Source organism: Amblyomma americanum, chromosome 10 (genome assembly GCF_052857255.1).
Source record: "Amblyomma americanum isolate KBUSLIRL-KWMA chromosome 10, ASM5285725v1, whole genome shotgun sequence".
Taxonomy (NCBI): Eukaryota; Metazoa; Arthropoda; class Arachnida; order Ixodida; family Ixodidae; genus Amblyomma; species Amblyomma americanum.
In genome coordinates, this window is record NC_135506.1 from 33333023 (window position 1) to 33572715 (window position 239693).

The following is a 239693-nucleotide window of genomic DNA, read 5'->3' on the forward strand; positions in this document are numbered from 1 at the left end:
GAACAAGCAATTAGATACTTACGGCCGTCTGCATTGCAAAAATCGTGAGCAAGATAAACACTCCCTGCGAAAAAGAGCGAAATACGTTGTTTAGATTCCAGCATTGGTGCGCTGTTCGTTGGGATGGGAAGCATCACCTTCACTAAACTTTAGATATTTCCTTTTAAAACAAGGCCTTGCACTCATTATGCACGGTAAAATATCGGAGGTTCGTTGTGAGAGGAGAAACACATCGCGCCAAAATACATGCGCTTTCGACAAGCTTGCAGGCAAAGCAACCTCTCCAGTGCACGGAACTTGTCGAAATAGACAAAATTTGTTAGGCCACAGCGCCGATGGTAACCGCGTTATCGAAATTGTAAAAACTGATATGGATGTTATTTACGGTGGGCTACACGCGTCTCAATAATTAAGAAGCCTAACAGTAATAGTTGAAAAAGTTAACTATTCAACATTAGTTAACCAGCCCGCTAGTTAGCACGTCTTAGCTTTATTACAATGTACTATACCGCTCACAATGCTATGTCGAAAAAATCGCTCTGCTAACTCAAAAAGCCTACTTTTAAAAATTGCCTAAAGTATTAGGCGAATCACCCTGTATATATAAGAAACGTTCAGAATGGCACACAACAAATGCTGTTTGTGACTGAGACCTCAGAACCAGCCACGGTTCTTCTGCTCACCGCAGTTATGCCTGCGGCCCACATGACTTCCTCGCGGCCGTAGAACCTGCACAGCAGAATGTGATACAACAATTATTCGTTACGCAGCAACTTTAACTTTATCCAGTACATCTATTCGCTAACTTAGGTGCGATTGCCTTCCGTTAGAGTAAAGTTCTTTAGATAGTCTATAGGCTGTCCATAGACTTCTGTCTATAATGTCTACAGACTCTATAAACAAACCCTAGAGAACAGTCTATAGGCAATACAAATCCTATAGACAGTATATAGACAATCTATAGATCTATGGCCATACACTTTCAGTAGACTTTTGTCTATACGCTCTCTATAGACTATGAATAGACAAAAAGAAATATCTATAGGAAGGCAATAGAGTATAAAAAGTCTGTAGACTGTCTATAGACCATTTTTGTAAGGGTGGCACCATTTCTAACACTCATGCGTTCGGATGGCAGGAAGTTTCTACGCAATGAAATACTGGAGATTTTGACGGCGTCAGTTCGTATAAACGGGAAGTTCCAATTAAGCTATCATTAATTAACCAGGTTCCGTCGCACAGTGATTTCGACTCCTGTTTGGATGGTAAACCAAAGATAAAACTTAATTCATTTCCATGTAGTGCTTAAACTGTAATCAGCTCAATGTTCTGCGTTCAGATGCGCTCAAATACTGGCCCTCTAGTTGGCCTATACGACTGCAGGATGTTTAAATAAAAACAAGTTCGTATGCTTGTTTGCTTGCTTGTGAAAGGTGTACCTGTGAAAGCGACACCTCCGTTTCATTGGCCTACAAAAATACCGCTTCTTTAAACGGGCTCTTTGGGATTAGAACGCTGCAATCAGTGGATATTGACAAACTTCAATTTGTCTTCATTTTCTTCTTAAAAGAACAAACTTGCGAGTTTTTTGACGAGACGAAGGATGGCACTCACACGCAAGTCCCGGCCATCGAAATCCCCGTCAGGATAGTCTAAGAATAAAAGAAAGAATGCGTTGTGCTGGAAACGATCGTATATAAGAAGCAATTTTTTTTAACAAAGCTTGCTTATCTCAGGGGCACATAGATGGCCTACAAAAGCAGAATTATAACGCATGCCAATTAGGATGAACATTAAGGCACACAGAGGTGCATTACACACGTGACTCAGTTCGTCCCCGAGCTCTTCACTTTTTTCTCTCTCTTCCTGCAGGCTCACATCCTCTTCTTTCTATTATTAGCTTCATTCTCTCCTTCCTGCAGGCTTTCCATAGACCGGTCTTTATCCTTGGCGCATTCTCCCTCGACATTGCTTACCCCCTCTCCTATGTGTCGTGGACAACAGGATGGCAGACAATAAACAGTGGATAGGCATCGAAAAATCCAAATACATCCTAAGCGTTTGAAAATGTTGGAAGCGATGGTTTTGCTCAGACCCCGACAGTGAGCTATGCACTGACATGATACAGCATACTTGAAGGACATCTTCATACTATATGTATATTTCATGGCAACCATTTATAGATTTGTGTTCATTTGAAATGTTAGCAAAAAAAGAGCGCAAGAGTTATTAAAGCGTTAGCACTTATCATGGAGGAAGGAAAACTCAGGAGAGGCCCTCGCCATCCGAGCTGCATGCCAGAATGTGTGCCGATAGTCGCGCTCTTTCGCAAGGACAACTGGGAGTATCTGGCTGCCAGCGCAGCCAATAGCAACGCTGGACGCAGTGGCGTCGTCTGCTGCAATGCCTGCTGCGCATGCGCAAGTGCGCTTTGATGGCGGCCAAGTAGGGAGGTAGGTGGCGCTGGGGTAGCCGGCTTCAAAGAATGTGACGTAACCGCCTCTCCTCTTTTTTTTTTACTTCCTCCATGGCTCTTATCAGCTCGTTCCTAACTTTCGCGCCGCCGTCAGCGTCCGCAGCGCCACCTGCCTCGGTTGGCGGGCGACAAAGTGCAGAGAGAAAAATCCTCTTCTCCACGTTTAGAGGACAGGAGGAAGAGGACAAAAGGAGGAAATAGTAGTAGGGGGAGAAGCGAATAAAGAGAAATCCCCGTCTCCACTTTTAGGGAAGAGAGAGGTTGGGGGAAGAGGGGTAGCCTGGTGGTTTGAGCGTTCGCCTCGGGCGTAGGAGGTGGTTGGTTCGAACACCACCGCCGGACAAACATAGGTACAAGCGTCCTCCGGCCCGGCGCCCGGTTTCTTTCTTTGCAACAGCTAACGCTCAAACATTCACTTTACACACTCTTAACCATCCTGTGGTGGTTACGAGGGTTTTGTTTTTGTTTGCAACAGAATCTGTCCCCATTTTAGGCACTTCTACTTGTAAGAGTTACTTCTTCCCCACGCCAATGTACAGCGGTGCGTCTCAGATAATTTCTTCTATCTACAATTATTCACGCAGCTTCAACTCAACTGGGCCGTTGAATCCGAAGCACACTAACCGGAAGGAGCACCTGATTGATATAATTGCAGTGAGGTAAATGCGACGTCTGCGTCCGACGATGGTTATTAATTATCTATACGGTTTAATAAGTCTCAGCGCATACCAGGTGCTCAGGTAGGCGCAACCACCTCTAAGTGCCCTGTTAAGCGTTTCGTCTGGAAAAATCAAGTTTTCTACACTTACGAAACCGAAGAGGAGGAAGAAGTTCTGCGGGAAAGAGCGGGCGACGTTCGGGCAGCAGGTCAGAACTAGAAGCAGAGCAAAAGAGCCGATGCTGCAAAGAGAAGGGACGTGTCAGTTCCACTCGAAGTGACGCTATCTCTATTCAGATTTTGTCATTGAATGCGTAAATACAATGCTAGCTTGGTCAACCAAACAAATTCATTAAAGGACAGTATCTCGAGGTTCTGAAAACTCCACTATATTTCTGAAATATAGAGGGGAGATGCCTTTCAAAAACATGCCTCCCGAAAACTGTCCATATGTATGTCAGATGAATATTTCTGCGTACAGAAACAGGTTCGCGAGTTTCTTTGACGATCGGCGAGGAGTGCTCATGTCACACAGTCGCCTGCTCTTGGCGGCGTGCGCTGCTGAACCGTAACAAGCTTTTGTGAGCCTCCGTGATCACCACTTCAGTTTTCAGACCCACAGTTCTCGTCATTTTGCACAGTGTGAATGCACCCCGCAATTGAAATTAAAACTGCGTTCATATTATGTTACTGTGTAATCGTGTAACTGTTACGCGGCACATCAAGTTCTCGTAGTAATGTCATGAAAGCAATGAATTGAAAGCAATAAGATATAGCTCCGAACATTAGTGAGTGTCAGTAGCAAAAAAACATGTATTTAATATCGAATTTTTGAAGAGTAACTTTTTCGCGATGGGGAAACGTTTCCTTGTTGAGCCTATATTCGAGCAAGGTCTAACGAAGCAATATCAGTGAGCCTTCTTGCTATGGCGCGCAAATTGATTTCGGAAATCAAGGACTCATATGCTTCTTTTCGTTAGTTCAAAAAATTATGAGTTACTCGGGAGCTCGATACAACTAGGCTAAACTGATACTCAAACTAGAGGGTTGTGGCTATAGTGCAGATGAGCCAGCTCAGGCGTACCCCAAACCACTGTGTTGTGGTAAGCGTTCGACCCAACCCGACCACTGAGCATGCCCAGCTGGGCATACCTAACCAGTTCTGTGCCTGCTGGCACCGGGCTGGACGGTATGCGTCTACAGCGCTAATACATCTGCGCTTTGTTAAAGCCCCCTTTTGGCAACGGCACCTTTCTCGAAGCTTCCCGAAGATCCCAAAAACTAACCACTCACCCGGCACCCATCATTACGAGTCCTTGAGTCTTTGCAAACTTTGTGAGTTCCGGCCTGCGAAGAAAAAGGTATAAAATGTGGGGAAAAGGTGCGATGTTTACGGCAGAGCTGGCAGTTTAGAAACGCTCCTAGTGGCATTTTGAGCGCTGGTGACCCGGACACACTTTGTAAGCGAAGGTCCAGCAAAAACATGGCTCAAAGTCCGCCCAATCGCCTAATAAAGAGCGCGAGGAGAAGGACTCTGTTCTCGATGGTCGAGGTGAAAGCTGAGCCGAGCCGTGACTGAGCAATCAGATGGAGAACGTTGTACGCAAGAGGAAGAATGAACTTTCGCACTCTGCAACAGTCGTTTGCACGCTTGATTGAGCGGGAGGCTTTTGTAGATTTTCGTACTGTCACCTGCTACAGAGCAGACGTATCGTGGTTATGGTTCACATCGAACACAGATAACACCACAGATAAGTCACGTAAAGGAGTCATGAGGCTCAGTAATATGACCAGTAGTAGGTCTGGTGAGCCCCGCCTCATTATACACCACCATAATCATCTTCACTATTCGTTATCTGCAAAGACCCTCTGCAACCTTGACTCCCTCAATGCTGACACTATAGACCTTGTAACACACTACCAGAACGGCCTCTAAACGTTTTTTTTTCTTTTTTTGCCCCCGATTTCTATGGCACTCATCCTTGCTCAGTGAACAAGACACCACATACCACTAGACTTCCTCCTGACCGCCGGAAACGAGATAAACTAAACTACGCTTCCACAAACCTGCTCAGGCGATCTGAGAGAGCAGCAGGTAGTGCGTAGAATCCCAAGTGAAACCTCAGGTTTTCCTTGGCGAGGCTTAGTGCACCGCATCGATGGTTTATGGGTTAATGAGGTTTAAAGTCTCAAAGCGACTCAGGCTATGAGAGACGCCGCAGTGGAGGCCTCCGGGTAATTTCGACCACCTGCGGGTTCTTTGGAGCGACAAGATTTGGAGGATATCCCGGTAAAGTGGTTAGAAAAAAAAACACATGAAGGAACGGTTACACAGAAAAAGCGCACTTTGTTATGTGACGGTCACCCAGCCAAGCGATGAACGAGCGGCGCTACAGGCATTCACTACGACACCGGTTCGGAACTTCAATAACCTAGTCGGCTCAGTGGATAACGCACGTTATACACTATCGTTCAGCTCCACGTTACTGATGTGCGAAGTTTGTGGGCAATGAAAACACGTCAGTGTTTGTATGCCGTTCTATAAATGAATTTTAGCACAATCAGGAAACCCTGCCGCAGTGGCTCAGCGGCAAGGGCGCTCGGCTACTGATCCGGAGTTCTCGGGTTCAGACTCGACCGCGGCGGCTGCGTTTCGATGGAGGCGAAACGCTAAGGCGCCCGTGTGCTGTGCGATGCCAGTGCACGTTAAAGATCCCCAGGTGGTTGAAATTATTCCGGAGCCCTCCACTACGGCACCTCTTTCTTCCTTTCTTCTTTCACTCTCTCCTTTATCCCTTCCTTTACGGCTCGGTTCAGGTGTCCAACGATATGTGAGACAGATACTGCGCAATTTCCTTTCCCCAAAAACCAATTATTATTATTATTATTATTATTATTATTATTATTATTATTATTATTATTATTATTAATCAGGAATGCAAACTCACCTATGTATTTCTCATTCAGTTTCCCAAAGAGACCACTCATTCAATAATTCATGTGGAGTGGAAAGCGGATTCGATTTTGTACAAACTTAGGAAGTGAAAATTGCATGTTTATGAATTCTACAAAAAAAAACCATGTTTGTCAGTGTGCTCTTAACGCGCGGTTTGTTATAACGTTGTAATCGTTGAATTCACTACAACAAAACTGAATCTATATGCCCGAGCTTAAACAAATTTTCAAGTCAAACACTCGAAGCCGCTTTACTCACACCAACACAAACGCAGCGATGATGCCGAACGTGATCAAAAGTTGCACGCACAAGATCGCGTAGACCTTCCTGATGAAGCCTGCGACAAAGGAAGAACACCTCTTCTGTGATCGTTACAAGTGACTTCATGTGTAAAAGTGTGTTACAAGTGACTTCAAAAACTGGCTTAGCAATGAGCGTACCTATTCGGATGTATTTGTCGGCGAACGGGTTCGGGCTGGCAGGCAGGCCGACTTCGGCATCGGAGGGTCTCCTGAACTGCATGTCGGACTTAAATTTGGGTGGGTGGTCCAAGCGACAATCTGGATACAAGCAAAAGAAAAAGCATGAAAGGTAAGCCTCAGCACTAGAGAAACACATAGGCATTGAAGCGAAGTTGAAATTTTATTGAATGCAACATTGTGTATCCTGTGGAATTGTCTGATGTATTGAGTGTTAGGAGAATGAAGGTAACTTTACGGTTGCTACGAATCTCTCCAAAAATTCCACCTGTGTAGCAAGTCATCCAGCCCCCTTCACCTCATAGATGTCACATAACTCCTTAAGCAAACCTTTAAAATTTTTCTTTCTTCACATAAGCTTTCCTTGCTTGAGAGAAACTGGTCGCCTCCCTCGTTTATAAATCCAATAAAACCTATTAAAAGAAATCAATCTCTGCTACTGTTTCTGTTTTCATCTCCATCCCGTAGCGTGTCAACTATAGACGGTGCATAACACACACGGTCCATGCTGCCAAAGTTTGTTTCCGATGTACTACCCGGCCACAGCTCTTCACTCGTCTCTATGAAGCCGTTAAGCAAAGCAAACCGGATAACAGTACATATGCAAAATAATCATGATAGAAGTTTAACAGTTTAAGCCTCTAAACTGCACGTAAAAGCAGTAGCGAAAGGTTCTGTACGACTTCCGAATGTTTTCCACATCCCCCTACCCACATCCCACTTCCACATCCCCCTACCCTGATTCTGAGAAGTTAAAGCAGCACCTTTACAATTAACGACACTCACTTCACGTGAGCGCGCTTTTAAAGGCGGACGTGGGTCACAACCATATGTGTTACATCGTGTGCGCACAGTACGGTCTCAAGAAAATCAGCCCCCGAGCCACCCTGAACCATCGTACAACCTAGGAGTGAAGTGCACCTATCACAGAAAGCACAGTAGGCAACGCTTTAAGATACTTCACCTACCTCCTACCTAGGGAACACGGCAGCCTATGAATGTGCCCGAGGATTTGTCTACCGGGCACAGAGCGACCAGTGCACCTGGTACAGGAGGAAGCGCCTGGTAATCTACAATAAAATCACCCTCCACTATCGAAACGATCGTCTCAAATACCCTCCACCCCCGCCCAAATCTCTCAACAAAGCAGAGCAGGATGCCTGGCGGCAACTTCAAACGGGTACATTCCCAAATCATTATATCTACTCCCTGATGTATCCCGCGGAATGCAATTCCCGCTGCACTCCCTGCAATCATTCTAAAGCAAACCTCAATCACATCCTATTCGAGTGCCCAGAGGCCCAACCACTTTTGAGCTGCCAGATCTCGAACAAAATTCAGTGGGAGACTGCGTTGCCCAGCCCTGACCCGGAGGTACAACTCCGGGTAGCGGGTTGGGCCCTGGAGGTAGCAATGAAGCATGGACTTCAAGCCACCTAGCGCCATCGAGAGGGCCCACGCGCTGTCTAAACCTAATCCCTAACCTCTGCCCTATTTGTCACATGACAAATAAAAGTTTGTTATTCATCCTCCTCCTTCGCGTGATCCGGCGAACAATCTGGTTTCCGATCGATGAGGTTGCACTTCAAAACAGGCGGCTGTGCAAGCGAGGACAAAACAGGTACAGAAATACGCAAGCCTTTTATCAGAGTTACGCAGGACAATTGGCGATAGCCGAAATCGTATGAGGGCCCTGATCGCCCACTGCAGAGGCCTTCTTGGAGCTGTGGCTCTTTTCACAGTGGTTTAATAATGCCCGTGCCATTTCTGAAATTCACACTACACCATGAGCATGTAGTTTAAGGGACAAGAGTATCCATGTCCCGTCAATGGGATATACGCGTATTAGCGTCAGGTCTGCCAAGAATCGCCCCAGTTGGCTACCGGAAGTTAAATTACGTAAGTGAGCTCATTTTAATATTCGTAAGTACGACCTCGTACCACCGTCTAAAAGTAGAGATGCTGGCTTCACTATCGATTTGACTATCGGCTTCACTATCTTCACTATCGGCTTCACTATTGACTTCAAGCGTCCGCGAGTTTTATCTTCCCAGTAGGTACGCTACTCTCCTCGCTGTTCTTAATTATTAATCCGGCACCGGCGAAAAGGTTTGCATAAGGTTTCGAAAAGGGAGCACATGAGTCTTAAGCACTAACAGAAAAGTGGCCTTCGGCGGGACGGCACACCCGGAAAGATCGAAAACATCCCTACCAACGAAAGACCTCTCGGACAGTCTTCACAATCTTATTTCTCTACGATTCAGCTCCAAACGCGTCTGCCTATTGTACGGTTTGAGAAAAAAAAAGTGTATTGCCTTCAACAGCCCGCGTAAGCGACAGACGAAGGCCAACAAAACGCGATGAACGCTCGAGCTCTCCTGGACGCATTGCCATTTCTGGACGAGCTGTCGGGCAGTTCACGCTGCCTATCTGTTAACTGCCACGGGTCGGGAGCCCGGATCTTCGCTTACCTTCGGAAGACGCTGTTGACGTACACCGCTGCAATCCGCTTCTCGAGGCGAGGGACTAGGCAGTCGGTGCGTCTTCGTCCTCTTCTTTTCCTCTGCGCTGGTCGGACAAAGTTCCAGCTTTCTTTTTCTTTCTCGACTACACGCTTTCGGTATCAAATATAGAGAGAGGGAACTATGTAACAATAAAATAAGCAAATAAGTAAACGTTTGTCATCGTAGGCGACCATCTTATTACGTACAAAATCCCCACGCTGGCTGTAGCCTCCCGCGCACGGCAAGCCATGGAGCGGAAACTGATGGCAGGGCAATTAGAGGGACAACCAATAGTCCCACGAGGCCCTTGAGGGGTGGCGGATGGGTGGTTGGTTGGGGTGTTTGCACACTTCGAGAGCATGTGGTATACAGTATCAGGAGCCCTGTGCAAAACCTTCATGACGGAGGGGTGTTGTGGGGGTGACAAATAATAATAATAATAATAATAATAATAATAATAATAATAATAATAATAATAATAATAATAATAATAATAATAATAATAATAATAGGTTTTGGGGGAAAGGAATTGGCGCAGTATCTCATATATCGTTAAACACCTGAACCGCGCCTTAAGAGAAGGGATAAAGGAGGGAGTGAAAGCAGAAAGGAAGAAAGAGGTGCCGTAGTGGCGGGCTCCGGAATAATCCCGACCACCTGGGTATCTTTAACGTGCACTGACATCGCACAGCACACGGGAACCTTAGCGTTTTTCCTCCATAAAAAAGCAGCCGCCGCGGTCGGGTCCGAACCCGGTAACTCCGGATCAGTAGCCGAGCACTCTAACCACTGAGCCACCGCGGCGGGTCTCTCGCAATCCGCTTCGTCTGTTGCACACGCGCCTCATCAGGTCCATGACCATGGGGATTTAGTGCTGAGGCAACTGTATCGCGCAATCTAATTTGCAGTCGTATTGGATATAGAGCCCGAAGACACGGCCGGATCCTGTCCTTGTGGTGTATAGCTAGACCGCTGAGGCATACCGTGAGGCATATGTCCTGTTCTGCGGCCGTGATTGCACAATGAGCTCCTCCTACGTTTTGCTAGAGCATTACAAGCCGATGCGCTGCACGTCGCGTACAGTGGTGTCCGTTGCCCTATGTAACGCATTCTCCACGCCTCAATTCGAGCCCTTCGTGGTTCATACGGTAATATCGCTCGCGCAGACGGCGTGCCTTATGTGGTCGATGGTACTGAGTGACCGGGAGACCCACCATTGTCAAAAGCTGTCAGTGATATCCTCAGCTTGCGTTACAGCTGTCACCAACTGACCACAGCTTATCATCAGCATGGGCCCAGGGGCAAACCCCCTGGGATCTTTACTTTTTCAAAGGGCCAGCCAACCATATATGGACTGGGAAATTGCTCCACCTTATGTTACGCTTGCCTACAGCTCTTTCCGCCGCGACACAGCTGTCTTTTGGCCGTTTTATCGTTTGTTCACCTGGCATATCCCTAGGGCCTGTATGCATCGATACTGACTGCTGGCGCCTCAACTACACAGTATGCACGAGATTTCACTACCTGTAAGCTTAGCTCACGCGCCACCTAATTCGCCAGCGCCCACATCTCCTCGTCGCAACCAATGAGCAGCCGGTTTATGTCTGCCGGCATCGGCCGGGAAGTCTACGTCTTCCCGGGGTAGCTCGTCCTCCTGTGGTGTCTATCCCGCCGGTTCGGACTCGCTAAATAGCTATTCTCCCCATACATTGGCCATTCCCGCGCGCTACACCAGGTGATCGATATGACCTTCGGGATTGGCCCGCTCAATTTTCCCACATCGTATACTCGCCTAGCGGCTGACGCTGTTGATGCTCTTCTGTTCAAGCCATACCAGACAGCTGACGAGCATCCATCTAAGCACGGCGAATGTGTTATGGTCGAAGGGGGGTCATGCACAATGACACCTGCAGGCAAAGAGGAAGATGAACAGCGGTTGCCTCATTGGGATTATCTACTGAACCTTGGCCAATTCCCCTGCGTGGGTATGTGCCATGCTTACTAAGGAGAAGAAGTGTTGGGCTCCGCTTCCTCCTAGCTGCTCGGCTACATATGCCTGTCTTTTGTAAATGCACTATGCACTACCATTTTCCGCTAAGTACGTTTTTCATATGATGCTTCGGTCAAATATCTTTCATATGTTATAGTTCAGAGCGGCTGCCGCAGCCAAGCAGGGCATCAAAATGAGGTAGGGGGATGGGGGTGATCTGCAGGGTTGCAGCACCGGGTGAATGGTCTGTGCGGCGGTCCTGAAGGTGGGCGGAGCCTCACTGTCGACTTCAATAATAAAGAGCAGCCTTACGGCTACTCAAGAAAGCTATACAGCTGCCACTGCAACTTCGTAGTTTAAGAAATATTCTTGGTGTGGGGTTCGAATCCGGGACCATCGCTTCACGGGAGCAGTCTCTCTACCAACTGTCGAGCGCCGAGCACTGCAAGGAGTTCTGTGCCACCTGAAGTCCCTAGATCAGCTCTTATCTAGGGACTTAGTGCCATCTGGTGCAAAGTATACGCTAGCGACTGCAGCGCAAAAAAAAAAAAACACGTGCGGAAATATTAAATATGTTTACACTATTTGAGCTCGGCCAGCTCGGCTCACTGCACTACTAGGGTGTGTAGCAGGGACTGCTCTATTTAAAAGAAATAAACATAGCATCTATCCACTCATACAAGGTTGGAAGGCCGAAGCGCCAATGTCATTCCGTGGCAGAATATAATCCTGATAATGACAGGGGATAAATAACCAGCCGAGAAATTCGTACAGAACATTTTGCGTCACTTTATGCCAATAAATACTGATGGATAACTTTAGATGCTCAAGGAGCTGTGCGGACAACCGTTTGGTCTTCAGTGCCCATTACCCGCCGCGGTGGCTCAGTGGTTAGGGCGCTCGGCTACTGATCCGGAGTTCCCGGGTTCGAACCCGACCACGGCGGCTGCGTTTTCATGGAGGCAAAATGCTAAGGCGCCCGTGTGCTGTGCGATGTCAGTGCACGTTAAAGATCCCCAGGTGGTCGAAATTATTCCAGAGCCCTCCACTACGGCACCTCTTTCTTCCGTTCTGCTTTCACTCCCTCCTTTATTCGTACCCCTACGGCGCGGTTGGATGTATGGTTGGAAATAACTATTATTACACGAAAAAAAGAAATCTTCCAAAGTGGCGCCCTACTGGTCCAGGAGTCCACGGGCTAGTGCTACACATAAATTCTGATCCACCAGCCATACCTGGCAGGCGGGCTGGGCGGTCCGTAAAGCAGCCTCCCAGGAAGAATGAGTGGAATTTGGGATGGGGGTACTGCGCGTGGGGAAGGACATTTCCAAAAGTAGTGGAAAACTGGATATTGGTTCGCCAGAGGTGTTAGAATGAGGAGGGAAGCTGCGGTAAAAGCACGGGAGACAGGGGGGGGGGGGGGGGGGGGGTGAAATAAAGCAGGCCGTCTGTAATTGTTGCCATGTGGAGCTGGACAAGGGCTACAAGGTATTTTGGGGTGGTGGCAATGTAATGCGGCTGAGTTTATAAAATGTGGTGATTTGGTGATACGTATAAAGTACCGATGGGGCCTCTTGCGCTGGGTTGGGTGCCTGGTCGTCCGAGGTCCTGGCAGGCAGTTCTCGGACCAGCGCATGAACGCGCTCATTACCGGGGATCGAGGCATGGCCAGGGATCCACTTCAGAGTAACCGTTCGGTCGAGAGAGGTGGCTGTGGCAAGAATACGGTGTGTGGCCGGCGTCGCCACGCCCTTTAGGTAGTGGCGGTATGCGGCATGAGAATCTGTGCTAATTTAGGTTATGTTTTTGTCAATGGTGGAGTGGGCCAGCGCAAGTGCGATGGCGGCTCCTTCCGCCTCCGCAGGTGAATTAGTTTCGGATAGTGGCGGCGGCCCCCACAGTGCCGTCTCCACTGGCTGCGACTGCCGTGAAGAATCCTGCTTTAGAATTTTCTGCCACGTCGACATAAAGAATATCGGAGCAGTTGCTGTATGTTTTGGTGTAATAGCTCGCTCGAGCCTGCCGCCTGCCCTGATGGAGGCTTGCGCGGTAGGGGCTTCTGATATATGTTCAGGTGTCCGCCGAGACGAGACAGACACTGCGCCATTTACTTTCCCCCAAACCCAATTTTCAAATTTCAAGTTGTCAGCAGCCGAACCCGAAAGCGCCTCATTCACAGCTGCGGTTGAAAATTTATGGTATACCGAAGCCTCAAAAATGAGTTCAAGTAGAATAAACACTGATGCTGATATACGAATCTGTTCATTTATTTATACAGCGCTTACAACCTGGGCTAAAGAAAGAGTTGCTGGCCAGGGGGGAGCTACAGTTTTACCTCGTGGTACGAATCTAACGCGCAGCATGCATGCATTCAGTGTGCTTATTCGCTCTGGCCTGTCGGTCCCAAGGAACTCATTTGTCAGTCGATGGATAACGAAAACGGTTCAGCTTAAGGACAACGCAGCGAGCTATGGAAAGAAAAATTGTAGGCGCAACGTTAAGACACCGGAAAAAGGCAGAGCGGGTTAAGGAACAATGCAGGTAATGGAATCCTAGTCGAAATCAAGAGGAAGAGATGGGCTTGGGAAGGGCATGTAACGCGAAGACAAGATAACCGCTGGTCCTTAAGGGCATCATAATGCATACCAAGAGAAGGCAAGCGTAGCAGGGGCGGCACAAGGTTAAGTGCACGGATGAGAATAAGAAGTTTGCGGAAATATGTGGCCGCAGTAGGCAAATGTCACTGTTAATTGGAGAGACATAGTAGAGGTTTGACCTGGAGTGGGCGTAGTCAGGCGAAAAATGATGATGATGAGGTCGATGGATGCTGAAAGAGAGTCGTCATACATTAAAAAGTGACATCATTACCCTTCACATAAGATTAGATTGACGCAATGAAAATACTTGCCATTTTACTGCCGAAAACACTGTATTGGTAGAATTACTTGAGCTTGTTTGAACACATAGATTTGGCATCTGGTATGCATGTTCGTGCCATAGACTTTGCCAATAATTGTTCTGCATACCCTGACGCATTCTAGGAAGCTGTGAGAAAGATGTGCAGAATTAATTAGTGCTTCTACAAGTAACAATCTGGGCGTGCATTTAAGCAGCTGCCAAAAGCACTAGAGGGTATGAAGAGGAACAAAACAAGAATGAAGCTGAGCTAGCATAATTTTTGGAGGAGATCTAGCGGCTGGTGTGTGGACCCCACATGGCTGTCAAGGAACAAGGTAACTGCTGCTATTAGTTTCCAGAGTAGTTAACTGCATGTATAAAATGTGGCGCTCGTTGTTGCTAATTAATTGTTTTGTAAATGGGCCAACGTTCATGCATGGGCCCGAAAGGAACTGATAATGATTACTTTTTTTTTCTGGTGCAGCTACATCGCACACTTTACTCATTCGGCCAATGAGGTTGTTGAATTTATCTGTGTAGCTGCTGTTGTAGCACTACTCTGATCTGTAGTGTGTTTTTTTTGTTGCCTCCCTTTTTCTTATTTACATGTGGAGAAAGAGTAAGCTATTGGGGCTAAAGTTCGAGTTCTCTACGTCAGTTCAATTCTGCCTTTACCTCGTTAACGCAGTGAGCTGCAACGGGTATGGCCAAATGCATATGTTCCGATCGTGCTCCTAGTTAAGTTTTCGTAGTTTGAGTTTTTGGAAGTTTTATTTTTGTTATGCTTCAATTTTAGTATAGACTGTGTATTATGGCACCTCTGCGATTCCTGGTATGCTGTTTGTTTGAAAAATTGTTCTGGGCACTTTCGGCTGCATGATTTGCAGAGAGAGGACTCTTGCGGAAACATCATCGTGTCTGCAATTTCTTGCCTTCCGACTGAACGCAGCAGATTTAGTTATGTACACATCCGCACTGCATTCATAAGCATACACTTCGCCACATTAGAAGCTGGGCACTGGACTTTTGCAGAGGAATTACACTCGTTCTGTAATAGCACCTTTATGTGTACTGGTTTTTAAGGTGCCATTCTTCAACGTAACCTGCCATAGAATAGGCCATATCTTCTTCCAGTCGTCCCTTTACAGCGTCTATTGTAACATGTACGACGGAACCTGCCCTCACATTTATCAATGTCTACAGCAGTTACCTGGATGCGTCAGGATGCAAATCAACCCCTTCTCCTCTACCTGCTTTCGAGATTAGGGGTGCAAGTGGTCCGAAGTTGACAGCTGTCAACTGCCCTGCGAAAGCACTGGTGTGGAGGTTACAATTGAGTATTAGTTTTTTCCTGCTCAGCTGGAAGGAATGTCACTGCGTTGCTGAAATTTGGTTCGTTTTATTTTTATTTTTTTTTCATCCGAACAGTTCTTATGTATACAATTTGCAGGCAGAAAGAAATGAAATTTCGGTATATAATTTGCAGGCAGGAAGAAATAAAATTTCGTTTACTTCAATTAAGGACTAAAGCTGTTTCTATTTATAGTGTTTTATTATTATTAGTGGATGAGTTATATTGATTACGCTCTTTCTAATACTATAGGGCTTTATTTAGCTGCCATAGGCTGTGACTAGCTCCCTGAATTTCTTGAGGTGCTAACTGCTTGTTGCTTTTGTACTTTCTGTTTTACTTCTGTTCTGTTGGCAAAAGGGGTCAACTACTTGTGGAACGCGACAACCCGGACAGAGCAGCGACATGCCCCGTTTATGGGTGCAATTCCGTCTCTTCATTATGCTGCGGAGAACGTGTAGGCCTTCGAAGAACTGAAGCTCCTTTAGCTTAGGACTGTAGTTTAGAAGAGAGTTATATATTTACAGTATGTACCAAAACTATCACTTCAGCGTGAAATAAACAAGAATCACAAAATTTAATGGCACAAAGCATGACGTGGTTCTATCTTAAATAAACTAAAAAGTAGCGCAGTTGGTTTTCTCTTCTAAGGCGCGATAACAGCCCTTCATTAGTGGCAGCAAACCCGATTTGAATTTCCTTTCGAGGAGGGAACACTCCTCCGTTTTCGTGCTCCGTTATCTTATTCGCGTTTCTCTTGACGTTGGCGGTACATTGCTTCAGTGCTTCGCCGTGAGTGTTCCCTTTTTATAGTTCGACCGTGATTCGTTTGCAGACGCTACTCTCAGAACATATTGCTATCCGCGGGGTCTACGTTTGATGATTCTACAGCAGTCGAATGGAGGGTGGTTACTTTCCTATCTTTAAAGATATTTTTTTTGTTTCGCGGCAGTTGTTAGTGTGTAATTTTGTGTCAATGAAACGTGTCTTACGATCTGACACAACTTCCATTGAAGCACTAATTTGTGGCTTTAGTGAAATGACTCAGGAAATGTGATCGACCTTTATAGGGCTGTGGCACACACTTTAGCGACCTATTCACTTAAGAGGGTGGCTCTAGAAAAAAGCCGCACCATGCCATCGCATAACGCACGACGGAAGCAAAGGCCAACGACGACGGAGGCAGAACGTTGCTTAAACAAGTTGGCTCGGAATTAACGCGGTTCAACTTCATCTCTTTTGGGTTGACCTAAGAATCCTAAAGGCTGCATGCCGTATCTTGTACGTGATGTACTTTCAGCACGCTTCTTGCCAATCCGTTATTATATTCATGTCTACCTTCTCTGCTTGAGTTCGGTTCGGTTTTGTGGTTAGCCTTTCAAAAGATGGCTCATACCCACACTGGGGGATCGGCAATGAATCGGGAGGTAGAGGTTGCTAATCACCCGTACTTAATACAGGTACCCAAGAAGGGCACGGACTAAAAAGGGATAACGGTTGGGGTCAAGAAAAAGAAAAGAGAGAGATAAAGAACAGACAAGTTATTACTGCAAAAATGTAAAAATGCATAGAAAAGAATCTATTATAGCACTCAGCAAGGCAATCGAGGAGATTCTAGCAAGAAATTTTGAACAGCGTTACAAACATCTGTGGCCGAACCCAAGTGTGGAGGGGCCAATTAATAGCAAGAGCGGGCGTCAGGCAAGGAGACACGATCTCGCCAATGCTATTCACCGCATGTTTACAGGAGGTATTTCGAGGCCTGAATTGGGAACAGTTGGGAATAAGAATAAATGGAGAATACCTAAATAATCTGCAATTTGCTGAAGACATTGCCTTGCTGAGTCATTCAGGAGGTGAACTGCAAATCATGATCAATGAGTTAGACAGGCAGAGCAGATCGATGGGTCTAAAAATTAACATGCAGAAAACCAAGGTAATGCTTAACAGCATAGATGGGGAACAACAGTTCACAATTGGCAGCGAGAGACTAGAAATTGTGACGGAATACGTCTACTTAGGGCAGGTAGTGACAGCTGATCCGGATCATGAGAGGGAGATAACTAGAAGGATAAGAATGGGGTGGAGCGCATATGGCAAATTCTCGCATATCATGAGTGGCATTTTACCAATTTCCCTCAAGAGGAAAGTGTACAACAGCATAATCTTACCGGTACTCACCTACGGGGCAGAAACGTGGAGGCTAACGAAAACAGTTCAGCTTAAGTTAAGGACAACGCAGCGAGCCATGGAAAGAAAAATGATAGGTGTAATGTTAAGAGATCGGATGCGGGAAGACTGGGTGAGGGAAGAAACACGGGTTAATGACATCCTAGTCGAAATCAAGAGAAAGAAATGGGCTTGGGCAAGGCATGTAATGCGAAGGCAAGATAACCGCTGGTCCTTAAGGGTAACGGAGTGGATTCCAAGAGAAAGTAAGCGTAGCAGGGGGCGGCAGAAGGTTAGGTGGGCGGATGAGATTAAGAAGTTTTCAGGCATGGGGTGGGCGCAGCTGGCAAAGGCCAGGGTTAATTGGAGAGACATGGGAGAGGCCTTTGCCCTGCAGTGGGTGTAGTAAGGCTGATGATGATGGCGATGATGATGCTGCTGCCGAAAGGGCTGCTCCGACATCCTCCTTCTCAAAGAGGTGAAACGGCGATACTAGAGCCGAAAATGATCGATAGATTCAGGCTCATGGCAAAGTTCACTCCGCTTCACTTTTTCTTTCCCACGAAAGTGGAAGACAAGGCAAAATACCTTAAGCCTGAGAAGGCCTCGTCTCCTGTTCAAAGTTGACAGCAAGCAAAGCTTTGCAGTAAAGTCAGAGGGAATCCACCTGTTAACAGTACAAACTTGAGAAATAAAACACAATAAAGACATGAACACACAGTGCAGCCAAGATTTTAATACAACACTGCGTGCTGAAAAGAACGCATGACACCGCAGGCGACAGCATATGGTGAGAAAAATAAATCAGCATCTATCTGGACGTGGAAAGAGTTTAAAAATAGTAGCATCACCACAGAAACCTGGAAAAATTTATAGACTGATAGCTCGCTCGTATGAGTTCGCTTATGTGCATGAAATATGTTCGGTGGTCATACGTTCGGTGGGTGCATTAGATTGATGCGCACGTTCTGAGGCTGCCATCCCGGCCAGCGACTCGTCGTGATGCCTTCAACAGGCCTGCGGCCGTCCCAGATCAGTGCGACAAAAGGCGGCAATTCTTCGCAATGGCGGCAGATTATTTGCTTCACGAAACATCATTTTTACATAATTTTATAATGCTTGCTTATCACATGATTATTGTGGAAGTCCTCCAGCCAGTCACATTTCAGGAAGCGGACCTTTTCAGTATGCAGTTATTTTCTAAAGATTGTTTAATCAAACGCCAGTGTTTTCATCCTTGCCAGCTGTAACTTCGTTTGCCTTCCTCAATCACCCATGTTTACCAGACAGGCACCAAAAATACCTTTGCAAAAACCAATTTCAATGCCACGTCATGACGTCACTGCAAAAATCCGAGTTCGATACCTGGTGGCTTGGTGCCACAAATTTAAACTCGCGATTAGCATGTGATCGTTCTCAGAGGCAACATTGAGTCGAACGGCGGTCATGTGCGTTGAGATAGGGCCCCAGGTTTTTTCACATGCTTGGGCACTATACATAGTGGGTGTCACGCTGCGGCTAATTTGTAGACAGATTTTATCAGAGTGGACAACAGACCAGTTATAAGCCCTCAGCCACATCGGTCCTGGTTCTGTGGTTCTGTGGCTGCAGTTTTCAATAGGTAAAGAAGCCGTTCGAGTCTGATTACAGAAATCAAATATTTCTTCTCCTTTTTACTCCAAGAATCAGCAGCACGCGAAGCATTCAACCTGGGATTGTGTTACCAAATTTTAGGTTACATTTTGTGATGCCTCTGAACCAAATCGTCGCATAAAAAGCTTTCAGAAAAGCCGGGAGGCTAAACACGAAGTAGGTACTGTCCCATTGAGAGAACAAAATTATGCCTTTGATTACAATTTTCTTTTTGCCGCGCGACTTTTTGTGCCCTTCGAAAGACGAAGAGGCACTGCATATTCTGGCCTTTGCTCGTTGCAGTGGTTCATTGTTTCGCCGGATCTTGTGGTTTTGAGGGCAAGTGACTGAGTGGTGTAGTACAACTCGCAGCGGAGAAGAAACTGGTGCTCGCATCGCCTTTTGCGACTTCTGCTTGGAGTTCCGCCTGCCGCGGATAAACGAAACCAAGACCATGGAAGCCAGTACGTATAGATCACGCTGTCGCTTCTTGTACCGGTCATGTCATCGCGAAACATGCAGCCGTAAATTGAACACATGTCAAGAGAATTTTCAAAATACCAAGTTAGGCTTCGTAGACCACTGAGAGATTGCTCAGAAGTGCGATACCAGTCCCGAAATTGCAACAGTTTTGAGGCACGGACTGCGGCTCCCTTGACTGATTACAGTATAAATGGAGCCTGAACACTCAGGCCTCTTAGAGCTTGGCGGTATACCGTATTCAACGCGCAGGATACAAAGCCGTGAACATGCTGTTGAGGTGCAAAATACGATACAGCGCATACCATTCAAAAGTGAAGGTTACTGAAAGAGCTTCTTCATTAATTACATGCATCTTCACTGTAGCCTCTGCAGGAAGGAGTACTGCATTTTGCATTGGGGGTTGCGGTGAAATGCTAGACAACGGAAGTACTAACCTGAGCCCGATGAGGGTGTCGTTCTACGAGGCCACGGGTGCTGTCTCTCGCTTTCGAGAATATAGACATGGTGGCGGTAACATTTGAATTTCATAAAGATATTAAGAGTGAGGGATTAGGGGGAAACGTTTCAATGCGATAACATGTCGGTCGTTATGACCAAAAAATTGTTCGGTTTCTCGGTAACGAAACTCCTAGATTGGTCCAGATGGTGATGGCGTCTTCAGCCCCGCGAAATTTCCAAATCTTTGCATTATAATGCTCGGCTACGTGTTATTGCATTATCATATACAACTATAATTTTCTGGCACAATTATCTGCTTTATAAAGCGGATAATTATAGAACCGGACAAAGCGGATATCAGGCCGCACCCCAGGCCTGCTTATGCAATTCCATCGACACGCGGCATTTTTTTTACAAACCCGGTGGAGAACAGCGTGGCATCGGGATTCGAACCCCGGTCCTCTTGCACAAGAGGCACACGCTGTACGTCTACGCCATCGCTGCACTGACACGGCAAAAAAAAAAATGCCGGCATTATAGTCTCAATATGCAATGGCTGGCTGGTTGGTTCTGCAAACTCGGGAGTTCGGAGCAGGAGTCGGGACAAGTAAAGCGCTCAAGCACAGGGGCTCTGTTTGCTCTTGTGTTTGCGTCCTTCTCTTGCATCGTCCGTGTTTTTTCTGCGCGGTAGTTCCGATTATAACCTATACAAGCACGGACGCCTATAGAATTGGTTGGAGCTATTGAGTGTTTTGTAGCGATTACGGTACATTACGGTAGCATTTCGAACCTTCCGCGTGGCGGCGCTGCCACCCTGAGGCTGTGCTGCCATCCTGGTTCTGCGCTGCCACCTTGTGGCGGCGCAGCCACGCTGTCACGTGGTTGGTCACGTGGTGCAGAGCAGCTGCCGGCGGCGAGGCACCGTGGCTGATCACGTGATTCGTCACGTGGGTGGCCACGTGACCAAGTTCCACTGGGCCCGCTGTAGCTATCGCGTCACTCCAGGATTAACCAAAGCTAAACCACCACCAATTATTTTTAAAAGTCCTCCATAGCTGCATATTCTTTGGCGGGACACCACGCTGGGGATTGAGTATGGGCGCCTAATGAAAGATGTAGTTGTAGGGACATAATACGTTAACTGCTGATTGTAAACTCTGAGAACTAGAGCCTCTTGCCTAAAGTAACCTGACAATTGGAAGAAAGAATGTCGGGAGTATTTATGGGTACACTACGATATTGAATGCAATGAAATGCTGATAGGATAGCGTTTTTGTGGAGTACCAGCAAGTAAGAACAAAAACCATGGTCTAATAATGCAATTCACGCGATAGGGTACGATTTAGCATTAGTGTTCCCTACCGTACGAAGCAGCTGCTGCAGCTGATAGGTTCAGACCGTGCAAGCGGATGGTATGATCGAGTCTGACATTCACCGTATATATGACGCACCATACTCCCTCTCTGCTCTCCTCCAATTGCTATTCGTCGCCTTCTACCCTCTCCCTGTCGCTGTCTCCCCAGTGTTCACTGAATTGCCTCGCTCCATTTTCCGCCTTCCACCGAGGCTTCAGACAGATCGACCGGGAGACATATTTGTCCGAAATGAGGGTTGTAATGCGAACGCATTAAATAGCTGGCCTTTTGTTTGGTATGAAGTGAAAAGTTTCAGTGTGATGCGTAGATTATATAATTTTCGTATTTTGCCTGTTATAAAAGGTCAGAACCGATGAGCGCAAACACCTTTACAGTTTGTAGCTTTCTAGAATGCTGTATATGTACGAGTAGATTGGCTGAAGGGAGCGGTGTCTTCGCTCACAGCTTGCAAGTACTGCAGCAAGTCACGGGAACATAAAAGCATCAGCATGGTTTGTCGCAGTAAGAAATTCCACATTTCAGCGTTCTACGTCTTATTATTTAGCACTTAAGAGCTTGCGGAAAACAGGGCACAAACGCCGTCTGAATGAAAGCATAAACAGCATGGCCTCCATGCCACTTCTTTATACCATGGGCTTAGTTCTCTTCAATGTTGTTATATGAAAAAACAAAGCGTTGTTTGTTGCTTAGTTATTGTGTATGTGAGAAACTGATCGCTGTTTTTGCCATTATTTCTCCTCGTTAGGCACGATGGCTACGATGACCGAGGGAGGTATGTAAATGCGTTTTTTTCTTTTCAGAGCATGATCCTCCGGATAAAATGGTAATACGTAGGCTATTTTCCTTTTGAAGACCAGTGTGATTAAGAAATTCATGCAGGACCACAGGTAACTGATACATCAGTGGTAACTTAACAACAAAGATAATTTAACGTCACTGATGGAAATCGGCGATATGACTTTACTTTGTTTTTTTTTGCTTCCTTCTGGCTAATTTATCCGAGCCCTCTGTTAAGTATTTTGTATTCGATATAACATTGCTATAAAAAACGCGACTTCGTGAGCGAGATAAAATGGTCTTTAGTTGTTAAACTTTTATATTTGTATAGCAGACTGCACACACACATTGAACAAAATGCGGGTGTCTGTGAGACGAGGCCATAGTGTGTACGTCACTCGGAGAACGCTGCTTCTGCCGCTGCGGGCGAAAATGGCTATTTGGCACGTTCACATAAAAATGTAATATTTTGGTTACTGCATGACAGCAGACACTCCCGTGGTTATCAGAGTCACGAGTGAACGATGTTGAAAATTTTTGGTGCCTTGCTTCTAAAGCGCCAAAAATTTTCAACATTGTTCACTCGTGATTCTGATAACCACGGGAGTGTCTGCTGTCATGCTGTGATTTTTGGTGCCTTGCTTCTAAAGCGCCAAAAATTTTCAACATTGTTCACTCGTGATTCTGATAACCACGGGAGTGTCTGCTGTCATGCTGTCATTTTTGGTGCCTTGCTTCTAAAGCGCCAAAAATTTTCAACATTGTTCACTCGTGATTCTGATAACCACGGGAGTGTCTGCTGTCATGCTGTCATTTTTGGTGCCTTGCTTCTAAAGCGCCAAAAATTTTCAACATTGTTCACTCGTGATTCTGATAACCACGGGAGTGTCTGCTGTCATGCTGTCATTTTTGGTGCCGTGCTTCTAAAGCGCCAAAAATTTTCAACATTGTTCACTCGTGATTCTGATAACCACGGGAGTGTCTGCTGTCATGCTGTCATTTTTGGTGCCTTGCTTTTAAGGCGCCAAAAATTTTCAACATTGTTCACTCGTAATTATGATAACCACGGGAGTGTCTGCTGTCATGCTGTCATTTTTGGTGCCTTGCTTCTAAAGCGCGACTACTGAGCCACCACGGTGTCTCCAGTTGCGCCGATAATTGTAGGTTTTCTGTGGCTTCCAACAGTCAGATAATTGAGGTTGTCCTTCTTCCGTTTTCCTCGTGCGCTGGAAGTGCACTAACGGTTTCCAAACAAAACTTGCTCACTTAACGAACCTGACAGCCACGTGGGCGTTCGTTGTATCCGAAGTTCGTATAGGCACTTGCCCTATTACAGACAAGAAATTACAAATTCAGGCAAAACTGACGCTGATTACTTTTAAAAAAATCCCCTATCAAGTCGTTCTCTAAGCTTTCCAGCGCGGTCATGTCTTCCGAGCCGACACCCTTTATGCGGACGAGCCACACATTGGAGACTCGATATATGATTAAAACGTTCACGGCATTTGGTGGTAGATCGAGAACCTATAGTTTTCGACCCTCGACAAAGTTGGATGCACTGATGAAGCTACCACGGCGCATGTCCACGCAGAACGTGCAGGATATGAGTCATCATTGTGTAAAGAGCCCCACCATGCAGCGCCTGCATTGGGCTACAAGTGCGACACCTCGCCGCAGCTACTGCAGGTTCTTGACGCAAACTTTGCGCGGCAGTAGAGCCATTTAGACCTAAAACCATGCGGGAACTAAAACTTTACCCTAAACCTGTCGGCTACTGTCTGATTTCAGTCTTACTAAGCCGGAGTGTCCGGGTCAGAACACGGCCATGGCGGCGCCGCGTTTCGACGGAGGCAAAACACAAAAGGCGCCCGTGTGCTGAGCGTTGTCAGTGTACGTTAAAGATGCCCAGGTGGTCGAAAATTTTCCGGAGCCCTCCACTATGGTGCCCGCCATGGGGGCTCAGTGGTTAAGACGCTCGGCTACTGATCCGGAGTACCCGAGTTCGAACCCGGTTGAGCATCCGCCTCGCATGCGGAAGGTGCGGGGTTCGATCCCCAGTGTCGCCGGGTGCCCATCAGTGGTACAATGGGCACAAGCTTTCCCCTGGTCTGGTGCTCGGCTTATTTAGGGTGAAATGCTTGGAAAATGGGTCTTTGACCCCACCTTGAGAACTATTCGAAACTATTCGTTCACTCCCTCCTTTATCCCTTCTCTTACGGCGCGGTTCAGGTGTCCACCGAGATAAGCGAGACAGTTACAGCGTCATTTCCTTCTCTCAAAAACCAATTTTCATCTCATTTTACCCGCCTTGGTGTATCAGCGGTTAGGCGCTCGGCTACTGATCCGGAGTTCCCGGGTTCGAACCCAACCGCGGCTGCTACGTTTTTATGGAGGCAAAACGCTAAGGCGCTCGTGTGCTGTGCGATGTCAGTGCACGTTAAAGATCCCCAGGTGGACGAAATTATTCCGGAGCCCTCTACTACGGCACCCTTTTCTTCCTTTCTTCTTTCACTCCCTCCTTTATCCCTTCCCTTACGGTGCGCTTCAGGCGTCCAAAGATATATGAGACAGATACTGCGCCATTTCGTTTCCCAAAAAACCAAGTATTATTATTATTATTATTATTATTATTATTATTATTATTATTATTATTATTATTATTATTATTATTATTATTATTATTATTATTATTATTATTATTATTATTATTATTATTATTATCTCATTTTCCACTACGGCACCTCCTTCTCTTCTTTCACTCCGGCCTTCCTCCCTTCCTCGACGGCCCGGTTCGGGTGTCCACCGACATGTGTAATTGCGACTTCTCTTTCCTCGAACTAACCTTTAGTAATAGCAAGACGTATGCAGTTGCACTGCCAAGCACAGACTTGAGCTCAGTTTGGATACTGGGGCGCAACAGCCAAGAAGAACAAAAGTACAGATTTATGATAGCCTAAAATGATCTGCTATGCTCGAATTTCGTCTTATCGAGAGAAAAAAACATTCTTCCTACCAGTTCTGTACTTTGTCTTAGTCTTTTGCGTGCGTGATGACAAAGAAATCTGAGTTCGAGCGCTAGCGGCTCCTGTTGTGGTTACAGTGACGACCTAATCGATTACGATTAGTGATGTTGTTCAATATATGCGACTCTATTTTCCTTTTGTAGTGTTTCAAAGGGCTGATAATTGTTCTTGTAGACGTCGGTACGTACCGCTTCCCCTGCTTTATTGTCCACTTCGCAAAGAGGCGCAAAGGATGCCTACTCCGTCTCGCAGCCGGGGGAAGCCGTCGCCCAGCGCTCGTGCGTTGCTTCCCAATTCTGTCGTCACTTTGGTAGTCGCTTAATTCGGGTCAGAATTCTTAAGCGTGCATGGAATAATCATAGCTGCCATTCTAGGCAAACTAAGGGGAATCAACGCTGTCCGAAAATCACGCTGAACCCGATGCCGAATCTGTCCGAAAATACGAAGGAGCCTTTGTCATCGCCCGTTTTTCTGGACAGGACAGCGCACTCTGCTTCATTCGCCGACATTGGTCTGTAGCGACCCGCGTGTTCGCCACACGCACACACGTGAAACGGGACAGTCAACACAGGATTCAAGCAAGCCTCCTCTGTCGTTGCCTAATCAAAAGCCCTTTTCTTAGTTGCCTACTTTTGATGTCAGGCATAGAATATAGCTTCATCGGCACTCTCCCATGTACCATTTTAAAAAAAATTAGCAGTTTACTTGCCCTGGAATTCAGCGAAAAGCAAGCACAATTTCTAAGCGTATAAAGCTCATCCATGGCAGCTCTGCTACACGCTCGCGACAGCCGTTCTATATATACCCACATGACCGCGTGGCTACGACGTGATATCAAATGGTCTTATGACACCCTCATCGGATGTCACCACGTGGCTTCACATCACCCCATTGGATGTTTTAAGGCCAAAGGTCAACCCAAAGGTCACCCAGTGTCAAAGGTCAACTAAAGGTCATGAGTCAAGGTCAGGGGTTCGACACCATAACTGAACAACATATGGTCATACGCAGCTGTCCTTGTTTGGGCCGAAGGTAGTTCAAGGTCGTCGTGCTGCCTGCCCGAAGTCTGCTTTACCTAGCGTAGTGAAGCTTGTGAAGCTTTAGTGAAGCTTAGTGAAGCTTTCGCTTCAAAAAGTTTTACTGCTCTGTTTTCTGAAAGTCCCATTGTTGGAGTCATTTGATGGACTGACTGGAAGAGAAATCAGCGGGAAGTACACAGAGCCAAGGCAAATGACAGAGCAAGAACGAATCTCCTTTAAAAAAAATATTTATTGTGGGTAATCAGGGGAAGTTATTCTATTTGTGGGAAGTTGTTATTCCATTCGCTGCGCTACACCCTTGGAAAATGCCACCTGTCCTTCCCACTCCTTGAAACAAAAAAGAAGAAATGATGCATTTACTGCTTGTAGGAGAACTTAATGTAACTGCAAACCAGCACCCTGGACTGGAATGCTAGACTCGCGATACTGAAGGTATACATCTAAGCCTTGAAAGGGCATTAAGGAGAGTTAATTGCATGAACAGAAAGAATTCATCAACACAACTACAAAAAACGAGCAAAAATGCAGTACTGTAAAGAACACCAGTGGCCTATACACAAACTAAATGCGATGCAGCAGCCAAATTCGAGAACTTCAACGTGGACAAAAAATTGCAAGAATCGACAGCAACGCAAATGACAGTGCTGCTTCCTATTTGGTAAATATTTCATTACACAGTAAAATCCAAAAATATTACATCCTTATTTATATATAGATGCTGAAAAGCGCAAGTATGCAGGGCATATATTATGCCATGCTTGAACATGCTACAGTACATATGCTATGATATACCATAATTTAAGCAATATTTCTAGTTGCCATAAGCAAGACAATCTATACAAAGAAGGTCCTCTAGATGTTGTTCCAGATGCTCTTCTGGGCTCTTTTTGAGATTACCTTTCAGATGCATTTTATTCATCTTTATTGTTAGTTGCCGCAGCCCGCAGCAGCGCTTTTCCAAGATGCCGCATCTTTAGTTGTTCAGTATAATTTCTTTTTTTCTGATTCTCTTGCTTGTTGAATTTGTCTGCGCAGCCTTAAGCTATGACCACAAACTTGTCGTGACAATGACACAGAGCAGTTCTTGGGATGTCTTTTCTCTCCGCATAAGCTTTCGGGCTCCCTCGCACAATTTCATTTCATTGACCCGCTTCAGAAGAGCGCTTCTGCGTCACCATTTTTTGCGCAGCATTCTCTATGCGTTCTTTGTACATAATAGCTGCTCGTCAATCAGAATGGTCTTCTCAACTGCAAGCTCCCCTGCATTAGACAGAGAGTGTAAAATATCCCGTACCTTTCGTCTGTTTCTTCATCGCAAAAACACTCAAATTTCCACGCAGCGTCGGTAACGTTGCGGAGTGAAGACGATCAAGGTTAAAATCCATTTGTGCAGCACAGCTGTCCAGTTCGGACTGCACTAATGGGATCTCGGAATCCTGCAGGTTCTCTTCCAGCACTTCTTTCACCACACACAGAACAGCGCGATTCATTTCAGACTTTCTCTTTGGCGCAGTGCGTTTTGGCTTTGAAATATGTTCCGGCAATTAAGGAAATAGTCTCTGGAGAGCGCTTGGTACCAGCATTTATTTCCTTCTTTCCAAAAGTACTTCCTCACATTGAACTACACGACTGGATGTGATTGGGCTTAATATCCGGAAGCGACTCGGGCAATGAGGGAAACTATAGTCGAGTACTCTCGATAATTTGGTCGACCTGGAGCTCTTTAATGGCCACTGACATCGCACAGCACATGGGCCTCTAGCATTTTGCCGCCATCGAAATGCGACCGCCGAGGCCGGGATCGAACCCGTGACTTTCGGGACAGCAGCCGAGGTTGAACTAGATGATGATATAGTGCCTTAGCAGGTCGTCAGAATGCATATCACAAACTTTTCATTTCAATTTCAATTTTCTATCTTTACTGCGAAGCACATCTTTCGGCGGCCCGAAGAAAGGACGACCCTCCGAGTCATCGTTGCGATACCCACTACTGCACTCAGGTGTAAAGAAGGTCAGCATGGAGAAGTACAAAAAAAAAAGTGAAACCAAGAAACACATGACACGCAGCAGTGATTGCGACTGCGAGATTAACAAGGCTGCAACAGTGCCGAGGGAGCAAGACTCGACCACACCGCCACCGGGGACAGCTCTCCGGGCGGAACTGTGAAACTGAGTTTGTTCTAGTAACGTTGGCGTGTAAGCCTAACAGGTCTCCGTGGAGTCACTGCTTAAAGGCAACAAACTGTAACGACGCCGTCGCCATTACCAACAGCAGTCGGAGGTCCCACATATAGGTCTCACACCCCGCAAGTACGTCAGCACCGCACGTAGGTCAACCCCGCCAATTTCTGATTGCCATTTCTGCAGAAAGGTGACACAGCTTCAACGAATTTGACAAAGCTTCAATGCATTGTGTTTTTTATATGTAATGGCCTTGTGTGGAAGAAAAATATAATTTTGAAAACGCTTATTGTGCTCTCCAACCCTTCTTGTCTGTCAGAAGATTTCGAAATATTCGCTTTGAAATTTTTCGAATAAAATTACTATATTCGTTTCGAATTAGCTTGTAACCCTTACCGCCAAAAACATTATCCGCACATTCCTATTAATATTATTAATGTGCAACAAGCTTCCAAGATGGCAGCGTGGAGACCAATAAATAGCTTAACATTGGACAATCCTCTTTTGTGCCACTGACTGGTGACAACTCATGAGGATGGATAAGAGCATTTGGTTCCTTCAGATACATAATTAAAACTGGACCCATGAAGCTCAAGCACATTGCCATAATGACGTGAAAATTAATTTTTATCCTAGCTAAAAAATATTTCATCAGTGGTTCACTAAGGATCTGCTCCACATCGAGGATCACATCCTGGCACAAGTGTTCCACTTCGGTACTTTCATCTGAAGAAGAAAAGAAAAAAAACCCAACATGACATAAAAAATGCAATGGCAGCATGTTGTTGATGCAGTTAAACGTAACTTGATTTAACACAAGCAATATGGTTTATAATAAAGCCATATATGCAACAAGGAAACACAATTACCCTGAAAACGCAGAAACACATTTCCCTATTAATACAGTAAAACCTCGTTAATATAGACTTTAAGCGGCTGGGGAAAATGACTGAATTATCAAATGCGTCCCAAAAAAACTGCCAGAAACCATTCGCATTTAAGTACGTTTATTTTGTGTAAACCTGGGTGGCAGTCGTCTGCTTTCAAGATGAAAACTGCGAGCCAATGACGATTTCTAGCACTTCCGTCATAAGCTTTATTCCACGCATTCTGTTGGTAGTGATGACCGCGCAGTTTTGGCGCACTGTGAAAATGGAACAACCTCATGAACCTCTAGAAGCGAGGGAAACAGCTGTCGTCACCAGAACAACAAGGTGCCTCACAGAACAAAAAGGAAATGACCAGCAATGCATCTTCCAGGGTTCGAACTGGTGCACACCTATGCTCAGCTGACTGGCATCGCCATGGCCTGGCATGAAGATCCGGAAAGCGAAACAGAATGGCTATTTCTCGGCGGCAGGGCTCTCACACTGTGCATGTCATATGTGCTTGGGCAATACCACACCATGCAATTCATGCTTGGAGAGAGCTATTTATCTTGAGGATAACTCGCTGTGTAGGTCGCACCTGGACACAGCCACTCAACAGGAGCCCATCCAAATTTGCTGGTGTTAGCCCAGCTACGTCCAGGCTGACAAGCGTTTGACACCTCAGGTTTAGATCGGAATTAGCCGGGATCACGTCGGAAATGCACACCCTACACACAGGGGGCATTAGGAGGCTTTAAGTCTGAAGAAAAGATTAATTCATTTATTTTTACCTTCCATGAGTTCAGCCAGGAAAGGCACAGCCTCAGGCAGCAGGTAAAGGTAGTTGTCGCCCAGCTTCCGCACTGCTTCCCGTAATGCCAGCAGTGTTGTGTAGCGCACCCACAAGGCACAAAAATTGCGCGTGATCAAACTTAATGCAAACACTGGTTGACTGCTAGCAAATGCAATCCACATTGTAGTATGTCACCAACATAAAACCTTGCTTGATTTAGTGTAAATAACATGGCTGATAACAAAGTGACGAAAATTACCAAAGAAACAGAATCTCCCCCCAGAAATGTAACATGTTTCTCTAGAAACATATGAAAGCAGTGGTTGATATAACAAAACAATGGATCATGAACAGTATGTGCTACTAAATGCTGCTCTGAATGCCTCCTGATCAATAGTAACAGCAAAAAGACAGGTGAGACTTGAGTTAAGGTGGGGACACGGGTCTTAAGAATTCGAAAAATCGGTTTTTTTAATGTTATTTTCGAAATCTTCGACTAATAATTCACCAGTCTGCAAAGTTTTACACTTCTGTGCCCGATATTTTTCATTTAAGGCCAATTAACGCCATCGGTGAAGTAGTGTGTCCAGTATGGCAAAGAAAAATTTCTCATTTCTTGTGTCAGCCTCCGGTGTGCACAGCACAGCAAGCGCACACATCAAACGAGTACTGCCGCTCAAAGCATTGCCCATAAAATGAGCCATTTCGCTCTAGCTTACGGGGTGCTGTTGTTACATGCTGGTGTGTAATTAGTATTAGCATAACTTTGGCCTCACATTAAACTTTAACACAAGGGGCAATTTAAGTTTCTCTCGAGAAGCACACTGATACATAAAACACTACAGTGTTAACACAAATTTTCTTACAACTGCATTAGACTTTATTACCTGTGGACCAAAGAGCAAAAAGGCACTCTGCAGGTTCAATTATCATGTACTTGGTAGCACAGTGACATAAAATCCCAACATGGCTGCATATATTGAAAGTGAAATGAGGTTATTCATACGCTATGCAAGCAGTGTCGACAAGAGCACAGCTGACTTAAAGCATCAAGTGCATTCCATTCTGGGGCTAACCCACCTTTTGGCACAGAGCAGCTGTTTCAAGCCAGTGAGTCCCAAGTGGTGAGCGATGACCTGCCTGCAGCAGGGCAGGCACGACTGTCTCGACGGTCTGCATGATCATCTGGAAGCTGTAGTTGTCATCCTGCCGCAGCAGGCTGGCTCCCATGAAGGTGAACACCGAGGTGACATTATGCAGAACCTCCTCCTGTGGGTGTACCAGCAAGGCACGTCATCGCTCAGATATCATAGCCAGGGGCATGCAATTATTATTTTTTATGTTAATCATACACAAATAGAACAAAAAATGTCTTCAAATATAGCATATTTTTTTCGGCGTGAAAAAAATTGTAAGAAAAGTAATACCATAAGGCAACACTGTTCTCCTCACTTATTTTAAAATTGCACATTATCTTTGTTTGCAAATGATTTTAGATTAACACGCTTTCTGCATCCTGCAGGAAGAAAAGTCTGTTCCCGTTTTTGAAGCAGCAGCTTTAAATACCCGTAAATCTACTACTACTATTGACAGGAAGATATACAGGGACTTGCGTTTTTAAGTGCCGGATTTAAAAAAAATTCCTGCGCGCAGAATACTGGCCTAATCGAGAGCAACCACCGCTCACAAGGTAGGATATTATTGCCTAACTTGTTTGAGATCAAAATAAACATCGGTTCTTGCCTACATTTGGTGGCATTAGCGAGAAACTGTTTTCGGCTACGAGTACAGTTTTTGCCGACGCGAACCAGGCAGCCGGTCTCACAGGCTACGCCATCTGCCGGATGAACATGCAACTCACAAGCGACGACATCAGTTTTTTTGTGTGTGCAGTGCCGCTGTTGTCACATTTTCAGTGCGGTACTTAGTAGCAGAAGCAGTGATGTTCCTTGTGAGATTAATTCTGGCAGGCAGACGAACCCTATCCAACGTTTTTAGAAAAGGACGTTGACCACATCTTCGAAGAGAGCGCTTCTCGCATCCACCGAGCCCACATCGTTTGCCTCGATATCCGGCAGATGGCGCAGGCCATCCGGCAGACGGCGCAGCCTGTGAGACCGGCTTCTTTGCTCCCGTCTGCAAAAACTGTGCTCGTAGCTGAAAACAGTTTCTCGTTAATTCCACCAAATGCAGGCAAGTACCGATGTTTATTTAGATCTCAAACAACTTAGATAATAACATTCTACCTGTGAGCGGTGTTTGCTCTCGATTAGGCCAGTATTTCGCGCACAAGAATTTGTTTAAAATCCGGCACATAAAAACGTAAGTCCCTGTATGTACCCTTACTGTATTCCTTGACGTCAAGAGAAACCAATGGCACGCATATTATAGGAAGTTCTCGGCAGCAAATTTTCTTAAAAGCTACATAACTTCACAAGCACTTTTTACATTAAATTAAATTGACATACAGCAATCCCTCGTTGTAACGAAGTCGGCGTGACGGCGATTAAATTCGTTATAAGCGGTAATTCGATATAAGCGACCACCCGAGAAAATCTAAAGCAGTAGAGCTTTAATTGCGCCGCCACGGTGAGGAAGTCAAAATACAATGTACTCAAGTGAAGCAAAACTTTATTCAGGTGCAAAAAAGGCAGTGAGTTTTGGCTGTTTCAAGTTATTACCGGACGCATGGAACCCCTCCTCTAATCTGACCAAGCATTGCCCGAGGCCGCGGTCGCCGCCCATGCATTCAACCTGCAAATATTTCGAATCGCGAAGGCAGTGGCCGCTTTCATGCTGGAGGCGGGAGGGGGGTCACGGAAATGCCGTGGCTGAGTCTGAGGTTGTGCTTGCTGTGCTCAAAAAACGATTAGCTGCTCAACGTAGGTACGCAGCGCGATCGTGAAAACTGAACGGTTTTGCAATAGGGGCTTCGCATGATTACTGGGCAGTTTTTATTCCCGAAGTGTACGGCTGTGAAGTTTGCAATTAAGTTTTTCGGCGCACCGTTGTTGACGACACTGTGCTAATTCTACGGTTCGAGTGTCAGTGCTCGCGCAGCGTCGCGTCCGCGCCGTTGACAGATGTCTAGGAACAAAATTCAATCACCATACCACGCATTTAGACCATTTGTCTAGTCGGATGGTGTGAATCAAGCATGACCGGCTCAAGAAAATCGCCGGGAAAACACCGTGGTTGCGGTGGCCCACCATGTTGACAGCTTGACTCGCCGCTGGCAACGCTGGTACTTTTCGTGTTTTCGGCAAGTTATCGGTTGAGTTGCACCGCCTAAAGTGCAATGAAGCTAGGGGCGGTGCTTTATTGCGATGCAGGCCGACTGCGACGAGCGGCAAACAAATTTCTAGACCGGCTTCCCCAAAGTCGTCCTCCCGATTTGTTAACGTAGCTCCTCGCGCCGAACACGGCAATGGGCGTGCTACCAGCAGTCGTTTGCGACCAGACAGCAGCTCGACCATACCGTTTTTCACGCTTGCAAGCACAACCTGTGGGTCGCCTTCTCATTTGAAGAGAAAACTCTAGGGAATGACGTTGTTCGCGCGCTTTCGAGAGTGTCGTCTGCTTTGGCCGATGTGAAACGGTTAGGCTTAGCGACGACTATGGCAGCCAGGGAGCAGCTCAGTTCGTTGCCAAAAGCTCACCTCGCTCGCGACTCGCAAGCGTGAATGGGCTCATAATCGATGGGACACTTGTTTTGTGCTTTTTGGCACGTTTCAGCGCCAGAAATGTTCTTAAGAGCGGTAAAATTTTGCTCGCCGAGCGCGCACCTTGGAATGCTACGGCGCAAGTCTGCCCGCGGTCTTTTGGCCATTTTTCAGCGCTTCCGCTCGCATCTGCTGTAAACAGCTGGGGGCACTCGCTTGGTACTCGTTACTAGGCGGGTCATCGGTCGTAGGTTTGACACTTTTGTGGCCCGTGTCGTGCCTGCCTGAGACTAATTCGTTGGCGGTATTACCGTAAGAACCGGACTATAGGTCGTACCGGAATATAGGTCGACCCCCTAACTAACCAATTCTAAAAATGAAGAAAATATTTTTCAATGGAAAAAGTACCAAAAGACACCCTTACCTTGAAACAAATGCGACTCGACAGGTTGCACAATGGTGACAGTATTTATTTTCATTTAAATGCTGCTCGTAAGTACACCCGGCAAATTTTTTGACAATATCGCGCACCCATCGACCCGCGTGTTTGTTTCTGGCACACGCAAGTACGTCGCCGTAGAGCGAAGCCCTTCCTCTTCATGAGTCGCCGCACCCAGAATGGCGAGCCTTTGAATTGCGCCCTCGTGAGTCTAGAGGCACGCGCGATCTCTACCGCTTTCATGCGGATGCATTCGGCAGTCACAGGCAGCGATCTTGCACGCAGCGCGACCGTTCCTTCCAATTCTGGGTACGCTGCGGTCCGCCCACGAAATGTTTTCTTCTAGTTGCTGGAAGTTGTAATACGCAGTAATAATAATGATAATTGGTTTTTCTGTCTTATATATCGTTGGACACCTGAACCACGTCGTAAGGGAAGGGATAAAGGAGGGAGTGAAAGAAGAAAGGAAGAGAGAGGTGCCGTAGTGGAGGGCTACGGAATAATTTCGACCACCTGGGGATCTTTAACGTGCACTATCATCGCACAGCACACGGGCGCCTTAGCGTTTTGTTTCCATAAAAACGCAGCCGCCGCGGTCGGGTTCGAAACCGGGTACTCCGGATCATCAGGCGAGCTGCCTAACCACTGAGCCACCGCGGGGGGGTCCTCTGCCAGTACTGACTTCTCTTTTCGGATACTCCACATTCACGCTATCCCGTCTGTTCTCCGTCAGGTAGTTACACGCAGTGACCGAACGCTCCGCGAGTTCTACCTTGAAAGATTAATAACTGGACGCCCCACTCCAGTTGTAACCTACACAGTGCTGTGCACGTGTGTGATTTAATTCCTCTTAAATGAACTAATCACGCGCACAACCTGGACACATTTCTTATTGCGTAAATAGTTTGTACATATTACTTCTCCCACCTATCCTCTCTTCCTGTCCCCTCACCTCTCTCATTTCATTTCTCCATTCTGCCTGCTGCCCTTTATTTCCGCTGCCCCAGCTCAGGTGCTTCAGTATCGATGGCAGATGCCGGGGCTAGCAAAAATCTTTTCCTTCCTTTTTACTATTATTTTTAATAAAACCACTACCACCACCACCGCCAGGTTCCCGTGAGCTTCCGCGTACTCAATCGCATTTTTCTCGAAGGCGAAGGTGAATTGCCGTTGGTTTCCGCATTGCACCTACGAAAACGCAAAATGGCGGCACTTCTGCTGATAGCCAAAACCTACTGAACTAGAGACCTGCACACTTGGCGGGATCTTGTGTGTGTATGCAGCTAACAGTACCTAACTTAGCTAATCGGTAAAGTGATCGATTAGGTATTGATGAAGTGAAGTGATCTTCAACATGCATGTTGATGATTTAATGAAGGTATTGGCCTTTAGTTTGTAGGTTCAGTTTTCAGTTCAGTCCTGTGGAATTCGAAAAGCACACGATGATGAAAGCTATTGTGAATCCGAATAGTTCACTAAAGTTCAGAACTTCAGACTTCGAAACTGCCCACTTAAAACAGATATTTCCTTTTTACATGACGATATATCAGAGTTAAATAGGACGTGGTACGCCTGCCTCTGCTCTATCTGTGCATCACAACGAGGGCCATCAACTGCCAGTGCAAGCAATGACGCCGACCTTCTGTCATCCACAAGTTTTTCATCAACAAGTTTCGTTACGGCGCGGTTCAGGTGTCCAGCGATATATGAGACAGATACTGCGCCATTTCCTTTCCCCAAAACCAATTATTATTATTATTATCAACAAGTTAGATAGAGATAATTCGGGTTACCTAGACTTTGCTGTCGAGAAAACCACTGAAACACTGTAACCCCGTCACTCTGGAAAATGTCTCAGCACCACTGCACGTTGCCCCGCGAGTAGTAGCATGCCCTGGAAGCGTTCCAGAGGGGTCCTCGACGTTTCTTCGATGTTCGGTGTGATCACTGACCTCGTTGTGGCAAACATGCCAGTATGGGTGTATTAATATGCAGCGGTAAGTAAAAGCAATTCCGGATGACACTGTCAGCCCCGCCGCGGTGGCTCAGTGGTTAGGGCGCTCGACTACTGATCCGGAGCTCCCAGGTTCGAACCCGACCGCGGCGGCTGCGTTTTTATGGAGGAAAAACGCTAAGGCGCCCGTGTGCTGTGCGATGTCAGTGCACGTTAAAGATCCCCAGATGGTCGAAATTATTCCGGAGCCCTCCACTACGGCACCTATTCTTCCTTTCTTCTTTCACTCCCTCCTATATCCCTTCCCTTACGGCGCGGTTCAGGTGTCCAACGATATATGAGACAGATACTGCGCCATTTCCTTTCCACCAAAAACCAATTATTATTATTATTATGACACTGTCGATGTTAACTGCGTAGCAGCCACTGTGAGTGTGCTGTTCTGAACAACTTTCAATTTCCGTATGCAGGACGGCAGCTTCTACTGTCAACAATCAACTCTTGCTCTCTCACTTTTCTCTCTCTACCTCACCTGCCCTGCACTTTATAGCTCCGTGTTACGCTCGGGTACTTTCCTCTATTTAACCGCGCTGCTCTACTGCGAAACTGCCGCGCTTATACACTGGCGGAAATACCTACCTATTACTCCGGAGCCCTCCACTATGGCACCTTTTTCTTCATTTCTTGTTTCCCTCCCTCTTTTGTCCCTTCTCTTACGGCGCGGTTGAGGTGTCCGCCCATATGTGAGACAGATACTGCGCCATTTCCTCTCCCCGAAAACCAACCAAAAATTTCATCGTGCTTCTGCGTTTTTATGGAGGCAAGACGCTAAGGCGCCCGTGTGCTGTGCGATGTCAGTGCACGTTAAAGATCCCCAGGTGGTCGAATCGAAATTATTCCGGAGCCCTCCACTACGGCACCTCTACTTCCTTTCTTCTTTCACTCCCACCTTTATCCCTTCCCTTACGGCGCGGTTCAGGTGTCCAACGATATAAGAGACAGACACTGCGCCATTTCCTTTCCCCAAAAAACCAATTTAAAAAATTTTGCAATCGAGCTATCTGCTGCGTGAGGTGCAAACGCGTGTTAAATGCGAGCCACGGATTCGGAACAGAATAGAACGTGGTGCTATCGCAGTCATGTGGCGCAGCTAGAATGCTAACTAGCTATCCGAGAGTAACACGTATGTGATGGAGAGATAATAGTTTGATGTGTGCGCGTGTGCATGTGAAAAGTCCACCAGTGTTTGCGGACAAAACTACCGTGCTGCTAACAGGGACTCCGGAACTTTTTTTTCGAGTGTGGGGGCGGGGGTGGGGAGGGAGGCAGGTCTTCAAGTTTTTGTTGCTTGTTTGTTTATTCCATGTTTTATTTAAATGCTTATGCAGTTTTATTTACTTGTCGTTTATATTTTCCCGGTTCAAAAGTGTATTTGTAATGCATACAAAACTTGAACTGAAATGAGCAACTTTATATATATATATATATATATATATATATATATATATATATATATATATATATATATATATATATATATATATATATATATATATATATATATATATATATATATATATATATATATATATATATATATATATATATATACATACATGAGGAGTGATCGACTGCATTAAAAAAGTTTGCAGTCATTTAATAATACCTGCTCGGACATGATTGTTTTAGGTTACTGAAATTAAACGTTTTAAGGCTGCCTATGAGGCCAACGAGCTCAGCCCCACTGTGCTTTACATTTAAAACGTCCTAAAGTTTAAGCCAGGAATCTGATCTCATTGCAAGAAGTTGGAGACTTGGGAGGAGGGGGACGCTGCCTCCCTGGAGAAATGTTGGGAGGGGGGGGGGGGGAAGGGGGGGTGCAAGCACTCTCTTTGCTCCCCTGTTGCGGAGTCCCTGGCTGCTAACCAAAACTGGAGCTTCTTACTGCGTATTAGCTGCGTTATAAGCATTCGTCCTTAGCTCTGCGTTGCCTCATTATGTCTGAATTCTGGCAGCCATTTTTCTAGGAGCAGAACAAAACCAGCGACGCTCTGAGTGAGACCAAATAAGAACTTTAACAATAATAATTTTAATAGTTACATCTTACAAACCCGCCCTGGCGGAATATGGCTTTGGCGTTCGTCTGCAAAGCCCAACGTCGTGGGATCGAATCCCATCCAAGGAGAGCGCATTTCGATGGAGGGTAAATGCGAAAATGCCAGTGTTGTGTGCGACGTTAGCGCACGTTAAAGATCCCCAGGTGGTCTAAATAAATCAAGATACCTTAAACTCCCAATATAATTCACAGGTGTATACAAATTTATAAGCAAAGCAAAAGTAATTGTCACACACAGGATAAACATCATGGCCACACTGCGACGAAACATATAAAGGAGGGGGTGAAATGAAGCAGAGAGAATAAACTGCCGAAAACAAAATAATCGCTGCAAATATACTACGGTGAACACCGTCAGCAGTGTTAATAATAATAATAATAATAATAATAATTGGTTTTAGGGGAAAGGAAAATGGCCCAGTATCTGTCTCATATATCGTTGGATACCTGAACCGGACCGCAAGGGAAGGGATAAAGGAGGGAGTGAAAGAAGAAAGGACGAAAGAGATGCCGTAGTGGAGGGCTCCGGAATAATTTCGACCACCTGGGGATCTTTAACGTGCACTGACATCGCACAGCACACGGGCGCCTTAGCGTTTTTCCTCCATAAAAACGCAGCCGCCGCGGTCCGGTTCGAACCCGGGAACTCCGGGTCAGTAGCCGAGCGCCCTAACCACTGAGCCACCACGGCTGGTCCGTCAGCTGTGTTCAAAAACTAATTCAGAAGACTCAGAACACCATTGAATAAAAGCGCGATAGCACCGCATGAGTAATCTGGTGCCGATGACAGATATATTCAATAATAAAGCTGTAAACTCCTTCAGTATCGATCAGATTGAAGAGCCCAAATGCGGTAAAAATATCTATTTCATTCCACAAAATGTGCGCTACGTATTGCAGTGGCGAGTCCATGTCCAACAATTCGGGCAAAATTTTTGAAGACTGGAAAATTGTAACATACTTATACTGAAAAATTTAAGTTAATTGTCTATTCTTCCGATATGTAGCTAAATCGTTCTTTTAAAGTGTTTCCATCGAACACATCGAACAGCTAAGACTCCCGCAGAAAACCAAAGGGGAACGCATTTGATGATAGCAAGAACGTGAATGGAAAAAAATTCAAGACTGCCGTCGAGTGATCTGCGGATAAATTTATTGTTATAGGGAAATTTTACATTATATCGAAAATTGCGTTCATAAAAATTTTCCACTCAAAACTGTTTTTGTCCAGAATTATTTCATTTGCGGCTACCGCACTAAGCTCCTGGCTTCTGAAACAGGTCATTGTAGAGAGCGTTACGCCAAGCTTCAGACACAAAGTCATGGTCTGCATATAATGCACCTAAATAGTCATTAATACCGGGGTAATATGACGCAGCTAGGAAAATTTTAAGCAATTTATTTCACTTTAAACGGCAACTCCGGGGTTTCTTTTATTTCGCACATTTTACTAAAACTTTCACATTGGGTAATCCAGAGACTTTAAATGCTTCGTGCCTAATTTCGATGCCAGGTAGCATTTCTTTGCAGCGAAAAGGGATATTATACGCATGCTCTTTAGTGGCCTAATTCAGGGTGATTTCTACGAAGAACATTAACTGCCTGTATAGCGTAAAAGTTTTCACGCTCGCCGATGTACGCTCTGCATTTACTGCATACAACAAAAAATCCAAAATATTTTTTGGCGATTTCAGACTAGTAATGATCGAAGCTGTCGCTTACAGTCGCCAGTTTCACCAACCAACGCTCACAAGAGAGGTTTTGTATCTGTTTTGTATCTATGACAGCATGTGTTTGTCCATCGTGAGGTCATACTTTGGTCGAAACCCAATCTCGGTTTTTGTTTCTTGATTTTTGTAGTTTTTAATTGTTCTTCTTGGCGCTCGACTACTGATCCGGAGTTCCCGGGTTCGAACCCGACCGCGGCGGCTGCGTTTTTATGGAGGCAAAGCGCTAAGGCGCCCGTGTGCTGTGCGATGTCAGTGCACGTTAAAGATCCCCACGTGGTCGAAATTATTCCGTAGCCCTCCACTACGGCACCTCTTCTTCCTTTCTTCTTTCACTCCCTCCTTTATCCCTTCCCTTAGGGCGCGGTTCAGGTGTCCAACGATATATGAGACAGATACTGCGCCATTTCCTTTCCCCAAAAAAACAATTATTATTATTAATTGTTCTTCGCATTATCTCGAAAATCAACCAATCAGAAGCAGAACTAAGGCAGGGAGGTCTCAGAGTTATAATGCGATAGCCAGCTCAACATGTTCGCAGACCGTCCAGAGTTGGCCTTATGAGTAATAGGTAGGCATTGGGATCCTTTAGCGAGACATGCAGTGAACTTTACTTTAAGGAGGCCTAGGCGTCGAGTAGATCTACTTAGCCATCAAGGCCATCAGGTCCGCCAGCTGGTTATAAGTTGAGTAAAACGTGTCTTGTTAGGAGCTGTCTTTAGTACCTTTAAGTACGCTGATACTGCTGGCATAATTGGCTGCGCCTAATTTAGAGAAGTTTAATTGTTTGCAAGATGGATATCGTGTCCCAACAAAAAAAAAAATATAATGAAAGGGACTTTCTGGAAAACTGCAAACCAGACGCTAAAATAAAAACAATTCCACTGTTTCTTTCATCCAACATTCACTTCGCTAACCTCTTTGAAATTAGTGCGTCAGATTACGAGCCATTGAACGGTGGCAGCTAAACGTGCGCCATGACTGAGTCGTATGCACACTCCGCCCGTCATAAGTATGCGGCCCAAAGGGTTTTTCTTGTGAGGCCTGCTGTATGCCTCGTTATGCATCTTCAGCGGCCGTAACCTCTCGAAAGAGGAATGGCTTCGCGTCTTCAACCACCCCAACCTTTGGACTGCTAGATGTGTCAGGGAGCCCCGCTAAACAGCTTACAATCAAACCCCTTGAGCTGTATTCGTTTGTCCGGGGCTGTACTACTTACTACTTAAATTTATAAATACTATTTAATTGCGTTTCAATTAGTTCGTAGTTGCTCAAATATTAGATGCTAGTTAACGTAATATATGCGGCCGATGATTTTGTCTGGACGCAGCCGGCGGCGAAGCGTTACGGGTCATGCAACACGACCCGGGACACCGAGCTAGGCATACGAGCAGGTTTGCCAAGCTCCTCGAAAACCTGATTGGGTTGCGACAGAGTTCAAGGACTGGGGGATACTCTGAGCCCACCTTAGTATGCGCTGGTGGAAGTGAATATAGTAAAATGCAAACGTATGAAGCTGAACTCAGCCCCGACAGCTGACCCGTTGTGAAGGCTATGCCACTTGCGTGCTTGATATAACGCGTACTCAAGAAGCGGATTGAGAAAGAATGTTTACTTCTTGTATTCATGGCATGATTTGGCTTAACGAACGAATATTCAAGAAGGGGACCATATACGCCTGAAACAGACACACCAGTGGCTGATAAATCCCACGGCTCAAACATTAAAGCTGTACATAAATCACTAATAATAATAAACTAAAAATACAAGTTTTTGGCGCGTCTGCGTCCCTGAAGCTCCTAAAAGGTGCTGACAGACGACAAGGACGTGATATGACAATAATGTAGACCCCACCTTGTGCGGACGAAAAACACCTGATGTCACGGCGCTCTTTGGCTAAAGTTGCCCTTGCGGCATTAAAATTCATCATCCGACATGAAAACCTGTTCTGCGATATGAGTATACTCGTACTCAATGTAGAGGCTAAGAAAAAACTCGAGGTTTAAATTAGCACATGCAATCGCAGAATAGTGCTTTAATCTACGTTCAACGATAAAGCCTTAGTACTAGGAAGCCACCTGCAACATGGGCGAGTTTTTCAACACTGTCATAATTTCAGTGTTGTTAAATAAACGGCGTCTTCATAACAGCTCTCCACGGGACCTAATCAACGTAAACTGCGTCGTCACTGGTGTCGATACCATACGTCGTTACTGAAAATCCTACGTTCCCCTGCCGCCGCGGTCGGGTTGAACCCGGGAACTCCGGATAAGTTGTCGATCCGGAGAACTCCGGATAAGTTGTCGATCCGGAGTTCCCAGGTTCGAACCCGACCGCGGCGGCTACGTTTTTATGGCGGCAAAACGCTAAGGCGCCCGTGTGCTGTGCGATGTCAGTGCACGTTAAAGATCCTCAGATGGTCGAATTATTCCGTAGCCCTCCACTACGGAACCTTTCTTCTTTCACTCCCTCCTTTACCCCTTCCCTTAGGGCGCGGTTCAGGTGTCCAACAATATATGAGACAGATACTGCGCCATTTCCTTTCCCAAAAAACTAATTATTATTAATTATTATCCCCTGCAGGGCATAAGAACGTTAATGAAGTGGCACTAGACTATTAATTTAAAAAAAAAAATCATTAGACGCTGCATAGCCTGTGCAGAGACTGTCTATAGACCGTTTAAATAAATTTTTGCTATTGATAACGGCCGCTCTTGTTCCTTCCCTACAGGATGAAAGAGGGGGACGGGGAGGAGGAGACTGGGAAATCTTGATGATTTTAAAATAAACTTTTTCATTTGCTCAGACAAAATAGCTCTGATTGAATGGTCCGGTTCATACGCGTTAAAAGGTTTCAGGTATTGGAATTCCGGCCTTTCAGATCGTCTCACACATCGCGTCTTCCTGGCGATGTTTTCCTTTGATTCCTCATAGATGCGTGTTTTCCTCCGTTCAGTGACGAAGCCGCTGACGCAAGCTGGGAAAATCCGCCCATCACTCCACCATTTGTTCGAGGAAGGAAAACAATCTATGCCGACTGTTGACGCTCCGTGTTTGCGAAGCACAAAGGAAGGTCCTCGCTCTTCGGCTTGCGACAGCACGGGACTGCGGTGAACGACCCTCATCGGCAGGAAAAACAGCGGATCTTCTCTCACGCCTACCGACTACAGAGCTCCGCGGACACGTCCTTTCTCACTCTATGCGTTTCCTCCTGTCATTAGAGCCTGTACCCTATTCTAAGTGCATACCACTCTAGCGACCTGCTGCAGAGGTACATACTTATAACATCTCACGCGCGGAAGCAGCGTAATTGAGTACGTAGTTGTACTCATATTGTAACCGCGTGAACGAAGGGACGAAGAAAGAAATAGGCAGGACGGAGCGCGGAACTTCAACTGAGTTCTAGGTCACAGGAACATCACATTTATGCATTCGTTGTAATCACACTTGGAACTAACAAGCAACCATCACAGAACACTGTCATGCTGCCGTGTGTGGCACAGATTTTCATATAGATATGAGAACTCTTTGTTAGTTAGCGATTCTGATGTTTCGCTGAAGTAATAAATAATAATAATTGGTTTGTGGGGAACGGAAATGGCGCAGTATCTGTCTCATATATTGTTGGACACCTGAACCGCGCCGTAAGGGAAGGGATAAGGGAGGGAGTGAAAGAAGAAAGGAGAAGAGGTGCCGTAGTGGAGGGCTCCGGAATAATTTCGACCACCTGGGGATCTTTAACGTGCACTGACATCGCACAGCACACGGGCGCCTTAGCGTTTTTCCTCCATAAAAACGCAGCCGCCGCGGTCGGGTTCGAACCCGGGAACTCCGGATCAGTAGTCGAGTGCGATAACCACTGAGCCACCGCGGCGGGTTCCGCTGAAGAACAAGCCAAATTCTTTCCTTATAAAGTATGGTTCCCAAATTTCTCGGCTACTTTGGGACGCAAACCTTTTCAACATTCTCGTTTCGCGGAACTGAGGCGTGCAACCATGGCAGTGGGGACAATGGTCGGCCACTTGCCCAACCCCCGCCAATGAGCCTACTCCTGCGTGGTGCTCCTGCAGTGTGGCGTTAATCAAACGTCCGGTTTATCACACGATATACGCCTAGAAAATTATGGTCAGGAGCAAGTACTGTGGAGAGCAAAACTTGTGAATACAGTGAGAGCTTCGACCAAACTGCGCCGTACCGCCGCGTCAGAGCGGCCTAATAGCCACACAGGAAAGGGGGAAGGGGGGTCATTTTGCTTTGATGTAGTTTAGTCCAAGCTCGAGTCGTAATCAGTTCGAATTCAGTTCGGTTCAGTTGCATAGCACCCTATCCCTTACGAAAATTTCTTTAGCCAGTCCATAGACTGTCCATAGACTCTTGTCTATAAAGTTTGCTCCAAACCGGAGTATTCCCTAACCCTCAGCTTTATAGCAAGTGGCACCCGGAGATTTTCAGCCCCAGGTGCAAAAGTTGCGAGGGCATAGCGGACATGATCCATATGGTATGGACATGTCCGAGCTTTGGACAACTTGGCCGAACAGATGAGTCCTGGGAGGCACTGCTTCACAACGAGGACGAAACTAAACAACGTGAAGTCATCCGTCTCGCCCTTGCCGCTGCTGAGATCCAAGAGATCCCGGTCGACGGCTAAGGGGGAGGACATGGCTGGGACCGAGCGGCGCCTCAGATACCCACCAACCTTTTGACGGGTGCTAATGAATGTTATTTCTCTCTCTCTCCTAAAGGCAACTGCTATAATCTAGTCATAGGCAATACAAACACTATAGGCAGTCTATAGACAATCTGTAGATTTATGGCCATACACTTTTAGTAGACTTTTGTCTATAGACTATGAGTAGAGAAAAATAAGTATCTATCGGAAGGCAATAGAGGCTGTAAGAAGGCTAGTATTTTCGCACAGTACTCTCTCTCTTCATCCTCCGTTTGGGCGCTGAAGTGGTGCCCCCTTTTAGGAAAGGCCGGAAAAACCGAGGGTAAGCAAAACAGAAAGACATGAAGCACAGCCTCTGCAGGCGCAACGGTCCATGCGGCCGACTCCCCCCTGCCGTAGGGGAACGAGGACAGGACAGGTGTCGCCTCATCGCCAAGGCCTCCTGACGAAAGTGCGCGGTGCGGGGGAGAGAGGAACAAATACGCGCTCGGCGGCGCTTCTCGCACACTCGAATGCTTCGCTGGGCGCCCGGAGACAAACACCGCGTTTATGCACACACCAGGGGGACGGCCGTGCGCCGTGACTAAGCGGCTTTCAACACTCGCCGGCGAAAGGTCAAAACGGTTGTGTCCTCCTCTCCCGTTGTCTGTCTGTTATTTGTTGTTGTTGTTGTTGTTGCTCGTTGCTGCCCCTACTGTGGAGGAAAGCGAACGTTTGTACTCACTGGCACCGATTTCGCTGTTGCAAGAATCGGCTCAAGTGGCAAAGTTGCCGGGTTCCTAGGCTCGTTCTTTATTTCATTCATTCATTCGGTTCATTAATTATAACGAAGTTGAAGGGTCCCCGCGATTACTTCTTTATAGCCGTAGCTTCGTTATAGCCCGTGTTGACCGAGAATGCAAAGGGAATCGTCGTTCCTTCGTTATACTTATTATTTCGTTATAAACGGGTTTATGGGGGTTTAACGTCCCAAAGCGACTCAGGCTATGAGAGACGCCGTAGTGAAGGGCCCCGGGAATTTCGACCACCTGGTGTTCTTTAACGTGCACTGACATCGCACAGTACACGGGGCTCTAGAATTTCGCCTCTATCGAAATTCGACCGCCGCGGCCGGGATCGAACCCGCGTCTTTAGGGCCAGCAGCCGAGCACCATAACCACTCAGCCACCGCGGCGGCATTTCGTTATAAACCGTTTGGTTATAACGACGTTCGACTGTATATTATTTTCGGAGTGATTGAAAATTGGTTTTTGGGGAAAGGAAATGGCGCAGTATCTGTCTCACATATCGGCGGACACCTGAACCGCGCCGTAAGGGAAGGTATAAAAGAGGAATTAAGAGAAGAAAGAGGTGCCGTAGTGGAGGGCTCCGGGATAATTTCGACCACCGGAGGATCTTTAACGTGCGCTCACGTCACACAGCACACGGGCGCGTTTTTTCGTTTCGCCTCCATCGAAACGCGGCCGCCGCGGTCGGGTTCGAGCCCGGGAACTCCGGATCAGTAGCCGAGCGTCCTAACCACTGAGCCACCGCGGCGGGTCGGAATAGCTAACGGAAATGTGAAAAGTGGCGATTTTGGACGCCACGTCGCGGCATCTGGTGTGTTCATAATAAGGAATTTCAGACTCAAATACGAGAAGCAAAAGTGTGCATTCGGAGGAATCTGCTTCCGGTGCTTCCCGCTTTGTTTTCTTAACTCGTAGCGTACAGAAGCCGCACCAACTTGTGTAGCGCAAGCAGACCCACAAGAAAGCAGCCGTGCGCCGGCTATAGACGAGCGAACGCGGCAAGCAGCGCCCAGACGCCCATGCACGCATTGCGCACCACTGCAGTTAAGGACGGCGTCCTTCGGCCGACTCCTCCTCCCCCTTAGAGCGCGGGAGGGCCCAACTTCGGGCCGCGCAGATCCTCTCCTGCGTGGCGCCTGACATAGAGTACGTCCCGTGTCGAAACAAGGGCTGACCGGGAAAGGAAAAGCCGCCGCACGCAGGATGGAGGCGGAGGAGATACACGCTTGCTCTCTGAATCTTTTTACACCCTCAAAGGTGTAAAAAAGGTGCCCCAGAGTGTCTCAAGGCTAACACCCTGTACAGTGTTCATAAACAACCTTAAGAACACTCAGCGTCAAAAGGGTGTTGAAGAACGCCCTTGAACGAAAATAGGCACCGCGTTTTTCCTCTTTCAAATGATGTGTTAGAGAGTATATTGCATGGATTACCGTATCGTATTCTTCTACGAGGTTGACGAGGCAGCGCCGGTGGCGAACGGCAGACGTGTGCCATTGTATGCCCGAGTGAGGACCGTACTTATTGCGAGAACAGCATATTGTCCCGTCCTTTACAGGAGAAGGGTGCCTTTTTGAATGCGAGGATATAAGTCTCGCTCGCAATACTGTGATTTACATAAGTACCCCCATTTTTTTGTTCCCTTGCAGGAATACCCTAGGTTAAGTAGGTCTGTAATAGAATAGAAAAGAAGCTTTACTGTCCGCAATATTTACACATTAATTTTTTGCCGCACCTACACCTCGGTGCTTGTGGGTGGGCCGGCAGAAGCAGCGCACGCCATACACCTGACAACGCAAGGCTCACAAATGTGCTCTTTAGATTCATAAATCAACACTATTAAGTAAAAATGAAAAAGAATAAGGTAGTAATAATGAAATAGAATAAATAAGGGAGTAATTACTCACTGAGGTCCACCCGAGCTCAGCCATTTTTGTTTCTTAACTACGAAGTTTCTGTGGAAGCTGTATGGCTGCGCTCGGGTGGATGTCAATGATTAATTACTCCCTTATTCCTTTTCTTCTAAACACCAACGAGCGAAGGAGATTACCGCGACGTCCCAACCAACATCCAGTCATTTTGCGTTCCTCCTTATTCGTGACGAACAAAACAAAAAGGGCATTGAGCGCAAGGCTGCACACCAACAAGGCGCTTGTGGGCGCAAAACACCAACGGTCGAGGGCGCACCAAGAGACGCATTCGTCCGCCGGAGCCGTGCGCAGCTTTAACCCAAGGTCTCGTGTCGACAACAGCGGAAACGAAGGCACAAAAACGCAAGACACCCAAAGCAGCCGCCGGCTGTGCAGAGACAAAAGCACCGTCTTCCTAGAAGACAAAGAGTGACGTATAGGAGCGAGCAACGGCCCCTCCTTAGCGAGGAGCGACCGCAATCCGCCGTTTCCTGAGGCGTACCAGGGACAGTCTGAAGGCGAAGTGCGCGGCAGACTTGAAGGACGAAACTGCTACGGATAGCTGCGATAGCTCTCTCTCTCGTTCTGGGAGCCTGAGTTTCTTGTCTTTACGCCTTCAGTTTCACGCTCACTAGGCTGCGGTTAACAGCAGGGCAAAGCACACTCACAGATCAAGCACGATGGCGTTGTGGTCGCCCCTCTACTTACTCCTTCTCGGCTAAGACAAGCAGGCGTTCGCCTTAGGCAGTTAGTGTATCCAGAGCATTGAGAAAAGCAGACTTGGCGCTAACCTTGGGAGATTGTCCGAGTATTTACAGAAATGCCCACCCATTGTAGTCATACACTCAAGCCGACCTCAGTCATAGTAACACGCACGCACCACGCACGCACTCACACGCGCACACGCACACAAACACGCGCGCTCGAAGGCGACCAATGGGCCGAACTGAGATTAGTGAGGTCTGGGTAAAGGCAGCTCTGACTCAAGAATTCGTTGCTGACTCAGCAGACAGCTTATGCACGAACAAAAATCCAAGGCACGAAAAGAGATAGAAATCTACGACCGCACGCCTAACCGGCAAGATAGCCTCCAGGAAGGTCCTCAGGCTTCGGCTGTGCTTGCATGGTGGTCAAAGGCGTGAGTACATTTTGGGGACGTTATTAATTGGTTGGTTGATCGATCGATCGATTGATTGATTGATTGATTGATTAATTGATTTATTGATTGATTGGTTGGTTGATTGGTTGATTGATTGATTGATTGATTGATTGATTGATTGATTGATTGATTGATTGATTGATTGATTGGTTGGTTGGTTGGTTGGTTGGTTGGTTGGTTGGTTGGTTGGTTGTTGGTAGGTTGGTTGGTTGGTTGGTTGGTTGGTTGGTTGGTTGGTTGGTTGGTTGGTTGGTTGGTTGGTTGGTTGGTTGGTTGGTTGGTTGGTTGGTTGTGACTGTCGGCTAGAGGCAAGGTTAGGAGCCATGGGTGAAGGTGTGTTGAGGTAAGAATACCGGGGGTCTGTAGCAAGAGGTCTAACATGCGACTACAGGGGGCGTGGTAGTTTGCAGCTGATTTCAAGGTGCTCATCGCTTCCATGCTGTTCGCGCAGCTGCTCGATGCTCTCACGTGGCAAGCGATCGCTGCCAAAACGAGTCTGTGTGTGCGTGGGCGTCGGGAAGTCTATTTGTTTGAATGCGCAACGCCCTTCCGTCTCCTACTGCCAAGCGGAGCGGAAATCGCTAATAACATCGGAACGAGCCCAAATGAGGGGAGACGCGATGAGACAATAAGAAGCGGAGCTAAAATTTTCTCTCGCATGCGAAGCTCAAGTCCAGCTTTCTCGGACAAAAATTTTGAAAATTGTAAGACAGTGATATATTGAAGGTAATGGTCCATTCTTCTGATATGTAGCAAAATCTTTCTGTTTAAGTGTTTTCAGCGATCGCATCGAACAGTTAAGACTGCCATAGAACACCAATGGGGAACGCTTTTGAGGGTAGCAAAAACATTAATAGAAGAAACAAATACAAGATTGCCGTCGGGTGATCTGCGGATATATTGATTGTTGTAGTGAAATATTTCATTATATGAAAAAACTGCGTTCGTAAACAGTTTCCAGCTAAAAAATGCTTTTGTCCAGAATTGCTGGATGTGTTCTAAGAAAACGAAGAAACATTCAGCGCAATCAATGCTTCTTGAAGATAGGCAACCTTTGTGCCAAGTAATATGAGCTAAGCTTAAACACGGTGAGCCCTCCCTATGCAAACATCCAATTTTTTTTTTCTTATTTTCTGTGAGCGAAAGGACGTTCTCCAACAGTAATACTCCATCGTTGTTCCGAGTCAGACTGCTAACACAATGGGCATCTATGTGCATCTATATTGCTACAATAGAGCCCTCATCTGTTCCAGCTCACCATCAGCTAGCAGCAGCCGCCTCACCAAACTTCAAGTCACAGCGAACGTCACACTAATTCCAGACTAACGACCACCGCACTCTTCTCCATATACTTCAAAACGTGTGGGTCGACACGTGACCCACGTACCCTCGCTCAATTTTCGAAATCCCGCGCCGCACGTCCAACGCACACCCGACACCTACGTGGGACTGGACGCTCAATGGCCGTTCCTTCCAAGTGGTCCTCTGGAAATCTGCGGTCACAAATTACATAGCGACAAACCGCGTGCGCCCACAAGTAATGCGAAGAAAGAAGACATACAGCTAGGAAACGGATGGAAACAGCCGGACAATGTGGGGGCTGACTGCGGCTCAAGAGCGCTTTGCATTCGCGGGGTACGCTTAGCAGCGGCTTCGAGTGTAGCGCTGCCCTCAGAGACCCAACCCAGGCTCCGGGGAGAGACGGGGGAGCGAGTAAGCCAGGACGTGGGCAGCGGTGTTCTGAGGGCGCGCCGTCATCGGCAGGGAGGCGCACCGTAGGCGTCAAGCCATGGCCATCGCGACCGCGTCCCACTCGCCTATTGAGAAACTGCTGCCTCCTCCGCTGCCGCCGGCGCCAAGCGCTATAATCCGACAGTCCCTCTCTCTCTAAGCACCAATCACTAGCGACCGCCACACAGACAAACACACACATATCAGCAGACCAGCTGGCTGGCTCGCCAGGAATGCAGCTCTGTGGTTTCTGAGTTTACTCTCTTCGTTTATTTGACTCCCCTCTGACTCCCCTTTTTTTTCTCGTTTGCTTGCGTCGGAGAGTAATGTTGTCATTAAGGAGCGCCCGTCTCGTGAAGACCATTTTGTGCTTATTGCTACTGCTTTTGCCAATGCCTGTCGTGTTGAACGCTCTTGAGTGCCTTCTTGGCGGGCTTATGAGATGTCCATCGGAATGTATGTTTGCGTTACTTACTTGCTTACCATCATGTTCTTTTCTATCGTTTCTTTTTCTCGTCGCGGAAGGTAATAAATAAATCGCGTACGTAGGCTGCCAACACCACTGCGACACCGCATGCTAACTTCGTTTCTTTCGAGACCAGGAACAATAGAACTCTGTTTTTTTTTTCTTTCCGGAAATAAGCCGATTTCAAGTCTGCGGGAGGAACTGGCCTTTCATGCGTCGCTTTACATGAAAAAGGAGTGTATTTGCGCTTACATTAATAATACCAATAATTAGTTTTGGGGGAAAGGAAATGGCGCAGAATCTGTCTCACATATAGTTGGACACCTGAACAGCGCCTTAAGGGAAGGGATAAAGGAGGGAGTGTAAGAAGAAAGGAAGAAACAGGTGCAGTAGTGGAGGCCTCCGGAGTAATTTCGACCACCTGAGGATCTTTAACGTGCACTGACATTGCACAGCACACAGGCGCCTTAGCGTTTTGCCTCCATAAAAACGCAGCCGCCACGGTCGGGTTCGAACCCGGGAATTCCGGATCAGTAGCCGAGCGCCCTAACCACTGAGCACCGCGGCGGGTGCGCTTACATTCATAACCCAGTTTTTTTATTACTACTGCACGATTGTGAAGAGGTGTTGGTGCAGTGACACAGACCTCTGCCATGACAGGCATACGTGCATGACAGTGCATGTGTGTCTTTCTCGCGCCTTCCAACGTGAACTACGGAATCATAAAACAATACATCTCTGCCATAAACGGGAAAAGCTACACCGGTGCTTTAAACGTCACCAATAGCGCATGCTGACGTTCTGTCAGTGCGCAGGCGTTGTGTCGTCACTTCCGCGAACTCACAGACGCCCACAATCGAAGACCGCTGCCACAGACACTCGCATTTGACCTCGACATACCTCATTTGCTAGCCTCGTGGGCTGCTCAGCGTCTCCTAGGCGCTTGACTGCTTTTGGTCCTCGCGTTGCAGTTCTCTCGCTCTCTACGCATGTCTTTCGTCACTTCCGTCGTGCACTTCTTGCTATTTCCGGCTGCGTCCTCGCCTCATCGTGCGTAGTGGGCGTCGCGCACAGGGATGCCGCCTTTCGCTCGTTTCTAGGGCGCCCCTGGGCGCTGGTGGGCGAAATCGGGAGAGGAGGCGACTCGATCACTGGGGGAAGGTGAAGGCTGAGGCGGTGGGGGCGGTGGCGTCGTACCGCTGATGTCTGTTCACGAAAGAGAACGCTCCAAGGAGCACGGCGCTGTCTCGAGACCTCTCCGCTTCGCCGCTCTCGCCGAGAGCGTCGTGTTTACTTACGATATGCCCTACGGAAAGCGGGAGTGAATCACATAGCGGCGGCGCGTGAAATCATGCGAGTCGCTAACGAAGAGAAAGGCGAGGCGCGGCGCAAACAAGCTATACGGTCGGTGACCACTGTAAGCTCAGCACATGTCGGAAGGCGTGGGCGACTTTGTAGGATGAGGTCGTGCGTTTCAACACTCGTTGCCACTTCTCGGAGCAATCATCTAAACGCCGAGTGTCCAGAATAGCAGTGCCCCTGACAGGTGTGTTATGGGCAGGCATTTCCGCGCGTCGCGATGGTATGCAATACACGTGATATGTTGGTGTCTTAGGTTGTAACGCAGCGGCATTAGGCGCGCACCTGCTGGCATCTTAGCGTTGAGAGATGCGCTACAGCTGGGATTTAATTTTCTAACGCTGGTGGCCGAAATGATTCGTATATCGTTAAACGGTGCTCATCCTGTATTCTTCTCTCGTGTTCTATTCGTCTAATGCGATGCGGCTTCACTGTAATTGGCTGAGTTCCATTAAGTGAAACAATCGGCACGTGCTAATAGCTCATGACCTGTGAACCACTAAACTGCCCTCGTGGGCAGGTTCGAGCATCCTCTATGCGTTCGCGCTCTGAGGGGCGCGCACTTGAGTGCCTCGTTAGAATGACCCTCTTCCCACCCATCTGACCCCCTAATTCTAACCAAGTGCCTTTCCTGTGGGCATTGTTCCCCTAGGTGCGCCTGTGGTCTTTTATAAAACGTCGATACTTTGTAAGGAACGCCATGCAGCTGCTTCACTTCAGTAAGATAACTTGGAAAAGAAGCATGCCTGGAATGTTTAATAGCAGCTGTATTTCCGTGTCTCACGAAACCACGGTGGTCAGATATCATAAACAAGCAGGGAAGCACCGTATGAACAGCTATTGAAGAAGTACAGTCCAGCTGGGGACGTAGCCTTGTAGTGCGGAAGTCCGGACCTCATTTCCGAATGACGCAACATCACACTGGAGACAGTGAAGGGGAATGCTGTTTGTGCTCGCAGCGTTAGCGCTAATATTTCAGTACGTTTGACCGCAACATCACTTATCGTCAACACTGTCAATCAGTTTTCTGTCACATCTGATATCATCGGTGCACAGCTGCTTTGTTAGGCTTAACTCTTGCAACGTAGCATTACACGGTCTCCGAATAGTGTGAAAATCAAGTGGCCACACTTCGTACCAAGCTTGCAGGCCGGATTGGGATATCGTATCTGTATGTCATGTGAGGAGTGCTATCCCAGAAGCGAGCACAGGCTTTAATTACTGTAATTAAACCGGGCTAAGCGGCTTGCTCTAGCAAAAAAGATACCGTATCACTTTTCTACTTCGTCCAGCGCGCCTCTCCCCTCGTCTGTCCATGTACACTAAACATTTAAATATGGGCAGATTGGTTCACCTATAGGAATGCCAATCTTGATCGGTTCTTGGTTATAATTGATGCACCAGCCTAAGCAGAATAAATATAGTGAGCCATCCTTTACTTCGGGGGCTGACCCAAGCGATGTTTAACTGTCGTTACTACCCGCCTAAGATACAGGCATCAGACAAACGCCTAAAAGATAGGAATGCTTGGTGTCTTCTCAAAGTCACGGCATTTATACTCTAGCCTCTACGCTTATAGAGGAAAACCTTTACTAAAACTGTAAAAACGGGATGTTAGCTGCACCGCTGTACCAAAACCGCATCATAGCTAGCTAGGGTGTGTTGTAGCGTAAGATACTTTCAATATTTCACTCATATCCGCCCATTACATGATGGTTCACGTTATGGTGTTTAATGCCCCAAAGCGACTCAGGCTATGAGAGACGCCGTAATGAAGGACTCCGGAAGTTTCGACTACCTGGTGTTCTTTAACGTGCACTGACGTGACACACTACACGGGACTCTTTATATTTCGCCTCCATCGAAATTCGACCGCCACGGCCGGGATCGAACCCGCGTCCTTCGGGTCAGCAGCCGAGCACCATGACCACTGAGCCACCGCGACAGCCATTACGGGATCACTGCACCGGGTGCTACTACGATTCTGCAGTGAATTTTGTGTAGGTAAACCACGCAGCCTTTTCGAAACATACTTGCGCCTGCCCTGTCAAACTGATTAGCAGCCCAATTACAATTATAATGGCCAGTAAGAAAAAAACACGCAAGTAACTGCCGTGAGGTAGCAGTTGTCGCGAAGGTCCTCAGTTTCAGCCGCCGTCAGCTGCGATTCGTCAGTACTCAAGATATCAAGTCATCCGCTTTCCGGCCGTTCCTCGTTTTCTCCTTCATCTCTCTCCTTCATTTTCTCCCTCTCTCCAGAGACACTCCTACGTCCGGGTGAATAAGCTCTGGCATGAATGCTCCGGACAGGCCGCCATTGGAATCTGAACCTGGCAACGTTTAACGCTAGAACTTTAGCTAGTGAGGCTAGCCTAGCAGTGCTGTTTGAGGAACTAGCGGGAATTAAATGGGATGTGATAGGGCTTAGCGAAGTTAGGAGGACAGGTGAGGCGTATACAGTACTAAATGACGGACACATACTGTGCTATCGTGGGTTAGAGGATAGACGAGAACTAGGTGTGGGTTTCCTCATTAATAAGGATATAGCTGGCAACGTAGAGGAGCTCTACAGTATTAACGAGAGGGTAGCAGCTATAGTAATTAGGCTGAATAGGAGGTACAAGCTGAAAGTGGTGCAGGCCTACGCACCCACATCCAGCCATGATGACCAGACCGTTGAAAGCTTCTATGAGGACGTAGAATCAGCAATGAATAAAGCAAAATCGCAGTACACTGTACTGATGGGCGACTTCAATGCGAAGGTGGGCAAGAAGCAGGCTGACGACCACGCGGTAGGTGACTATGGGATAGGCTCTAGAAATAGCAGGGGAGAGTTATTAGTCGAATTCGCGGATAGAAATAATTTACGGATCATGAATACCTTCTTCCGCAAACGAGAAAACAGGAAGTGGACCTGGAAGAGCCCCAATGGTGAGATTAAAAATGAAATCGACTTCATACTATGCGCTAAACCTGGCATCATTCAGGATGTGGCCGTCCTCGGAAGGGTGCGTTGCAGCGACCATAGAATGGTAAGGTCTAGAATTAGCTTAGACTTGAAGAGGGAACGGAAGAAGCTAGCGAAGAAGAAGACCATTAACGAGTTAGCCGTAAGAGGGAAAGCACAGGAGTTTAGGATAGCGCTGCAAAACAGATATTCGGCTTTACCTGAGGAAGATGATCTTGATGTTCATTCAATGCACGATAACCTGACATCAATAATTACGGAGTGCGCAGTAGAAGTAGGCGGTAGGACAGTTCGAAAAGATACCGGGAAGCTATCTCAGGTGACGAAAGATCTGATTAAGAAGCGCCAAAACATGAAGGCATCTAACACTACCGATAGAATAGAACTAACGGAGCTATCAAAGTTAATAAATAAGCGCAAGGTAGCCGACATAAGGAAGTTTAATATGGAGAGAATCGAGCAAGCTATAAAGAACGGAGGTAGCCAAAAAACAGTGAAGAGGAAACTAGGCATAGGTAAAAACCAGATGTATGCATTAAGAGACAAGCAGGGCAATGTCATTAGCAATATGGATAAGATAGTTAACGTAGCCGAAGAGTTCTACACAGACCTGTACAGTAGCCAATGTAATCAGAGCGCTAATGAGAAAGACAGCAGTGCACAGCAATGCGTCATCCCGCCAGTAACGAAAGATGAAGTAAAGAAAGCCTTAGAAGCAATGAAAAGGGGAAAAGCAGCTGGGGAGGATCAGGTAACTGCAGATCTGTTGAAGGATGGAGGGGACATCGTGCTAGAAAAACTAGCCACCCTGTATACGCAATGCCTTATGACCTCAACTGTACCAGAAGCTTGGAAGAATGCAAACATTATCTTAATTCATAAGAAGGGAGACGCCAAGGACTTGAAAAATTACAGGCCGATCAGCTTACTATCCGTTGGCTACAAAGTATTTACGAAGGTAATCGCTAATAGAGTCAGGACAACGTTAGACTTTAATCAACCAAATGATCAGGCAGGCTTTCGTAAAGGATATTCCACAATAGATCATATTCACACTATCAATCAGGTGATAGAGAAATGCGCAGAATATAACCAACCTCTATATATAGCTTTCATTGATTACGAGAAAGCATTCGACTCAGTGGAAACCTCAGCAGTCATACAGGCATTGCGTAATCAGGGGGTAGAAGAGCCTTATGTCAAAATACTGGAAGATATATATAGCAACTGCACAGCTACTATAGTCCTCCATAAAATCAGCAATAAAATTCCAATAAGGAAGGGCGTCAGGCAAGGAGACACGATCTCGCCAATGCTGTTCACCGCATGTTTGCAGGAGGTATTTCGAAGCCTGAATTGGGAACAGTTGGGAATAAGAATAAATGGAGAATACCTAAATAATCTGTGATTTGCTGATGACATTGCCTTGCTGAGTCACTCAGGAGGTGAACTGCAAATCATGATCAACGAGTTAGACAGGCAGAGCAGATCGATGGGTCTAAAAATTAACATGCAGAAAACCAAGGTAATGTTCAACAGCCTAGCAAGGGAACAACAGTTCACAATTGGCAGCGAGAGCCTAGAAATTGTGCCGGAATACGTCTACTTAGGGCAGGTAGTGACAGCTGATCCAGATCATGAGAGGGAGATAACTAGAAGGATAAGAATGGGCTGGAGCGCATATGGCAAATTCTCGCAGATCATGAGTGGCAGTTTACCAATTTCCCTCAAGAGGAAAGTGTACAACAGCATAATCTTACCGGTACTCACCTAGGGGCAGAAACGTGGAGGCTAACGAAAAGAGTTCAGCTTAGGTTGAGGACAACGCAGCGAGCCATGGAAAGAAAAATGATAGGTGTAACGTTAAGAGATCGGAAGCGGGCAGAGTGGGTGAGGGAACAAATACGGGTTAATGACATCCTAGTCGAAATCAAGAGAAAGAAATGGGCTTGGGCAGGGCATGTAATGCGAAGGCAAGATAACCGCTGGTCCTTAATGGTAACGGAGTGGGTTCCAAGAGAAAGTAAGCGCAGCAGGGGGCGGCAGAAGGTTAGGTGGGCGGATGAGATTAAGAAGTTTGCAGGCAAAGGGTGGATGCAGCTGGCAAAGGATAGGGTTAATTGGAGAGACATGGGAGAGGCCTTTGCCCTGCAGTGGGTGTAGTAAGGCTGATGATGATGATGATGATGAATGCATTTCAAGTGTAAAACAGGATGAGCGGTTGCGGGTAGATGGCACTGTAAACAGTGCACTTAGCAGATGTCCTTCGATCGAAACTCCCATCGGAAGAGGCGTGCCTACCGCCTGCTTTTGCCAGCTAACACTACGCTGAGCAAGACGTAAGTGACTCAAGCTGTACCTTCACACCAGCGCCCTCGAATCTGCCTATGTGGGGCTGTGCACGAAGACGATGCACCAGGCTCTAATATGCAACTGCTGCCACCTGGAATATGTTTACAGAGGTTCCATGGCACAGTTATTTGTCGCAAAGAATGAAATATGACTATGCAGATTTTTTATTCGATAAAGAACAACAGGTAAAAAAAAAACTCACAGGACGGTTACGACTGTGTAACGCGATGGTCAGCGATAGCTGTCAAGGCGTTTAGTTTTGGGGGATATATTCCTGGCGCACTGGTGTAGTGGTCAAGTGCTGCACCCCTGCACTGGCAGGCGGCTGTTCCAAACAGAGCCGCTTGTAGGCTTATGCGACCGAAGTTGACCGTGACATAAGGTCACGTGACATTAACGCACCCACCGGTTACGCCGACGGCGACGGCAGGGTGCCTAACAGCTATCGCTGTAAAATCAACATGCTGAAGTTTGCCTTCGTGAAGCACACAGCTCATGAATGCGCCTGCTTCTTTCTTCATTTTTTTTGCTTTTAGATTATTCTTGTTCCACTGCAGCGTTCTCATTCGGTCCCTTCCTCCTGCACTGGCCAGTTGTACCGCGGTGATGCGTTGTATTAAAAGATCACGGGTCGAAATTACGAAGAAGCGAGAGTGCGCTGCATGGCTTCGAAAATTAGAGTATTCCGAAAATCTTGATGTGTGGACGTAGTTGTGTTCTTTTATTTTATGCTAATGAGTTCTAGCGTTAAAAGGGGCATAAATAAAAATGCAGTCGGTTTCGTTGTGGTCGATCTGTATAAAAATAAGTTTGGAACTTTTTCTAGAAGGTGAATACCCTCCGCTAGTTCCAGAGACAAAAATATGCTGCCACAACAAATAACAGAAAATTCGTAGAACACCTCAAGTGCAAGAGCTTTCACTTGATTTACCAGCAAAGTTGAAGTCGCATTTGGTTATAAATGGAACGCCGGTAAACAACACCAGGTGGCGGCAACCAACCAATGTTTAACAAGGCTAAGGACTGTTCTATGATAAGAGGCTTGGGCTCATTGCGTGCCACGCCTGCTTCATTAATTCTTTTACGCGATCAAAATTGATCTCGTCTTCTCCTATAGGATGCTTTCCGTCTTGCCCTCGTCATGCCGTTCCAAAGACAGAAAGCCTAGCACAACGTCCTCTCAAGCCACAAAAATACCAAGACCCTTGGTGGAGGTCACTGCAAACCGGAGCACGTTCTCGGTGCCGCCCAGAAATAGTCTGCCCTATGAAACAGGCTGCGACACCGCCCGTTCACTTCACATCTGTACATCATTCGTACACCCTCGATACGAGTGGTTGGTCAAAAGTTCTCAATCCACAGGGCCTGCTTTTGAGCATTGTAATCTTGCATTTCCGACACCCCCGAAGCTCAAATCCTCTGCATATAGCAGGAGGATTACCATTCTCACTTCTGAGAAGCTTTATAGTTTTGTTGGCACGTTAAGTACCAGGAAACAGCGCTGAAAATCAGACCCCGTGGCCTGGGACTGACGGTCTGCTCGAATGTGTAAATACGGCTTCGGATATCGGTGCCGAAGCTACTTGAATAAGATGCCGCCCAAGCCGCAATGTAGAAATTTTCCGCGCCCTTATTTCTTATTCACGCAGTTCTCTAGTAAGTCTATAGTCCCTTAAACGCAGTAAGGAAGAAATAAAGTCTTTGAAGTTTGAATTTTGCGACAGGAAATTTTCCATCCGCAGGCCTCTAGTAAATCGAAGCTGCATACACTAGTGGTTGTAAATTTATCGCTGGGCCCATAGAAGCAAACCTCAGTCAAGAATAGTCTAACAGTCCATATGATACGGTGCCTGTTTTTTTTTTTTTTCCGCCGGTCCCGACCCCTCCTGCCCCTTCGTATTGTCAGCCGGTCTCCCAGAAGAGCTTCCGCTTAATAAAGCCTCGTTTCCAGTTTGTACGTACAGACGGCCGCTAGAAAAGGAGAGCTGAAAAGTCGCACTGAGCATGATGTCCTTTTCTAGCGGCCGTCTGTTTATCTTTTTATTGGGTATATCTTTTTAGTGTTTGTTGTTTTTTCGCTTTCTGACTACTTTTGCTTCTTTTGTTTGACTCTGCTTTTGCTACGATTGTTATTTGCTATTGTTTTTTTACTGTCTGACTGCTTTTGCTTATCTTGTATGACTCTGCTATTGCTACGATTGTGTGACACTGCTTTCGCTAAGAGATGCCCCCCCCCCCCAACCTTTAAGTTTTTTTTAATTCCTTTTAACGAAACCTGTTACTTTTTTTCTGCAGGGGTTAAATATTCTTGTTAGTTTTCCTGATGTTGATGCTTTTTTACCACGTGTTGGGTTCGGAGCGATAACGCGATGTGACATGCTTGAGCTGAATGTTTAAATATGCCACCTTTCCGCGCAATAAACAATTGGTAGTGTTCGCATGTGGTGTCTCTTTCTTTTTTGTTAGTGTCCTTGTTTGCGCCGCCGTTCATTTCATCATGCACCAACTCGTCCCTCAGGCTGTTATTCTGGTGCATTGTACATCCTCACTGTGTCTTCTTATAAACAAGAAATTTCGCCTCTCTATCGCTGTTATCTCATAGTGAACATCTTTTTTTATATTCATGTCTATTACTTAAAACTACTTTGTAGCGTTGTGTTCCAGATGTCTGATCATGATTTCATGGATTGTTCATCTTAGCTGTCATATTCTGTCATGTTCGCTTTGATTTAGTTGGTAAAAAAAATTACACGTTTCGTCTCTATTGCGCTTCGGAAGTGCATGGCTTATACAAATTCTCCCGGCTCTTTACTTTGTTTATGAATTTCTGTATGCTCTCTGCTGCCTTGAAATGGGCTCGGGCCTAGTCAAGCTACCCTGTAATAGCTTTTTGCTCAGAGGCGTTTTTTTTAGAGAAATAAAGAATGTGTTTATTTGAAAATGTGTATGTAATCTATACAGTATCCTTCGATTAAATCCAGAACAATGTCAATTTTTTTGCAGTGCATGCTGAGGGGAACTGCATCGGGTGACATTAACTAAGGCTAGAGTCCTCCACCTCCTTCGCTATTTCAGAAATTGATGAACTATTGGGCGAGGGCAATGCAACGCCCTCCTGTATATTGTTTTTACAAGCCTTTAAACGCTCCTTTCTGATATAGCCTGACGTGTATTGTGAATACAATTCAATAATTTTTAATGCTAACAGGTAAAGCGAGGAAAGGCTGCCATTCCAGAAGTAAGGGTGCCCGCAAACTGTTCTACATCAAACGGACACGCTCTCCGTGAAAGAAATGGCTCCAGACAATTCTATTCCATCTTTCAATCTTTACTGTCCAACGCGCTTAATTCAGAAGCATTGCGTCAGCGACTCTACATTCTTCTTTAAAGCGTCCTGTAAACCAAAGGAGGAAACACGGGTGTGAGAATTCAAGGACGTGCCCATCTCTTAGAAACACCGTTAGAATAGTCTCGAAGAGCATGGTCCTCTGCGCCAGTATCATCTGCCATTTGTGCCTTTGCAGTTTTCACTCGCCTGAAAAAGTTCTGCGACACAACAATCCCAAAACCAGTATTTTTTCATTCCTGTCCGTATAGCCTCTGCTTCGGAGCCGATGACACGCTGATATGGAACATACCAGTATTATAAACACGAACACACGCATAAAAGACGTTATGCTGTGCAACTTTTTAATTATTATTCGAGAAGTCAGCCACATGCTATACTTGGTGGGAGATGCAGCGCGTATGGACAAAGCAGTAAGGTTTCTGTTTTGTTTTCGCGAGAACAAAAATGTTTTTTAAAGCGTGAGTGGAGGATTAAAGCTTATAAAGCAGTTGCCCTATGTTGCCTTGGATACCGTATCAATCTACACACGGCAGCAGTGCGAGCGGTGAAGATACGATAGTGAAATGGGTTTCCGTTTCACGTTTTACCCATTTTTCCTACCGCGAGACGGCGGAAAAAAAATTCAAGCTGCAAACAACTGTGTGCGCCAAGGTGTCGGTCTCGTCAGCATGTTCTCTCGTGGATTACGTTTTCATCGAAATCCAGTCGTCCACTTACGGTAAGTTGAGGCTATTATTTTTTATTCATTTAGTCTCCTTAACCACTCTCAGCAGAGCTGTGTGTGCAGAACAGATTATGTGCGCTGCGACAAACTTCCTATCCATGTTAGCAAGCGGTGTTATAAGCAGCGGAAGCCGTCCGGTTATCGACTAATGGCGCTTATGTCTGTGCCGCTATGATTTTCCCTAACGCGCGGAAAGGCAGTCAGTGCGAGACCCGTGAAGATAAGCCGCCCTTTGCAAGCTGTCTACTGGCGTTTTGGTGTTGCAAGGTAGATACACAGCCAGAAATATCTCTTAGCCCGTGAATGACAGTCTAAATGGATCTATGCGTTAGTTAGCGCCGTGTGAGCTCGATTTACATGGCACATCCGGAAACGCACACTCACGTTCTGAGGTGGATTACATGTTGTTTTTTAATCTTTGTGTTATCGCTTGTCCGGCCATGGAGGGCTGTTCAATGATAGGCGTGCATTGCTTGTTACGCTTAGACGCTTGCTCTGTGCGCGTCGTGGACAGCGACGTTTCACCAAAGATGTTTTGCAACGCTATAGGCTGGAGCACGGGACGTTTGTCAAAGTTGTATTTAAGCGGCGCTGGAAGAACGCTGTGATGGTTGAATAAAAGTCGTTGCTAGGGTGAATGGCCAGCGTATGCAAACACCGCGAAGAACCTACGAGCTTGCATCCCGTCTCCCCTTTCGTTGCACACGTATGGATTCGTCCATCCCTGTTATCCGAGCCACTGGCCGCCGCCCCTGGCCTGCGGGCAGTTCATTTTGAAAGCCGAGTAAATGTCACCTCGGCAAGAGATGGCTTACATTTCGTTCCGAGAGGCCCGTTCATGAACCCCGCTCAGGCGTGCACAAATTTTTCGAATAGCATTTGTGCGAGAGGCCGACTATGCGTTTTTTTTTATGTCACACTGCTACATTACGAAAACGCCAATGTAACTGGACATTTATTTGCGCCACGAATGCGTCGATAGACAGTATTTGGACTGTCTAAATAAATTTTTGCTAGGACTGTAGGCGCAGGACGCCGAAGCTCGAGACCAGGATGTTGATGAATCACCCAGCACATCTACCAAATGGTACGTGGCGTCCAGCTGAAGAATGAGGCGCGATGAACGATGGACAATAGATTATTTTAATGGCCACTGCCACCTGCGTCTTCGTCACATCATAATGGCTTCGTTTTGCGACCCCTTATTGGAGATCAGTGTTGCGTCTTTTAGCAGCTAGAGCTCTAAATTCTTCAGTATTAAACTTATAGCACCATACAGCAGAGCCACCACTCGCGCTTCAGTGTTTCGCTCGATTGCTTGTTTTATACGACCATTGCCAGAAATATTCGCACTGTTTTTCTGTTCACGCTCAAAGCCGCCGGCACTCGGCTTTATCGTTTTGTTTGCGACGGGGGATGGGACCAGACTTATCTTGAGAATGATCGCAGCCACGGGCGACTGCAACCCCGTTGTTTCAGATTGTTGTAGGCCGGCGCTTTGACACCATATCTCAATGCTCCTTACCAGCTTTAATTTGAGCACGGCCCAGAGCCGCAGGCATTCTGTTCGACGACCGCCAAGCACGCGTGTTGCTATCGCCCACCGCCGAGTCATTCAGTTCTTTGTGGGTACGAGTTGTCCCCGTAAAGGGTTTCTTTTGGAAGCCCTCTCGCCGTCTTTCTGACTGCCGGACTACCGTCATCGCTACATGAATATATTCACAGCGGTAGTGAATAACAGTACTAATATTCTATTTGTATTCATTTCTGTCGTATCACTATTCGATTCGTATTCGATTAGGTTTTAACCTACACTATTCGTATTCGATTCGGTGTTTAGCTACACTATAAGCATTTGGTTCAGTTTAGAAGAAGTACTATTTGAACAACGCATATTCCTTTTCCACCCTCCACTGGTCCTAGAAAGGTAATGGCTGTCACCAATGAGGAACTTGCGCTGAAGTTTGCGCTGCCGATTGCAGCGCCATAACACTGCCTAGCGAGAAGAGCAAGCAGTTTTGGGTAGTACTATTAGTACTCTTCCGCGCCACCTTCAGGCGCTTATTGGCGTGAGCCTCCGCGCTCTGTCGAAGGCGCACGTGCCGTGCGTCAGCTATCTGGGCTACGCCGAGAGAAGCTCGGCGATGAATGCTGTCAGCCAAACGCGGGTATCTAATCACGCAGAATGTGTTCTCGCGTTTGCAGCGTCCCAATTGCGGCTGACAAAAGCAGTTTTGAGTCACAGAATGGAACAATTGCAGTGCCACCTTGCCAGCGCAGGTTCCCCATAGAGCTGTATAGTAACATCGATTTTCCGATGCCTGTTTTCTTTCGATAATGCGCAAAGATGTCCAAGCTATGCAAACACTGTCTTTATAATACTTGCACTAACGGCGTAGCGAACGCAGAGAGGCAGGGCGCAACGAAGGAATTTCGTGGCGGTAACGTTAGGCGAAGGGCAGCCGTATTTCTTCCAAGAGCAGTGGTGGGCAAAGAAATGCTGCACTCCGAGCAGGTTTCCAGTGGTGACTCCTCGGATTACGGGTGTCCACGGCATCCGAGCCTCTCCTCGTGGTCACTGTGGCTCTATCGACGTACGTTAACTCGAGGCGACGACTGAATCACCACCGATTCCCGGAACGGGTGAGGTCGGCAGCAACAACCGTGGCATGCGCCGGGGGCTACGGAGGTGGGTGTGCACGCGCGCGCTTTCCCGTTATTTACCTGCTGCTGCAGCAAACAGGTGGCGCTGCCTGTGACCCGCGTTCCAGCTAATCGTGGCGTGAGTAACGCGGAAATGACTCAGGTGCGCCGCAGCCGCGCCTTCGGAGCGGCGGAGCCATCGACTCGGCTCGGACAACGTCCGACGTACTCCATACGAAGTTCATGTTTCCAGGCACCTTTTAGTGTGCTGGCAATCAAGCCCACGTTCACGTAGAAAGCCGTTTGTAGCTCTGGTCCTCCCGTTAACAGGTGTTTGCCCTGTGCCACGGTGGGCATGTGATGACGTCACATGTCCACGTGACTTCGGTGCCAAGTGGGGCATATGCTTTCGCGCTCACAATGACGCCGCATTTTCTTCAGAACAGGAGCCGTGACTGATATGCATGCATAGAACGACTGTCATAAACATTGTGCATGTGTCCACTCTGATTCGTCCATTCCAACACACACAACGTTTGGTTTGGTTTATATGGGTTTAACGTCCAAAAGCGACTCAGGCTATGAGAGGCGCCGTAGTGAAGGGCTCCGGAAATTTCGACCACCTGGAGTTCTTTAACGTGCACTGACATCGCACAGTACACGGCCCTCTAGAATTTCGCCTCCATCGAAATTCGACCGCTGCGGCCGGGATCGAACCCGCGTCTTTCGGGTCAGCAGCCGAGCGCCACAACCACTCAGCCACCGCGTCGGCACGGCACACACAACGCGCAGAAACACTTGATATACACTTTAATCACGGAGAAATATCACGAACATTGTCAAACGATGGCGGCACAGTGTTAGTGCACCTAATTCGCATATGGCCTAACTACGCAAATCGACCATAACCTTTTTTTTTTCCCCGACATTTCGTGCTTGATGCCTCCTAACCTTGGCGGCTGCTGCAGCATTGAACCACAACTTACTCTTTCTAGTATTGTGCCTCCCCAGCGCAGTTCCAGACTTTTAACGGCGGCAGGGCTGTGGCATACTGTGTGGTTAGCGTACCAATATGGCATACATTTCCAGAACAACATCGCGAGCCCTTGCCCCGCCTGCAGTTGCTCGGAATTGAAACCTAAGTGAAACCAAAGTGCTCTTCTATGACCATTTGGAAGTTGGCTTAATGTCCAGGGAAAAGTACCAGCCGCAGAGGAAATGTGCGTGTTATGATTTTTATTACTCTGTACCCAAAAATGAGAAATTTACTTCTTGGGGACAGAAGCAATTTCCAGGCGAGTAGGGATAGACCGACATCTGCAAGAACCTGGAGCTCGAGTCTTGTGTGCGACATTCAACCAGTCAGTCTCACCTCTTCAGTACAGTCTCATCATCCTACGATCCCACTTATATATAGTCTCCAAATTCTGGTGCTTCTTCCGTGCGTCTGGCATGCACCATTCACCCACGATCGGACTTTGTTGTGGTGCTTTGCTTCCGCTATTTGCGGACTACAGTGCAAGCGCAGCGCATCACTTATGAATGTTTGTCGCCCAGACAGGGCACAGACGCAAAAGAAGAGCGAATATCGCAACGCGCTCACCGTGTGGTGTCTTTTGGCGCAATAAGGGGTTATAGCTTTTCTTAAGTCTGTAAGAAAGCCTCTCCAGGAACCCTTGTATTAAGCGTTGCATCACGTTTGCACATATCTCATTTGCCTGTTACTTTGCTTCCGACATCGCTAGTGATAGCTGATTTATGGTTTATGGGGGTTTAACATCCCAAAGCGACTCAGGCTATGAGAGACGCCGTAGTGAAGGGCTCCGGAAATTTCGACCACCTGGGGTTCTTTAACGTGCACTGACATCGCACAGCACACGGGCCTCTAGAATTTCGCCTCCATCGAAATTCGACCGCCGCGGCTGGGGTCTGGGTTATGGCTGGGCTATGGCTGGCCGGCAGCCGAGCGCCATAACCACTCAGCCACCGCGGCGGCCAGTGATAGCTGATTTCACAGCTCGTTAATACATTTACTACCAGAAGGTAGTAAAGTTGTCATAAGACAATAGCTGAACAGGCTTATTTGCAAGCATACAGTCCTGGAAGAGAACCCGCCCTCCATCGTGTTTCGAAGCTGGCCGCAATGTATGGGAGCGCCACTTGACAAAGCATTCAGCAGGAATGCTTTTTCATGTGGCGCCCCCATGCATAGCGGCGAGCTTCGGAACATGAGGGGAGGAGGGGGGTCTCTTACTTTTGCCCACTATACATAGAGATATTTAGAACGAAAGTTAAAGGCAGCTCCAAGTTCTAATGATAGTGGTAATTCAGAATGTTCCGCTGTCATTAATCCGTATAGAAAACATTTAGCAGTGCTGTGGAACAAGAACGTACGAGGATCTCAAAGCAGCTAAGATGCTGCAGGTGGCCGCCAAAACACAGCAGACATAAAAACCTCAGCACACGGCAGCGGGCCCCGTGTAACGTGAAACGTGCTATCGCACGCAACGCAGTATGCAGTGGAGCTCCAGCAGATAAGTGGAAATGATTACGAACGGTTCACATGCGTTCTCGGGCTCAAAAGTAGCGGCACAGTATTTCTTTGTTGCATGCTTCGTTCAGCTCAACCAATCCGCTGGAAACCCTTCTAAGGCATTGGAAAGCCAGAGCGATTAGGTTGAGACTACCTTCCCGTTCCCAATGGAAACCTTCGCGTGCGAGTGACCAGTGATGAACCATAATGTACCCTGCGGACAGATAAGGAGCTGAAATGGTAAGCGCTCGAACCGTACTGATTACGCACCTAAGACGTTGCATGGTCTACGGAATGGTCGGCGTGGTCTCGTGGCTATATATGCAAGCATCCATACGAATGACCCAGAAGGGACTGCCCTTCCAGAACGATGCTCTGTTCTGATTAGAACCGCCGTTACGTGAGGGAAAAAAAGAAAAGGAAATGAACGCGGAAATGACTTGGGCGCAACGACGAAGACTAAGAAAAAGGCGCTCACAGGGAACTCCCTCGGGAAAACCTCCTCCTCCTCCGTACAAAACAAAAGAAGGAAAATAGCGGTATGCGCAGCGGCATTATTCGTAACTGTCAACGAAGCAACGGTTTATAAGCGGTTGGCGGAACCGATGGATGCCCAGATACGAACCCGCGTGCGACCGCGAAAATTGCAGGCGGGAACACGCGAGACTTCCTTTCGACACCACTTTGTTTGTTTGCGAAGAGAGAGAGAGAGAAGGAAAAGAAACCCTTGGGCCGCCGCGCCTCTGTGCGTGAGGCCTGGGGTATGTCAATGACCACATCGGAGCCATTTTGGTCTCCGGTTTCCCGGCGACCAAAAGTGGTGGAGCTGGGAAGCGTTGCCGCTTCGACGGCGATCCATCAGTTTGTTCTTCCTTGCTGGTGCTGCGGATGTATGCTTGCGCACGCGAATCCTTCTGTCTAAGCTATTATAAAAATGGTCTATAGACTGCCTATAGATTGTCTATGAACTTTTTAAAGACTTTGTTTTCCTATGATATATCATTTTGTCTATTCATAGCCAATAGACTGCCTAGGGTCAAAAATCTACGAAAATGTTGGCCATAACTCTGTGGATTGCCTATGGCATTTTTATTGCCTATTGACTAATCGATAACATTTGTCTGTAGAGAATATATAAACTTTATAGACAAAAGGCTATGGACCATCTATTGACTGTCTAAAGTAATTTTTGTAAGGAAGGAGTGCGCGCAAATGGCATCGACGTCCGAAGTCGCCAATCATGACGCTGACGTCAACCATTACAACGAAAAAAAAAAAAAAGGTGCCGTTAATAACGCGCAAAACAGAGGCTGCTCTTAAACGAACGCTCCAAACCCGAGTCGGTGAGAATCGCAATGAAGGTTTTGTAAGCGTTTTTGCTCGGACCCTGCGGCGGCCTGGACAGCGACAAGCGTTCGTATACTTACTCCATTCCTAAACTTCCATCGGCAAAAGAAGCCAAAGCGAGGATGATAGACGACAAAAACGTACATTCCTTCCTCTCCGGTGTACAAATGAATGCTTGACCAGGAACTGCGAAAAATCTCTCCGCCTTCCCGATGACGCAGCCATGCGTGAAATTGATGGTTCGCCGCCCGGCGCAAGTAGCTTAGGAGCGGAGACTCCCAACCCGATCTGAGGGCAGATTCCAGTCGTATTCGGGTTCTTTTCGCGTCCAAGTTCATCGGTCATGTTGCGGGAAACCGGAGCGAACACGCACCGAAATGATTGCGCAGGCAGACCTGGAGTGGCAATCAAGGAGTCCCTGGAGACCGTTGAGTGGACGGAGCACCTCTGCGAACCACTGGCACCGCCTTCATTAAGTCGTTAAGATGCAGAACGGAAGGACCAGTGACACCCGGGAGGGTCGCACGCATCCTCTAATATACCTTGTTTCAGGCGCGCAGCAGCTCATGTCGGTATCCGCTTCGCAACCCTTCCTTCATCACCTAACTGAAGGTAGGCCTGATCATGTGTTAGTCGTCGGCAGGCTTCGTGGCACCAAGTGTAACAATTTTGGCCGCCGGAGGGAGTCGCCTCGCGCTCAACAAGCCGTGGATAACAACGGCTGTTGCGTTTCCGGAGGATTTGCTCCGCAAACGGCGGTGCACTTCTCTACACCCCTATGCAAGATTTGGCTCGGTAAGGCTGGATAATGCGTAATATGACGTTGGATTAGGGTAAATTGCGGCGTGCAGCCCCTGGCAAGCCGGATACAGAATTACTCCATCTAGAGGGCGGAAGACGAGGTACACATCTTGGCAGTGAAAGGGGGGGGGGGGGGGGGAGGATGTATGTTTCTAGGAGCACTTCGTTGGTTAACGCTTTAGGGAAGGAAATGATACTTCACCGCAGTAACTCAGAAACCTGTTATGGGCTGAAATTTGCCACGGACTGCACCCAGTTTGTTATTAACTTAGCAACGGCAATGGCGTTATTGACGGGTAACCTAAGCTACGAAGTACTGTAAGTTAGGTTAGGTAAGGACCTTGCTGTGCACCTTTCTTCCTAACGCCGGGTATACAAATGCCGGTCTATCATCGACTGCTCCCAAAAAGGTCGCGTTAGAATATCAGAATGCTATCCTATATCACTGCATACACGTCTACGCAGACGACTCAGTTAACTCCACCAGTTCTGCAGGGTCTGCGGTCGCACTGGCTAAGTCCATCTTGATAAAGTTTAGACAACCTACCACATTTACTCGACAAGTGCCGATCTAACTTCCCTTAGGGTTGAAGTTGATTTTTGTCAACCAGGAGAGCTCACAGGACTTAAGCAGTTTTTTTTATTATTATTCCAAAGCAGCTTCCACTCCAAGGGCTGCAAGCTGCACTATGCCGCAGTTCGCATGAACAGCTCGTTACAGAAATTCGCGAACTTGACCACAGCGCAATATCCAAAAGGCCAGGATGTTGTTTTGCAATGGCTGCCAGGACACTGCGACGTTACAAGAACCCGCAGTGCGGACAAAGCCGCCCGATCAGCCCACAGCGGTGTACTTCTGTCACTATTCGTATTTCATGGTTTGACGCAGCGGGTAGGCTTTGCACGCTGGCGAAGGCGTTCACACTTACTGCGCTGAAAACGCGAGAGTTATTCAATTGTCGCCTCAATGCATTGGACCCCGGACAACGCCTTCGTCTTCTTCCCAGCATACCGCGACGCCAAGCAACACTTTTGTACCGTTTGTATAACAGTGCCGCTTTTATAAAGCAATACTCCTTCAGCACTGGCTTGGCCGACGCATGTGTGTCTGTGACACATGTGGATGTGAAGAGACAGTTGAACATATACCCTGTATGGGTGCACCGCTTTTGTCAACCAAAAACTTACGCTGTCCTGTGCTCTGGACCCTCTCGATCCTCGCCCTATGGCGGAGGGTAAGATCCTCGGACTGCAGCCACAGCAATCGAGGCTCTCAAAGCCTACAAAAACACTGTTTAGTTGTCTGAGAGCCACATGCCTGTACATGTGACCGATTGTGACTGCGCTGCCCCTGTTATTTTCCTGTTCCTTCCGCGGAGACTTTGATATACCTCCCATGTATATAGCTTTCAACAAACCCTCGTTTCATCACCAGCGTAGTGGTGAGTTGTAAAGACACACCTGTCACTGCACTGGCTGTTTAAAGCAAAGGCACCGGTGATGCTTGTGACCCAAGTTGCTCTCCCAAAAAAAAATTGGCAGTGGCTTAGCCCGGCTATGCCAGGATATGCGTAGCGAAAGCTAAGGCATAGCTTGTTTATAGCCTCGGTTAATCTTGATTGCAAGTCCAGGTTAATGTGGTTGTCTGGCTAGTTGTCACGTGGCTGGTCACGCGGTTTGTCACGTGACCAGTCACGTGGTTGGTGCGGTGTGACCACGGCGAAACTTCGCGTTCGTGGCCAGCGTAGCTTTCGTCACAAAAAAAGATGGGTCCCAAAGCAGGGCGGAGCCGAAACAGCTCAGACAAGAATCACTTTTTTCCGATGCTTCTTCTGGCGAAATATCTTTAATTACGCGCATTCTTAACGCGATAGCGTTAGGACTCCCAAGTGACTCAGTACGTCACTCGTTTGTAAGCAGGTAGGTGAGCTGTCTTTCTACACCGCCAGGTGGGAAGAAGTCGGCAGCTCGAGGAAAATACACATCCCTGCTTTATCTTGGCGTTACGCGCGGAGACGCCAGGTGGTGACTGTGGCTGCGCATACGTCACTGAATGTCACAATCGTGCGCGACCCAGCTTGATTAAGCAAGACACACGTCAGGATGGGCTTGAAAAATAAATAAAAATAATACTACCCGGCCCGCACAGATGAAGCAAGACAGTCGCCGCAATTACAATTTTTCATAGCGATCGCCCTTTTACGCGCGTAATTGCAGACCAGCAGCATCTCACTGGCAACCGCAGAGACAGAGTCTGCAAGTGCTAGACAATTAGCTACCGGACTAAGTGACGACATTTCACTTCGTTTCCGGCCTTGACACGGTGAGGAAATTATATCACAGAAGCTCGCTACCTTTCCGTGCTCCTTGCGCAAGATTTTGATATCTCAAGTGCTGGGCCTGTTTTCCTGAATGCGAAATGAGGAGAGGTGTGGCCCAAGACCTCGCTTAGTTTTGTATTCAGTGCTGTAATCTTTCCTTTGTGCTTCCAGCCTGTCTACAGTAACGACGCTATCTATGAGAGTTTAGTGAGACAAAGGAAAGACGCGTCGTAGCGCCGAGACATCCGTGGCGCAGTTTATGATCATAACCAAGGCATAGTAAGTCCATAGCTTCACATTTGTCCTCCTTTTTTTTTTCTTATTCTTATCTGGAGCGTGAGAAAATAGACTGACGTTGCGTTGGGTAACAGTTACGGTCTCATTCTAGTCGCCCGAAGGCGAAGAGAACACGGAAAGAAAGACTCATGAAACTGAGCTGGGCCGTTTTCTAGGAGGTAGTTTATCCAGCAACAGCTGTGCGTTTCCTTTCTTCTTCCCTGTTTTATTTTATTTTTACTTTATTTTTATTATATAGGTACTTAGCGTTTGCGAGCGTGAGAAAAAAATGCGCCTTTTTTATTTTCCCCTCCGGTGTGCTATTGAGACATTCATTAACTCAAGACGAGAATACAAAGACATGCGAAAATTAGTGCGTGGAAAAGAACGCAAACTTGAGACAAGAATGTCTGTAGATTGTTTTTAATAATAGTGAACATTTAGCGTTGAATGAGAGGTAATAAGCAAAATTAACATGGTGGTGGAATGGTACAGTACTAAAATATGTGAGAAAGTAAAAAGAAGCATAAATTCAGACAAAAAGAAAGAAAGGGAAGGATGTAGAGGGGTGGTTGAGAGAAACGACGGATTAAGAAAAGGAACAAGCTCCCTGTACTAAAAATCACTTCCGTGAACATATTTCAGCATTGCCGCTACTGAATTACTGAGGTCTTTTCTGTCCCACGCCGCAGGAAATGGCTGGGAGAAACACTTCTATAAGCTAAGTTACGAAGTCGCATGGCCATGTATGTCCCTTCCATTGTAAGTGGGGTAGCTATCTTGACGCAGTCGCAGCTTATCTTTGTCAGATTGTCGTCCATCTACAGAACTTTGCCTAATCAGCTTTGTACTTGTGGTGTCCCCGTGCCCTGTACAGTGACACAAGAGTCACGTACGAAAACAATAGTAGCATGAACAGACTTACTTTGTTTTTGTTTCTTAATTTTCCTACAAGGCAAGAATTTTGAAACAGGTACTCGAATATAATACGTTTAAGCCATGCTCCCTAACAGAAGTGTTCTATAGGCTGTCTAGAAACTTTTTGTAGACCCTAATGCGTTCGTATAGATATTTGCTTTTCTCTGTTCGAAGTCTATAGATTGTCTAGAAACTGTCTGTGGGATTTTTATCGCCTCTAGGATAGTCTATAGGATTTGTCTATTGAAATTCTATAGACAAATGTCAACGAACAGTCTATAGACTGTCTAAAGACATTTTTCTAAGAGTTGAGACATTTTCATCCGAGACTCACCGTTTACGAAAGCAATGTATTTCCTACATAACTTGCTATATACTGACAAGACGCTTGGATTGCCCAGCGTGCTGAGGAAATCCTCAAAGATGGAGCAAGGTATATACTAAAAGGGATTTAGGTTGTTATTGTTTCTGTCTTATCTACGAATATCCTGACCTTGCTTCGCAGCATGAATACCGCGCTGGAAACGGGTGTTAACTGCACTTTTTGACGTGCAACTCTTAAAGGCGTAAGCTGCTGTCTATTTTCCACTTCCAGCGAGAAGGTGGTGACCGGAGCTGTATGTCTGAAGCCTCCTGAAAGCATCAGGGGCTCAGCTTGGCAGTCGGCGTTCAGTAGTGACCATAGTGACGCAGACGGCTGGCGATGTTCGTGTGGAAGCAACATAATAAATACTGAACTAACAGTAGACGTTGGCTGCATTCGCAGGTTAAGCAGAACAAGCCTTTTGTATACTTCTGGCTAACAGGCGCAGCTGGTCAGTTGCACGGAGCCACAGTCGTACAGAACTCAACTGCGACGCTGCAAACACCCCTTAGCGAAAGCTCTCCAAATAATAACAATAATAATAACAGTTTGTTTTAGGAGGAAAGCAGGAGTGTTAACTGTCTCATGACGTCAGGGAAGCAATACAGGAGACAGTGAAAGAAGCCACAAAAAGTCGCCGTCGTCGCTTTCGTGGGGAGCTCCAGATCAATTTCGGCCACTCGGGGTCCTTTTTACAGTGCTTCACTGACATCGCACAGCACGTGAACATCTTTTTCGCTCCGCCTCTACCGAAATGCGGCCACCGCGGCCGGGAATTCGGCTCCACGAAACCGGGATCAGAAAAAGAACGCTGTATAACCACCGAGCCACCGCGGCGCGTTGGAAGAACGAAGGCCAAGATTCACCCACGAGTGTTTTGCGGCTGCTCCCAGAGAGCCCACTCTTAAATGCACTTAGCAGCCTATGTTGCGCCTTTTGAAACTGTTTCGTGAACCTGGCCGTGTATGAGCAGCTATATTAGCCGTCCCAAGCAGTTCTTACGTCTATAAACTTTCAGCTACCAGGAACTAACCGTATACCCGTATGCTTACCCTCGTAGAACAAACTTACCTTACCCCGAAATAATCTTTCCATTGTGGTTTTCTGGCGAACTAACCGTACCCGTACGCTTACCCTCGTAGAACAAATTTACCTTACACCGAAGTAACCTTTCTATTGTCGTTTTCTGACGAACTAACTGTACCCGTGAGCTTACCCTCGTAGAACAAACTTACCTTACACCGAAGTAACCTTTCCATTGTCGTTTTCTGACGAACTAACCGTACCCGTGAGCTTATCCTCATAGAACTAACTAACGTTACCCCGAAGTAACCTTTCCATTGTGGTTTTCTAACGAACTAACCTTACCTGTGTACTTACTCTCATATAACTAACTAACCTTACCCCGAAGTAACCGTTCCATGGTGGTTTTCTAACAAACTAACCGTACCCGTGTGCTTACCCTCATAGAACTAACTAACCTTACGCCGAAGTAACCTTTCCATTGTGGCTTTATGAAGAACTAATCGCACCGGTACGCTTACCCTCGTAGAACAAACTTACCTTACCCCGAGGTAATCTTTCCATTGTGTTTTTCTAACGAACTAACCGTACCCGTGTGCTTACCCTCACAGAACTTACTAACCTTACCCCGAAGTAACCTTTCCATCGTGCTTCACTAACAGTAAGGTTACCTTCTTCGGGGAGGGGGGGGGGGGGGGCAGACAAGCGGATTCCGGCTGTCGGCTACCCAGGCGCCTCCGTTCCAGCGCATTCCGAGACGGTGCGGTATACAGTACGGGCGCCCGCACCACCGGTGAGCCGCGAGGTCCTTGCGCGAGTCGCATTGTGGCCAGCGCGCCCGGTCCACACAATGGAGCGTTCGCCGTCGAAACAAAAACAGGAAAGCAACCATCCGCGAGCGCACACACATACACATTTTTTTTATTTGCGTGTGTGTGTGTCTGCAACGCGTGGTCGCGTCCATGCGGCCAGCCCGAGAGGCGGCTGACCCGACCTTGGATGGTAGACACGCCGTGCGCCTGACTGCCGCACTGCTGGGCATGAAGAAGAAGACCTGCGCCGCGTATCGTCGCCCTTGCGTCACACGGGCACCCGTAGACGGAACACAAACAGCTGTCGGCGCGGGAGGCCAGTGAATGGGTGGTTGCGCGATGACGGTGCAACCACTGCGCGTGGATGGATTTGACGGAAACTGCATCGAGCTTTCGGCATCCACCCGCCGCGGTGGCTCAGTGGTGAGGGCGCTCGGCTACTAATCCGGAGTTCCCGGGTTCGAACCCGACCGCGGCGGCTGCGTTTCTGGGGAGGCGAAACGCTAATGTGCGCCCGTGTGCTGTGCGATGCCAATGGACGTTGAAGATCCCCAGGTGGTCGAAATTATTCCGGAGCCCTCCACTACGGCACCTCCTTCTTCCTTTCTTCTTTCACTCCCTCCTTATCCCTTCCCTTACGGCGCGGTTCAGGTATCCACCGATATATGAGACAAATAGTGCGCCATTTCCTTGACCCAAAATCCAATTACTATTAGCTTTCAGCATCTGTGCGTCCTGCCTATTGATGACCAGTGGTGCACCACAGTCTAAAGGACCAAACATGAGCTGCCTCGTTTAAGAGTGCTCCTGTACATAGAATATCATTGGTTTATGGAACGCAACTGAGACGAATTAATTTCATTTATTTGCATCTAGGGTGCAACTGCTTGACATTTAATGACGCGTTCTTTATTTGGCTGGCGTAAAATCATGCTGTCTGAAAAACTTTATTATAGGCATATTACAGGAAGTAAGGTTAAGGTGGCCCGGAAGGGGCCACCTCTCACAATCACTAGGTGGACTCTTCATTACAGGAGCTATGTCGTTTGTATAAACTCTGTTTACTAAAAATAATGATGCCATAACAAGCTTAGCACGGCTAACGGAAAACTTCCCTATTCATAATGTTCGCCATCCCGAAGTGTGGTACGTCGCCAAATGCAGAACCAATGGACATCAAATGCTGAAATTTCTACTTCCCACACTTCTAAACCACATATTAAAAGAAACTAACATTGACATATCCGGTATATCACCAAAAGAAGTGCGTGAAATGTTTGTATAGTGATGCCATACACTGATTTTTTTTTCCTCGTGCTTTCCTCCTCGTATGATGTTGCTTAACTCGTGTATGTGTTTTGTCCAAGTGTACTACCTTAGCCGCACGCTTCTATGCTGCCCGTGTGGTAGGGGGTCAAGGCTCCTCGAGCTGTTTCTCACAGCTTTTACCTGCCCTGTTCGTAGCCTTTTTTCTTGCGGAATGAACTTGATTTGATTTTATTGGCGACCGCCTCGGCTCGGGCTTGGTAGACCAGGGCCTTCTGGCTTTCCAGGTCGGAGCAGCCGGGCAAGGCTGGCTCCCAGTCCTCCCGGCTGGGGTCCGCGGTTTTGGGGCTAATAATAATAATAATAATTGGTTTTTTGGGGAAAGGAAATGGCGCAGTATCTGTCTCATATATCGTTGGACACCTGAACCATGTTGTAAGGGAAGGGGTAAAGGAGGGAGTGAAAGAAGAAAGGAAGAAATAGGTGCCGTAGTGGAGGGCTCCCGCAAATAATTTCGACCACCTGGGGATCATTAACGTGCACCGACATCGCACAGCACACGGGCGCCTTAGCGTTTTTCCTCCATAAAAACGCAGCCGCCGCGGTCGGGTTCGAACCCGGGAACTCCGGATCAGTAGCCGAGCGTACTAACCTCTGAGCCACCGCGGCGGGGTTCGGGGTTCGGCGGGGCGAGGTTCGGGGTTCACGTACGTAATTCAGGCTGCGTTAAAAGGCGCTGATGGGAATGGAAGTTCTCGCCGATACTTCCTGCCATAAACTTTTCACCGCAGTCGTGCATCTGAAGAGTCAGAGTCGTGATGTTATTGATGATGCTTCTCACTGACGGCTCTCCAAGCTTTGCTCCGCGTTCTGTAACATGAAATGCGCTCAGATCGACCGCACTTTGATTTGCGAGTCTGAACGTGATCATGTATTTCTTGCATCTTTTACAAGTTTGGGAACCGGGAAAAGAGTGGAAGCGGGGCAGGAGAGAAGATAAACGACGTCAGCCTGGATTTTGGAGCTAATTCCATACCTATCACTTCTACAAGATTCTCACAAGGATACCGTAGAGTTCTGAGCAAGTCTCATAGAAGGTGGTGGCCTTCATACGCGTATACCATAACGTAGGCCTGTCACAACAAGGTTTCGCTAACCGCTCCCCCTCGCGTTCACATCGCAGCCCACCCATTATTAGAACACAATGGTGACAGGAATAAGAACCGGTGGGAGTGCTCGCGTGCGGCCCAGTACTTTATGGCCCTTTTCACGGTAGTCTCTTAACCGCAACTACAAAACACTCAGTATAGTGGACGCTGATAAGGCGTTCCTTTTATACAAACCCCGCTATAGCCGCCACGAACTCACATCTCTGCCGACTCTCTCCTCCTTCTCCTTCTGTGCGTAGGGGCGCGGCCTCTGGCGCTAGACAAAAGCAGTTAACTCGTCAGTCCCAAACGGGACCCGTCACACCGACGCCCCACCAGTGACAGGCGAAGATTGGCTCGGCTGCCGCCGCACCGCGGAGCCAGGGGACCCATTTGCTGCCGAGGCGTTTGTTTGCGTACTCGTCTCACAACCTTGAGTCGCACGCACTATGGCGCGCCAGTCCGTGAAGCCCGCGGAGAGACGGGACCCGCTTCTTTATTTGCCAGCCTCTCAGCGAGGCGAAGTAGCTCGGACAATGCTGCTGCAAGGAGGCAGCACCACGGGCGTAGCCGCGCAGGCAGAACGCCAAAACAAACCTGCGGATGCAGTGTACGAAATACGCGCGGCACGGGCTATGCATACGAACGCAGCCCCGCGGTCTCGTTGCCTGGTCCCCGCATGAAAGGAGAGCCTTCGCCGTCGCATGGGAGAGAAGAAGGCGCTGTGCATGACGGGGTAGGCAGCGGCGGACCGGCGGCAAAATTACAGCCGCGGCCTCGAAAACAATGCGCGGATTTGGTGTTGAGACATAGAAGGCACTACGCGCGGTTGGTGCTGCCCCGCCGCTACTGCTGCCGCTGCGGCGAGTGGGGATGAAACGAACGACAGAAAAAGGCAGGAAAAGAAAGAAAATAACCCGCTGGACGAGAGGACGCGCGGCTAGTCGGCGCCTTTTGTTCTGCGCCGGGTCTGATGTGGACCCTCCGGGTTGGGAGCGGGAAAAGGAGATGCGGCGGGGACCGCGAGTGTGTGCGTTTTTGCGTGTGTCGTGTACAAGGCACAGGGCAGATCGTTGCTGCGTGGCGTGCAAGCGTGGCGCCTTTCCTTGACGCACGTGGTGAGGTATCCGGTGGGTACAGGAGGGAGAAATAACGGATGACAGACTGAAAGAAAATACAACGGGACGAAGGAGAGGAAAGAAAGAAGAACGAAGGGAAGAGAGAAATAGCAAGAAGATGGGATTAATAAAGAAAGGAAGAGAAAAGAAAGAAAGGAAGAACGAAACAAAAAGAAACAAAGAATGGAAGGAAGGAAGAAAGGCAAGTAAAGAGAAAGGAAAATGAAAGAAGGAAAAGGATATAAGGTAGAGTAAAGAAAGAAGGAAAGAAGAACGAGAAAGAAAGAGAGAAAGAAAGAAGGAAAGGAAGAAGGAAGGAAAGAAAGGAAAGAAGGAAGAAAGAAGGAAAGAAAGAAAGAAGGAAAGAAATAAAGAAAGAAATGAAGAAAGAAAGAAGGAATGAAAAAAATAAAGAAAGAAAGAAGGAAAGAAAGAAAGCAAGAAAGAAGGAAAGAAAGAAAGAGAAATAAGGAAGGAAGGAAAGAAGGAACAAAGAAAGACGGAAGGAATTAAGAAGAAAGAAAGCAAGAAGGGATTAAGAGGAAAGAAAGAAATCAAGACGGAAAGAAAGAAGGAAGGAAAGAAAAAATAAGGAAAGAAAGAAAGAGAAAGAAGCAAAAGAAAGAAAGAAGAGGCGCGTGCTTACCGCCTTGAATGCTTCGTCGCACTATCCTCATTGCCGAGAGTACAGAGGCTCTTTAGGTAGTACGTGGGTTGAAGGACAGAGCTGTCGGCGTTGTCGAGGCGCGTATACACGTACCCGTTCGATAGGCGCTCACGAACGAACGATCGACGGAGGCAGCGGAAAACAATGGAAACCCGATAGATTGCGAAGTGGCAGAATGTGAAAGAAAGAAATAAACAGAAAAAGACTCGAAGCAACGGCCGCATATAGGCGCAGACTGCGAGACGTAAGTGATTCTCCGTTTCGTCACCACGTTGCAGGATTGTCTTCGAGCGCTGCGCTTTATTGCACGCGTGTAGCTAGGGGCGAAAAAAAGCGTTACGCGCGAAGGCCGTCACGACGGCTGACGAGACGGGACTTGTTGCATGTGAGCGGATTGCGTTTGCAGCGCGCTATAGCATCGGTGATGCAACGGGACACCCGCACAACTCACGAATGCTGTTATCGGGGAGCTTCGGAAGCTTGTCAAACACGTCTGGATACGTTCGTTTCAATCAAGTAGATACCCGCCGCGGTGGCTCAGTGGTTAGGGCGCTCGACTACTGATCCGGAGTTCCCGGGTTCGAACCCGACCGCGGCGGCTGCGTTTTTATGGAGGAAAAACGCTAAGGTGCCCTTGTGCTGTGCGATGTCAGTGCACGTTAAAGATCCCCAGGTGGTCGAAATTATTCCGGAGCCCTCCACTACGGACCTATTTGTTCCTCTCTTCTTTCACTCCCTCCCTTACACCTTCCCTTACGGCGCGGTTCAGGTGCCGAACGATATATGAGACAGACACTGCGCCATTTTCCTTTCCACAAAAACCAATTATTATTATTATTTCAATCAAGTAGATTGCCGGGATGGGAAGTACACACGGTATCCACCGAACGACTACTCGAAAAAACTTTTAGAGCACTGCAGTCTGCTGCATTGCAGAAATGCGAAAGCATTAGCGTTGGTTGCTGCTGCTGCGTTAACTAAGTCAACCAGGTGCTTCCTTTGTGCGGACAGGCGCTTCTTTCCTACAGCTATGCCCTTCTCTTCCTTCCCTACTCTTTCTTTCCCTCTATTCTTTCTCTTGTTCTACTCTTTCACTCTTCTGCATTTTTTCAGGCCATTTTGTGTCACGTGACTTTTTATGACGTCAACTTTTTTGCAAGTCATCCTGTGTCACGTAACACTTTCTTATATCAGGTTTCTAGTTACGCCATACCACAGTATTCGTTATAACCGGTATTTATTGAGTATAATTACGACATACTACATCGGCGTCACTTTTATAAGCTTTGCCCCACTTACGTCGCCACTATGACGTCACTTGACTTCCGGTGCCATGTTCTACAGGCAACTTTTCGTCTTGTGAGCAATATAATGCTTTCGCATTAAAAAAAAGTTTCTATACCGTCGAGGACGATCTCTTCGCCATGGCTTCCACAGAGGAAATGCGGCTCGAGATAATGGAAGGCCCTTTAGCAAATCATGCGGGGAAGCCTCGAAGAAAACAGATACGCATATTCCTTCCCTTCAGCGTTTTTGAGACTATATGGGCGCGAGTTTTGATATGTGTGCGAAGTTCGCTGCACGGGATTAGGCGAATCTGCGCACCTCCACTGCGATTCGTGCTTGCAATACAGTACCGGTTACACTGCACATTCCCAGAGACGCTACGTCACTTATCAAGGACAGCACTGCAGACAAAAGTGCGCGGAAACCGTTATCCCAGTGCGATTTTTCCTGGCAGATTGGTAATCATCTTGTTTGTAAGACTCTCCAATTTCAAGACCCCCCCCCCCCCCCCCCTCCAACTCCTTCCCTTACTGCCTTCACTCCTGCCGCGTAAATATCTGCAACAATTCTGAAATCATTACTCCTTACTGTGTCCCGCACTGTGTCCGCTGCTTTGAGATTTCTTCCCTGCTGTTATGCTGGTTTCTTTTATTGGACTCCTCGGTCAACTCTCAGGAGTTTGACCTCCGAGGACAAGACGGGCCCTGGTTGTGAGTTGGAGGACCTGTAGCCTGCCAACATCAGTTTTGCAGTATCTTTCTGCGGACTAAAACTATAGACTACGAGAACAAAAATACCGCTCTTTTTTGCATTTTTTTTGTGCGAGAGAGTAACAGATTTAGTCGTGATATGTTAGAGCAATTTCGGGGAGGAGGGGGGGGGGGGGGGTCAATGTATTTATGCTGTTGCGACTTCTGCTGGGATTCTACTATCCCGTGAAGTCACTTCGCACTCAGCTACAATCGGCATCAGCTTCAACGCTGAAAAGAAATGTCACCCTGATACAGCTATCAATGTGAATATAAACAAGCCTGTTTCTGTAGGTGGACATCGGAGCTTATTCATTCCATATATATATCCGCCACCCACATTGCAGTCGACCTCTCGCTGACCTTAGAAACATTCGTCCCACAGAGACCTTTCGGCATTCTGTTGTTTGTCTGTTACGATCGCCAGCATAATTCTCTCCACTTTCCCGCTCATTTAGAAACGTAAGGCACGCACTCGATGTTAAGACGTTATCACTGAATTATTTGTCGTCTCTATACGCAGGGCGAATTAACTTTACAAATCGAGCTAAACCCGTTCCAGCTTGGAACTGCCGGCTATATGCGTTCCTATGCAGAACGGACCGCGAGGTCAGTCACTCATTATCGCTTTCTTTGTATGTTAATCCGGGGGCTGTTGCATGCAACGCCAATTAAAGCACGCGCCGGCCAGACTGTTCGCAGCCAACCGGGCAAGCTAATCGACCCCGCGAGCCGAGCATGGAATCTTAAACACACAGCACCTCGACGGACGTCGAATTCAAGGCGCACTCGAGACCTCAGGTGTTGGGCTGCTTTCGGTGAGCCAATCGGGGTCGATCCAGAGCCGTTCTTGGTAACGCACTTTGGGCCAAATGAAGAGTGTGACCTCGGAACAACCAGCTCAAGCCTCTTGAGTTCGGATTCATGTTTTGTGTTGTCTTCTTTTTATTTTGCGATAACTGTGCTTTGTTTATCTGCGTAAGCTGCACGCGCCAGAGAATGACTCTGGAAAGTAGCTCTTATCTGTCCTTCCAAGCATTGCTATCAGCCGGTTCTTAACAAAAGCGACCACGGACGCTTCTGCATAACGAGTGTTATGAAGCATTGGCAGCAACAGCAGCAGGGGAAAAGGAAGTTAGCCCCCCCCCCCCCCCCCCCTCAGGTTGAGAGGTTGCCTTTGCAAAACCAAGAGATAAATGTGACGCGTAATTATTGACGCTACATGACTGCATGCTACACAGGCGGTCGACATTAAAGAGAGTCAGACCGACGGCGCCCAATCCATATGATGCAGCAGGGCGCCGCCTTGTAGTGAATCGCACTTGCGTGTGAAATTTAGGTGCTTTGGTTCACGTAAATATATAGTTCGTTACCGCGTGTGTCCGGTCGTAGTGGCGCCAGCTATACTGACTGACCTGATTGTCCGTACCGCCATGAACAACTAAAATTTGTACAAGAAACCGTATTGCACTGCAAAAATCCCAATATTGCAAAGAAAAGAAAACAAAATGCACTGTTTTTTTTTATTCAGCTGTTGAATAAATAAATCATTCATTCCTTCATTCACTGGAGTATGTAAAAGATCCTCCTGCATCCAGAATCAGTAATATATGGATTTATTGTTTTGTAATTCGGCGCATGAAGTTACGCTGTTTATAATTCGCCCTTAACGAGTCTGTGCTGTTGCCGTTGGTCCCAGCGTTGCTAATTGGTCATGATTGCGCCGTCATGTTTCTGATGTTTCTGTGTGTGTGTGTGTGTGTGTGGTGGGGGGGGAGGCAGGGGTAAGGGAAGAGTGTGATTTCAACCTGTGCATGGCCAATCTTGATGCAGTATCCCTATGATATGTATTGCTCTTTGCATATCTTCGAATTCTGTAAACAGGAGATAATAAACGGCTCTTTTCCCTACTTTTGAATACAGTACCATAGGGTGGGCCATTTACAAATTATAAGTGCAAAGATTTTAAAAACAGTTCCACGCAGTTAGCACAAACGGGTCTCAGACGCACGGCCTTTCGCGTGTCGCGCTCAGTACATCGCCCTCAAATGTTCTCCCACAAACGCACACCGACGCTCTAGAGCCCCGACTGCTCCGGGTCAAGGAACTGGGTGTCGGACACAGGCTCTGCCTCGTGTGTACCAGGAGTCACAGACCACTCGTCAAGGTTACAGGATCAGTGGGAATGGTCAAACCCGCGCCAGACTACCGGCGCGGCGGACAGACAACAGGAACTCGTTCAGCAGTGCGAAGGCGGCGTCCAGTCTTCGCCGAGAACGTTATCCTTGAAGAAGAAGAAGAAGAAGAAGAATGTGAAGACGCCACAGCGTGCCAATGCTCTTCAAGGTGGTGCAACGGGCGACGCGATGATGGCCGCGGCTCGTATAGTGTATATGCTAGCGACAGCGCATTGTGAGTAGACCGAGATGGACCTCGCACAAAGAGGCATTGCCTGTCAGTCAGTGAAAGCAGGAACCGAAAGGGGGTGGGAAGAGGTGGAACGGGTGGAAGGCGCTGTTGAGGGAAAGGGGGGGGGGGGGGGGGGGTCTCTGACAAAAAGAGAAGCCGGGTGTGCTCACTGCAAATGGACTGAGATGGCCGTTGTAGCTTCGATGGCCCCCGGGACGACGACGGAGCGGCCACGAGACGAGGCACAGAGAAAATGGTGGCAGTGAACGAGTCGGCCACGGCCTTAGGTATAAAGGAGGTCTCCATTCCCGGCTCTGACAACTTGATTGGCGAGACGGTGACTTTGAAGGAGAATAAAAGGAGGTGGGAAGCTGAGAAGGGGAAGGCCTTGGATGATCTCGTGGGAATCGGCGTCAGGGGCACACAGGAGGCTCTCGGAAACAACGAGAGGGTACAAGCCGACGACTGACGATTCACTGCCGAGCGGATGAAATGAAAGAAAGTGAAGCCGCCACCGCGCTTCGTTTTCTTCTGCTTATTCTTCTGTCGGCGCGAGTTATGAATCGAAGTGATCGAACGCCAGTACCGCCAGACAGACAGGCAACGCAGAACTTTCTCTTTTCGATGTCTGTACGTGGATCCCCTTCTCCTTAGGTTTAGTTTTTCTTCTGGAATATTTTTGTCACTCTTGCAATCAGCCGTCTTGGTCATTCTCGACAAGGCGGGGATGAACCCGGGGTAGAAAATATCGCCAGTAACGTAGAATGCTGAAGAAAACTCCGTGGTGCTTATTCATCATTCTCTCTAGTAACAATTAAGAAAGTATCTTGAGTAACGTTGGAAAAGTTCGCCATTTTTTTAGCTCATCTGTTCCAGTGACGCTTAGTTTAGTTCACCTTGTCTGCAGGCACTGTATGTTGTATCCAGAAAGTACATAAAAGCATAGCGCAAACCGCAATTACTGCGCAAGCAAATAAATATTGTAAACCAAACATAATGCGTAACGCCTTCTGATCTTTTTAATTTGGAATAATTCAAAGTGCCTTTTGATTTTTGCTCTTCTTCACATTTGTAGTCGTCACCATCAGCCGTCCACTTACGCTCACTGCCGGCAAGAGGCCTCTATAATTGATTCCCAATTAGGCCTGTCCTGTGCCTTCTATGTTAACTCTATATCCAATCAAATTTCCTTAATCTTCTCCACAAGTGACTCACTGCCGCCTGCAGCAATACGCTTCCCTTCCTTTGGTGTCTATAGAGTACCAGGCTAACCTCTCCAGTTTTCTCTGCACTGTGCCTTCTTACCTCCTTCATTTGATACTCAATCTATCACTCTAACAGGCTGCCGATTAACAGTCCTCCATATTGTACAGATATTTTCCCTCGTAGTTCCGTAAATCAACTATATCTTTTCAACCATGGTTCTCTTCATGCAGTAAATCTCCATGTGCAGACAGATACTTTCTTCGGGACATCATATCGCGCAAGGCCACACGCATGCCCGAACACTCACCCGCCCCTCAACACCCTGTAACTATCACGTGGGGTTCTGGTCACACGAGTATCTGAGCCTGAAAAATACACATGTTCAAGCGTTAGCTCCAGAAATCTCGTTCCGAGCGCCGACGGAACACTGTCCCAACGCCGGTGTCAGCGGCGACGACGGCATACCTGACTACCACGCGGTCACTATTTACTATGGTGAGAGTAGACGCCTTTACACACCACCCTACCACTCCATCAACCCACGCGAGCGCGAAGTCTCGAGGCAGCTGCAGCCCAACTCGTATACGTATCGCCTGTACCAGCGAACCGCATGCATCCACCCTACCATACACCCCAATCACTGCGCCACCTTCCAGGCCCCAGCGGCCGATCTGTACCATTAGACTTGGGCCTACCGCAGGCCGCCGGCGCCATTCAGCTCTTCCTGGGAGGACGTCCTGCTAGCCAAGGACTCGATCAACCAGAGAAGACTGTTACCCGAGCGAGGCACGAAGCGTAGGCCAGGGGGCTCCTGGACTGTTCGGAGACCTTCCGGGGAGCAAGAGCCACGCTTTGTTTTTCCCATTACATGCAGCTAATCATCCTCATCACGTGCAACGTTGTCACAGTGAAGGACGCGTGCGACACCCCTCTCCCATAATGCAGCTGCGGCGGTTCATTGGCTATGGTGTTGAGCAACCCTACACGAGTTCGGCCGTTTAACTCGGAGGGAGTGAAATGCGAAATCGCCGATCCCCAGTGAATCCAGTGCGTGTTAAAGACCGCCAAAAGGTCGAAATTATTTCGGAGTCCTTCATTGCGGCATGGCTCGTAAGCCGGATGTACCACTGGTACACTGGTACACTGTGCATGGTACTGATAGTCAAGGCAGGAGGAAGACCTCCGCTCTTGCCCGACCGCCTCGAAGCACACACGCTACACTCGACTATATGCAGTGTAACTTGTGTTCTGCAGATGAAAGCTGCACTTCGATTTACCTCTTGTTATTTTTCTTTTTGGCCGTGAATCTAACCTACTGCTGCCACCTTAATTTTCGTCGTTAGCCCCCCACTTGAGCCACGCACATCACTCTCCTCAGCGAACGCCGGTTCCTATGTCATAACCGCATGCGTAGAGACTCAAGCTCCGCCTCCTGGAGAACAAAAGAAGGCACTCGTTATTGAGTTTAAAAACCATCAGTTGGCGATCTGCCCTGTGTGTATACAGCCAGCGTGGTTGTCCTAATGTATGTTTTAAGCTGCTACCTTTTCTTTTTTATTTTGTCCTCAAGGCAGCCCTGGACAATGGAAGAGGAAAGGTCTTTGCCATTAGCGTTCCGGGCTGCGTATTACTAATCTTTTGCGTATTGTAATTTTCCGTTGCAGGTTTTGTAATCTGCAACCACAGTGGGTCGCTCTGGCATACGTGTAAAGCTTTCTTCAAAAATACTCGGACCACTCTGCTACCGACGATAGCTGTTCCCGCAGCAAGCGAGAATTAATTTTTTGTCTCGCAGACTAAATCCTTGGAGCGTTAACAACTTCCTTGAAGTATGCTGTAGGCTCATGCATGCTGGATTTTTTTTTTAACTGTGGTGCTGCCGTCTGGTGTGTGGTTCCGGTGGTGTACGGGCTAGGGTTTCTATAAAACTATCGTACTATGGTTGCATACACGAAGGACGAGTGATTGGTGTTGCATCGTTGAACAGTATGCAGCAGTCACTGACGACGGCTATGGCCTGCTCTTATGAAAGAAAAGAACCTTTCCCGTGCGCACTGTCGAAACGTGTCTTGCCTCGTCGGCTTACAAGCGGATGGGTTAATGCGTATACAGGGCCGCCTTTACTGAACGCCAGTCTTTTTTAATAGAGCAAAACGTACACTGGAGCCATCGCAGTCTCTTACGACTTCCCCTTCCCTTGTTAATTTCCTCGCCCCTTGCTCCAATTATCAACCCGCCATTTTTGTCTTCCTTGCATTCACTGTTTGTTAATGTTTTAATACGCAGGTTTTGCGTCACCGGGGCACTTACTTAGCGTTATTTTCCAACAGTTCTATCTATCTATCTATCTATCTATCTATCTATCTATCTATCTATCTATCTATCTATCTATCTATCTATCTATCTATCTATCTATCTATCTATCTATCTATCTATCTATCTATCTATCTATCTATCTATCTATCTATCTATCTATCTATCTATCTATCTATCTATCTATCTATCTATCTATCTATCTATCTATCTATCTATCTATCTATCTATCTATCTATCTATCTATCTATCTATCTATCTATCTATCTATCTATCTATCTATCTATTGTGGGGACCTGCCCTGCAGCCCCCTGAGTTTGCTTTCCCGCGAGGCACCGTGCAGCAGCAGTCACCCCGAGGATGAGCGCGTTCCCTTGTCAGTTACATTAACTGGCAAGAGAGGGCGCCAGCGTCGCTGCGCGGGAGACTGCTGAAGCCTGCCCGCGGGAGATGGGGTCTCTTCGGCCGGGATAATCGCCGCGATCGGACGCGTCGCTCGCGGCTCCGCTCTTCGCCGGCGGGGCGAAGAAGCGACGGGGAGACAGGCTCCCGTACTCGTCCCGTCCGGCCTGCGGAGTTTATATCCCTTGCCCTAGCGCGGGCGAACATTCGCTCGGAACCTTGCTGGTGAGTCGGACGCCCTCGATTCATTAGCGTACCTTGTTGCTAGCTGGCGTTATTGTTTCTGTAGCAATAAATGCCTGTTTGTGTCAGCCAATGTGTCGTTCCTTTGTTCCCCCAGAGCAAGGCCCGCCGTGGTCGGCGAGCGCTCGGTAGCGTACGCGATCACGGGGTGGGGTCCGGGCGGCTTTGAACCGTGTCAGCCGCGATTGAGTGGGGAGAACGTACCTATCTCCCCATGTCAAACCCCACATCTGGCGCCCAACGTGGGGCCTGCTCTTGGAACATTGGACGACTGTCGGTTCGGTTCGAGGAACGCTCTTTGTCCGGACTTGACAAGTGCTAGGCCTAGAGTGAATTTTGATCGCTAGGACCTGCGGCATGCTTTCTTGAGTGCGAGGTGTATTGCGCTGCAGCATGTTTGAACTTTTCGACATGCTCAGCACATTTTTTTTCCCTGGAGTTTCTTCGTGAGAATGACTTGGTCCGCATCGAGGGAGTTCGAGGCCTAGCGCCCGCGGAGTCGCCGAGCCCGAAGCGAGTGAGTACGGAAGCCGCGTGGGTGGTCCGAGTTTCTGTATATATTTTCTCTACTATCTCTTTTTCGACTCTGGGAGTCGCGGCTCCGGGAGCCGGGTGGCCTGGGGCCACGGGTGCCGCTACGAGCTCGCTGGTATTGCAGCTCGGCACCGGGCGCTCCGACACCGTCCGATACGGTGGGCGCCGACCGCTCAGAAGCTGCTTTGTGCAGTGAGCGGGGTAGGACCACCCCACAAAGCTGATGTCTCCTCGCGGCTGCGCGCACAAAACCCGTTTCGGGTCTTTGTTGTGGTCACGGTCGTTGTCGGAGTGGTCGTTAGGCCTGAGGCTTTTCGGAGCTGCCTGCACCACATTAAAAGAGACATGACCACCGGACCGTGACGTTGAGAGGGGGCACACTTTGCTGCCCGTCCGTTTTTTTTGCAACCTCGCACGAACTGAGCAGTCTCGTTCAACTCAAGAAAGGGCTTTGTTCACTCGAACTTTGCGTTTGCACAGCCGCCGACACGTTTTGCTAGCAAGTTAGGCATTGTGCCACGAGGCCCTTGCGGATGCCGTTTCCCCTCCCGTGACCTACGTTAAAGGCACGCCGAGAGCGTTTCGACAATTTTGCAGATCCGGTGGAGCCACCCAGGCTTGCTGACCGGTGCACATCGTCTCGCTGCCACCTGCTGCGACGGAGCGGCCTGTATCCTGTTCGCCGCATCCATCCGGGGCAGCTGTGGCGAGACCAGACAGCAGTCACCTCCGGCTGCTGCTGCCCTGGCGACTACTGCAGGATCCTGGCCTGCAGTTTTCCCACCGGCCTTCGATTCGCGGGCCTGCGGACACGGTAGTCCGCGGGCCATACGAGTCGTCCCAGCGGAGACCTTCACGCCGCCTTCGGAATACCGCGGAAGTCTGCGTGGACGCTGTCGGCGTGACCTCCGCTGCAAGACGTGCCTCAAAGACATGAAGACCAGGAGACTCCTCCATAGCATGTACTTTCAGGCGCGTGGGTCTATTTAAGGTTGGGGGGATGTGGGGACCTGCCCTGCAGCCCCCTGAGTTTGCTTTCCCGCGAGGCACCGTGCAGCAGCAGTCGTACCACGAGGATGAGCGCGTTCCCTTGCCAGTTACATTAACTGGCAAGAGAGGGCGCCAGCGTCGCTGCGCGGGAGACTGCTGAAGCCCGCCCGCGGGAGATGGGGTCTCTTGGGCTGGGATAAGCGCCGCGATCGGACGCGTCGCTCGGGCCTCCGCTCTTCGCCGACGGGGCGAAGAAGCGACGGGGAGACAGGCTCCCGTACTCGTCCCGTCCGGCCTGCGGAGTTTATATCCCTTGCCCTAGCGCGGGCGAACATTCGCTCGGAACCTTGCTGGTGAGTCGGACGTCCTTGATTCATTAGCGTACCTTGTTGCTAGCTGGCGTTATTGTTTCTGTAGCAATAAATGCCTGTTTGTGTCAGCCAATGTGTCGTTCCTTTGTTCCCCCAGAGCAAGGCCCGCCGTGGTCGGCGTGCGCTCGGTAGCGTACGCGATCACGGGGTGGGGTCCGGGCGGCTTTGAACCGTGTCAGCCGCGATTGAGTGGGGAGAAGGTACATATCTCCCCAATTCAACCCCACACTATCTATCTATCTATCTATCTATCTATCTATCTATCTATCTATCTATCTATCTATCTATCTATCTATCTTTGTTTCTTTCTTTGTTTGTTTCTTTGTTTGTTTGTTTCTTTCTTTGTTTCTTCCTTTCTTTGTTTCTTCCTTTCTTTGTTTCTTCCTTTCTTTGTTTCTTTCTTTCTTTCTTTCTTTGCTTCCTTCCTTCCTTCTTTAATTTCCTTCCTTCTTTCCTTCCTTCCTTCCTTCCTTCCTTCCTTCCTTCCTTCCTTTCTTCTTTCTTTGTGTCCTTCTATCTTCTTACCTTTCTACCTTTCCTTCTTTTTTCTTTCTTTCTTTATCCGCCTTATTTTCAGGTCTATTCCTTTAACGGCCTATATGTTGTATTCCTTGAGGGTGCGATATATAAACGAGTAGTGAATAAAACTACGTTAATTGCCTCCCTTCGGGGCAGTTTCCGTGATAAAACTAAAGCCAAGCTTACCGGTGCAAGAAATGAGCGAATGTTTCGACGCCAATCCGCGGCTCGAAATCCGCATCAGCGCGACCCACTTAACGCACCGGTGACTCTCAGTTGTGCGAGTCTCTGCCGCCAGGGGCTTTCATTTATTCGGAGTCGTTTAATTAGCGTCGCCGAAAGAGACGTTCGCTCCAGCAGTGTTGAACCGAGAATGAAACGAAAAATGGAGCGAGCAGCAGTAAAAGGAAAAAAGAGAGAGAGAGAGAGAGAGAAAGAGCTCTATTTGCCGTCACGCTCGCTGGGCTCCTTTCGCCACGGCAAGCGACTTGGCAGGCGCCAATAACTCTGTTTGGTAAACGCAAAAAACTCACTCGACGTGCCTCTCTCCGGCCCCGAAGAATTTGCCTACGTCACGCTCTACTTGCTGGGTGTCGGCCGGCTTCATTGAGAACTTCTGGAGTCGCCGTTCGTGGATGCCGAAGCTCCTTGTTGAAACATTCATCGGGGTGTTTCAACTCGCTTCGCGATGTTTGTAGTGTACGCATGAGCGGCGTTACTGTCTCCGGTCTGTGTACTAGGGACCTTCTGCGAAGTCTACTGGGAACGCCGTGACCTGATGAGCAGGACTTTTGGCCGTGGGAATCTGCTGGCCACGCTCCACATGCCGGTATACGTATAGCGTGGCTGGGAGCCTTTGAGGCACCTCTTCGGTGCCTGATTGTTTTTCCACATATCTATATAAGCATGCACTTTGTTGAAACGGAGTGGGCATAAAATTGTTTGACGGATATGAAGCATGACATGCGTGTGGATGCCTCACTGTAAGCCAGTTTCTTATACAGGGTGTCCCAGATAAAAGTAGAGCCAAGGTTTAAAAAAAAAAAAAGGAACATCCTACTCAAGTGCAGCCAACTTACTGCTATTGGGAGTCACTTAGTGTATTCTGTAGTACTTTTTATTATACCTATTTAATTATCTAAAGCTGCTTATCTAACACTTCAAAACTTGGCTACACCAAAGAAGCACTGTGTATTCGAACTCCGGGATTTCGATGACGCGGCTCAAAGAGTGAAGCAGTTTGAAACAGATCAAGATCAATCTAAACAACATCAATGCCTTTGACATAATTGCTTGTTGACAGTTGCTGAGTGCTTGTTTCTCGTTCTGTGTCATTACTTATATTTGTTCTGCGATCTTACTTGCTGTATTTCTTTTATGCCTTTTTGCCCCTCCTGCCAGGACCCATTTAGGGTCCGCAGTATACTGTAAATATAAAGTAAATAAAGAAAGGAACGGACGGACGGCTTTCGTGAAGTCTATTCAGCGTGTTGCGGAAATTAATTATCCGGAGCACGTGGTACAATGAGTCTAAAGCGCGGTCCAGCAGCCTATTGAAGAGGACAGACAAGTGAAGACGTAAAGACAATTGCAAAGGTATACTGAAGGCTGCCATCTGTGTGGAGATAGATGTTCACGGCGTAACCCAAGTTCCTTTAATTATGCCCGAAATTCCCCATTTTAGGTACTTTTTTCCTCGATGCAACTTGAAAACTCCGGCAATTTTGGAAAAAAAAATTGAGACAATTTCGGTTGGTAAGGTTCCCTGCATCTTCTTATAAATCCCTTTTTGCCAAAATATACCCCTCAAATTTCTTAAAAGAGAGAATTCCCTGATTGTAACACCGCTATGTATGTAGCCTACTCAGGACCCACCGAAACCGATTACACATCATTACTGACGGTGCGCCAAGCTGAACTCAGAATGAATAGTCACGGGCTGCTTTATAGTATATAGCGTTTTCTCGTCGACATTCTCTTTCGTTTCTTGTTTGTTTAACCTACTAGACATACGCTTAAGAGAACTTATTATTGGAGTAGTTGGTAATTGGTAACTGTACTTGATCACTGACCGATGCTTATCGTGTACGGCTTGATGTGCTAATATGTTCCTTGCTCGGGCGCTGGCTGACTGTATATTATATGCATGCATGTGTTTTCTGCAAATTAAACCACCTGTGAGTGGCGCTCGGTCCCGTTCTCTTCTCTCGGGCATGTGTGTGTTCGTGGTTTTGGCGCCTTTAAAGTGCAATAGACATACGCGCAGAGACCCATGACGCATTATTGCTTGCTCAAAGCGAATGCATAAACTCAGAATGGTAAAAACAAAGGCGACAGCAGAAAACACATTGAATCGATCATATCCGCATATAACATCAACATTCAAAAACAGAGCAGCACGAGCAAAGAAAACACGGCCGAAACACAGCACGAAATTCCCTCTCGATTTGTGCGCTGGCCCAGTGCGCTCGCGCCTCCGCTACGGTGACGCGCATTTGCGCGCGAAAACGAAACCAAAAAAGACGCGCGTTCCTGACGTCGCGCGCTCGACGTCACTCTCAGCTCTCGACCAATGAGAGAGCGGCGTTCCCGCTTTCGGTTTGGCGGCCGCCGCCACCACCGCCGTCCGCGCGCGCCGCTCACAGCGCGCGATCCGACGTAGCGTCAGTCGCGTCTCTCGAGCCGACCGTCGATGTAGGCAGCGACCGTCTTTCGCCGAACAGGTTTTCTCCACGACGCTCCGCGGTGAACAACGCATCACGCCCGACCAGCGAGAGAGAGTGCTCCGGCGATTGCCGGCTACGATAACTGAGTCGAGGAGCGAAAAGAAAGATTCCTCTTTTTTTTTTCCCCCGTGGCAACTGCTCCAGTCGACCAGAAAAGGCTGTCGTGTGTCTCGGCGTGGAACGATATTGAGGAAGACTAGCGGTACTTCGCCACCAACGAAGCATCCGAAGACCGATAACTCCAAGGAAGGCTTCGACACCGATCTCTTCACCGCCGGTGTATACGAACGAGACGAGCCATGTTTCGACAGCGACAATTCCCAGACACAACGGTTCCCAGACGTCCAGGGAGGCAAGATAGCTGAAACGTCGTCTCGAGTCGCGTGCCATCCGCTGCGCTGTCCCATGTGAAGGAGTGAACAGGAGCGTCAGCCCGATCTCGCATAGTACGTCTGTGTGTTGTGCGGTCATTTCTGCCGGCCGGTTTCTTCCGTAGTTTCGCCGTCGTCTGACGTGTCGTGTGTTTGGTGAATATTATTACGGGCACCGGTGGTTTTCGGTTTCTGTGTTTCAAGTGGTCCTCGCCGCATGTAGTCGCCCTCTGGCCGAATTTCGTCGAGTGACGCCCGGACAGCTGAGACGTCATGGAGCGATCCACAGCTACGGTCGCCTTCCTGTTGCTCGTCGCCTTGTCCGTCGGAATAGCCAGGGTGAGTGGAATGGGAAATGTTTAGTGGTTGACATGCGTCTTGTATTTGGTCTTTTCCACACCTCTGTGCATAGAGTCGTAGAAAGTGATCAACGCGTATTTTTACGTTTTTAGTATTGATGGACAAGCAAGTTGATGTAAAGAAAAAGCTGTTGTATTTCATTCGTTCGGCATTTCGGCCAAGCTGATATCTGCGCTCAGTACGCTGTGGGCCGTTAATGTTTGAACACGTGTCGCTGCGTCCCTCCTGTCTAGTTTCGTATTCACTTGGTTGCCGCAGTACGTGTGTGATATAGTTTCTGTTTAGCGTCGAGGGACTGTATAAGCTATGGAAGCAAGGAAAAAACAAAGAAAGCATCACGTCCCCGCGCTTACGCACTTAACTGTGTCTTAGAACTTTCTGACATGACGGATTGCGCAAAATGTTTCCACCTGCCAGAAGCAGGAAAGTTGCATTGCAGCAAGCGGCTGATTTGAGCGTTGCCAACATGGTCGGAGCACCTGTCTGTTTTGGCGCACAAATCTGCATTCGCTCATTGTCGCGCTAAGCAGGTATTTCGGGGAGCTTTTCAAAACCAAGTCAATGACGTTATCGTGAAACCTGAATAGAAAAAATTCACCGAAATCTTGACTACGAAGGTCACAGTTCCGTGGGTCGACACCTGCAAAGCAGCTTGTTAGTCGTATTTACCGTCAGGTCGTTGGTGTCATAAGACCCCATGCAGTTTCGGTCTGCACGATTTTGTACTAGTAAACATCATCACAGTCCTCATGATGAAGTGTGAGGCGATGTAATATACAGACAAATTAAGGGGCCGCCGCGGTGGCTGAGTGGTTATGGCCCTCGGCTGCTGGCCCGAAAGACGCGGGTTCAATCCCGGCCGCGGCGGTCGAATTTCGATGGAGGCGAAATTCTAGAGGCCCGTGTACTGTGCGATGTCAGTGCACGTTAAAGAACCCCAGGTGGTCGAAATTTCCGGACCTCTTCACTACGGCGTCTCTCATAGCCTGAGTCGCTTTGGGACGTTAAACCCCTATAAACCAAACAAATTAAGGGCAACGCGTAACGCAAATGTAAACTATCAAAATGAAGAAGCTTTTATTCTATAACTAATTTCGTGTTCCTGCTTTGACCGTGCCAAAGGATGACCTAAGATGTTCCAGGGATTCTAAGAGAATAATGGCGGGAAGTAGGCGAGTTGCTTTTCCATTCTGACAGTGAAAGCCCTGTATGTCTCTCTTATTCTGTCGTCCTTGTCTTTTTGAGCGCTTTCACTGCCATATTCTAAGAGATCAATCGACTAGGATCGCTTAGAATCGTAGGGGCCCAATGATCTCAAGATCAGAGGTTAGCACAATGTAAAGTTAAGCCAGAAAGCACGCGACGAAAGAATGACAGCATCGGCCAATCCATGTTGAAGTGAAACTTCAAAGCTCGGACATGCGACTCGGTTCCGGCGATGCATTCCATGCATTGGTGAGTGCGTGCAAACAGACAATGCCTGCGGTAGGGCTAGGATTAAGCAAAATGAAACTAACAGGATGCAGATTATTAGCGTACATGTTTTCGTTTATCCTTTACGATATGTCTCCTCTAAATGAGTCCGAAGTTGTAGTTATACCTATTCTGCTTGTGACCTATAGAACCGTGAAAGCGTCCACTGGCTCAACACATCGCCCGAAGGCCGTTAACGAATGCTATATCGAAATCCCGGTCACGGCTTCACTAACGTGTCCAAAGCAAAGAAACCGAACCGCGTAGCACGAACAACACACGTCGTCCTAGATGAGGGAGAAAATGGGTTAATTAAAGCGCGTTAATATCCGATTTACAACCGACGCTCCCAGCCGAGCTGGGCCGGCTATGCAACGGGTTTAAGTCACGCCGGCGAGCGAGGAGTCGGATGGGGGGGACTCATCCGGCCAGGCCATCCTTGATCTCTGACCCTCGGTCGTAACTCGGTTTATATGAACGAACGGAACGGAGAACAAGCTTACGTCGGGCGATCCGCCGCCGCAGGTCGTATGCACGACCCGCAAACGCGGCAATCTGTTCACTCCTATGTTACTGCTAGTTGTTGGTTTTGTTCGTTTTTTGTTATTAATTAACGAACGCCGCTGCCTGAGTGCGTAACCACATTCGACCGACTTAATGTTTCCTTGGGTGCAGCAGTGCTGACTTCTCAGTAACCGTGACTTCCCGTTCGCCTTAGGAAAGCAAAAAAGTGTAAAGAACGAAGCTGAGAAGAATAAGTATAAAAAAGGGAGTCATTTAATCTTTCGCGAGACAGGTTTCTCTCAGAGGAGTCGCTTCCTTTTGGACCCTTACATGACCCACGGCAGCGCGCTTTTCTAGCGCCTCTCGCGTCCCTTACGGCAAGCCAGTTATACATCGCCGCCGGTGCTTTTGTTTTTGTTGTTGCTGTTAGCCGTCGGTTTTCACTTGGCACCTTACACGTCTATCCCGTAGCTTCAGCGGGTCGAACCTAGAGCGGCGTTAAGTCGACAGCCAGTCTGTCGGATTGCTCGTCGAACGGGCAGTGTGAAGTATCGGGGGATTAAGAGGAGCTTGCGCAAGCGCCTAATCCGTTTCTCTCCTATTGAATCCGCTGTGATGGCCGCTCCCACGGAGAGACGGGAAGTGTCTGGCGTTTATCTAAAGGCGTATATATATATATATATATATATATATATATATATAGTATATATATATATATATATATATATATATATATATATATATATATATATATATATATATATATACGAAATTACCAAGAATTGAAGAAACATAACAGGATTTAGTTTAACATAACAGGAACAGCCTTTTTTCGTTTTTCGAGAAAGGCTGGTCCTCCAGCGAAACGTCGTGAATTAAATCATGTTATGTTTCTTCAATTTTCGGTGATTTTATATTATATTGACCAAATCAGCTGCCAGAAATCACTTTTGGTGTGTGTGTGTGTGTGTGTGTGTGTGTGTGTGTGTGTGTGTGTGTGTGTGTGTGTGTGTGTGTGTGTGTGTGTGTGTGTGTGTGTGTGTGTGTGTGTGTGTGTGTGTGTGTGTGTGTGTGTGTCTACTGCTCGCATAGACCATATGAAGAAGACTAAACCCATTTTCGCTCGGACAGAACGACACAAATACTCACCTTTGGTTAAAGCAATTGAAGAGTGGAATTCGCTTCCTTCTAGCATTGCGCCTATCGCTGGAACATCATTTCGAACAGCTCTTTGGTCATACTTAGAAAATTCCAACGTAGAATGATGTGCGTTTTTTTTTTTTACGTTTGCTTCACTGTGTGCGTGTCGGCCGTAACGTTCCATGAAATGTTAGATGCCATGTTTTGTAACTTCTGAAGGTGCGATTTTTGTTTTGTTTTGTGGGATTTGCTACATGTGCATTTTTTCAGTGCCTGTTCCTAGCCATCCCCCCCCCCCCCCCTCCTATCAATTTGTACCTGACTTCTTGACTTGTTTATTTCTGTCTTTAGCCGTTTATATGCTGTGTTGCATATTTGTCAAGTTTTCTTTGATGAATCCCCCCCCCCCCCTATGTAATGCCCGCATTGGGCCTTGAGGGTATTGTAATAATATATATATATAGACGAGGGTGGCGCTGGTGAACACTCTCAATGTTCGCTTACACCCAGTAAACATAAATACCGACGAGAGCAGCAGATTGGACAGCCGTCGCCGTAGCTCAGTTGGTAAGAGCACCGGACGCGATATTCGGAGGTCGTGGGTTCGGATCCCATCGGCGGCATGGTTGTTTTTTCTGCTGCTTGATAAGTAATTTTCTTTAAAAACTAATTGGTTGGCACTAGATATAAAAAAATAGAAAGCATTCCCCTATGCACCTGGGTTTCGGTGACTGTTGGCTTCCTTAATATATATATATATATATATATATATATATATATATATATATATATATATATATATATATATATATATATATATATGGACTGAAACGCCTCTTCGGGATTACTTCTAACACACTCTCTCTCAACCACGCCGTTTTTCTTCGAAGATAAACTTACAGACTGTAATCATGAGACGGCCACTAATTATCTGCTTCCTCCAGCTTCCGTTCAGCGAACGCGTACAGATATCTGCGGTGCCGAATGCCTTGGAAGAGCACTGGCACAAATCAAGATTATGTCTATCGACACATGCGCTAACACCGCTTCGTCTACAGCCATGCGTGAGCTAAATCGTGTTGTAGAGCGCACGAAGAAATCCAGGAACAAGGAAGGATGAAGCCGTAAATCAAAGCATCAGTGCAGAGTTCTCCGCTCGAGGACCGACACCGGAGAGGTTGATGTCTTTGGACACGAACGCGCCGTCCTTCTTGCGTTTGGACGAGCACGGAAGTGGGCTATATATACGGATCAGGGATAGAAATATGACGCCGAAGGGGCCACTTCCCACCATCATCCGGAAATGCTATCGCCTTTTGTAGCGGGCAAGCGTCGTCGCACGCTACGCCGGGCTGATAAGGTGTGATAACGCCAAGGGATGTGTGGAAGGGAGGTAGTCTGTCTTGAAAGTATTCCGGTAGAGGGCACTGACTCTATGAAGCCGCCCTTCCACCCTCCTCCTTTTTTTTCTTATATGCGACCTGAGCACATGTATACGTACTGCTCAGCCGTTCCCAAGAGCATGGCTACATCATCATCATCAGCAGCAGCAGCTTTGTGCGCGTGAAAATCTGGTCTCTTGGTTTGGTTATGTGGGGTTTATATTGTCCCAAGGCTACTCAGGCTATGAGGTACGGCGTAGTGGAGAGTTCCGGATAATTTCGGCCACATGGGGTTATTTAACGTGCACAGACATCGCAGAGCTAGTACACGGCGGACCTCTAGCATTCCGCCTTCATCGAAATGCGACAGCCGTAGCCGGGATCGAAGCCGTGTCTTTCGGTTCAGCAGCCGAGCGCCATAACCACTGAGCCACCGCGGCGGTTTCTGGTCTCTTGAATTTTCGTTGATGTAAGAGAGATTTACGATTTTTAGACCTTGAGGGCGTGTCTGCGTGTTCGCGGGAGCTTTCCCTCGCTCTCGGTATGATAGGTGAGGCCTGAAAGTCAGCCGCGTCGCAAAATGACGTCAAAGAAAGACAAAAGATATAGAGTGAACGAAAAAAAAACGACTTGAAACTGGTGTGCGGGCAAAGAGTTTTAAACGGTGATTTGACAGCGATGGGGGCAAGGTGTGCCATCTTCCTTCGCACTGGTGTTACACTGGGTGTTCAAAGAGCGAATGAGTGATGGTGCGCATGGAGCGAGTGATAGAGTATCGCTTAAGATCGAGGATGGGAGAGAATTAGTGAACTGGGCTTCTACTTCCGTAATCTGGAATTCTGGACAAAAAGATGTCGCGAGGGAGGAGATAGTAATGTCATTAACGTACCTAAATGTATGTCTCAACTTTTACAAACGCATAGCAGTAATCAGATCGAATGGAACATGAGAACTCGGACATCGTTGCGTTCGCAAGACGAAGACGTATGCAGCATAAGCACAGCCATACGGACAAGTTGTTACTTATTTTTCGAGAATTTATTTCTCCTTAAGGGCCCACACGGGACATTACATGAGAGGCGGGCTGACAAAAGAGTATTAGCATGCGTACAGGTGGTCTTCGATGACGATTTTGAAGTGACCGAGGTTGGTAACAGTGGTCACCTCGGATGGAGGGCCATTCCAGTCACGGGCTGTTCTGAGGAAGAAAAGACTTCATATATGTTTCGGTGCGAGCTTGCTCAAGGTAGACAGCATTAGGGTGACCACTACGGGAAATTCGATGAGAGCGTGTGATAGCTTTCTGGTTGAAGGTGCGATAAAATTAATCATACAAGGAAAGATTGGTGACTTTGCGACGACAGGCCAGTGTAGCTAGGTGGAGCTGAGATTTTAGTGCTAGAACGTTAGTGCGACAATAATAGTGGCAGGAAAGGAATCTGGCAGCGCGGTTCTCGACATATTTTTCACTGCCACGATCCCGACCACGGCGGCTGCCTTTTTATGGAGGCAAAACGCTAAGGCGCCCGTGTGCTGTGCGATGTCAGTGCACGGTAAAGATCCCCAGGTGGTCGAAATTATTCCGGAGCCCTCCACTACGGCACCTCTTCCTTTCTTCTTTCACTCCAACCTTTATCCCTTCCCTTACGGCGCGGTTCAGGTGTCCAACGATGTATGAGACAGATACTGCGCCATTTCCTTTCCCCCCAAACCAATTATTATTATTATTATTATTATTATTATTATTATTATTATTATTATTATTATTATTATTATTATTATTATTATTATTATTATTATTATTCACGATAGCAGCGTAATCCCGCAAAAACCGAAGGGAGTCAGGAGAGGGCATGTACTGATTTCTGTCATTTACTGTTTTAATTGCCTTCGCAGCAATATTTCTAGGCGAGTCGCTTAGCATATAGCATACCTGGCGTTGTTAGTGTCGTGCGGGACGGGTGAGCGCCGACAGCGGCCCCGCTTGCCCTCATCAAAATTGCGTCGGCATTCTAGAGACTCTCTATAACCTATCTATCCGTTGTTCTAAAGATATTTGTAAGGGCAAAAGTAAAGGATACAAACTGCGAAAACAAGGCTTGCTGCCTTGCTGTTGCTGATGCAAGTCGGCGACGCAGTTTGAATCGCCCAAGGATGGAATTAAGTGATAAGGCTCCAAATTTTCCTTGCGACTCTGTAATAAGCTTGGCCGTGCTTATTTAGAGAGGTAAGCGGACGCCGCGCAGCCATCGAGTTAATCCTCGCGAAAGGAAAGACGGGCTTGCTATCGCGTGCCTCACGATAAGCCTCACACTCACACGTGCCTAAACACTTCTACTAGATCGCGCGCCTCTCACTATTCGCAAGCCCGCAACGATTTTCACGATCCCGCCCTCCTGTTTCTGTGGCGCCTCGGGCTGATAGCGAAGACGCAGACGAGCCGCTGCTGTCGCATACAAATGAAGAGACTCTCGTCCGCGACCGAAACTCGCGTTGCTCCTTGCTCGGTCTGAACGGGGCGTAGCGTCTGGGTGAGAAAGGGGTCAAGTCTGGCTCTCCTCGCTCTGTGAGGGATGATAATGCGCCACGTTCTCACTGCTCCATCTCCGCGCCGTTCGTTAATCACGTACGAAGAGAGGCGGGTAAGTTTTGCACAAAAACACGAAACGAAAGAAGAGGGAGGGAATGCGGACAAGGAGCCCGCCTCAGTGATTGGCCCCGCTTGGTCCGACAGTCGTCGGCTTGCGCGACGGACGATGTCGAAAGCTCCGCGGGCCGCAATCCAAGGGGCACCGGCGGTTATCGTGGGAGGGAAGAAGCCGGGTGGAAACGAGCATCCGGCCGAGAAATGGGGGGGGCGAGTCGGAAACGCCGGCCTGGCGGCGACCCGCTTGCTGCTCGAACGCACACCGGTGTCACGCTGACCGACATGTTGTTGGAGTAGCGGTTTTTTCTCCGTTGCCCTCCGAACTTTCGCTAACGGGCGTGTAGACTCAACCTCGGGCGGTGTTTATGAGGGTAATAATCGGATTAAGGACATCTGAAGGGGTTGTGGGAGGAGAAACGACACAGGTAACGTGAAAAGACCGAAAGAAGGAAGCATCGATTAACGATGAAATGTGATTTTATTCCATGCTGACTAGGGCGTGATTAGTAAATTGGACAGCAGAGGACCGTTGGTCTGTTAGAGTGAGATGGGGCATTCCAAAATCAGAAGGACTCCCTTTGCGCGAACACAGTCAGTTTGGGTGATGATATTAGGAAGTTTGCGGGGACAGGGTTGTCACGGCTGGAGCAAGAAAGGGTTAGCAGGAGAACAGCGGTAGAGGCCGCTGCCCTGCAGTGGACGTTCTTAGGCTGATGATGACAATGACAGTGCTGGCATGGATGTCAAAGCTAAACGATCTCTCTTCACGAGAGGGTGGTGTTATTTTTTCTTTTTTATTTTGCCCGAACTACTTTGTCTTCATGAGGGGCGGAAAGGATGGCCCAGAAACCAGCCAGTTGTGTCCGTGCGATCTTTGTGAAGGTGACCCTGGTCCACGATTTTCATATCATCCTGTGTTCAATCTTGCAGCGTTCGTTCTTGTGTATTCTTAGCGAGACTGGGCAACCTTGTGGTTCAAAAGCGTGGCTTTTTGGTCTTGTTGGTGCATGATCAAGCAAGAGACTGTAGCGCAGAGTTGTTCGTTTCTTCTGTCTCCTGTCTACTCTGCGCTATAGTCTCTTGCTTAACCTTGTTGTGCCTGGAAGTTGTGCGATCATGTGACAGAAGCCGGCTTCTTTTACGTCATTCTCACATCCTCGCCACGACGATGTTAGTCGTCAGAATACGACAAACTAGCAGCCATACTGACTCCGGGCCACTTCACTTGTTCATCCTAGCGAAGAACAGAATGCCGGGATATTTTACAGCGACAGCTGTACGTATCAAGTTCGGCGAAATCACGTCGGCGTTGGTGGTGTCGTCCGCGCTCTGCCCCTCTCCCTCCCTTCCTGCTATCACGCCATGCGTGACACGCGCCTGCCCTGTACCCCTACCCCCCCACCCCATACTGCTTACTGCATACGGCTGAACAACTCAAAACACTTAACAACAGCCATTCTCTAAGGTCACCCCTGTAGCGGTATAAACTCAAGACATTCCCCACCCCTACTTTACTAAGCACTCCCAGTGAGTGGCATCGCCATTTCTCACCACTCGTCTGTCGCTGATATTCGCATTACCACAGAGGTAAACGTCCACTGAACTTCTTATTGCTACATAAGTTCCGCTTCATATTTGGAATAGTTGAAAGAAACCAACACTGTCACATACATGTTCTGAGCGCAGAGCGAACGCAAAGTCGTCAGTGGTAGCTGCTGTGTTGTCTTTCCTCCAGCGGTACCGTTCTTAATGCTAGGTGGGCTGTAATGAGCAGCCCACCTAGCATTTGTAAGGAACGGACCCTTAAGGACCGCTCCACTAGCTCCCTGTATATATTTTGAAAATAAAGTTTTTCAGTCAGTACCTTTCTTTTTGCGCCCACAGCATGTACTTATATCATACCAACTAGCCCAAACTTCCGTTTTACTGTTGCGTACTTTGACTCAAAAAGCTCGCCTCTCCGGCAGAGACCTGCAGGGTCGGTGAACCGACCAGTGCGCGATACGGAGCCAGCAAGTACCCTACTCGATCGCAGCCGCGACAGGCCGCATTATATACTCTTCCCTGCGACGGCTCTGGAGCGAACGCTGCCTCGCTGTTCGCTCCTACAGCGCGGCGTGTTTTCCAAAAGAAGAGGGTGGGGGCGCTGCTGCTGCTGCACCCCCGACCGTCCTCGTCCGACTTTCTTACTCTTTTATTTTTGTTTCTCTCTGCCGCCTCCCAAGATCGCGGGGAGCGATACATACCCAATGCGCGCCCCATAATCGAATCCTACACTGCGTCCCACAGGCTAGGTAGACGCATGCAGCAGCTCAGCCGAGGCTGTTGCTGCCGCAAGGCGTGAGCAGGCACGCCCGCTCTGGTGCTATGCGCGCCGGGTTAGGGGTACACAATACAGTTCCGGACTCGGATTCCGATCCTCAGAAAGCTTATATTCAATGGCAACTGCCGATTCCCTCCACGTACAATATATGCTAGTGCTCAAGTATATACTGCCTCTGAGATGTTCGATAAGTGTGACAAGACAGGCCTTCCCCCACCGCGTTCTATGGCGTAGCGCCTGTTTTTATCTCTGTATATCTGTTAAAGACAAGTTCTGCTCAGAGGACTATTGTCTCGAAGGGTGAGAAAAGCGGAGATGCCGGCGTTATGTGAGCAGCAAGGTATAATGCCGCAGTCTCATGCTGGGCTTCAAACACGTACGTTCAACTCTGTTGGATTCCAATGGATACATATTTGTACAAATCGACTAAATTGCTATAATTACGTTTTTGCGAATTTATGTGGTTAGATATCTTCCTGCATAAGTGGGAGAATATGAGAGAGATACGAGAGAATATGAACGTCCTCCTGTATGGAATATTTGTTTAAATTGTCTTAATACGATGAAATAAACTTTCAGAGCTTCTGCTTTCTTGCTCGCACTGAAAGATGCATCGTTACGTATCTTAACATATGCTACGAGTTTTGCCTTGCACGTTCGTTTAACGTTTCTCCTGTTGCGCCTCATGTGTTCTTTGCCCTTAACCCTTTCGTGCATTATATATATATATATATATATATATATATATATATATATATATATATATATATATATATATATATATATATATATATATATATATATATATATATATATATATATATATATATATATATATATAATGCACGATGAAAGGAGACAGATGTGGTTGAAGAAACACTTGTACTAAGAAAAGTACAAGTGTCAGTCTTCTTTCAAAGTATTGCCAACCTAGCCCTAGAAACCTTTTCTAGGGCTAGGTTGTATGTCCACTTACATCAGAAATGATGGCATTCGGTATATAATTCTCTGCAAAAGCGGTAGAAGACACTTGATCCTCTGTTTGCTGCGTAGGAAAGTATGAGCGAAATTACCGGGCCAAGTGCTTTGTTTTGCTTTTGCCTTCATCGTGTGTCCCTCTGCTTAAATCCGCATTGGTAGGAGAGTAGGTTTAGGCCACGCACGACCGAAAACGAAAACTTCGCACAGTATCTCTGCGGCACAAAAGTCTTTGCTCACATTCCAAAATTTAAAAAAACTGTTTGGGCTTCAGCAGATTTTTCTTCGCACGACCACTGTCGAATGCAAGCTTTTACAAATGCTCGCCAGAAATGGCTGACATTCCACTCAGTTTCTTGGAGTGCTCAGGAAATTTTCGGATGAGGGCGTTTGAGTTATAATTTACTTTTTCATAAAGGCTTAACGATGGTGACGGAAGCTAGAAGCGTCGAAATAAAGCTGTTGTTCGTTGCATTCACGGATTACAGGGTTGAAAGACGCAAGTCTTTCAACCCTGTTTGCATCAACAACTACAGTACAGATCACTCAGGTGTGCACTCAATTGCACACAACAGAGTTCCTCGTAGTTCCCAGAGATAGAGCGCCGTAACGACCTGAAAATAAACAGAAAAAAAAACCTACAAATACGCGGAAGACGCGCCATATTTTTGGAAGCGAACATACCTGTTCAAGCAAGGTGCATGCGCGCGATATGTTCTCTTCGGCCACAGTGGCGGATGCTGTACGGCGCGTGCCAATATGCGAGCCGTGTCTGTCGATGGTTGGGGCCGATTGGGGGAACGATCGCATTTATTTCCCCGGAAGTAACACGTCTGAGAGGAAGGTGCGGCGAAGATTAACGGGAGGCACTCCGCGCAAGCCGCGCATTCATGCTGGCTGGTAGCGGGTAGCGTGGGCATATCGCGTTTAGCGGAGCTTGCAGGTATGCCTACCGGGAACGCTAATCTGAGGCGGTGATCGTAAAAAAAAAAAGAAACGGTCCCGCATGGGAATGCGAAAGGGGGTGTGTTCTGCCTCTGTGTACGCCCAGATGAAGCCGTCGACCCGGCTTTTCTTTCTTTTCTTTTTTTTTGCACGCTCATTTCTCTTTTTACTTGCAATCCCATATTTGTGCTTGCGAAATTGCCTACACCTCGTGGGAATAACTGGAAATTAAAGAAAAAGCAAAGGCGACTTACGTGCCCTAATATGCCGGTGATGCAGATAATAGTTGGTGTGTTTTCGCGACGGATTGTTTCGCTAGTTGAAAGAGGATGGAATTTTGTGACGCATAGTTTATGACTATGGAAACCTCGAGCTCGAGGAATGTAAAACTGTTAATCCAATCGCATTCCAAAACAAGGCAAGTGAAACACTGGAGATAGAAGTATGGAAAATGCGAGTGAATGAAATGTTCACTCGCGCGGCTTGATTCGATTCGGAAAGCTTAATCCTGCTCATGTTATGCTTTCTTCGGTCTTTCCCTTCTACCTGCTTTTAAATCGTTTAGCAACACGTTGTCTTGGCGCTGTTTTATGTCATCGTTGCTTGGGCAGAGTACTCGAGTCGTTCAGGGCAACTCTAATGCGCGATAATAATAATAATAATAATTGGTTTTGGGGGGAAAGGAAATGGCGTATTATCTGTCTCACATATCGTTGGACACCTGAACCGCGCCGTAAAGGAAGGGATAAAGGAGGGAGTGAAAGAAGAAAGGAAGAGAGAGGCGCCGTAGTGGAGGGCTCCGGAATAATTTCGGCCACCTGGGGATCTTAAACGTGCACTGACATCGCGAGGCACACGGGCGCCTTAGCGTTTTGCCTCCATAAAAACGCAGCCGCCGCGGTCGGGTTCGAATGCGGACCCCGCACTTGTTTTCCTGGAACTACAGATGCGCTCATCTTCTTCTTGTGCCTTGCCCTCGCGTTGCTTGGCCGATTCTTGCAGTTCGGAGAATGGTCTTTTTTTTTCCACGTGTGCAGTTACATTCTATTCAAGCAAGAGCTCACTTTCCCGTGCTCATAGAACAGGTTAGATGGTATGCACTACGGTAGCCGTATACCGTTGCTACAGAAGTATGCTGCCTATAAACATAAAATATGAGCGCCTCTGGAGAGTACGGCAGGCTACGTAGGTACAGTGATGAGTCCAGTGAATGTCACCTTTCTGCGATTCTAGCGTTCAGAAGCATCCTGCTCTAAAAAAACGCTATAGTAAAAAGTAACAAGACTGTCTAAAAGAATATGAGGTGCAGACTGAGAACAGGATACCTTTTTCTCTTTTATTGCCCCGCACCTGGCAAATGACAGGGTCAGTTGGAGAGACATGGGATAGGCCTTTGCCCTGGGCATAGTCATGCTGGTGGTTGTGATGATGATGATGGTGATGAATCGAACAATTGCGTGATCTGCAATGTGTTGTGTCACTCTAGGGCTCATTACTACAACCGTAAAATGGGAGGCGAAGTTCTAGAGACCCGTGTGCTGTGCGATGTCAGTACACGTTAAAGAACCCCAGGTGGTCGAAATCTCCGGAGCCCTTCACTACGGCGTCTCTCATAGCCTGAGTCGCTTTGGGACGTTAAGCCCCCATAAACCATAAAAACGTATTCGCACTCTCTCAATGCTCAACAGCTACGCATACACACAGACACAGTGACCTCAAGCTTAGTTCCATTTGCGTCCTTTACGGAGTTTGCCGGTCCATATAGGACCACCTACGTTAACAGCCCTCGCGGCCGAACGGTGCTCACTCTGCTGCCGATCCTGTGTCCACTCTCGGCGCGGTGCGGTCGTCCGGTCCACTCGGTGGGCCCACGCGTTGCTCGTGCATTTCCTGGCGGCCTTGGCTGCAAGCGCGGGCCTTGACGAACCACACAGAGAGAGAGACGAAAACGAGCGGAACCGTGGCGAGAGATATATGGCAAGAGTGGCCACCCGCGTGAGTGCTACTCCACGCTTGTCCCTTAGTCCTTCCTTCCTTCAGTTTTAACTTCCCCTGCATTGACAGCAACAGCAACTACTCCAGCAGCACCTCAAGACGGATCCGTTTAGCCACTTCCGCCCACCTCCTCTTCATCCTCTGTCACATCCTCCCCATCACGGCGTGTTCCGTGAAGGTTGGCTGACTGACCTGCCGGCAGGGAGAGCCAAGCCAGCGCGGATGGCCGTCGGCGTGTTGGCACTCGCGGGCCTGGCTACAGCCGAGAGCGCGGCCGAAAACGCCGCCGCTAAGCGTCGTGGCTGCAGCCGTCCACGTAGCGGGCCCTTTACGCGTCCGTGTACGCACGCCGACCGTGTATACACAACGGAGAGAAAGGGTGAAGGAAGGTGGTCTACGCCGGGTTACCTTGAACGAGCACCGCCATCGAACGGGACCGGAGAACGTGACGTGCTTCTGATTTCTCCGCGCCCTGCCGACGTGCTTCTATAGAGGAAGGGTGCGGAGGGGGGAGGCCTAATTGGGGCCGAGTTATTGGGCTCGTCCCCCGCTCTCTCTTTCTTTCTCTGTCTGTCTATTTTTGTTTCTTCTGTTCTCCCACGAGGTCTCCGCGGTACGGTCATCCCCCGTCTCTATGGGGAACCTGCGCTGCCAAGGTGGCTCTGCAGTTGTTCCATTCGGTGACTGAAAACTGCTTTTGTCAGCCGCTTGGGCCGCTGCAAACGCGAGAACACATTCTGCGCGATTAGATACCCGCGTTTGGCTGACAGCATTCACCGCCGAGCTTCTCTCGGCGTAGCCCAGATAGCCGACGCACGGCACGTGCGCCTTCGGCAGAGCGCGGAGGCTCACGCCAATAAGCGCCTGAAGGTGGCGCGGAAAAGTACTACGAGTACTACCCAAAACTACTTGCTCTTCTCGCTAGGCAGTGTGTTATGGCGCTGCAATCGGCATCGCAAACCTCAGCGCAAGTTCCCCATAGCGGTCGCTCTACGATTTCTGAAGTTGAGTTGAGTTGAGGTGTTGAATGCTACAAGTGGGGTTAGCCTTGCTTTATCTGCCGGCAATTGCTCCACCGTAGCGTCCCTTCTATGTTAATAATGTCCTAAAACCTGTCGCATCTACCCCGCTATGCGCACAGTCTCTTGTAATAGCACACATTCTCTCCCGTAGTCACCGTCTATGCACACAATCACTCCACACAGTCCACATCACAGTCCACTCCAGAAGTCACCATCTTTGCACATATTCAGTCACAGTAGAACATAGGCCATTGTAGCGTCACAACCCATACACACATTCACTCGCAGTATAACGTAGTCCACTCCGGAAGACACCATGTACGCACACATTCCATCACAGTGGGCCTTAGTCCGTTCCTGCTTTGACCATTTAGAAACAAGATCCGCTCTCGACCCCTTCTGTACGGTTTGGTCTTAGCTGAAGAACAAGCTTTCTGCGATGCTTTCGCTAAGCTTCGCGTTGAGCGGGGCTTCAAGTGGCACAGAGTATGAACTGGGCTAACTCAGCAGAGGAGCCCATCTAGCCAGGGACGATACCGGGGCAAGGAAGAGCAGACTACTGTAAATGAGCAGTTTCGCTTTAAAATAGTCCGAAGGCAGCGTAAAGAAGCACATAAGTGCAGTGAGCGTTGGCTAACAGGCGTTTCAGTCCACTGCCAGTGCGTTTTTTTTTTTTCATGCAGCAAACATATGCACGTACCCAAAGCGAAAAGCAGAAAACAAGGTACTTGGTGCAAGCTTGGGACCGAACGGCCAAGGGCGCTCATATATTACCTCTGTTTGTGGAATCAGCACTTTAAGTGAAATAAACAGTTGATTTCAAAGCACCTCCGTCATGGAGTCGTCGCTACCTCAAGCGAAGCCCAACGGGACAACCAGGAGCCGCCGCGGTGGCTGAGTGGTTATGGCGCTCTGCTGCTGGCCCGAAAGACGCGGGTTCGATCCCGGCCGCGGCGGTCGAATTTCGATGGAGGCGAAATTCTAGAGGCCCGTGTGCTGTGCGATGTCAGTGCACGTTCAAGAACCCCAGGTGGTCGAAATTTCCGGAGCCCTTCACTACGGCATCTCTCATAGCCTGAGTCGCTTTGGGACGTTAAATCCCCTTGAACTATAAGCCAAACCAACCCAACGGGAAAACCAAGTTGTATTGAGTCCAATTGGCGTGTTCCCTCGAGGCGCTTAATGGGGGCCATAATCATCGGGATGCTGCTTATTTAGGCCGACTACCGTATGTCCTAATCAAGGAGGTAAAAGCAGAGCACAAACAGCAAGCAAAAAACTGAGCGTATAGATCTGACCGTTAATTTGCTGCGTCTTGTGTGCGTGAGCTGCCTTTACTGCTATTAACCAAGATCCAATCACCTCAATGTCGGATGGAGCTCCTGAGGCGGAGCGGCCAAGATCTTCCAGTACTGTTTAAGGGAAGGACTGCGAAAAACGGGATCGTATCATCACGAATGAGGAGAAGGGCTCTGAGACATTTGCAGTGAGCGAGTGGCGCGTTGCGATGTGCCCTAGCTATAGTAACTGCTCATCGTCTCCTATTCATTAATTGCTGACCTAATAACTAACCCATAAACATTTCCAGTGCCGAATCAATGTTATGCATATGTCTAATGAGTGTTGTGCGAGCATGATCTGCGTGCATCCGTCCGACAACTCGAAACGGTTCCTCCTGCTCTCTGCATCTTATCACTGTTACTGTGTTGTGATTATCTGGACGAAGTCATTTTGCAACAGTCAGAATGTCGCCGCTCTAAAGGTATCGCTTGGTGACTATACGGTCGTCTTGCATGTCGGTCTCACAACTACTGCAGTGTTCATAATGGAGTCAGCGTAATAGGTGTAGCGATCGTACGCATACTTAGATCATCAGCACAGGCACGTCGACTGCCTTGATGAGTGCCTACATTATATTCTTTGGAACGGACGGATCTCTGTCTTCCGAACAACGCCTGTAGAATCGATATGGATGCCTGACAGGCGTTGGGTGTTTGTCCCAGGCTTCCGAGGATTGCCCGATAGTTAAGCTGACGGTGCTGGACTTTCTTACGGGCGTCAGTCGTTCGCTACGGAGAGTTGTGCGCCGAGCTTTTTGAGTTCTCAGCGAGCTCTGTTTGAATTCTCTTAAACGTGGCTCCGAGCTTGTCTTGCTGTGACTCGTTCGAATTGATTTAGAAGGGCCAATAGCATTCTTGACTGAGTGGTTCCCACCGTGATTCGACCGAGTTCATGTTTCGTTTGGCCGAACGATGCTTGCAGAAATGGCGCATGAGGACGGAAATCCAGTAAATAGGCGCGGTTTACAAGTCACACAAAGAGAGACGATTTAGAGGGCCCTTCGTCCAGCGTTGCTCGCGGCACGGTTACCGATTATGTTAACGGTGACGATGTTCGCGCTCTTCACCTTCGCTGCCTCAGTGGCACGACCACCACCATGAGCTTTTAAAAGGCAAAGGCGGGCTAGTTGGTGGTTAACAGGGGAGCGCATATTGCAACCGCGCAAAACGACCAGGGACGAAGAGAAGAATGCACAAGACACAACGCGGATGTTTCCGCGTTGTGTCTTGTGCATTCTTCTCTTCGTCCCTGGTCGTTTTGCGCGGTTGCAATATGCGCCCACCATGAGCTTTCCTTACAATGATGAATCGATTTCTCTGTCCGGATGCTTTCGGCGCCTATCGAATTCTATTTAGTGTTTCACTGGCGGGATTTAAATGGGGCTTAACTCCAAGGAGATAACCGCGGTGAGAGGAAGGCAGTTGTGAAGTGTGGAAGGGTGTTATGTTGGCAAGCGTGGAGAGCGCCACGGCACAGGGTATTTTTCTTCTACTCAAGGTGGAATCAAAGACACATTTCCCAAGCATTTCACCCTAATTAAGCCGAGCACCAGACCAGGGGAAAGCTTGTACCCATTGTATTGTGGGTACCCGGTGGCACTGGGAATCGAACCCCGCACCTTCCGCAAGCGAGGCTGATGCTGAAATGACTAGGCCTTCAGTTGAATTGAAAGCATGACTTCATTGCGAAACTTAAACGCATACGTGCCGCCGAACTGCAGGGTGAATCCGCCTGTGTTTCGACCTTTTTCACTCTGCAGTGACTCCTTCGTTCCATCTCCCTTAGATTCTTGTCGCTCATATATATTAGTGGTTGAGTACACCTAAAGAAAAATAGCGCATTGCAAAGCCAAAAACTGTGCTTATTTAATGTTTCAGTAATCGTCACGAGATACAGGGATGCCCGCGGCAAATCGCAGCGCGCCACCTCATTGCGGCATCACGCGTGCCATCGCTATCAGGCAGCGATTATACGAATTCCTTTGGACGATTCCAAGAAGGCTGGTTTTGCTGGATGCGCAGAGCTAGGCTCCGTGTATCAGTCACGCAGCGGAATGCGGAAGCAGGTTTAGGAGGTCCGGACCAGTTTCTTGAAAAACGAGCGCTTCAACGTTATTCATTTTATTTGTATCATTCCGCGTTGTCCAACCGAGCGCACATACAGAACTGCAGCGCAGCAGACGACTGATGAAAACGGCGCCGCCGTCTGCGCCACCTTTGCAGACGACTCCGAATCCCGAGGAAAAAATGTCAGAAAAAAAATGACAATTTTTGCCTAAATTTTATAAACGCGCGAAACCAGAATTGCATGAACGTTGGCTTGTCTTGTTACTTTGCGGCCGCCGCGGTAGCTCAGTGGTTATGGTGCTCGGCTGCTGACCCGAAAGACGCGGGTTAGATCCCGGCTGCGGTGGTGGAATTTTGATCGAGGCGACATTCTAGAGGCCCCTGTACTGTGCGATGTCAGTGCACGTTTAAGAACCCCAGGTGGTCAAAATATCCGGAGCCCCTCACTACGGCGTCCCTTATAGCCTGAATAGCTTTCGGACGTTAAACCACCATAAACCATCTTGTTGCTTTACTGTTGGTTTTCTAACTCTGGCCTATCGTGCTGTTTTTCATTTCGCCCTATCATTGTGTGCGCATGTTTTTGTCGTAATTAAGCACACATGTGCGATGGCTGCCGTTTATATACCGATAGATGACTTCATCACGATTGAAGCGCCGCGATGTGGGCATGAGTATCGGCCAATTAAGCGGAGGACGGTAGGAGTATAAACGATGTTGTGGGACTTGTTGCCGCTGTGCAGCTAATGGCAGCACCGTCGGCAGCGATGGCCCAAACCCATAAACATCGGAAGATCCTGTAAATTCATCGGATAAGTGATTTCGCATTAATAAACGGTGATGGAGCAGAAGGATCGGCAAAAAGCAAGTCATACACGAAATATCCAAGAGAAGCCAATCCAAGCCGGAGGAGCAGCTGATCGACTCGTATGCGCATGCCCTTCCTTCCTACCGTCGCCTCTCGGCAGGGGCTTATAACGCATTCAGCCCACTCGTTCCTGGAGCGTGGTATGTGCTCTTATGGTTACGCGGGGGCCGCACGTCCTCCAGCCGCGACGGTAATGGCTTCCAAGGTAGCTACCGCTGCAGTTGCGTATAGACCCCTTTGCTTGCGCCGCCACCGCAGTCTCGCCCACGCCTCGGTTGAGCGAAGCAGGCACAAGAAAAAAGAAAAAAAAAGCTAAAAGAACAACGAAAGAACAAGCAGCAGCCATCGTTTACGCGTAAACGGCCTTGACTGTCCAGGAAGCATTTCGGGTCTGTCCGCTCTCTCTCTCCCATTTATACGCGTATGCAGGCGGCAATAATTTCCTCCTCGCTTACGGCGGAAATCAATCTCGCAACGAACGAGAGAACGAAAAAAAGAAGTTCGGGTAAAGGCCGCCAGGCGGACGAGTAAAACAATGACGATCGACAATGAGGAATAAAACAAGGAGGCCTTCGTTACGGAGCCGTGCGCGCCGCATTTATTACTACGCTTGCCTTGTTTTTGTTTTGTTTTTTCGTGTTCCTTACGCGGTCGTTACGCAGCTGTAGAGCATGCCTTATGTGTCTCCCTGTCTATAACAGGCGCGCGCTGCTTGCGATGATGAAGAGTCGACGGGTTGGGGTGAGGGAGAAGTGGTAATAACCATGCCTGACATTGGGCCGTCAGTGCCGAATTAAGCGAGTCGGTAGTGAATGCTGAAGGCGGGGAAGAAGCCTTGGCGTGTACGAAACTCAACTGCTTGCCTGTTCGTGTATTATCGGCGAAGGGTCAAGTTCGCCGAGCGTGTCGGTCAGACGCGGAGTTGGCGGCGTGGTCGGCGACTATTTACGGCACAACGGCAGAGCGGAGTGGTTTGTTGCGTTAGGAAGTGTGGTATATAGGACCGGTTCTGCAGCACATAGCCTCCCGCATAACGAGGGTACGCTGGCATCGGGCCTCGGAGATTGGTTGTTTATGTTGACGGTCGTTTAACACGTCAGTCCATCAGTATCTACTGATATATGTTTATGAAATACTCTTGGGACAGCTCACCGACGAAACTAATAATTAATAATTGGTTTTTTGGTGAAAGGAAGTGGCACAGTATATGTCACATATATCGTTCGACACCCGAACCGCGCCGTAAGGGAAGGGATAAAGGAGGGAGTGAAAGAAGAAAGGAAGAAAGAGGTGCCGTAGTGGAGGGCTCCGGAATAATTTCGGCCACCTGAGGATCTTTAACGTGCACTGACATCGCACAACACACGGACGCCTTAGCGTTTTGCCTCCATAAAAACGCAGCCGCCGCGGTCGGGTTCGAACCCGGGAACTCCGGATCAGTAGCCGAGCGCCCTAACCACTGAGCCACCGCGGCCGGTCTCACCGACGAAACTAAACTGCAGCTTCGATCTTCACTTCGGCTTCATTGAGTTTCGTATATTGGGAGCTTTGTGGCTTTGGCTTTCGGCTGCTGATCCCAAGGTCATGGATTCGATCAGGGCTTCGGCTACCGTATTTCGATGCTGGCGAAATACAAAAATAAAGCCCGTGTGCTCTGCGATATCAGCGCACATTAAGGAACGCCAAGATGGTCTGAATTAATCCGGAGTCCTCCACTACTGCGTCCCTCAGAGCCCATAGGTTGCTTCGAGAAGTGAAGCCCAACAATTTACAATTTAAACAATCTTGTTTGGAGGTAAGCCACCATTGGATTGATCAAAGCAAAGAACTCTTCAGGAAAAAGGAAGCCCCGAGCAGGGAAACACATTGGTAGCACTGCTCAGCAGCCACGGGATTGCTCTTGCGGCTCATACTGCGGTGCATATCGTGTGCAATTTTGCACCTGAGCTCCGAGTTTTTAACGGATTGCGTAATGGCCAATAAAATACGCGGCAGGCTATATTCTTTTCTGAATTTCCTTCTGAATTCTTTCTGAAGACTCCAAGTTAGCTGTGCAAAGTTCGCCAGCGAGTCGATAGCGTGGGTCCGTTTCGCATATTCGCTGAACAGTTAAGGCGTTTAATGGCGCTTTGCTTTGTGATTGAATGCTGTGAAGGATGTTAACTGTATAGTATAAAACGACCACGGAAGACAGGTAGACAGGACATACGCTAAACTTGCAGAAAACTGTTAACAAAAATTTCAAGTATATACGCGTAATTTTGCAAAACCGGCCAGATTATTGGGCTGCACAGATCGGTTACTGGACAGTATGCACGCTATAGTGCGAGCAATGTACCTCAATGTCTCTCCTTCCATTCCTGCTTGTGGTACCAGAGTGGAGCTGTATGCTATAGACGCAGTTTATTAAAACTAATTATAAGTTAAGAGATGTATACAACGTGTTGTTTCTTTGCTTCTCAAGAGTAACTCTGACTGCTTTCAGGCTTTCGTGACGACTGATGCGTGTATTACAAACCGAAACAGGTCCGCCTGAGACCATTTCTAACTAATAATGTGGCGGAACTGTAATGCTCGTATCCAAGTGCGTTTCTTATAGTTTTGTCTTCGTTACTTTTATTTTTGCTTCCTGGAAGAATCCATCGCTATCGTTTCATTTCCTGCCCATTTTGTGTGACCGAAAACGAGACGGGAGGGATAAAAAAAAATAAACAGCCATCGTTGCGTGCTTAATCGAAGAATTCATCTTTGCCATCGGAGGACGACTGCCTGCCTTCGGCGACCTTCATGAGACGAAAGGACGTATTAGCGTGCCATTCGGGTCAAAGATCCGCAGCCGATTGCGAGAGCCTCGAGCACCATGACCAGACCCGCGATGGTTAGTGTGTAATTAGCCAACAGTCTATTAGACGGCAGTATTCATTTCCGGCATGAATGATGCACTGTGCAGGTGAGTCTGGCTAGCGGCCTTACGCAAACCGCCCGCGCGTATATGCCCACTCCTCGCATTTCACCTTGTCGTAACTTCTCTCTCTCATTAAATGCACGCGCCTTATCTGCAGTACAATAGACGGGCATCATTGAAGGCTTCTACAGAGCCTCACAGTTCCCTTCGGGACATTGTCTACCCGCGCGGAAATCAGCCGTGTAGAAAGGAGGCTTCACGCCTAATTTTAAAGTTCCTCCAGGACTCTGATTTGGACTCCAGATGGTGACAGCAGGGGTTGACTAATAACTGTTATAGGTTATTGTGTTTACAGCCACGCAGATTAGTCGGGTGTCAGGTATGTGCCGGATTTTTTAGCCCTATTCAACATTTAAGTTTCACTACGGTGGAGCAATGGCCGGCAGAATCCGCAAGGCTAACCCCACCACTGGCTGCAACAACCTCAAACTCATTGCATGCTTTTCAATGTGAGGGTTATTTCGGTGTCATTAAATTTGGTGCGTCACTGACTTTTTTATGTACTGACCATTTATACAGTGACTGTTATTTAGAATGAAGTTGAATAATTTTGTTTTCCTTGCACAACTAAGATGGTTTCAAAAATAATATTGCCGCGAATATTTGCAGTGTGTTCGTTTTTCAAATCTGCCGCCACACCACTTTATCGCTTTTGTATATAAGGAGGTCCCATAGCCAGTGACTGATTTATATATAAATTATCCATATATGTAAACAGTTTTACGTGGCCACTGTTTCTTTTATAAAGGTACACCAATCGACTGACGTGTCTTATATATCTGTTTTCGACACTTTCTCTTCGGTGAAAATTTGTACGGGGATTTTCCCTTTTTAAGGAAACATTACGGGTCAAATTTGGCGATCGAAAAGGGGACTTCTACGAAGTTTCCAGGAATTTTAGAAACCGAAATTGTCTTACTTTTTTCCAAATTGGCGAAAATTTACGCGCTGATACTAGGCAAAGTGGCCCAATATAGGGAATTTTCGGTCAACCAAGGGAATTTCCGGTTACGCCATTAAACATCACTGTTTCTTTTGTCCCATGCTGCGCCCATTTGGGCGCGTAAGCTGGCAAAGGAAAGGTGGACTCTAACTTCTTGCCCTGCCCCCATCGAGCGTGACCTGCTTCGCTGCTTAATGTAACACCTCCGTGCACTGAATAAACAGGGGACAGGGGGGCGCAGTCGATCAAGGCCGCGAATAACGGCTCTGGCTGCGTACTTTGCCGACCTGTCGACGCCTTGCAGTTCAATCCGCGAGCGTACGTAACTCAGACCCCAGCACGGTAATATTCCCGACGGCCGCGGAAAAGCGGGCAAAATAAAGGAGCATTAAGGGGACGCCAGCAGCGACGCCACCTGGACGGCGCATAATCGTATAACGCGCGAATCAATTTGGTCCGCTCTCGACTCGGACGTCGTAAAGGAGCAAGGCCGTGGTTCGCACGGTGGCCGCGTGCTCGGACACCCCAGATGGCGACCGCATGCACACATCGTGGCAAGGTCGCCGGAGTTCTTCGGGCCGGACCATTACGGGCTGAGAGTGAGGGGGGGGGGGGGGGGGAACAGCCCGGCTGAGGAAAACGCACAATGCTCTGTGTCGACCCGGCGTAATATAGACGGAGAGCAGAAAGGGAAGAAGGGGAGAGAGTGTATAGGGCATCATTGGACGAGACGAGCGCTCGTCACCGCCCGGACGGCTCACTTTGGGCCCTGCCATGCGCTTTAGCAAAGCACCGCTCTTCGCTCGAAAAAAAAAATACAGTAGACAGAAAGCAACTCTTTCAGTTACGTCCATTTCTCTACCACGTTGTTTTCCTTTCGAGCCGACTTTCACGAATCCCGGAGGGCGATTTGGAAGGTGATTCCATTTCGATGACTAGCGGATGACTTGTGTACATCTTCTTTCCAATGCCCTGTACCAAACTCCACTTTCGAGTAGTTCCTTTCTTGCTGGCGCTTTTTTTTTTCCTGATCGCATATTATTTTCTTCGGTTTATGGTGCTGTGTGCATTTTTTTTATTGTGTCCGCAAAGTTTCCGAATCATCTGTCTTCGCGGCAGTTTCCAAAACGGGGTAGTCCTCCATTCCCTCCACAGGTGTTTTCATCGATAACGCTGCGTTTTTCTCTTGTACGTGTATCCCTACCTCCTTCCTCTTTATTGAATTTTTCACCTCTTCAACACGGTTCTCGGAAGACGTCTTCATCCGTTGCTTTCCATTCCTCGTTGCTGCCTTTCGGGAAGACTGTGAACTGCACCGTAACCTCAAGAACTGTACCCCGTGGCCCCGAAAACTTCATTTGCTGGGTCCGCAGCCGCGGCATGCCGGACTTTCGAGAAAACAATGACACTTGGCATCCAGTTATAAAAGTTGCACAAATTTCATCCACGAAGATTGAGGAATAAAAAGCGAACGTCGACAGAGAAATGCACGCAAGCGGCTGTGCACAAACATTACACACTGCTAAATGCCTAATCACTGAGAAGCATTTGCAGCAGAAGTCCGGCACCTGCATAAACAGTTCATAAAACCATCGCTGTTACTTCTCCGCATCGTTAGAGGGCGCGAGAACTCAGGGAGCTTTATTTTAAAGCTGTGCGTTTTTTTTTTTGTTACGAGAGTACAAACTTACCCGATGAATTCTAACAACCCGCAGGCCTTCATAGCCTGGCGATAGCATAACGAAGCTGCAGCGTTTAAAGATTTTAACTTATGCATTACTTTAAAGCTTCTTTAAGCTAAATTCTCCAGGCTTTAAAACTTTCAATGGAGTCGCCACACTCGATATATGCAAATAGATTAGAACAATTTTCCTGCACTAATAGCCTTTTTTGGTCTTCCTACTTTCTCATATAGAATGGCCGCTTGCCCGCAGAGGAGAACAATGCGTGTGGACCGTTGGCCATGCAGCCACAAGTATGCAGACGCATGCGAGCACTATAAACAGCGTTTCACAGCGTTTCACAGCGTTTCACAGCGTCTCACAGCGTCTCGCTGCTCCTGATCTATAGGTATAGCTGAACTTGTGCTGTCTTTACTCTATAGGCTTAATTCATGGCGTCGTCGTAACAAGCAAGGCAGAAAAATTAGATGACGCGTCTCGGGGTGCTTGGTCGTTGGCAACGAGCAGGTCTAGTGGCTCGCGCCGGTGGACGAGGCATAAGTTATTGCTAACGACCAGGAAGTCGGGACGTTACACGTTGTAAAGGCCTAACCGCAGTTTCGCTGCGAAAAAAAAAAAGAAAAACCCGCGTCAGAACTGGTTCCCGTCTGGTTCGCGTGCCGCGGCAGGTGTTGCAGCCGACGTCTCGTCGACTTCTGTACACACGCCGACAGCGCCACGGGTGGAAGTCGAGGCAGGTTATTCATAACACGGGCACCTTTGTAGACGGGGTGTGGCCGACCCGTCAAATATGTCTGCGGCTTTAGGCTGGATAAATAACGAATAACATCGATGCGCTGGCGGAAATCCTCAAGGGCAATGATCTTGAGGGGTTAACAACCAGAGAGATTGTTTGTACCCGTGCCTCGAGATGGTCCACGTACGTGAAAAAACGTGGCAGTCGCTGCGCGTCTCAGCAGGTGTCTCAGCAGCTAGCGAGCTTATCTTGTGACCACCGCGAGAAGAAGATCACTAACACTGTACGCTAGCCTCGACGCATTCCGTTCTTCTTAATAATAATAATAATCTGTTTTTGGGGAAAGGAAATGGCGCAGTATCTGTCTCATATATCGTTGGACACCTGAACCGCGCCGTAAGGGAAGGGTTAAAGGAGGGAGTGAAAGAAGAAAGGGAGAAGAGGTGCCGTAGTGGAGGGCTCCGGAATAATTTCGACCACCTGGGGATCTTTAACCTGCACTGGCATCGCACAGCACACGGGCGCCTTAGCGTTTTTCCTCCATAAAAACGCAGCCGCCGCGGTCGGGTTCGAACCCGGGAACTCCGGATCAGTAGTCGAGAGCCCTAACCGCTGAGCCACCGCGGCGGGTATTCCGTTCTTCTTCGGTCAGGTTTTCAACGCACCTCCAGGCGTGAGTGATGTCTCACGCCATGTGTTTGGAAGGAAGCATTTAAAGCAGTCAGGAAACTGATTTACTCAATCAATTGCTCTTCTTGTCTTTAGACAGCTGCTACTTCGAATTGCGCGGAGGCGCTGCAGTAATGGGTATCTTTCTCTGTTTAACCAGCAGGTAAATTTACAATAGGGGGACGCTATCGATTAGCGGGATAGGAGAATTCCTCTATCCCTCCCAATAGGCATAGTTCCCGTGTTCTAAAACTCGGTAACTGGTCGAAAGACCAAAATCACAAGGGGGCAGCGCGAAGCAGACGTGAGTGCGACACAACCACTCCGCAGGTGCAACAAGGCGCGTAACTAAGGGGACATGACTCTAGTTCCTTTTTTTCTTTTTTGCATGCGATCCCACGAGGCCAAGCTTCCTGCGGTTCATTATGAGGAGAAGGGAGAGAGAGAGAGAAATAACATTTATTAGCACCCGTCAAAAGGATGATGGGTATCCGAGGCGCCTCTCGGTCCCAGCCATGTCCTCCCGCTCAGCCGCCGACCGGGACCTCTTAGATCTCAGCAGCGGCAAGTGCGAGACGGAACCATTATTCTTTTATTGCACTGAATAGCCGCACATGAAGCTGTCTTCAAAGCTAAATAAAGGTGCAATATCTTATTTTTGTTTCGAGGAGGAGGAGGAGGAAAAATTTATTTGAGCCAGCACTAAGGCCCAGTGAAGAAGAGCATTTGCTCCGCTGGCCAAGGCCCGCTGGTAATATGCCGAGCCCGAGTGAAGCCATAGCACTCCAGGAAAGAGGAGGAGGGTTAGGAAAATAAGGAGAGGCAATGGTGTTGCATGGTGTTAATGGGGTTACATAAGGAGAGGTGTTACATTAGTAGAGAATGCGTTCTGTGTCTGCCTTGATCTCTGGACAGTTGGGAGAGTGGCGCGAAAGGGGCCTCGCTGGTAGCTAGGACAAGCAAGGGAAATTAGACAAGGCGCCTGCAAACATGCGAAATGCACGAATACCTGGGGATCTTTAACGTGCACTGACATCGCACAGCACACGGGCGCCTTAGCGTTTGGCATCCATAAAAACGAAGCCGCCGCGGTCGGGTTCGAACTGATCTGGAGTTCCCGGGTTCGAACCCGACTGCGGCGGCTGCGTTTTTATGGAGGGAAAACGCTAAGGCGCCCGTGTGCTGTGCGATGTCAGTGCACGTTAAAGATCCCCAGGTGGTCGAAATAATTCCGGAGCCCTCCACTACGGCACCTCTTCCTTCCTTCTTTCACTCCCTCCTTTATCCCTTCCCTTACGGCGCGGTTCAGGTGTCCGCCGATATATGAGACAGATACTGCGCCGTTTCCTTTCCCCCCAAAACCAATTATTACTATTAATTATTATTAATGCCGCAGACATAACGCCACCACACACACTATAAGCAGAAAGGAGTAAGAAGGGAGTAATCTGTCCTCTATCGCACACCCTTTTGTAAAAGGGAGTGTGCTAGAATCAGCCTATTCTCTTTTTACTCCCATGTGGGCGCATTCGTGTTTGGGGTGCACGCCTGGCTCAGTCGACTCCGTCTCGCTCCTCTATGCAGCGTACCTAGTACAGCGTGCAGCGCACCCTGGTGCTGGCCGCGACAGCCGTGATGCCATCCGAGCCCTCACTAAAGCAAACAAGAGCTCCTTGTGCCCGCTATAGCCAGACAGGCGGTATAGTCATCCGCCTACTTGCACGAGCCGTCTTTACCCGACTTGTGTGCGTACAGGGCGCGACGCGAGCGCTTCGAGCGGCACGCGTGGGCGCTGTTTGAGACGTTCGCGCATTTCGCAAGGCCGTCCCAAAGTCAGCCTTGACGGGGCCAAAGAAGGCGAAGAAGAAGGGGCCGCGAAAAAATATATATATAATCTGCACAGGAATGACGTTGGTGTGCCTTCCAGCAAACGTGTCGAAAGTTTTCTAGTATGTGAAGCGCTGCGTGGATCGTTCGGTTAGGTCAGGTTATTCTTATTGTGTACAAGCGATTGTCCTACCTACCCACCTTTTATGAACAGCGTCGTCGCATGGTGCCTGCACGCGAAGTATCAAAAGCGCAAATACGTCTGAACCATTCATTCATTCATACATTCATAATGGAGGCAAAACGCTAAGGCGCCCGTGTGCTGTGCGATGTCAGCGCACGTTAAAGATCCCCATGTGGTTGAAATTATTCCGGAGCCCTCCACTACGGCACCTCTTTCATCCTTTCCTTCTTTCACTCCTCCTTTATCACTTTCCTTACGGCGTGGTTCAGGTGTCCAACGATATATGAGACAGATACTGCGCCATTTTCCTTTCCACAAAAACCAATTATTATTATTATTACTCCATTACGACACCTCTTTCTTCGTTTCTTCTTTCACTCCCTCCTTTATCCCTTCCCTCACGGCGTGGTTCAGGTGTCCAACGATATATGAGACAGATACTGCGCATTTCCTTTCCCCCAAAACCAATTTTAATTATATTCATTCATTCATTCATTCATTCATTCATTCATCTCGCCCCACTTACAGGCAAATGGGTCTCTTGTTCTCTCCTGATGAGCATCTTCCGCGCAGCTATAAAGGTTCCTTATAAAGGGAAACCAGCAGAGTTTATAAAGGCGGTGATATATACGCGAGGTTTAACGATTTGAAGCGACACATATGGGCTATATAAGAGGCGCCCTAGCGGATCGAGTGCTCTGGATTAATTCCGACCACCCAGGGGTTTCTTAGGCTGCATTGACGTCGCACAGCACACGGGCGCTTCTTTTTTAGCCTTTCGTCTCCGTGAAAATGCGACTGCCGCGTTCGGGATTCGACCTCGCTACCTTGAGCTGGAGCCACAGGGCCACCGTGGTGTGCGCATTACAAAACGTAACCGGGGCGAACCTACTAAGGCTTATAATGAACACCCATATGGTCTTTCAGTTTTTGTTCTTGCGGAAATTCCGCATGAGGTTTTTTTTCTGAGGCTACTCTTTGTTTAGCGCGATATAAAATTTCACTACTGGAATCAATAAAACGAGTCAGTTTGTTTACTGGTTAACTACTACTACTACTACTACTACTACTAATAATAATAATAATAATAATTGGTTTTTGGGAAAGGAAATGGCGCAGTATCTGTCTCATATATCTCGGTGGACACCTGAACCGCGCCGTAAGGGAAGGGATAAAGGAGGGAGTGAAAGAAGAAAGGAAGAATAGGTGCCGTAGTGGAGGGCTCCGGAATAATTTCGACCACCTGGGGATCTTTAACGTGCACTGACATCGCACAGCACACGGGCGCCTTAGCGTTTTTCCTCCATAAAAACGCAGCCGCCGCGGTCGGGTTAGAACCCTGTAACTCCGGACTAACTCCATTTTGTACATTGCAGCTGCGTATAGAAATTCATACCAGCTTAAGCGAATATCTTTTTTCTGCTGTTCGCTCTTCTCTCTCTCTCTCTCTCTTTTTGCCAGTACCAAGTGGACCAAAAAGTAGAGAGATGAAGATATCGACCAGATAAAATGCTACAAAAAAATTGCGCGTTATGGCGGTCGGAGCAACATACAAGTAACAAGCGCTACCGATAAAAGCTCATTATACGAAAGACGGCAGGCGATTAAAAACACCAGCTTCATCTGTTCAAGCGGTGTCCGGGGAGCGTTCGACGCCGCAACTATACATCCTGCTATGCACGCGACGCAAACCATAACGCACCCTTGATCTTCGCTTCAATTAGGAATACCTCGGCGTTAGTATACAGCTGTTTTCAGCAGTTGTCTGATGGGCTGTGTTCCAAGTGGTTAGCGCAGAGTAAAACAATTCTCGTCTGACCTTGTTAGCCTGCAGGCCTTGACGTGTGCGTTTATGCGGAGAACGTATGCCCGGCTGTTTCCGGCAGGAGAGGGAAATGCTGTGCATTGTAACTGCGTAAGGCTTCATCACCTCACATCCTCCGCCTCAACGCATCGCTTGCGCTCGAGGCGTTTAAGTAACAAGACGTTCTGGTACTTTTGGCCTACAAGTTTGTCCGAGAGAAACTTTTTTTTAATTGGTTTTGGGGGAAAGGAAAGGGCGCAGTATCTGTCTCATATATCGTTGGACACCTGAACCGCGCCGTAAGGAGAGGGATAAAGGAGGGAGTGAAAGAAGAATGGAAGAAGGAGGTGCCGTAGTGGAGGGCTCCGGAATAATTTCGACCACCTGGGGATCTTTAACGTGCACTGACATCGCACAGCACACGGGCGCCTTAGCGTTTTTCCTCCATAAAAACGCAGCCGCCGCGGTCGGGTTCGAACCCGGGAACTCCGGATCAGTAGTCGGGAGAAACTGTATACCATCGGAAAAGAACGCGTTCAGTTATTGTTATTTTCTTGTCATCCTGCGCCCTTCAAGGAGGCAAAACTATATAATAGGCTTGACAAGCGTATGTCCCGCAGTGCCTTGTCCGTGGGCCGTCTTTTAGTGCTTCAGCTTGTTCCAACTGTGCACAAACTTGGTCCACAGCATATTTTACTATAGGTTCCCGAGCGAGTGGGAATGACAGAACCTGACGCTGAACCCGGCTGTGAGCTGGGTTGTCAGGTATGGGTTGGGTCCTGCAACGTTTATTTGTCTACCATGTCTTTCGCGTTTGTCGCAGCAACATACATATGTCTCCAACCAGCCCAATGAGATAGAGTCACTAGTTAATTGAGCCATATGTGCCAAAGCAACTCGAGGTTACGGCGACACTGCAGCGGAGGGCTCTTGATTCATTGCCGCCACTTGGGCTTCTATAACGCGCGTTCCCGCCGCGGTGGCTCAGTGGTTAGGGCGCTCGACTACTGATCCGGAGTTCCCGGGTTCGAACCCGACCGCGGCGGCTGCGTTTTTATGGAGGCAAAACGCTAAGGCGCCCGTGTGCTGTGCGATGTCGGTGCACGTTAAAGATCCCCAGGTGGTCGAAATTATTCCGGAGCCCTCCACTACGGCACCTCTCTCTTCCTTTCTTCTTTCACTCCCTCCTTTACCCTTCCCTTATGGCGTGGTTCAGGTGTCCAACGATATATGAGACAGATACTGCGCCATTTCCTTTTCCCCAAAACCAATTATTATTATTATAACGCGCGTTGACGTCGCACTGAACACGTGCATTTTCTACATCGAAATGTGGACATCGCGGCGGGGTCGTACCGGCGACCTTTGGGCCGCCGTGAGCCATCTCCGTAGTGGGTGGGTAGAAGCATATGTTATAAGTATATGCCCGCTGCACGAAACTCTTGTGACATATCGACGAACATTGAGGCAGCGTTTTGCGACAGGTCACGTTCGGCATAACTTGCAACATGCAAAATGCGACTGGAGCTACTCTCACAAAAGGCTGTATAGAGTTTAACGTCCCTAAGCGACTCAGGTTGTGAGGGACACCGCAGTGGAGGGCTGCAGATAATTTCGACCACCTGGGGTTCTGTATCGTGCACTGGCATCGCACAGCACACGGGCCTCTATCGTTTCGCCTCCATCGAAATTCGACCGCCGCGGCTGGGATCGAACTCGCGTCTTTCGGCTTTGCAGCCGAGCGCCATGACCAATGAGCCACCGTGGCGGGACTTTTCACAAAAGAGTACCAACGCGGTAGCAGAGGCAATTATTCATCTAGCATCCATTCGGAAGGGCTTGCTGCTGTGTATGCTTTCGTGAACGATTGGGCTAGTTGGCAGGTATTAAATAATAAAAAAACGCGAAACGGGATGACGACGAAGGACATAATATGACGACAATGTGCGTCAACGGCGCATTGAAATTCTCTGTATGCCAAACTGCACTGACCTCGCTACCAGCGCGTTGCACGCCATATACTGAACGTGACTGAAATATACGGCCACGGGACTCTCGACTCGGAACCACATCCGGGGGCCCTTAGCGGGAGAAAGTTAATAAGAGTTACGTTCCTTGGCGTGCAGGGGAAGCCTTGCGTGCGGCCTTCCGTACGTTTGTGTGCGTTCCTAAGCGAGGGAGCAGCGGCGACCCAGAAAGGCAGCAAGGCGTGGGACGAATGCGCGGCACGACGCGCGCCTTCGGTCGCCTTGCCCAGAGGCGTGCGGAGGAGGGCGGTGATTGTGTCTCCCCCCCCCCCCCCCCCCCGCTTCCTCCTCCTCCTTATTCTTTCCTCCCCTGCTCGTTTGTCCGCGGTGGTGCTGATGGTGGTGGGCCGGCTAGACCCGAGAACCGCACCTGTCCTCCAAGAGGGCTGACTGCCCGTGGATGCCCGTCTCTAACAAAAATGGTCTAGAGACACTCTATAGACTTCTTGTAGACTCTATTGCCTTCCTATAGATATTCATTTTTGTCTATTCATAGTCTACAGAATGTCTGTAGACAAAGGTCTGCTAAAAGTGTATGGCCTTAAATCTATATATTGTCTATAGGATGTGTATTGCCTACAGACTGTTCTCTAGGGTTTGTCTATAGATAGTCTATAGACTTTATATACAAAACTCTATTAGGTCTATAGGCTGCCTAAAAAAATTTGTAAGGGGTGGCGAGGACGTAGATGTCGTCAAAGACGACTCTCGATTCCGTAACAGGGGTGTGTGCATCATGGGAACGCTGTATGTTCCAATCTGAAGAAAGAACTAAGCTTACCGCTGTCTGCCTCATCACAAGCCTCAGCTGCACCTCCGCGGAGTCATATGCCTCATTAGTGAATGTCTTTCAAAAAATGCACTAACCTAAAAGATAACCCATCCACGTGCTAGAAATGCAACTTTTATGGACTATTAAGTTCCTAGACTGACTAAACAACGTCGAATCACTCTTTATCTTAACAAGAATGCATTTTTTATTTTGTTTTTGAATTTTAGTGACTGGTTAGAGGATTAACCTAAAGTCGTTCCAGTGAAGACTCGTAGCGCCTTACGGCTATGGAGTTCTGAACATGTATCATCTCCAACGAGAAATGCAGATCTGCCGCAACACCACTCGTCCCGCTCTCAAACGTACGCGCTCTGCAGACGTCTTCGCTACGACAACGCGGACGAAAGTTACGTAACTTCCGGTCGTTTCCGCGTGTGCTATGCTGGTGATTAAACGGAACAAAGGAGGGGAGCAGAATTCTGATGCTCTTTCCTCGACTGCAGTCATTGCTGGCCTCTGGAATTAACTTCCCGTCCTAACTCTGCTAAACACAGTGCAATAGCACGGCCTCTTAGATCTAGCTCAGCAAGGGGCCCCCGAATGAAGCGCATCTACAGGCGTCAGCGAAGGTTGCGTGAATACAACATCGTGTGAAGCGTACGCCACGAGCGACGCCTTACGCAAGACCACAACGCCACTGCCTCAACAAACAGAGCGCGAGAACACGTAGCGGCAGCGGCAGCGGCAGCAACCAACAAAGCGTAAGCGGCCAAGCCTGGAGGGGGAGAAAGTCCAACGTCACGCTCCACGATTGGGCACGCGGCGTGCGCTATCGACGACCGGAACGGCATGCGGGAAGCCCCACCCCTTCCATCGGCCCCGAGCGAAGACGCTATCCGGGCTGAGCGTTCGTACTTCGCAACCGGGTATGTGGAGCATGCGATGCATCCTTCCTTCCGCCTCCCCTCTTTAGCGTTGTGCGTAACCTCGCCCACCTCACGGCGACGTAACCCAGTTTCTCCGTTTTAGGCACGATTTCCTTTTGGGTATGCGGCAGCTTCCTGTCTTGAGCGCACTTGAGGTGCGCTTCTGCGGCGATGGGCAACTTTTCCGGGATTTATGGCGCCGTCGAGCCGGATGTTTTGCTTCTTGAAGGGGTAGTGCAGTTGAGACTCGCTATATAACGAAACTGAAGGAGACCGACGATTAGTTCGTTGTAGCCGTAGCTTCGTTATAGCGCGTGTTAACCGAGCTTCCGAGGGGAATCGTCATTCCTTCGTTATATCCATTATTAAAAAGCCACATTAATGTTCACAAATATTCCTTGATCCCTTCAGCTATCCATTACTGAAATAAACTACCATCCACTGTTGTGAACTGCAGCACAGTCGAATCCTTCTTACAACATGTTAATCACCTTGATCCAACATTCTCACCGTGATGCTTCTGTAATGATGAAATTGTATTGTGTATTTATTTGTGCATATACCTGTCTCCCTTGTTCGATCCACCATTGTATTTTTTGTGTGCCTTGTATCCACTCCTGCATGGGCCCGAGAAGGGCCTGCAGTATTCGCAAATAAATAAAATAAATAAATTCCATCAGAAAACTTCTTGTTATAAAGCGAGGTTCGACAGTACCAGCATGTCTGTCACAACAAAGCGATCTCGCCACTTCAGATCACGTGATTGCGTTCTAACCAATGACAGTGGAATATTGCAGTCGTCGCTTCGTGGTCATTGAGGACGCGTTATATGCAGTCATGTGTGGTCGAGGTCAGTGGTCTTTGGGATTGATTTGGAGAGAGATAGAGAAATGTTATTTAAAGAGTACATGTTCAAGTCCGCTTTCATCAAGGTGAGGTTGTTTAGTATCTTCCCCTGTGAGGCTGAGCAGGTGTTGAAGGAGGTCGCCCCAGGAAGGGGACGATATGAAAACCTGGAGGACACAGGCTTTGCTTGCGGCTATCATTTCCCTTTCCAGCGAGCTATGGAAAGGAAAATGATAGGTGAAATGCTAAGAGACAAGAATAGGGACAGAGTGGGTCAGGGAACAGACGCCGGTTAATCACACCCTAGTCGAACCCATAAGGAAGAACTAGGCTTGGGCAGGGCATGTAATGCAAAGGTTTGCAAGACAACCGCTGGACCTTAAGGGTAACGGAGTGGATTCCAAGAGAAGGCAAGAGCAGCGGGGGGCGGCAGATAGTTAGGTGGGCGGATGAGATTAGGAAGTCTTCGGGGATAGGATGGCCGCAGCTGCCACAGGACAGGCTTAACTGGAGAGATATGGGAGAGAGGCCTTTGTCCTGCAGTGTGCGTTGCAATGAGCGACGTTGCGACGCGACAGTTCCAGTACGTGTGGTCGAGCGTGGACATTGAGCCGGACACTTAACAAGGGGGGGGGGGGGGGGGGGGGATATATTGAGGCCCTTTTGTATTTCGTGAAAGCTGAAGCCGTTGGCTAATGACCTTGGTTGGGTTTGTATTAGAAGCGCGGTGTGCTTTCGCGGGTAGTATGGGGTACGTCTTCGGGTTAGAGTTCGTCCCCTGATGTGCAAAACAGCATTGTCATTAGGCTGAGCCAGCAGATGTATTCCTAACTTTGAAAAAACACTTATTTTAAAATGTCCCGGCGTCGAGAAAGCGCCTTGATCTGCCTCTTACCACAGTCTCGCCCAGCGATATAAGCATGCACTCTTTTTCATATTGCGAATTAGTTACGCTAAGCACAGCGCGACCCGGATTATCGAACTAAGCTGATTAAGAAAAAAAGACATGCTGCCGTGCTGAAGAGGGTAGGTAGGGGGGGGGGGGGGGCGGTTCAAAGATTAAAAGTTATTCTGAACTGAACTGAACTGAACTGAAAGACATGCTGAATCAATTTAAATCGTCGTCTTTGTTTGATGCCCGTCAAAATATACCGACTTGTGCCTGTCTCCCTCGACATGAGACTTTAATATCAAATATTAACCGAGGCAAACTTCCACACCTGCAATTCACTCCGCGACCCTGATCTTGAATACAACGCCAGCAAAAAGATCACGCGAATCAATCAAATGCTCTCATTTTCGCTAAGGAAGGAGTGTGTGCAACAATCCCCTCTAGTGTTGAAATCTGTCCGCTATTATTTGCGTCCTTTTCGTATTTACTAAAATGTATGGCCCGCGATTTCTTTTTTTTTTTGCCCTGTCGCAGGGACTGCGCATTTCCATTTACCTTTTAAATCGTGTTTAGACAGATTCCTTATGCAGTGCTTTTGTTTCCACTTTTTCCCTCATGCTCGCGTCTGTGGATTCAAGTTCTTTTAAAACCATCTCAAGCGTGTACCCTGGTGTGCTCTCTCGTATGTACTAAACCCTACCTGCGACCTCTGATAGGCAGCAGTGTGCAGCAAATAAATGCTCGAAGAGTCCTAGGGACGAAGATGTCAGATATGACGGGTTCAAGTGGAAAATGTGAGAACATATGGCTACAGTAACGAGCTGTCGGCCCTTTAAATCGAAGGCATGGAAGAGGTGGCACGTGTTGGCAAAGTCTGCTGAGGTAAAAAAAATTGTGCATGAACAATGCGATTGATGCGGCAGATAATGCGTAATCATCAGTCGTGGGGGGGGAGGGCGGAGCAACCGCTGCTGCTGACGGGTTCAGACCGTATACGAGCGGGTGGCGTGTCCACTGCGCCAATCACCGTGTGACAGCTGTATCCCCGCTGCACTCTCCCCTTCCAACCTCCTTTCCTCTTCCCTTTACCAATTCCCTCTCCCTCCTCTCTTCTGCAAGCGGAGAGAGAATTTATCTTCCCTTTGCCACCTGCCAACCGAGGCTTCAGAGACTGATTTTTCCGGCATGAAGGTTCTAATGCAAACGCATTAAAGCGTCAGCGCCAGTTATATGAGCGTCCCATAAATCCACCGCCTGTCACCGCTGACATGGCGCTCTGGACTGTATTTCACACGATCTTCGGTACAGCGCATTTGGACGTTCCTCAATGCTCCAGGTGCTGCTTCCGTCAGGATAAATTTATTGCTTTCCCGCGACTGACTTATGGGAGAGCCCCGAGCGTGAGAACAGGGATGTGTTGGTCGATAAGGAAGACAACCGGGTTGCGACTGAGTCTGCTATGCGATCATGTGACTGCGTTAAATAGGCCAATAATTAATCAATTTCCTGTGTGACAGTGCAGCATTGCTAAGTAGGCAGCATGCCTTAATGATTGGCTCCGAGTTGATTCCGGGCATATTATATGCTCACATGCGCAGAGATCTCTGCACGCAGTCCTTTATTGCATTTCGTCTCCACCAAAAATCGTCCGCCGCGACAGCGGGATCGCACAAGTGAACTCGCGCTCAGCTGCCGAACTGCATGTTTGTTTTCTGGTAACAGCTCGTTGTGAATTTGGCTAAAATAATGAACTTTACGTCCGTGACGCGTTTGCGAACTGCGATGTTCCTGAGGCAGTAGTCCAACAGGTAGGTGGAAAAAAATGTTAACAGTGCAGCTTTACAATCCCATGTGGCTATGCGCTCTGCCGTTACATTTACATTTTGTTTTTTCGTTGTTCGAGTCAAAGGAGAAAGAAAAATTGCATCGGTGACTGCGCTACACAGCCATCTAAATAGATCACTGCACGCATGCATTTAATCCTCTGAGATGATGATAATGTCAACAATTTCCCCTGTTTCTTCTAATCGGAGCGCCCACAGAAGGCAGCGTATTGTATCTATCGATGCTATGTTTTTCTCTTTTGTCTACTTCAAACCCACACTATATAATACTATGTTATGCATCCTTCTTTTTTTTATGATAGCTCCTGTAAAAACTTGAGTATTCTTTTGGAATGGATTTGAGCCTTTCCTTTATAAGGGTTGGACCTTACAGATTACTCCGCAAGTATTCTAACCTGTTCCGCAGGATACCTGCGGTCCTGCGAATCCTATTGAGAATATCTTCAACTTCGTCAGCTCATAATTCTTCCGCTTATCCTTACAGGCCGCCCTAAATAACACAGCACTCTATCTTCCCCTTCCCTTTCCAGCAGTTTTCGTGGAAGCCAATGTATTCTGTCAGTGATATCTTTTTATCCTCTATACCTTCCTGTTCTTTGAATCTCACCAGGGCAGCAATGATAACAGGAATTTCTATACCTAGAAGACAATGCATGCACGAGACGCTACACATGGTCATGTATGCACTGTGCACTCATAAAGTGGTCATTTCTGTCGTCCAGGCGAGCTTTGTTGTAATCCTGGCGAGGTGGCCATCCGGGAAGGAATGCACGGACCGTCAAAAATTGGCGAGGTGTCCATTGGTTAACAAACGGACAAAAATGTGCCGTCACGGAAAACTGAAAACGTAACGTACATTGCACTCTACATTTAAACGGCTGGGACGATAAAGGAAAAACACCAAAAGCAAAGACATTGAGCGGATGCGCAGGTCCTCTTGCGAAGCACGGATCCAGCCATCAAGCGCGCGTACAGCCCATGAGTCACGAATGTCGTCGTGCCTCTTTTTACTTCGCAGTGCAAGGAAAGAGCGCCGACTCGCGCGTTGAAAGTTTTTTCTTTTCCTTTCTTTTTTTACATAACCCTTAGCCACGCTTCCGCGTATAGTCGCGCCTCCGAACAGTACAGCAGTAAAGTAACGTGTCATAATTCCTTTCAGGACGCAACGCTATCTGCATCGCTACGCACGCTGCGTACATACATATAGTTCCGCCGGAACTTCCACAGTCGCCGCCGCCGGACAGCAGACCGTGGGACATTTCTCGGCACAGCAACAACGGTCTCACACACGTGCTCTCCGCCAAAAACGTGCGCTAGTACACGTACGCACGTCACTCGCAAACACGAGCGCATACAACACACGCAGCACACACGCAGCAGTAGTTGCCAGCACACTCACACGGTACGCGAAACGCACCCGAAATCTCCACAGAACATGCAAAGCGTGTCCGCAATAATAAGCAAAGGAAGCGGAGAGGCCGACGAAACCGCAAAACGGTTTCCTCACTCCCTCCCCGTCCTCATCCTCTCCCGCTGCCCAGTCAGTCTCCGGGCGACCACAATGGACTCATAGAGATCCCTTTCACAGCGCCGCCTCACCCCCACCCCCCCCCCCCCCTTTTTCTCTGCATTTCTTTTTGTTCTTTCGAGCGCACGTACCTCTCTGGGTTCGGGCTTCCTTCATTCCCACCTGCCCCCTCGCATGTCTACTGCCTCTCTGGACGGGTGTCAGTGACCTCCACCACATGACGCTCTCTGTGTGCGCACTCACGCCGGAGCGCGTGAACGCGCGTCGTGGAGTTGCCGCCGTCGCGGGCCCCGCGTGCGTGCATATAGCGGCAGCACAACCCGTCCTGTCGTGTACGGAGCGAAAGAGATCGTAAATTAGGCGAGAGCACCGTGCTGCCTCTGGCGGTGGTCGGAGGCGACGAGCGCCTGTCCGCCGGGCGGCGGGCGCGCATGAGGAACGACATTCGCACTTCTCGAGGGGGAAGTCAAAGAGCGTTACGGACTGCGGCTTCGGGAAAGGCGCGCCATCTTTTCTTTCGCTCTTTTCCCTTTCCTCCTCACCCACAGTCTGCATGCGTGTGGAGCTGGACGTCAAGTTCAACTGCCTCGACGCCGTTCTCAAATCGTTCGCGGCCCAAAGAGCGCATAGAAACCGCGAAGCGAGCAATGGAGGAAAGAGTTAAGAATGAACGAACGGTAGAACAGAGACAAAAACGAAGATGAAAGGAAGAATAAGAAAATGGGAGGAGGAGGAACGGTATAAAGGGGGCCGCGCGGACCGGGCTGGGTTGTTTTACGGTTCGGGGCCTGACCGCTTTACGACCCCCCGCCGCTGTGGTCGCGGCAGCGGCAGCCGTCACACCCCTTGCCATACGACTCGGCAGGTTGAGCCTGAGGGTGGAGGAGAAATGCCAGAAGCGGGGGAGGGGGGAGATGAAGGAGAGGGCGCATAGCTTCCGAATGGAACGCATGCAGATAGCCGCAGGCGTGGGAAGTTTGAATAAAACTCAAAAGAGATGATTTGAACTTGGCCCTCTAGAGTAGTGTAAAGATAAGCGAAGCGTGACTGGCAGCACTGAATTGCATTTCAATGTATACTTCCGTCGAGATTCTTTAGAAGGAGGTGTGTACGAACCTAACCGCATGGTTCGCGGAAAGTTGCCATTTGCAAGCTCTACGAGACGCGGCAAGCAAGCCGTACGTAATGCGCATGCTCGTGACTGTTGTGCGAAGCGGGATTCTTGCATTCGGTTGTGTAAATCTTTCACCTCAAAGTCGATATTGTTGATAACTATATTTCTGCCTCATATATGTACTGTTCGAACCTTTCATTGCTTCAGTACCTGAGTGCACCTCGTGGGTCTCATACGCGGCTGCAGTTGCCGACAGCGGTGTGGACAGCAAATGCGCTCTTCGTTAAATACTCGTAGTTTGCGTACTTCGCATTATGCAGGCATGCTCGTGCCATGCTCCAGGCCAACGGCAGTTCACCCGTCCGAGCACATTTCAACTTCTTCTCGACTGTGTTCCCCAGCGTGCGCACTTTTCCTTCAGAAATCCGTCAACCGTTCCTTTGTGTGCTGCAAAGTACGCCACATAAATGCTTAATGCAAGGCACGTTCAAGTCCTTAAGAGTGTGAATATGTCTACTGGCTTCTGCGCAATCCGGCTTCCGGTCTGCTTGGTATGTAACTCAAGTGCTAGAACTCACGTCTGCGTCCCTTAAGCCCGGTGATAAGACCCCTCACTAGCGGAATTCTCCCGGACAACGCATACGGCCGAGGCTACGTACTCCAGTCTCCCGACCGCTTTGACCTCAAACAAAAGCAACGCGTGCCACTTTTTTTCCGCCCACGTTTCTGCTAAAGCACGGCACTCTCGGACCCAGACCACGTTCGCGACCTCGGGCGTCTCAACACTCTTGAGGCGCGCATACCCAAGCACTCCTTGCTCCCTTTTGTTCGGCCCGAGAGCTGCTCCACATTCAAGGCAAGCTTATTCTTCCCGTAAACTCTGCCCGGCTATGCTCTTACAAGAGCGCATACCCTGCTCGTTTAGAAAAACCCGGTCGACAACGACGAGTGCATGTGGTTACCGCGGAGCTACTTGAAACGCACTCGCGAGCTAGCCTCCGAGATCAAAGGTCCATCGAGTGTCTTTCTTTATTCTTTTCATGATTTATGTTAGTTCTGTGCGTTTGTGGTCCGTTTTGTTAGCTGTATTGGTGTTTCTGTAGAGTTTTTTTTTTATTGTGAACCTTGTTTCTTCGTCCAGAAAGACCTGGGGCCAACGCTGTATACGCAACTCGCCGGTATCTCTTCTTTTTGAAATTGTGTTCTTTGTTGTTGTTGTTCTTTTTTCTGGGCACTGAGTGGAATAACAATGAAACCGCGTTCTCCTGACCTCTTTGATGCGATCTCGCACTTCTGTGAGGATGCTGCGGGCACGTATAGCTCCGGGCAAGAACTGAACTCCCCGAATTGTTTTAACCTGGTAGCAGGGTATCGGCCTGCAGAACCAAGCAGGATTTTTTTTCCACTATCCTGCCTAAACGCCCGATGGTTCACAGTGGCGAAGGTGGCTATAACGGTGGCCTTATTTCTCTCACCACCTTGAAATACTTTTGTACGATATGAAAGATTATCAGAAAATGGATGACTCCTCACCCAAAGGCTATACTGATGGGGCCATTCACAAAAAGGCGGTGAAAATCAGTATGTGCAGTTCTGTTTGCGCAATCAGGTTCAACAGGATCAGCAAAAAAAAAACAAAAAACAAACAGAAACCAATGAGTCGCGCTCGAGACTCAAGAGATGAGAACTGTTTACAAGAATAGCTGCAAACATATTTCCCAAAAACTAAAATTTATAAACCATTCATAATATAAATCGCATGCATAATCAATTGACGTAATATCTTTTAAGGGCACAAGAGAAGCTTTTTAGCAACCAATCAGGAATAGGTAAAAGATGGTACGCTTGTACCGCAGCAAAAAGTTTTTGATATTTTTCGTGTGGAACCGAGGCAATCAAGAAATTCTGAGTTCTTATGTCATCCCCCCACTTGAAGCTATAGCTTCTGTCCCGATGCTTATACTTGTTCATACATTCTAAACATAAAGCAGTAAAAAGGCAGTAAGCTGTTCTCTAGCGCACTCGCCAGAGGGCAGCACACTCCATTTTTACTGCCACATAGGCATATTCGTGTTCAGAGCGTTGGTCCCTAGACGCGCGTATGGCCCACTCCAGTAGTGTGTTTTCGCCGTCCCAGTGTCCGCTCTGCGCGTCATATGTCTCGGAGCAATGGCTTAGACACCGTACATTGTGTGTGCATGGAACTCATTGTATTGTGACGTCATCGTGCCATATCTTCATTGTTTCGATTTCATGGAAACACATAGAACCAACCCTCATCATTTTGTGATGAAAATAAAGCGATTGATTGATTGATTGATTGATTGATTGATTGATTGATTGATTGATTGATTGATTGATTGATTGATACTTGCTACTGAAACTATCTTCTTACCTGAAGCCGCTTATTACCCGCTCGAGAAGCCATCGTTACGAACGATTCCTTATGCAATTCTGGAATGAACATACTGAATATTAAATATCTGTTTTCTGTTCGTATAATCGAAAAATGGAACATATTACCACCTCACCTATCAAGTAGCATCTACTCGACTGGGTTAATTAACGCTTGGGGACTTGAAACTAAGCTACTACTGAGTAATTAATATTTCCATTGTTTGCATTTACGCATTTTTCCCATTTCTTACTCATTATTGTTATAGCTAAAGTGTAATCGGTTTCCTTACTTTGAAATGTAGTTTGGTTAGTCTTACCCCTGACTCTTTTGATTATTTTATTCTGTTAACCGATTTTATTTTGTGATTGTAATTCTGTTAATCTTGGCCCTCCTCCTGGGGCCCGAATAATGGCCTGCAGTATACTGTAAATAAATAAATGTTCTTGTGGCCAAGTTTATTTCTGCCTGAGCTAAAATGGCTCCCACAAGTAGCCGCTGAAGCTCACCGGCTTCCCAGCACGGAGGCCATCAGCTATCAGCTCGTGAAGTGCGCACAGCAGCGCGCAGAAAAAAAAAAAAGAATTGTCACGCCCGAACTCTTAATGACATCCACTGTTGGGCCCTTCCACACAGTGAGGTTGTTCAACGCGCGAATCTTTATACCCTTTGTCAACGAAGCCAGCGATGAGACGACCGCTCCAGAGAACACTGATATCAAGAGCCGAAACACGTCGCCACCACTTCGCGTTCAACAATGGTGATGATATAAGCGCGAAATCCCGCCAAATATATATTATACACGCGCTCTCGAAAGCCGGCTCTGGGCCTCAAAAGGTCGAGCACGCAGAAGGGGGGGGGGGGGGGGGGGGGACAGAAGAAGACTTGAACAGACTTCCGGTTATACACACCACCTGCAAGGTGGTGGTGGTGGTGGTGGCAAATGGGTGTATACGCAGCGACCTCCGTACGCGCAACTGAGCGCCTTTTATTTCTAGGAAAGAGCAGTTGGGCGTCACGGTCGCTTCTCCTCCTGAAAAGGTGACGGGGCCCGGCCAGCGCAACCGCGCGCTGATGACGTCACATCGGCCGCCATGAAAGGACGCGGGGAAAAAGAAAAAAGGCAGAAGAGAAGAAGAAAGAGGTGCTCGGACGGTGAAGTTTTGTCTCGTAACGGAAGACCCGTAGAGGGACAGATGAAAAGAAAAAGAAAGGATGGCAGGGAGAAAAAAAAAGCATTAGAAGAGAACTTGCTGCCTGCACGCTATGCAACGAGTGGAGACGCGCCGTCTCCCCCAATGAATGCGGCAGCTCTTGTGCGCGACCAGTCTAGAATGACGGAAGACGCGTGTGCGAGCGATGAAAGCTTTTTCCGGCTCGTTGGAAGCGGCGGCTACGCAATGCAAGCACAGAGCTCTCTTTTAGCAGACAGGACCCGGGAGAGGGAGAAGAGTCTGGGTGCCCTCGGAGTCGAGAGTCTCCAAAGCATGCCTTCACTTGCTCTCTAATTTTTGTTTCTTGTCTGTCTACTAAAACGGAGTTTTCCTCAAAGGTCGTGTCACGAACTTGAGGGCATGACCCCCGTTATGACCTCCGCTCGGCGACGTAAGGTAAATTCGGCATGCCGCTCAACCGTGCACCTTGCTGTTCAGTCTACACCGTTACCTGGGGCTGCGCCGGAACCGGTGCCGCTATAACCCCTTCTTCTATAGTTTGGGTGGCAAGACAGAGGCAGAGACGACGGCCTCGGGTTCCTGCCTTGTTGCGTGAAACGCCGCGGGTCTTTTAACGTGGAGGAAATGTGTTTAAGGTGGTATCGTCATAATAGATTGAGGCAAGTATATTAAAAGTCGCTGCGAAATTAAGGCCCATGAAATATTCCGGCAATTTCGCGATCATGAGCTTTCTCGGCAGCTAACGTACTAGGACCGTGCTTTCACAGTTCAGTGACTCTTAAAGCCGCTCAAATGCTGCTGCAGTACCTCGAGCCAAAGGGCCGGAGTGACCGTTTATGAACTTCGATGATGTGTCATAAGTTCCCAGGCCACAGGATCTGTCTTTGAGCAGTGTCGCGATGCATTTACGGCAGCCCCTAGCTTGCAGTAAATCTCTGTAGGGGGTAAGAGAAGCATAATTCTCAGCTCGGAGAACCTTCCCTTACAAAAATTTCTTTAGACAGTCTATAGACTGTCCATAGACTTGTGTCTATAATGTCTATAGACTCTCTACAGACAATCTCTAGAGAACAGTCTATAGGCAATACAAACCCTATAGACAGTGTATAGAAAATCTGTAGATTTATGTTCGTAAGCTTTTACTAGACTTTTGTCTGTAGACAGCCTATAGTCTATGGATAGACAAAAAGGAATATCTATAGAAAAAACAAAAACTATAGAAGTTTACAGACTCTATGAATCATTTTTGCAAGGGTTGGTAGCTTCTTGCAGGTTTTAAACGCCTGAATATGCTGCTGAAATGCAGACTGTGTGGCCTGGAAGCTTTTGACACTCCCTGCACAGGTAGCATGGATGCGTGTTGCTTTTATAAGTACCTTTAGTTCTCCATCCCATTTTCCTAACGCAGGATAATCAGCCAGACGTCAGTCCTGTTTATCTCCCTATACCTTTCTTCCCGCCCCTTTTTTTTCCCTCTTTCACTGATGGCCTAATCAACAATGGTGTCTCAATGATAGGATAAGGTATAAAGCGCAAGTATAAACCCGTGTATTTTGTCCACCGTAGAGAGCCTGGCTGACCGCATTGTCAGTTTGTCTTTTTCTTCCTTTATACATTGCACAGCACCAACGAGTATGAATTAGGTGCAGTATCGGGAACCCTGGATTTTGCGCTCAACGCTATTTAAAGGAACACTTGGAAGAAAGCGATATTTGCCGTTATCGATAGATGACGGCACTGTAGAGACAAGGAGACCACTATCACCGAAGGCGTAGAAAAAAGCAAGGAACGAAGATACAGGTGTCGTCATCACCTACCGACTTCGCAAGTGGTTCAACGCCACGGGTTCAACGACACCTAGGGACAATTCATCGGGGGAAAGCTGTTTGTATCAGGGCGTGAATGCTAAGGAGCATCGCTGGAGTTGGACAGAGTTTCCAAGACGAAGCTGTTTCACTGACAGAGTTCACTGCAACAGCCTGACGGGGTGTAACGTCGTCACACGTACACCCTAAAAAGACCGGAGTTAAAAGGGAGTAAACTGTACTCCAGAGCAAAGAGTGCGCGCTAGAGGACGGCGTACTCCTTTTACTCCCTTATAGGCGCATTCGTGTTTATAGAGTGTAGGTTAAAGGGCCACTGGAGACAACGCCATCCTGTCCTAAAACCATTGCTGTAGCGCAACACACGACAAGAACACAGAATTAGAGGACACACACACACAGCGCTTGTCGTGTGTTGCGCGACAGCGATGGTTTTGGCTCAGAACCAACAAGCCCAAGTTTGGACCTTATTGCCGTCTGTTGTTTTCTTGCTTAAATTGGATCGCGTGGCTCTCAGTGGCTCTGTTGGCGTTTGTTCGGCAGGAAAAGACGTTTTTTCTGAAAAGAAATGCGTAGCTTGAAAACGTGATATTTTTGCCGCCATTACATTAAGACACGTCACATTGATGGTGACATCTAGATTATAATGGACTCCGTGACCGCTGGCTAGAAAAGGATGGCGCCGTGGTGTGGCCTGCATAGATCCGCGTTAAAAAATTATCGGCTTTGCAGTTTGATCGTGAAAGCGGCTACCCCCCCCCCCCCCCCCCCCCCATTTTCTTTAGCTATTATAACGTGGTAATCACTTTCTCCTCAGGGTTAATTTAAAGCTCTGACATCCTTGTGGCACACTGTAAGTCGCGCTTGTTGGCGGCCTCCCGTTGGCCCTCACGCATGACGACTTCGTTAATTATAAAACACGCACATGCATGTGAACGCATTATGAATCGAGCTCGAAAGGTGATTCTAGGTAAGCAATACGACGGGCGTGCCGGGTCGGTCATCGAGTCCACCGTCCCGTAGACAACGCTGGTTATCTAGCACAGCGGTCCGGGTGTACAGGAGGTGCTTCTCGACGAAAGGACTGATTAGGTCGGCGGTCCCGTTTCGATTAGCGGCCTCGCTGGCGTCATTCCCGGTAACGATCCTTACGCAACGCGCCTAGCGTGGCGTAGCATTTCACGCGTGATCGGATGGCTGAGCGGGCGACTTGCCGCGGAGGGTCGCGCGCAGCCTTCGAGCGCCCTGTGTAGGCTTAGTCCTGCAGTCTATGAAACGTCGGGTGAAGTTACTGAACAGCCATATTTTCGTCGTTACTACATCGCAGAAATAAAAAAAAGAAGACAGATTTCATTACTGCAATAGGCATTACTGTAGAACCATAATCAGCAGTACAGGATGATTTCTGAACGCCTAAATGTCACTAAAACTGTTCACACATTTTCAGGAACACAAAACATATAAATTAAAATCTTAAAATTATTGCTTCACCTGCGGATTCAGCAGTACTAGTACACCCGTGGTTTGCCGGGCGGGTTACCTTTGGCAGTGATAAATCACAGGGCGAGCTTCCTTGAATCTCTCGCAGCTGTCATATTCGCTTTGATTTGATAAATACGTTGTGAATTAAGGTTTGTGTAATACTGTGAAAATTTGGTATTATTTGGGCAGTCTTTCGATCCCGGCCGCGGCAGTCGAATTTCGATGGAGGCGAAATTCTAGAGGGCCGTGTACTGTGCGATGTCAGTGCACGTTAAAGAACCCCCGGTGGTCGAAATTTTCGGAGACCTTTACTATGGCATCCCTCATAGCCTGAATCGCTTTGGGACGTTAAGCCCCCATAAACCATAAACCAAACTATTCGTGCAGTCTGTGTCGCATACGCGATGCGTCGGACCTTGGTGCATTAGTTCGCGCACCATCGTACGTGATGCACCAAGCTTAATTTTTGCTGCACCAGCCAGGAGCCTTAAACGGGTCTAAGCTGTTTTCTTGTGCGTTTCCACAGCTACCAAAATGGAGAAAAGGAACTTAATATAAAAAGCCTGAAATTGTCTTCATATGTTTCTACCACCCGCCCTATCGCGGTGACATTTAACCCTCTTGCTACAGCTGCAGTAACTTTTACTTATCTGTAGGCTGTGTTATGCCTTCCAAGGGCCAAAGTTCAACGATCGTATGTATACCATTTTCGTGTTTGTATGTATAGCCCATCCCAAAACTAAAAGCCATGAAAATAATTCCTGTGGTCTGGCATCCAGGCTGTCTTGACGGAAGTAACTTCGTGTTGAGACGACAGGAATTTCTGGCGCACCACAGGAGCTGCATGTAGTCACGATATAGCCACTAATTAACCACGAGCGTTTACTGCGCAGTCAGCGTCTTCGTGACGAGAAAATTTTTGCGAGAAAAAAAGATTGAAAAACAACGCAGGAATTCCTTTGAGACTGACACGGTTAAATGTCAGTGGTGTGTTTTTATGCGGACGAAGAACGCTGAACTCTGAACACAAAAGGAGTAAAAAGGGAAAAAGCTGTTCTCTAGAGCACACCCTTTTATGAAAAGGGAGTGAGCTGGAGGACGACATACTCTTTTTGTACTCCCGTGTAGGTGTATTTGTGTTTAGAGTGTGCATGTGCTTGGGGAACTCCTCGGGATAAGTGATAGGAAAAGGAAGGACATTTTGGACGGCTTCATACTACGGATAGCCCTGTTGTCCCGCTCCAGTTAGAATAATAAACAAATGACAGAAGTCTCGACAATGTCGGACACCCGAGAGCAACTGACAAGGCAGTCTATAATTGATCCAAATATAACTGCTACAACTCACCAGCGATCGCTGTTCAAATTTGAATAGCAGGTGGCAACCGGTGCTATTGTGCCGTGATTTCTTTTGAAATCCGGTAAAATGGCTTCCTATACATACATTTGCTGCGAATTTTTACGCATAAATCATCGAAAAACAGCTAAAGAAATCAAAAGACCAAAACTAACCAATGCGGGACGATATTAATTTTTGTACCACAGCGTCTGTTCGCGAGGAGTTGTGCGAAAAAGGGAAATACGAAAGTTTTCGTGTTTTTTTTTTTTCCTGGGCGGCTGAGGTAGGAACATTTAAAACGGATTTCGTTAAGTTATTGCTCGCAACTCAATTATAGTTGAATAAAATTAAGTGAGCTAACTTATTTTGAACCACTTCCAGCTCAATAACTCGAGGCGCGTGATTTGGGTTCCTGGCTGATGCTGCAAAGAGAGTCGTGGTTAAAGTAATTAATTTGTTCAATAAACCACCCGCCATTCGTTGTCTGCGAGTCCCGACTATCCGCCTATTGCAACAGGCGAATGCTGCAGTGGATTTGAAACGTTCCGGTTCCGATTGCCAGTGACCCGGTGAAGTCTCGCCCAGTCTCGCCCAGCGTGAGACCCGGTCGGCTACGACGCAGACAAGCAGTGATCACGCCTTTGTCACGGCCAGCTGCTCCGACGGAGTAGCAGGGAGCGTAGCGTACGCGAGGGGTACTACTACACCCACGAGACCCTGTAATTAGAATGAGTCAGCGGCTTTTCAGTGGGCAACACCTGACGTGGAAAAGGACTATAGGGGGCGTACTGGTCGCACACACACAGACCTCGCAAGCCAGCGTCTCCCTTTCCGACCCCGTGCGCACATACGCTGCGAGACGGCGAATTGGGATAGGGCGTGTGTCGCAAGTCGACACCCGCGCCCTGACAGGCAATTGTTTCTCGCCGACTATCGCACGCGTACATACGCACGCGGCGGCGTGACTGCCGTGTCCCGCATATAAGCCGCGCCGGTTTCGCGCGAACGCTTTCCAGTTAACACTTATTGAAAGCTTAGCCGTTAAATCGCGAGCATGTTCTCAAGGCTTTGTCGTAAAAAGGAGTTTTATAGTTTGCGCATTTGGCTAAACTTGAGCCAGGCGGCGCGCCTCAAGCAATACGAGGTTTTTCCGTCACAACACACGTCCCCGACGGCGTTTACGGCTGAGAGTGCTCCTCATAGGGTTGATTGGCGTAAAATTGCCTGAACTGTTTATACTGCAGGAGAAAGGAGTCAAAAACAAAAGAAAGCACGAAAAAATTACTACGTGTCAATACATGCCAGCAAAAATTTTCGGAGCACTGAAGGAGCGAAAAACGTTGAAGCTTCGCAAGGCCCGGAGGCACGCCCTGACAGGGAGGGTTCCGGTGCACAGTTCAAGCAGGAAACTGCAGAGCACAACTTAGCGTGCTTAAAAACGCAATTTAAGCGTCATTGTGGTTTCCGCGTTCCTAAAACATTTTAGGCACCTGTAGGCGTCAAATTGCTAACCTGTACAGTCGGAAGCAAAAGTTTACGGGACGCGGGTGTGCGGGAAAGAAAACAATCATTACGGCTCTGCCACGCAAGCGAATATTCTGAAATGCCTGCAAGTATGGGTCGACGTGCATGCTGGTGTCAAGAGCAAGGGCGACTGGGGCCAGACGCAATGCTACAGTAGATCACTTTCGTACAACTATAGCATCCTGTCAATTTCCGCTGCCGAATTGTACGTATTTTGAGACAGCCATTAAATTAAATCTCCCACTTAATTGCTCGCGTTGACTGTTCGCATTACTGCTCCAACATCTTTATTATTGCTTTTTTATTATTTAAGGGTTCGAACCCGACCGCTGCGGCTGCTTTTTTATGGAGGCAAAACGCTAAGGCGCCCGTGTGTTGTGCAATGTCAGTGCACGTTAAAGATCCCCAGGTGGTCGAAATTATTCCGGAGCCCTCCACTACGGCACCTCTTTCTTCCTTTCTTCTTTCACTCCCACCACTTCCCTTACGGCGCGGTTCAGCTGTCCAACAATATATGAGAACGATACTGCGCCATTTCCTTTGCCCAAAAAAACCAATTATTATTAATTATTATTTAAGGAAGAGCACACTAATCCCGGGATCCCAATATCGATCGCAAACTGTTCTTCTGGCCGGTACGAAAGGCAGCACGTTTACACAAGCGTCTTCTATGTACGCTTTCTCACAGTTAATATATCTGCACCGTGAAGAAGCTCCCAGGGGGTCACCGAGTTCATGGCCGACGTCCTCCAAGGCGCAGACGTACCGCCGACATGATTTGTCGGGGCCACCCGTCGAAGGGAGGGAGTTTTTGAAACAGCTGCCCGGTTCCCTTCAACGTGCCGCTCACTGAACTGCATTAAAACGGTGTAGCCGCTGCTATGCAGGCTTATGCAAGTGCAGGTACATACAGGATGCAAAGGCCTCGCACGTCCTGGATGAGTGTTCACCGGTACAAAGCGAACAAGTCTTTGGGACGCCGGCTCCTTTTTGTTCTTTGCACATTACTCTGTGCGGCTGAAGCTTGTTACTCTGCGTCATAAAGTGACATGACATAAACGCGTTTGCGTCCTACTCCTATACAGACAATGCCTGCAGACAGCTTATGAAAGAAAATAAACTTTGTAATGTTACTTCAGTCGGCGAGCTGAAACAGCATTTATTTCTTGCTTATTATGCATGGAATATGAAAATGGAACCTTGAATATGAAAGGCGATATGAGTGGCCATCGAGGGTGTACGTGCTAGACAAGCGAAGCGGGCTGTGGACTCGCGGCATACTTAAAGTGCGCCGGAGCATGAAGAACTCGTTAAAGTGTGTAGCATGTCGCTCCTACGCGAAACTGACTTCTGCGAACGAACGGAATGGAAAGAAAGGAAGCTGGTACAGGCTTGACAAAAGTGGATGCAACAGCACCGGGCCGAAATGACACCGCCACGCCTTGTTTGCGAGAACCCGTGGAGAGGGGGCGCTTTGAGCTATATCCTTATATGCATGCCGCGATTTGCACACAGCACACGGAGCTCAACGGCACACACGCACTTACACGACCGAGCCCTCAAAGCGGTTCCGCCCGCTCCTTTTTTTTTACGACTCGGAGCGGCGAGCAGCAGCAGCAGCTCAGTGCTGTGTGCTCGAGGAACACCCGGCTTCGCCATGGCTAACCTTGAAACCACTGAGCTCCGTTTGTGCTGCCGCTGAGACCGCGCGCGCGGGTTTTAAAGAGTACGATATGCACCCTCCCCTCTTCTCTCTCTCTCTCTCTCTCTCTCTCTCTCTCTCTCTCTCTCTCTCTCTCTCTCTCTCTCTCTCTCTCCATACCTCGATTCTCACCCGTCTTGAGCCGGCGGAAGAACAGTTGCAAAAAATAAAAAAAAATGGCAGAGACACTGCTTGCGTGTGGGGATGAGAGAACATTACTGTCCCTGGGACCTTTGACACCCACCCACACACACGCGTGACGCCATCCCGAACACTGTACGACAAACAATTGCCTCACAATGTTAATACGAAATTCTGGGAAGGCATACAATGGAAGGTGCATATGTGGTCGGCTCGAATTCCTGTTGCAAGCTAGCCTCCAACGTGACTGTAAGCTAGTACATGTTAGCTATCTGCAACGAGAAATCGTATGACACCACCCGGATCGTTGAACGACAAACGGTTGCGTCGCAATTTGGTACGGAAACCTGAGAAGGCATACAGTTGGAGGTGCATATGTCGTCGGTTCGAACATCTGTCGCACGCTAGCCTCCAGCTTGACCATAGCATGTGTAAGCTATCTGCAACAGAAACTGTATGTCACCACCCGGAACGCTGTACGACAAATGGTTGTGTCACAATTTTGGTGCGAATGTTGTCGGGGTAACTGGTGCCACATGGAGGTCAGCCAGTGGGGGCTATATATAGACGAACGAGCATGTATGTGGTTGTCTGAAGTGGCTGTGCTCGGCTTGCTGTGTGCGTCATGCGGCTGCCTGATGACGTCACCCAATTTTTTTAGGATTTTCTGTACCATCTACGAGTATACTCTCACTAACACACGTCGCCGGCTTTTCTCGTAATGGGACTAGTAATTCTTTCGTATTCGAAAAAAAAAACAGATCTTCGTGTACCACCCCTCCCGAAAGTCACCGTGATGAAAGAAGCCCACGGAGCTGTGTTTCTAAAAACCGGCGGCGAAAACAAATTCAAAGACTCGCCGAGCAGGCTATCTTTGCAAAAGGAAGAGTTTAGACCGAAATATAAAATCAATAACTGCTACGGCAGATTTGTAGCATCATACCGTGTGATCGCCAGTGCATTTTTTTTCACCTTTTTTTTTCTGCGCTCGAAATCTCCTGCGATGCAGAGGGGTGTGTTTTTCGTCGACTGAGACCAGAAAGGGCGAGTTGGAAAGACACCAAAACAAACAGACGATGCCAAAACGCAACATAATCCACCCGGCTAGCATGCATACGCGCCTGAGAGCCGAGCAGACGTTTGTGCGCACAATGGGCCGTTACTCGCGGAGCCCGTCTAGCCTTAGACGTACGACGCCGCCCCCGTGGGAGAGAGCGCACTCTATATGATCGCTCGAGTGAGCTGGAGGCAAAGACTGTATGCGTGCTGGAAGAGGGAGTGTGAAAAGTCAGGAAAGGTGCTAATGAATGTGAAAGGTGTTACACCTACAGGGCCAACACTATGCGTAAGAGCGCCCTTTTACGGCACCCTGTCTAAGCGCGCACACAAATGCGCACTTGAGTTCTTACTGGAAAAGGGTGTGGCGCCGTCCCGCATACGTTGTTGTGGAGACCTTGCTTCATGTCTACGAACGCTGCTAAAGTCACTGTAGCCCTTGCGAATGCATGAGGACTGTAACGAAACAGGGTTCTTTTTTTTTTTTTTTTGCTCCGATCTCGGTACGTTATAGCAATCGCATCAGCGCACAACATCTGGCAGTACACATTTTTGGCAATTAAAGTTAACGCAGTTTGGAGACGAAACCAAACGATATGTACAAACTAGCAGTCCATCGGCCACCTGGTCGCGGAACGACTAATTTTCTTAGGACAACCATTATTCGCGAGCTGCATCGCAGTGCAGACCATGCGTGGAGTGTAACGCCTCTCTGAGAAATATATACGGTGTTTTGTCTGTTGCAGTGCCACATTACGTGCCTTAAAGTCATCGTGAGCATCCTTGGTCCAACTACGTCCATTGTAATATAACAGTGTCACCCACTTATCTGCAATTATCCCCATCGTGTACGGGCTGCGGCTGCCCTATATATATATATATATATATATATATATATATATATATATATATTATATATATATATATCAATGAATTTCCGGGTCTCCTTTCCGCATGTAACCCTGAACCATTCCATGCTATGCTTTGCTCCTTTCGGGTCCATTCCGCTACTCCTAAAGGAGTGTGCATCATCCGTTATTCGGCTTACATTTACCGCCCATACCCATGCCTCTTGTTTATTTCATCTAAGCTATCGTCAACTCGTTCTTGCTGTCTGACCCACGCTATTGTCTCATTGAGAACAGACACTGAGAACTCCATACAAATATTGTTATCAGTAAAGATTGATTCTCTGCCTTTTTCCGTGTACGTTGACATTTTTCAGCCAACAAAATGCGCATTTATGGCTCAAAAAAATCGAATTTAAGGAATTTCCCGCCACTCGATTCAAACGCGTGACGTCTGCGCTGAAAAGGAATGGTTACCACCGTTTCAAAGTGAATGGCTGCTTAGCTTAGCCTCTGGGATCCGCTCCCAAAAGTCTCTGTCACGCGCTCAGTAGTTGAGAATCTGTCGCGATGCGTTTTCGCTCGCGGTTGGAAACTATTGTGCGCGGGCCGTTGGTTGCGTGCTCCATTCCTGTAAGATCGTCTGAAGAGGCCGAGGAGGCGGTCATAGCCTTGGCGATGGTCCCCACCTCTGCAGAAACCATCTTCAGCGATTCTAAATCTCTGATTCGTAATTTCGCCGTAGGCCGGGTCTCCCCCGTCACCTTATCTCTCCTCTACTCCACCAAAGACCAACTCCGCCCGATCCAACTGATCTGGGTACCTGCGCACTCATCCCATCCAGGGAACGGGGCGGCCCACAATCATGCCCGAGGATTCTTCGACCAGGATGTGGTGTCGCCCGGCCTGCGGACGGCGAGAGATCGTAATGGTTACCTTTCATGACATAGCCATGCACTACCGCTTAGGTAGACTTCTATATCCCCTCGCACATATTTCTCTAAACAAACCCGAAGAGGTTGCGTGGAGGCAACTCCAAACGAACACCTTCCCGAACCCCGCGGTATATGGCCTCATGTACCCTGGGGTCTACTCTCCCTCCTGTCAACTATGTGGCCAACATGCCACTCTATCCCACGTACTCTGGGCTTGCCCTCAGGACTCCCCTCCGCGAGGTTTGCAGCTCTCGAATCCAGACCAGTGGAGGCCGCATTACTCAGTTTTGACTCGGACACACAGATCCGGGTTGTGACAAGAGCCCTAGAAGTCGCCGAACGCCACGGGCTCATGGCCACTTGATGGAGCTATAACCCGACATCATCTTCTACTTTCTAGGACATTCCCATAGTATGTGGTCCAATGTGGCCTTAAGCTCGAAGTTTGCGCATTTCTCTGAAAATTGCCCCGGGTACATAAGACTCCAGAGGGCCGGGTTTGGAAAGGTGTAAGTTTGTAACCGGCGCCAGCTGATGGCTTGGTGTCTGGTGAAGGATCTATCCGCTGGAAGACTTCTACCTATAATCAGCGTCCATTTAACGTGCGGCTCATGCAGCATCTAAAAAACGCCTTAAGTTTCGAGATGGTGGAGGTTGAACAAGACGACCCTCCTCGCTGCGGAGAATTCTGAGGCCAAAAAACCAACGAAATCCGGAACGCCGACGATGCAAAACGAGTCATATGCGCTGTTTGGGAGGAATCCCGGTAGCCTATATATTTGTGACAAACGCTGTTTTTTACGACTTCTTTAATTCATTCCCTCTTTCACCTCACCTTTTCCACATGTCATGTGTTCGCCTAGGGTCAGTTACGGCGATTATTCTCTCTCCATAGCCTTCTCATCCTGTAATGTCTCACTTTCAAGGCAGCGGAATTTCCCGGATTGGAACCCGACCGCGGCTGCACCGTTTCGATGGAGGCGAAACGCAAAAGGCGTCCGCGTGCTGTGCGATGTCAGTGCACGTTAAAGATCAACAGGTGGTCGAAATTATTCCGGAGACCTTCACTACGGCACCTCTTCCTTTCCCTTTTCTTAGGCGCGGTTCGGGTGTCCACCGAGATACGTGAGACAGCTATCGCGCCTTTCATTTCCTGATAACCAGTTCTATAATACGGCGCTGTTGAGGTGTGCACTGAAATGTGAGATAGTTACTGAGCCATTTACTTTACACAAAGCCACTGATAATATTTGCGTACGAAAGCATCTCTAAAGTAAAGTTTCAAATTTGTTTATATCTACACTGAAGTAAATATTTACAGACAGGGGATCTGTAGAAAAATAAATTGCCAGGCATACCAAGAAAGAAAATCGCAATTTCGTTCCAGTGGATTTCGATTTCGCGCAGGCGAGTAAAGTAGTTGAACCTCGTTATAACGAAGCTGAAGGGGCCTGGCGATTACCTCGTTATAGCCGTAGCTTCGTTACAGCTGTATATTCGTTACAGCCGTAGCTTCGTTATAGCCCGTGTGGACCGAGCTTACAAGGAGAATCGTCATTCCTTCCTTATATCCATTATTTCGTTATAAACCGTTTCGTCATAACGAGCTTCGATTACGACTTTGCGCCAACGTCGGACGGCGAACCAGCTCTATCATCCTCCAGCAAGGGCACGCAACGCATAACAATCCCCGAGAGGGCCGACTGTCCCGGTGTGAAGAGAAAACAAGAAAGCGAGAGAGAAATAACGAAAGAAACGGCCCGAAGATCAGTTCGCGTGCGGCTCTCAGTGTGTGCGCACGAGAGTATAGGGTCGCGCGACGACTCCCGCCAGAACAAAGGGCGCACCTCTCGTTCTTCGAGAAAAGGCGAGAGTGAGGAGGCTGGGAGGTGCGGGAGAGAGTTAAAGGATATCACCGGGGGACAGCCGGGGGAGGGCGAAAATTGGGTCAGGAGTCTCAGTCCCCACCCCCCCCCCCGCCCCCCCCCCCGCCCCCCCCCCCCCCGGAACAACCATGCCGGAAACAAAAGAAGAGTGGAGAGGGTGAAGGCATCACCCACCCTCCTCTTGCCCGACGCTTGAGACACACGGCGGCGCCGTTAGCTGGGCAAGCGCGCCTTGGGCCGCCTGCTTCTGCCTTCTTGTGTATGTGTGTGTACCTATACAGCCTCGCGTTCCGCTATGCGTCGGCATCGCCGTTGCGCCGCTGGTGTCCGCCATGACTGGCACTGTGTCCAGTGGCGGCCTTGTTGTCGGTTCGACTGAGGCACTCGAGGGTGACCGTCCCGCTGCTGCGGCGGGAGCTCCGAACTAATTTGCTTTTCCAGACAGCTGCGAGACGGAATTTGGGAATAACCCGTCGTAATGGTTCCGGCATTGGCCTCATGAACCCGAGGTTCCCAGTTCGAAACCCGGCCATGGTGAAATTCGAGATGTCCGTGTACTGTGCGATGCCACTGCACGGTAAAGAATCCCAGGCGGTCGAAATTTCCGGAGCCCTTCACTACGGCGTTCCTCATAGCCTCAGTCGCTTTGGGACGTTAAACCCCCATAAACCATAACCTTCTTTCTCGGCATGAAGCAAGTGCCAGTGACTGTTAAGCCAGCGAAGTGCTTCCGACTTTACCTTCACGCTCGCAAAGAAGATATAGACGGGACTGCAACGGCGGACAAGTCAAACGAAGTGTTCGCTCGCTATATATATATATATATATATATATATATATATATATATATATATATATATATATATAAAATCAATTATAACTCAAAACTAGGTCAAATGATGCGAACAGGAGTAGTAAGTATTAATTATCTCCCATTTCTCATTGCTGCGACGGTCTGGTTCTGGTGTAATTGTTAAACTACACCCCCCTCCCCCGATATTCCACTTCTAATTTTTGTTCCCTTGTTAACTGCTTGGGAATGTAACAGAGCTGAGCCAAATCCAACGCCTCAGCAAATTCCCTCTCGTGCGCCCCCCCCCCCCCCCCCCCCCAAATAAAAACAGACGGGAAAAAAAAGTAGATAGGACACACTAAAACAAAAATGAGCGAACGGGAAGGCGGAGTGAAACCGAGCGGGTAATATGCCAGTGATGCATCGGACCGCGAGGCGAAAGCTGCCGCCAAGCGGTTTTGGCGCGTGATTGCAAAGCTAGACACGTACGTGGCCGGCGGGAAAGAAGCCGGTGTGGCGGGTGAAATTTCCTCCGCATGAATGGGACGCTTGGCCCACAGCGGGTGGATGAGGAGGGGGGACCATCAACCCAAGTAATCTCCGTCGTTCTCCATTATTTTGCCCATACAAGAAGGGAGGGTGTACGGAGGAAGGGTATTGGGACCGCACTGCTGGGTGTGGAGGGTTTCTCTGCCTACCGCCGGTGGGAAATACGGCCTAGACCCGCTCGAATACGCCCAAGTGCCCTCTGCCGAAAGAAATCCTTCGCCAAAGCGTGCCTGTGCGTTTTCTGAGACGGTGCGACGCCCTGTATATATGGCCTCGATAACGGCCACTGGAACACATGTATGCACTTTCGATAATAATAATAATAATTGTTTTTTTCGGAAAAGGAAATGGCGAAGTAACTGTCTCGTATATTGCTGGACACCTGAACCGCGCCGTAAAGGAAGGGATAAAGGAAGGGACTGAAAGAAGAAACGAAGAGAGAAGTGCCGTAGTTGAGGGCTCCGGAATAATTTCGACCACCTGGGGATCTTTAACGTGCGCTGACATCGCACAGCACACGGGCGCCTCAGCGTTTTGCCTCCATAAAAACGCAGCCGCCGCGGTCGGGTTCGAACCCGGGAACTCCGGATCAGTAGCCAAGCGCGCTAACCACTGAGCCACCGCGGCGGGTATGCACTTTTGAAGAACCACACTTCAAAGCATGCAAGCTCCAGAATTCGTCCAGCGCAGTATATGATACGTTGCAATATACCACCCACCCACGGCGATCAGTGGCTGCGGCGTTCGGCTGCTGGTCCCAAGGTCGCAGGATCAATTCCGGCCACGGTGGAAATATTTAGACGGCGACGAAATGCAAGAAAGCCCGTGTGCTGTGTGATGTTAGTGCACGTTAAAGAACCCTAGGTGCTATAAATCAATCCCAAACCTTCAACTATGGCGTTTCTCATAGCCCATTAGACGTCTCGGAACGTTAAACCACACAATTAACATAGTTTGCATTTTTTTTAAGCTTGATTACTGTTGCCACCCGAGGGTTCGAGGCCTTCTTTTCATTAAACTTTCAACTCATTTTTTATTTTTATTTTTATTGCTAAACTATAGACGAAAGGGTAGGCTGAAGCAGGATCATCGTTCACGTTGTTAGGGAAACCGGAGTTGAAAACAAAGAGACCGTACATGCCAGCTAATCTACTGGCACACATCTACTTCCTTAAGGGAGACAGTCTACAGAAGAGGCAGAAAAGATGAGATGGCCAGATATACAGATAGCGCAAAGAAGGCGTCCTTGCCTCGGCCACCCATTGAAATCTGCAGTTCCACAGCGGACGTATACTTATATGTACACAGTCGACACTAACTGCGGAAGCGCTCGAAGCACGTAGTACACTTGGAGAGTCGGACCAGCTCGAAAATAAAAGAGGGTGAGCGAGCCAAAGAGAAAAGGCAGCTTGCGACGCGGAAGCGTAATCGCCGGGAGTCATATGCGAAGCTGAAACTCTGAGACAAACACCACCACCGGGTCACCGTCGAAAGATAACGAGAAGAACGGTTTAGCATACGCGTTTGAAAAGCAGCTCCGGGTAGCCCCCGCACGGAGTTCCATTAACCAAAACAAAGGGTGTCACATTGGCTGTGGAAGCGACGCGAGCGAGTTGAGAGACCGGCTCTCGGCGGGAGTCCGTCCTTTCAGATAATAAGAACGCGACGCGGGGAAAAAAAAGAAAGAAAAAATACGGGCGAAACCGAACGACCCGACGCGTCGCCCGTGTCGAGAACGTGTGCCCTCGTCTCCGAAATGAACGCCGGGAAAAACACAACGACCGAAACAAAAGAGACAGAAAGGAAAGCACCGGAAAGCTGATCGAGAGCCTCGATAGACGCTCCGCCTGCTGCTGCTCTCTTTCTCTCTCTCTCTCTCTCTCTCTCTCTCTCTCTCTAGGACGCGCGTAGTATACGTGTGCTCGTGAGAAAATCGGGTCAAGCTACGGCGCGGAACCGTGAAATGTGTTTGTCGAAGCCGATGGATCGAGGCTCTTCTCTCTCTTCGGTGGCTCTTTGCTGTTCTGCTTGTTTCTTCGGCCGCTAGAGGGAGACACACGCATAGACATACGACGCAAGCGTCGGGGGCTGTCGTACGCATCGGCGAATTTGCATGACAAAGGTGCTGAGAAAGCGGCGCGAGAAGGCATCAAACGGTTCGCTTTCCTTCTCCTCTCTTCCTCCTTTTCCTCCTCATCCTCTTCCTCCGAAGCAGTTAGAAAGGGATCGCTCTGACAACCCCTACTGCGCGTCCGTGCGGTAAAACCAGCGGTTGTATCTCTTTCGTCTTCGGCAAGCTGGAGTCACGTCTGAGGAGATAAAAACAAAAATGCTGCAACAAGAAAAAGGACACAATAAACAGATAGGGTAAAAAGAAAGGTATCTACTACGAGGTTCCCGGGGAAAAGGAGTCAAGAAAGAATACAGTACGTCTAAGACAAGATAAGAAGGGGGTAGGGGCAGCTTAAGACGTGGAACACATCTTTCGTGTGACCCCGTCTGCTGCCCTCACCGGTCCATATATAGAATAACATGGGCGTTGTACACACCGATGTAAGTGGTACGTCGAACATCGCGAAGCAGGCAAGCCTAGTGGCAGCAGCAGGTGGGCCACATATAAGCGGCTCCGCGTTGCGGTACTCGAACTTGCCACAAGGGGGCGCGAGTAACCGCGGCGCACTACGACGCACCGCGTCCAGCGCGCTTCCGCGATACCTCTAAGTAAATCCGACCAGACCTCGGTCACCTCTTCGACAGGAGGCGGTAAAAAGAGTGAGAGACAGACAGGCCACGAAGAAGCGAACGCTGTTAAAACTTCCTCGTTACGCGCGCCACGAGGAGAAGACACCGGCTTTGACGGGAAGCTTTCAGAGTCGTCCGTCTTGCGCTTTTCTTGCGTTGCTCTTTTATCGCGAGGCTTAGAGGGAAAGTGATGGAAGGTGTCGTGTCGAACTGGGAATCGCTGCTACGTTATCTCTCTACCCTCTTTTTTTTTATCTCCGCAGTCAGTAACTTGAAAGAAGATCAGGTCGATCCTTTTTCCCGCTCGCTACCTAGCGAGGGATTAAGGTTGTCGTCCGGGAAGTGGCTGCCCGCTGAGTGTATTGCGTATAATGCGATCAGGGCGATTACCTACTGCGCACGCGATAGCCATGTTCCCGCGCGCGCAGTTTATGAATCATGTATCGTACTTTTGACTGGGAGAGGTCAGTGAACGCTCTCAACCAAGCCAAAATAGACAAAGTGGCGCTCCCCCCCCCCCCCCCCCCAAAAAAAAAAAAGAGAAACTACAACCCATCGGAAACAACCCGCCACAGTGGCTTTTACGTTTGGCTGCTGATCCAATGGTCTTCAGTTCGAATCCCGCAAGCATGCGAGCGTGCTATGAGATTTCAGCGCACATTATGTAACTGTAGATGATCAAAATTAATCCGGAGCACTTCACTATGCGGCGCCCCGCATGGGCTGTAAATCGCTTCGATAGGTTGGAAACCCACGCACCACCACTCCTGGAAATAAGACAAAATCATCGCGTTACAATTGGTACCAGTTGCATTTTCAAAAGTTCCAACTCGTCTTCTTTGGTTGGGAAAGCAGCAGAAAGCGTGCCTTTGATCAGAACTGGCGATAATCTTGATGCTCACAGCACGTATGCCGATTTGAAATGCTCCGCGTCGAAACATCATTGGCTCTCATCCGTCAGCTGAGTACACGGGAGCGTTTATATTGAACGTCGCGTTGCTACCCAGCTGTTCTCCCGTGTCGATCGGCATGTCAGAGTCTCTCTTTACGTGTTCCGGATCACAGTGACACGATCGGTTAACGGCTGCCAGCCACGCTTCCGCCTGCCGTCAGTCAAACTGACAGTACAACTGTATGCAGCGCGCATTGACACTGCAAATCGGCTGGCAACGGTTAACGGTACGTTGGGATAAGACCGAAACGCGCTCTCTTTTACTGAACGATGTTTTGGCTCTGTGCCCTTTGAAACCAGCGAGAAAGTGCGCGCGTTAGCCGTGCAAGGTTCCTGCTTGCGTTTCCTCGTTGCTTGTTGCGTCGCTAGCGGGCTGAGCGTTGGCACTGTGCATCAAAAAAAAAATGGGAGGGGGGGGGGGGGGGGGGTGCTTGATAGGAAGGGCTGCAAACCGGACGGCGCAATGTGTCAACAGCTAACGCGACTGAGCTTAATTCATTCCATCCATTAGTATAATGTGCAGCCGCAGTGCGCAGCGATTCTATCATCCTCTGTTCGAACGAGATATTTATCAATTAAAAAAAAAGCTTTTAGGCTCTTTGCCTTTCCTTGGGATGAAGAAATTAGAACGATAACTTTAAGGCACCCAATTTCATTGCCCCTGCGAGTTCACCCTCGCCATTTCCTCCTTGAACCTCATGATCAAACACCACATTCTTGGAGTATCTACCCCCCATACCGTGTCTGTAATGGTCCATCTCAAAACTTGAATAGGTAGTCCTTCAGGGGAGTTTCAGTGCAAAAGCACTGATAGCCTGAGTCGCTTTGGGACGTTAAATCCCTTTAAATCACATAAACTAATCCAGACGTACCAAACCGAAGCAAGAATCTTGTCTTGTGCTCCGAACTTACCGGTGTTCTCACGTAATCTCGGAGGAGTGTCTCGGCAGCTGCAGCCAACGGGAGGCAGATGGCAGTTAAATTAATTATTGGCCGCCAGAGGTTGCTGCAACATAGGTCGCACAATCCCTACCGGTGGCTATGATAGAAACAGCCACCAGGTCAGTGCAGTGGTGCATCGCTTAACCGCTGCGCCACTGCACTGGTAGTGGTATGAGGACTCGCCGCCATCTATGAATGTGAAGCAGAGAATGACCAACTCTGCATATATGGGCATTAACCCACTAAAGTCCTTAAGGAGAAGCTTAAGTGTCCCCTGCTTTCGCACGTGTAGTCGGTTTAACTGCGCTCGACTCCTGCCACTATTTCTGATACGACGTACTACGACGCTAAAGTGGGGAGAGCGGTGGGGCGAGGTAGGTTTCACAAGTAAACCGACGTCCACCGCCGCGTAACGTCACTGGCAACGGCATCTCCACCAGCAATATCTACAGCCATCACGTTTCACGGACAATCGCGATCAGAAAAGCTCTCCCTCTCTCATAAGACAAGAGAGAAACGCGTGCACTACACAAGCAGGTGGCAGCTCGGAGGTAGTGGGAGTTCGATGGAGGGGGGTGATCAGTCGGAGAGGGCGCACGAAGGCCGAACACGGGCGCGCGCGCGTTCCTCGGCGGCAAGGTGAACGAGATGCCCGGTCGGCTTCCACTCGTGTAATCTATTCTTCTTCTTCTTCCTCCTTACCTCGTGCTTACACACACGCACACTCCTACAGAAGGAACAAAATACGCGCCGCACAAAGGACGGAGCTGAGCGGCACTGCAGCCGTCGGCATAGCACAGTGCATGCCTCCAGGACAGACTGGCACGCCACGGATTGGGCGGCGCGCAGCCGTATTGATACATACGCACGTGTTTGCGCGTGCTGGAATAACAAAGAGCCCCGGCTGCCGCCATCACGCTATGTGGATACGCACCTATCGACTGTGCTCCGCAGCCTCTACTAGCATTCCTGCTGTGACCTGACCAGCAGCAGTGGCGGATAGTTATAGTAACTCACCCGATCCCGGCTTGAATGCCCTTCGGGAATATGCTTACTCATCGTAAAACCATAATCATAATTGCATCATTCTTGTCTGCACGTGGCAGCGATTGTGACTCAGCATGAGCCAGTGAGCAGGCCCGTGCACTGCCGTTTTCATTCTTCCTTCAGTCGCAACATCATCATCATACTTGCAGGAGCGGACGCAGGTAAATCAAGCACGCTATACCCTGTTGTAAGTGCAATCATGCTTTCTCTAGCAAAAGTGAGGAAGCATGGGCTCATGAGAAATTGTGTCAGCGATCGCTAACAGCATGCACGTGATTACATTAGAGCTTCAGTAATATGCGCAATAAAAATGGTGCTAACTGGCAATAGCGGGTTGCGTTTATTTCTGTCTGCATTTGCATGCATAGATAAACCAGGCCCCATAATATATGTGACTTGTGCGTTTAGTGCGTTTGTTCGGCGCGCGGTGTCTAGCGTCGTTCGTAGGCTTCGAGAGTTTTTGTTCCTGGAAAGTTTTTGTCCAAAACTTCGTTCGGGAAAAGGCCAGTCACTACATTGAGTTGACCACGAACGATTCTACTCAATTCAGTGTACTGCATTTTCAACACAGTTTAGTGGACCTGCAGCCTTCTTGCGTCTCTACGGTGTTGGGGTTCCAAGGTCCAGAGCACGCCCGGCAGGCACTTAGGTCGATCACTTCATAGGACTCTTTTCTGGCTGCCTGTTCTGCGGTCCAGGCACTTAACGAGTGCGGCTGTTTCCTTTCTTCTTTTCGGATAACTTACGTTATTACTGTTACTCACCACGTTCCTTGCCTCCTTTATTTTCCAAACTCGCCAACGCGTGAGGTACGGACAAGGATGTCGTGTGTGGTCAGGCCTCAGGTGCTCAATGTGTGGCAATCGCACTTGCTGAGTATCTGTCTCATATATCGTTGGACACCTGAACAGCGCCGTAAGGGAAGGGATAAAGGAGGGACTGAGAGAAGAGAGGAAGAAAGGGGTGACGTAGTTGAGGGCTCCGGAATAATTTCGACCACCTGGGGATCTTTAATGCGCGATGTCAGTGCACGTTAAAGATCCCCAGGTGGTCGAAATTATTCTGGAGCCCTCCACTACAGCCCCTCTTTCTCCCTTTCTTCTTTCACTCCCTCCTTTATCCCTTCCCTTACGACGCTGTTACTCCGAGACTTGGGCAGCATATCCTCCCCTTAAAAGGGATTCCGCGAGAGGGCAGCACATTCCATTTTTACTCCTGTAAAAGCGTAATCGTGTAGTATACAGGCGAAAAGAATATATAAAAAATAAATACAAAGGGGAAGGGAGGGAGGCGAGCACGAAGGTAAAACGGTTTCAATTGTCCCGATTACAAGGAGCTCGTTCAATCTTCAGCTGGCTCACGGGGCGTAGCACGGCTCCTCGTAGACGCGTTGAGCGATGGGGGAGACAACGTCAAACAAAACAAACAAACAAAAGAGAACGCGCTAGAAAACCTGCAGGCACGAGCTGGCATGCAGACAGGCAAGGGTGGCGGGCTTGTTTTCAGCCGCCGTAATTACCCCGAGAGATGAAAACAAAGCACGAGACACTCGTTAGCCGGTCACTCTCTCTCTCTCTCTTTCTTATCCGTTCGCTCTCTTCTCCTATCTCTTATTTATTTATTTATTTGCTTCTTTTTTTACTCCTTCACGAGCGAGCTTGGTTCACCGCGCTGTCTTGTCCAGCGGCCCTGTATAACAACGTCTCAAGACACGTCACAAGCGATTAAAGCGCGTGCTCTAGGTTTTGAGAACAAAAAAAAAGGCCCAGCGACAAGGGGGGGGGGGGGGGGGGGCGCTCGTTGCAGAAGCACGACCGCGAGTGGATACACTAAACTATGGGCAGATTTATCGCCGGCCAACACACACGCACACGCAGGGTGGACCGAAGGAAAAGGCTGGCTGACCGAAACTGGAGGAGAGAGTTGAAGTATGCAGTAAAATATGTGTCGGCCGTTTGTTATTAGGGCAGCCCGTTAAGTGCGACGTCGTAACAAAGAAAGCGTTGGGCCAGTTTCTTCGCCGCCCTGTCAACGACGCCGTTGCATGCCGCAACTCGTGTGTGAAGTTGCCACTCCCCGCCACCGTCAGCAAGAAAGAAGCTAATTAAGTTTCAGGTATGTTATAACGCAGTGCTAGGCAGACATAATGAATGGCAGGAAAACTGGCCCCAATTTATTAGGCTTGCAGCTTCGAAAAGAAAAAGGCTCGTTTTTTTTTTCCGCATTACTCCTCTCTCCATTACACGTTTGGCATACATTCTAAGCACGAATTAGCCTATATGTGAGTAAAACGGGATGCTTAAAGGGTCCTTTAGAGCACTCCCTTTTAAGGGCAGGGCACGCTTCCCAAGTCACGGAGTAGACTGTCATCTCTAACAATACGGAATACCTACGGATAGCGACGGAAACAGATTCTTTCTTTTACTTTTTCCTAAACAAGCGAACTCCCACCAGTTACGAAGATTTTAGCCGAGGTTTTAATCTCCTCTGCTTGCTTACCCCTAAGACCTCCGGTGGCGCATTTAAAAGCCTAGTCCTATCGCTAACTGCCCCACGTTACTATAGCTATGTTTCAATGGGAATATGCCTTCGTTTCCAAGAGTAAGCATTCGGTATATATTTAGTGATCGAAGTATAATCCGGGACTTGGGAAACATACTCTACCCCGAAAAAGGAGTCTATTTGTGGACAGCCCACTCCGTTTTTACTCCCGTATATAGCTTATTCGTGTTTAGGTGTACCCCTGCTCGTAACATGGAGTTCAGTGTCACGAAGCCCGCCGCTATGCCTAGGTAGCTATGGCGTCGCAGTGCCGAGCCCGAATAATAATAATAATAATAATAATAATAATAATAATAATAATAATAATAATAATAATAATAATAATAATAATAATAATAATAATAATAATAATAACAATAGTAGTAATAATTGGTTTTGGGGAAAGGAAATCGCGCAGTATCTGTCTCGTATATCTTTGGACACCTGAACTGCGCCGTAAGGGAAGGGATAAAGGTGGGAGTGAAAGAAATAAAAGTGGAGGGCTCCGGAATAATTTCGACTACCTGGGGATCCTTAACGTGCACTGACATAGCGCAGTACACCGGCGCCCTAGCGTTTTGCCTCCATCGAAACGCAGCGGCCGCGATCGGGTTCGAACCCGGGAACTCCGGATCAGTAGCCGAGTGCTAAACCACTGAGCCACCGCGGCGGGGCCGAGGCCGAAGTCGCGGTTTTGATTTGCGCCCGGCCCAGGTGCGCTTAGTTTCAGAGTGGCACGCGGCTGAAATTAATCCGGAGCCCACGCTACTGCGTCCCTCGTAGCCCACAGTGTTTCTGAGGCACATCCAATGGCAGTCATTACCAGTGTGGGCGTAGCAGAGGAAAGCGAATGGGGAGAGCGAGTGCGTGTAAGGAACGACATTACGCGAGAGTATTTGGGCATACAGAATGCCTTGTTAGACAACTGATCCCTCCGATCCGCTCGACGCAAAAAGTTTCCCTGCAGACGACGTGCCGGGTTCGAACCCGACTGCCGCGGCTGCGTTTTTATGGAGGCAATAGGCTAAGGCGACCGTGTGCTTTGCGATGTCAGTGCACGTAAAAAATCCCCAGGTAGTCGAAATTATTCCGGAGCCCTCCACTACGGCACCTCTTTCTTCTTTCACTCCCTCCTTTATCCCTTCCCATACGGCGCGGTTCAGGTGTCCAACGATATATGAGACAGATGCTGTGTCATTTCCTTTCCCCAGAAACCAATTATTATTATTATTATGCCATTGCATGGTAAAGATCCCCAGGGGGTCGATATTATTGAGGAGACCTCTACGGCACTTCTTCCTCTCTTTCACTCCCACCCTTACAGCGCAGTTGAGGTGTCCAACGAGAAGCGAGACTGCGCCTTTAATTTCCTCAATACCAATTTTCATTTGTAACTTTTGTTTTCACTTATCGAATTACACCCACAAATCGTTCGCAGTGTTTGGGAAATATTATAAGGAATTTGTGACGTTCCGTACCCCGTGACTAGTGGATAAGAAGCGCGCGTCGAGGCGCCTCATCCAGTAACGATGGGCAAAGGAAACAGAACAGAAATAGAACAGTTAATTCATACCAGCTGAGAAGTTTAAAAAGAATGCTCCGAGAAGTAGTTATTGCACAGCCAGGCCGCATTTTGACGACGGGGTAGGTAATGAAGGCGAACAGATTTAGAGGAGGAGAATGCGGAGGAAATTCCGAGCTTTATTACTGCTCGCGTAACACGCCAAGCCTCCAACGGCGGCTGAGCTGTCGGCACCAGCAGCAGCAGAGATGGCGGCGCGGAGATCGTGAAAGCGCGCCTCGCTTAGGCATTCGCGATCGCTCTCACGTGCGTCTGAGCTGAGAGAAAGCCGGAGGAGAGAGTGTAGGGAAGGGGAAAGAGGGCGGGGGGGGGGGGGGGGTGCCCGACCCAATTACCGGTCTGGCCCACATCGCTGCCCGTCGCCGCCGCGCCACAGACGCGATGGCGTTCCGTGCCTTGCGCCGTGTGTCTCGAAACCCGGTGCTTACAAAGCGGTGGCCCGGGTTCGAACCCGACCGCGGCGGCTGCGTTTTTACGTAGGAAAAACGCAAAGGCGCCCGTGTGCTGTGCGATGTCAGTGCACGTTAAAGATCCCCATGTGGTCGAAATTATTCCGAAGCGCTCCACTACGGCACCTCTTCTTCCTTTCTTCTTTCACTCCCTCCTTTATCCCTTCCCTTACGGCGCGGTTCAGGTGTCCAACGATATATGAGACAGATACTGCGCCATTTCCTTTCCCCGAAAACCAATTATTATTATTAAAGCGGTGGCGCACCTGACCACTTTCGCGTCGCCGTCGCAAGGAAAGCACGGAGGTACCGCTGAATATATGAACGAGAGCTTGAATGAATGAATGTTTATTTCAGGCAGACAGGTACAAAGAAAAAGTACACATCTGTCTAAGAAGCTGACAAACAGGCACGGATGCCTGACGAGTGTCAGCCTCCCAATACACACAACACCTGCACTAAAGAGCAGAGAGACCCGCCGCGGTGGCTCAGTGGTTAGGGCGCTCGACTACTGATCAGGAGTTCCCGGGTTCGAAGCCGACCGCGGCGGCTGCGTTTTTATGGAGGAAAAACGCTAAGGCGCCCGTGTGCTGTGCGATGTCAGTGCACGTTAAAGATCCCCAGGTGGTCGAAATTGTTCCGGAGCCCTCCACTACGGCACCTCTTTCTTCTTTCACTCCCTCCTTTATCCCTTCCCTTACGGCGCGGTTCAGGTGTCCAACGATATATGAGACAGATACTGCGCCATTTCCTTTCCCCCCAAAAAAAACCAATCATTAAAGAGCAGAGAACAATGGTAAAGATAATACGGGCATTGACAAAAAGTGGCCTTGGAGGGTTAACAAAAAAAATATATATACAGCAGGCATTCAAAGCAACCGGACGTGAATTAGGAAGTCAAATTTCTCCTAAAGTGACAACAAATAAGCATTCAACTTTTTTCTGAAGACTGCTAACGAAAATGATTGATTTACTAACGTCGTAAAGGCAGGGTGGCGATTTAAAAAATCTGGTATAACAAATGATTGCTGTTGCATGCCGTAATTAGTTCGTATTTTACCCTTGTTGTAAGTTGTGTACCTTGTGTCATATTGGGTATTCGACAAAGAGTGAAATAAAAAAGAACCGGAACAAAACTCGGCACCGTTCCAGTTCTCTCGAACAAATCAAGCGCCTAGAGTGAGGCCCAGGAGTGACGGCACGAAATAAGAACACAGTTGTTGAATCCAGGAAGTTAAATCAAATCAAAAGAAATCTTTATTGCGCAAGCGTTGGGAAATGTAGTAGAAAGTATTGAGATATCATCATGGACCAGGACATAATTTGCTTCAACTTCGAATGCCCTGACAAAGCTGTGTAGTTATCCTTCGTAACCGTGCGGCTACGAGCGGGTGGATGCTAATGTGTAATTACTAGTTATGACCCGCTGCGGTGGCTCAGTGATTAGGGCGCTCGGGTACTGATCCGGAGTTCCCGGGCTCGAACCCGACCGCGGCGGCTGCGTTTTTATGGAGGAAAAACGCTAAGGCGCCCGTGTGCTGTGCGATGTCAGTGCACGTTAAAGATCCCCAGGTGGTCGAAATTATGCCGGAGCCCTCCACTACAGCACCTCTCTGTTCCTTTGTTCTTTCACTCCCTCCTTTATCCCTTCCCTTCTGGCGCGGTTCAGGTGTCCAACGATATATGAGACAGATACTGCGCCATATCCTTTCCCCAAAAACCAATTATTATTATTATTATTATTATTATTATTATTATTATTATTATTATTATTATTATTATTATTATTATTATTAATTACGAACTTCACGCATTCGGTTGTGCATTCAAGAATCGCCTTAAAGAGGTTGGACTAGCGGCAAAAACATTGCAATTGTTGGCCGCGTGACTACCCGCTTGTCCAGTACACGAAACACTCCGCAAATCGGCTGTAGTGAGTACACAGAGCACCAGTAATCAGAAATATTTTCTGAAGATAACAACTTTATTACATGCACGGCAGAAGATTAGAAACAATTATTGGAAACAGTACACATGTACTATTACAAGGCACAATAGCGTCTTGCCTGCAGCTTCAATGCAGACGGAGTGAATTTTGTTTACGCATTTACAGTAATCTCCACTGCCACATTCTCAAGGTTACATTTGCCAAGAAACAAGCGATGCAATATCTTAGCTACCTCGTGAAATTTAAAAAATAAGAAAAACGGCTAAACATTGCGCAAGGAGCATATCTGCCTCGTCATTGCTTTCTTGCTATGCTGCCATGGTATAAAGACATGGAAAATATCGAGGTGACTGATATTTTTATTGATTATTTAAGGGAACAATGCGTGGTCCTAACATGTGTTTTTGTTTTTATTTTGCTTTGCGCAGGGCCAGGACAAGCAGCAGGAGGTGTCGGAGTTCTCGCCAACAGGTGAGCCTGGAACTATTAGGGGGGCACATACTCGTTCAATGCGCACATGGCGCCCTGGTGAAAAGTGAAGTTGTTAAAATCCGCACCTTTCCTTTCCCCAAAAACCAATTATTATTATTATTATTATTATTATTATTATTATTATTATTATTATTATTATTATTATTATTATTATTATTATTATTATTATTATTATTATTATTATTATTATTCGAGGCGCTCCTAACGCCTCGCGCAGAGCTGAACCTCCGCAGAACGGAGCCTGCAGAGAAGCTGTGCTTCGTTGTGAATGCTTCGTGTTCGTCGACGTGCGTTCGCTGAGAGCTGCCTCCGACGAGTGTTTCTGTGCACGGTGACATTCCGTTAATTCGAACTCGCTTAATCCGAACTTCCGGTTCATCCGAACTGACGCTTCGATCCCCTGTGCATCTAGTGTATAAGAAAGGTTCCCCTTAAACCGAACTCCGCCTATCTCGAACAATTTTTCGGTCGCCTCTAAGTTCCAATCATCGAGAGATGGGTACGAGAAAGGCAGCAGGATATATTGTGGCCAGGCGTCAGGGACGAAATGCGTTGTTGTCTCGTGTTACTCCGGGGTATTTTCGTTACTCTTGAGGCCACAGCGGAAGGAACGGAGCATCTGGTTCATCAATGGTGGATACAGCGCTCCGGAACAGGTGGCAGCGCGACTCGGAAGACCACAGGTTCCAGTTCGTCCGTTATGCGATTTTAGTGTCTACGACGTCAAGGAAACGCCACACGTAGTCAGTTTGGGCCCGAGGTTAAACGCAATGCACGGCACTCGTAATATGGCGGCAAGTGAAGCCGCCGTACTACGAGTGTTCGGCATTCAGTTTGAGCTATAGGGCTGCCTGCAGTTCTCGTCGTGTGCACCGCAGCACATGCTGCATTGCGTGACAAGTTATAATAATAATAATAATTGGTTTTTGGGAAAAGGAAATGGCGCAGTATCTGTCTCATATATCGTTGGACACCTGAACCGCGCCGTAAGGGAAGGGATAAAGGAGGAAGTGAAATAAGATAGGAAAAATCAGGTGTCTTAGTGGAGGGCTCCGGAATAATTTAGACCACCTGGGGATCTTTAACGTGAACTGACATCGCACAGCATACGGGCGCCTTAGCGTTTTGCATGCATAAAAACGCAGCCGCCGCGGTCGGGTTCGAACCCGGAAACTCCGGATCAGTAGTCGGGCGCTCTAACCACTGAGCCACCGCGGCTGGTCCCGGTTGTCGCAATGAAGCTTAATTTCGGAGCCCGTGACATCACAGTCACTCGGGAGAGTTCCGAGAAAAAAAATACAAGCCAAGTAAGAAAGCTGGGACTCATTCATTAATCATGATTGCTCTCTGATTGACCTTGGCAATACAAGCAAACAAGGGTTTAGTCACTTTTTATAAACTTGAGTAGCCACAGGCGCCCAGCTTTATGACAGCGTATCTGTGAGGGAGTACAGAAAAAAAAAACGGTTCATTCGCAACAGTATAGGAAACTAAACCTGCATGGTCATCGCAATCGTCTCGACTGTATCTACAAACAGTACGTCAAAACCCCTTCCAATTGACAACAACCGCCGTCACCACTTCTACGCAGCAGGGCAGTTTCTCTGGATGCATTCGCGCTTTGCCCGCCGCAGAGTCCAGGACAGTATACTGTTAATGCAGTGGCTTGCGAACTCTGTGACTCTTTAATTTACAGGGACACACGTGAGTGAAGTTAGAACAGAGGATCAAGTCTGCATCGTTTACGTCTGTCCGCGCCTGTATAAGCGAGCTAACGGGCTCAGGAGAAAGTAGTTTGCGGGATAACAGCTGTTGTCATTGAGCTAGACGACACAACCTGAATATTGAACGGCGTAGCAGCCATAAACAAAGAAATGGCAGAACACGCGCTGCTTAGTTTGTTTGTTTTCTTTAAATTAACATTGTATTCTTCATTTACGACGTTGTAATCACAGTTTTTATCACTGGTACCAGTTATTTATTACGGTTTCATTACGGTGCGTGTATTGATAGGCAAAATCACGAGACGTCGCATCCTCGGCTGCTGCGAGTGACTACGCGTAGTAGTGCGGAATACGGTGGTTGTATCGTACAACTCGCTCACACAGATCCCCCTCATGTATGTAGGTGTGGCTTCTTTCGAAACAAGGCTTAGCTTCGGCATGCACATTTAAAGTCCTGCACACTGAGCTCCACCAACGACTCCCTTAATGCCTCCGAACGACCTTGAAATCGGGGCCGGGCTCAGTCCTCAAGGGGGCGCTAGAGTTCGAGGGTGCCTTTAAGAAAGAAAGAAAGAAAGAAAGAAAGAAAGAAAGAACCAGGAACTGCGCATCATAGATTAACACAAAAAGGGGGGAACGCAACAGGGAAAGCCTATGCTATAGAGTGGCCTACAGAAAGAATGGTGTCCGCATCATGCGGCCTAATTTGAGCGTCGAGGCGTTCTCCCGCGAAGCCCATGTGGTGTAAGACATGTACGTATACGCAGAAATGCCCCCCAGGGGGCAGCGAGAGAGGTGTAATTTGACGGCGGCTACGGCGGGCTTCCGCGGAAGGGAGCGAGTGAGAAAATGCGGAGCGTGCGATCGCGTTTAAATTCTCCCCGACTCGGTGAGCCGGAAAGAAGCGAGGCGCGAGAGGGCGCTGCCGCCTCGCGGCAACCGATCTCCTCTCACCTTTAATTTCAAAGCGCGCACCGTGTAGACTGGCTACGCCCTTGAAGGATGAAGTAACGCATATAATGTGCAGTTTGGCGAGACAGAGAAAGAGAGAGAGGAATGTGCGCACCACTGCGCGTCTCGCGCTTGAGTTATCGGATAATTCGACGCATATGGCATACTTGCCCAGTGTCCCAACGCCCACTAATGCGTCTTCTAAATCACCCGACGATAGCGATCGGGCGCCGGCTCATTAAAAACGGGATGCAAGCCTCTTCCGTCGTGGCCGCAACATTCGATACTTAATAGATCCATCTGCGATCTCTTCGTTTCTTTTTCTTTTTTACCTGAGTTATATAGATTCCCTCTGCCTCCGAATGCGAGGCAGTGGGTCATTCTGTCTTCAGGAAGTGGGACGCAAGGTTTTTCGAGGGGTAAATACTTCTTTCGGGCCAAAATAGATGGCGCTGCACTTTCTTCCACCGCGACAGCTTCGGGCGCTCGGAGCGGCGGCGAATCCGTTTCCATCACGAACTCATTACGCGGCAAGAGTCTGCGCATGCGATTAGCAGTGGGCGCTGGCGGGATTATGCAACCTTGAGTTCTCACGGCGCGTCGTTAAAATGCCACGCGGCTGGCACAGAAAATGCATGCTTGCTTTGGCGGCGCGAGACGGGGCTCGACACAGAAACAGTAAGACGAAGCCTAAAGAGGTAGGCCTCGGTCCGCACCACTGATGTGTCAACATAGCACGAGTGGAAATTCGGGACGTTTTGCTGAAAAAAAAAAGATATGAAACAGGTAAGCGAAGAGCAACATTCAATCATAAAGCCGTTGAGGACTTTTGGGACGCAAGAAAAATGTCTGTAGTAATGAGATATCCCAACATATAAGGATGCCAAGGGTTGAAGATAGACGCCATATACACATGCACATATAGAGCTCATTTGTCGATTAATCGTATGCGATGAAGTCTAGAGTCTGACGGAAACCCGTCTGGTCGGGATGGTACATGACGAAAGAAGAAGGCGCCGACCAAAAGAAAGGATGGGATGACGTTTCGGCTCCCCCACGGGAGCCTTGTTCACAATGAGGCATAACGTAGCTTCGTCGTTTATTTATACAAGGCGCATGAGCCTTGCATAAATAAACGACGAAGCTAAGTTTTTCCTCATTGTGAAAAAGGCTCCCGTGGGGGAGCCGAAACGTCAGCCCATCCTTTCTTTTGGTCGGCGCCTTCTACTTTCGTCACAATCGTATGAGATGTGTTCAACTCTAGTGTCATCTTACTACGCGTAAGAGGTGTCATCCTCGTAGACGAGCAGTATAGGATAGGGCGTAGTATAAGAAGCTCCAATTCAATATGGCGGTCGATGTTGAGCGATTCTCAAAGTTCCTGCACCACACGTCCATGACTACCGACATACGTGAAGAGGTCAATGCACACAATGATTCACGTTTACTTCCTTATTCGAAATCGCCGATATGAGACCATCTAATGTGTACGTGTTGTGGCCAATGCTGTGGAAACGCTTTGCACACGGCACGCTATGAGGTCACGGTCGCACGAGTTAAAAGCTGACATACTTAAGTGTCGTCTCGAGGTGAACTACCTTTCAAGTTTGTGGAGGTCAGCTTGAACCATTGGACGCGAATGGCGCATAAAGACGGGCAGGACACATCGGGAAGCAGTGTACAGTGGGGCAAAAAAGTCTGTGGACCACGCGTTCCTCAAGCGAAGCGGATAGCTCTGCTACTAGATGGTGTTGCATCTGGGTTGCAAGCCCCAAGGGTAGCGTTGGCCTGGCGGCCTGGGGCAAAGCTGGAAACATCCGAAGGTGCCGGCAAAGGATGAGTCGACTGGCAACAGAACAACTTGTTTATTCTGGCATCTCAAAAGAGCAGCCGGTCAGGGCGACCACGTTACTCGAAGGGCGAAATCGAAGTCTCTCTCGGCGTCTGGGGCAGCGGCGTTTTATACCTTCGGAGTCGAGGGCAAGAGGGAACGGCTTGGGAAGAGTCATCCGATACGGCGACGCTTGAACATGTTCAGGCGTGACGGGCGCGTCCGCCAGGCCGGCGCCGGTCAGACCTCCTCGCCTCCCAGTTGGGGAGATCCTCTCCCCGGCTGCCGCGCTTTGACAAGCGTGGGCAAAACATGCACACACACACACACACACGCACGCACGACGACACGTGGCACTGAAACCTGCCTGGACGCGCTTGGCGGGAAGGCGTTGCGGCCGCGATGAACGAAGCCGCGGCGTCCGTTGCATCCGCGCCGGCTATACCGCGCGTTGTAGGCGAAACGTAACAGACCGCCCCGCCGGGAGAAGGAGATCCCGATGGTCAGGGGACTGCATCCGCTGTCCAGAGGGATGTCGCTCGATGATGCTCGTAATCGAAACCGGTCGTCCCTCGACGTTGCTTGAGCGCAGCGCACAGAGAAGGCCTCGTTCTCGAGTTCAGGATCACATAGGACACTGCAAAGTCACTTCGGGAGAGTTGCCATTTTTGTGCTCGTTCCCAGCAAGCGTTAGAACTACGCCGAAACGCAACCGCTCAGTCAGCAAGCACGAGACAACCCTCACTAAGCTCTGCCAGGCTCTTTCCCCTTTTATACTACTGCCTAGTTCCTTACAGTAGTCAAGCAGCACTCAGAACGCGTCCACAAATTGGAAAATTGCACTAGAAAGCACATAATCACTTTGAAGCACTAAACAAAAGCAATATGTTAAAAATCCTGCCTCAGGAAGAAAACATCAGTAACAAACTCAGTAACAAACAACTTTGAGGCGGATTCCTACGTTAGGGGCTTCGACTTAAGCCATCGGCGTTACCGTTGAGACTCCCCTTTTTGTAACGCACCTCAAAGGAATATTGTTGCAAAGCGAGGCTCCAGCGCAGGAGGCGGCCATTTTTGGGAGAGATGGTCTGCAGCCATTGGAGAGGGCAGTGATCCGTCTCAATGATAAACCTCGAGCCGGCTAGGTAGCATGACAATTTCTGAACGGCCCACACGAGACACGCACACTCTTTCTCAGTGGCGCTGTACGCCTGCTCACGACAGGTCAGCTTACGACTAGCATACAGGACGGGGTGTTCCACTTCTCCATTGTCCCTTTGGCACAGTACAACGCCCATGCCTCGCTCACTAGCATCGCACTGAACAACGAACCCTTTTGTGTAGTCTGGCGATCGTAGCACAGGCTGGCTTGTTAGGGCGCTCTTTAAGGCGCTAAAAGCTCTTTCCTTTGTCTCGCTCCAGACGACTGTTTGGGGCTCTGTTTTTCTTAGAGCATCCGTCAGGGGAGCCGCGATATCGGAGTACCTGGGGATGTACCTCTGATAGTAGCCGGCGACACCTAAGAACGACCGAATATCGGTCTTCGTGCGCGGTTGCGGGAAGTCTCGCACAGCGGCCACCTTTATTTCAGAGGGGCGGCGACGACCCTGTCCAATCACGTGACCGAGGTAGACAACCTCGGCCTGTGCTAATTGGCACTTGGGAGCCTTGACTGTCAAGCCCGCTTCGCGCAGGCGGGTTAGCACTGCCCGCAAGTGTGCCATATGCTCAGACCAGGAGGCGGAGAATATCGCTACGTCGTCTAAATACGGTAAAGCGAATTCTTCCTGTCCCCGCAACACTTTGTCCATGAGGCTTGAAAAGCAGTATGGCGCGTTCTTCAAACCAAAACTCAAAACTTTAGGACGGAATGTTCCCATTGGTGAAATGAACGCCGCATACCTACTAGCCTCTTCTGTAAGTGGAACCTGCCAATAACCCCTGACAAGATCTAGGGTGGAAATAAACTGAGCGCTACTAACTTTCTCAAGGCGCTCCTCGATGTTAGGGATCGGATAAATTTGATCCTTAGTAATGGAATTAAGCCTGCGGTAGTCGACGCAAGGACGAGGTTCCTTGCCCGGTACCTCAACTAAAATCAAAGGGGAGGTATAATCACTCTCACCCGCCTCAATAACACCGAGCTGTAGCATTTTCTTTACCTCAGCCTCCATAATATCGCGCTGGCGGGGTGACACCCGGTACGCCTTGGATCGTACTGGCTCTGGGGAGGTAAGTTCTATATCATGAGTAAGGACAGAAGTCCTACCAGGCCTCTCAGAGAACTGACCTTGAAACTCTTGTAAGAGTTGGTGTAGTTCGGTTTTCTGCTCAGGCGACAGCGGTGCTTTAATGATTAAGTCACTAATGACCTGATCAGTGTCTTCCCTGTTCGTCACTGAGCCTAGTCCCGGAAGCTCGACCGGAAGCTCTTCGGGAACGTTTACCATCATACACACCACTGCTTCCCGTTGTCTATAGGGTTTGAGCAGATTACAGTGGTAAACTTGCTGTGCTTTCCGCTTTCCTGGCTGACTCACCACGTAGTTAACATCCGACAGTTTTTGAACAATCCGTGCTGGGCCCTCCCACTGCACGTCGAGTTTGTTTTTTAGCGATGTGCGCAATACCATTACCTCATCGCCCACCTCAAAACGACGGGCCCTGGCTGTCCGATCATAATAAACCTTGGCCCTCTGCTGGGCCTTTGCCATTGCTTCACCTGACAACTCCTGTGCCCTTCTTAAGCGTTCGAGGAGACTAAGCACGTACTCGACCACGACTGGGTCGTCGCCCCTGCCTTCCCACGAGTCTCGAAGCATGCGAAGCGGAGACCGCAGCGAGCGACCGTACACCAGCTCAGCTGGCGAAAACCCCGTAGCCGCATGCGGCGCGGTCCTTAATGCAAACATCACCCCAGGCAGACACAGCTCCCAATCACTTTGTTGCTCAAAACACAATGCTCTCAACACGCGCTTCATGACGGAGTGGAGCTTCTCAACGGAATTCGACTGTGGGTGGTACACTGAGCTGTGTAACAGCTTTACCCCACACCTTTCGAGAAAGGCTGTCGTCAAAGCGCTAGTAAACACTGTGCCCTGATCTGACTGGATTTCCGCAGGAAAACCAACTCGCGCAAATATGGACAGTAGTGCATTGACTATCTCAACTGAGCTGAGTTCTTTAAGCGGCACTGCTTCAGGGAACTTTGTCGCTGGGCAGATCACAGTCAAAATGTGTCTGTAACCCGTGGCTGTTACCGGCAGAGGTCCCACTGTATCAATAACGAGCCGTCTAAAAGGCTCCGTAATGATAGGCACCAACTTCAACGGCGCCCTCGATTTGTCCCCTGGTTTGCCAACCCGCTGACAGGTGTCACATGTCCTCACAAAGGTTTCTACGTCACGAAAACACCCTGGCCAATAGTACTCTTGCAAGAGACGGTCCTTAGTCTTCTTAACTCCTAGGTGTCCGGACCACGAACCGCCATGCGACAAGCGCAACAGATCCTGACGGTAGCACTGAGGCACGATCAGCTGATCGAATTCGACTCCCCTGCGGTCTAGATACTTCCGGTACAAGACCCCACCTCTTTCCACAAAACGAACATTTTTCTTGGCGATACCTTCCTTGACATTGCAGCGCATGTTTTCTAGGCTGCCATCCTTTTTTTGCTCGGCTATCAAAGCCGACCGGCTGACTTTTAGCAACCTATTAAGTCCATCGGACGTAGGCGCGATGAGCAAATCTGCAGATAGCTCTTCTAACTTTCCCGTGTCGGGCGTTTCCTCTTCAGTACTTGGTACCTTCAGCGCTACAGGCTCAATTTTATTCAGTTCGGACGTGCTCTGAATATCAGCTTGCTGCGCCTCCGACCCTTTCTCATTGCTCGACAACGTCGGCCCCGCAACTACCGCCTTTGCAGCGAGCTCCCGAACTCTCGATCTGGTTAAGGCCTGAACGCTAGCCTCACCAAACAAAAGCCCCTTCTCGCGCAGGAGGTGATCGGACCTGTTCGAAAATAGGTACGGGTACTGGGGGGGCAGCATAGATGACACTGCGGCCTCCGTCTCAATTGCTCCGAAAGGTCCTTCAATAACCACTTTTGCTACGGGCAGACACACGCTGTGAGCTTCCACGGCTTGCTTGATCCATGCGCACTCGCCCGTGAACATATCGGGTTCTACGTAAGAGGGGTGAACTACATCCATTGTAGCTGCGGAATCACGAAGCACTCGGCACTCTTTGCCGTTCACGAGGAAGTCTCGCATGTAAGGCTCGAGAAGCTTCATGTTCTCGTCCGTGCTGCATAATGACAAAAACACGACTTTTGTTTTTGTTTCTGGACACTGCGCCGAAAAGTGACCCGGCTTCTGGCACGTATAACACACGCGCGCTTGCCTCGCCTCGAACCGCTTTCTGCGTTCGGCTTCGGCTGCCGCCGTCTCCTTACGTTCGGTCGGACTGCTTTCACTCGCATCCGCACTACGCGTGTCCCCCCTTGCTCTCATGGGTGTGAACTTCGGCCTCTCAGACTTGGAGCCAAATTCACCCTTTTGACCGTCCTTAGCTCCGCGAGCCCGACGCGTCACAAACTCCTCGGCTAGCTCGGCGGCTTTAGCCACTGTACTAACGTCTGGCCTATCCAAGACCCAATACCGCACGTTCTCAGGTAACCGACTATAAAACTGTTCCAGCCCGAAACACTGCAGAATTTTCTCGTGGTCACCAAACGCTTTCTCTTCTTTGAGCCACTCCTGCATGTTTGACATAAGCCTGTAGGCAAACTCTGTATATGACTCATTTCTGCCTTTTTCATTTTCCCGAAACTTCCGACGGAACGCCTCCGCTGACAGCCTGTACTTTTTTAGCAGACTCGATTTCACTTGGTCGAAATCCTCTGCCTCCTCTCTCTTCAAGCGAGCGACTACGTCGGCCGCCTCGCCGGGTAACAAAGTGAGCAAGCGCTGTGGCCACGTTTCCCGAGAGAACCCCTGCTTCTCGCACGTTCGCTCAAAGTTAACCAGGAACAAACCAATGTCCTCTCCAAGCTTAAACGGCCGCATCAGGTCAGTCATTTTGAACGATACCCGTTCTCCTGCACCGTGTGCCTGACTTCCATTACGAGCGCGTTCCATCTCTACCTCGAGACGCTTCATTTCTAAAGCGTGGTCGCGCTCTTCTTTCTCTTTTTGTTCTTTACGTTCGCGCTCGTCTTTCTCTTTTTGCTCTTTACGTTCGCGCTCGTTTTTCTCTTTTTCTTTTTGTTCCCTCTCCTCAATGGTCTCAAGGCATTCCGACAGCTCGTCATCCTCAGCCTCCAACTCAAGAATAGCCCTTAGCAGTTCTGGTTTTCTGAGTTTGTCTGAGACATCCAGACCCAACTCTCTTGCAAGCTCCAGCAATTTCGGTTTGCGCAACGACTTCAAATCCATGGCTGCTCCGAATGCTGCTTTCTCTACTGCCTACTATTGTCTTGCCGCAAACTAACCCGGCAGCAACGACAACACAATTACCAGCTCTGTTTCTGACACTAACAAAAGCCTGGCAAAACTCAGAAGAAGAAAGTCCCGCACTCACCAAACCTCGCAGCCAAGAATTCAGCGCAGTCGTTCCGCTGCAGGCAACCAGTCATCACACAGGGCTCGTTGCACTGCTCCCGGATGGTCGTTGTGCTGCTCAGCGTACAGTTGACCGCATATCTTCGCTGCTGGCCTCCGTTGTCGGGATCCCACCGCTGGCAACCAGTTGTTGCATCTGGGTTGCAAGCCCCAAGGGTAGCGTTGGCCTGGCGGCCTGGGGCAAAGCTGGAAACATCCGAAGGTGCCGGCAAAGGATGAGTCGACTGGCAACAGAACAACTTGTTTATTCTGGCATCTCAAAAGAGCAGCCGGTCAGGGCGACCACGTTACTCGAAGGGCGAAATCGAAGTCTCTCTCGGCGTCTGGGGCAGCGGCGTTTTATACCTTCGGAGTCGAGGGCAAGAGGGAACGGCTTGGGAAGAGTCATCCGATACGGCGACGCTTGAACATGTTCAGGCGTGACGGGCGCGTCCGCCAGGCCGGCGCCGGTCAGACCTCCTCGCCTCCCAGTTGGGGAGATCCTCTCCCCGGCTGCCGCGCTTTGACAAGCGTGGGCAAAACATGCACACACACACACACACACGCACGCACGACGACACGTGGCACTGAAACCTGCCTGGACGCGCTTGGCGGGAAGGCGTTGCGGCCGCGATGAACGAAGCCGCGGCGTCCGTTGCATCCGCGCCGGCTATACCGCGCGTTGTAGGCGAAACGTAACAATGGCGGCTGGAAACCACGCCTGTGGAGGTCAAAGTCAAAATTTTGTCCTTTCATCTCCACTAGTGTGGTCTCCAGCCGCCGGCTAATAATGGAGCTATCGGCTTTGAGGAACGCGTGGTCCGCAGACTTTTGTTCCCGACTGTACCGGGTCTATCTCTTTACACCGACCGTGTACAACTAACTGCTCCTCCACAAATCGATCATCAATAAATTCATTGAAACGGAGTTTCACGGAAGCCCGTTTGGTCGGGATGGTACGTAACGAAGAACAAAAACTGCGCCGGCCAAGAGAACTTGCCACGGTGGCTCAGTGGTTACGGCGCTCGACTACTGATCCGGAGTTCCCGGGTTCGAACCCGACCGCGGCGGCGGCGTTTCGATGGAGGCGAAACGCAAAAGGCGCCCCTGTGCTGTGCGATGTCAGTGCACGTTAAAGATCCCCAGGTGGTCGAAATTATTCCGGAGCCCTCCACTACGGCACCTCTTTCTTCCTTTCTTCTTTCGCTCCTCCTTTATCCCTTCCCTTACGGCGCGGTTAGGGTGTCGAACGATATATGAGACAGATACTGCGCCATCTCCTTTCCCCAAAAACCAATTTTCATTTTTTTTTTTGCCAAAAGGCAAATGGAGTGACGTTTCGGCTACCATAGGAGAGAGCCTCGTTCAGAAGCCTCCCGTGGGAAGTTGTTCCGTTCTAACGCACGCACGGCCTTTGCACGCAGTGTCGGCGAGCTGCGACAAGGGCTTCATGACCATCTCGGTGCTGACGGAGGAGCCCTTCCAGGGGATCCTGCACACGCGGGACACCAGCGACCCGAGGGGCATCGTGAAGGAGCTCCGGCGGAGCCCCTGCATCGCCTACGGCTCCGGAGGCCGGAACACCTCGCTCCGCATCTCGCTCCTCTCGACGCCGGGGGACTCGCTCTACTGCGGTGTGCGCAGGAAGGTACGTCGGCATTAGCCGAGCATACTCGCTGCCTTGTTGGGCATGGACATATGAGTATGTAAATAACAAGAAAAGACAACCTAGTAACATCTAGTAAAAAAATAATGGAAATTTCCTGTCATCACAACCGATTTTCTGTAGTACTTTTGACCTGGCCTTTAAAAAATTTCTTTACACAGTCTATAGACTGTCCGTAGATTTTTGTCTATAACGTCTTTAGACTATCTATAGACAAATCCTAGAGAATAGTCTATAGGCAGCACAAATCCTATAGAGTCTATATACAATCTACAGAGTTATATGGCCATACACTTTTAGTAGGCTTTTGTGTGCAGACTGAACAGGCAAAAGGAAATATCTATAGAAAGTCAATAGAGTTCATGAGAGCTCTATACACCGCTTTTATAAGGTGAGACTTGTAACAACAGAAATGTTAAATGCAACGACAAGAGAATTTTCTGCGGTATTGTGCTGTCCCTTGTCGTAACAACAGAACGACAGAAAAATATAGAAAAAAATCAGTCGTTACGACAGAACATCTTGCCGTATTTTGGGCGCGATTCTGTCGTTTTTTCGACTGCGAATCGATAGTTCTCAAGGGTAACGGAGTGGATTCCAAGCGGAAGCAGACGTGTGCAGGAAGCGGGAGAGAGTCAGGTGGACCGATGGGATTAGGAAGTTCGCAGGGATAAGGTGGCCGCAGATGACACAGGACAGGATAAATTGTGGATCACTGAGGAAGGTGTTTGTCCTGCAGTGGACGTAGGTGGCTGATGATTACGACTCTCCTGTCGCTTCCACTCTGACGGAACAGCGTGACAGAAAGCGTGACTCAACTCGAAACAGGCACACATCCTCAGCACTGTTCAGACTAACACATGCCTCATAGTGCTGATTATCTGAAACTTTGGATGGCGCAAAGCTACTGGCTGCCCGCACATAGAACAGGGCGTATGCAAAACACGTTCTCCATGCGCATGCATCGGAGCTAAAAACGGCTAAAATGGGACTAACAGCACCATTCATTCCTAGCGTCGTGCAGTTAGTCCGCGGAGAGGCTATAGCTGTAGCGGACGTCCCTTGCAGTTAGTCACCAAAGGAGGAATGGTTGCCATTTGAGGGAGTAATTTTTTCGGGAGAGCAGTTCGTCCTCTCTGGCGCTTTTAGTTCCTTCCAGTTGTGAGAGTGCAAAGTGTGACAGAGACATCAGTGATATCACGACGTAAAATAAATGCTTTTACAGTAAAGGAAGCCACTAGCAACTAAGGAGCTCATCCAAATTGGGCAACCTGATCAAACTGCTGAAAAAAATAAAAAAAAAATAATCGCGAAAAGGAGAGACGGAAAAATACGGCGTGTTTCAATAAAATATTTGCGTCCTGCTTCAGTAAAAAAATGTAAATGAAAATTGGTTTTTGAAGGAAGGAAATGGCGCAGTACCTGTATGGGCGCACACCTGAACCGCGTCATAAGTGAAGGGATATAGGAGGGAGTGAAAGAAGAAGTGCCGTATGCTCTCCGGAATAATTTCGACCGCCTGGGGATCTTTAACGTGCACTGGCATCGCACAGAACACGGGCGCCTTAGCGTTTCGCCTCCATCGAATCGCGGCCGCCACAGTCGGGTTCGAACCCGGGAACTCCGGATCAGTAGCCGAGTGCGCTAACCACTGAGCCACCGCGGTGGGTCTGCTTCAGTAGCGCAGTGTTTTTCACCATGCAGGCCCAGCGATACCAACTGACCGTGTTTACCGGAGTCGATCTCGCCACTGCCGCTGTTTAGCCTGTTATACGCGCGCACTGTTCGTCATCGAGGTCTGCCGTTTTCCTCGAAGTCAATTCGTCAAGCTTGGCATGAAACGGCGTAAACGCTGGCTGTTTCCAGCAGTCTGACGTCCTTGGAGCTCTGCACAACGCGCTGCTATAACCGGCGCTGCTCTGTAAAATGCAACCCGTTTCCCTGAAGGTCACTGTGTCCGCTGAGGAAAGGTACCTTACCTCGCAAGCTTACCATCATGCGTGTCTCTTTTAAACGCTCAGAGCTTGCAACAGTAAAGTGGTCCATATTGTTGCTTAAAGGTAAGACACAAAAACGTCCCTATTCAAGCACATGAGACACAACGTCGCCTAATTGCTATGGTATTTGGGGTCTACGGCGGCTGTCTCCAATCTTCCAAACTCGACCATGCGCGATTGAGGGACGTCATTAGACCTTTATTCGGAGATATCAGGGGACCTTTACACCAAGTTGGTCTAATTTATGTCATACACGAGGACTGCGCACACAATTGCGTCGGTGTCACGCCGCAGCAGGTTCTGCCTCGTGGAACCCACAGAACTATACTCTCATTTAATTAAAAAGGAACTGAATGAAGATTTGAGAAATTCGGAGCAGCAATTTTTAGTAGGCTTAGTGTCAAGTGAAAAATAAATGGGGGAAATAACGGCAAAAGGCAAATTTTCCAGGTAAAAAAACCTGTTAAAAAGAAACACGGGCGTTACTGCTGCACTATAGAATACAACTAAAGTCACAGTAGTGAAAAAAACATGGCGAAGGCAGTATGGAGCAGAAAACACAAAGAAGCAGGACAAGAAAGGAGACAAGGTTAAAAGAAAAATAACTGCTGGAAAATTCAATAAAATGCTAGAATTCAAAATAAATGCTAAAAAATTCAAAAAAGAGAAAGAAAACTGTGAGTCCGAAAGAGAATACACTAGCATTGTGCATTCAAAGTACAAATAACCGTATTTAATGGAACGTCAATAAGAATAAAATAAATAAAAGAAAATTAGAAAAGGAAAACATTTATTAATTTTTTATTTATTTATTTATTTATTTATTTGGAGATACAAACGTTGTAAATTATGTCCACGAGGCGTGGCAACAGGAGTCTGCCACTCCTCGACTCGGCATGCCTGTACAAATTGTATGCAACCACAGCAACAAAGAAAGCCGTAAATATAAACTCGATAAAAGAAAACACTGGCTGCACACGTCATGCATGAGCAAGTATCCGTGAAGGGAACGGAGACAACGCTGGCAATACGCTTGTCTAAATGGCACCATACCCCTCACTCCTACACACGGGCGTGCACTGAGCTCGGCTGTATGGCCGTACGAAAAACTCTTCTCGTTTTGCAGAATTTAATAATAATAATTGTTTTGGGAGGTAAGGAAATGGCGCAGTATCTGTCTCATATATCGTTGGACACCTGAACCGCTCCGCAAGGGAAGGGATAAAGGAGGGAGTGAAAGAAGGAAGAAAGAGGTGCCGTAGTGGAGGGCTCCGGAATAATTTCGACCACCTGGGGATCTTTAACGTGCACCGACATCGCTCAGCAAACGGGCGCCTTAGCGTTTTGCCTCCATAAAAACGCAGCCGGCGCGGTCGGGTTCGAACCCGGGAACTCCGGATCAGTAGCCGAACGCTTATCCACTGAGACACCGCGGCGGGCTTTTGCAGAATTTGCCGCGAATGAAATCTCGCGAAACAGTGAGTCCGCTTTAGCGTTACTCTGACCGAAATGATAATTAAAAAGCACACCCCACATGCTACAACACCAGCTTGCGCCACGCATCCAGCGCTCGCGGTCGTCTGTGGAGCAGCCCACACTTTGTAACTATACGTTGTCGCTCTTTTACTAGCAACAGCCCCTCTCTAGAAGGCGTTGTCAGAAACTGCCCTAAAGGCATGAAAAGAATGCGTGTAATTGGAGGGACAAACATGTGTGCGCGTTTTCTGTCAACGTAAGTGCGCCGACCTAAGCTCTCGAGAGCATGATATACAACGGGGCGCCGAGGGCATATTGCCAGCTTTCCCTGGCACCTTGCACGCCACACGTTTTCCCGAGTCCGGGAGGTGCGGCGGACAGTGACGGATCTCTCTGCGTATCAAGAAATCTCGTCGCTCGGATAAACGCCTCAGGTGTCGCTTCCATTAACTCGGTCTTATTCTCTTTTTTTCGTGATTTTTCCCTCTTCCCGCTGACTAATCGCTAGATGGCGCGCAGCGGAGTCAGCGCAACGTCGGCGAGTTCACTGACACCGGAGAGATCTCGCCTGGCTTACGCGAGCTAGTCATCAGAGCTTCGCACTTCCCCTAGCGGTTGTATGATTTAGCCAGCCTAGGCAGCTCCTACTTGATGAGGTCAAGTTCTGATGGTCCTTATTATCAGAAACGTTCAAACGAAGAGACAGGCAAGGAATGGGAAAATGCAAAAGAAAAAGGAGTTTCACGGGGAGGTGGCTACACCAAAACAGAATACACCTGGGACGCAAGAGAAACATGACAACAAAAGAAGGCGGCAAAAGAAGTCATTCAGTGTATTCACTGTTCGTGTGTTTTAGTTGATTTTCTTTTGTGCCGTTACTATTCGAACCAGGGCCCCAAATGCGTCCTGTTCTGCCAGAATGCGTTTCAATCATGTACACGTATTGCATATTATCTTTTTTTTCGCTAACCAGTCGTTGCAGACCTTGCAAATGGCCGACGTGCTCGGTCATCAGTGAAAGCAAGTTAACTCCGCTTTTGATGCCCTCAGGCTGCTTTTCTTCAACCAAAAGTACGAACACGTGACGTGAGGCCACTAAACGTCATTTTTCTCGGCAATCACATCGTCTCCGCCACTCCATGCTTTTTTTAATGCGTTAGCATTATAACCCTCACCACAGAGAAAAAGTGTCAGTCGTTGGCGTCGGGGTAGAGGAGACAAAGTGGAGAGAGGGTGATGGAATGAGAGAGGATAGATGGAGAGGGCAGAGGGAAAGGAGAGTGTCGAAGGGAGGACCAGTCGGTGGGAGGCATCGGGTGGTGAGAGCGAAGCTGCGGACGCTCAGCGCAGTCGAGGGGAGGGGTAGGAAAGTGGAGAGGGGGTACGGCATGCCAAACGCTGATTGATGAACTGGATCGCGCCGCCCGCCACAGTCAGAGGGGGATACTAATGCTAACGCATTGTTTTCCGCATGAAGCGAATTTGTTTGCATGACTTTTTTTCTTGCTCGCAAACACAAAAGGGGAATTACAACCAGCTGGAATGCGTGCGGCCACGCAGTCGCGTTTCACACCAATGGGAAAACTAACGTGACGGAGGTGAAAACAAGGCCAGCAGTTCTGTCCGCCCACGCCAAACGTATACGGCTTTTAGCCCCGAAAAAATAAAAAAAGCTTCAGTAAGGCCCTTCGCGTCAGGCGCATTTTGTGTGCGCGCGTGCTTAGACATCACGGAGTTATCGTTAGCAGTGCGCTCCGAAAACAATTTTCGCGGCAGTATACGGGCGGCCAAAGACAAAGAAAAAGCACTCGGCACCCGTTCAGCGGCTCTTCGAAAGCCAAACGCAGCAATGGGTAAAACGGCCTGTTACGAAACCGCGGCGGCGCGCACACGCCTGCCATACTGCGCGTCGTCAGTCAAGATGGGCGTTGTTCCGCTGCCAGCGGTAGTAGTTTTAAGCGCAGCTCAGAACAAAGGGAAAACAGGAATAGCGCATAGAGAAGGAGAGAGAAAGGCGGAATGAGCGAGAGAGGGCATAGATAGAAAGCGCAGTTGAACCAAAGTGCCGCGTTTGTTGGTTGCTGCTGTACACAGCGCCGAATGCCTCCTCCAAGCGTCCTTGCACGCTCGGGAAAAGTGCCGTGCCTCTCTCTGCACGAAAGAGAAGGAAAGAAAATGAAAGAAGAAGAAAAAAGAAACTTCGCGGCGTTTTCAGGCGAAAGGAGTGTGTGTCGGGGGAGAAGGACTTTCATTGTTTTCGACGTACAGACACACGCGCGAGCTATGATACGGGTACAGGCACGCTTACTCGCTTTACCGCCATCTTTCTTTTCTTCTCTTATGCCTTGTTTTTCTTATTCTGTCTCTCTCTCTCTCTCCGGATTGTTGTTGGGTCGATCTATTTTATCTTGCTCTCTTGTTTGCTCACTGTTCTAGGCGAGTCCCCCCCACCTCTTGCGTTCCTCGTGCGATTCTCTGTAGCGAAGCCGAGTCACGATTCCTTTTCGTCTGCTTCGCAGCTAGCGTATACAGCACGGGCTGTGCCCCCGTGGCACAAATCGACGCTTTTTTCATTGGTGTTCGTTTTCTGTGCCTTTCTCTTCGTGCTTTCCAACGCGAGAGGGCGCCACAGGTGATGACAGATGGCGCAGGGCGAATGAAAAACGAACCGTCGAGAGGTTGGAAAAACAAAAGGCGTCACTCATAGGCTCGGAAAGGCTTTGTCAGCGAATGCACGCCGCCCCTGCACGCAGTTAGGTTACAGCGCTATACAGACTGCTGGAACTGAACGCGTTACGTTGCATTTACGTAAGCCGATGGTTGTCGGCAAACGTGTGGAGACAATGGGTCTTCGGAGTGGCCGCTGTTGCTGCAGAAATAATCAAGTGTAGTTTGATATACTACTCCGCCGGACAGGAATCAGTTATGGTCCAAGGCTCTTAATGAAAACCAACTTGTCCACCGTGTCATTCCTATTGACAAGAAGCTCTGCGTAACGTTATCAGGAGGCGTTTATACCCCACCTAGAATCATCGTGCCGTGGCGATGATGATGAGCGGGAGGCTCATCGTCATCGTCATGATAACACAAGGCAGAGGCTTGATAAAAGGTTTTCAGTGAACGGTTTCGACTTCAGTGAAGGGAGACATTTCGAAGAAAACGGCTTCGTTAAGACATGTGCCTTTGGCAGTCATCTCTTGAGAAATACTACACCTGCTAGTAGAACAACTACTGCTAGGACTGCGACTACTGCTATTACTACATCCGCTACTACTACACCTATCTTAATACTACTACTGCAACTAGTAAAGTTGTGAAATGTTTTTGTGATAACCAGGTTGCGCGGACATTTCAGCGAGATAAGCCATTTCAGGTCGAAGTACCCCCCTTCCTCCTTCTTTCCTACAGTTGTGATAAAGCCTTCTAGATTATAACTCTCCACCTATAAGGGCGTGCCACTAGCGACAACATCGAAGCGAAAGCTCCCGCGAGTCTTTTGGAAAGAATCAGCATCTTCACTTCGTCTGTTATATTTGGTTCGTCTGCAGGATCCACGTGTGCTAATATTATCGAACACTCCTGGAGACTAACCGACACGACAAACACACAAGGAACTCGTACCGAAAAACAGCCAGGCTCGATCCAAACTGCACCACATTTCTTCCACACCGAGCGATATATCTGTGGAATCTCGCGAGACAAGTTCTTCGATGCGTTGCACTCATATCGGTACCACCCACGCCCCAACGCACGAGTATCTTCGCAAAGCCAGTCGCGCCTTCTTTTCAAGGCTGTCGCGTTGCGGAGGCCGATCCGTGAGATGTGTCGCACACCGCCAAGCACAGCGCCATCAGTGGACGCAGTCAGGCGCTTGGGTGATGCATGCCTGTCGGGGCAGCGACGGCCGCTGTGTGGCGCAACCAGCGCAAATGCATGCACGCAACGACGCGATGAGAAATCAGTCCCGACTTGTGTTGCCGGCGGCTTCGAAATTTGAAATTGTAATATGCTCCGCTGCCGAGCCGCTTTTCTCGGGAGCCTCGGTCGGATGGAACGAGAAAAAAAAAAGTAAGTAAAAGAGAGAGAGAGAGAAAGAAAAAAAAGAACAGTGATGAGAGAGAACGTATTGGAAGTTCCAGAGTAGCAGATCGAATGGAGGCGCACACATGTAAGTTGTGTCGCTTGTCGACGAAGATATGATCTCAGAAAAAAAAAAGGCGTCATTTAAAAGTACACATGGCTGGAACGACGCCAGCGTCACATGCATTACGCTCCAAACAGCGCGTGCGTAGTGCAAGCCGCGACGACTCGCGGTGTGGTTTCGCTTCTAAGAAGCCGGGAGTTCTGGGAATGGTTTCCCCAAGTCGCACCACATCGCTTAACCCGATGAAAGCGTTTGCGGAGCGCGTCATAAATTGCACCAGAGATGAAAAAAAAAAAGAAAACGCAGCAGCAAGGCTCGAGAGAAGCCGCTGAAGATCCGGCATCAGGGCGATGGCTGCTTCCGTTATCTCGCGTTGTTATCTATGCGGCATCGTTATCCTGTACGAAACGGGTCCAATTCATCAGGGCGCGGTTTCTTCCAACAACCGAACCGCTAGAATCGAGTATTAAGCGAGTGTGTGGAGGGAAGCCATTTTCAGACGGCGATGGTTGCAGTGGAGGGGGGCGCTGTGTACAGCAACCATATGCCCCCCGATCTACCCGATATACTATATTTATTGCCCTGAGGCAATAAATATCGCTTTAAAAAAACGATCTCAAGAACTGAAGACCATTTCGTGCGTCAAGTCGAAGTGTGAACGCCGTAAAAGTTCCAAAACAAGAGGATAAATGACCGGGACACACCAGAGGTCAGGGAGCCTAGGCAGAAGGAAAGCGTGCCAGAAGAAGCATCGGGTTCGTTTACAGACGCGTGACTTAAGCAGCTCTCGGGCAGCCCTGCCGCATCACTGACACCCAGCTTGACCTTGAAGGCAACCTTCGCCCCCTCTCTTCTTGAACGTATTTTTGCAGCGCGCTTCGCTATCTGCAGACCGGCCCGGGCACTGTGCAGTGGGCAGCGCAGCGATAGTGTTGCCCCCTCTTGGCACCCCATGTCGGCTGAGCCCTCGGATGGAAGACACAATCAATCTTAAACAGACGTCCGTCTGCTAGATATATGGCGGTAGAGATATTCCACATCTTGAGGATAAATCGGAATTTTGCTGTCTGATTAGCTCCGGGCTGCTGCTAGTCTGCGTCATGCACAAAATCGCCAAGATGGAAGGCGGGAGTGCGAAACAAGACCGGCAGCAAATTTATCAGCGGTGAGAGAGAGAGAGAGAGAGAGAGAGAGAGAGAGAGAGAGAGAGAGAGAGAGAGAGAGAGAGACTTTATTTGGTCCATTAAGGGTTTAGTGTTCGGTCTTCGTCTTCATCACTGCAGGCTCTTGACCTTCAAAGCAGGGTTGGGCCCCTAGTCCAGGGCTCCCCTGAGTCGCGCTGCTTCGCTTGCGTGCTGCACCATTGCCCTTTGGGCGGCGAGCTCGCAGCTGGTGAGCCGGCTCTCCCACTGCTCCGCACTCGGGGTTTTGTGTTGGTGGAACGTGTAGTTTCGCTTACACTCCCAGGTTATATGGTAAAGCGTGGGGGTTGCCCCGCACCACGGGCATGTGTTCCTATACTGTGTAGGATACATCTTGCTAAGTATATGTAGGTGGGAGAGAACATTTTCCGAAGTTGCCTGCACCTATTGAGAAATACGAACTCGCCAAGTAACTGGTACTAAGTATTTTCCGGTTTCAGTGCGCGGAGTTCGGAGTCCCGATTAAGTGTACTGGACATCACATCACAGTGCTGTACAGTACAGTGCACTCTAGATACGAACAAGCCTATATGGCAGTAAAATGGGAGGAGGAGGAAAAACTTTATTACTGTGAAGTGAAGTTGGGCGAGCTTATGGGTGGGGCCCTCATTCCAGGGCTCCACTGGCTTGAGCTGCCCTGCGGACCTGTTGTGTGAGGGACCGTCGGTCCTCCAGGTTACCGCAGGTCAACAGCGCCTCTCACCGTTCAAAAGAAGTGCTTCTCGTCTGTAGACTGTTTGGTTTGGCCCCACACACCCCTACCTTTTAATGCACTCCTCGTTAGGGGAAGGGTAAGGACATCACAGTACTGTACAGTACAGTGCACTCTAGATACGAACAAGCCTATATGGGAGTTAAAAGGGAGTAACCTATCCTTTTATGCACTCCCCGTTAGGGGAAGACATATGTTGCCCAAGTCCCGGAGTAGGCTTCGATCACTAAATGTACGGAATGCTTACCCTTGGAAACGGAGGCATATTCACACTGCAAAGCACAGTAACTTGATGCAGTTTGCAGTGGATGGATGGAAACAACTTTTATTGGAAATGGGAGGATGCTTTTTTGCGCGGCATCGGAGGTTTTGATGCCAGCAAGTAAAGGAGGTTGAATTCAACCTCGGTAAAAATCTTCGTCACTGCTGAAACTTCGCATGTTTTGAAGAAGGAATTTGTTTCCGGTGTCAACCGTAGGTATTCTGCATTTTTATTGACGGTAATCTACCCCTCGGGCTTTGGTAGTATACCCCACCCTTAAAAATGAGTGCGCTAGAAGACAGCATATTCCCTTTGTGTATACTGCTATATAGGCTAATGAGTGTTTAGCAGCGACACGTATAGTGAAGGGCCCCGGAATAACTTCGACCATCCGCTGTTCTTTCAGTACATATTCGCTTGTTCTTTTTTATATTTGCATCGCCCGCATCAAATCGCATTTGTCGCCGCTGCCGGGAGTCGAACTCGTGACCTCGAGCTCCGTTCGGCGCTAACGAGCCAGTTCACCCCATCATGGAGGCGCGGCGCCGGTTGTGTCAGACGGAGGCGTTTATCCATCACTTTTATGCGACCAAGACGAGAGAGAGGCGCGAAGGCCGGCAGACCTCGATCGCCGCTAACCAGAATGAACCCCGCTCGCGCTAACTGCCGCAACCGCGGCGTCACAAGTGGAGGCGGCTTAACGCCAGAGGAGCGTGCATGCACGTTCGACGACGACGAAGCAACAGCGTAGGCAACATTGTTAGGCCTCGCAGCTGTCAGTCAGCCAATCAGGCACCGCGCGAGGGTGCTTCAACTGGGAGGACGCGGCGCACGTATGGCACTGTCGTGCACGGACGCGGTGACCTTTCTCGAGCACCGAGGCGTGAGACGGCGGACAAGTACCGCTTGTCTAGGTGCCGAGGTCGCGCTGCCGCGGTCGGCAGAGAAAGAGAGGGGGAAAAGCCACGGCGTGTCCAGTTCTACACACCTCGATCGACGAGCGAAGTTCCGTGCAGTACGCTATGGGGAACTTGCGCTGAAGTTTGCGGTGCCGATTGCAGCGCCATAACACACTGCCTAGCGAGAAGAGCAAGCAGTTTTGGGTAGTACTGTTAGTACTTTTCCGCGCCACCTTCAGGCGCTTATTGGCGTGAGCCTCCGCGCTCTGCCGGAGGCGCACGTGCCGTGCGTCAGCTATCTGGGCTACGCCGAGAGAAGCTAGGCAATGAATGCTGTCAGCCAAACGCGGGTATCTAATCGCGCAGAATGTGTTGTCGCGTTTGCAGTGGCTCAAGCGGCTCACAAAAGCAGTTTTGAGTCACCGAATGGAACAATTGCAGTGCCACCTTGGCAGCGCAGGTTTCCCATAGTCGGGTGCAACTTAAGTCTGCAGTGACCACCGCATATAATTCTTCCGAGGTAAAAAGTAGTCCGCTGTTAAAACTTTGCTTGTTATCTAAACTCAGTGCCAACTATTAAATGAACTTATAAGGTTAAAAAATTCGATGCATCTGGTTTGCGTTGTATATAAAGTCGAACATCAAAAAGCTGACTTCATTTACTGTTGTGGTTGGTCAGCGGAGTAATTCGGGACGCCGCGAAATATGGCCCACTGTTGCCAACTGGTTATTTAATTCTTAGGTTTACAACGTTGAAATCTCGGCTTGTCGGTTCACCGCTGGCGAAACCGCAGCACAGCAGAAGATAAGGGACAAGGAACACGCGTTATCTGAAGCCCCTCCCACATTCATGACGGCCGCAGACTGCCCCTCCTTAACAAGGAAATAGTCGGCTGTAAACGCCTTCCTTACTGTTACGTAAAAAAAGGCGGCCTAATCACGAGATGAAATGATGTGTAAGAATTTTGATTCCTCTGACTTGTTCACAGAGTGAAACATTGAAGTGTCGATTTCATTTACTGCCGGCGGAATAACACACCATGTTAAAGGCCAATCCAGGACAACACTATACAGCAAAATCTTTTTCAGCAAAAACTGATTATATGGCTCCTTCTGGCCACGTTAACGTTTTTCTGGCAAGGAAAGACGCATTTACGGCTGGAAATCTTCAATTTAGAAATTTTCACGCCATTTGGTTCAAACTCGAGACATCTACACCGAGAAGGACCGATTGCTACCGCTTTAAAGTATGGCGATGTGGTATAGCCTCAGAGATCCGAACAAGAATTCTGTGTCGACGCGCGTAGTCTACTTGCGAAATCGGCCACTGGCGGCGACACCAGTATTTCGTATTTTTGGTCTTTTCTAGCTTAGAAAAGCTCCGTTTACTGTGGGAGTGATGTTTTTGTCGTTAGAACGCCGTGATCGATATCGATACACACCAGCTGCAATTTGTCTTTAGTGCTCATTTAAGACTATTATCCGGGCAATTTTGCACTATTTCATGGTTTACCTGGTTTACATGCACGGAAATACAGTACCACACGGACAGGACACAAAACAGACGCTGTTTTGTGTCCTGTCTTTTTGTGCTGTCAAATCATTATCAATAGAAAATCTATCCTCTGGGCCGTTTTCGTTCCCCCCCCCCCCCCCCCTTTCCTTTCGCTCTCCCTGTCCTTTTATTCCCGCTAGTCGCAGCTCAGGTGCACCTGAGCTGCGACTAGCGGGAATAAAAGGACAGGCATCGAAACCTGAAGCATGCTTCAGGTTTCGATGCCGCGGCTACATCTTTTCGTTCCATTTATTTTGTTAATAAATAGCCACTAACAACAACAACAACGTTATTGTCAACTGCTCTTTCATTAAAGGGTTAAGCGTAACACTTAAGGACAATGCAGTGAGCCATGGAAAGCAAAATGATAGGTGTAACGTTAAGAGACCGCAAGCGGGCAGAGTGGGTGAGGGAACAAACGCTGGCTAATGAGATCCTAGTCGAAATCAAGAGAAAGAAATGGGCTTGGGCAGGACACGTAATGAGAAGGCAAGATAGCCGCTGGTCCTTAAGGGCAACGGAGCGGATTCCAAAAGAAGGCAGGCGTAACAGGGGGCGACAGAAGGTTAGGTGGGCGGATGAGATTAAGAATTTTGCAGGCATAGGGTGGGCGCAGCTGACAAAGGACAGGGTTAATTGGAGAGACATGGGAGAGGCATTTGCCCTGCAGTAGGTGTAGTCAGGCTGATGATGATGATGTACACAGAAAAATCGCGCTATATTATTTAGGTAAAAAAAAAAGCGGAGATCCCACATTGCAAATTGTTCCATGCAGCACGCACAGAAAGATACCTCTGCAATGTAAAGTTATCGCAAGGGTAATTGCGAAAAACGTGAATTTACCGCAGGATTTCAACCTAATAGAACTGTTGTTCTAATAGGTTGCGTGCTACTATAGCAGCGTGTTTTTTTCTTCATTACCTTTCTTCTTTCACTCCCTCCTTTATCCCTTCCCCTACGGCGCGGTTCAGGTGTCCAACAATATATGAGACAGATACTGCGCCATTTCCTTTCCCCCCAAAACCAATTATTATTATTCAATTTGTTAGAAGTTTGCACCTTGTTCTCAGACTCCTGTGCCATTGTCTGCCGTTGCGCTCCGGTTTCGCGAGGATTGTGTGCAGTGCACGCCTCTATACATTTACAGACTGTACTGAACAAGCGGTCGCGCACCCGCTTCTGTGGATGTGTTGCGACGCGCAAAGTGGTTTCCGCGTTCCGTCTAAGTGCGGCTTGTTACACGGGCGCGCCGCTCCCGCTATTTCCTGACACTCGAAGGTTGCATACATTTTCCTTGAGGCGCTGCTCCGTTCAAGGAGGAGAGGACGGACGTCTCGTCGTACGACTCAAGGAGGAAGGCCGAACTCATCGGCTCTGGGTCCTACACGTACGATTGTGTCTTCGTTTTTATGCGTGATATAGCCTCGACACCGATTGTCGTTTGTATGACGATATTTTGCATTCAGAGCGACAGAATTTATTTATTCAAGGCAGAGCGCTTGGATGCCACGTTGCGTCTATGGAGGCGTCCTAATTCAAGCCATTCAGCAGTGTCACCACGGCATAACAGCTAGTGATGTCTATAAGCGACGTTACTCTCTCTCTCTCTCTCTCTCTCTCTCTCTATATATATATATATATATATATATATATATATATATATATATATATATATATATATATATATATATATATATATATATATATATATATATATATATATATATATATACGTGGCCGCCGCGGTGGCTCAGTGGTTATGGCGCTCGGCTGATGTCCCGAAAGGCGCGTGTTCAATCCCGTCCGCGGCGGTCGAATTTCGATGGAGGCGAAATTCTAGAGGCCCGTGTACTGTTCGTTGCCAGTGCACGTTAAAGAACCACAGGTGGTCAAAATTTCCGGAGCCCTCCACTACGGCGTCCCTCATAGCCTACCCGCCGCGGTGGCTCAGTGGTTAGGGCGCTCGACTACTGATCCGGAGTTCCCGGGTTCGAACCCGACCGCGGCGGCTGCGTTTTTATGGAGGAAAAACGCTAAGGCGCCCGTGTGCTGTGCGATGTCAGTGCACGTTAAAGAGCCCCAGGTGGTCGAAATTATGCCGGAGCCCTCCACTACGGCACCTATTTCTCTTTCTTCTTTCACTCCCTCCTTCATCCCTTCCCTTACGGCGCGGTTCAGGTGTCCAACGATATATGAGACAGATACTGCGCCATTTCCTTTCCCCCAAAACCAAATATTATTATTATTTATGCTGTCCCGAAAGACGCGTGTTCAATCCCGTCCATGGCGGTCGAATTTCGATGGAGGCGAAATTCTAGAGGCCCGTGTACTGTTCGTTATCAGTGCACGTTAAAGAACCACAGGTGGTCGAAATTTCCGGAGCCCTCCACTACGGCGTCCCTCATAGCCTGAGCCGCTTTGGGACTTTAAACCCTCACAATTCAATATAAAAGCGCGCGCGTAGATATAAAACGATGAGGAAAATGAGTTTGCAACAAGAACAGATAAACAGGCGAAAGATGAGCGTATACATAAAGAAAGGTAGTTCAGTCATACTTGCATGCAGTATGGAACCGAATACGCCAAACTGTAAGATTAGAATTTTCTAGTTATCGTTTTCCATCGCTTTTCTTCGCCATATTAGATAATATCAAACTGCGGCACCTGAGATCACAGACAAACCAGACAAGGAGGAGGGAAGGTGATTGCCTACATAGTTTTTCGGAACGGTGGAATGTAATCGGTAGCTGTACCGTTAATGGAATGATTAAAGTGACTGTAAAAGTTCGACATCTTAATTTGTTTGTACCTATACATTCGGCCACAGGGAAATTGCAGCTGAGGGGTGCAAACTTATTTTTCGCAGCTATCGCGCTGAGTAAAACATTATAGAAAATAGCGCAGGCAATAAAGAGGACGATTCAAACATTACATTCCGGTTAAGACAAAGGAACATCACCACGGTCCACACAGCATGTCTACGAAATCCAAAACATGGTAAAAGGATCGATTATTTTGCACAAAAGTCGATGTATCGTACACACAAGCAATATAAGGGCAGAACAAGTGTAACCTTTAAATGCAGCTGTAATTTCGGGATCTGGTGCAGCCACAGGTATGTCGCGGGGAAGTTGGTTTCATGAACTAATTGTGCGTCGACAAATGAATGTGAAAAAACTTAAATGAGTGCTAATATTTCGTTTATCTTTTTCGGGTGATCCCGCATCTTTATTCAGTCCGCGTAGATCGATGGAGACCTCTCAAGGATGCGATGTGAACATTTCTCAAAAAGTGAATAGCAAGCGCACTAGCAACTCAACATGCAACTTTGGTGATGATTCCGACATGAAGAAATTTTATTGGCCCGCCGCGGTGGCTCAGTGGTTAGAGCACTCGGCTACTGATCCGGAGTTCCCGAGTTCGAACCCGACCGCGGCGGCTTCGTTTTTTATGGAGGAAAAACGCTAAGACGCCCGTGAGCTGTGCGATGTCAGTGCACGTTAAAGATCCCCAGCTGGTCGAAATTATTCCGGAGTCCTCCACCACGGCACCTCTCTCTTCGTTTCTTCTTTCACTCCCTCCTTTATCCCTTTTCTTACGGCGCGGTTCAGGTGTCCAACGATATATGGGACAGATACTGCGCCATTTCCTTTCCCCCAAGACCAATTATTATTATTATTAAATTTAATTGCTTGTGCCTCGAAACTTGTGTGTGAGACATTTGCCTGAGTTGTGTGAATAATAGTGCAAAGAAAATAGTTTACCAAAAAGGGGACAATTACAAAACCACTGCGGCGTATAGTAACGCATGACTAGGCCAGTGATGGCGCATGGTTACGTGACGTCACGAGTTCGACTGCTCTGTCGCGAATTACGAATTCGTTTTTCTTTGAAGTTCCGCGGCGAAGAATAAAGAGCTTTTCCAGGCCGAACAAACAAGGAAACAATTGCGAGGGGACAGGTTATTCGAAAGTAGTAAAAGAGAGGAAATTTTCCTTTGAAGATGGGCTACCCCTTGTGCCATTTATTAATGCGAAAGCTTTACTAGGCTATGTTGGCAGTTTCGTGTCATCAAAACGTGTCCGCAGCCATTGTGGGACCTGCCACGGTAGCTCAGTGGTTAGAGCGCTCGACTACTGATCCGGAGTTCCCGGGTTCGAACCCGACCGCGGCGGCTGCGTTTTTATGGAAGAAAAACGCTAAGGCGCCCGTGTGCTGTGCGATGTCAGTGCACGTTAAAGATCCTCAGGTGGTCGAAATTATTCCGGAGCCCTCCACTACGGCACCTCTTCTTTCTTTCTTCTTTCACTCCCTCCTTTATCCCTTCCCTTACGGCGCGGTTCAGATGTCCAACGATATATGAGACAGATACTGCGCCATTTCCTTTCCCCAAAAACCAATTATTATTATTATTATCATTGTGGGGAACTAGAAAGAGAGAACGTCTAAAAAGTGGTTATAATCGAAGAAGGATGATGTGAGGGTGCGGCGCAAAAAAAAAAAAAATTGGTGACGATCGGATGAATAGTAAGTTAATTAGAGCCAAAATGTGCCAACAGTAACCGCGACCAGGACAAGAAACGCCGGAAGTGTAATACCACGTGACCGGAAGTGTGTGTTGAGCGAACGCGCGGCGCCAAATTTTAAAGTTTGGAACGAAGTGTGGTGGGAATTAGACGAATTGTACAAATTCTCGGGCAAATAGGGGCAATAGAGGCAAAGAGGACCAAATAGAGGCGACCAGTGCCGAGGAGGCTCAATGCTTTCGCATTACTCCAATGCGGGTTACCGCAGTGATCTCGAATTTTTTATGGGACTTATGGCCACGAAATTATAGCCTCGTAATTTAGCATGTACGCTTCCGTTTGCAACGGTTAAGTAAAGGACAGGTCCTCTCAACTACAGGTTCACAGACAGCTGAGGCTAGACGTTCGACCTGCGAAAGGCTCCCATCTCTGGCTCAGTGGTCAAGGCGCTCGGCTATTGAGCCGGAGGACCCGGGTTCGAACCCGGCCTAGGCGGCCGCGTTTCGATGGAGGGGGAACGCAAGGCGCTTGTGTGCTGTGAGATGTCAGGGCATGTTGAAGGATCCTCAGGTGGTCGAAGCTAATCCGGATCCCTCCGCTACAGTGTATCTCATATGTCGCTTCGGAACGTTAAACCGCACAGTTGAATTTTTTTTTCATCTACTGATGGTGGTGAATGAAAATGGGTCAACTTAAATTGAGGAAAACACAGACAGCTGTGGAAAGGAAAACGATAGATGTAACGTTGAGGGACAGCATGAGGGCAGAGTGGGTGAGGCAACAAACGCGAGTTAATGACATCCTGGTCGAAATCCAGAAAAAGAAATGGGCTTGGGCAGGGCACGTGATGCGAATTCAAGATAACCGCTGATCGTTAAAGATAACGGACTGGACACCAAGAGAAGGCAAGCGCAGCAGGGGAGGCAGAAAGTTAGGTGAGTGGAAGAGATAAATAAGGTGGCCGCAGCTGGCACAGGACACGGTTAATTGAAGAGGTATGGGAGAAGCCTTTGTCCTGCAGTGTACGTAGTCGGCTGATGATTATGACTGATTGATTGATTTCAATGGCGCAAGGGCAGCTGTGGCCAAACAGCACCATTGCGCAAGGAATCTTGGTCTATATAAGTTATAGGGCTAAAGTTGAATTTCCAAAGCATTTCACATTTAGAAGAGCCGAGCACCAGGCCAGGGGAAAGCTTGTACCCATTGGAAACAGGTGGGTACACTGCGGCACTGGGGATCGAACTCTGCACCTTCCGCATACGAAACGGATGCTCAAGCCACTAGGCCAGCCACCGCCTTGGTATAACGGCTCGCATCTACTGTCGCCGCCGCTGCGAACAATCAACTGAGGCACCCACCGAAGGCAGGGTACGCGACGCAGCACGGTCGACACCGACGCCCGGCGACCAACGTTGAGGCGGCGGCTGCTTGCGCCTTTCGCCCGGTCGCCTGTGTCTTGGCGGAACAGCCGTCGCGGGCTTATAATCTCGCGCTTCGATCAGGGAAGACCTCGTTCCTTCGCGGTTGCGGCTTGACGGCACGTATCCCCACCATGTGCGTTACCCGAGTATGACGCGGCGACGGCGATGCCGGTGCTGCAGTGTGAACCTTTTGTTGTTCCGATATGATCAGCGTAGTCGGGGGTCACCGACCAAAGCGCTGTGCACACTATAGTGCTCAGAACTAGGCGAAAAAATCGTTGGGTCCAGTTGGGGTTCCCATTTAGAATGTCCAATTGGCTCCAACTATGCATTGGGAACCAAGTGAAAGTTCCAGCTGGGACGTCATTTGGAACCAATATGTCCAGTTGGTTCTAACTGAAACCAAATTGGTTCCAAATACACCAAATGGACATTCTATGGAAAGCCCAATTGGACCACAATTTTTTTCCCGCCTGAAAAGTGGTAACGCGCGTCAGCAACATCTAAAGGCTCGTTTTATGCACTCTCAAAGACAATAAGCACATAATATACGGGGAGCAAAGGTGTGCAGTGAACCCGCCGCGGTGGCTCAGGGGTTAGAGCGCTCGGCTGCTGATCCGGAGTTCCCGGGTTCGAACCCGACCACGGCGGCTGCGTTTTTATGGAGGCAAAATGCTAAGGCGCCCGCGTGCTGTGCGATGTCAGTGCACGTTGAAGATCCCCAGGTGGTAGAAAGTATTCCAGAGCCCTCCACTACGGCCCCACCTCTTTCTTCTTTCACTCCAACCTTGCTCCCTTCCCTCACGGTGCGGTGTAGGTGTCCACCGTTCGTCAAAAAACACGCAAAAGCACTACTCCGGCTCAGTAGCCGCGAGCGCCTTAACAATTGAGCTACCACGGCGGGTAGAGCATGTTAAGATCACTAGTTGCTCGAAATTTTATTGCGCAAGCATTACTAGGCTGTGTGCCATGTTTCGTACGTGTCCACAAAACGTCTGCACGATTACGTCGTTCTGTGAAGATAAATGTGCAAAAGTTTGATTGTGTTAGTGCGTTGTGTGGGAAGAAATTGGCTGATGAGTTGCAACTGGTGAATTAATTAAACAGGAAAAATTACACTGAGACGTCAAAATAGCCACGAACGTGGACATAACACCTGGACGTCGCCCAGTGACGTCATGGAAAGAAGCAACACAATGCTTTCGCATTTCTCCAATGCGGGTCGCCGCATGCAGTGATCTAAAGTTTTTCCGGAGCCCTCCTCTGCGGCCCCTCTTTCTCTTTTTCTCCTTTCACTCCCTCCGTTTCCCCCACGGCAAGGTTGAGGTTTCCACACTGCAGTGAAGTGAGACAGTTACTGCGCCTTTTCTTTTCCCAAAACAATTTTTTTTTTCCGCATGCGCAGTGGGGCCAGTGTTGCCGAATCGTGGGAAATTTCTCATATCGTGGGAAACCCGCCGCGGTGGCTCAGTAGTTAAGGCGCTCGGCTACTGATCCGGAGTTCCCGGGTTCGAACCCGACCGCGGCGGCTGCGTTTTTATGGAGGCAAAACGCTAAGGCGCCCGTGTGCTGCGCGATGTCAGTGCACGTTAAAGATCCCCAGGTGGTCGAAATTATTCCGGAGCCCTCCACTACGGCACCTCTTTCTTCCTTTCTTCTTTCACTCCCTCCTTTATCCCTTCCCTTACGGCGCGGTTCAGGTGTCCAACGATATATGAGACAGATACTGCGCCATTTCCTTTCCCCCAAAACCAATTATATGTGAAAATCAAGCCACTGAGGGAAAAAGGGAATTTTCTTTAATAACCCATTGAAAACGTGGGAAACTTTGGTTTCGCTAGAGACCGGTGTTTTAAATGTGCTTTCTCGGGAAAATGTGCAGAGATGGAGGGAAAATGCTATCATGACGGCCTCACTAGTGCCGCGAGAAGAAATTTGGCTTGATGTTTCCCTTTAATTTGCTGCCTGCCTTGGATACAGAGCCCTGGCCCATTCAGGTTCATTCAGGCTTCGAGTGCTGCGTCCTTGGATTTCTTCCAGCTATAGTGGCAGTGACCCTTCCATTAATTGCTTCCAACCACTCCCAGCTAAAATTACTATAATTTGAAAAAATATATTTGTGGGAAAAAAATGGGAAATTATTAGCCGACAACTGGGAAAACCCAACTGGCCAAAGCGGCAACACTGAGTGGGGCCAGCCCGTGCCCTGCATAGTCGAGGTATGCGTACTGCCTTGTTTTCTTGGCGCTCACGGCGAACGAGCCGATCGGAAGACGTTTTGCCAATACGCGGTCTTAGATGCCGAGGTACGCGCGCAGCACACGCGCGCACCGCACGCGAGCAACTCAATATGTATCGGCAAAACACCTGCCGTCCGCGGAGGCTCGCGCGCCAAGCGTGTTGGATCATGGTTGGATGATACGCACTCACGATGTGGCGAGTGTGTCCCGGTGTCCGAAACGGGCACCGTCTGTGCTCGCGTCCTTGGGCCGCGGCGAACGAAGGGCAGGGCATCGATGCTTTCAGTGTCACGGTGAAGGGAGATCGTGACTACGGGGGCTTCCGCACATTCGGCGCCCTCCTTGCGTGATCGGCGTGCTGCCTGCCCCGATACCGTCTTATCGTGGCACACACGCGCGCATATACATGCTCCCCCCCCCCCCCCCCAACAGGTTTTCGTGTTAAAAGCAAAAGAGAAAACAAACATGAAGGCTATGTGTCAAGGAGTGGACAAGCACAGAGCGTCAGTCGGACTCGAGAACGGGGTTCATTAGGACATCAATTTCTCAGGAAAAAAAAACTGCATGCATATCTAACTTATTGCTCAGGAAGAAATGCATGGTGTGCTAGTTGGTTACATATGTAAGGTAACACATGTAAGACCTTACACTGCAAATTCATAGTATCGCATATGGCACCACACCAGGATTTATAAGACTACTTCAGGGAAGGAAACAAACGCAGCATGGAGTCAAAGCAGTGGTCGAACTGAGCGGTGGTGGACTGGTGTTTTATTTGCCACTCTACCATTGTTCACTTTATTTATTTGTATACTTATTCCCTCAGGCCAAAGCATTATAAAGAGGAATGGGTTAACACAGTAGATTGAAAATATAACACATGATCAGTCAAACAGTTATACAATACTAATGGACCAAGTTTCATTTAATACAATATAATCAATGTTAACTGTGTTAGCAATGCTTGCCATCAATGAAGAAAAGTGGTTGTGGTGATGTGATGCCGTGGGCACAAATGGCATAGAAAGTGAAGTAGGGCGGCATGTTGTTATGGCTACTTTGTGATGGTTTGGATGATATGCTACCTTCTAGCAGCAATGCGAATGCGTAGCATGGCAAAAAAACTATAAGCAGGTGTTTTAGGAGAGGGCTTGCAAGTAAGCAAGCCCCCGCAGAAGAAAACTGCCACTTTGTTCCCAGCTTCGAAGCAATATGACAGAGGTTTGTAGTTGGAAGCTGTACAACGCCAGACCCCATACTAAATGCCACAAGGGTACCCCTGTAACATGATCACTCGAGGCATATTATCGAGAACACAAGCATTCTGCACTGTACGGGTACTAACATTCTTAATGGTCAGGAGATGAATGCCAGAGTTTCCAGTTATAGACATATGGCGGCCATGCTACTTACCCTTGACAAGCTAGCCTGAATAGCTGTCACCAGAATTGCAGCATGGAGGTGAAGCAAAGACAGGCACATCAGTATAGCAACTGAAAAAGGTGCAAAAGGCACCACGCTGTGGATTCCCTGAACATTACAGTTGCCCCTCACATCCTATTTTCAAGCTGCTGGATGCATGCATTAAGTTTTTTTTCACTGCTGAATTGTTTTCTTTTGGTTTTCACTATGTAAGCTAGTAAAAAAGACATTATGCAAAAATGATTTCAATTAGGTCATGAAGAAGGCTATCTGAGGCTGAACATACCATCTAAAAAATAGCAAGCTACGAATAAATTTGTACACTACAGCCAGTTGTCAGTATAGCATGCTAAGTAGTATAGAGGACTATATGTTTCAACACAAACTGCTCTGGCAAAGCTTTGCCGCACATTCATGCAATGCAACATTAGCTATGGAACTATCCTTTTCAATTCAACATATCCAATCTCGGCCACCGTGCGAGTGTTATTACTTCTAGTTCTTCCTGCTCTAGCATGAGGTGCTTTATTCTACAATAACTGTTGATTTTTAAATACGGCCAAACAATCAATGTTTCAGCTGTTTGACACTTCCCCATAATTTCGTGAATTCAGTGTTCTTAAAGATACCAAGTGCACATGTTTTGCTTTCAAGGGCTTTTAAATTCTCAGCTTTACTCATCATCATCAATTTCAGCCCAACTTTGTCCACTACAGAACAATGCCTCTCTAATATCCCTCCAACTCGCACTTTTCTGTGCCAGCTGCTGTCACAGGCCTTATCCCCACAAACTTCCTAATCTTATCTGCCCACTTGATTTTTTGCTGCCCCCTGCTATGCGTGCCTTCTAATGGAATTGACTTCTAGCCAAGCTTTACTAGTCACTCCAATATGGCTTTATTTCCTCACACTTGTGAGCATGAGCTGGTAAGTGTTCTCATAAACTTATTGCAACCATAAATTGAAAACATTTTTTGATAATGTATCTTCCCAAATGCCACATAAGAAAACTTGTAATCCTGGTACTTAAATTTTTTCCTTGAAAGAATAGCCTAGCAGTGCCTTCCTTCCTGTCAAAGGTGTAAACGCCCCATAAAAAGCACCAGGCACCATCATAAGCACTGCCTCAGTTTAGCTGAGTTCTGCTATTTCGTCAAAGTATACAGTGCCTGCTTTGTTTGCCAGTACTTCATGTATGATAAGCACATCTATTGATTGTAATGCAGACAATAGCTGAGCGACGTATCTAGATGCTGATTTGTCTCAGCAGTGGTCCATTGGCGTAAAATACTGAAAAAATCCTTCATGTCATTATTGCAGGAAGGCACAGTGGAGCACTCGGTTGCAATCTCCATTCGTGTTCACAAGGCCCTGGAGCTCTCCGATGACAAGTTCTACGTCATCACCTGCGGAAAAAACAACTTTCGAAATGCCAGGTACGTGCCCCTGCTGTGTTCTCCGAGCACTGTCCGGCATACTGCTTCTCAAATGTTCAAAACATTTGCAAACATGTGCGGCCATCTTCAAACTTGCGCCAAGCTCTTGTGCAGTGCGCTTCCCTCCCAACAAAATGGCACCTTGCTGCAGTTGATAGGTTCTGTATGTACCTGCCCAAAAGCAGAGCCACACAGAGCTGCAAGCAAGATGAACTCAATAGTGCTTCGTTCGTTCCTGTTGTTGAAATTTTGTGACGCGACCACACTGATTGCCAGTTATCGCTACAGCAGCCCTGTTAACCACCCTCTCATGTCTTCTATTTAAGCATCTTTCCTAACAGCGTTCGTGTGTGTCGTTTCTTCGTGGTGTCCACGTTTCTTCGCGCTGTTTCTAAGTACAATGCATTACCAACGAGCCCGGAACCTTGCTCTTCTGAACCAGGAAACCATCAGCTGCTGCACAGTTTGATTTTGTACTGTTTGCTGCACACTGCTCAAGTACTTTACACAAGTCTGGCATTGACTGTAGTTTAAAATTAACAACCTTCACTGACACAAAAGACATACACTGGAGGTGAGGTTGATGGGACCTCGTCTTTTATGTCTGTGTTTTGTGTCAGTGCAAGTCATTGCCACTTTGAAATCATGAACCAACTCACCCTGCAAAAGTTACTTCAAAGATACCTGTAGTTTAGGTTTATGACAAATAAAATGGATGATTGCAGTATGTACGCTTCAGGTGTGTGCATGTTGAATTGACCTCATTTTCAATGCCCACAGGTGCCTTTCTAAATACAAGGCCTTTGCATCACAATCTTTACAAAGGCTTTTCCTGATCTACAAGGATGACGTGTTGGTCAGGCAATGATTCATTGCTTTGCTGCTAGTATTTGAAATGACTTGTACTCATGCAAGCCATTTCTTTTTCACTATGCAAAACTGAGTGCAAAGAAAATTTTGCACTGGAGAAGCAGGCACAGCCCTGTTCACTCAACAGCAACCAGAATGCTTGAAGGCTCATTTTGAATACCATATAGTCTCTTATAGGCGACCAATGTGTGACTTTTACAAATGTGCAAGCAAGTTATCACCTGCAGGTAGTCTTGCTGCTAAACAATTTAAATGGCATCAAACTGTGTGATTGTAGTTAAATTCTCCGCTGATAGATAAATCAAGCTGGTATCTAAGAACAAACGGAATGTTGATACTTACAGCATTTGAATTTAGTGTGCAGATTAAAAACAAGTTGTTTCACATCTACTTCTGTCATTCCCCATTCCCCTAGAGCGGAGCAGTAGGTTGCTGACATATTGGTGCAACTGACCTTTGCTCATAATAAACCTTTCTCTCATCAACATCACAAGATTTAAAAGTAAACTTGCAGCTCGCTGCTTAAGTTGCCATTCATATGACCGCATTAGTACTTACGGCTTCCTCCTGAATGCAACCAGGGTTAACGACAGCCTTTGTGAACTTGCAGGAACGAGCTCTACAGGGTGGCATTGGGCTTCCTTGACGGACAGAAGAAGGTGCATGAACTTGTGCTGGGGCACCACTACACGCTCAGGGCAAGTGCCCACGGGCCTGGTGGTGAGTGCACACGTGAACTATTTAAATATAATTTATTAACTACATGGTCAACACGCTTTGAGGACGAACATCCACATGAACACTACAGTAACAGGCAGCTAGCACTTTCAACAAATGAGGTACAGTGCGAAAAAACAAAGGAACATGAACAGAGCTAACAGCCTCCAAAAAGAGACTTCTCTTGGTTTTATGGGACTTAACATCCCAAAGTGACTCAGGCTATGCGGGACACTGTAGTGGAGGACTCGGGATAATTTCGACCACTTGGGGTTCTTCAGTGTGCACTGACATCGCATAGTACATGGGCCTCTAGCATTTTGCTTCCATTGAAATGCGACTGCTGCAGCCGGGATCAAATCACCGCCTTTGAGGTCAGGAGGCGAGCTCCAGCCACTGAGTCAATGCAACAGCTCCTGATAAGAGACATGGCAATATTTAAGAATAAAATTAGGCATCTAAGACATGAAAGTGTCCCTTCATGAACTCTGCACAATCAGAGAGCTTAGCCTGGTGAAAAGACTGCTGAATAAGTTGTTTGACTGGGTCTTCCATGTGACAGTTGTGTGTTGTACAGTGAAAAGACAGCTCAGGGTTGACATAGGGAAAAGATCTTGCAGGCATTGCAAGGAAAGGAAGCCATCTGTGACATTAATGGTTGTGCATTATAAAAGAATGATGTGTTTATGACACTGAAATGCACTTTTACACATAGAGAACATGGGTACTCGGGGCCAACAAAAAATAAAGTGAGGAATAGCTACTTTTAAAGAGTGAGAATACCCCGCAGCACTCATTTTAGGCCAGCATGTCTGAAATTAGTGTTTTACCTTTATCTTTCATATCGGCAGAAACTGGTGGCATCGTGGTGAAATCTTGCTTCAGTTTTGCATCGAACTCCAGTGAAGAGGAGCTAATAGATGCCAATGGGTTTGTATTCACTACATTACCTTGTGACACCTACTAACAAATGCACTATGGTTATTTCAAAATTCTTTTCAATCAAAATAAAAACAGAGCATTTATTAATGCAAAAGCGTTTCTTGCCTCATGAGTGGCATGGGCAGGATGTGTCGCCTCGGGCAATTAATTTTGTTAATCAAATCAAATCTAATCTAAGTTCAATTCCTATCTAACAATACAGGTGGAGGAATCGTAGAATAAAGCTGCTCTTGGGGAGCTTGACGAGTCTACGATCCTAATGATCGGCAGGGAGGCAGCATAAGAGTTTATACAATTTTAAAAACAAGCACATCAAGGAAACACCTAAGAATACACGAAACAGCAGTATGTATACATAAAGAAACTTAAACCACGTTATTCAAAAACAAATTATGAAGTTCTCGACGTGAACAGGAAAACGAATCGAAATTAATGTGGATATACCTGTTTAGAAGAGATGGAAGAGTGTATTGAAGGCATTCTTTACCAAGAATTAGTCGTGGTGTCGGCACTGTCCATTCTTCGCCATGCTTTGTTGGATACACAGATTATTTTTTCTTTAGTTCTGTGTAATTCTTAAGATTTGTTATATTATTGTTGATTTCTGTTTAGAAAGTGACACTAGGGAGATATTTATAAAGATTATGTGCTTTAATAACTCTGGAACGAGAAAAGAAAGTTGCACTTGGATGTCGGAATGGTGAATTATGTGTATTTCGGAGATATCTTTTTGCATTAAATGAATACGTTCAAGGTTAGTGAATGTTACAGTGCCTCACACTAACTGGCAATAGTTTAAATGCGAGTTGAACATTGAATTGTATACCAGCATCTTAGTTGCTGTGGGAAGTATGTAATTTAGACGACCTATTACGCAGTAATGTGAGCTATTTTTTCAAGACTTAATTTACATGATTTTCCTGTGACGTACTGGCGGAAAATATAACCCCGAGGCATTTAAACTTCTCCACTATTTCTACGGACCACGAGTTTAATATAATATTATCATGCGTGGGATAACTTTGTTTTTCGGCGCCTAAATATGACAACTTTGGTCTTGTTCTCATTTATTTGCATCAGGTTAACTGCATTAATTCACTAAATTGCATTAATAACTGAGTAATTCACTAAATTGGTGACCTATTATAGTAATTCCTTCACAATTGAATGGGCAATAAAATAATAAAAAAATTGGTTTTGATAATCAATAAAGCTGTATATAATCAATGGTTAATTTACCAGCAAAACTAATAATAATAAATTAGTGAAAGTTAATTATAAATCAGTCGATTAGTTCGTTGACTAATTAAATAATTAATCAACTACCATCAATGATTAGTTACCTAACTAAGCAACAGAGGAGTCAACAAAACTCTATATGAGTTTGCATTTCCACACGTATGAAGACTTAAGTGCACCTTTAATTTTTTTGTAACCATTATTGCATCTTGTGACATTGCAGCTTTAAGAAACGTTCAAGTAACTAGGAAAATTTTACACAAATTTATGAAAATCTTAAAGGCAGCTGCATGCTTCTGTGAGAACTGCCATTTAAAGGGGCATTGAGGACAAATAGAAGCTAGTTTATGTCAATAGAGTACCACATTCCAATCACAAAGAGACCACTCTCATTGAAAATGAAGCTTTTATAAGCTAGAAAATATTGATTCCACAAGTAAAATGCATCTGTTCACACTGATCTTTAGGCACGGATCCCAAAGGCTGCGGTGCTCCGCCATTCCCTTCAAAATTGTGGCAGCCCATCCTTTTTGATAAGGATGTCACGTGTTTGAATCGGCTGGCCGCAAGGTTTCTAAATCCATTTTTCTCGGTCCAACATGCATCTTTTCCTGTAAATGTAAGACAAACGTCAGCTTAGTCAGAGCCAGGAAACCGATTTTTATAGAAAATAATACCTGGAGAAGTTGTCTTCGGTGTCCCGTTAAAGTTTTTTCATGCATGTGTAGCTAATTAGAGTCCTCTTATTTTCTACATATCGTGAATGAAAAATTAAAAAACGAGGATTGCCACTTAAAAAAGATGTGTTACACTAAAGTTTGGTGTACTAAGGGTGATACAATATTCATATGAATGAGCAAGCGGGTTACTCTGGCTCCTCTAAGCACATTGCAACATGGGTGCAGGGTTTCTTTTTATGCTCAAGTCATTCTGTCCTCTGTCCTTTACATGGAACTTGAAATGAAGTCCATTTTTAGATGGTAGACAAACTTTGATGTCAACGTTGTGGTACCTAGGCCAAACAAGGACAGGAACAGTGCAGTAACACATGGTCACACTGTAATTCTTTGCCGTATGAACGAGGAGTGCAAATAGGTTTAAGAAAAGGCGCAGTGAGAGTGGGTCAGGTCACTCTTATCGATCAGACAATTGCTCCTTAAAGGTTGCAACACATCAGCATAGAAGACAAAGACTTTCTCTACAAAGCAAGATCAGCATGAAGGCAATTCTTCATGGATTGTGCTCACCGAAGTCAGTTGCAGTGCATACACTGGGAATTTGCTATTGTGAGATGCATTCTATTGATTGTTCAAATTCATACAGTCATTTTTGCTCCTTGGAGGAGTAGAAAGCTACAGAAAAATGGAAGAACAAGGAGAATTGCTTATTCTTCTTTGACATATATATCAATTGTAATGAACCGGCAAAAAATTTATGCATGCAAGTATGCAATTTTTAAAAATCTGCAATTGAAAAACTGCCACATCTTGTTAAAAGGTTCTTGGAAGTGCTTTTATCCAGCACAGAGTGCATTTATCTTATTTTAGAGCCACCATACCTACAAATAATTTATTTTCTGGTTTCTACAAATGCCAGAAACACAAGTGCAGAACATCCAGTAAAAATTGATGACTCAGGATTTTATTCAATAAAGTTTGCGCGTAAGAGGGTACCAGTAGTATAGAGGCAACAGCATGAGAGAGATGACTATAATGTGAAAATAGCACTGGTTGCCTCCTTTCCACCTTGTTTGATTTACAAATCAACTTTGGCATTGCATATCATTGACTGCATCATTTACTACGTGTGCATTGATAATAAATTAATGCATTATTCTCTTCTAGGTGCCCCAAGACATCATTCATGTCGGCATTCAAATACAACGAGACTTCAGACACTGCAGATGCGACAGTGTCATCAACATTCAGGTTCCCAGGAAGCAACAAAATCAATGTTCAGTGCGACATTATCCTCTGCCAGTCCTCTTATTGTCCTGTGGTAAGACATGGGTGTTTTTGCCATTCTTAGGACCAGATATACTAGCTTCACACAAAATATCTGAGCACGCTGAGCAAACTGACTGTCTAATCAAATGGCTACATAAGTGTAGTACTACATATAAAAGTAATCAGTAACAATATGCAACACAGGTTTCACCATAAGTTTCTCCAAGCTATAAGAACTGTCACTCAGTGAATGCTCTCTTTTGATGCCTCGGAACTTTGTTTCTTTTCTGGTTAAATGAAGCTGCCAGATAATGTATCAGGTTGCACAAAATAGCAGATTGCTGCAGCAGTCACTGATCCTGTACAGCCACTCTCTGCAGACGATGCAGCTACTCATGGTGTAGGAATAAAAAATGGACCACTGTATCTGCACATCACGACAAACATATGAGCCTTCATGTAAAGTCCCAATATGGGACACTTATAGAGAGATGCAGGGCTCAAAGGTCACGTTTGTGCCGCTGTGCCAACTTTGATCAAATTTTTAGGAATGTGGCATCCTTATGCTATTTGCACTTGACCGAAATTTCAATATTCTATCTCGAGCATGAACAAAGTTAGCATCAGAATGAGCTATTGAGTGTGTCAGTTTAGGAAAACTAGTATTTTAGAAAAAATTGTAATTTGCTCACTTTTTGGCATAAGTGACCCCAGGAAAAGCCCCTCGTACAGGATAAAAAGAGGAGACTGTTCTTTCATGACCACTTTTTCTAAACAGGACAACTTAAAAGCAACATTGGTTTTGTTGCTGTCACTGCTATTTAAAAATTGGTTCTAAAGAAAAAAAACCAGTGGAAGGATGCAGACACAGAGAGGGACACAGGACGACGCTAGTTGTATGTCTGTGTCTGCATCATTCTGCTGGTTTTTTCTTTAGAGCTATGTACTAACTGGCCCAGCTCTCTACCCTACTTAAAAGTTGTGTTTTTTTTGCCATAAAAAGTGAACAGTTAAGCACTAAAAGTACCTTACATTTTTCCCCACAAAATTTTAGTCTAGAAAGCACCTTTAAAGTAAATTTTGCCTGTGTGATATGAAAACAGCACAAGTTTTTCTAAATGGCACTGAAATGCAAGATAAAAAAATGACTTCAAAGGTTTGAGCAGCTGTAATTTTGTATTATAGAATTTTTTTTCTTGATTCAATGACCTTGCTGCATTGCTGCATAGGTACGACCTTCTTTTCAATGTAATGCAGCTTAGTGGCAAGTTCTTGCAGTTTTGTTGGTTCATTTTTCTGTTTTTGAACTGTGAGACAACATTCTTCATGCCTGGGAACTCGCCGAAATAAGCTGAGCAGTAAAGATGAGCATCATAGAGGAGCGATAAAACTAATGTCTTATGAAGATAAAGGCTAGAAAAATAATCTCCAAAGTTGACATGATGCATTTCTGCTAATCACTGAGTTAGCTTCACTTTTCTCATAATTACGGCTCTCCCCCACCACCTGCATCACACCTTTGGGAAGTTTTGCACACACTGCTTTGTAGTGATATTTAAGCCTTGCTAAGTTAAGCAGGTCTGCAAGCTTTCCAGGATTAATAAAGCACGCAGCACTGAAAGAATGTGCGGCACTAATGCTGATTTCTGCGCTTTGTGAACTGCAGTCCAGCTGTGGAGCATCTTCGGAGGGAGGCATCAAGTCCCTGCCACAAATCAAGGACAGTGACTCTGCAGTGCAGCTGATGGCATCAACATCTGTTTTTGTGGTGGAACCCGGGGAAAGCTCAAGTGAGTACCGCAACGACTGGAAGCAGTCAAAACCAACATCTAGTGACACTCCAGTTCATGGCAAAATAAACGGTAATTATTTGAGCTTACAGACCCATGTGACTGACAGCACATCTTAAAGGATTTCTTTATCTGTAGAGTTATTTTATGCCAGCTGTGATGAACACATGCTTGCTGAAAAAATGAAATTCTCCACACCTCACAGCACCGCTTGTTGGCACTCATTGATGTTCCATGCTGCAAACGAAAATCCCCTTCCTTAGGGCAAAATATCCTTATTTTGGGCACTTTTTCTCAACACTATTTTAGAAAATCACAGCATTTTCCCCTGAGTTATTTTAAAGTACTTTTTTCTCTAATCATTGTAGTATGTCGGGATTACTGAACACCAAAGAGCAGTAATTTGCCAAGTACTAGTCGTTGCGCGTGTTGGTGTCCTCCCTTCACCACCACGTATTTGAAGCAGGGGTGAGCTACAACAAAAACTGGCCATCATCACCACCTAAAGCTACTTGTTAAAAGAAAAAGCAGTATGGATGGTGTTTCTTTACAAAAAGGAAACATGCATGCAAATAACTAGCATAAACTCTCACCTCGTGCATGTATGACATTCAGGCTAGTGCCAGTTCAACTCGACCACCTTAGTTACTCCTAAATTGATCGATCCATCATACTGGTTGGCACCCTAACTTCGGGAGGATAGCCCGTCCAATGAAAGCTTTCAGCCACTAAAGTGCAATTAAGGTGGCCAGCACAGCATATCCCATATCAATGATGCAGTGGCACTGACAGAAGCATGTAGACTGCACTGTATTTGTGCACAGTGTAGAAACAAGTGTAACCACCCGATACAGAGAAAAGTATGATTGCAATACACTGATTGGAATCACCAATTTTTCATTCTATTAATGTTGGGCAATCACAGTGCCCAGACTGTCCTACGTTACCTTTAGCAATTTATCGGAACAACAAAGCAGCAATAGTGTGAACCCACTGTTGGAGAGAAGACAGCACAGTGGGGCTTAGTGCTTGCTGATCACTGTACCAGTCTTATCTCAAAACCTTTTCCCGAAAAGGCTCTCTCGATAAGAGAGGCCACGTGCTACATTAGCAAGTAGCAGTGGCAGCAAATGTAACTGAGAAGGCTCAAAGGTGACCGCAAGGAAAGTCTTTTTACACTGGCATCAAATGCGCCATTCATTTCTTTTCTGTGTTTGGTGCTGTGCTTGTGCCATGCCCTGGCAGCAGTCGTTATCTTTAGTTGAAAATATCTTGAACTGAAAAAATTCTTCCAATCTTCCTGCTAATCCTTAAATTCCCTGAAAACTCAGGAGGATCCCCCTTTCCCTTTGGGCCCAATTTTAGGTCTGAAATTCCTCAAAAAAGGAAAAATTTCCCCGATGGACAGTATGTGCCCAAGAGTATAACGAAAGAAGATGGCTCTGCTCACTGCGATTATAAATTAAATTTTTCACCTGAGGCGATTTCCAGTCCTGAGCATGCACAACCATTAAACCTAAAGGTACAAGCAAACAGGAGCCAGATGACCTAAATAAAAGAATGACCTAACCTTACAAAAGACAACTCACCAAACAAAAGATGACTGATGCAAAGATTAAAGGTGATTACTAGCACAGCACTGCTATGTCACTGCATACCTCTGGCTCACCGACCAAACTAGCCACATGTAAGTCTTGACAGGAAGAACCCATTTATAAACGATTTCTCAGTGTGAAAAAAAATTTTTGTAAGCAGCAACTGCCTCTGCATATGGCATGGATTGTTTCATATCTTAAAAACAAACTTGTAGCCACCCATATAATACAGCTATGCAGAAGTTGCTTTGCAGATGCTGCGTGCCAATCTAATTGCAAATTATAGCTTTTACGAGGTAGAATCATAATAGAGAGAGACGGGCTAGTTGGTGACTATTAGTAGAGTGCATCTTGAAACCGCGCAAAAAAAGACAAGGGACGAGGAAGAAACCAACAGGACAGAGCGCGGAACTTCAACTGGTTTATTACAACAGTGCGTCACATTTATACAGTCATCGTAATCACGTGGTAACATGACAAACGATCATCACGTAACACTTGTGCGCAGGCGTGTACGAGACATCATGCAATCTAGATACGAATACTCTTTATCGGACAGGTTAACCGAGGTTTTGCTGACACACAAGCCGGATTCCTTCTTGATACAGTAGGCCTCATGCACTTCTCTGCTTAGTTTAGACCCGAACTTTTTGAGGATAGTGGTATCGCAGAACCGAGGCGTGCAACCACGGCAGTGGCGACAATGGTCGACCACATGCCCTCCCCCTGCCAATGCGCCTACTCCTGCGTGGTGCTCCTGAAGTCTGACGTTTATACAACGTCCAGTTTGTCCGATGTAGCTTTGTAGCGATGTAGCGATGTGGCTCTGCAAATGAATTGCAGAGCCAACACTTATCTGAATAGAACGAACAGGAGTGCAACCCTACCTTGTTGTCCCTGCAGTGTCAGCACCCTTGCGTGAATGCACGGAGTGGCGCTTCCCGTGGCTCATTGGCCTCTGCATCTGCTTGGCCATCCTGCTGCTGGTCATGCTCATCGTGAACATCTTCCTCTGCTCTTCGCTCACCTGCACGTGCACCAAGACTGAGGTATGCGCCGATGTCGTTCCTTATGTCTACTACAACTTAAAGCAAAGTCAGTAAGAGAACTCTGAACATGCCTTGGACATCTATCTCGCAGCAAGTTTTGAGCTCCAGGAAATCCCTCACAAGCATCCAGGATCAGCACAAAAATAAATGCACAAAACTGGTGCATGCAGCCAAAAGCATCACATATCACTTTTCCAGCAACAACAATGGCTCGTAATGAGTTAAAGGAGCGCTTTTCATACATGCATTGAAACTTTTCATGCCACAGTGCCATATTTATTTGGTTGCAGAGTACGAACAGATCAATTATTAACTGCACATTCATAGATACCAGCCTGTTCACACCTATAGCACTGAGTATAAAGTTATGTTGCGCAGCTTTCCTGGAATCTAAAACCTTCATTGTGCCGTTTAATAATTCCACTTCAACGGTTGTGCTGTTTATACAGCATTTAACCAGCATCGCTTTCTCACTCCGTAATCACAGCCTCCATGCTCCTTAACATTTGACTCATAGGAGACGTGGAGACGAGATGGTAGAAGCAATTTTTTAATCGAACTGGCAGTTTTAAGCAACTGAAAGTGACGGCAGTAGGCTTTGCTCAGTGTTCTGCTTATTTCCTTTTTTAAATGAAGATTGCCAGCTGACATGAAGTAGTTTTATGCATGCCGCCAAGGCGAGAGTCGCAACTGTCAATGCCTGTTTCGCGCACTGTTCAAACTTTCGCAAGGTCCGAACAAGAGAAAGTCCCCGAAGAAAGCTTCGCGGGTTTGGCCGCGCCAACCCTCGAACAAACGCACAGGACTATACCCCTTCGACATCTCTCTCAATCACACATTGACTCGATTCCACATAAGCAGAGGCTTAAAGTAAACGTAAAAGCAATCAGACGCAATCATGGCATGTCTTTTTATTGTTGGCAGATTGTAATTGTGACGGCGCTGTTTTTTGAACATCTGATTCTGCTGAGCCATTCTGTGTAAGGGAAGAGGCCTCCTTACTCCCGCTGCTTTCCTGTGTTGCATGTGTTGCTCGTATCATTCGAAGCCGACCAGGCAGTGCCGGGACGAATGTCGGGGGTGGGGGGGGTACACTCCCATGCTGTGTCCCGCCCACCTGAAGCAAAGGGGGGTTCTGGACCCCCCTGTGATTTACGCCACTGGTCATCACTGATTAAAATCAGTCTAAATTTTGTTTTGAAAGCACTCTAATGTACAACGATGTATAGGCTAGCAGCTTTTGATCATGTTGGCTAGAAAAACCCATGTGTGACTTGTGTGCCAGCCCCCCAGCAGGTCCACTAACAGCAGATCAATTTGTGGCATCAATACTGTATGTTGAATCTTGCAAAATCCACTGCTAACCAAATTTTGTACACCTGTGACCAAGTTGTAATGTGCGGCACTGCAACATAACCTAAACATTAAACTGAAACATGCCCCTACACCAATTTCTACTGATTATTAGCCTGGAGTGCACAAGAAATGGGGACTGAAGAAAGGCACTTCAGTGTTCATTATTAGCTTTAGATTAACAACAAACTCCCCACAGGGGGGCGTCTGCAGCTTGCAGGCATTGGTGGGTGGCGACACCATGGGTTCCCGAGCATCCGCAGGTACATCCCCGCAGGGGGATGATGGTGAACAGTGCATCACCATGGACCTGAGCACCTGTGCCTAGCCGTGCGTGGCATCGCCGAGTCCGGGGAAAAGGGGACCCTGGTGGTTGAGCCGATGCCGCGCGTTTGGACCTTAAGGCCCCTCGGCGGAGGCAACACACCACTTTGGCCCCAGTTTTCTGTAGACGGCACCTCCCGTACCAACCGGGGGAAATCAGCAGTCGCCTTTTCCTATCCTCCCCTTTATCTTTCACTTTCCTATCTTTTTCTCACAACTCTCCTATCTCCTACTCACTTCTTGGCTTTTCCTTTTTCTTGGTGTTGAGGGTTAACTTTGTGTGACCAACTACCCTGAGTTGCATCATATTTGGTTATAGCTGAGGTGTACAGCTGGCGTGGGCAGGACCTGCTTTCAAGTTCCTGTCCTGTCCCCTTGTTGGACTCCGTTGTGGGTGGCTGGCACCATGACCAAACAACAAATGTTTTTTTTTTTTTTATGGCTACTTCATTCCTTTCTTATGATCGCCCTCTGAAAAGAGGGCGCACTGGTGTGACAGCAAGGTTCTTTGCAAAGAATTCCAGTAACTTCCCAAGATTTCACGTGGTTCACTCCAACCACGAAGAATAAAACTGCCAGACTGATTTCACCGTTTCTCGTGACAAAAACTCTCACAGACACCATAGGCCAGGGGTACAAAGTAAAAAAAATTAGCTAATGGAGATCTTCTACTCGAAGTTCTCTATAACCACCAGCATGAAAAACTGCAAGAAGTCACTTTCTTTGGAGACATTCCTGTACTAGTCAGACCACACCGATGATTGAATACAGTCCATGGAGTCATCTCAGACGATGACCTAAGATATTTGAGTGGAGGAACTTTTGGAAGGCCTAAAGGAACAGAATGCCTCAATTGTGTACAAGATTAAAATCAAACGAGACGATAAAGAAACCCTAACAAAGCACATTGTTCTCACCTTCGCTTCAAGCACACTTCCAGTGTCTGTAGAGGTCGGATACACCAAAATCAAGCTGAGACCATACATTCCAAACCCATGTCGATGCTACAAATGCCAGAAGTATGGCCACGGTTCGCAGAGCTGCCGGGGCAAACTGACCTGCGCTAAATGTGCTTCTCACGACCATCCCGCTAAAAACTGTGATGTCGAACCCCACCTTTGCGTAAATTGTGAGGGCAGCCACCCGCCTTACTCACGGTCATGCCCAGCCTGGAAAAAAGAAAAAGAAATTATTACACTCAAAGTAAAAGAAAACATATCGTTCAGAGAAGCGAGGAAATGACTCTCATTGGGACAAAGCCTAACCTACTCTGCTGTAGTGCAACAGGGCACAGCATCACAGCGGCCTTCGGCACCTGCACAGCTCACACACAGTGAGCCTGCAGCAGGGCCATCCGTGCCCCTGGTGGCCGCAGCTAGTTCTGCGCCACCACCCACAAAACAGGCCGTGCGGACCTCCAGGTCAGCCGGCCCCAAGGCCCTTCCCCACACAGAGAGGCCCAAAATGAAGACAACCGTGCGTTCAGCATGTTTGTCCAGCGTATCGGAGGATACGATGGACACAACTCCTCCCTTGCCTCCGCTGCAGCAGTAACAAAGCTCTATCGAGCGAAAAGAAGGGAATAAAAGCCCAACAACTGGTCCAAAAGACCCACCAACCTAGGTTTTAAACCTTATACCTATCTGGTCTATAATCATGGCATTTCTAGTTCACTGGAACTGTCGTGGACTTTTACACAACTACACAGACGTAACAGATATTTTAAATTCATTCTCCCCAGTAGCAATGTATCTCCAGGAGACTAACCTAGGACTACAGAAAAAAAAAAAAAACATTCTTGAAAAGTATCAAGTCTTTCGCTGTGACCGACAGAACTCAAGCATGCTCTCTGGAGGCGCTGCTATTGTGGTCCAGGGTGGTGTTGCTACTCAGAAAATTGACCTAAAAACCTCATATGAGGCAGTTGCTGTGACAGTCCTCTATTTTAAAACCATAACAATGTGCTCCATATACAATGAACCTCACCTAACCGTCACACTTCACGATTTAGAAACGCTTTTAATACAACTACCAGAGCCGTACCTTTTAGTCGGGGATTTTAATGCTCACTCCTGCTTTTGGGGAAGAGGCAGAACTCTGGAAGATTTTATTCTCTGCAACAATGTATGCCTGCTGAACACGGGCAAACACACTTACTGTTCTCCAAGCAGCAGGAAAATGAGCTGTCTAGATTTATCTTTTTGTTCACCTTGTGTTTTTAACGATTTCAAATGGGATGTCATTGACAACCCATATGGCAGCGATCATCTTCCTGTATTAATCAGTTTAATATCCCCACAGCAAATCATCCCTACAAAGCCGCGTCATTGGAGACTTTGTTTAGCAGGTTGAGAACTTTTTAGAATAGAAGCCTCACTAGAAAAAATTGCTTTAGAAAATATGAGCATTGATGAAATAAATGGTAAGTTCACGAATTGCATCATAACTGCCGCACATTCAGCTCTTCCTCAATCTTCAGGAGTGGTGCGACAAAACCACAAGGTTTGGTATAACCAAGATTGCAGACAAGCAAAATAGAAACAAAATAGAGCCTGGGGAAATTTTCGCAGGTACCCCACACACGACAACCTCATAATGTTGAAAAAGGCGCGCGCAAAAGCACGACATATCCATCGCAATGCTGAAAAAAACTTCATGGAAAAGCTATGCGTCGTCTATAAATAGTTCAGTTACATCAAAACAAATGTGGGAACAAGTGCAAAAACTTAATGGCAGCTTTACTCCTTTCACAATTACTTTACTAACAGCTCAGGATATACAAACAAGCATTAGCGAACAGGCCGACAAACTAGGGGAACACTTCGCCACAGTTTCTAGCTCCTCACACTACACGCAATCATTTTTAAAGTACAAGAACACAACTGAAAAACAACGACTGCCGACAAGTGGCAGTGCAAATGAACATTACAATAAATTAATTACACTACAAGAAATCCGTACAGTATTTTCGGCTGGCAAACAGACAGCACCAAGCCCAGGTGAAATCCATTATGAAGTGCTTGCTCACCTCTCCGAAGATGCTGCAGAAGTTCTGAAATTCTTCAATAAAATATGGCATAGCCAACTTGCCCGACAACACGCTCTTCTGAAAAATATGGCAGTCTGGAAAATTGCCAGAGGCGTGGAAAAACGCCGTGGTAGTGCCATTCCTGAAATCTGGAAAACCGCCAACTTCGGCTGGTAGTTACAGGCCAATAGCACTTACGAGTTGTCTTGCTAAAAGGTTTGAAAGTTTGCTAAATATTAGGTTAATTTTCCTCCTTGAATCGCACAAACTTCTTGATATCCACCAATGTGGATTTAAAAAAGCATGCTGTACAAATGACCATCTCGTCCATCTTGAAAACACAGTCTGTGAAGCATTCATGCACAAACAGAACTGTCTGGCAGTATTTTTTGACTTGGAAAAAGCTTATGATACCACCTGGAGGTCTGGGATTCTTTGTGACCTCACGGATCTAGGTGTCCATGGCAGGATGCTGAACTGTTTAAAAGACTTTCTTTCTGACCGTTCATTTTGTGTACGTCTAGGTTACACGCTTTCGAAAAAATTCATCCAAGAAAATGGCGTACCGCAGGGGTGTATTCTAAGTACCACACTCTTTACTGTAAAAATGAACTCAATATCGCAAATAATTTCAAAGTCCATCATATATTTCGTATATGTTGACGATCTTCAGATCTTATGCACATCTTCCAGCTTATCAACATGCGAAAGGCAGATACAGCTTACTCTGAACAAACTGGCGACTTGGGCAGACCAAAATGAATTTAAGTTCTCTCCACGAAACAATAGTTGCCGTCCTTTTCTCACTGAAAAGAGGCGTGCAGATTGATCCCTCCCTGCACTTTAATGAAATTGTTCTGCAAGTAAAACAAGTGCATAAATTCCTAGGCATATCTTTTGACAGAAAGCTCACATTCTTACCCCATATAAACACCCTCAAAAAGAAAGCTTCTCGATCTCTAAATATACTGAATGTACTCTCACGGAAACACTGGGGGTCCGATAGGTTATGCCTTTTACAGATCTACCGCTCCATAGTACGGCCCACTTTAGATTATGGATGCATTGTGTACGGCTCTGCAAGACCATCATACTTCAAAAAACTGGATCCTGTACATAACCTGGGTCTTCGTATATCAACTGGTGCATACAGAACATCCCCCATAAACAGTCTATATGTAGAAACAAATGAACCATCTCTTGCGAACAGAAGAGCAATGCTTACCTGTGCATATGTACTTAAAATAACATCCTTACCAAAACGCCTTTGTTACCCCATAGTTACCATATGCACATCTAGAAGACTGCTCAATAATGAACCACAATCAATCAAACTTTTGTTATTACGCTTTGAAGATGCATGTCATGAAATCGGAATACTAGATGCTCTACCTAAAATTGCCCCGAGACACGATCCATTGCCGCCATGGTACTGCCTTCCTGCTGCATGCAACTTCACGCTAACACAGTTTCGTAAAAAACAAACACCACATGAACACCTATTGCAAGAATACTTGGCTTTGAAAGCGAAATATTCAAGCTACACGGAGTTTTACACAGATGGCTCTAGAACAGCGATGCACGTTGGAAGTGCCGTAGTACAGGGGAAATGGGAAAAAAATAGTGATTGCCAAGTTATGTATCAATCTTTACTGCCGAATGTTATGCAGTGTGTATGGGTGTGGACAAAATAGTACATTAGAACATTGAAAACAGTATAATATGCACAGATTCCTTCAGCCTACTCACAGCTCTCCAGCCACGAAATGCAGTTGAACCCTTAGTGGGCGGCATCATATACAACACAGAAAAAGTCACAAATCATGGACATATGATAAGGTTCTGCTGGGTCCTGAGCCACGCCGGCATAGCAGGTAACGAGAGAGCTTGCAGGCTCAGCAGCAGTAAGAGCTCAAAATGGTGAAATAAAAAATGTAAACATACCTTTTAAAGACTGCATGAAGTCGATACATAACAAATTAAAGAACAAATGGCGAAAAGAGTGGGATAATGAACTGAACAACGAACTGCACTTCATAAAGCCCATCTTGGGGGAATGGAAGTCATGCAGACACCAGGAACGTCTCACTGAAGTAATCTAATGTCGCCTTCGCATAGGACACACACACCTAACACACAACTACTTACTTACAAAAGAAGACAAACCTGTTTGTGAAAGATGTGGAGATGAGCTCACACTAAACCATATCTTATTTGCATGTTTAAACCTAGAAAAACTAAGAAAGAAGCATTTTAGTGAATTTTATAATCAATGCATTCCATTTCACCCAGCGCTACTCTTGAGTGATAATGCAATTATTGACATTTGTTATGTTTTTAACTTTTTACGAGAGGCTGGTTGTCTTAATAAACTGTGAATGCCTCACTTTTCTTTTATACACCTCAGCCACTTTCTCATTCCTGAGAAGGCTGAGGTCTATATTTCATTTGTTGGAGGCCTCGACATCCTTCCTCTGCAAAGGATGGGCCGCTGAGGTTACCTAACTCTCTTTAAAGCTTTTACTATTAGCCATTTCAAAAAATATTCTGCCGTTTACCTTCACTATAGGTGGTATCGAATGACATTTTAGGTCCTTTACACCACCGTTTAATTTTTTTTTTCATATATAATCCAGTGCAAGACAATTTTCTATACATTGCGTTTGGCGCATGATGGCCTTTGCTGCCTGTGTGCCATTAAACCCAACACATCACATTAATAACAAACACAATCAGATGGAAGCCAAATTTTAAATTGACTAAGTTTCACAACATGCATTTTCATGGCACAGAATATTTGACATGGCAAATATCAGTGCTGCATCCACGTGGCCGGCGGCCAATGGAAAAATGTGAGGTGCACCTGTTTGTAGAGTTGATAACAGGCGAGCTGCAGAAGGAGTAGGGTAACAGAAAGGAAAAGATGGTCATTGGCTTTTAAAGCCTGTACCACATTGCTAGGCGGTGCATCGAAGGTGGATTTGGAGCCTTCGGAAAAGCGAGAATCATGAAAAGAACACATAGTGAGCATTGCAGAAGGGAGAGAAAGAGAGTCAGCAAAACAAACAAATTAGACTAATGCCATTTTCAGCATTCAAACAGGAAGTCGTGAGCTTGTTTCATACCCCCACTTTTCAGCTCACTTTGTGCATAGAGCAATAAATGCTGTCTTTGCAATTATCTTCTCACTGTAAGAGAATTTAATTGATTTTTCTCATGTAACAGATGTTTTGACGCACCTAGCATGTTCACACATCCTTTTTGGTGGTTCTTTTGATAAGATACACAAATTTTCATGGTCCTTTCAAGTTTGTGTTAGAGTCTACTGTATGCCAAATAAAAAAAAAAGATGTTTGCTGTTTCTGTTCACTGTTTACACTATTTTTTGTTTCTTTTGAGGTATACTATGCCCCAAACCTCCCACAGCCTCAAATGAGGCTAGCAGTACGTTGTAAATAAATAAATTCTGAGGGCAATGTTTGGTGCTGATACTCAAAGTGATTTAAGTACTAACCAGTGAATGCATTAAAGTGTATTTGTAAGCTTCGCCCCAAGCCTGTGCCATCCTTCAACACACAGGTCGAAGAAAAAGAGCCATCCGAGATGGAGGACTACGACCCTTACAAGGGAAGCTGGGTGCCAAGCTCCCAGTACGGGTCCCGGACATCCCTCAACAAGCCGGGCTACACTTCCGGGGGTTCGACCCTCAACTCTGCACGGTCAGTCAGCAACGGAAGCGACCACTACACCATAGTTCACTCCAGACCGAACAGCCGCTACTCCCACCACTCGAGCAAGGAGCCACTCCACCGGAATGGTCCGGGATCACAGCTCTCTAATGGGCACTACAACTCCAGGATATGATTACCTTCCCTTGGGTGACGAAAAAGGACTGATGTGTGTTTTTGCCGTGCCTCCAAGGGAAATCCTGTTGTGTTTCAAGTTTGCCTGGTAGAAAAGGAGCAACGCCAGCTGAAGGCAGCCACGCGCGGCAGCTTTTTGGATCACTAGCTGTGGCCCGCCTTGGTGTGAAATGCAATAATGACAAAAGCATTGCTGCTGGTATTGCAGAAGCAGTCTTAGCGGAAAGAAAATCAGCATCTTTCCTCTCACTGCTTACATTTGGCTGGGCACCTAGGAATGAATTTGAACAAAGCAAAGCAACGAAAAAAAGATTGGCCTATCGCAGTTCAGGTGACTGCCTCACAACCCCTAACAGGACATGCAATGTTGTGATCTAAACGTGACTGTTTCTGCACTGCTTGGATATTGCATAGACTACCCTGAAATTAGGTTAGGGTTTTCCAAGAAAAAAAACCCAAAGTGAGCATTTCGCCCTGCGCAGGAAAAAAATAACACAAGAGAAAAAGTCACTGGTCTCATACCACTTTTTTATGGTTGCAACAAATAATAAGCAAGCCCAGAGGCATCCATGCTACCACTTCAAGATCTTATAACCAGATGTAGGATCGTGCCTCCAGTATGTGCTCCTAAAGCTCCAAAACGATATTTAAGCCAACAAACTGGAGACGTACACTAGAAAAAACCATGAACAAAAATATGCCAATTATATTTTTATATTATAGTTTAATTGCTGTATGTTGAGTAAGAAAACACACAAAAAAAGCTGGGGCTAACAACCTAACATGCAGCATGCATGCATGCTCTCAACATGGCTATGTAACAATGGCAACATACCAGCAACAAACCTGCAAAGGGTATGAAACTTGGCGGTCGAATAAAGAGTGAAACGGGGTGCTTTCCTTTGAAAATGCAGGCAGGCAGATGCAGATTGTAGGAACGCTGACAAGTTGCAATGTTGTATACACGGTGTATGGTCGTTGTCCAAGGTGAACGAAGTCAAGTGCCGTACAAACCATACGTTCGCTCTATTTCTCGCATTGAAGGCAGCACACAAATTCCTTCCTCTCTTTATTGTTGCGTTGTTCACATTCTTCAAATACCTAGTCCTCACTCAACGCTTCATGTAAAGTTTATGCCGCACATCTCTTAAAATGCCTTTCTTGCATAGATTGTGTTTTTAGAACCATTTCTCAGGCAACAAAGTTTTTTTCTTCTGCCATCGCGGTTTAAAAAGAGATGGCACTAGCAACCAAATGCAAATGACGGCTTTTGATTGCAGTCAAAAGGAAGAGCATTTCTCTAATTTATTGAGCATGCATATGAGATTTCTTCCCAACAATGCATTTTAATTTCATTAACCATTCCAGCTTTTACGCATCCAGTGTCATCTGTCACAGATTTTTGCAGTGTTTGACAAGACATTTGAAAAATTGTGTGAAGAGAGGCAATGATTGCCTTGACTGATCAAGCGGCATACAGAGCGCTGACCTCTTTTTTTACTGTTCACTAGCTATTGCAAATGTGCTTACGTTTTGAGGAAAACTGTAAATAAATTTACATGTCACAAAGCTCAATATGCCAGCTAATTGTGAAATGTTTGCTTCTATGCAACTCGTGTGCTTGAAATATTATTGTTCTAAATCATGTTCACATCACTGACAGTTGTTTATGCAGATCTAGAAAGAGATTATGTACACACAGACACACTCTTATATATTTGTGTACAAGTCTGCTGAGAGGATATATTATTGCTGCATTGTGCCATGACATGTCGTGCAGTTCAGGTGGCACAGCATCGTGAAGTCCAACATTATTTTTGCTAACACTTTTCTTACAGCGATGGCTCAGTCCTTATTTAAGGATGTGGGCATGGGCATACCTATGCACAAATCAAGGAAGTTACAATCAATTGGCACATCTTTTCATGTAGTGCATGCCGCATTTAAAGAACAGAAAAAAATCCCACTTTTCTGGCAGTTTTCATGAGAAGAATGAAGTGGAGAAATTGCCCCGCAAATGTTGTGACATGAAATGTCTGTACAGGCGTCCGATTGGTAAGCTATCCACTGTGAGTTTTATAACTGCTTGTGATGTCCACAAAACATCAAGGAATCGCACTCGAAGTGGTGAAATCGTGGTGGACAATCATAGTGCTTTAAGCATTTGGTTATGAGACTACCGAGCAAAGTGAGCTCAGCGTGATGACCAAATCATTCCTGAAGATGTGAACTATGTGCATTGCCGCTCAAGAAAGCCGGTATAAGTTCATATACTGGCATCCGTCTTCCTGTCGTAGCATTCCATCATCATGTGTTTGTGTTGAATAATGCCTTACTGTGTTTGCGCAATGTGTGTAAATATACTTTTCTAAGCGTGTACATTAAAAGAAGTCTTGTTTTAGCTGTATGTGTGCCTGATTACCTCGTGGTACACAAAAAAGCTGTTGCACGAACACCTCTCCAAATCACCTCTCATGCTTTTCGCTACAAAACGTCTGCTTAGGCAATGTCACCTACACAAGTTTTCAACATGTGGAAGCTATTGAGGATTAGGTATGTCAACATTGCATCTGTGCATCAGTACTCACTTGTCTTTTTCACCTGGATAACAAAAAAAGGTAAGGCAATAATCTGACCTCACCTGATTTTATGGTTGACAGCCCTGGTTCTGATTCCTGTGGCCATTACTAGATGATAATGAGACACTTGCTGACTGCTGAATGACATCTGAGGAGAAGATCCCGGGATGACAGTCTCTGCGGCTGTAAGTGCTGAAGACTCATGGGATATGTGCTCTGCTTCTTAACCATTTAAAATATAGAGGACATAATACAGTCCTAGAGAGAGCAGCGCAAAAAGACGAGGACAAACACACAAGCTAACAGGACAGCTGCTTGTCCTGTTAGCTTCTGTGTTTGTCCTCGTCTTTTTGCGCTGCTCCCTCTAGCCTTGCAACAAGACCAACAAGCCCAAACCACAACTCTAGTGTAAACATCCCACTTATAACTACAAACAATGCTGTATTTTGCACAGCTCTTAAGACATTTTCACACCTAAGTCATGTGACAATTCTTAATAGTACAGCAAAGCATATAGGCTGTTTCTTTTTGCCAAAATGTGACACTATAGGAGACTGAATGTTGTTAGAAGTTTGGGTATCCTTCTTTCAAAGATAAAGAGGTGTGCAAATATTGTCAAACTCGACAGCTGGCATTTTTCAAAGCTAAATAAGTTACATTTTGTACTGTACACGCCTTTGCAGAAACCACGAGAATAACTTCCCATCTTTGCAGCGTCTCAAACTCAAACGAATAATTATATACGACATCACTAGCATTGTGTTCTCATGAATGCATACTATGTGTTTGTGTTTGCATTTTTTTGTATTTCAATTTTTTTGTTTTTAAAAAATAACTACAGTTAAGTTACGCTACATATGCTGTGAAACTCGGTGAGAGCAAGCATAGACGCCTGCTTTTAAAATCTTTGTTCCCTTCACCCCTTTCTTAATCCCTTCACAGTAAGGCCCGGGTGTCCTACCATTATCAAGACTGCTGAAGTGCCTTTCATTTTAACAACTTGTAACCCTTTAACAGATGAGTGCAGAGCATCCAAGAGGCTTTTCGAAGTGTTTGGCAGCATATTAACTCTGCACATTCCACCCAACAATGAAGAAGGTTGCGCATCTTCTCCCTTCCCCTCCCCGAGGTTTCGTGTATTGAAAATGCTGCAAACTGAGCCTGCTTCTATAGCTTCCGCAACACCACACCTTCAACCAGCGCACTGCAAAATGTGCCTATGGTGCTATGCGTGTTTCCGCAATGAAAATATGGCAGAAACAGCTCTCGCCATATTAGCTGCGCTTTAAAAGACTTGAAGGTTCACAGCCCATAAGGCATGAGAACTTTTCTTCACTCCACCAGACCATCAAGTCCACAAGAGCATCACATGACTTTACAGATGGCTTCCAAGCAACTTCAACATCAATTCTAGCTTTGTAAAGTATAGAGGTGGTGGTTTTAGGGAGCCACAGGGAGAAAAACCAAATAAGAGGACCAAGTAAAGTATAAAATGTGCATGGGAGACACATTTGAAGCCATTCCAGAATACCAAGCATTAGTTTGATTGTTTTAAAGTATTCCTGAAGTACTGAAGTGAGCTGGTTTAATGCCCTCAAAAACTAGCAAACATTACTGAAATGCCTTTTCTTTAACTGTACTGTGCTTTCCCACAAAGTGCCCCTACACAGTAGTGCCTATGACGTGTTCAGTATTTACATCAACAAAAAAAAAATGTGTTTGTCACAAAAGTTGCCTGCTTCAAATTGAGATAGGGTTAAGAAGATAGGAACCATTTATTGTGAACCAGGTCGGGCCTACACAGGCATGCTAATTCTAACGCACACTCATGCTTGACCTTGTTTCACTCAAACTGATGAGACAAACTGGAGTGTGATTCCTGCACAGCCTCAAGGTGAGTAAACATACTGTCACACTCAGTAGGCCTTGCAACGTGCGTGTGGAGGCCAGAATGCTTTCCATAGCAAGGCAACATATGAGGTGACAGAAAAACAAAGGGGAGGTGGTGCTGTAATTCCAAAAGAGCACATCACACTCAGACTGTTTTCTGCTCTTTCTTTTCTCCTTGGAGCCATGATGACTAACTGTATGTAGTATATGCACCAAATGTCATGTGGCTCATCTCATTTCTCTGCTTTTATTCATTTGCTCTTGTTAATTTTAATTTCTTCAAAAAAAAAAAGGCAGCATTGATGTCACTTAGAGGAACAGGCAAAAGACCAGCAAATGCATCAAGTATTGCTCTGCACAGCTTCCAGCAAAACTTTCGGAGAATGATGCACATCATTTGAACAGCAAAACCCTGCCAATTATGTTTTCTGGAATATCGCATGATGGCAATGTCAACTTGCCCCAGAGAACATTCCAATCGTAGCTCGTGCACTGCAAGTCGCATTAACACCTCTTTTTGGGCTAATTGGTGCATACTTCTATAATTCACTGCAAGTCACATAGCACGACAGTATCCACCTAGTTTTTGATGCAGAGTTGTTGTAGAACACTGTGAAATGTTTTCTTTCATACCTGAATCTCTAAATAACCTGGTGCTGAATTTACTTTTACTGTGTTTTCCAGTTTATAGCCTTACTATAGTATTCAACACAGAAATAGTATTATATAAACACAGAGATAAGACCATGCCAAAAGGCTGTGGAATCATATCATATCACAAAAAACGGGGCATGTGCATGAGCAAGGCCATAATAGTTCTTACAGATAATGAGCTTGCATTCCTGCACACAAGCTGAGGGCTCAGTGGATTGTATGTTTTTTGTAATCTATGACTACATACTATTTCTTCCCTTTCCTTCCATGCAATTTTTCCTGAAGCTCATGCGTATATAAATTGTATTTTCATGTCAAATAAAGTTAGTTGAGAGCCAGTGCTCGTTGTGTCATCTTTACTTTCATCCCCGTCCTTATTCGCATTGTTGTTTCATAATGGATCGATGCCAACTCGCTCTTCTTCTACAGGGCCAGAAAGAATTGGATGGCCATAAAAAACAGTCTGAAGAAAATCTGGCCAGATTCTCTGACAGATCAGTGGACAATCGGAAATACATAATTTTCAGCCGAAATTCATCCCTGCAAACTATACAACAGGTGCAGACTATCTATGCAAAAACTTTTTATTTTAGGCCAAAATTTTCCCCTGCAGACTACAGTGCGGATAATACGGTACTACTCTCACGACTATATGCTTGCATCATATAATAGGTTAATGTCATGGGGCTTGTACATCATATTATGGGAATGTTGTGCAATTCTTTGTGTGCGTCTACATACACATGACAATCCTCCTCCTTTTCCCGTAGTACAAAGTAGCCAACTTGAGCCACTTCTGACTGACCACCTAATTTGGTCTTTTCGAAATGGGACAAGACTATTGGAATGGAATCAAACACAACCCCACCAACTCCATTTGTCAGCAACAGAAGCCAATTTTTCACATTCTTGTATGAGTCTAGCCCTGTAGTACCTTCACTTTGAATAACATTTCTGGGTGACTTCTGACGCAGCTCTGCAGCTCACTGGTTTGCTTCATTTTCCAAATCAACTCTGAAATTAAGCGTGAAGCTTGAAGCTTTGCCTTCATTTTCTCGGGACAATAGATCACCATGACAGATTATATATTACCGTACTAATTATGTAAGCATCACAAAGAAACCAATGTAAAATTTGCACAATAAAAGGAACACATTCACAAGCAAAACATGGAGAAATGCAATTGTTTTCTGCAAATATATGTGCACTTTTTCCTACATATTTAGTGATACATATGCCGGTGAACAAATCAGTTTGAGTGCAGCGCACAAGAGTCCTTCAGTGTTTTGTAAAGGACTTTTTCCTTTCGGAGATGTGTACGTACTTGGGCATTCTGCTTCATTTTGAATGACACAGTGGCGTAGCATCTGGTTAGCATCAGCCCAGCAGTTGAGCATCACTTGATTTAGAATGCTAATCCACACAACAAATGGTTTGTTTGCAGCCCATTTATTCATCATGCGGTCCTATGCTGTTCAGACACATTGCTCAGTCTATAGATAAAAGGTAAGTCAAAAGAGCAATTCAGTTCGTCATGTCACTTTGTCACTTATGTCGTACATCATCGTCTAAATCAGCCGAATTACGCCCACTGCAAGACAAGCCAAGGGCCTCCACCAGTGCTCCAATTCCTGTCCAGCATCTCCACGGCTACTCGTGCCAATACACTATAGTATCCTGTCTGTCTATGGTCACCTTCACAAACATTTCAAAGCACAAATGTATAAGTGACTACATGGAAAAACGAAGAAAAAGATGACAGTAGCTGAAGCAACGAGAAGTCCCACATCTCGAAATGGTATAAGCGAGACTGCTTACCAACCTAGTTTTTACCGCCACCGGAGTCGTATTAGTCTACACTACAGCGACGGACCACCGCAAGATCTCTACCACGCAGGTCGCCTCGGCGGACACCCCAGACAACCATTTTAGATCCAGAAGACAGTGACAGAATGTACCGCCCAAAATATTTAATATACAGAGGATGTTTCTTAATGACCACGCTTCGTCCATTCTATCCCTATTGCCTCAGAATGAACATCTACAGAATATCACCAAAAGTTTTTCGGACAGAAATTGTGATGGCAGTTGGGCAGCATGCGCGAAAAATTTTGTGATCCTTTTTGCATATTCTGCAAAAGCAAAGCGAAAAGAAAATTTTTGAAATGCAATAAGCTAATTGCAAGGGAAACGGTTCACTCATGCAGGTGTGATTGAGCAGCTTATTGATTTAATTAGTATCAACACTACCGCAGCAATCCAGTCAAGCAATCAGTCATACTCGAAACACTATACCCACAAACACTATGAAACAAAGAGCTCCATTTAGTTTATCGACGAGCTGCATGCACGCACACTTGGTAGTGGCATTCAATGGGCTTATATATTTCCCACACATAGCCTTCCTGTTAGCGCCAGTGGCACTTGCCAGTCGAGCGAAGTTATTTCGGTCAATTATGAACTTGTGACGGCAGAAACGAGAAGTCCAAGTAAGCACATCATGTTGCTAATACCTTTTATTAAAAATACCATATATTAGTCGCGATCTACTCTGCTGCCCTTGCGCAAACATTATGCAGACGCGTTAAGGCTGGTTCACATGCAAGCGACTGAGCGATTGAGCGGCGCATCGCAGCGAAAATATCCAACTTATTGGAACCTCCCCGCTCATCGCCATGACGACTGAATAATAATAATTTTAATAATTTTTCGCCGCGGCGGCAGGATTCGCTAGCATTTTCGGCTGCATGTGAAACAGGCTTTAGGTGGAAACAAACGTGCTTCTAAAGAAGACGCCTTTCTGGGCCCCATTCATGGAGCTTCTTAGTGCATATATAGCAGCATAAACCGTTTGAAAAGCTTTCTGGGACACAAGCAGTCGAGTTCCTTATGATGGTCCAGTGCGCGAGCCTGCCTAATTTAATCGTGTCTAAATGTGAACGTTCACAGAAAGTCCACTGTTAGAGTCTCAATCAGCGATGTGCACAAAGTAACATTCTGACCATATCTCAAAATGCAACTCAAATGGATGTCCACTAACAGATTATCCCTTGTAAATGCTTGCACGGATGTTTCATGGGTCTCTCAAAATGATGTTTGATATTGGGACCATTTGTGGATATCCTCTAAATATTTCTGGTTCTCTGGGATCTGACCCGCGCCGTAAGGGAAGGGATAAAGGAAGGACTGAAAGCAGAAAGGAAGAAAGAGGTGCCGTAGTGGAGGTCTCGGGAATAATCTCGACCACCTGACGATCTTTAACGTGCACTGACATCGCACAGCACACGGGCGCCTTTGTGTTTCGCCTCTATCGAAACGCTGCTGCCACGGTCGGGCTCGAACCCGGGTACTTTGGATCAGTAGCCGAGCGCCCTAACGACTGAGCCACCGCGGCGGGTTGGCAGTTGAGTAAATTTAATGCTTCAGGCTTAAAAATATAAATGCTGCAGCTACCGTCAAAGGAACCACCCGAGATAAGTCCGCTTAGTATCAACTTCCGTCACATGAGTATACCCCTGAAGCGCTTGAAGTTGCAGGCATGGCAGGGAACACATCAAATAGAACGCAAACCGTTCGGGCCGTGCATCCAAAGATCCAAATCAGCGCTTACCCAAGCACAGTGAGTGAGTGAATAAACTTTATTGCTCTAATAAAGGAGTCTTGCTGCTTGCCCGAAGATTGCCGATGTCTTCCAGGCTGAGCGTGGTTGGCGCCCCTAGTCCAAGGCACCACTGTCCCTGGCCATCCGGCATGCGTGGCTCACTAGGTCGCTTTGTACCTTGAGTTGGCTGCTGGTTAGCCGGTCCTCCCACTGCTCCTCATTTGGCTCTTTGTTACCTCGGAAAGCTACAAATTTCCCGCGAATAAACTGAGACTGTAATTTCGACGTCTTTTGGAGTTTGAGCCGTTGAAATAGTATTGCCAAGGCAAGTGACGCGAGAATGCGCGAGAAGTTGTTTCTCGTTTCTGTCAAATCAATTTTTACTACAACAATGTTTTAAATAACTTTAAAAATAATTCAAAATAAAACACTTATGTTTGTTACTAAAATGAAAAAAATTCACTTATTTTTTTTTTACGTTAAACGTAGTTGATGGACTTGTGGCGTCATCTAGGTGCAATATTTGTGCTGTCACGCCTTTAAATGACCTCGAATTTCTTTATTAACAAGCTCGTCTTCGGTGCAGTAAGTTAAATGCTTGTGCAGTAAAACGTAATACCTTATTGCCCTAACGTTAGTTCGTGTTCAAATGACAGATTTACGGGCAATTCTGTCTGTGTGCAGCCATGTGGTAATCTTTGCGCCTCGTGCGCCGCCGCCGCCGTGGCCGCCGCGGGGGGCGACCGTTGGCGTCGCTCAAAATGGCGGAGCCATCGGTCGACGGTTCAGTAGTAGTCGTACTGAACAACGGCGATGCGCCCGTCCCGGTGGCCGCGCCGGCGGCCAACCCCGTCGAGAACGGGAAGGAAGATCACGAGGAATCGCTCAACCTGGATAAGAACTCCCTGTGCGCCGTGCTCAAGTTCCTCAAGAAGCACAAGCTACAGGAGACGGAGCAGATCCTGCGGAAGGAGGCGAAGCTCCTCAGCGACGGGCTCGTGCAGGATGACGCGCAGACCACCTCCGACGTGAGTAGTGTGCTCTCCACGTACAAGAGCGAAGGCGATCCCGACATATATGAGGATACGTACACGAGCTTCAAGCGATTCATCGAGGCGTCGCTGGATTCGTATCGCCACGAACTGGCCATGGTGCTGTACCCCGCCTTCGTGCACATGTATCTCGAGCTTGTGTACAACGAGCACGAGAAGCAAGCGATCAAGTTCATGGAGCGCTTCGGGCCCGAACAGGAGGAATACTACCAGGAGGACGTCAAGCGACTGGCCTGCCTCACCAAGAGGGACCACATGAAGGGGAACGAGTTCATGGACAACTTCAGGTCCGGCCAGTTCACAGTGCGTATGTCGAGGGACACCTACAACTTCCTCAAACGCTACCTGCAGGACAAAAAGAACACGGTGCTGCAGAATATAGTGCAGGAGCACCTCTACCTCGACGTTTACGAGGGCATCGCGCGCGTCAAGGCTCAGCTGGATGCCACGGCGGGAGCCTTCCTGGGGGAAGCGGCCAGGCAAGCGAACAAGGTCAAAGTCTACTACGGCCTGCTCAAGGAGCCGGAGCTTCACATCCCGCTAGACGAAGACGACGAGGGTGGTGAGGGCGACGACAAGCCGAAGAAAAAAAAGCCCAAGAAGGACCCGCTGCTCTCCAAGAAGGCGAGGAACGATCCCAACGCGCCCCCCAACAACCGGATCCCGCTGCCCGAACTGAGGGATGCCGACAAGATGGACAAGATCAACGCCATGAAGGAGGCCATCAAGAGGGTCCGGCTGGGGCCCGACTGCCTGCCGTCCATCTGCTTTTACACCTTCCTCAACTCGTACCTGGGCGTGACGGTGGCGGACATATCCGAGGACAGCACACTACTGGCCGCGGGCTTCGGGGACTCGTCCATCCGCGTGTGGACCCTGACGCCGAACAAGCTGAAGGCGATGAGGTCGGCGCAGGAGCTCGAGACCATCGACAAGGACGCCGACGATGTGCTTTACCGCATGATGGACGACCGCAGCGGAGTCGAGATGCGCGTGCTGTTGGGCCACAGCGGGCCCGTGACGGCGGTCAGCTTCAGTCCGGACCACACGTACCTGCTGTCGTCCTCGGAGGACGCCACCATCCGGCTGTGGAGCCTGTTGACCTGGACTAACGTGGTGTGCTACAAGGGTCACTGCTTCCCCATCTGGGACGTCAAGTTTAGCCCCCACGGTTTCTACTTCGCGTCCTGCGGCCACGACCGCACGGCCCGCCTGTGGTCCACAGACTCCTACCAGCCGCTCCGAGTTTTCACAGGTCTGTTGTGTGTGGCATTGTGCTGGTGCAGTGCGGTGTGCAGTCGTCGCTTGGGGTGGCGATGTCGGCTTTTGTGCCTGTGTTGGACAGCGAGTCTATCCAGCTTTTGAAGTAAAAGTCTCTGGCAGTGTGTTTCTGGCACAGCTGGTGATTGGACGTACAAGATGTGCATCCTTGTCTGGGGAGGTGGATCAGTGGCTGGGACTTTCTGCATCTGGGCTCGAGGTTCCCTTTTTGGTACTTTGCCACAGTGGCATTTTTGTTTTACTGGTGACAATGCCGTGCCGTTGTGCTGAAAGTTTTGGTTTACTTTGAAACAGCTGAGAAGGGGGGGGGTTGAAAGACGTCCTGAGCTCTCCTTTGCTTTATTTTACCTAGGCAGTGGTGTTGCTCCTGTATCTAAGTACGTTACTTTTCCTCACTTTAATGCTTGCACTACTCTGTTAGCATCTGCAAAGTTGTGCCTTGAATTAGTTTTCTGTTGTGGTGCGCACTGATCATTAGTTTATTCTGTAATGACAAGAAAACACAAATTGAAAGGCATACTTACACTACCGCAAGAATTATAAGTTTATGTCAACCGGATGGACTCTCCATATTCCGGGTTATGCTAGCTCCCCAAGTTCTCGAGCTTGCACTTTGTGTTTGCCCCAGATGCATGCCAGAGTTAGAAATGCTGGCCACTGCCCTAGCCCATCTGGACAACTGGCCATAAAGAGAAGGTTGTAATAGGCCCATAACCAGACAGTTAACTTTACTTTTGCACCATCCATATTGTACGCAACTTCTTGCAATGGGTCGGACTTTTATTGCTGGCTTTCAGTAGGCACCCATAACAGCAATTTTATTAGCTGTCAGTGTCACAGAAGGAGCGTGCTTACTCACTGGCTCTCATAATTTTTGTTGTGACTGGTTTCGCAAATCCGCTTTGTGCTCTGGTTAGCATACTTGAGACAATATCGCTTTTATCAAACTTGGGAGAGCGGCCATACTTCGAATGATTCCACGTCTTCGTGTCTCGTGCGGTATGGTGTTTGGCTCCAGCCTTTTGGCCAATCAGCCTGCAAAGTTCGTTTGGCCTGTTAGAAGCCAGGTAATGTTACACATAGCTTGCACCGACTTCAGTGAGAGGAATCCTGAGATATGCTTCCGCCATGTTTAAGAACCGCCAGTGCCCGCAGTATGCATTCCGCACTGTTTCAGTATGGCAGTGTGCACAATATATTTGGGTGGTCCAAGCATAGCGGTAGCCGTGATAGGAAATATGACAAATTTCCTCCCTGTGCGAGCGAACGAAGGCGTGCTGAGCACAGTGATGGAGCTTTGCTCGTGGCATGCAAATGTCCAAACGTTCACCTCAAGAACTGCTACCATCAAGTATGTAACAGGCAAATTCGCATTTTCGGATGTCAAGTATGTGGTAATAGTAAAACCAGGAACGCGTCACTGATTAGCCTAAATGTTCTGCGTTGAAATAGTGACCACCCAATTACCTTCAGGAGACAAATCTCGACTGGGCGCCGTTCTTCTTAGGTACAGTGCCAAGCATGAAGATTTCGCATGATACTAGTGCACAGTATTGAGACACCATGCAGCGAAAAGTAGCGAGCTGATGCCCAGAAACAGCATGCTGAATCCGATGCGGCGGGGACACTGATCTAGCAGTGTGTAGGGTGTCTCGAGACGGCTGTGCACGGCCTTGATGCATCATTCCGTATAGCCATTCACTGATATCTTCATGCCGCCGCAGCTCATGACAGAAATAAGCATTCTTGTGAACATTGTTTTAGCAGCAAACAAAGAAGCAAAATTTACTAGCAATGCTACATTAGCTCCTCGAGACAAGTTCACCCAGCTGAAAGAGCTTAAAAGTGAAGACCTCTGAAGTAGAAGTTCGTCTTCCTCGAGCTGCATTGCTGATAAGCTCTCACGTATATACACTAACGAAGGAAATGTGCAATTATAGCAATTTGTGCACATTCATTGGAGGGTTGCAAATTAGCTGATAATGTTACCATGTAATGTCTGCAAACAGGCTAATAACCCACCACGCTCTTTGCTTCCTGTCGTGAGGGGCTGATATTCTCGCACTTCCGAACATTTTCTTCGTACTAAGCGTGCCCTGATACCATCAGCGGCGATTTTTAGTCCTCGAAAAAGGAATCCAGAGTAGGAAGAGGAGGTATCTCCATGCAAAAAGCGCAAAGGTAGACGGTCGCAGTACGAAACAACTTCTGTTTATCCATATCTTGGAGTCCAAGCGGTTCATAAACATGGCTGCCGTAGCAGCGGTCTCGCTGTGACGTGACGTCACGTGCAAGCTATGTATACTTGTGCCCATCATCACTTTCCACACCCCCATTATGACCCTTCTTACCCCTTCCCTCCATCCTTGATTCACGGTGTCTTAAGCAGCAGGCTAGACCAGTATTCCTCAGGCCAGCCTGTCCCCCTTTCCTTTCAGGATTCGATCGTAGCGTGGCATATTTGCTTCCAACACTCTTCGGTATTCTTGTTGCTTAGCTAGTTCGAACTGCCATTCCATTGGACACAAGTTAGGCTTTCCAACTGCTCACAAATCATATGTATTTTCTGCATTTACACAGTGCTTCTTGAAGAACTTGGTTCCCATAGTTCACTTTATCACGCCATGTGCTGCCCATCGCATTTTATATTATTGAACTGCAATATCTGCACGAGCTTTGTGCATTGCATGTGGAGCAGCTGAACACCATGCAGGGGCAAGAGAATCCAGTGGAGGCATGTTTTGCGTCTGTGCAATTTTTTTAGATTTGGGGATACTGTGGTTGCAGGATATATTGATTTAGCTAGGGCTGCTGGATTATCAACTGCCATCATAAACAGTCACCTGCTTAACTGGGATCACTGATACTGCTTGAGTTAGCCGCTAGTGCTGCCGTAACCCTTCTGAAATGTCAGTTACAATGCCCATGTAATGGGTATAACTGGAGAAGAAGCTGTGGCAGAATCTCTTTTGGCACATAGGTCCTCTATTTGGAATAACCCTGGTGAAGCAGACTGGTGTCATTTATTGCTGTTATTTTTTACCGTACTTTTATGATGTCTGACCTTGCTTGCAAGTGTCACATCAATTACATTGTTATCAGCACAAACTGCACTCTGGCCTATCTACGTCGGAACCTGATCCCCACGAACTTGTTAATCTCATCTGCCCACCGAACATTCTGCTGCCCCCTGCTACGCTTACCTTCTCTCAGTGTCTCGTCCGTTATCCTTAATGACCATCGGTTATCTTGCCTTCATATTACATGCCCTGACCAAGCCCATTCTTGATTTCCGCTAGGATGACATTACCATCCATTTGTACCCCGGCCCGCTCTGCTCTTTTCCTGTCTCGTGACGAACGTTCCAACCACTCTCTTGTGCTGGCAGTATGGTTCTCCTTGTACTTTGCCTCCATGACATTTCTTGCGGCATTCTGAGTAATGCACTGCGTTTCAGATCTAGCGAAGGAGTGGGCAAATTACACACCACACAGCATGGCTGAACTGCTTGCAAGTTCATTATTTGTTGGTGCTGCTGATGCCTGTTGAATATGAGCTTGAACAGTTGCTTAAACAGTGCGCTTGCAGTCCAGATGGCAGACTTGTCGCTACAAATCTCTGCCCGTATTTGGATGTTCCAATGGCTTGCAACACAACAGACAAGCAGTCGCACAATAATATTTTGCTCTTCATGCTTTTTTCACAGCTCACGGCTAATTTAAACTGCGACTTGGTTTGCTGCACTACACTACTGCTCTGAATACTTTTGTTTCTCAATAGAGCTGTACCATTCGCTTGCTGTCCATGAAAGTAATTGCATCCTGCTTCCATGTGCAGCCTGTTGCTTCCAGCAAAAACAATGCATGAAACAAAACTCGAAGTGAAATCCATCACTTGCATGTAGTGCAGGGCATCGTTGTGTAGCGATCTGCTGACCCTTGTGTATCTTCCTATTCCACTGGCTCCAACACTTCTCAGTTTTCGTTTGCCCTAGCATGTGCTAAATTCTGTTCAAACAATGTAGTGCTCTGCAAGTTTGAGTTTATAGGGCTTAGATGTCTCTGAAAAAGCATTATCATAACATTTTTATGAACCAACAGATTCCTGTAATAGCACGGCTGGGGTGATTAGGGCAGGCCCTCCTATTATTCATGTTGCCAATTTCAAAACCCTTTGTATTTTGCTCGAGTGTGTTTAGAACAGTGGAGGCACTTATGAGCTGCAGCCTTCATTCATATCTCTGAAAATCGCCCAAACACTGCTGTACTTTCACAGCAAGGTGTTAGGGTATTTTTAAAGGAGTGAATCCCAGTTCCCTTTCTCTGCTGTTTAGTGATTGCTTAGAAGCATGCATTGGTCAGCTCCACTAGCTCACATTTTGACAATGGGCGCTCTGTTGTCCAGACATCTCAGTGTTCTACCGAGAATGTAGGTTTGAACTCTTGAGAGAAGTCACTGCAGCTTTTGTTTTTTTTAATCAAAGGGACGAGTATATTAGTGAAAAAGGCAGCGTGAAACACTACTTTATCTTGACTTTTACTGTTTCTTTTATATTGTGTGTATTATAGTTAGGTAAAACTCGAGAATGAAGTAGCAGATGCCATCAAAGGAGACCCTCCAACCAATGGTGTCGACTGATTTTCATGATGTCGAGGTTAATCCGATTAAGCCGTAGTTATTCCCCATTCATCTGCTGCACCCAGCAATTTCACGTTAGCAGTTCCAAAAGGATCGTTCTAGGGGGAGGGGAGAATCGCTAAATGCCACTGGCTAGAGGGGCTTGTTTGAGGGGCGTTTGCCACTTTGTTCTTGAGTTTTACCGGACTATAGTGACGGTTATAATTTGTAAAGGGTTTTAGGTAACAAAGCTGCAAGAGAGAGCAGAGCTTCTTTGAGGACTCTGGTATACCCTTTACAACTTGAGATCTTTTAATATCAAATATTTAGCATACACCTACTGCTGACCTCTTGTCTCTTGGTTCATGTTAAGTACAAGAATTACATGCCTAGTGAAGGACTCCTAAATTTATGCAGCCATTTAAAAGTGCATTCTTGTAGTATAGCTGAAGCTCATTGCGTGGGTAAAGTAACAAAATGTGCTGCTACAACATTTTTTGGAACGTTCTTTGGGTAACCATACAGCAAGTAGCTGCAGGCAGTAACGAAATGATGCCTGGCCGCATGTCGTTGCATAACATTTTGCCCTCATACTTATGTCCTCCCGTGCTTTGTCCAATTACTGCAATGCAAATGCTGTTTGCCTGAATTTTAATGGAAACAACTCTTGCCATATTCTGTAACAATCCATTTTCCTTCCCTCCCATTTGGTCCTCTATCATTAGTCGCTCCTCCTGTTGACGTAGGGCATCAGAGAAGACATCCCGTCATTTGTAACAGAAATGTGCCCTTGATGCCGCCAACTTGAATGAATTTGTGTCTAGCCCATGTCGCACTGCAGACAGACACCCACAAATGACAGAGCAGGAGGTCACGTTTGGCGTGCCAGACAAGGTTCATCACCGCTATTCCAGTGTGTACACCGCGACCAGACTGGCTGTGTCGGTGTTTCGTCATTTGCTTTCCCACCTGCTGTTGCTTTAGTCACATTGATATCGCAGCCAAATGAAACGGGTTGTTACAGAATACGCCCCAGGTTTGGTTTATGTCTAGATGTGATGGGTCATCTCGTGCATGCTGAACAAACACATGCACATAATTGTTGTATCGAAGACTTACCTAGCAGCACATAGAAGTGACCATTTGTTTTCACCTGTACATTTTTTTGTTTCATGTCCAACATCAGAAAAGTGCATGGTGATTTCTTTCCCTTCTACACCCTGTGTTGATTTTAACATGTGCCATGTTTTACCCTGAGCCGACCAAAAGCTTTGCGTTTGGCGCTCTTTGGCCTTAGGTGCCCTCGCGCCAAAAAAACCCAGCTTCATCGTTCCTTCCCCTTCCCCATTTTAAGCCACATTCCGCCTGTTTGACTGCTGTTCTCATTGTATTGCATGATTGACTGATTTAGGGGGTTTAACGTCCCAAAGCGACTCAGGCTAGGAGGGACGCCGTAGTGAAGGGCTCCGGAAGTTTCGACCACCTGGGATTCTTTAACGTGCACTGACATCGCTCAGTACACGAGCCCCTAGAATTTCGTCTTCATCGAAATTTCACTACCGTGGCTGGGATCGAACCCGCGTCTTTAGGGTCAGTAGCTGAGTGCCATAACCACATAGCCACTACGGCGGCTGTCATTGTATGGCATGGATGAGACAATCTTTCCTTTCACTTCTGCAGGACACGTTTCAGACGTCGACTGTGTCCAGTTCCACCACAACAGCAACTACGTTGCAACGGGTTCCAGTGACCGCACTGTGAGATTGTGGGACGTGCTGACTGGAGGCTGTGTGCGCTACATGACTGGTCACAAAGGACGCATCTACTCTCTCCAATTCAGCAACGATGGACGGTTCCTGGCTTCCGCAGGCGCTGACTGCAAGATCCTCATCTGGGACATTGCCCATGGGCATCTGCTTGCCGAACTGTCCGGCCACACAGACACAATCTACTGTCTGTGCTTCAGCCGAGACACTACAATTCTCGCGTCTGGAGGCATCGACAACTGCATCAAGCTGTGGGACTTTGCGCGGCTTATTGATGAAATAGATCTCGAGGATCTGAACATTTCTCACGCACCGACAGTGAGGACAAACTGTGAAGGGCTGCTTTTGGGCTCTTATCCGACCAAGGCAACATCAGTCCTGGCACTGCACTTCACAAGACGAAATCTTCTCCTTGCATCAGGAATGTACCAGTCTAGCTCTTGAAATTGGGGTGGTGTATTTTTAAGTATCTGTTACGTTATCACCGTGGTGTGTTCGGTATAGTTGCACATGCTTGCAGGAACACATTTCTAATCATCTTTTATACATATGTACATAGGGTCTCATATTTCATACCTGCCAAATAAATGGTCACGGCTGCTGTATATTTGTGCCCAGCACAGAAACCATGTTGTACTCTTATTTTTGTTTCTTTTTGTATGCAGTAGTGAAATTGCTGCTTATAACAGCGCACTGTGCCAGATTAGTCTCCACAGTGATCCATAGTGTGTTAGCAAGAGTGGTTCATTTTTGTATATGAAGCGTACATTAGAGATAGAAAACGTGTTGTATATACTGATGCTATGAATGAACAGTTAGCCCACATTTGTGGCATTTTGTGCTGGAAAAAGTCATGTAAATCATTATCTCTGTGTAATTTTCTGCAAATTTTGCTCAATTACGTGCTTTCAGCAGCGACCAGTGCTTCGTTGCTGAGATGGTGCAGAGTCAGTCGCCTAGCTATTTCAGCCTCTGTTCTCATCATGAGAAATCTACAGTGATGAGTCACTACCCTGGATGAGCTGACACGGCGACAGTGTTGAATAACAATCACGCGACAGTGCAAGAACAAAAAAAAAGAGGAAGTGAGAGAACGCCACACATAAAATGCAGTTGCTTTAATGCATGACAGAAGCATGACGTATCCAGGTTATCAGATTGTGCAGACATCTACATACTTGTCTCCAGCTCTATCAGTGTACCGGGTAGTATGCTGGCATCATGTGCGGGCGACCTAGGGCTCGAAATTGTGCATGCACCTTCGCATGAACCGTTGCTTGCTTTTAAAAAGCTATGCTGAGTTCGGCAGGCAGCGGCGAATGTCACAAACACACTACAGACCGTGCCATTCGAGTGCCCTAGACAAATGTGCTGGCATTTATACTGTAATGACAAAGATGTGTCAGTGCGTTAGTGGCAGTGCTATCGCTGAGCGTGCACTGCTGTTTGGCTCACTTTAGTTGGCCCTGGAGCAACCGCCGACGGACAGGCAAACGCCGTTCAATGCCTGGTGTTTTTAGGGCCAGTATACCCCTTTGCAAGTGGTGGAGATGCTGGGAATTTGTTTTATCTATTGTGCAGCACCTATGGCTAGAACACAAATTTTCACCGTGTTACTTGCAGCAAATCGCGCAGATAGCCTGCTTCATGCTACTGTGTAAAGTGAATGGTAACAGTGCGAAAATGCAGGTATCTTCTAAGCGACATAGGAGAAGAAGTACAAACAAGAACTGAGCTGTGTTTGTTCCCCTCCGTCGCATAAAATTCTGTTTGCGTGCTGTTACCGTTCACCGTGCATCAAGATCCAACTAGCTTGCCAAAAAGTTTTAATAAGTTATGTGAAGGTTTACACCTATATAATTAATGCCCTGTATGCATCTAAACTAGACCCAGCTGCACCATGAAAGATTATGCATTTTAGTGCACTAGCACTTATAGTGGCCATTCCCCGCATTTAGCCGTTATGTGATTGCCTGCTTGCCAGAAGCCAGTTTTGTGGTAGGCTGCTCACCTGCCCACCGGGTGGTGAGCCACCTGCTCAAGTTTGTGTGCATGTGTGTGTTTGGTATATATATCATAGAGTTTATTTATTACTATTAACTAGAGGAAAAGCTGGCACCCCGACTATGGGAGTTTGCATGGAGATTCCTCGAGGTCACCATGGGCGCTCTAAGCATCATGGGGCGGAGAGCTACCGACTGCAGAACCACAACTTTTGGCCAAAAAATAATGAAAAACAAACGTTTCTCGATAGTTAAGAATGTCCTACCATTCAGTATCCTGCCTATGAATGGTAACAAACGAGCAGAAAGGCATGCAAATGCAAATTTTGCTCAAAATAAGCAATGACTTGCTCTCCTATTGGCTAAGCATTGCAGACCACAAAAGCAAATATTTCGTGCTTAACAGGCGCACTTTTAAAAAGAGATATGGTATTGAAAAAAATGTTGCTTCAACATTTTGAAAAGTTTTTCCACATTTCGGAAAACAAAAACCTCTTATTGGCGTCGTGTTCTGTTGCGTTTTCGCTACTATGGCTTTTGCACACTACTTTTAGGCCGAAGTCGTCTGCGCGCGGAGCGCCCCGTAAATACGGAATCCGACATCTCAGTAACGCCACTCTATGTTCCTGAAACAAAAACCTACTGTCCCGCACCAAGGAGCTCCTCGCCCCATGATGCTTTGCGCGCACGTGGAGGTTCAGGCGCTGCGCCGCCAGGTTTTCCTCTAGTTAATAGTAAGGAACTCTATGATATATATATAAGAGAAGCAAACAGCCACAGAAACCAAGGAGCATAGGGTTTTTTCTTCAATTTGTGATGTTGATCAATGGAGATTATTGGTAAATATTTTAGCGCTTAAAGATAATTGATTAGAAAAGCAAAAGAAAATTATATATATATATATATATATATATATATATATATATTTATGAAGGGAGCCAACAGTCACCGAAACCAAGGTGCATAGGGGAACGTTAATTTTTTTTTTTAATGTGTTATGCTTATCAGTAGGATAATAATTCTTAGATTAATAAATTGCTTAAAGAAAATTACTTATAAAGCAGCAGAAAAAACAACCATGCCGCCGGTGGGATCCGAACCCACGACCTCCGAATATCGCGTCCGGTGCTCTTACCAACTGAGCTACGGCGACGGCTGTCCAATCTGATGACGTTCTACGTCACGCTCGCGGTATTACAGGACGTGCTACGTCCGCCGCTATGGTCGAGGGTGGCGCTGGTGAACACTCTCAAGGCTCGCATACACCCAGTAAACATAAATACCCACGAGAGCAGCAGATTGGACAGCCGTCGCCGTAGCTCAGTTGGTAAGAGCACCGGACGCGATATTCGGAGGTCGTGGGTTCGGATCCCACCGGCGGCATGGTTGTTTTTTCTGCTGCTTTATAAGTAATTTTCTTTAAGCAATTTATTAATCTAAGAATTATTATCCTACTGATAAGCATAACACATTAAAAAAAAAATTTAACGTTCCCCTATGCACCTTGGTTTCGGTGACTGTTGGCTCCCTTCATAAATTTGTCAAACGGGCCCCTCATTTCCTTTAACTTGTCTGCTGATAGCTTAACGAGGGTCTCGGTTCTGGCAGTCTTAATGCCAAAGGTAGCATAAGAGGGCTCTCGCACAGTTTCCGCCCTCGCCGTTAGATGACGTTCTACGTCACGCTCGCGGTATTACAGGACGTGCTACGTCCGCCGCTATGGTCGAGGGTGGCGCTGGTGAACACTCTCAAGGCTCGCATACACCCAGTAAACATAAATACCCACGAGAGCAGCAGATTGGACAGCCGTCGCCGTAGCTCAGTTGGTAAGAGCACCGGACGCGATATTCGGAGGTCGTGGGTTCGGATCCCACAGGCGGCATGGTTGTTTTTTCTGCTGCTTTATAAGTAATTTTCTTTAAGCAATTTATTAATCTAAGAATTATTATCCTACTGATAAGCATAACACATTAAAAAAAAATTAACGTTCCCCTATGCACCTTGGTTTCGGTGACTGTTGGCTCCCTTCATAAATTTGTCAAACGGGCCCCTCATTTCCTTTAACTTGTCTGCTGATAGCTTAACGAGGGTCTCGGTTCTGGCAGTCTTAATGCCAAAGGTAGCATAAGAGGGCTCTCGCACAGTTTCCGCCCTCGCCGTTAGATGACGTTCTACGTCACGCTCGCGGTATTACAGGACGTGCTACGTCCGCCGCTATGGTCGAGGGTGGCGCTGGTGAACACTCTCAAGGCTCGCATACACCCAGTAAACATAAATACCCACGAGAGCAGCAGATTGGACAGCCGTCGCCGTAGCTCAGTTGGTAAGAGCACCGGACGCGATATTCGGAGGTCGTGGGTTCGGATCCCACCGGCGGCATGGTTGTTTTTTCTGCTGCTTTATAAGTAATTTTCTTTAAGCAATTTATTAATCTAAGAATTATTATCCTACTGATAAGCATAACACATTAAAAAAAAAATTTAACGTTCCCCTATGCACCTTGGTTTCGGTGACTGTTGGCTCCCTTCATAAATTTGTCAAACGGGCCCCTCATTTCCTTTAACTTGTCTGCTGATAGCTTAACGAGGGTCTCGGTTCTGGCAGTCTTAATGCCAAAGGTAGCATAAGAGGGCTCTCGCACAGTTTCCGCCCTCGCCGTTAGATGACGTTCTACGTCACGCTCGCGGTATTACAGGACGTGCTACGTCCGCCGCTATGGTCGAGGGTGGCGCTGGTGAACACTCTCAAGGCTCGCATACACCCAGTAAACATAAATACCCACGAGAGCAGCAGATTGGACAGCCGTCGCCGTAGCTCAGTTGGTAAGAGCACCGGACGCGATATTCGGAGGTCGTGGGTTCGGATCCCACAGGCGGCATGGTTGTTTTTTCTGCTGCTTTATAAGTAATTTTCTTTAAGCAATTTATTAATCTAAGAATTATTATCCTACTGATAAGCATAACACATTAAAAAAAAAATTAACGTTCCCCTATGCACCTTGGTTTCGGTGACTGTTGGCTCCCTTCATAAATTTGTCAAACGGGCCCCTCATTTCCTTTAACTTGTCTGTATATATATATATATATATATATATATATATATATATATATATATATATATATATATATATATATATATATATATATATATATATATATATATATATATACACACACACACCGAGCAACCTGCCCACCGTGTCAGGCGGCAGCTCATTTAATCGTGAGAGGCTGCTCGGGAAGAGCAACCTGGGTCGCAACCCAACCCAAGTTCCACTGATGGCAATGCACCTTCTTGCATATAAGGGCAGTGACCCATCGCTTGACTGCACCACTGCGTCAGGAACGGATAGGAAGACTCCCAGGGATCTAGCAATTTAGAGAATGACCAATTCCGCATTAACCCATTATCGCTATCCAAACAACTATCATCCGTGAACGCTGGACCTGAACACTGGAACCGTAAGGAAAACCAAACTGCTAGCGCACCTAATTCGCATTT

General features: G+C 47.6%; 3 protein-coding genes and 1 non-coding gene across 4 annotated transcripts in view; 2 read left to right on the plus strand and 2 right to left on the minus strand.

Moving 5' to 3' along the window:
* LOC144107827 (protein lifeguard 3-like) overlaps positions 1 to 9131 on the minus strand; it is a 15058-nt gene extending 5927 nt beyond the window's left edge. The window contains exons 1-8 of the mRNA XM_077641035.1: positions 9041 to 9131; positions 6531 to 6650; positions 6349 to 6427; positions 4428 to 4481; positions 3286 to 3376; positions 1615 to 1652; positions 684 to 729; positions 23 to 64 (exon numbers count right to left, since the gene is read on the minus strand). Coding sequence (XP_077497161.1) covers positions 23 to 64; positions 684 to 729; positions 1615 to 1652; positions 3286 to 3376; positions 4428 to 4481; positions 6349 to 6427; positions 6531 to 6612 — 432 coding nt within the window. The 5' untranslated portion in view covers positions 6613 to 6650; positions 9041 to 9131. The remainder of the gene's footprint in view (positions 1 to 22; positions 65 to 683; positions 730 to 1614; positions 1653 to 3285; positions 3377 to 4427; positions 4482 to 6348; positions 6428 to 6530; positions 6651 to 9040) is intronic.
* An 83258-nt stretch (positions 9132 to 92389) lies between these two features.
* On the plus strand, positions 92390 to 219150 carry LOC144107828 (uncharacterized). The gene is made up of 10 exons (XM_077641036.1): positions 92390 to 93159; positions 162903 to 162945; positions 174497 to 174720; positions 197918 to 198033; positions 199514 to 199623; positions 200472 to 200550; positions 203646 to 203799; positions 205414 to 205537; positions 208036 to 208181; positions 216466 to 219150. Exons 1-10 carry the CDS (start codon positions 93094 to 93096, stop codon positions 216748 to 216750), a joined length of 1347 nt encoding a protein of 448 aa, XP_077497162.1. The 5' UTR covers positions 92390 to 93093; the 3' UTR covers positions 216751 to 219150.
* TRNAS-ACU (transfer RNA serine (anticodon ACU)) lies at positions 164113 to 164184 on the minus strand. Its single transcript has one exon. It is a non-coding gene; the product is annotated as a tRNA-Ser (tRNA).
* Positions 219151 to 225972: 6822 nt separating the features above from the next.
* On the plus strand, positions 225973 to 235132 carry Taf5 (TATA-box binding protein associated factor 5). The gene is made up of 2 exons (XM_077641180.1): positions 225973 to 227780; positions 234104 to 235132. Exons 1-2 carry the CDS (start codon positions 226235 to 226237, stop codon positions 234631 to 234633), a joined length of 2076 nt encoding a protein of 691 aa, XP_077497306.1. The 5' UTR covers positions 225973 to 226234; the 3' UTR covers positions 234634 to 235132.
* The last annotated feature ends 4561 nt before the right edge of the window (positions 235133 to 239693 follow it).

Coding starts and splice junctions, on each gene's coding strand:
- LOC144107828 (XM_077641036.1), top strand. CDS start 93,094: ATGGAGCGATCCACAGCTACGGTCGCCTTCCTGTTGCTCGTCGCCTTG. Junction 199,624..200,471: donor AAGTGCCCACGGGCCTGGTG/GTGAGTGCACAC, acceptor TCATATCGGCAG/AAACTGGTGGCATCGTGGTG. Junction 200,551..203,645: donor GAGCTAATAGATGCCAATGG/GTTTGTATTCAC, acceptor ATTCTCTTCTAG/GTGCCCCAAGACATCATTCA.
- Taf5 (XM_077641180.1), top strand. CDS start 226,235: ATGGCGGAGCCATCGGTCGACGGTTCAGTAGTAGTCGTACTGAACAAC. Junction 227,781..234,103: donor GCCGCTCCGAGTTTTCACAG/GTCTGTTGTGTG, acceptor TCACTTCTGCAG/GACACGTTTCAGACGTCGAC.